Source organism: Lepus europaeus, chromosome 8 (genome assembly GCF_033115175.1).
Source record: "Lepus europaeus isolate LE1 chromosome 8, mLepTim1.pri, whole genome shotgun sequence".
Taxonomy (NCBI): Eukaryota; Metazoa; Chordata; class Mammalia; order Lagomorpha; family Leporidae; genus Lepus; species Lepus europaeus.
The window spans coordinates 11,700,093-11,938,203 of NC_084834.1; the positions used below are offsets into that span (position 1 = coordinate 11,700,093).

The following is a 238,111-nucleotide window of genomic DNA, read 5'->3' on the forward strand; positions in this document are numbered from 1 at the left end:
CAGCCGCCGCTCACGCTCAAGCCCATCCGGCCCCGCAAGTACCCCAACCGGCCTAGCAAGACCCCGCTGCACGAGCGGCCGCACGCCTGCCCGGCCGAGGGCTGCGACCGCCGCTTCAGCCGCTCGGACGAGCTGACTAGGCACCTACGCATCCACACCGGCCACAAGCCCTTCCAGTGCCGGATCTGCATGCGGAGCTTCAGCCGCAGCGACCACCTCACCACTCACATCCGCACCCACACGGGCGAGAAGCCCTTCGCCTGCGAGTTCTGCGGGCGCAAGTTTGCGCGCAGCGACGAGCGCAAGCGCCATGCCAAGATCCACCTCAAGCAGAAGGAGAAGAAGGCGGAGAAAGGGGGCGCGCCCTCCGCGTCCTCGGCGCCCCCGGTGTCCCTGGCCCCTGTGGTCACCACCTGCGCCTGAGGCTCGGGCGCCCAGATCCCCGCTTTAACCCCTCCAGTGCCTCCCGGCTGCTCGCTTGAAATCAGCGGGAGAGCCGGCCTCGGAGGCTCAGGGGCCGAGTCCTGGCCGCTCCGTGGACGTGTGGCCCCTTGCTCCCCTTCGACGCCCCCTCCCCTGACACCCCGGTTCCCATCGTTTCACGCCGACCAGCGGTCGGGGGCCGGGGCCGGAGGCGGCTTCCCTTGGCTGTCCACACCCCACCACCACCACCACCACCTTAGCCAAGGCGTGGGGGCGGAAAGGTGGCGTCTAGCCCGCTTTGTTCAGTTCGGATCGCCTTGATCCAGGGGCCGCGGGGCCGTGCCAAGGACCTGAAAGGGGAACTGGAGACGGGGCCCACCCAACGACCCTCGCCCGACCCGAGCACCTCACTGCTTGCCCCGCGTCTCCCTCCTCGCGAGGGGGAGGGGGTAAGGAGCGCACCGAAGGGCGGCTGCGTGCCGGGATGCGCGCGAGTGTGTGCCTGCTCGCGTGTGAGTGTGTGTGCCCGTGAGGGGGGGTGGGTGTGCGCGCGCGCGCGCGTGTGTGAGATTCTGGAGCTGAACTGGGCTGTGTGTACCTTTAACTCTAGCAGCATGTCCGAGCCCCCAGGCCGCTGGGGCCTGCCCCAGCCTGGGGACCGCTGAACCTGCCTTTGGAACGTGTCTCTGGCGTCAGCCCCACTTTTCCAAGGCTCTGTGCCTGCGTGTGCCCTCTGCTCCTGCCACCCCCTTTCTCTCCCTTCTCCCCCTCTAAGCTGTCAACCCACCCTTTTCAGAATCCTGCCTCCCCCCACCCAAAGGCAGGCCTCAGGCCGCCGCCCCATCTTGATTTGCGTCACTCACGTGCCCATTTCTCCTTCCCACCACTCACGGGGAGGCTCCCTGGCACTTCCCAGGTCAGCGCCGACACGACAGGTAGAATTTAAGTCTGTGTCTATGGTGTGTGTGTGTGCGTGCGCGTGCGTGTGTGCATGGCGTGTATGTATATGTGTGTGTGTGGTGCCACACATAACATACACACAGTTTGTTTTCCTCTAAGGTACTTGGGCATCCACTGCGGTGCATGGGAGTCTAGAGAATTTGTAGGCGGATACAGCTTTAAATGCTTTATTTTTTATGAGAATTGGAACTGATGAGCTGATATCTACACGTGCGTGCGTGTGGGACTATATAGACACACCTCGCAGTCCCAGCGTCCCTCAACAAGCACAGGGATTTTTTCCCCCATTCACCCTTGTGGATGAATGAGGTGTATCTTCCAGACCCCTGTCTGGGCTCCTCTCTGCCCTGCCCCCTTACCTCGGCTCAGGCACCCTCTCCCCAGCCCCCCCATGTCCTGCCCAGCCCTTGCCCGCCCAGCGTGGCTGCTTCGATGGGGCCTCCAGCCCACTGAATGTATTGCTTCCTTTTTAGCGTGATTTCTCCTGAGGTCACTCCACCCCGCCCAGAGAAGGAACAAAGGTCTGGAGTTTACAGAATGTCTGTTTTTAAAGTCACTTTATGCATCTCCCACTTTTTTTTTTTTTAAAGAAAAAAAAAATCACTTTTTTTTTTTTTTTTTTGGTGGTGGATAAATAATACTACAACGATGCTAGTGAAAGGAGGGGAGCAGATCAAAGAGCAGGGGTTGTGAGTTTCCCGGTACTTGGACTTTTTGTAGAAGGAGAGAGAAGATGAAGTTTGCCAGGAGGGCCCATATTTTTTTCAGCTGAAGGGTGAAATCTTTCATTGCAGAGACAGTATTTTGCTGACTACTTTTTATAATGTGATGATTATTACAAAACAAAAATTTTGGTCACTTCAAAGCTGGAAGGAGGAATCAGATTTCCTTTAATATTTTTTCCTGCTCCTTCTGGCCTGTGCATGTCACTGCATGATAACTCCGAGTTTTCCTTTGTTTTACTAAAACTGTTCTCAGACATTTAAGCTAAACTAAGAGAAAAAAATAACTTTGTTGCCAAAAGGTCGTGCTATCCAGATTTTTTTATATGTCTGCATGTTTTAAAAAAACAAAAACAGCAACAAGAGAAAATGCACTCTAACTTATGTGAACTGAGAGAAAAAAAATTGGGTTTCAAACAGGAAAACCTACGGGGAATGATATTTTTTGAAAGACTTTTGTATAAAGTTGAGTACTTAGAAAAAGACAAACCAGATGTAATATATTTTGTGGATGTTTTTATTTCTTGGATTTATAGTACCTTATACTAAGGTTAAAAAAATATGCTTGATATTGTGAAAAGGTGAAATTCTTCACCAACATTTCATTAGCTCCTTTGTCACATTGTTATGCCAATATAATAGTTGATGAAAACAGCATTTTTAAAAATGAAATATTGAAATGGTGTAATGTGGTATCATTTGCGCTGTGAGCAAATGCTAAAACAGTAAATATATTCTGTTTGCTGACAATCAGCCGGCCTAGAAATCTTCTTCTTTGATTCCTTGTTTGATTCCATGGCATAAAGTCTTGGTTTTGGTTTTGGTTTGGCCTGCTTTTTGCCTGGTTTTGTTCGGGCCGGTGGTTGGTTTGTTCGGCTCTCGTGCCGGGTTTGGTCACTCTGGCTACTGGAATTGTGTGTGGGTCCGGCCTCTCACACCCAGGGGTGAGTGGACTCCAAGGAGAGTAATAAGGATTCCTTTCTGCCTCCTAGGAGCCTCAAACTGCCCGAAGGATTAGGGGAACAGGTTAGGTGAACTCGTGGGAGTCAGGGCCGGTGACTGGAGCCTTGTGAAACTTGGATTCCCATGGGAGTTTGGGGAGTAGATGGGAGGGGTGGGGACCCCCCCCTGGTTTGTGAACTGTCTCTCTGGTGGTCTTGGGAAGCAGGGTCCTGGGGCAAGGGGGGAGGCGGGTCTGCACAGCCACACTGAGTAGTTGTCTTGCTAAAGCTTTTGAAGCCTGAAAAACAGGTGGAGACTTGATAGGGGTTCTTTAGGGTTGGCAAGATAACCAGAGAGATTGGCAGCCTCTTTTGTGGTCAGGTAATTGGGGTGGGGGGGGCAGAGAGTCAGTTTTTAAAGTTCTGTGGCCCGAATCTCCCTTGGACAGGAGTCCCCTGGCCTCACTTTCTCACCGCCTGTCAGAGGGGACCTGGTTGGAAGATCATTCTTGGGAAGGCCTCCGAGGTTCTAAAGTCTGAAGGGGAACAAAGACACATGGGAGATTCAGGGGAACCCACAGAGGGTGGCTGTTGAACATCCGCCTGGCACGTTTCGTGGTTTCTGTCTCGCACTCTTTGCCCTACCCCAGAACATTCCTCACCCTGTGCTGAGTTTGCTAGCCAACCCTAGGGTTTTCTCCATGTCTCTTAAGGAACTAGGTGCCCGCCTTGTCTTGTGTCTACAACTCCATCCTGCTCTCCTCACCTCGTTCTCTGTGGTCTTTAGAATTCTTTGTCCTTCTGAGGCAGGTCAGTCCCCTCTCCCTCCCCCTCGTCCTGTGCCAGGAAAACCTCACCAGGACACCTCCACCAGGCAGTTCACCCCTGAGCTGCCTCTGCAAAGGTTAGCACTGAGCTGTGTCAACGTGGTACCAGGTCGCTGGCTCTCAGTCCCTGGGGTGTCGGCCTGGCTAGCCACAAAGTCACAACATCTTGGGTCCTGCTCAGAAACTGCTCGTGCTGCCCCAAACGCCCGTCCACCACAAGCGAAAACCATGGGTGGTGTTTCTGTAGGACTGTCATTTCAGGCCAGACGAGTGGAAGAGGTGGGCTATGGCCGGAGAGAAGAATGTTTTTGAAGGGAGAGAGAGAAATAACAAGAACGCAGTATGGAATCTTCCATTTTCGCACCCACACAATTCTGGGGCGCCGGCTGCCATCTTGAATTCCCTCTGCTCACCTCGTGAAACCACAAATCCCAAATGGCAGCCGCAGGAAAGGCCCTACTCCCTCAACAACGAGAACCAAAGATGGCCGAAACTGGACGTGGCCTTCCAGGTGTCTGGGTTTTCAGAGAATATTATCAGAGGGAGATACCATCGCTGGGTGTCTTCTTGTTTGTATGCAGGCAGCCCCACCTACACCTTCTCCAATCAAACCAGGTCTCTGGAGTTGGGCTTTCGTCAACAGTGTACTATGTTGCATGATAAACTCATTTCCCATTGGTGGACGTTACTCAACCCAACCTGGTGCAACCACGGGGTTACTTGGTAAGATGGCAGCCCGCCTGGCTGGCACCAGCCCTGTGTGGTGCAATCACTGATTCACATTTTGGAGCTAGATAACATTGTCCCAGATAGCATCACACCAGCTACCCAACCTGCCCGGGTTTTTGTAAGTACGGGGAGAGAGGCGACTCAACCCTGAAACTAAGGGGCAAAAGGGAGAGATGGTGGAGGAAGGACCAGATGGGGCAACCGTGAGAAAGTGGCAGCTTTCCAGAGAAGAGGTCCCAATTAAATCAGGAATAAAAAATAAAATAAAATAAAAACAGAGACAGCCAAGCCATGCCCTAGGTACGTGGGGGTGAGCAAAAGGATGCCCCCCGACACACGCACTCACTCCTCAGCATGCCCCCACACCTTGGATGTAGTGTTCTGGGATGACTTTGCAAAACTGGACTTGCCGAACTGGGGTTGGGTGGAGACGAGGTGGAGGTGTTTGCAAGGAGCAGCAGGGTTTCCATGATGGGAGCGGGGAGTGTGTATTCAGGAGCACGTATAAAGGAATCGCCAGGTGGACTTGGAGTGAGGCAGCGGCTTGTGGCTGGCTGTTACAGTGAGGGAAGTCGTGAGCTGCCTGTCATGTCCCAGGCAGGCTCCCCAGGGGTGTTCTGGTAGAATAAGCCTTCCGAGACCTGGAGGACTGTGCATGTCCCAAAGGCTAGCAGTCACACTGGCAAAATCACAGAGTGCCATGGGGTTTGAAAAACAGGCCCCGATCCTACGTCTACGCCAAGGACGGGCTTTCAGGAAGCCTACTTTTTGTATGGAGAGGAGCGAGGTCTTCAGAGACCCTTGGCCAGAGCAGTCCCTGGAACAGGTCGCGGGCGACACCGTCTTGCCCACCCCATGGGTCACCCACAGAGGCCAGGAGGACGTCTGGCCCCTGCATCCCAGCTCTTACAACTCTAGCAGTGTGTTAGCTGGGTGGCTTCCGCCTACTCCACCTGCAACATTTTCAAGCATTGGACATTGTCACAGCCTCGCACGAGAAGAGGCGTGGGCCAGGGTGTGAGGCCTTCTGTGGCATGTCCAGGCCCAGGTGGGGACAGGACCTGACCTAATTCTTCCTGCCCCGAGAGTCCCCATCCCCATACCACGTGCCCCTGGCCTGGCCGTCCCTGCCGCCACCACCTCTCCCGGTAACCAGGACACCCCAGCACAGGAGCACTGTTTCTTTCCATCCGTCTGGCAAGCACATAGCCGACCAGAAGAGAGACTGGTGAGCAATCATCCTAACGGGCCGATACAAACACAGGAGGCCAACAATGTCAGCGTGGCTGCTTCTGGTTCCAGGCCATCACGGGGACTCTTGAACGTGGCCTCACTTGCTCTCTGGCCTGGCCTCCCAGGGCATTCTCTCAGCGCGGTGCTGGGACGTGTGGCTTCCTTAGTTGACGGGGGCGAACTCCCTGGATGAAGACGGACCTTTCGCTGGGCCTTAGCAGGGAGAGGCTTAGCTGTGCTACAGCCTCTTCCTTCCCGCTGGTCGCGAGGGGCTCAGGGATGGCCCCCAACCCTGTGGCTGCCCCTGCTCGTTTTGTAGGAAGCTGGTCTTTGAGGCTGCTTCTCCCCAGCGCCCCTGCCCAGGGCCAGCAGCCATCTCTGGCTTGAACCTTTCGTCAGGAAATCTGTTCTCCAGCGGATTTCAGTTCCCTTTGGGGGTCACCCACTGGGTTCCTGGTGATCGTGTCACAGCTATGCCTCCGGCTCTCCAGTCCGTGGAGAAAGAGAGGTACCGGCCAGCCCTGAGGCTGGGGACAAGGCCTGGCCAGGGGAGCACCATGGTCTGTGTGGGGCTGTGTCTGTGAGACGGCTCGCCCCAGGGGTCGGCTGCCAGCCCACCCAGAATCCTCCAAAACGGGAGAGGGTCATGGGCCAGGATGGGACTGAGTTTCCGGCCCCTTTGGCACCTGCTCAGTGACAGGCTGCAAGAGTTCTGGCACCTTCTGTCCCTTAGCACGTGGCCCCTCCAGGCTGCCCGGATGCCTGTCTGTATCCCAGTCCCCTCGGCTCCTTCTCGGCACCGCTTAGGAAGGTCAGGTTGTCCCAGCAGGAGGGCAGAACACTCCAGGTGCCCACCCCAGGCTGCTGAGCAGCCCCTGTCTGTGGGCCTCCTGTTACTGACTCGGGCTCAGCCTGCAAACGAGGAGGCAGTTGGATAACCCAGCTTTTCCCCAGGGGCCTTGAACCTGCTTCGGAACCATCTCCTCCCTCTGAGATCTGCCCCGTCTCGCAGTGTGAGCATCTGAGCCTGGGTTTCCGCCCATCGAAGTCGTGGCTGCCGTGCGGTTCACCTGAGGCCACGCAGCTGGTACCTGGCTCACTGGAGGTGCTCCGTCCGATACTTACCTTCCTGGCCTGGCCCCTGGCCCCTTTGCCCATTCTAACACACCTGTGAGAAAGGGGGCCCAGGTCCTCCCCGAGGACCAGAGCGTCCATTCTGACCCAGCAGGTGCACCTCCCAGCCCCTGCTAGTGCTCCCGGCTCCGGCTGTCCACTAGGGTTCTGCCTGCTGAGCATGGGGTTCCCCCGCAACCCCCCAGCCTTCCAGTTCACCCAAAGGGAGCAAGAATTCTCCCTCTTGTTAGCCACAGCTGAGGTTCATTGTTGCCTAGTTTCTGGCCTCTCTCTCTTTCTCTCTCTCTCTCTCTCTTTCTGAGATGGGTGGTTACAACAGACTCCTGACCCTGTATCAACTGCAGGGTTAGTGTCTGTGTCACTGGGCTGTGGCCTGCTTCCTGATCCTTATCATGGATTTGAATAAAACGCAGCAGCCCCAGTCCTGCCCCATCCACTGCTCTGCCTTCATCCGAGGCTTAGTCATCCTTCACCCCGAGTCCCAGCTCCTGGCCATGGGGCTGGGTGGGGAGGAGCGAGACTTCCATGGCAGTGATGCTGTGTGAGACAGCTGCGGTGCTTGGGCCCTCCCCTCCCCCTCCCCCCTTCCCCCCAGATACGGGGACTCGCCTGGTCCAGATCAGGAGACAGAGGTCTGTGACTCGTCCGAGCCTGCACAGATCCAGACTATGGGGGGGGGGGGGGTCCGTGGAAAGTCGGCGCTTGCCTCATTTATTTAGTAAATACGTGTTGAGGGTTTGGCACGTGCAACACATTCTTCCAGGCGCTGGGGGTCCTGCATTCTCAACACTCGCCTTCCCCAGGGCAGAAGCACATCAACGAGCAAGCAGATGTGTGCTGTGTCCAACTGTGATACGTGTGGTGCAGGAACACTCAGCAAAGAAAGAAGGGAGCTGGTTCAGTTCCTTGTGGGTGGTCCAGGAAACCTCACACAAAGGGACCCTTAGAACCGGAGCCCAGGTGGCGACGGGACAGGCCAGGTAGACCAGGCAGGAGGGACGGCATGTGCAAAGGCCCTGAGCACGCAGCATTGTTGGACTGTTCAAGGAAGGCTGGGGGCCAGAGTGGCTGCAGAGAATCGAGGACAGGGGTCAGTAGCAGAAGCCAAGGTCAGAGAGGCAGTGCGAGACCAGGTCTTGGGAGCTCTCTGAAGGGAATTAACGTGTCCGGAAGAAGCAGACAGGGGCCAGGAGGTTAAGCAGCTGCCTGTGACTCCCGCATCCCATAAGAGTGCGAGTTCCAGGTCCGGCTGCTCCACTTCCGGCCCAGCTCCCTGCGCATGCGCCTGGGAAAGCAGTGGAGGATGGTCCGAGCGCTTGGACCGCTGCACCCACGTGGGAGACCCGGATGGAGTTCCAGGCTCCTGGCATCAGCTCTGGCCAGCCACAGCCATTTGGGGAGTGAACCAGCAGACGAAAGATCTCGCTCACTCTCTGTCCTGCTCTCTGTGTAACTCTGCCTTTCAAATAAGGAAGCAACTTTTTAAAAGAAGAATGAGGAGGAGGAGAAAGGGGAGGAGGAGGAAGAGGGGAACCCAACAGACCCTGAAGCCTACCCCCGCCCCCCGCCCCAGCCCTGGGCCTGGGGTAGTCGCCTTCTTCCTCTCCCCAAGCTGCCTCTCATCTTTGCCCCTGAAGCCTCCCGTCCCTCTGTGTGGCTTCTAATCCCCCTGACTGCCATCTTCCTAACCTTCCTTCTTGTCTGAGAGGTCAGAGGCCACTGATGGCCAATGAGAGACAGAACCACCTGGCTGGAGAGCCTTCTCCCCGCCTGTCGACTTCTGCCTGGATGCCCAGGCCCCAAGGACATGGGTGATTGTTCCCTGCTGGCTAGCCTGGCAATGGAAACCCCCTCCGGCCTCATCCCTCACAAATGGCTCCTGCAAAGCCAGCTCCCTGCTTTGTCCATGGCTGGGTGGCCATGTTTCTTGCCTTGGCAAAAGGCCAATGAATGGCTGGGTTCTTCCAATATGCTCAGACTCCACCCCAGTCTCCCACACGGGTGCAGAGATCCAAGGATCTCTGGGCCATCATCCGCTGCTTTCCCAGGCGCATTAGCAGGGAGCTGGATCAGAAGTGGAGCAGCCGGGACTCGAACTGGTGCTCCAGAATGGGATGCCGGTGTCACCAGCATCACCTTATCTTGCAACACAAGTCTCAGTCTTGTAGCATCACTGTCCAGTCACGGCTAAGTAGCTCACTCCTGAGAAAAAAATCCTGCTCTTTTCTCCCAATTTTTTTTTTGTCTTCCATTTCATGTTTCTCCCAAAGCTCCCTTCAGTCTCTGTCTTTCCCTGACAACTTGGCATCATCCAGAATGCTTTCACAGTTCATTCGTTCATCCGATACATTTAGCAAGACTGCATCCAGCCGGGACAGCGCTAGGGCCCCGGGCGGGGCCGGGGGAGGGGTCATGTGGTGCAAAGATGAATTAGATGCGTTCCCACCCTTAGGACGTTGCCTCCCATGGGGAGGCAGACACAGAAAGGGGTGATGTCCACGCGTTGGCACTGGTGTCGTGGGAGTGGTGGTTCCCCGTGGGAAGACAGCTAAACCAGGTCTGGAGGGAGCGGGGCAGGGGTGGGGAGCAGGCAGAGGAGTCGGGGGGAGGAATCTCCCAGAGGATCCCAGAAAGCCCCCCTCCCGATAATATCACGACCCCCGGCACACTGAGTGCTTCCAACATGCCAGGGGCTGTGTCCCAGACTCCACGTGCTGGGCTCCAGCTAGAGCGGAGCTGGCCCCAGACGCCCACTTGGTGGCCCGTGGGGCTGCTTGGTCTTCTGTCCTCTTCCTGGAGGGGGAAGAGAAAAGTCCCAGTGGGCCACAGGCCCCGGGAACATAGCAGCTTTGGAGCATGCCCAGCTGGCTTGGTGGAGGTGCCCGGCACAGATGACTTGTCCTGTGTTACATTCTGGAGCCTTCTCCTGGCTACAGGGCATTCTTTCCCAGGGCTAGGAGAGGGCTTGGAGTGGGGGGGATCCTGCCTCAGATTCCGTGGATCCGAGTAGAGCCTCCCACAGCCGACCTCTCCGCTCCCTGCCTGGGGGTGAGCTGGGAGGAAGGCACCCCACGTCCTCTTCCTCTTGGTGTGCCTGGAGCCTGCTCCCACCCTTACAAACATGTAAAGACCTCTGCCCTCCCCTCTCCCAGCCCACCCACCTGCGCCTCCCTTGCAGCTCTGGTCTCTCCACCAAAAGAGAAAGCAGTGGCTTCAAGCCCAGCATGTGAGACCATGGGGCAAGTCTCTTCCCTTGGCCGAGCCTCAATTCCCCGACCTGTACAATGGGGCCAACACTCTACTCCTCTGGGCTGTTGGAAAGTAAAGGTATGAAGGAGATCTTCCCGTCGTCGTAGGAGACCACCGCTGGGGGTGGGGAGGGGGTGATGCTTCCTTCCTTCCACACGGGAGCTCCTGGGAAGGCAGAGCTGGGAGCCAGGTCTGACCACAGTCACTGCCCAGGTCAGCTGTGCAAACCCGGGAGTTGTGCCGGGAATGGTACCCTCTCCCGGGAGACCGTGTCATCAAACGGACGCACAGCTCTGGCTCCGCTGCAGTGGGAGTGAACACAGGAGCAAGTCCATGTCCCCTCTCTGGGGTTCCACATCCCCTCTGTAGAGGAGGGGATCTTCCATCCCCAAATGGCTGTAAAGACCAGGGCTGGGCCAGGCTGAAGCCAGGAGCCAGAAGCTTCATCAGGGGCCAGGACTCAAGTACCCGGGCCATCTTCTGATGCTTCGCCGGGCACATTAGCAGGGAGCTGATCTACCTTAGAAGTGGAGCAGCCGGGACTCGAACCCACACCCATATGGGATGGCGGTGTGGAAGGTGGTGGCTTGACCCTCTGCACCACAACACCAGCCCCTGGGTTTTTAAATGCATTTTCATTTTAAAAACAAATTAAAATGCAAATTCATTTTCAATGTATTTGCCTGAAAAGTGTATGGAAATGGACAGAGTAGTGAGGTCCCCTGGTCTGGGGTCCCACAGGACGCCATGCCTGAAGGCTCCCCTGGAATCTGTCTTTGGGCTCCGCCCTGACACTTCATCCTGCTCGGAGGCCTCGGTTTTGGGGTTTTAGCCCCAAGCCCGGCATCAGTGCCTCATCCCAGCAGAGGCCTCTCGGAAGATCCTTGGAAGCTCACTCTTTCTCTCCATCCCCCAAGCCGGGCTGCTCCTCCCAACACAGCTGCCCGGAACAGCGGCCCCTCCCTGCCGGCACACCCTCTTGCCCTTATCTGGGGCATCAGCCACTTATTCCCTCCCTCACCCCACCACAGCGTCGGCTGGTTTCCCAACCGCGCCTGGGTCAAGCCCGTGTCCCATAGGTTGAGTCATGGGTTCCATCTCCTCTCCAAGCCTCCCAGGTCCCAGGCCGGGTCTGGTTCAGCAGGCTGGGAGGGATGGAGGGCGCATCCCTTCCATGCAGGGGCCGCCTGGACCAGGGTTTTCCTGAAGTTCAGCCTCATTTTGTTCTTCCTTAAGACGCCCTGTCACCAGCCAGACCACCCAACAGCTCACCTGAGCTTACTCCCCACTGCACCCCCGTCTCTCACTGGTCATGGAAACTGGACCCAGCAATGGGCCTCAGCTGACACACCGCTAAAATGGGCCCAGGTCACAGAGCCAGCTCCCCTCCCAAGGCCTTCTCTCCTTCCGGTTCTCTTAGGCCTACTACTCACTCTCTCTCCCTCTTAATTTTAGAATTCCTCGACTGCAAGCACTGGGAATTCTCAGATTGCCACGCCCCAGTCCCCCTGCACCAGCCCCCTCCCATCCACACACTCCGGGCTGCAGGGCTGAGACCAAGCCTGCAGGCAAAGCTCCCTGAAGCCCAGGCCAACCTCCCTTCCCCCTCTTCCCTGGAGAGGGAGAAACCCAGGGCTTAGTCAAAGGTTAGTCCCCCTGGGGACAGGAGTCGGTGTGCCCACCCAGCACTGGGAGCTGTGGGGGGCCCTTGGCAACCCCTCCTGCCTTGGGCCTGGCGGCTCCCTTCGGCACACACACCCTGCGCTCCCATGCGCACAGAAGCCCTACTCCCTTCTCCCACGAGCACCCGCTGCTGCCTTCCCTCCCCCTCTCCTCTCCTCTCCCCAGCACTGTGCTCCCAGAACACACCCTCCCGGCCCACCAATCCTGCACACGCCACTGCTCTCTCTCTCTCTCTCCCAGCACCACCCCAGAATCTCCCAGCGCTCCTCTCGCTCCCCACCCCAGCTCCAGCTCCTCCGCCCCCAAAGGGTGGGCTCCTGTCTGCCCAGCAGGAAGAGGCCTCAGCTTCTCTGTGCAGGCCTTCTTGTCTCTGCTGGCTTCCCCCAAGACACCTGCCTCCCCCGGCCCCTCGCCTCCCCTTCCCTGCTTGGAAAAGTAGCCTGAGGCCCCCACAGCCTGGGCAGCCCCTCCCCAGCATCTGGCGAGAGGACGAGAAGAAGGAAGAACTGTGGGTTCTTTTCCCTGAGACTCTTAGATTTTGTACCAAAATGCAGGGTGTGCTCCTGTTTGCATTTTTTTTTTTGTTTCCTTTCTGAAAATAACCATGAAACTATCATTTCCTCCCACTGCCTTTTCCCTATCTTATTTGGATTAGCAGAGTTGCTGGGAGAGGTGGTTGGGAGCCACCGACAGCCTCCCTCTCCGACCTGGGTCCACAGAACACACAGGTGGCTCCTGAGACGGCGCTTCCTGATGGGTGCTGGGTCCCACGGGGTGGAGAGAAGGGACACAGGCACTGGGCAGCTGGGTCGCCCTGATGCCCTCAGTCACACACCTCCGGGAAGCCAGGTTTCTGGGCGCAGCCTCTGTCCTCAGTGGGGCAGCCGCTCAGCCCCCTGCTTCAGCATACGGGACAGGAAGCTGCCCTGGGTACAGACTCAACACAGAGGCACCTGCACTGACCCAAGAGGGAGACTGGAGTCCTGAGGCGAGAGGCTGCCTCATCCCTGCCCCCTGGCCACAGAACAGCCATTCTGCTCCCCGCTCCGAGCTGGGGGCGAGGAGGACGCTGGGCTTCCCCCACCTTCCCCCTGGTCCTCGCCAGGGAGGTGCTAGCCCAGCCCATCTCAAGTCCCTCTGACTTGTCAGGGAGACTGAGGCCAGCAACCACAGTCTGGCAGCAGGGAGAGCAGTTACATGGCGGGGGGGGGGGGGGGGGCGGTGAGGGGGGTGTTGCAGCAAGCCAGGCCTCCCTGGCCTGAGGACAGTTCTTTTCTTTTGTTCATGATTTTTCAAAAAAATATGTATTTATGTATTTATTTGAAAAGCAGAGTTACAGAGAGAGAGGGGGAGAGGGAGATCTTCCATCTGCTGGTTCACTCCCCAGATGGCCGCAATGGCCAGGGCTGAGCCAGGAGCTCCCTCCAAGTCTCCCTTGTAGGCGTAGGTGTCCAAGCACTTGGGCCATCTTCTGCTGCTTTCCCAGGTGCATTAGCAGAGAGCTGGAGGGGAAGTAGAGCAGCCGGGACTCGAACCAGCGCTCATAGGGGCTGCCGACTCTGCAGGCAGTGGCTTACCCTGCTAAGCCAGAGCGCCAGCCCAGGGGCCGGTCCATTCTCAAGACCCCACCTAAAAGGCTGTGACCCCAGTGACAGATGTGGCCCCAGCAGGTGCTTGGCCCGCATCTGGTCGAAGAAGAGGTGCTGAGGGCTGGACTCCCACTTACTCAGCCCCCTCCCCACCATGCACCTTCTATGGGGATCCCTTCATGATCAGCCCAGAGGTATAGCAGGGCAGGAGGGGAGCAGCTGGCCAGGCCTTGCTGGCACCCTGCTTCTTCCTGTCCCCTCCGGATGCATCCCAGGCACCGCCCTCATCCAAGGCCACATTTCTCTGGACTAGCAGCTGCCGTGGGACCTGGCCCCTTTCTTCGGGGGTCCAGACATGTCCAGAAGACAGAGGCCGTTGCGTGAAGCCCCCGTGCCCTGCAGTGTCTCCTGGCTCACGCACCCCACACGCCCCTCGGTCCTGCCCCTTCCTCCCCAGCTGGCCCACTCTCCTCCCCCACTCCCTGTGCCAGGCGGGCGCTGCCGTGCTATTTGGGGCCCTGCCGGTCCTGCAATATAATCAGTGCCCAGGGATAATTGCCACCTGCCCTGCCGGTGTCTGGGGGCTGTCTCGGCCACAGCAGCAGGGGGCGGACACTGGGCAGCCAGGCCTGGAGTGAGGTCAGGCTGGGGCAGTCCTGACCACTCCCCAGGTCTGTCGCTCACTCGCGTGGGACCTGCCAGGAATCCCGAGGAAAGCCACAGGCTCCCAGGAGCTCTGCTTTACCTGGGACACCCTGCGGCTTCAGCTGGGGGTGGATGGCTGTCCCAGCCGGAGGACAACAGCCCGAAGCTACTCTGTTCCCCTACGATCAGCCCAAAGCCTGTCCTCGCCTTGCCGCTCAGCGACTCGGCAAGCTGCCCCCCGGGTGGGTTAGCCGTTGGAGCAAGAGGGACCCCGGGCCACCTGCAGCCCAGCAAGCCCCAAGGGGGACAGTGAGTCTTCCATAAACGCCAGCTCCCGCCCCCAGCCCCAGATCCAGCCCGCTTTGGCCACTTTCTTTTCCACTCCAAGGCCATTTAGGCAACCTGGGTTTAAATGCTTGCCTGGGTGCCAACAAGATTCTACAGTGGTGGGGGGGGTGATTATTCCTGGGAGGTGCCAAGGCAGAGAGTGGGGGTGGGTGCCCCTCCCCTGGTTGTGAGATGTTCAGAACAGCAACACATGGAGACAGGCAGGGCGGAGGGGCCAGGGTGGGCCACTCTCTGGCAGCTGGGCTGCAGGTCTGCGCCACCTACAGGGAAGCCCCGCCTCCCCTCCCCCTCCCTGTTTGCCTAAGATGGCACCACCGAAGCTTTTGAGGTCGGAGAACAGAAAACACCTGTGAGTGCTGTGGTTTCTAAGGAGAGGCAGCGGCAGCGTCCAAAGGGAAGGCTTCTGATCTTGGGAGACCAAGAAATAAAATCAGGTCCCTTTCCTTTTCTATACTGTGGTAGTCAACATTACCGGTCCTAGTGCTTGGCATCCTGTGTACACATAGGCACGGCCCTGACCCTCGGAGGGCCGCTCAGATAAAGGTCTTTCCAGGGTGGCGCGAGGCCAGAAGAGCAGGACTCACAGGTGGGCCTGTCCCCGAGAGCCCAGCTGCACCCCTCCAGTACCAGTCCCGTCCCCAGCAAGGCCCCCAGCTCCCATGGTGGGAGAGCACCTTTACACACACACACACACACACACACCCCAAACTGGGGGCAAAAAAAAAAAAAGGGAGCTTCAGGGAGAGTCAGCCCAAAGCACTAGGTTCTGGCCCTGTGGAAAGGGAGAGGCAGGCAGAGTGGCCAAACGCAGGGAGCAAGGCCAAGTACCAGCCCCACCTGCCAGTGACTTCCTAACCCCAGCCGGAGACCTGCCACAGCCTCCCGTCACAGTCAGCATGGCCCCGCCCCAGGAGCCACATCTTCATCTCGACTTTCTCTGACATCCCCCTCTGGGGTGTACCCTGGCCTCACCTGGAGGAACAGGTCCCCTCAAGCCCAACTCGGACCCCAGGAGCCAAAGGCTCCGTGGTCTCCCTGCCAGTTCTCTCTGGTGGGCGCCTCCTACCAAGCGAGGGCCTGGGAACACCTCCGGGCCTGCACAGCCTCCACTTAGCACACTGCCCGCCCCCAGGCAGCCCTTGGCTGGGTGCCTGGGGAATACATGGTTGGTGGGGGGGATTGTTTTGCCTCCTGGGTACACTCTAGTCTCCTCCCTGGGCTTGGGAGCTAATCAGAGGGCAGGAGGGGGAGGAGGGGGCTGCTGCCTGCCTTCCCCGTTATCTGCAGCAATCCGTGGTGACTAATGCTCCCAGTTGGTAAAAAGGCAGTGTAATCAAAACACATTTTTTTTTAGTCCTTAAAGTTAGTCATTCTTCCAGAGTGGAGAGGAAAAAAAAAAAAAAAAAGCCCACAGCCGGCACAACGAAATGCAAGCTGAGAGGCCCCGCGTGCTGCGTGCTGCGGCTGGGTGGGACCCCAGCGTGGCAGCTCCCTGCGGGTCTGGGGCTCCTCCCCCTCTGGGCCCTCATCTGTTGCAGCTTTCCTCGACATCTGGGCTCCCTGAAGGACTTCCAGGCCAGGCCAGGTGCTGCCACCTGCCGGGCCTGAGTGCCCCAGGCTGCAGGAAGCTGAGCAGCTCTGGGTGCCTGCGGGTGCCCAATCCCAGGGGCTTCTCCTGGCTCCACCTCCCTGCCAGCCTCCCAGCCTGCTGCACCTTCACGGGACCACACATTGTCAGAGGTGTCAGGGACCTCAGGATCCTGGAGGAGAGGTGCCGTACCCTGATGGTGCACAGCATCCAAGGTCCGAGCCAGGCTGCCTAGGGTGGAATTGAGACTTCTCAATTGCATCTATAAACTGGTAGTCATAACGACGGCACCTGTCTCACAGGGTTGTTGTGGGAACTAAATGTGAACGGTTAGAGTAGTGCCTGGCTGTCAGGAGTGCTCAGATAATAACTCATAACAAAAACTGTAACAAAGCAACAAAGTGGAATAGACACCATCAAGCACCCCTTGCCTGTCCAAGGCAGACATTACTAGTCAATCACAGAACTTCCCCACCAATGGCAGTCTTGAGACTCTCCAAGATGGCGCTCCTGGTAACCAGTGGCGAACGAGTCAAGGTGGCACATGGGAGGACACTCACCTGCCCTCCCAGATCTACCCTGGATACTTCATATTGCAACCAAGGAAGATGAAGCCTGCAGGAGCAGAGACCCCCTGAAGTCAGTTGGAGGCAGAGCCAGGGTCTAGACAGGTATCCCTGGCCCTGACTGCCGCTTGCCAGCTGGGCATCTGATCTTTGGGTAATGCATGTGGGCTCCCCACCGCTAGACTCATCCTCTTTCTTCCCCTCCCCCCACACCCTTGGCCTGGCTGCCCGAGGTGTTCTGGGACATTGTGCTGAGGAGGTGCAGAGCAGGAGGCATCAAGGCAACGAAACCACATAAAAACCCAATGCCTAGGGGCTGGTATTGTGGTGCAGCAGGTTAAGCCGCTGTTTCGTCCCATATGGACGCCGGTTCGAGTCCCGGCTGCTCCACTTCCGATCCAGCATCCGTGCTGATGCGCCTGGGAAAGCAGTGGCAGGTGTTAAGCACTTGGGTCCCTCAGACTTACATCTGTGTGGCACAGGACAAACCTGAGACGGGCTCAATGAGGAGCACCCGTAAACCTCACCAGGAGAGGTCGAGGGGCCGAGGACCGAGCCGGTTCTTGGGCAGCTTTCCCTCCCGGAAACAGCCTTGTCCCCCATGCAGACCTCTGCTCCCTTAACTCCAGCACGGCCTCCTGGCACCCAGGCCCCCCAGCTGTCACTGGGAAACCCACCGTTGCCCTGCATCTCTGCTGAGCCTGTAGGCTGAGCTCCCCACAGCACAGGGAGGTGTTTGTTCAGCCCAGGGCCCAGCGCTTCGGGCATCAGACTCGTGGGCGTAGTGCTGGGGTGCACAGGACAAGAGGCCCAGCCGAGCCCCCGGCCACGGTGGGAGACCGACTCAGTTCAGAGCAGGCACCTTCCAGACGGACTCCTGAAGGCCAGCATCCCCCTCAGTAACCCTGAAGATCTCGCTGGCTGTGTCAGAGGTGGAGACTCGGCTGATGTTATCCATGGCTCATCCTATGGATGAGAGGACCCAGCCCCAGGGAAGGGATGTGACTTGTGGTGTCAAGAATGGAGCGAGAGCCCCGGACTTTTCTAGACCTCACCCTCACTACTATCACTACTGTAAGCGCCTGTTTATGGGCTCCCTGCAGGGTAGCAGCTGTGGGAGGGCCCCAGGGCAACCAAGAGGCTGAAACTTTTGCAGGCTTCACGCACCTTGTAGGGACACACTGACATCTGGGAAAGGAACAGAAAGAATGGGGTCATTCCTATCACCTGGGGAAGGAGAAGAGGAAGGCACCTGGAGAAAAATCTGCCCCAACCCACAAATGCCTGGTCTGCGTGTATGCAGAGCCCTGAGCCCCTCGGAAGCCGCCCAGACCCATTTGTTTGCAAGAGGCTGTGCATATGCAAAGTCGGAAAGACACCAGGAGCCCACGGCCACAGCGCCGCTCTCTGAGTCAGCAACCACCTCACACACTGAGGCTGGGCGAGGAGGCGGGCACAGCACGGGAGGACAGCACGGGGGCCGCCATCGCTGGGGCCAGCACGCCAGGGTCGCCAGCAAGCGAGAGGCGCCGCGCGCCCCCGGCAGCCAACGGGTTAACGGCCGGGCCCCGCCCCCCGACGCCTCTTCCGGGCGGAGGGGGCGGCGCGTCACTTCCTGGAGACTGGCTGAATCCGGAAGTGATCCCGAGGGCCGGGTTGCAGCGGAGGACCCCGGCGGCCGAGCCAGGTGCGGGACCATGAGCTGGTGAGTGAGGCTCCACCGCCCGGCGCGCGCCGGCCCCTTCTACCCTCGCCCTGGGGTCGTCCGGGGGTCCCCCCGGGGCGATGGACCGGAGCGTCCCCTTACCGGGGACCCCGCGTCCGGCTCTTCCCGACGAGCCGGACCCGCCTCGCCACCACCCCTGCCCGGCGCCTTGAAGTGAGGGGGCTTAACTGCCCCCCCCCCCCCGGCGGAGCCGGTGCCTCCGTCCCCCGGACGCCCCGGAGCTCAGCTCTGACGGTCGGGGCCCGGCTTCGCTTTGCACCGCTAGCTCTTCGGAGGACGAGGCAGGCGTGCTGGTGCTTAGGAAGGGGCCGGGTTGGCAGCTCGCCGCACTGCTTCCCGGGTGCCCTCCGAAAGACACGAAGTCAAGCCTGAGCCTCCAGGGGAGCTAGCCCAACTAGGAGAAAAGAAGCCGGGGAGGGGGGTAGATCCCAACTCCAGGTGCCGCAGCACTGGCCGAACCCTGGCTCGGAGTAGAGGCTCTCATAGTGCTGCCAGTGATTTCTTTAGTAGGACTCAGTTCGCCCAGGCCGTGTTGCTGGCTCTGGATTACAGGAGAGAGCCGTGGCCTGCCTGCCGGCCTGCCTGGGGCGTCCGTGGGGGCTGCTCATGCCAAGGGCTTCTTCACCTTCCTCCCAGGTCCTAGAAACTCCACCACAACCCCAGACCTCGGGAGATCCAACTAAGAATGCACCTGTGTGAATCGGTTCCTTTTAGAACCCAGGGGCCGTTGGTTTGCCCCCTGTGTTCCCAGAGTGCAGCCTGTTTGTTTCTGCACAGTTAGCTGCACGACAACCAGGCAGGAGCGCAGGGAGAAGGCAGAATGCCCATCAGGGAGGCTTTGCCCGGCGACCACGTGCGCCCATTGGAAGCCGCTGATGTCAGTCAGCGTCAAGGCCCACTCTCTCCCCTTCCCCGGCTGCTTCTGAAACTCATTGACTGACAGGTGTCCTAGAGCTGTGAGCTATGCATGGAGGCGATCGGGGAGCAAGGCCCTAATGAGCCCCGGCAGGAGCTGCTAGGGGCTGGAGTCTATAAAAAGGAACTTTCCCGTCTTGTCCTAAGCTAGTTAACAGGCAAGCGGCAGTTCTTCAGTTCCCTTGGAGCATGCGTCGTGAACCGTGAGCGTCCTCTTGCCTTGGTTTTGGGAGTAAAAAGTGCAAAGTGCAGATGCTTGGCTGCTCGGGTTGGCGTTGACAACTTCCAAAGCCGAATCAAGCTGGGAGGGCAGCAGAGTAGAGACCGCTGCGGCCACCCACTGGCTTTCTGGGTAATCTGAGGCCAGCGGTTTCCACCTGTCTTGGAGAAAATTGCTTTTTCTGAAAACGCATCACTGATGTCCTGCATCCGCCGGGTGGGAGAGCGTTGAAATTGGCGGCTAGCTGCCTAGCACGAGCTGAGGTTTTTACTGAGTAGAGCTGATGGAGCCGTACTTGCACACCCTGGTACGTCTTGGCACCAGGGTCACAACCAAAAGGGTGCCTTTGTCCCTCAGAGCGGAGATTCTTTGCTCTTCCTGCTCAGCGGGGCTTCCGCGTCATCTCTTGCGTGGACCCTGACCCTCTCTCCCCGAGAGGGGAACGGCACCGGCGCCTGGGCACACAATTACAACTCAGTTCCTAACTCAGTCGCTGGCAAGAGGACCAGGGCCGGGCCCTTCTGATTCACTCCCGGAGCGGTTTTCCTGCTCCCAGCATGAATCCATCCATTCATCTGAGACTGGACTTCTCTGTAGGGAAAGAGCTCAGAGTGACGTAGAACCATCATGGGAGGCTGATGGCCAAGGTCAAGTTCACCAAGTACACGGGCTATGCCAGTCATCATGAATCAAGGCCTAGGGGCACAAGGCCCGTGGTCTCCCGAGGGTAACCATTTTTCTGTGCCAGGCCGGGCTTTCAAAATGTCACAGTGAGAAATGGCCAGTATTGATGCCCTTTGCACACTGGACTTCGCGTGAAGAGTGAGAGGCCTTTATTCTCTGCTTCCTCTCTGCAGGCAGCCCACCCACCCCGTTTGTTTAGTGGGTACCTGCCGCCTTCCTGAACCACCTACCCACCCACCTTTCAGCCATGAAGAAGGCAGGCGATGATCAGATCACTGATTGACTTCTTGGCCGCCGGCCAGAGGCTTCTCTGTCCCCCTCTCCTGTGTCTTCATTATGATCTGGACAGAGAATTCTGGACGTAGAATTGATGACCGGGGCCTTACCGATCCTAGGGAAAGGGCGTTATCCTGGGAAGGAGGGCACAGATGGATTTGGCCAGGAGGCGGCTGCTGCGTTCCGGTTCTGGTTCTGGGTCCGTCACTCCCGGGCTGGCCTCGTCAGACCTCTGACCTGTCTTTGACTTCTTTTTCCCGTCTGTCACATGAGATGGGTGATCCCAGTTGACACTTGGCTGCCCAAGTCCGCCATGGAGAAAGCGGAGCCCGTCTGCAGATAGGGGCCTTTTCCAACTCTGCTGGGTCCCTCGGCCTCTGTCTGCCCCTTGAATATTGCATTCCTGAAGGTGGGTGTCCCCACACCCTCTCCATCGTTCTTTGTCCTGATAAAGGCCCAAGTCTGGGTGTGGCCCATGAGGCCCTTCTGGGTCTGGCCAGCTCTGTTCCCTCCTGCAAGCCTGTACAGGTGGCCTTGTTCAACTGGCTGTCGGAAGTGGCTTCTCCCCACTACTGTGCTAGAATGTTCTGTACATCCAGACAGCCTCCCCCCGGGGCACTTCCAGGGTCTTCCAGGTGTGGCCGGTGTGCACCTCTCTCCCATCAGCTCTGTGAGAGCAGCGGCTACAGCTCCATCCATCACGCACACAGCACATGTCTGATAGGTCCCTGTCAATGCAGGGAGTGAACTCCTGGGTCAGAAGGAGCCGTTAAAGCCATGTTTACTTTCAAACCTTAAACCGTGTTTAGTTCCAGACATTCTCCGTGGAGTCTCTGCCCCCATGATTACCCTTACTGCCCCACTTCTGCCGTGTGCACTTTGCTGTGTGTCTGTTTGGGACGGGGAGTGGAGGCAGAGAGACAGGCAGGATTCCCATCTGCTGGTTCACTCTCCAAATGCCCCCAACAGCCTGGGCTAGGCCAGGGCTGGAGCCTGGAATCAGGAGTTCAATCTAGGGCTCCCATGAAGGTGGCAAGGACTAAATGACTAAGTGGCATGACCCAGCGCCTCCCAGGGTCTCCATTGGTGGGAAGCTGGAGCCAGGAGCTGAACCCAGGCACTGGCACCTTAGGTCAAGGCCACACGCACTCCCGGCGATAACTTTTCAAATGCAGTTTCCTTCCGTCGTCTGACTTCATCCTCACTTCCACCCTTCGGTAGAATTTTCTCAGTGAGTGCCTGGCGGATCTGGAACTGAAACCGCCATGTCTCCGGAGTGTTCTGTTAAACAGGAGCGTTAGAAAAGTGGAAGCGCGTTCCCAAGTTGGTGAGATCCCTAAGGAGGGTCTTTGACGTTGCCAGGGTGTGTTGGCACCGCCACGTGTACGAAGTCTGCGCCGTTGGGGACATTTAAAAGACGCGCGTCCGTAAAGTTCTGGGGGTTCAGAACAAAAACCGCTCCGTGAATAGGCATGACAGCAGCCAGAAGCTGCGCAAGTAGGAGCTAGGACTCGGCCTGTTTGCCTGAACTCGGCTCGGCAGGAATGTGCTGTTTCTGTGGGGACTGAGAGAGGGGTCCGGGAGAGAGGGTGGTGCGGAAAAGGTGCAGAGACGGACTGCAGCCCGGGCGTTGGGGGTCAGGAGGCCCCTGCGGGTGTCAGCAGCCATGGTTTGGCTAGGGGCTTTGGCACCCTGGCTCGGAGCCGCACTGCGTGGCGCTCGCAATGTCGTGCTGAGGAACCGAAACTGAGCCGAGGCTTTTGCAGGTGGAAGGCTGTGGAGCAGGGAAGCGGTGTACGAAGACGGTGGTCAGTCACGTTGCCGTGGCAGTAGCTGCCCCACGGCTCCCAAGAGAGGACTGGGCACAGGCAGGCTCACTTGGGTGGTGGTTTGCAAGATTTTTTGACTGCAACTCAGAAAAACCTTTGGCATCACAAGTCACACATGTGCACCCACACACCCACATGCTTGAAGTACAAGTTTTACACAGTAAACACACACGTGTAATACACTGACATTTTCTGTTTTATGTTCTTTTTCATTTTTTTAAAGAATGACCCACATCAGTTAATGTCATGGCGAATTTTTTTTTTTTGAAAGATTTATTTATTTATTTGAAAGAGTTACACAGAGAGAGGAGGAGAGGCAGAGAGAGGTCTTCCATCCGCTGGTTCACTCCCCAATTGGCCACAACAGCCGGAGCTGCGCCAATCTGGAGCCAGGAGCTTCTTCCGGGTCTCCCACACGGGTGCAGAGGCCCAAGGACTTGGGCCATCTTCTGCTTTCCCAGGCCATAGCAGAGAGCTGGATCAGAAGGGAAGCAGCAGGGTCTCGAACCAGTGCCCATTATGGATGCTTGCACTGCAGGCAGCGGCTTTCCCCACCGTGGTCATGGCTAATTTTGACACTTGGATACAGTGGAATAACATGTAGGGAATGATAGTTATTCGAAATGCACCATGTTTCTAAACACCCATCTCAGAACATCATTACGAATAACTGAGACTAGAACCTGTACCCCAGTGAGCTGAAGATAGGGTGGTGGTGGGGGGGGTTTCTGTGGGGTTATAAGGAATGCAGAGGGGGCCTGAATCCACAGATGTGAAAGCTGCCAGTCACGTTGTAGAATGAACACCCGAGTGGACAGAAGCTCATACAAAGATTTTCAGTCGTTGTAATCGGGGAGAGGCAGATGAGCCAGCAGTAAGTTGCCATGTCACAGCCATCAGACTGGCAAACAACCTGAAAATGTGGCAGTAGGGAGTACCTGAAGGTGGGAGCAGTGGGACTGAGCGCGCCCCCAGGGGGGGACTGAGCGGGCCCCGGGGGGGGACTGAGCTGCTCCCAGAGAGGGACTGAGCGCGCCCCCAGGGGGGTACTGAGCGTGCCCCCAGAGGGAGACTGTCCAAGCCCCCAGGGTGGACTGTGCATGCCCTCAGGGGTACTGAGTGCCCCCCCAGGAGGGGGACTGTCCATGCCCCCAGGGGGACTGAGCGCACCCCCAGGGGACTGTCCCTTGGAGATTCTGTCCTCAGAGAGGCAGCTCCCCCCGCCCCAGAGAAAGTCATGCATTCATGCAGCCAGAGCCTCCCCTTCGTCTTAGCTTGCAGATCCCAGCCTGAGGGAGTCAGAGCTACAGTGCGACATCTCTACACACAGAAGTACATGTCACAGTTAGGAGTGAGAGAGTGGAGTGTGCTGACTTGGGCGGACCTCAGGGGTATGCTGCCTCGGAATGGTGAGCTGTGCACCATCAAACTGTACTACATCTTGCCTGTGGGCTGCAACTTACGTGGTGAAAGTATGGAAACCATCAGTACTGAACTCGGAGCAGTGGTTTCTGTAGGGCCCACGGAATCCTTTGGCCTGGCCTTGCCAGGAGGACTCCAAATAGCAGGCAGAGTTTTAAGCTGGTATTTTGTATGGCCATTGGCAGGAGGAAGGTTCCCCACCCCTGCTCTAGGGTAACAAAGAAGGGGAGAAGGAGAGGCTGCCAGGGTGTGGTCCTCAGACTGCTTCAGCAGGATCCCTACCGTGAACGTGGTCAAAGAGGAAGCCCTGCAGCAAGTGTGGCTTCAGGTCAGGGTTTGACAAAGCTAGGTGGTGGATACTTGAGTATTTAATATGGATTCTCTATAGTTTTTTGAGTGTTTATGATATTTCGTAATGCTTTTTAAATTTTTTGTTTATTTGAGAGACAGAGGGCTGCCATCTGTTGGTTTGCTCCCCAGATGCCGACAACAGCCGGAGCTGGGCTAGGGCCAAACCTGGGATCCAAGCGCTCCATCCGGGTCTCCCATGTGGGTGGCAGGAACCCCACTACCTGAGCCGTCACTGCTGCCTCCCAGGGTGTCTGTTAGCAAACAGCTGGAGTCAGGAGCCAGAGCCAGGAATCGAACCCAGGCACCCCAGTGTGGGTCACTGATGTCTTAACCACTAGGGTAAACACCTGTTCCCATAATTCTCTTTACTTTTTCATCATTGCTATTACAGAGACAGTGGTTAACCACTGTGGCCAAGATGCACAGTGCATCTGTGGCAAGGGCACAGAAGTCAGTTTCCAGGACCAGTGTCGTGGCCTAATGGGTCACACCTCTGACTGCGATGCCGGCATCCCATATTGGCACTGGTTCAAGACCTGGCTGCTCCACTTCTGATCCAGCTCCCTGGGAAAACAGCGGAGGATGGCCCAAGTCCTTGGGCCCCTGCGCCCCTGTGGGAAGCCTGGAAGAAATTTCTGACTCCTGGCTTTGGCCTAGCCCAGCCATTTAGGGAGTGAACCAGTGGATGGAAGTGCTCTCTCTGTCTCTGCCTCTGTCTCTCCATAAGTCTGCCTTTCAGATAGATAAATAAATAAACCTTTTTAAAAAGATCCAGTAGAAGTCCTTTTCCTTTCTCAATGTTCCTCTACCTCCTGCTTCCCAGCTGGAGTTTGAGAGAGAAGAGGAGACACGTCGTGTGGCAGCACTGTCCCGGTCCCTGGCCGGTGAGGGACAGATGTGCAAGCCCGCTGGTCCGCTGCTCCTGGCAGTGTGCATCCGAGCCACCGCGAGCTGTCGGAGGAGCTGAGGCCCCGGAGGCTTCTCTCTGGCTTGTGAAGAGAGCAGGACGACTTCCACGTCACAGAGCCTAGTCTCCCTCCCCCCTCCCCGGCTCAGAGAATGGGATGAGAATAGGTGGTAACTTGTCAGTAGCTGCTCCTCCCCCTCCAAAACCCCACCAAAGGGTCTCGAGTTGCCTTTCTCTTCTTGACCTTTTACGCCCCGGCAGCCTCACAGATCCTTTTGCTAGTTAGGACAAAGTTACCGCCACTCCATTTTAAGCATGTGTGTAACTTGGGCAGTCTGTGGTGCCGTATGGTATAGGGCAGCTGCTTGCCCCCGAAACAGAAGAGAATTCCAGGTCTCCTCATGGTTCTTTGGGGTGTACGCATCTCCGTGTGACCGTGCAAGTCGCACCCCTTCGGAGCCTCAGGTTCATGGCCGTCATCCAGCTACCATTCTCCCCTCCTTCGCACCGAGTCAGACCGCCTACTGACTCTCGGGAGCTGCTGTAGGCATGCAGCTCACGGAGTCTTCACGCCACGCCTGTGAGCCAAGGAGCCTGAGACCCGAGGAGGTTAGGTAACTCGGGCAAGGTCTCCCTGCTGGTAGCCGGCAGAGCCAGGCTCGGCCCCTCAGCCTGCGGTGCAGGTGTGGAGCGCTTTGAAGTGAGCCCGTGTGCCACGTGCACTGGCACAGACCCTGACAGTCATAGGTGCTCAACACACGGCCGCCTGCCTTCACCGCGCGCTCCCGGCTGTTGTGTGACTTCACGTGGCGTGACTCACTCCCAGAGGTCAGCCTGGGGGAGTGGCGGGGGAGGAGGGACTCACAGCTGAGCTCCGGCAGTGCTGCAGTCCGAGGAACCAGTCAGCCAAGGCACAGAGTCATGCCTTTTATTTTTAAACCCACACATACCTCCGCAGACTGGCGGCGCGTTCCGCGCGCTCTGGCTCTGGACCCGGCTGATCTGGGGGGAGGAGACGGTGGGCATGGGCGCTGACATGGATGCCGTCCAGCTCAGTTCATTTCCCCCGCTCTGGCGGGGTCGCTCACGCCCCTGCTCAGGCTGAACTCTCCGTGGCCCTGGGCATCCTGGCCAGCTGGCCCATCAGATAGGAGGATGGCACCCTGCAAGCAGCTGGTGTGCCGGAGCCAGATGACTCTGGATGAGCCCTGCCCTGGCCCTGGCCCTGGCCCTGGCCAACCAGTGCCGGCAACCCAAGGATGGAGTCGCAGAAGGTGGGGGGAGGGCCCGTCTTTCCAGCCTGCAGAAGCTGCTGCCTCTCGCCCACCTTCCTGCTCTGCCGAGACAGTGACTCAGGCCCAGACCACTCCCGGGGGAGCCAGGATTTCAGCCACTATCAACTGCCGCCTACTCTCTGCTGAGCCCGCCCGCCCTTCCCCTCCCCCAACACTGGGGAATCTCTTGGCCAGCTCTAGCTACCAGAGATCCAGGGTGGGGTACATGGATCGGATCGGTTCAGGATTCTCTCCACCCCCAGGCCAGGCCCAGGCGCACTCTGGAGGCCAGGGACTCGAGGGAGGCACGCCTGGGTCTCCACGTCCTTGACTCTCCCGCGTGATACGAGTGCCGGAGCCTCCGGAGAAGGGCCGGGGTGACCAGGGGATCCCCACCCAGCTGCCATCTGGGCCTGCCTCTTGTCTGCCTCTGCAACAGAGGGGGTGAGGAACAAAAGATTGAGAAACCCGGCGAATGCAAAATGCAGAAGAGCTGTTGTTGTCAATAGACGTTACCCAAGAGCAGGAGTGGTTTTGGAAGGGTTTTACCGAGACGGAATTAGCCAGCTGGCATCATGCTGCTAATGGAGATATTTACTGTTTGAAAAAGTATATTTGTAGCTTTGGAGAACATCCTGTTGACTTTTCTTTATTGTGGAAGAAAATAACTCTTCCCCACCACGCCCCACCCCCCCTTCCCTCTGCACACACAGAACTTTTTTTCTTCTTGAAGGTGGGGCATGTCAGGGGTTGGAGAGGGTAGGGTTCAGAGAAATGTTTTCTCCACTTTGTTGCTGAGACCAAAATATCCCTTGTGCCGGCCCCTGGGGCTCGTATGTGCGGAGCGGAGCGGTGAGCAGAACCCAGGGAGGCCTCTTCCCGCAGAGGCGGGGCCCGGCCCTCTGGGTCTCTGCCAGCATGTAGAGCTCGCCCTGGGGAGCAAGCCTTGTCTTCTCTGTGGACCTCTGCTTACCCCCCAGCGCCCAGGGCAGGGTGCTGAGGGGGAGCCGTGAGCAGGAGGAGCGAGAGTCCCGAGGCCCAGAGCTCCGGGGATGCTGCGGCCAGCGTCGCGCACGCCAGCTGGGACCAGAGCCCGGGGAGAGGTCAGGATCGGAGGGAGAGGTGGCGGAAGGGCCCGCTGCCGCGTAGCTGTGTTGTCCTCCCTCGCTCCCCTCGCAGGGCGCTCTGTTGGGTGGCAGGGAGTCTGGTCTCCCACCGGGACACCTGGCCCGTTTTCTGGTTCTTTCTCCGGCAGAATGGGCTGACATCTGCCATTTGGCAGCCGCGGATGGACCCGAGAGACGCCTCTTCCTGCTACATTCTCTTGGCTCTTCAGAATATTTCCCCTTGTGAAGCTTCCCTGGGCTTAGCTCCTGAGGCCAAAGGCCAGCTCCCCGTCCTCAGTCCCCGCTGAACGCACTGTCGCTGGCAGGCTCTTCTCCAGGTGTTTCCGGATAGGGGTTGGGGTCTGCCAGCCGCCACGGCGCTTTTCTTCCCTCTTGAAGAGCAGCGTTTTCAGAGCCTTCCAGAGAGTAAGGCCTCGGGGGCAGCACGCTTACTCTGCTCACTTGTTTGGTCGTCCATTCGCTGCTCACCGTCACAGGGCAACACGGTCGTCCTCACCCCATGTCTCTGGAGCCAAGCGCGGAACCCTCAGTGAAGATTCACTGGATGTTAATCCAGCGGAAGATGGGGAACAGCGCTGGGCCTCGCACACTACTTGTGGAGGTCACAGAAAGGCCTGACATTCAGCCCCTGCCCTGGGGGTGCTGTGTCTCGCAATCAGAGAACACAGCACACACCATCCGGGTACATTAGCCTGTACCCTTTACAGTAGAGCCACTTCAGTAACGAAGGCTGGCTCAGTGCTAGGAAATGCATCTGCACAGTTCGTCACAGTAACAGGTCAGAGGAGACCAACCAGTCATCTGAATGGAGCTGAAAAGTCACTAGTGTGTTTCACAAGTCCAACCTTTGGTGCCGGTGCTGGGGTGCAGCCGGTTAAACCGCCATCAGCAACACTGGCATCCCATGTGAGTGCCAGTTCAAGTCCTGGCTGCTTCACTTCTGATCCAGCTCCCCGCTGATAGCCTGGGAAAGCAGTGGAAGATGGCCCACCCACATGGGAGACCCAGGTGGAGTTTTAGGCTCCTGGCTTTCAGGTGGCCCTGCCGCGGTCATTGCGGCCATCTGGGGAGTGAACCTGTAGGTAGATCTGTCTTTCATTCCCTTTTTCTCTGTAACTGCCTTTCAAATAAATCGATCTTTAAAAAAAAAAAAAGATAAAAATCCAATCTTTGTATCTTTGAGTAAACCAGGAACAAAGATATTTCCTTACTGTTAGAACTTTCCTCATATTCAAGAGTGAAAGATCAGACTATAAGTATTCTTACTAAAGCCAGAAACTTTTTTCTGCATTTTCTAGTTAATGCAGTAACAGGAGACAAAAAATTAGATATGAATATTGAGAAAGAAAAGGGAAACTTGATCGTTATTTTCAAATGATAAGACTGTTTATCTGAAAAATCTACTTCATTTGTTTTTCCCAGTTGAACGTCTTGGGCTACACAGGCTGGATATGTAGATGTGCCTGGTCTCAGGATAAGTGTACGGCAGATAAACTGAAAAAGAAAATCCCATGTAGAGTATAACGCAAAAATACAAAGTTTCATGAAATGCACTTTAGACATGTGTAAGGCTAAAAATTTCACATATGTTTTTTTGGGACCTTAATATTTTAACAAAATGAGTCCAGAGAATCTAAATGAAAAACAAAACAAAAGCCAAAACTTAAGACCAAGGGACATAATAGAAAGCCTCCAGCGGGTGGAAAGAGATATAATGACCCTGAGTGAACAAGCCTAGGGCCTGGAAAGATGAAGGCCTTGGGAGTGGACGTCTGGCTGAGCAGTAAAGATGCTGGGTAAGATGCCCATATCCCATGCCTCAGTGCCTGGCTTCAAATCCCAGCTCCAGCTCCTAATTCCAGCTTCCTGCTAATGTAGACCCTGGAAGGCCACAGGTGATGGCTCATGTAGCTGGAGCCCTACCACACACTTAGGAGACCTGGGTGGAGTTCCCGGCTCTTGGCTGCAGCCTGATCCAGCCTCGGCCACTGGAGCATTTGGGGAGAGTGAACTAGCAGATGAGAGCTGTGTGTGTGCCTAATAATAATAATAAAAACCATGTGGGTCCTTTAAAATTAATCTATAAATGTCATACATTTCCAGTCATAAATATCCTTGTGGGGTTTTTGGGCAGGGACAGGAAGGAGGCACAAGGCAGATGGTTTTGAAATTTATCTCCAATAATAAAGCAAATTAAAATAGCCAAGAAATTACCTGAAGAAGAAAACCAATGAGGAGAGATTTGACTTACTAAGTATTAACAGCTTTTCTAAGCCTAAATAATTAAATCTGTGTTATTGGCAAAAGAGTAGGTTGGTCTCTGACATGAAATAGAAGTAGCTTGCACTAATAAAATGGCTTTTCAGAGAGGGAGTATTTTTAAAACATGTTAAAACAGCTGGTTGACCATACATGCAAGCTCTAAATGTAGTAAAGATTTCAGTCTAAAAAAACTAACCACTGACATTGTGAAAATGCCAGTGACACGGAGTAGCCACGTCCATCTTGGTAGAGAAGAGCTCCTCTGGGGGACTCGCTCTTGCCAGGGTTAACGCTGACTGCAAAGCTACAGTCATTCAGATAAGCACAGAAAGTAATGGGAGGACACTGAGGCCAGAAATGCCCCTTAGCATTAACAAAGATGCCAGGACAGGTCAACGGGAAAGGAATAGTCTTTTTCACACACTGGAGAGCCACTTGGCAAGGAGTGAAGTTAGAATCCTACCCCTGGGCCGGCGCTGTGGCACAGCGGGTTAATGCCCTGGCCTGAAGCACCAGCATCCCATATGGGCACCGGTTCTAGTCCCAGCTGCTCTTCTTCCAACCCAGTTCTCTGCTGTGGCCTGGGAAAGCAGTACGAGATGGCCCAAATCCTTGGGCCCCTGCACCCACGTGGGAGACCCTAAAGAAGCTCCTGGCTCCTGGCTTCAGATTGGTGCAGCTCCGGCCATTGCAGCCATCTGGGGAGTGAACCAACAGAAGGAAGACTTCTTTCTCTCTGCCTCTCCTCTCTCTGTGTAACTCTGACCTTCAAATAAATAAATAAATCTTTATGATATGAGGTAGGATTCTTTTTTTTTTTTAAACAAAAGTGATCTAAAATTGTCAGTTTAAAAAAAATTGGACTTCAAAATTTACAAAGGACGCCATTAACAAAGTGAAAAAAAAATAAAAAACAAGATGCGGTTGAGAGAAAATATTTGCCAAATCACCTATCTGATTAGGGACTTGTCCTGAGACTATGAAAATAATTCTTATGACTGAACAATAGAAAATACATTGCCATTTTAGAATGGGCAAAGGAGTTGAATAGTTGTTTCTCCAAAGGGGGGGAAAAACACTTGAAAAAATGCTCACCATTTTTAGTCATTAGGGAGCTGCAAATGAATGCCATAGTGAAATATGCTTGTAACTTACCAGGATGGAAAAAATCAGAAAGACAGTAGCAAGTGGTAATTAGATACCACATGTAGCACGGCTGGGAATGGAGGGGGTACAGCCACTTTGGAAAACAATCTGGCAGATCCTCAAAAGGTTAGACATAGCGGCACCACGTGACTCAGCTTTCTCCAGATAGGCAAACGTGTCCATACAGAATCTTGCCCACAAGAGTTCATGGCAACATTCTTCATTAATAGCCCAGGAGGGGAAACAGCCGCGTACCCAGCAACTTCTGAGGGGCTAAACAAAGTGTGGTGTAGCCATACACAGAAACATCATCCTGTGATTAGTAAGGGGGCGGGGTGAAGGACGGAGACGTGCTGCCACACAGACGATCTTTGAATTTTGCTAAATGAAAGAAACCCAAGCAGAAAGCCACACGCGATTACATGTAACGTGGCAAATAGGTGAATCCATAGAGACAGGAAGTCGAGCGGTGGCCACCAGGGCTTGGCGGGGAGGGAGTCACTTGCTCGTAGGTGTGGGGTTTCTTTGTGGTGTGATCCATGATCCAGTGTCCTGCCATGAGACACCGGTGGTGGTTGCCCAAGGCTGAGGGTGTACGGAAACCACCAAACCGTGCACTTTGAAAGAGTCGGGGCAGTGCTGTGTCGGCTGTCTCCCAATAAGGCTGTCACTTAAAAAGAAACTGGGTTCTGAGTAAAGATGAGAGGGCGAATACATGCACCCAATTTATCCCCCTCACGAATCCCACAAGAAACAACCACGTGCTTCTGGACACCCCCCCTCCAAGTTCAGGGCGAACAGAAGAGCCGTCAGCAACAGCATTTGAGAACTGGAATGCACTTCTGAGAGAGCTGCCCCTCTACGTCACAGAGCCCTCGGGGTCAGGGAAGTGGGGGTGAAGCCAAGTGCCCAGGTCGCTGCTGGTTGAAAGCTGTTGTGATTGGGCCTCTGCTCTGGAGGGGACTGCCCCTGCCCGACCCTGGCGCTCCCCCACCCCCAGGGAGCTCTGTCGTGGGGGACACCCAGGTGAGTTGGCCATGGGAAAAGTAAGGGCTTGAGGGCCCTTAGCCATGTGTTCACTCGGCCCATGCGTTTGTAAAATGGAAACATCCCGTGTTTCACGGCCGTCTGTTCAGAGCACCTCTGTCTTGATATTTTTTCTTCCTACTACTCATCATGTCAGACAGCTTTGGAACAGCTGGGACCTTTTGAGGCCTAGGACCAGGGGGCAGGGGCGGGGAGTGGGGTTTGAGTTGGGGGTGTACTGTTTGAACTGCAGTTTGTGGAGATGTTTTGGGGGAATTTTTTTTAAAGATTTATTTATATGAAAGAGTTACATAGAGAAGGAGAGGCAGAATGAGCGAGAGAGAGAGAGGTCTTCCATCTGCTGGTTCACTCCCCAGTTGACCGCAGTGGCCGGAGATGTGCCGATCTGAAGCCAGGAACCAGGAGCTTCTTCCTGGTCTCCCACACGGGTGCAGGGGCCTAAGGACTTGGGCCATCCTCTACTGCTCTCCCAGGCCACAGCAGAGAGCTGGATCGGAAGTGGAGCTGCCAGGACTCGAACTGGTGCCCACATGGGATGCTGGCACTGTAGGTGGCGGCTTTACCTGCTACACCACAACACTGGCCCCTTGGGGAAAATTTAATAAGCAAGAAATTACAGACCAAAGAGTTGGAAATATGCAGAACATCCTTGTTTTGGTCAGCTTTAAATTTATTTAAAAACTAAAAGAAAAATGGGGTAAAAAATAATAGGGCACAAAAGTGATAAAGGTGAGAATTCAATCAACAGGAACCAAGGCAAGTGCAACCAAGCATCTTCAGCTTGTACTCAAAACTGGCATGATCCATTAAGAGGATGGGACCAACTGCAAATCGGAGTAGCAATTGTTTGAGCATCTAGTTAATGACAAAGAGGAGCAAGTCATAGGACACGTTGATAAAACATTGACATTTCTGGTGGATTTAACGTGAAAGACAACATGAGGGTAGAACTCATGATGTGCCTCCCCCCAGGCCATCCGTGATGGGCTAGTTACTGTCATTAATTCAGAGAGCATTTAGGATTAGTCACGGTACAAAAAATCTTGAAACGTACCCTGAAACCTTACCATCTATTTGTGAAAGAAACATAGGATCTTTCCTAAACTCTGCCACAGTCCTGAAATTTATGTTGCTCTGTTACCAATAATCTGGGGAGGGAAAAAAACATTTCTGAACTGTCAGTGGTAGCCACTTTTCAGTTAGCCCTTATTCCAACTGAGTGATCTCCACTCCAGCAACACAGTACTACCAGCTCTGTGTTACATGAACAGGCAGGCATTTTAAAAGTTGCTGTTTGTTCTTTTTTTTTTTTTTTAAAGAATTATTTATTTATTTGAAAGGCAGAATGCAGAGAGGGAGAGAGAGGTCTTCCATCCACTGGTTTACTCCCCAGATGGCCACAATGGCCAGAGCTGTGCCAATCCGAAGCCAGGAGCCAGGAGCTTCCTCCAGGTCTCCCATGCAGGTGCAGGGCCTAAGGACTTGGGCCATCTTGTACTGCTTTCCCAGGCCATAGCAGAGAGCTGGATCGGAAGTGGAGCAGCCAGGACTTGAACTGGTGCCCATATGGGATGCTGGGATTGCAGGTGGCAGCTTTACCCGCTATGCCACCACACCAGCCCCAACCATTTGTTCTTTTTCTAAATATTTTCCCTTTGGTTTCAAAGGGCAGGTAAAATTATATCAGCTTGAGGCCTACAAAACCCAGACCCACATCTGCGAGTGCAGTTAGCACCATGGAGAGCAGGACAGCCGTAGTGAAGTCAGGAGGATGAAGCGAACATGAACACCCCTTTCCTCCCCAGCACACACACCCCGCCTCTCCTACTTGCTGAGCTGGGCCTTCCCTCCCAAGACAGGAGACTGTGGAGGAATTTTTCCCAAGGATTTTTATCTGCCCAGGAGAAAAGACCAAAATTATACTGGCATTGAGGATTTGCCCACAAAGCGTCAGCCAGGCCTCACCGTACACTAGCTCCACGTCCATGTGCTCAGAGCGTCTAACCAGCTGTTTTGGTCCTCCAGTCCTATATGTGAGTAGGCAGCACAAGAATTGCCACACATCCAGGGAAAGCGTTTAGTATTTAAAAAAATAAATAGACTAAACAAACAGAAACAACTTGGAGGGAAACAGAGACTATAAAGAGAAGATATGTTTTTAAAGCTGTCATTAAGATCCTCAGATAAGAAGGCATCAATGAAATAAAAACAAGATTTTTTTTTTTTAAAGGACATCCTGAAAATTTAGAAAAAGTCTTGGAAATTAAAAATTGGATAGCAGAGATAAAAGACTCTTTAGAAGTGTTATAAAGTTAAGAGTAATTGGAAAACAAATTAAAGGACCACCAGCCAAGGAGGGGTGACATCAAAGTTATAAAAATTTCAGAAGCAGAAAATGGAGAAGAAACCATTGATGACAAAGTTATTTTAATCCCAGAGCCAAAGATTACAAATTATTAGAAATCCAAGGGGATCTGCGAGTACCCAGCAAAATGGATGAAACTAGACCTGTGAGGTGCATCGCTGTAAAACTGCACAGCCCTAGCAGACACAGGGCCCTGTGAGCTTGCAGGTCAGACACAAGGGATGGGAGTCAGATGTCCTCCAGCCTCACCACAGCACCAGAGCCAGGGCACCGTGCCCTGAAAATTTTAAATGGTGCCATGTCCAGCCTGGGATTTTATACCCAGCCAGACTATCCAAGGGAAGGAATAAACAGTCTGGGGGACATGAAAAATCTCAGAAGTTCTCTCCCACACACTCCCCACCCGCATTAAATAAGGAATAGACGGAAGAGGAGCAGCAGGGGCGGATCATGGGGGAAAGTTGGGAGCCCCAGTGAGGAGAGCGGCTGTGCACAGTGCTGAGGGGCAGCCGGCCCAGCGTGGAGCTGGGCACAGGCTCCCGTGGAGGAGGCCTGGTGTGCAGGAGTGAATTCACAGTGGAATGGAGCAGTAAGTATGCCACTTAGTTAGCTTTGAAGTACATGTGCCATAGAAATAGCAGAATTGAAAGCTCGGGACTTAGTAGACTTGACGCAAGTGAAAGGAAGATAAAAGATTCTGTACGGTTACTGTTGGGCACTGCTGCACCATTCCACAACTTAGAGGCTCCCAGACGACAACGGACGGTTCCACTTGGTCGAGAATTTGGTAATGACTTGGCTGAGGTTTGGCTCGGGAAGCCTCGCGAGGTCGAGTTGAGCACGTTTACCTCGTAAGGTTTGACTGAAACAGAAGAGCCTGCCGGCACCCGCATGCAGAATGGAGGGCACGTCACCACACTCTGGACTTAGTGTAATGGCTAACGCTGCCTAGCCACGCTGCGATACCTGACTGTACTGCAAGCGTGTCTCTGTGTCAGTAGGGACGAGCACCCTACAGCGTGTTTTATTTGCTCGTGTAGTTAAATCCTGTCTTCCAAAGTACAAAAGTCAGTACCTAGAGCCTGAAGACCTGATCCTCCAGAGGCTGCAGTCCAACAGGCATTGTTCACAGCCGCGAAGAGAATGCTCAGACCTGCTGAGCTGAGAGAGGTCGTCTGCGCCGGGGCAGGGAGGAGCGCGGGGCCGGGCCGCGTGGGATGAAGTTTCACTCCACAAGCCTCCTTGCCTCATCAGACTGTGCACACGTATGGCTTTGATAAAGTAGCCCGTAGATGAACAGAAGGAAGTCGTAGTAATGAAGTCAGCATGGGTGAATACCTAACACGCTGTGAGGGTGCGGGAAGCTGGTCTTTCTCGGTCTGAGACCAGAAGTAGGAAGCACAGAAGGGAATGTGTCATTGATAGACTTGACTTCACACTGATCAGGAGCTCCTGTCCAGCCAGGGGGAAGTCCTGGTGTCCTGGCCAAAGGGCATGTGGTAGATTAGAAGCTGTTTCAATCTTTTGAAAATGTAAAATGTTTCCATCTGTGTCTAGGGCAGTTTGGCAAAGTATCAAAGCCTTAAACACAGAATGTAGGTGTACATCCTTGACCCAGCCAAGCCAAGATCTTACCCTCCTTGACTAATCCTTGGAGTACAAAAGAAGAATTTGTTTATTGAAAAAGAAACATTTGATTCAGTTGAAAAGACCAGCAGTAAGTGATGTGGGTGTTGTGGTACAGCAGGTTAAGCCACCACTCGGGGTGCCTGCATCATATCTGGGAGTGCCGTTTGAGTCCCAGTCACTCCTTTTTTCTTTTTTTTTTTTTTTTCTTTAAGATTGATTGATTGATTGATTTCAAAGGCAGAGTTAGGGAGAGAGAAGAAGAGAGAGCTCATTTATCTGCTGGTTCACTCCCCAGATGTCTGCAGTGGCCAGGGCTGGGCCAGACGGAAGCCAGGAGCCTGGAACGGCCTCCTGGTCTCTCACGTAGGTGACAGGGACCCAAGCACTTGGGCCATCCTCCATTGCTTTCCCAGGTGCATCAGCAGGGAGCTGGGTTGAAAGCAAAGCAGCCAGGACGTGAACTGGTGCTCCTGTGGGATGCCAGTGTCGTAGGCAGTGGCCTAGCCCAGTGCACTGCAATGCCGACCCCCAGCTGCTCCACGTCTGATCCAGCTCCCTGCTAATGCGTTCTGGGAGACAGCAGAGGGCATCTCAAGTGCTTTAGGTCCCTGCCATCCATGGTGGAGACCAGGACGGAGTTCCATCTTCTCAACCTCAGCTTGGCCCCAACCCTGGCTGTTGTGGGCATTTGGGGAATGAACCAGCAGATGGAAAAATCTCTCTGTCTCTCACTGATGCTCTGCCTTTCAAATAAAATTTTTTTAAAAAATTTTAAAAAAGATGATTAGAAGTATAGAATGGCAAATAAACATGATATATGGTTACTCTTGAAAGTTGTGTAAACTTTCACTATATACATGAACACATGTGTGCACACATAGGTGCACTGAGATTTGCGATATTGTCTTTCCCCTTGGGTTCTGTGTGTGTGCATGTACGCATGCCAAGTTTTTGATACCGATCAGATGCTATTTCTGTAGCCATGGGTGGCGGTTTGTTGAGTTGGGGCAAAAGTGGAAGGGACAAAGCAGCAAGCAGAGTTGGCCCCCACGAGCAGTCGACATGCTTGCCTCAGCTGCTTTTCTTTCTGCAGGTTTTAAAAATCTCTTTACCAACACTGAGCCTTGACCTCAGTCCTCACTAGAGATGGTAGCCAGAGGTCGTCTCCTCTCCCTTTCTCCCCACTCCCCCACCGCCTTCCTCTGCTCTTCTCTGTACGTCTCAGGCTTTCTCTGGTGAGCGTGCTTTTTCTTTGTAAGGGAATTAATTAGATACAACATTTTTAAGTGCCAAATAAGTTTTATTAGGCATTTTAAAAATTTTGTTTGAAAGAATTGGAGAGACTGAGAGAAAGATCTTCCACTGCGAGTTCACTCCCCCAAATGGCTGCAACTGCTGGGGGTGGGCCAGGCTGAAACCAGGAGCCTGGCGCTCCAGCCAAATCTCCTATGTGGGTGGCAGGGGCCCAAGTACTTGGGCCATCTTCGACTGCTTTTCTCAGGCACATTAGCAGGGAGCTGGATCGGAAGTGGCGCAGCTGGGACTCAAACCTGTGCCCATATGGGATGCCGGCATCCCATGCGGAGGCTTAACCTACGATGCCACCACACAAAACCCTGTTTTAGACATTTTCAAAGAAGGTAGGCGAGGTTCTGGACTTGAGGACGAGCTTTGGTTAAGCTAGGAAAGAGGGAGGCAACCCTCTTCAGTGGTGTGGCCATAGGTCCCTGTTGTCCTCATGAGGGTCCAGGTTATCCTGGTGACATGAACTCAGAAATGCCCCCATTTGGGTCAGGAGAGGATAAGGAGTCTGTGTGAGATTAACAAGCAGCCATTGGCGGAGTTGTTTAGTGGGGTGGGGTGGGGTGGGAGAGAAGATGGAAAGGAAGGTTCACACCGCCTTGCAGAGGCTGAACGATGGTGTAGATGCCTGCTCCGGCTCGGGGCTGGGCAGGAAGCGCACAAGGTGGCCTCGAGCATCCTGAAGTACCCGGAAGTACAGAAGTGCCAAACACCCACGCACACACGCACACACGCCGATGCAGAAGAGCGGCCAGTGGGCCGCGCCGGAACAGTTTGAGTGCCCGAATAAAGCAGTACTGGGTGAAATCCCGAGGTTTCTAGATGGTGGAGTGGGGCTCAGCACAGTGGGTTCTCCCGCAGAGTACAGTGTGGAGAGAAACCTGGCAAGCACACCTCAGCGTGGTGACCAGGGCCCCCCCCACAGCTCTGATGTCGATGGCGTGTGGCTCCATGACATGTGAGCACGGCTCCTCGGCCTGGTCAGGAGAGAGACAGCAGACAGCCCAGGTGGGCAGTCCTTAAGGCATCTGATCAGCACTCCTTAAAAATGCTGAGGGTTCCAGAAGTTGGAGGAGACGTGGCGACTAAGTGCAACGTGGGGCCCCGAGGGGCTCCTGGGGTTTAAAACGGGCGTCAGGGGCCGGTGTTGTGGTGTAGCAGGTAAAGCCGCCGCCTGCGGTGCCAGCATCCCATACAGGCGCCGATGAGAGACCCGGCTGCTCCACTTCCGGTCCAGCTCTCGGCTGTGGCCTGGGAAAGCAGTGGAAGGTGGCCCAAGTCCTTGGGGCCCTGCCCCAGCATGGGAGACCTGGAAGAGGCTCCTGGCTTCAGATCAGTGTAGCTCTAGCCATTGCGGCCAACTGGGGAGTGAGCTAGCGGATGGAGGACCTCCCTCCCTCCCTCCCTCCCTACCCACCCTCTCTCTGCCTCTCCTTCTCTCTGTGTAACTCTTTCAAATAAATAAATAAATCTTTAAAAAATAAATAAAATGGGCATCAGAAAAAACTAAGGAAATCCGAATAAGGTCTAGACGTCTGTCAGTTTGCCGTGTTGGTTGATAAATGTACCATGCTAATAGAAGGCACTGGGGAGAGAATGGGTGAGGGGGGTGGGGAGTTAATGTGTTTTCCTCACGGTGAACTTAAATCTTTACAAGTTGGGAACATGAACTTTTAAAATGAAAGTATTTGCAAGATGTTCTTCTAGGAGGTGGACACAGCTCTTGACTCAGCAAGTTGAAAGCCGTGGGAAGTTGTGGGTGACGGCCACTAGGTGTGGCGGAAACGCAGGGGACCTCGTGGGGCCTGCGTGGCACACATAAGTGGCGTGCGCCAGTGCACTCCGTTCTGCAGGCACCCTCCTCTCACATCTGTGTCTTGAGGGTCAGCGGCCCTTTCTGATGCCATGGGGTATGTGTGGGGGGGGGGAACGTATTTATTTATTTGAAAGGCAGAGTTACAGAGAAACAGAGAGAGAGACAGAGAGAAAGGTCTTCCATCTGCTGGTTCACTCCCCAGATGGCCACGACAGCCAGAGCTGTGCCGATCAGGAGCCAGGAGCTTCTTCCAGGTCTCCCACATGGGTGCAGGGGCCCAAGGGCTTGGACCATCCTCCACTGCTTTCCCTGGCCATAGCAGAGAGCTGGATCGGAAGTGGAGCAACCAGGACTCAAACCGGCGCCCATATGGGATGCCGGCACTGCAGGCAGCAGCTTTACCCGCTACACCACAGCTCCGGCTCCCACGGTGTGTTTTGATCAGATACGGGTAACAAGTTCCTGTGGAAAGAGCATGACCTGTGAGTGGGAGGGAGAAGGCAGGAGCCCAGGCTGTTCCTGGGTTTCATGTGGACAGGCACAGTGGCCTGGACCGGTCACTGAACCTCTCTCTGCTTCCTCGTCGAAACAATGAGAGGTTGAACCAGGTAACTTCTACCCTGGTAAAAATGCTGTGGCTCCTGAGACAGAGAAGGTGGCTGTACACGGAATAGAGTTGCATTGCTGGTGCTAGCCCCTCGCCCTGCATGCTCACCCGGAAGGCACAGTCGTTTGGAAGACTTCTCGGACAAGTCTCCACAGTTCTCGCCCTTGGCCTGGAGATTCTTAGACCCGGGGGATCTTCCTTTGTTGTGCAGTTGAAGATCCTGGGCTCGGGGCAGGTTGTGATTGGTTCAGCCCGTGAGCTGGGCACAGGCAGCACCCGCAGGACCCTGCTCGGCTGCCCCTAGGTGCCCAGCAGCTCCAGGCCCTGTTTCGGGAAAGGTGCCTGGGGCCCAGGCCAGGAAGGGGCTTCTCTCCCCTGGAACCTTTCCCTTCGGGTCCGAGAAAGGGGACAGCAATTGCATTTTTTTCTTTTTGGCTCTGTGCCCCCCCCCCCCCCCAGTAATTACATAGCCAGAGATGATTTGTTTACAGAAGCCACGTGAATCAGCTAGCCCTGAAAGGGTTAACGCGCCTAAATTACGGGGCTGGGTTAACAATAAACAGGATGTCCTCCAGAAATTAAATTTAAACCACTGTGACTCAGGCGGGCCCATCCCCTCAACGGATCGTTGTCTGGGGTTATTATCGGTGGTTAATTATACCGTTGGGTTTAGCAACAGAGCTGGTCAGTTTGGGCCAAATGGAAGCAGAGAAGCGGTGTGGAGGTGGGGTGGCCAGGCCGCTCTGGGAGCCGAGCGGGAGCTTTGAATGGCAGCACTTCTGCCAGGGCCTGGGAGCCCAAAGGAGGGTAGTGAGCGGGGCTGGGCGCAGCCTGTGCCTGGGCTGACCCCAGGGGCTCCTGACGTGCCTGCGGGGAGCGCGCACCTGCCGTCTGTATAGCTGCTGGGAGACACTGGGTTTGCTTCCTGGCCTGGCCACTGTTTGTTGCCTCTGAATCCTAGGCGTTTCTGTGCCTTGAGGAAGCTTCTACGTTATCTAGTTTATCCCCTCCTGATCTTACAAAGTAGGAAGTGAAGCCCCAGGGCAGCCTGCTTCTCAGAGCGGCTGGGCTAGCGCTTGACCTCAGACCCCCTCCCGGACTGGGGCCCTGCTTCCAGTGGGCCAGGCCGCCCTCCATGGCCAAGTGGGCAGTCCACTCGCAGAGCACCGTGGTAGGTCAAGGCCAGCCACAGCTGGGCTCCATAGCCTTCTCGTGAGCGACCTTGAGACTCAGTGCATTTCCCGGGGACGTCCCCTGGCCCGGCGGGCGTCGATGGCCCTGTGATAGGTGATTTCTGCCGAGCCGCCAGCCCTGCACACTCACGGTCGCTGCGCTGTGGAGCCGCAGAGGAGCGCCCAGCACAGCCGACGGGTGGTGGTGTGGTGTCTTTCAAGGCGTGTTTTCCAGGGTGATAGCTAGTACAGCAAGCCTATAATTTCCCACGTTGCAGCTCCTCCAGACACAAGGTGCGCAGTGCGGCTGTTTGTGGGGTATCTGCCCTTTGCTGGCCTCTCCTTTTCAAGGCATATAAACTTCAGACTGTTAGCACGGAAGGTCCTCGGGGCAGGAGCTGGTGCCTGATCCTGCATCTGTCAGAGGCCCTGGGAAGATGGCTGTCCTAGAATCAGCTCCGCCCGTGCCCATGGCCCTCACCCTCAGGGCACGGGGTGCGGGCACCTCGTCCACACCCTCCTGGGGAGAGTGTCAGCCCCCCCCCATGCCACCCCCATCTTATGGTATCCCTCTTTGTCTCTTTCTCTTGTAGGATTCCTTTTAAGATTGGACAGCCCAAGAAGCAGATCGTCCCCAAAACAGTGAGTAACCCAGCCTTGCACTCTTGAAAGTCAGTGCCACCTTACGCAGTCTTTGTGTAGAACCAGAGCTTTGACAACACCGGAGCAACCTGGACCTCGTTCCCCGTCGTGTAGGTCTGACTGCGTTTGCAGGGGCCTGCCATCTGGGGGCAGGGGAAGAAGTGGATAGTGAAGGTGTGGCGGATGGCTCTGCTCCTGACCCGGCCACTAGCACTTGTCCCAGGAGAGTTCCCGAAGCACAGAGTGCGCCGAACACGCCCAGGCCTTTCCTTTGAGCCCCTCTGCTACACAGCAGCCCAGGCAGCTTCCCTGCCCCGGGTCCCTTGCCCCTACTGCCCGCTGTGTTCCTGGCTGTGCTGCAGTCGCTCGGCAGGAAGGCGTGGCTGACTCCCACCCCCGGTAGGCCCACAGTCCTTAGCCTTATTTGACCCGTACGATGGGAGAGGAGAAGAATCGCAGATCCTTGGAAAGTGAGAGCTGGACTTGCATACAACTGCCTGAGTTTTCCTCCTGGTGCTGCAGGAGCGTCTAGGGCTGTCACAGCCCCGCCCTGGCGTGGCTGGACTCAGAGCCCAGGCTTGGGCTGCAGATCCGCACTCCTCCCCTCGTTTTACACTGCCCCAGGCAGTGACCCGTCTCCCAGGGTTGGGCATGGTAGCACAGTGCAGCCTCTTCAGCACCCTTACCCACCAATCTGAGCCATGAGTCTCGCTCTGACGTGGAAGACCATCGCGTAGGACCTGTCTCGCAGGGCAGCTCAGAAAACCCAGTGCTGCAGGGGTGCAGGCCCTCGTCTCTGTCATCCCAGCCCCCAGCAGTCCTCCCTGCTTACTGACTTCTCCCCTCCTTGGCTCAGCTCTCAGAACTATGGGGAAGATGTTGCTCTAGCTTGGCGGGGAGTTGGGCACACATCTGACCAGGGCCTCCATCTTTGGGAAATCCAAAGTTAGATCCCTCGAAAGGAAGTGGGCCCGAGTTAAAAGAGCTCTCCCTGCCTCGAGCGGGGCAGGTCGTCAGCAGAGCCAGCACTCCCTCCCATGCAGAGGCTGGCCATCTGCAGAGGCGCTCAGCAGAAGCCCAGAGAATCTGGGCGTGCGAATGCTGGGCTCTGGCGGTTACAGGAAGTGGGAAGGTGTGGCTTGGAGTCCCCAGAGCTTAATCCATGGCAGATCTGAAAGCGAAGTGGTTTGCGAAGGGTCTTTTATTCCCTCCCTCACTGCGAACACTCGGCCCTCCCAACACCCCTGCCTTTGTTGAAATGGACTTTGTTCTCCACTGAGAAGCAGAGGCTGCGATGCAGCCTCCAGCCCCTTTGCCAGATTGGCTCATGGAAAGATCTCCAGGCCCTTTCATCTGAGAGTGGGAAGGACTCGTGGGGGACGGCAGGTGCACCCGCGGCTTCCCTCCGCTGGCTCATTTGAGACGGAACTGTAGTCCCCTGACAGACTGGGTGGCAGGGAGGCACCTGTGACCCTGGGTGAGGTCCTCAGCCTCTGTGAGCTGTGGTCTTTCAATGCTGAGATGAGATGACAGTAGTAACTGTGTCACGCACACTCCGAGTTGCACACCAGGGGGATACTGACTGCCGTCCAGGGAGCTGGCGGATCTGGCTCTCTGTAAGCCATCGGGCCAGCCTGTCCCAGGCAGTGAAGTTGGAGGCCAGGCCAAGGTACAGCTTGGGATAGAGAGACACACTTCCTTGGCTTGCTCTCCTCACCTCCCCAGAGGCCCTGAAGTGTATGCAGCAAGACCCTGCCTCCTCGGGCCCCACCCTGGCACCCCTTCCTGGTCCCCAGGACAGGCCTGGGCCGCGTGGTTGTCTCGGCATCTCTGGCAGCTGCCGCCGAACAGCGGTGACGCGCTCTGTTGTTCTTGCCCAGGCACTTCCAGGGAGGGGGCAGATGTGGCCGCCTGGGTTACTAGGAGTCACGGCGCCCCTGTCATGGGAAGAAATGTTCCTGTTATCTGCAGGGAGTTTCAGGAAGGTTTTGGCCCGAGGCACCCGACTGTCAGACACAAAGGGAGCATTGTGTCTGTGCCCTTGCTGCTCTCTCGTGCCCAGGTTCTTCGCGCACACGCCGTTATTGCCGAGGCTCTGGCTGCTCCGGCGTGTGCTGTGTGCAGGCTGACTGTTAGCACACAGCCGCAAGAGCAAAGGCGCCCCCATCTCCGCTCCGGCCCCTCCCACTCCCCCAGGTCCCATAAAAGTGGCGGCAGAGTCTTGGTGTGGAGAAAGGAGCCGCGCCTGCCCACATAACTGGGGAGGGTGGAGGAGCTCTTCCCGGCTTTAGCCTGCCATGGGCCTCCGAAGCCAGGGCTAGCCTGGGTCTTGTGCCCCAGGATTCCTGGCGAGGCAGGTGCCCTGCGACATCATAGGAGAAGGATCCACTGAACCTTCCCACTCAAGAAGGGGTTCACGTCCCCCGTGGAGGTCTCTCATCATCGTGAGCCCACCTGAATTCTGTAGGGACGTCCTGAGGGGGAGGCAGCGTCTGCCAGGGGCTCTCCAGATGGTCCCTCCACCCTAGCTCTGCTCCCTTTCACCTGAGCACTAGCCCCGCCCACGTGTCTCCTTTCTCACCTTACCGTGAGTGGAAGTCGGGGTGGGAAGTCAGCCTGTTCATTCATTCATTCATTTATTTATTTATTTATTTATTTTTGTTTGTTTGCACAGACAGAGTTAGAGAGAGAAAGGTCTTCCTTTTTCCGTTGGTTCACCCCCCAAGTGGCCACTACGGCCGGCGTGCTGCACCGATCCAAAGACAGGAGCCAGGCACTTCCTCCTGGTCTCCCATACGGGTGCAGGGCTCAAGTACCTGGGCCATCTGCCACTGCACTCCCGGGCCACAGCAGAGAGCTGGACTGGAAGAGGAGCAACCGGGACAGAATCCGGCGCCCCGACCGGGACTAGAACCCGGGGTGCTGACGCCGCAGGCGGAGGATTAGCCTAGTGAGCCATGGCGCTGGCCGGCCCTGTTCATTCATTTAACACATACTGAGTTCCCGCTGTGTGCCAGGGCCTGACCTAGGCACTGCGGCTGGAGCAGTGGACAACACAGCCCTCCCTCCCACCCCAGCCTTGGGGGATGCAGGGGCCAGCCGAGGCAGCCTCCTGGTGCCCGAGTCTCCTCGTGCTAAGCTCGCCAGCCTGGCCTGGCCGGCCATGCACTTGTGTTTGCACTTGCATTGTTGACTGGGCTCCAGCTGCCTTTTTGGCAGCGGCATCAAGCGAAGATGTTCAGATCTTTTCTCCTTGGCTCTTTCCCTGAGAGTCCATATACCTCGGAATGTGCTCCAGTGTGTCCCTTTGTTCCTGTAGCCCTTATGTGAGGGGCTGGAATTCTGCCGTTGCCCCTCCTCGCTCTTTCCCAGCGGCAGAGACAGACTGGGGGCAGCGAGCTGTAGCGTGAGCGCCCCTGGCTCCTGGGAGCAGGGCAGGCGAAAGGTCCCGAACTTGTCTGAGTGGCCCCGGCACGCTGCTCAGCGGCCAGCGTGAGACCTCGACGAGCTTGTCGTCAGCCAGGACGAGCCAGCCTTGTTGGAAACCTGAAGTCCCTCCCGTGCAAGTCCGAGCAGTCCCCAGCCGCGGAGCCCAGGTGTTCGCGGCCATCCCACACGTTGCAGCACACTTGGGGGATTGCAAAAGCAAGGCTGCCTCTGGGGTTGGGCACACCAAGGCAGCACCTCCACTGGGTCCTGGCTCTGCACGGCAGTTTGGCCAAGGAATGCTTAGCGTCGCTTTTACCTTCGTGGCAATAAGTGCTTGTAATGTGTGGAGGCGCTGGTCGCACTCGCGCTCTCCCAAAGGAGCTGTGTCCAGCAAAGGGAGCGGTGACCGTGTGATGGCATGGGGCGCCAAGCTTGGCCTGGCCAGTGTTTGCTGGGCTTCTCTCTGCTCTGGGGTTGTCAGCCCCGCCGGTGCCCCTGGACGGCCTTGGCCTCCCCCGCTGCAGTGAGCAGGAGAGGATCCCCCCACCCCCACACACGGGGAGGGCTGGCACCTCCCCTGGGAAGCCCCCACTGGACAGCCAGGGAGCTGATGCCCACACCCCGCCTTGGAATGCCTGGGTTCCACTGCTGGCTCCTGCTTCCTGATACAGACGCTGGGGGCAGCACTGGTGACTAGCGACCAGCCTCCTGCCACCGCATGGGAGACCTGGATTGAATTCCCAGCCTGGGCCCTGGCCCAGCCCCAGCCATTGTAGGCACTTGGGGACTGAATGAACCAGTGCATGGGGCAGAGGGGAGGGGGGACTTGCTCTTTCTCCTTTGCTAATTACCAAAAAAAAAAAATTCCATGTGTGATCTGCCTCTGCACGTTCTGCCACGGAGAAGGGACTGGAGTGACAGCCAGGTGCAGCCCAGGAAGGCCCAGGCAGAGCCTTCTCTCCCACCTGCAGGCATGGGCGTGGTCTTTGTCGGCCCACCCTGAGCCAGGCAGCAGGCCGGGCCTTGGGTCTGCCGGCTGGCAAGGGCAGAGCCGCCCTACACCCCAGACCCGCCTCTGCCTCTGCCTCCTCCCACCTCCCTGGGTGAATCTCAGCCGCGTTCACGGCCCCGTGGCTGCCTACACCCCCCCGCCGGGGGTGGCGGGGGGATGCTGTTGAGAAGCGGGCGCCCAGCTTGGCTCCCTGTTCCCCGTGGTGGAGGAGCAGGGCCACAATGCGCCGCTACTTGTCTGGCCAGCCCGTCTGGGAGGGAGTCTCGCTTCCTCAATCGCACACTTAATTAATTTGGGAACACAGGGGTGCTGTGTCGTTAGCGATCTGCTGGTGCTTGTAGGAACTGGGTGGTGGTGTTTGCTGCAGACCGGGGCAGGGTGTGGAGGGAGTTTCAGGAGGCTGGGAGATTTTTTCCGACGTGCTGTCATTTCTCGATGATTGAGCTCACTCTTTTGTTACAGGTGGAGAGAGACTTTGAAAGGGAGTATGGAAAACTGCAACAGTGAGTGTCAGACCCCACAAGGGTGAGGCAGGAGCTTGGGACCCCGCCAGGCCTCTCTCGGCACCCTGCCTTGTCTCCTTGTAGCGCGCCAGTGGCTCTCTGTGGCCTCAGCACCTGAGGAGCTGAGGGCAGCCTAGGCCACCCCCACTGCCACCAGTCTGCTCCCAGCGTGTGGCCCTGCGGGACGTGTAGCATTTGGGGGCTGGCCTCGTGCAGAGTTGGCCGTGGCACTGCAGACAGTGGGAAGGGTCCCCGGGTAAAAGGGCACCTCTCCTCCCTGGTGGGCGTTCCAGAGTATCTATGTAACCTGGGAGAGGTGACGAAAGGAGGCCTGGCGCCCAGGCTCGTCCCCTGCCTTGCAGGCTGGAAGAGCAGACCAAGAAGCTGCAGAAGGACATGAAGAAGAGCGCCGACGCCGACCTGGGTAGGTGCCGCCCGCCGTGCCCCTGGCAGGGAGGCCGGGCGTGGGGCGCTTCCTCCCGCGGCCCCTAGAGGGCTCACTTGGGAGTCACTGCGCGGTGGGCGAGACCAGCAGCCCGAGCGAAGTGCGCCGAGGCCGGTCCCCCAACAGGTGGTCACCAGCCCCCACAGAGTTCTGTGGGTGGATGCTGGCTGCCAGGCCCGCCTAGGTCCCAGTTAGGGTAGGTGGACATCTCGCTGCCCAGCTCAGGCTGCCCGGAGGGAAGAGGCGACGTGTTCTGTCCTGGCACAGACGACAGTCCCTGGGCTGGGCGAGTGGCCCAGGGGTCACGATGCTGCCTGATTTGCCTGCATCCCATATCCCAGCGCCTGGGTTCAGGGCTCTGCTCTGCTTCCAATTCCAGCTTCCTGCTAATGCGTCCCTATGCTGGGGGCCCTGCCACCCCTGTGGGAGACAGATGGAGTCCCCAGCTCCCGGCTTCTGCCTGGCCCAGCCCCAAAGGAACCAGTAGAGGGGAGATGTGTCTCTGCCTCCCTCCGTCTCCCCCTCTCCTTCTGCCTCTCAGATTTTAGAAGCTGAGCAGTGACCGTCCCTGGCCCAGGGGGCTGGCTGCCGTGGCGGTTGAGCGAGAGCCGAGTTGCAGCGTAGAGCCAGTACTCCGCCGTCCCGGAGGGCACCGAGGGGCTGTGCGTGGGAGCGTGCGGTGCCAGGAAACAGCCAGTGGCCTGGGATGGCTCAGCTGGCCGAAATGAGGAGGAGCTAGGCCCGGCAGCCCAGAGACACAGGCAGCCATGGCGTCAGGAGCACTGGGTGCCTTATCTCCAGGCTGTGCGCTCACGAGAGGCCGTGAGCAGCCGGGAGAAACGCAGGGCTGCGGGTGGCTGGGCAGAGGTGAGAGGGGGCCCTCGAGGCCCTTGCTCCCCCCAGGCCAGAATGCCAGGCACTCGGCCAGAAGTCGGCTGCTGCTGTGTCCACGCGGGCACTGTGTTGGGCTCTCAGCGCCTTTACCTGCTGCCCACCCTGCCGGTGGGCTAGGACGACGCAATGCGCTGGAACCGTGTCTAGCCACAGCCTGCTCTCCGTGAGCGTCAGCTCTTCCTCCCATCTCAGTGTTGGCATGGCTGGCTCAGGAGCAAGTCCAAGTGGTGGGCGGTGTCACTGCCCCTTGTGGGTGTTGAAGACCACCCTGGTCTGCCTTGGTACCAGGATAAAGAAGGAACCCGCGCTAGGTCCTGCCATAGCAGAGGTTCGGCTCTCCCCCGGGTGTTGAGACGGCGCAAGCTGCTGACAAAGGAACGGTTCCTGCCCTGGGAGCAGCAGGGCCACCACAGCCCCTAAGGCACCTGCCCGTGCCCCTGTGCCAGCTCCTGTCCATGCCACAGGTCTGGGGACGGCTCACCCCCAGGACCCGGGCTCATCTGAATGGGACCTGCCACTCACTGCCGGCCCCTAGCGTCTCCAAACACGATGTGTCCCGGGCTCGGGTGGGTGTGGGAGTTTGTCACCATGGCGATGGCAGATGCCAGGGGCCTGGACTGCTTGTCCCCTTGCTTTCCAGTCAGGCTGTGGCAGCACTCGCACTGCAGGGTAGTGAAGAGGGCCATGTGGTGGGGGACACCTTAGTCTGCCACCAAAGAAACCAAGACAGCAGGTGGTTCCTGGAACCCAGGAGTGTGGGCAGAGAAGGCTCCTCTGGACCAGTGGCTCCCAAGATGGGGAGGGGGTGGGGCTGGCCCCGCCGGGCTGTCCGCTCTGGGCGAGGCCTGAAAAGGTTTCTACTGAGCCACCCGGTGGTGCGGGTGCTGCGGCCTGGAGGTGCTGGGATGGCCTCCCTGAGCTCCGCACACAGCTGTTGTGCCAAAAAAGATGTTTCAGAGAAATTTTTTTAAATTTTTTTTTAATTTGACAGTGTGAGAGACAGAGAGACAGAGAGAAAGGTCTTCCTTCCGTTGGTTCACCCCCGAAATGGCTGCCACGGCTGGCGCACCGCGCTGATCCGATGGCAGGAGCCAGGTGCCTCCTCCTGGTCTCCCATGGGGTGCAGGGCCCAAGCACCTGGGCCATCCTTCACTGCACTCCCAGGCCACAGCAGAGAGCTCTTTCAGAGAATTTTTTCACTCGGCTCGGTCGGTCCCCGTTGGGCCTTTGCCCCCGGCACACTGGCAGCAGCGTAAGGACTCCAGGGACCCGAGTGGGGCCGAGGCCCCACTCTGGGCTTGTGCCGGGGGCTGTGAGCTGGGCCGCCGTGATCTCCGTGTCAGGGTGCTGCTCTGCTCCCTGCCTTGTGGCGGAGTCAGGCCACAGTTCTCACTCCACTGCAGCACACGCTGGTGGGGGGTGGGGAACACTGGGAAATGTGGGAGGAGCCACCCCAGCCTCTGACTTCCCGGATTTGGTGCAGAAACACTTGTGGCTTCATCCAGGTTTTTGTTTTCCTTGTGTCGCATGGGGTCGCCTCACAGCCACATCGAGTCACACATGCGGGGGGCAGGTGTGCACACAGAAGGGAAGGTGCTGCCCGGGACACCCCTGTCCCCTGCCCAGGTGCCTGAGCAAGTCCCAGCTTCCTGCACGTGCACACCCTGGGGGCAGTGGTGACAGCTTTAGTGGTTGGGTCCCTGCCACCACGTGGGCGGCCGGGCTTGGGTTCCCAGCTCCCAGCTGTAGCCGAGCCCAGCCCTGTCTGCCGTAGGTGTTGGGGAGTGAACCAGCAGATGGGAGCTCACTCTCTTGCTGTCTGTCACTCTCCACCTTTCTTTTTCTTTTTTTTTTTTTTTATTTTTGACAGGCAGAGTGGACAGTGAGAGAGAGAGAGAGAAAGGTCTTCCTTTTTGCTGTTGGTTCACCCTCCAATGGCTGCCGCGGCCGGCACATCATGCTGATCCGAAGCCAGGAGCCAGGCACCTCTCCCAGTCTCCCATGCGGGTGCAGGGCCCAAGGACTTGGGCCATCCTCCACTGCCTTCCCGGGCCATAGCAGAGAGCTGGCCTGGAAGAGGGGCAACCAGGACAGAATCCGGCGCCCCAACCGGGACTAGAATCCGGTGTGCCGGTGCCGCAAGGCGGAGGACCAGCCTGTTAAGCCACGGCGCCGGCCCTCCACCTTTCAAATTTTAAAAAAAAAATTTTTTTTAAGATACATATAAAATTTGTTCCTAAACCTGCAAAATTACTTCACAGACTTTTTTTTTTTTTAAAGTGTTTTTTTTTTTTTCTTCCAGTGCTTCAGCATTTCTGGAAAGTTCTCTCATTTCTAGGCTTCGCCCACATTTTGCCCTTTTGCTGGGTGACCAGCCTCTCCCTGGGTGACGCCGTGCACAGGCCAGGTGTCCGTGCGGGCCTGCTCTGCTGGCTCGCACAGGGACCCTCAGGGGTCGGCCCTGGGGGCACGGCGGCCGTTGATTCGGGGGCACTGTCCACGCTGAGCGTCTCTGAGGTTGCCGCGCCGAGTTCCTGATGGCGTGCCGCTGTCTGATGGGGAGCACTGTTTTTCTTGGTGCCGCGCACGTAAGCAACAGGCTGGAAGCACTCGGCGCAGTAAACTTGGTGACGTGTATCCAGCACCCGGACGCACTCGGGGCAGGCGGCGTGGAGCCTCGCTCCCTGCCCTTCTAGAATTCTGTTTGCACGTCGTGGAGACGTGAACACTCGCACAGGGCCAGACTCCAAAGCTCCCAGCAGTCTCCATCCTGCCTCTGAGCGCCGTGTGAGCTCCAGGCTCCCTCGCTGGCTAACAGGGACGCTGGGGGCCACTGATGCCACCAGGGGACCTCCCAGGGGCTGGCCCCATGGCCCAGCAGGTTAAGCCACTGCTTACAACGCCGGCTTCCCATGTCCGAGTGCTGATCCGAGTTACGGCTGCTCCGTGCTTCCAGGCCAGCTTCCTGATCATGTGCCCAGGGAGGCAGAGGGTGGCCAAGTGTTTGGGCCCCTGCTCCCCACGGGAGAGACCTGGATAGGGCTCCTGGCTCCTGGCTCCAGCTCCTGGCTGTTGCTGCCTTTTGGGGAGTAACCCAGCAGAGGGAAGAGTGTCCTTCTCTCTCTCTGTCACCCTACCTTTCAAATAAATAAATATTTTGTTTTAAAGTGGACCTCTCAGTTGAGCCTCGTGGGATCTGTCCACTTGCTTCCTTTAGGCCAGATCCCACGGGGAGCAGGGAGCGGGGATCAAGGCACCCGGGGTCAGGTCCCAGCTCAGCCCTTGCGGCTCTTTGACCTTGGCCACGTCACAGACCACGCGCCGCCCCCATAGAAATGGAACCAGAATTCATCGTGGCTGTGTGAACCCTCACTGGAGTAATGGGTGCAGGCGGATTCGGCAGAGCCCCACTGGAGCCCGCCGGCAGCTCCGGCGTCCTCGGGCCACACCAGTGTCCAGGTCTGCATTGTTTGCAGATGGACTTCTGGAGGGTCAAGGGCAGAGACAGGCGGGCTCACGCCAGCTCAGCGCTGGCTGTCCATCTTCAGGGTGTCCAGGTGAGCCTCAGGAGAACACGGTTTCCCGTGGGCTTCTTACTGCCGTGTGTCATTGAACCGGCGGGGAAGCCACGCTGCAGGCCCGGACTGCCCGGGTTTTGTCAATAAAGTTTTATGGAAACGCAGCCACCCGCCTTCTTTCTGCTGGCTCTGGCTGTTCCACGGAGCTGCAGCGGAAGCCCGGAGGCTCACAAAGGCTGCGCCAGTTCCCTCAGGCCCATCCCAGCCCACGGGGCGCTCTGCAGAGCCGGGCCTCTGCCAGGGGACTCCCTGTCTGTCGACCCCGGTTCCCTGAGAGCTCTTTGGAAAGGCACAGTCTTGGAGTGTTTCACTGGCTCCGCTTGGTGAGGTCAAACCCTCTGGAGCCAGAAGTAACGTGTCTCCCAAATGCCCACCCGGATGATCCCGTGAGAGGCCAGAGTCGGGAAAATCAAGTCAGCACGGCCCGGGAAGCGGCTCTGAGGGGCTCCCCGAGCAGCGTGGCGGCCGGGAGGGAGGAGCACACGCCGAGCATGCCGTGTGGCTGCAGCACTCCGTGGTTCCGCCAAGCGTGATGTCGTGTGGCGCTCCGTGGTTCCGCTGGCCACGGGCCTAGAGAGCAGGACGCCGGCCCCTCCCAGACTCACTGAGCTCTGACTTCTTGCAGCCATGTCCAAGTCGGCCGTGAAGATATCCCTGGACCTGCTCTCCAACCCCCTCTGTGAGCAGGACCAGGACTTCCTGAACATGGCGACAGCCCTGGACACAGCCATGAAGCGGATGGACGCCTTCAACCAGGAGAAGGTGACTGCCGCCTCCTCCCCTCCCTGGCCGCAGAGAGCCCTTCGCAGGGCCACCTCTGCCCTTTGAGACCCTGTACCACAAGCCCATACCTGCTTGCCCCAGTCTCCTCCGCTTTGGCACTGGTGGCTCCCCACGGCTCCCATGAGGGACACCCGTGGTGGCTCGGCACACCCAGAGCCCCCCAGTTCTCTCAGCCACCAGGCCACCGCCCCCGCTGCCGAGCAAGGCCCTGACAAGCCTTGGTGCACGGCAGGCAGCAGAACCAGGCCCGCCCTGGGACGGGACGGTGCAGCGCCCTGTGCCCTCGCTGCTTCCTGGCCACCATCTCTGCCTCACTCGGGCGCTCCAGGGACCCCTGCCAGGTCTCCCTCTTCCGAGGGGACGCAGCCTCGTCCTCTCAGGAGGCATCTGCCTACCCCTGTCGTGTTGTTTGGAAAGGCGGGGGGACAGAGATCCACTGTCTGCTGCTTCGTTCCCCCAAATGAACACCACATCCAGGTCTGGGCCAGGCCAGAACCAGGAGTTCGCAGCTCCATCCAGGTCTCCCTTGTGGGTGTCAGGGCCCAAGCGCTTGAGCCATCTGCTGCCTCCCAGGATGCAATGGCCAGAAACTGGATCGGCGTTGGGGCAGCCAGGCCTCGAACCAGCGCCTCACTAGGGGATGCCGGAGTCCTGCGCAGAGGCTCAGCCACCGCACCTGCTCCTTGCCCCAGGTTTGATGTCGTCTGTTCTTGGCTTTTGACAGGTGAACCAGATCCAAAAGACTGTGATTGAACCCTTAAAAAAGTGAGTAAGCTGCGGGACCACCCACTGCCAGCACCCCAGATTCCCTGGGAAACTTGACACGGAGGCTGCCGCCTGCAGGCCCGGGGGGGGGGGGGGGGGGGGGATGGTCCTGGCAGCCCCAGGGCAGCCCAGGGGCACGGCCGAGCCCTGCACAGCAGCCCCGGTGCTGGTCCGAGGGCCATCTGGCCGTGTGCCCCGTGGCTTCTGGCTGGATGGAACTAGCAGAGATCTTGGCCAGCCCTCAGCGGACATGAGCAAGGCCTTTCATCTCGGCCGGATCGGGAGTGCAGCTGCCTGCAGCTCTCGGCCTGGGACGTGTGGGGGCGGCCGCACATGGAGAAGGGAGCGGCCGCCAGGGCCCTGCCGGGGAAGGTTCCCTAACTGGTGACCTGAGGGGTCAGGAATTCTTGTGTGAGACTCACCTTGTGTCAGGGCAGGCCCTGGTCGTGATCAGTCAGGCTATTCCCTGGGTCCCCCCGGGGTGAGGGGCACAGGCCGGGGGCCAGCCTTGAAGCTCCCGCGACCGCGTCTCCTTGCCTGGCCTCTCCCCAGCGCTCTGACCTAGAAAGGCGCCTGCCCAGCCCAGCAGCTGCGCGCTATTACCTCTCCTGCGGTGGTCCCTGGCAGCGCCTCGCCGGCCGGGGACTGAGGCTCCGCTTAATTAGTGCTAGGCCTGGCCCGGGGCCCGGAGGGGAATGAGGAGAGCGGTTTTTGATCCTCCGGCCCCTGGTGTCTGGGGTGGTTGAGAGCCGTGCGTTCCGCGTGCAGGCTCCAGGCGCGGGGTTAGGAGAGGGCCCTGCCGGCCTCCACGAGCTCCTCACGCCAGGCCGACAGCGCAGCCTTGGCCCGGGCCCACCTGCCACAGGGAAGGGGCTGCTCCTGCCCGTCCTGCCCCGGACCTGCACCACTGCCGCCCGGCACCCTGGGCACCCGAGTGCTCGCTGTTGTCTGTCCTGGACTGAGCCGGGTGGGAAGGACACAGGCCGAGCAGAGCCTGCCCACCAGGAGCTCTGCTGTGCCAGGACCAAGGGCCCACTGTCAGTCACAGATGGCGCCCCCGGCACCCACGGTTGGCAGAGTGAGGCGGGGGACACCAGCCCAGAACTGGGGAGCTGACTTGCTGTCTTGATTTCACAACCAGCGAGGCGGCCTTGAAATCCATCCCTGGTTTCTGGAGCCAAATGGAGACACCTCGGGGGCAGCCCACCACCTGCCAGGAAGGTGTGGGCGGGGCTGAGGGGGCGGCGCCGTCTCCACAGCAGATCCGCTGACCTCCTGCCCGGTGCCCCGCCAGCCTGTGCAGTGCCCCCGACCACATGAAACCCCACTGCCTGTCGCCTCCTCCCCATTTGCTCCCTCGTGCCAAGAGCACAGCTCCCAGGGACCCCGGCACCGGAAACAGGAAACTGCAGCTTTCCTGTCCTCTGATGAAGATCAGGGCCACATGGCTGCGCCGCCCCCGGCCTCCCCCAGGGCTCGGCCCCTAATCCCCAGCCCCGGGCCCTTCCACGTGCTGTGTCGGACGGGGATGCTTTCAATTTCCCTTTCCTGGTGGGTGGCAGATCCCGGCTGCGGGGGCGCAGGGCGAGGAATGGCAGGCATCCCCTGCTCGGCCCCTGCCCTCCTCCCTCCTCCCTCCTCCCTCCTCCCTCTCCCACTCCGGCCCCTCGCTTCCCAGGGCAGCCAGCTTGGTATTGAACCTGAGGTTGAGCCCTGAGGAGGGCCTGTTGGGCCAGCTGCCCCCCAACCCTGAGATAAGCGTGAGGCAGACCTTAGGGGCTCACAGCCGGGCTCCGGGAAACCCAGCCTGCGGTGCCTGGCCCCACCTCATCTGTGGAGGGAGCTGTGCCAAACGCTCTTAGCACGAGGGCTGCGGTGGGCAGGGGGAGGTGGGGGCTGCGCAGGGCAGAGAGCAGGGTGCCCCTGGGCCCTGGTGCTCCCCTGAGGCAGGCAGACCAGTGGGAGCACAGGCTGGGCGCCTTGGGGACTCCAGCGGGGACTGGTGTAGGGTCCCCAGGGCAGAGGAAGTCCCCGCTGTCAGAATGGCTCCCCGGGCCCCTCCTGGGGCTGCAGAGCGGAGAACCGGGCCCCGTGCCTTAGGGGGGCAGTGGGGAGAGCCAGGGCTGCCCTCTCCCCCTCTGTCAGGAGCTCTGCCCTACCTGAGGGTGGCGCCCCCTGGCTGTAGCAGGATGTGATACCTGTCCCGAGCTTCCGGGTGCTGCCGTGGGAGAGGCCTCTGGGGCACCCTTTCCACTGCAGCCACGCCCGCCCCGGCCCCCCCCCCCTCCCCGGGACAGGTGCTCTCGGCTCCAGGAGGCTGACTAGGAGGAGCTCTGGTTAGGTGTCCTGCAAACACAGCCAGCCGGAAGTCCCCAGCCAGCTCTGCCCTGTGCCTGTGCCTGCACTGTGGTTTCCTTCCTAGGCCGACAGGCCCCTCCGTGTAGTCAGCGCTCCTGGCGGGTCCAGCCCTGGCCCTGGAAACCTGGCTGCCCAGCGCCTGTCCTGTGCCCCCCACCCCCCCGCCGTACGCCCCTCGCGCACATATCAACCTTTCCTCGTGAGGGGAGCGTCCCTCTCCTGAGGGTGTGAGCTCAGCGTGACGGGCGTGGCCATGGCTGCACCACCACTGCCCCGCCTCCTGTTCCCGCCCCTGCTCCTGCACCTCCCCGCGTCTCCCAGGCACTGGCCACTGAGGGGACGGAGGGCCACGGTGGCCGCTGCTGCCCCTTAGCCATTTGGGGTGGGGGAACGGTCACAGAGTAGCTTCTCAGGCCCAGATGCACCTGCTCCCTCGACCCCCGGGCGTCTCAGCTGCCCAGGAAGGGGTAGGGCTCCCCGGCAGCTGCGGCTCCATCAGCGCAGCTGCCTCAGGCGAGGCCGTGGGACCAGCCCCTCCCAGGGCTTTCCTCCCTCAGGCCCACCCTGCGGGCGGCCATGTGTGCTCGTGGCGTCCGCTCCCACCTTCAGTTTGCCGTGGACCATCTCCATGGCACCCTGTGTGCCGAGTCGGTTGTGTGCGTGTTGGTTTGATCCCTGTTAGGAGCGGGCATGGCTGAGGGGTCGCTGCCCAGTCTGGCGTTCCCACCAGGTCCTGAGCCCGGAGCGGCCGCCTGTTAACTCAGGGGAGCGCGTGTGAACAGCTTTCCTGTGGACGAGCCCTCTGCTCCGTGGCCACCTGCCCTCAGCTCTAAAGCTTAATCTGGGGTATTTAACCTTGGTCAAGTTCGTATTCTTTATTCTAGGGCCAAAACATTCATTATCCTCACTTCACGTGGGCTCTTGCCTTGTTGAGGCCGTAAACAGCAGATTGGCAGTCAAGCTCCTTGGAGAGGCCAGTGTGGGAGACCGTGCCCGCTGGGCCACCCGAGCCGCTTAGCCAGGCCACGAGCACCTCTGAGAGGCTGCGGTGGGCCCCCGGCCCTGCTCCTCAGACATTCTAGGAGGAGCCAGCTCTCCCCCTGGTCCTGGACCACCGGCTCTGCCCCTCGGCCTTGAGTGGCCATGGGCAGCCCTCGGCCTGCTGGCAGCTTCGCCTGGTCCTCCCCGGCCCTTGCGTTAGCCAGGGGCCCTTCCGAGTCCGAGGTGACAACACCTGTCGTGATCCCCACAGGGACCAGAAAGCCAAGGCCTCCCTGTGGCCGGCTCTGAATGGCCTGTCAGGGAGAGGGAGGAGGAGGGCCTTGAGCTGTGTCCCCGAGGCATCAGTTTGATGCACCATCTCCACGGTGGGACCTCAGGGTAGCCCCTCTCCTGTGTGGCGGAGGAGCCCTGGGAAGAAGAGGAGGAGGAGGCAGAGGAGAGGCCATTGGCCAGAAGTAGGTTCAGAGTTCGGTTCTGTCGCCAGCCGGAGAACTAGGCCTGACCGTGACCTTGGGCAGCCATAGGTCATGCCCTCTCTGGCCTCCCAGCTCTGCACTCCTGTGCTCCAGGCGTGTGGGCAGGGCAGGCCGGGCTGAGTGCATGCTGCACCGCAGTGGGGGTCCAGCAGCCCTGGCCTCGCCCGTGGGAAGCGAAGCCCCCGACACGTGGAGCAGGCTCCGTGCTGTCCCTGTCGCGCAGGTTCGGCAGCGTCTTCCCGAGCCTCAACATGGCCGTGAAGCGGCGGGAGCAGGCCTTGCAGGACTACCGCAGGCTGCAGGCCAAGGTGGAGAAGTACGAGGAGAAGGAGAAGACGGGGCCTGTGCTGGCCAAGCTCCACCAGGTGCTGAGGGGGGCGGGGGCGGAGGGGCGGCAGGCGCCTCCCTGCACCTGGGACCACAGAGCCAGAGCTCTGACCCCCGGGGTCCCGCTCCCAGGCGCGGGAGGAGCTTCGGCCTGTGAGGGAAGACTTCGAAGCCAAGAACAAGCAGCTCCTGGAAGAGATGCCACGGTTCCACAGCAGCCGCCTTGGCTACTTCCAGCCCAGCTTTGAGTCCCTGATCCGGGCCCAGGTGAGGCCCCAGCCCGCAGGGAGGAGACACCCACTGCTCCCCTGCCTCGGGCACCTCCCCCCACGCCAGTGGCAGGGCTAAGGGAAGTTGAGGGTCCTCTATATCTTCCAGTTCTAGCCACAATCCTCTGCTCCCACGTCTGATCCTAAGCAGCACTTTGGTCTTTGCCCAGTGTGGGTGGGTGGGCCAGGGCAGAGGTGGGCTCCAGAGGTCCCAGCACCCCTCCCAGACCCCCAGGAGGTTGGCCTTGAACTCCCAGACAGGTCCCTAAGCCCCAGGGGCTGCGGCACACCTCCCAAGCCAGACTAGGACTTGGGGCCAGCAGTTAGGGAGGGGCAGGTACTGGCCCTGTATCTCCTGGCAGAGCGGAACCGGGCGGCTCCCACCTCCAATCCTTTGGCAAATGGGAGCAGTTGGGGTCCATAGCCAGATCTCAGGACCCCCACTGTTCTCCCCACTCCGTGGCACCAAGTCACCAAGCTGAAGGTTCCCATTTCAGCCACTGCCTGCCTGGTGGTTCTCGGCTGGGTGTCTGGCGCCCTCCAGTGGTCACCATGCATCCTTGACAATCGGTGCCCCCACCCTGCTGGCCTTGGAGGTCAGCAGAGCCCAGGGGCGGGGCACTGGGTGTCAGGACTGACGCTGGAGCTGGCACTTGTTTGGGACTTGTTTTCTCGGTGCTGTGCCGTGCTGTGTGTAGGGCAGTGAGACGCATTCTTCCCACCCTGGCCCCTGGGGCGCAGCGTCCTGCCAGCAGCTGCGCCCTCCCTCTGCCCCTGCCGCGGGGGCCCGGACTCGGCCAGGCGGCCCTGTCACCGCGCAGCAGGGCAGCCGGCTTGCTTACGCTCCCCCGCACCAGCCTCCTGCCGTTAGTCACTGCACAAGTGAGCATTCCTGGTGACTCAGCGCACAGCGGCCCCCGCCCCGGGGGGACAGCTGCACTGGAGCCCACCTTGACGGGGCTCCCCCAGGTGCTGCTCACCTGGCCCCCCCAGCGCTGGGCTGTGCATTTCTGCAGTGGATGGGGGTCCCCTGGCCCCGCGCCAGGCACACTCCCATCAAAGTGCATGCTGTCGGGAGGGGAAACTGAGGCCAGCATGGCCTTGGCCATTGGGGGAGTGGCTGACAGGGCTCCCCCATAAAGGTTCTGAGAAGCAGCACAGCCTCTGTCCACACCCGCCACCACCTCGGCCTCCCCGGCTGCTCCCTGCGGGCCCCCCAGCGCCATTCTGTGCTCTGGCACCCAGATGCCCGGTGCCCCCCTCACCACCCGGCCCTGGCCTCCTCCAGGTCGTTTACTACTCAGAAATGCATAAGATCTTCGGAGACCTCGCCCGACAGCTTGACCAGCCGGGCCACTCGGACGAGCAGCGGGAGCGGGAGAACGAGGCCAAGCTGAGCGAGCTCCGAGCCCTCTCGATCGTGGCTGACGACTGAGCCGGGGCCTCCTGGGACGTGTCCATCGCTCTGCGCTTTGCACTGTCCTGACCGGCAGCCGTGCGGCACCTGGCAGGCCGGGGAGAGGCAGCCCCTGGACCTGCGGTCTTGGCTCCCTTGAGCCCCAAGCTGGCTGCCACCCCCCAGGCCCAGGTAAGCCGCGTAGGAAGACCCTGGGGGTGTCATGTCCTGAACCGTCCAGTTTGTCCTGGCCTCGGGCAGGAGCTGGCCTCAGCCCTGCTCGCCCGGCAGGGCCATCTACCTCCGAAGATCTGCCCACCGTGGCGTGCGCCCGGCCTGTCGCGCCACTGCAGACACTGCCCCAGCAGAGGGCGCCACAGCACTACAGAGGTGAGCCCCTAAGGGCTGGGATCTGGCCTCCTGTGACTCCCCCAGCAGGGTTCCATCAGGCCCAGGCCTCCATGTGAGAACAGGCGGTTAGTGTCTCACCTGAATATCTGGAATTCTATTTTTTCAAGTAAAGTTTCCAATGAAATAACCACATCGTTTTGTGCTTGTAAATTAAGGTGAGGCCGGGGAGGGAACACGGGCAAGCCTAGGAGTAGGGGAGAGCTACAGCTGACACGCTTGCTTTGTTTTTTGACTTTGGTTTATTTAAAAAACAAAAAGCCAAAAAAAAAAAAAAAAACCAACTTTATATACAAAGTCAAACAGAAACCACGGATTATGGAAAGGGGTGAGAATTACGGGGGCAAGGGCTGGGCCAGAGCCAATCCACATTCTGAACACAGGAGCCGGGAAGAGGTGCCGGTTCCTCCTGGGGTGGCTGCCTGGCCCCCGCAGCCCCGCACCGAGAGCTCTCTGCACAGGCTCCGTCCCTGACGGCCGCGGGAGCCCCTGCCCCCGGGGAGCCCGCACCTGGAACCCCAGGCGTCACGCTCGGCCAAGGGGGCTGCTCAGCCGCCCCGCTGGGCCCCGCCTCTGCTGCTCAGACCTCGTCACAGACTCCAGCCTGCACCTCCCCTGCCTTAGCGAAACCCGACAGGACAGGAGAGAGAAAGCACAAGACTACAAAGGCCCCAGGAGAATTCCAAGGTTTGGGGGCAAAATGACATTCTAGGGGGTGCAGAAGATGTTGTATTTAGCTGTAACGGGAACTGGGTTCCTCTCACATCCATTCCACGTCGCCCGGGCCCCCACGCTGATGGCCGGCCGTCCCCCGCAGCGGCTGAGCCCAAAGTCAGCCGCCGCTCCTCGGGCTCCCAGGTCCTGCCGCGGCTGCGCTCCCGTACCAAAAGGGCTCTGACGCCACCAGGCTCCGCCGCTGGCCTCCCAGCGTCGCAGCTGCGCCAGTCTCTCAGTTGCTGGGCGCCGGCTCCTCCCTCTCGACCCAGCCCTCAGCCTGCGGGAGACGGGGCAGCAGCAGAGGGGCAGGCGTGGTGGCCGGGGCCGCCGACCCGCTGTCCCCGGGGGCTCCCAAGCCTAGCGCCTCACCTTCTCCACCATGCGCTGCACCTCGAGCTGCAGGGGCGTGAGGCGCCGGCGGAAGTCCTGCAGCAGCCGCTGAAGCTGGGCCCGCTGCCGCTCAGCCGTCCGCGCCGTCTCCTCGGCCTCGGCCAGCCGGCCTCGCAGCTCCTGCATCTCGGCCGCCAGCGTCTTGTTGGTCACTTCGGCGGCTGAGAACCGGCTATGGCTCTCCTCTAAGGGCAGGAACACGACAGAGACCGCCGCTCAGTCGGGCCCCGGGCCGCACACGGGGCCCCCGAGGCCCCGGCCACTCACCCAGCTTCAGCTCCAGCGTGTGGATCTTGTTCTCCAAGTAGAGCCGCCCGCTGTCCTGCTGCTCGGCGCGCTGCAGCAGGCTGCCCACATTGATGAGGCTGCCGTTGTGGGGCACCAGGCCTTCGTGCTCCGCGGGGGCAGCGCCGGCCTCCGCGCGCTTCCCAGGAGGTGGCAGCAGGTCCAGGTTTCCTGGGGTGGGGAGAGGACGTGAGGCCAGGCTTTGGGAGGCGGCGGCGGCGGCCCACAGGCAGCACCACATACCGCAGAGCAGCTCCTCGCAGGCCGCGCCGTCCACGCCCTCCTGGCGGCTGTACTGCAGGCTGCGGTACTGGCAGATGTGCTGGGTCACCGCCCTGCTGACCAGCTGCTGGGCCTGCAACACACAGGGAGCACACACCGCTGACCAGGAGTGGCCTGCGCGGGTGGGCTAAGCCCCCACCCCCCAAAGTCCCGCCTCGCCTTCTGACCCAGCTCCCTGCTAACGCACCCGGCGCCTGAGAGGCAGCAGCAGCAGAGGGCCCTGCCACCCCACGGGAGACCGCGCTGGAGGTCCAGGCATCCAGGGCGTGAGCCGGCAGCTGGACAACCTCGGGCTCTGTCTCCTACCTGCTCTGCGCTGAGCCGGATCCCCAGGGTGAGCAGGATCCTCTCCAAGTCCCGCCGGTGCAGGTAGCCACACCAGTTGGCATCGAAAAAGACGAAAGCAAGGAGGCAGTCCAAGGGGAGCACGGCGGAAGGGTCCAGCTCCTTGGGCTGCGAAGGAAACCGGTGAGCGAGGTTCACAAACCGTCCCTGGGCGGCTGGCTCGGTGTTCAGCTCCAACCGCGCCCGTGCCCGTGAGGTGGCTGGGAAATGCTGGGCCGGGCCCCGAGACCAGGGAACCTGGGCCAGAGCCCTTCTTCCTGTACCCCAACGGTGAGCACGCGAGGCGCTCCTGGCGCCCACCGTGGGCCAAGAACCACAGCTCCTGGGAGCACCCCCAGGACAGAGCGGGGGGCCTCACCATGTCCTGGAGCGAGGAGAACTCCACCTCTGACTGGTTGGAGGCGACAGAGCGCACCTCGGCGTCCTCCAGCTTCGCTCCTGCTGCACAAAGCCTCAGCTCACCCGGGGCAGTGCGCGCCCCCGGGGCCCCAGGGCCTGCGCCGCGCCCGCCGCCGGCCTCACCGAACTCCTCCTCGCCGTCATCCCGGAGCAGCAGCAGCTCGGGGTCCAGGGCCATCTCGCACAGGTCCTCGGCCGCCTCTGCCCGCGGCTTCTCCTCCTCCTCCCCGCCGGCAGGGGGCGGCTTGGGCAGCAGCCCGTCTTCCTTCTGCGGACACGGCCGGGGGTGAGGAGGCGGCGGCCTGCGACAGCTCAGTGCCACCGTGCCGGCACCGCCTCACTGCCCACTGCCCGAGACCCAGGGCCCCCGGGGCACTCGCCAGCCACCTGGCCGTAGTCCCAGTCCCAGGAGAAGCCACATTTACTGGGCAGGTACTCGAGCAAGGAGGAGAGTTGGGTTTTAGAAAAGCTTTTAAAAAACACCCTTATTATTCCTTGTTAACTCTCAGGCATTCAAAATGCCCTCTCTCCTCCCACCCCAGTGCTAACCAGGCCCAAGCCCGGGTCGGGCGCACTCACGGTGGTAGATACCCCTCTGTTCTCTCAGGCACGCTGAGCTGGCGAGGGCCTGACCTCCCTAGGCCTGCGCCTGCACCAGGTTTCCCAGGAGCGGGGAGTGCTGGCAGCAGTGCCCGGCACAGGTGAGGGGCACTCACCAGGGGGGCATCGGACTCGGCAGCCGCACCCTCGCTCTGCACCTCCTCCTTCGACTCCTTGGTCGCCACCTCTTTGACCGCGTCGTCCTTGGCCGCCTCCTCCTTCTCGGGTTCTGGGGGGGACGCGGCCTTTTCCGGAAGGCTCAGCAGCATCTTGTAAATCCTGTAGCCGAAGTCCCGCTGCAGCATCTCCAGGAACAGCTCGGCCAACACCATCACCTGTGGGGCGAGGCGGCAGGGGCTGGCCTGAGTGTTCCCCCCTCCCCTCCCCTCCCCCGTGCACCACCCCGACTCCCCAGGCCCGACACCTGCCTCAAAAGAGACCCTTTCTTTGGGCCTCCGGTCCTCCACAATGCCCTGGAGCGACAGGTTCACACAGCCAGGACGTGCAGTGACCGCAGGCTCCAGAGGGGGTGGGGGGGCTTCCGGGAGGTCGGTGTCCGCGTCCTGCTGTGTGCCGGCCTCAGGAGGGTCGGCTGCCTGCTCCGCCGTGTCGGGGGCCTGTTCAGCAGGCTCCGTTTCCTGCAACACCAGCCAGGATGTGAGGCTCAGGCGCGGGCTCAGGGCCCCTCCCGCCCAGGCTCCTCCCCAGCGCAGCCTCACCCCTGACGCCTGCTGGGGCGTGGCGGCTGCCTCTGCAGCTCTTTGCTGGCACTGGGCCTCCCACTCCTCCAGCGTGGGCATGATGCTCCAGACGTCTGGCAGGTACACCACCACTGTGTGCAGCCGCCGAGGCGGGCCCGGCTGCAGGTACTGGAACTCGGCAAAGCGCCACCTGCTCCCGGCGACAGGAGAGAGGCCGTCCTCGCCTTACACACTGCACACACAGGCAGCTGCCACCCTCCCGGGCCAGCTCACAAGAGCACGATCCACGTGCTGACATGAGAGACGCCGACCGAGCCCTCAAACAGCGCGGAGCCAGAGGCGGCAGTCAACCATGGCACACTGGCTGGGGCCAGAGCGCGCACAGCCCTGGTCGGGCTCAGGCCCCAGCCCTGCACCTGTGCGGCAGCTGCAGGGGAGGGAGGCAGGCAGGCTCCGCCCTCGGGCTCAGGCAAGGCCACTCACCACTTAGTGCAGGTGCTCAAGTCGATGCCGGTCTGGGCCTGTGCACAGCGGATGGCCGTGCGCACCAGCACCTGCGGGTCAGCCTGGGGGTCGAGGCCGTCCAGGGAGGGAGACCACTCGCCCCCCACCAGCACTGCCTCTTCTTCTTTCCGGCCCAGCAAGAACTACAAAAAAAGAGATGAGGGATAAGAGACACAGGCCCACTTCCCTGGCTCTCCCCAACTGCACCACCCAGGAGTGAAGGCACAGGCAGTAGTGACGAGTCGTCCACACAAGGGGGCGCTCCGCTCTCACAAGTGAGGACAACCCTGAGGGGCGCTGTCCCCTTGGGTAGGAGGGGCCTCTTCCAGCCTGGGTTCTCCAGGTCACTGACCCAGACCAGACATCATCAGTCCATTTCACAGTCCAGCTCCCACCTTGATCTGCTTCAGAGGATGTTCCGGCGTCTCCCTTGGCTCGGCCATGTCATCCACAAATTGCATGCAGCAGCGGTACAGTTCCTCTAAGCCCGGGGAGGAGAGCAGCAGGACCTGGGCGGGGGCGGCACGGAGGAGACTCAGCGCCTTCCCCAGCCCCCAGCGAAGGGGCAGAGGGGCGGGCGCGGTCCGTCTACCTTGGAGCTGTAGGCGGCGGCGCTGTCGGCAGGGCTGGGCTCCGCAGCTGGCTCTGGAGCTGCCGCCGCCTCTGCAGAGACCTGGATCCGGCTCGGGTGGTGGAGGGGAAAGGGCTGGCTCAGAGGGAAAGCCGACAGCCAGCTCAGGTGCACGCACAGGAAGTCGGACGGCACCAGGAGGCTGCGGTATCGGCGCTGGAGTTCTAGGACGTCACAGCTGGGGCTGCAAGACACAAGGGTTCCGCACTCGGGGACCGCGCGTCGGAGAAGGGCGGGCAGCCGTCTGTCCAGGACTGCCGCGGGCACCTCAAAAGACAAACACTGATCACATCTCGTCTCAGACCAGAAGGTCAAAGCAAGCCAAACCAGGCAGGGGCGGGGGACAGACAGTACACGACAGTAACAGTCGCCGTCTGGATTTAAAAGAACTCACAAGTCCGTAACCGGAAGTCCAAAAGCCTAAGCCAAAACTGGGAAAACTGACGCCAACAGCAAAAGGAATGTAAGACTTAAAAGCCCATGAAAACATGCTCCATCTTATTTATAGTTGAAGCGAATCGGAATATCAGTCTTCACCCATTAGACTGACGAAGATGAAAACGTCTGATGGCACAGTGGCGGCAGCTGTCCACGGGGGACGCAGGCCAGGCTCCTGGAGAGGAGCGTGAGACGGGCCCTGAGCCAGCCGCCCGTCTCTATGACCTGGTCTCAGTGAGGCGTTCTGCACTTGCGCACGCAGGGGCAACGGTTACAACAGGATGTAGGATGACTAGATGCAAACCGGAAACAATGAACTTGATCTAACGTTACCGTGGAACAAACTCCAAGCTCTATTAGGCAAAGCAGCAAAGCACCGAACAGTATATTTCTTGTGCCTTTTTAAAAAGGGCTGTCAGAACTCACAGGCATGGGCTGGGCCTCCCTGACACAAGAACCGTTAGCAGTCCAAGCCTCGGGACCCCACCCCCAGCTCTGCCACTCACCTGTCCACTGTGTAGGGAGTGAGGTGGACCCGGTAGGGAGGCAGGTCATGCCTTGGTTTCTTAGCACCCCAAGGCTCTCCACCAGCCCGCTGCTTGCGTTTCTTGGAGTCGTGGTCGTCGCTGGAGGTTCATCCATCGCCAGGAGTAAGAAACCACACTGTCATTTATGCATTCAATACACACTCGTCTACAAAGAAAGAGCTGGAGACGACGTGCCCCCAACACTGAAGAGAGGGAGAGAGCAGCCGTGCCAACAGCCACAGGACGGATCATCACAAAGACGTCCATGTGGGTGTCTTAACTCTTAAAGTGCCCAAAAACTGCTCGTGGTTAGGAAAGAGCCCAGCGTGCAATGTTTCATATGTAGTAGGCCTCTGCTGTGCAAAACAAAAGCTTGAAAAGACTGAAATAAAATATTAATGGTGGATGCATCTGATAGGCTTATAATTTTCTTGTATTTCTCTGAACTTGATTAATCATCTATGTTTAACATAAATTGTTTTTAAATGAGGAAAACAACATAAGTGGCTTTTGCTTTCTACCAAATGACACATTTATAGGAACATGCTATGGGGTCCATAGGAAATAGTTCTTAGCAACAAACTCTTAACGGTACACATCCAGAGGCTCAAAGCTTTTGCTCCAGTACTTCTACTCTTGGGAGACTTATCTCCGAGAGGAATCTCAGCTCTCAGGGGTAGCAGGTGGCCACAGGCCTGGCTGGGAAGGGCCCACTCCATCCCAGGCCTGGAGCTGGGAGCCTGCCTCTCCTCACTTACCTCCCCGCTAATAACAAAGAATTGCGTAAGAGGAGTTAGCAAGAACTAACCAAAACACAAAACAACGAGCATAAAACTGAAGCACTCATTTAAGAAAGCAGCAAACCTCAACTAGGAGAAAATACTTGCAAAACGTTGTCTGATCAAGGCATTCTATGGAAAAATATGGGAGCTAGGAAGAGGGGGGAGCAGGAGGAAAAAATATATCACAAGAAAGTTAACTCAAAAGAGAACGTTGGGGCCGGCGCTGTGGCACAGCGGGTAAAGCCGCCGCCTGCAGTGCCAGCAGCCCACGTGGGCACCCACGCAAATCCTGGCTGCTGCGCTTCCCACCCAGCTCCTTGCTCATGGCCTGGGAAAGCAGTGGAGGACGGCTCAAGTGCTTAGGCCCCTGCCACCTCCGCAGGACACCGGGCGGAAGCTCCTGGCCCAGCCCCAGCCAGTATGGCCATCTGGGAAGGGAACCAGCAGAAGGAAGATCTCTGCCTCTCCTTCCAACTCTGCCTTTCAAGTAAATAAAGAAAACCACAAACATACCCAGCAACACCTGAAGGTTTGTAGTTAATAAGGCAATCATGAGGCTTATGCTGCAAATACGGAAACGGTATTTAAAATGCACCAAGATAACACTACAACTGCAGAGGACGTGCACAGCAACAACCAGCGACAGACTCCGCAGCGAGCGACTTCCCTCTCCAGAACTCCTCCTGCAGCTCCCCAGCACCTGCCTGCTAGTGACGGGGACTCCACGCTTTGGTTACTCTGACCTTACATAACAGCGCCTGCTCCCTGGTGCGCCCATACAGTGTTCTATCATGGACGCGGGACAAACAGAACCGAGAAAAGGCCCCCAGGCCCGCATCACGCCAGATCGGGGAGAGAAGGCCGGCCCACCACAGGAGGAATACAACCGTCCAGCTGTTCACGCCCCGGTGACCGAGCTGGTTAACGTTCACCAGGTGCTCTATTTCTGCTTTCCTCTTAGACGAACCGGGGCCACTTTCCTGTTCATTACCCCCGAGTGACCAGGCCAGCCACACCGCACACGAGGTCTCTGCTCTCTCACCCTGGGCCCCTGGCTCACCTCCCCACACAGACGCATCTGCATCGGGCAACAGCCTGCTCGGCTCCCCCAGCAGACGCCGCTGCGTCCGTCTTGCAAGGCAGGAAGTGTCCCCCAGCCGTTCTGACAACTGCTCGTGAGGAACCGCCTCGACCTCTAGTTAACCTGCGCCGCCCGATCACGCGGCGTCCACGGCACGGTCAGGCAGCACCAGTACAAACACCCCAGCAGCCACAGCGGCACAAACGAGCCGGATGCACCCGCCTAAAACCTCGGCGGTTCAGCAGGCGCGGCCCATGCAGACACGGCTCCTGCACGCCGAAACCTCAGCACCCGTGCACGCCACCGTGGCCAAGTCCTTCCTTTTTTTTTTTTTTCTTTCTTTCTTTTTTTTTTTCTTTTTGACAGGCAGAGTGGACAGTGAGAGAGAGACAGAGAGAAAGGTCTTCCTTTTGCCATTGGTTCACCCTCCAATGGCCGCCGCGGTAGGCACGCTGCGGCCGGCGCACTGCGCCGGTCCGATGGCAGGAGCCAGGTGCTTCTCCTGGTCTCCCATGGGGTGCAGGGCCCAAACACTTGGGCCATCCTCCACTGTACTCCCTGGCCACAGCAGAGAGCTGGCCTGGAAGAGGGGCAACCGGGACAGGATCGGTGCCCCGACCGGGACTAGAACCCGGTGTGCCGGAGCCGCAAGGCGGAGGATTAGCCTAGTGAGCCGTGGCGCCAGCGACCAAGTCCTTCCTAAAGTAACGGTCCCCCGGGGGCCCCCATCTCCACCCACTCCCTCCTCAACTGCAAGTCCCCTCTCCCGCCTGACAGCGCTGTCTCCCTCCAACCGTGCTACTTCCTTTTCCCGCAAGCTGTGACACGGCAGCACGATGGCCAACAGGCCCTACACGGAACTTGGCGTCGCCAGGACAATCAAATCCAAGAGACCGGAAGGAGAACCTGAACTTGAACCTGCTGTAGAGCGCACCGGGGCCGCTGAGCTCTACGCTGGCCACACCACCACCAGGAGTACTTGTGCTGTGGCTGCAAAGAAGCCTTTCCTAGACACAGGGAGGCTCGAAGCCCAGGGAGAGGCACAGAACGGGAGACAGCTGTGTGCAAACAGGCATCAGAGGGAGCACACGGGACCAAGTGTCCGGAGCAGAGATCATGTGAAAACAGTCCTAGAGCACCGGCTGCCGGGGAGACGCGCTCATCACGTGGCCACGCCCAGTGAGCCCAGGCCCCTCGGGTTCCCACCGCGAGCCTCACCACGCGACAACCTACAGCCATGTGGGACAGCGGCTCCCTGCTCTGAACAGCTCACACTTCACAAGAGAGCTCCAACAGCATGAGGGAACCTTCCGGAAGTCCCAATCTTAACATGGGATTTTCCGTTTGTCACAATCGTCCGCCTAGGATTTGTGCCTGGCCATCTACAGAAATTCCACCTTAAAATGCAGTCAAGCAGGGGCAGTGGGCAGACGTGACACTTGCGCAGCGGGTGACGGCGGGTGGGGGCGCAGCGTGCCTTCCTGTTTACTACGCACTGACTGACACCTTGCACCACACAACGTGAAGATGAACACACACACGACCAGGCTGTGTCTCGCACACTAGTCCAGAGGTGAACCTTGCAGACACAGGGGCCTGCACAGAGCTCGAGAACTGGAACTAAACGTAAGTTTACTGTGGTGCAAACTAATTTTGAAATCTACGCATAGCTTATTTACAGCACGCCTTTTTTGTGAACTTTCTGAAGATTCCTAGAGTATGTAAGGATGTCAGGCAGGGTACAGGACACGTGACCCGGGAAGAGGACAGCCGGCCTGCTCCTGTGCGGGTCCCTGACGCTGCCACGTGGCCCAGGGCCAGCCAGCATGGCACCATGCCTGCTCCACAGACAGCCAAGAGAGCTGTGTCCAAGCCCGAGGCATGGCAGCGTGCACACTGTAACACACACTAACCACCCGGTGCACCCGAGAGACACCTCAGTGCTACTTTTCTTCGCACCTTAGCATTTTCCTGACAATTTTCATTCTTGGTATCTCAGTCTTAAGGGCCAAGAAATGAAATCATGTATTGAAAACACACCTCAACGTGACATTTGGAAAGATGAACTGTGTCAAACCCCTACTGAGCCGGTGTGTGAAGTTCCAACCTGTGCACACATAGCTCAGCGCCTGCCTACTTCATGACAGAGCTAGGATCTAGCTGCGAAAAAAAAAGAATGTTAGCACCAACAGGTAGCGGGGAGGGGGGCACTGCTCCTAAGGGCAAATAAACAAATCCTACCTTCGGCCCTGATCCAGCCGTCCGTGAGGGCCCCTGGCGGGAAATCGGTTCAGGTGGCTCAGGTGAAGCGTGTGGGATGTTTGGAAGAGACTGAGTGCTGCAGAAAGGAAATGGCCAGTGACTGCGAAACCCTAAACACCCGCCAGCGTGCCCCTCCCTTTCTTCCAGGGCCCAAAAGTACCCACTTCTGTCCCGAGAGCAGCCCAAGTGCCCCGTGAGGCCTGCCCCAGCGTCCACGCCGCTGGCACTCACGTTTTTGAGGAAAGAGGGGAGGAATCCTGTGAGGCTGGAAGATCAACTGGGGCTGAGCTCCCAGAATCCCTTGCTTCTGGCCCAGGGCTGCCACGTGCAGAAGGGGAGGTGCTGGGGACTTCAGCAGTGGCTGCAGGACAGGAGCCAGGCAACTCAGGACCCCACGGCTGCTGCACCCACTCGCTCGGGAAGACGCGGCCCCATCCCCTCGACCCCCACCTCCCTTCCCACCGCACACGCACACGCTCGGGGGAGACGCGTGAGTACCTGGTTGGAGAGCGTCTGCACCTTGACGGCGTTCCAGGGCACCGCCTGGCCGGGGTTGTATGCCGCCTTCACCAGCACCTTCTCGCCCAGCTGGGGCAGCCGGCCCTTCACCACGCTGCGGCACATAGGCCAGGAGGCCCCGTGAGCAGTGCCGCCCAGGGCCCTCGAGAGGCCCTTCCCGTCTGCCCGTCAGGACATCTCCCACCTTGCGTGGCGCCCCCCTGCCAACGGGCTGCCGGCACGGAGGCCAGCCTCAGCCTACCTTAGCTGGAAGAAGACCTCTTCGTCCACCACCCCGAAGTAGTCGTGCAAGCTGGTAACGATGCCGGTGAAGACCCGCTGCTTCTCCCCGCCCTGGAAGAGAGCGCCGTGAACAGGGAGCCCCCAGATCCACACAGAGACGCGGTCGTGCAGAGAGCCCGCCCTGCAGACGAGGGCAACAAGCTGGCCCTGGGCTCAGGAGCATTCTGGGAGTTCCTGTCCTTCCTGAACTCCAAAAGGCACCCCCAGTACCAGAAACCCAGACTCCCCAGCCTAAGACGTGAACTGCACCAGGCTGGAGTCGGGAATGCTGGGGCAGCCCGAGCGCCAGAACTCACTAGCAAAGATGCCCAACCTACCTGCAGGTGCCGGGCATTTTGGGACAAGTCTGTGGCCACAGGAGGAGTGAGCAGACCAGGAGGAGGGCCCAGAAGCGACGTGGAGGCCGCGCCTACGGGGACAGAGGAACAAGCTCCAGGAAGTCCACGGGCCACATGATACCCCGGAGTTAGCTGGGGGATGCGGAGACCCGCGGAGACCTCCAGAGGGCACGCGGGCTCCGGCCAGCTCCTCCTCAGGGCTTCCCCGGCCACCCCCAGCGGGCGCCTCTCCTTTTCCTGGGAGATATTTGCAGCCAAGCGCAAAGGAAACTAACCAGAGCGCACGAGGAAACCCAGCAGCCATACTTCTGGAAAGGAACCCCCCTCCCACCCCCACCCCCACCCCCAGAGCCCGGATGTCCCAGCCTGAGCCCAGGTAAGGGAGGCAGACATCACCTGAGAAGCTGCGGCCCCCCGGCAGCGGGCTGATCCGCTGGCGCTTAAACTGGGACATGGGGAAGGCGGTCCTGTCTCTGAGTCTCGAGGGGAAACCTGCAACGGGAAGAGAAGTGGGTGCACCGCTCGGACAGCAAACGTCCCGGGAGGCGGCGCGCCTGGAGCCTGGGAATGAATGGAGGCGGCGGACGGCGGGGCACGAGCGGCAGCAGGAAATGAAGTCAGCGGTGACAGCGGGCCCGCGGCCCGCACGGCCGGCGGCAGGTGCCCCTGCCCCGCCGGCTCGCGGAGACAGAACCCACCCTCCCAGACAACGCCAGCAGACCCGCCAAACCGCGGGCGCACCGGCCCGGCGCTCCCCGCACGGGGCCACCCACCCCCGGAGCGGCCGGCGGCCGGGACGACAGCCATTCATTCAGAAACGGCCGCTCGGCGCCGGGCCCGGGAAGATGGAGGCGGCGGCCGGCGTGGGCCCGCTCCCCGGAAGCCCGGCCCGTTGTCCCCGCGGCCTCGCCTGCCCGCCTCCGCCGCGTCTCCCGGGCCGACGAGCCCACCGCGGGAGGACGACGGCGCGAGCTTCCTCTTCCTCCTCCTCCTCCTCCCGCCCCCGGGGCCGAGGCCGTTGCCAGGGAAACGGGACGTGCACGGCGAGGGGGGCTCGGCCCCTTCCGCGCCCCCCGGGGCAGCTCCGCCGCCCGGCCCCACGCGGCCTCTCGGCCGACGACGAGGCCCAACGGCAGAGGGGCGGCTGGGGGGGGCGCCCGACCCACCTGCGGGCCAGGGCCGCAACACCGGGGGGACAAAGGCACCCGGAACCGCCGCCGCTGCCGCCGCCGCCGCCGCCGGAAGCGCCGCGCCGGAAGCGCGACCACTGGTCGGAAGCTGCCACTCTTCCGGATATGGTCCCTCCCCCGTCTGCGCCGACCTCTCCCTTCCCCCCACGCCGGCCTGCCATCCCGCGGCCGCGGCGGAGCGGAAGTGCGCCTTCGGGATCGGCTGCCGCGGCGGTGTCCCCGCTTAAGCGTTCCCCTTAGAAAAGGAAGCCTCGGCGCATCGGTTCCTGGTCCCGACGCAGCTGGGGCCAAAGCGCGAGGGGCTCGCACCCCCTTCCCCTCGCAGCCCCATGGCTGCAGCATGGAGAGGAGAAGTCTGAGAAGCAGCCGTTTCTAGTCGTCATCCCTAGGCCTGACTCAAGCCAACGACCCCCGCCCCTACCCCAGACCGCCCATTGACCGCGCCCACGGCGGGGTGGGGAGGGGAAGGAGGTCAGCAAGTCAGGACTAAGTCCCTAATGCTCCAGTGCGACGCCTGGGACCTGGGTAAAATAACCTGCCCAGACCCCGGCCGGGGGCCTGGCCATTTTAGCCCCCGTTAGCGGCCCCGATCCCCCTGGGCTCCCAGTTACTCGCCCCGCCCAGCTCCCTCCGGCCCACCCCCTCGCTGTCCCCGTCATTTAACATCCACAAGGCACTTTGAGGCGGTTTAATCTCACTTGATCCTCATAACAAGACTGTGAGGTAGGTAGGGCTGGCGTCACCCCGAGTGGGAGGCTGTGGCTCAGAGATCTGTCGCCGCGGGCCTCTGCGTTCAGCTCTGACGTGGTAAAGCCAGCAAGGAGCAGAGCAACCGAACTCCGACGCCCCGCGTGGTCCCAGACCCTCCCCGCCCCGGTGCTCTGCTCCAGGGCAAGACGCAACGCAGGGTGCAGACAAGCCAAAGCTGTGTCCTGGCCCCCGTGCAGGTGCAAGGACGCAAGTCGGTATCGGATCAGCTCACTGCCGTCTGGAGGTCAGTTCTTTCACAGCTCAGAAGGGCCAGAGGACCAGCGCTTGGGACGCGTGATTCCAGGACAACTGGTTGGGTCCAGCCAGTTGACACCACCGACGGCCAGCAAAGACTGCTATATTATTGTGCATACACACAGCTGCAGCGTGCTGGGCCCAGACGCATGCCACCGGCACCTGATAAATAAGTTCGTTCTCGCGGTCTAAGCCGGGAGCTTCCGGCAAAGAGCGGGAGGCCTGGAGCCGCTGCGAGCTGTTGGCGGGAGACTCAGCCCTGAGCCCAGAGACAAGCACGGGCGGCAGCAGCCGATCCTTGGCAATGCAGAGAAAGCAGCAGCGGGAACAAGGGCCAAGGAGGCTCCACCCAGGATCACCAGGTGCCCCAGGAGGGCTCAACATACAGAAAGGTTTTTGGCTCGTTGCTTCTTAACCACTGAGGATGGCATATAGGTGTTCCGGTGGGGGTGGTACTGAGGCCCTTCAGGGAGGTCCCTAGACCCAGTCCTGTGAAAGAGAAGAATCAAGGCTGGAAGAACCAAAGGAGTTGGGGGAGATTGCTTAGCTGCGGTCGAAAATATTAGTTCCCCAGAGAGAACCATTCAGTATGACACACACACAACCCCAGCAAGGTCCGCTCCGCCCACTGTGGAAGCCTTAGTACCTCCCCCTTGCCCCGCCCACAGACCCAGGGCAGAGGGTTGGGGGTTAAGATGAGGTGACTTCCCATATCCTGGTCTAGATTAGGTCACTGACTCACCCTGTGGGCTTTGGGAAAGCCACTGCCCTCAACCCCACACAGTCTCCAGTCTCCTCCCCCGCCTCACCCAGGATGGGCACGGGACCCACCTTGAGCCAGAACCACCAGGAGGGGCGAGGGGCTCCGGGTGTCGAGGATTCCTCCAGCGGAGCCGGTTGAGCAAGACCTTGACCTTGTCCCAGTGGGAGACGTCTCGCTGAGCAGAGAGCAAGGAGTCACCACAGAGCCCTCCCCACACACACACACCCCCAACAGAGCTCCCAGACAGCCACCAGCACAAGTGGTGGGCTGCAAACAGCAATCCCGTTCTTTGCTCGGGGACTCTGGCCTCCGACCGCCCCCACCCCGGCCCACCCTACCACCTGCCCGCATGTAGCCACCAGCTACCTTATGTCCCTGAGAGGATGGGGAGTTAGCTGGCTCCACGGGGGCCTCCGGCAGCCTGGGAGGGTTGGCAGTGGGCACCCACACCTTTGGGGGTAAAGCGGCCTCCACCCCTTCTGAGAGAGAATCAGGTAAGCCAGGGCCAGGAACAAGGAGCCACCCCGTCGAGCTGTGGTTCGGGGTCTTCTAGTGGGATGAGGAGCAGGACACAGAGGGTAACACATCTGAGCCTCACCTGCCTGCTCTGTCTGGTGCAGCAGCTCCCACGGCCCCTGCACCCCGCTTCCCAGGCTGTCCGAGGAGAGAGGTGCAGTAGCCAGGGCCGGCTCCTCCCCTTCGGGGTCCTGTGTGCAGAAGAGGCGAGGTAATCAGGGCCGGGAGGGAAGGGGCCGATGCTGTCCCACCTCCGCCTGCCTTGCTCACTGAGTGCCCACCTGGGACCCACTCACCCCAGGGAGCCTCTGGCTCCACAGCTGCAGGTAAAGCTGCTGGAGCCTGGCCAACTGCTCCAGCACCAGGCACAGGTGTTCCAGGTAGCGAAGGCCCTGCCCTGGGAGGCAGGCCCACGTTCCAGGCTCCAACCGCGCCACCTGTGGGAACACAGCGAGGTAGAGACCACTGGGCTCCCCAGCCGCCCACCTGCTCAGCCAGCCGGCAAGGGCGGAGTGGCAGGTGGAGGAGGAACATACAGCCAGCTGGGCGTGGCGCCAGACAGGTCTCATACCTGCCCACCCCCTCTGCGGGGGTGCTACACACACTGGGAGTGGAGCGAGGCCAGAAGCCGTCAATTAGAGACAAGCACTGCCCCACCCCGAGAGAGCTCCAGGGAGAAGGGGAGGGGGCTGGGAGTCCCCACCTGCCCCCCCTGCACCGGGACACTCACCACCTCTCCTTCTAGGCCTGCCTCTGGGTCTGTTTCTGCCCCAGTGCACTCGTGTTCTGTTGCTCCAAAAAGGTACACGCCACACTCAGGCTTGCCTGGTGGCTGCGGGGAGTCGCGCTGTCCCGCCAAGTTGGCAGGGGGAGGTGGGAGGCGGCGGGAGCGCTCCAGCGCCTGCTCCAGCTTCTGGCTGGCCAGCGTCCGGCCTCGCCGGGCGGGGGGCTCAGCGCTCCCGGCGGGCTCCAAGTCCAGAAAGTCCTGAGCAGAGCCAGGCAAGGTGGCCAGGGGGCTGTCCCCTACTGCCATCTCCACTCCCGAGTCCCGGGAGGCCAGTTTGAGAAGGGGCACCTGCCGCCGCAGGGTCCTCAGGTCGCCATCTCCCTTCCAGGAGCCCGAGGAGCGCGCGGGAGCAGCCTCTGCGATCCGGCGGTAGGTGCTGGCGACTCCGGGCACTACGCAGCCACGTGCCAAGCCCTCGGCTGCCCCATCTGCAAGCAGAATCGGCACCGCGCTAGGCGGGCGGTGCCCACGGCCCCCAGCATTCCCGGCGCCGGGAGGGGCGTCCTGTGCTGGAGGGAGGGCACCTGGCAGCCGGCCCCGCCCCCGGATCTGCGGCGCTTCTGGGGAGACATCCGAAGGGGTTGCTCTCACCGCAGGGATGTCAGCCGCAGGAGCCCGCTTGGCGCTGTGGGGTGGCCACCCAGCTCCCCTGATAGCTACGCCTTGTGCGCCCCCCACCACCACCACCACCACCAAAGTCGCCTGGAACCTCCAAGTCAAGGAGGGAGCAGGGCAAGCCTGGGATCCAATCTGCCCTCCGTGAGGATGCAAGAGAGGGTCTGTCCCTCCCGAGAGGCAGTGGTGAAAACAGCTACAGCCACCACCTCTCCTTCGGTGGACCCAGAAACACTGGGGGTTGGGGCAAGGACAAGCGAGGTGGAAGGAAAAGGAACCTGGCGCAGGCAGCAGGGACCCCAGGGACTGTCACCTGTGCACCAGGCCCCCCTCCGGGGGTGGTGCCCAGACCGAGCTGCCCACGTCTCCCTGCGGGGCGCGCGGCGCCAGGTGCCACCCGCGCCCTCTCCGGGCGCGGCGGCCTGCGGGCAAGCAGGGAGGGGTCCGCCGTGGCGCGGGGCTTCGCGGAGCTGCCGGCCGGGGCGGGGTGGGGTGGGGCGGGGCGGACGGCGGATCCAGACCTCCTCCCGCGCGCGGGGAGGCTCCAGGTCGGGCGCGAGCGGGAAGCGGACCCGCGGGAAGCGGGGGTGGGGGTGGCGGCGGCGGCCGGTTTCACGCCCAGACCCGGAGGGGCTCCGCCGTGCGAGGCGTCCCCAGCCCAATCACTCGGCCCCTCCGAACCGGGAACGCAGAGAGGCTGCCCCGGCCCGAATGCGAGAGGGGCGACTCACCCCGGCCGCCAAGCGGCTCCACGCCGTACACGCGCCGCCGGCCCCGCATGGCCCGCTCCGGGGCCCCGGCGCTCGCCCAGGCGGTGCCCGCCGCGTCCCCGCCGAGCGCCGGGACCGGGCGCGGCCCCCGGACACTCCCAGCGGGGGAGGGGCGCGCAGGTGCGCGCGCGCAGGCGGGCGGGGTGGTCCGGGCCGCGAGCGGGCAGCACCTCCCTGCCCCGTCTCCACCGCGTCCCACCAGTGCCGGCTGGGGCTAACGTAAGGGCCCGCCGCGCCGCCCCTCTCCCCGGGCGCTTCCTGCCGTGCGCGCAAGCCCGGGAGGAAATGGGAAGAGCTCGTTGCCGGGCTCCCAGCGGCGGCGGAGGGGAAGGAAGGGGATGCTGCCTGCCCCCGGGAGGCCTTTCACTCCGTGCCTGGCCGTGCCTCTTCCAAAGTTGGGCGCAGGGGCTGGGGGAGAAGCGTGCAGCGCGGGGAGTAGCCTGGAGGCCGCAGGAGGGGGCCCACGCCTCCCTAGGATGCTGCTGCCACTGCTTCCTGGTTTTAAATGGCCAGGCAGGTAAACCACCAGGTGACCAGCCAGGGGCTGGTGGCCTTTGAGCTCGCTCTCCCTGGGCGAGGGTCAGGGCTGGGGAACCCTAACGGGACCGAATGCCCTGGAGGCTAAGGGAGCTGGTGGACGTGCAAACTTGCACCTGGGCCTCTGGGGGGCGGGACTGGGGCCCCGGGGACCAGTGGCTGTTCACTCACTAGGAGGAAGAAGCCAATCTGCCTCACTCTGCACCCTCCTGGGGCCCTCCAACAGGACACACCCGCCCCGCCCCGCCCCCAGCGTTCGGCAGAGACCCACAAACCACCAGTTTCTGTGCCCTGTTGCTGGTGACCTGGGGAGACTGTAGCCCAAAGCCACGCCCCAGGCAGGCAGGAGAGCCAAGAGCCTGAACCGCCTGCCAGCCCTGGTCCACCTCCACCCCCCTTCCCCACCATCAGAGGGAAACCAAGAATGCCGGCTTGGCAGGAAGTGCTTTCCACCAGCCCAGGAGGCCGTGCAGCATCAAACCCCCAGCCATGCCGAACCCCAGGTCTGCCCTCCCTGGGTAGGAGGTGAGGCGGCCGGGGGGCCCCGGGGAGAGGACAGGGAGGTGCAGGGAGGCAGCCCACGCGAATCCCGCCCCGAGTCTGCAGAACGTGGGGCTGGATTTCCAGCAGTCTCTGTGGTGACTCCGGGACAAGAATGCATCTGGAAACAGGAAGCCGGCCGGCAGGAATGCCGTGTCTCAGCACAAGCTTTGTGTGTGGCTCCCAAGGACTCCCCCACCCACGCCCGACACACGCTCCCCTCCCAACACCAGCGCCAGCTCAGGGCCACCCTGACACGGGGGCTGTGCACTTCCCAGCTTCCCTGCCACTTGCATTCTGCTGCCCTGGGCTGGCCTGTGCAAGCCTCCACCAAGCAGAGTGCTCCATGGCCCTGCGTGCCTGCGGCCTCCACCGGCCTCTGAGCCACGCAGGAGGAATGGGAGGGGCGGCACAGCCACCCGCCCCCTCGCTGCGCACCTGGCCAAGTGAGCAGCTGCCCTGAGTTTCAAACCACGCAGACAGTGGCCTGGGGCCAGCCATGCCCAGGAGCCCCTGCACCCCCTTTGGGGAAGTCCCAGCTCCAGGAAGCAGGTTTCCTGCAAGCTTGGTGCTTAGCATGGCCCTGGGAGGAGGCAGGGCAAAGCCAAGAGCAGCTGGAGAGGGCCGGGGGCCGGGCTGACCTCCCTTGGTGGCCGGCAGGAGCTGTGGCTTTTACCTTGACCGCCTATGTCCTCCCCAAAGTCCACAGCTCCCTGGATGCCGGCTTCACAGGCAGCCTCACTCCTGACCTGTCCTTGTCCTGCATAGCATCAGCTCACCCCTTCCAACCTGTCAGAGTCCCACTTACAGTTGTCAAGGTGAAGTTCAAACCCCTGGCAGTCTGTCATTGACCACAATGCCCACCCCATCACCAAGTGTGCCGGTGGATCAGTGGGAACCTCCTCGCCTTAGGCAGCACCTGGCACTAGGTGGCGCCAAAGAGGCTGCCCCATTTCTGCCCAAGACTAGCCAGACTCCCCAGCAGGCTGGCCGCCTTGATCTTCCCCATAAAAATAAAGGCTGGTCCTCAGGCAGCCATCCAGGCAAAAGGTGAGACAATGATATCAAGGTGTAAATTATATCACCAGGTGCCTGAGGAGGCACCACAGTGGGTGCCAAGATCCCCTCCAAAGGCAGCCAGATAAGCACCAAGCTGCCACCAGCGCTGGCTTTGATCTTTCCTGTGAGAACAGGACTCGGGCTGCTGCACCAGCCTCTGGATCCAGGACAGGCACCCCCAGGCCAGGCCCCGGGGGTTGGGGGCTCTGCTGCTTCCATTCCAGGCAAGGCCACCCCGCCATGGCCTATCTGCGATTGTCTCTGGTGAGCATCTTCCAAGGGGAGTGCTGGGAAGGCGGCACTGGGCTGGGGGGCCCCGAGGGAGGGGCAGGAAAGGAGAGAGAAGCAAGGTGTCTCTTTTGTGCATGTGTGCATGTTTGTGGAGTGCATATGACCAGCGTTACACAGGGAAGAACAAAGAACTGCTAGCCTCGGGGCACTTCGCTCTCCTCGGAGATGCCTCCCAGCATCCCACCCCCCATTCGCCAAGATGTCAAAGGCAGCAGCCACCTCAGCCTAGGGAACAGGGCCTGCCCTGCAGGGGCAAAGATGCCAGGAAGGTGAGGCTGGCCTCGGCACCTGCGACAGGTCCCAGCCCCTGGACTTCACCCAGTCAGGCCCATGCTTAGTTCCCTGGAGAAGCCGCCACCTGCCGTGGCCCCCTTCTGTGGGCTCAGGCCCGGGAGCCGAGGGCCGGGGCTGTGGAGTAGCGCTGGCGGGCGTGCTTCTCACAGAACAGCTCGTCGCCCACCCAGAAGTGCCCTCGCATCTTCAAGTTCAAGCCGCAGTCCGTGCAGGTGTAGCAGCCGGCGTGGCGGTACCTCCCCTCCTGGATGCGCACAGCCTGGTTCCTGCAGGAGAGGGAATGTTCCTGCTGGGAGGCCACCACCGCCATGGAGCCTGGGACGCCCCTAAAACCTCAGGGACGTGACTCCACCCTGCACTCCGTAATCTCCTTCCACCCCACACCACAGCCGCACATCAGCGGCACCAGGGCCCTTCCCCACACAGACTGACAAACCCAGCCAGATCTTCTTGGTTTGCAAGGGAGAAGTGGTACCTAAAGTGTGACCCTAGCTCCTGGGACTGGCAGCGCCAGCATTAGAAGTGCCAGTCTCACCGGGGTACGCGTCACGGTGCAGAAACTTAGCCTGCTGTTCGGAACACCACACATCACACGTAGGAGTTCCAGCGGATCTGCTGCTGAGTCAGTTTCCTGTTAGTGCACCCAGGCTCAGCACTCGAGTTCCTGCCTCCCATGGACGAGACCCCTGGAGGGAGCTCCTGGCTCCTGGCTTTGGCCTGGCCCAGCCACTAGTAGTTGCAGGCATTTGGGGAGGAGCCAGCAGATGAAGATCTCTCTCTCTCTCTCTCTCTAACACAGCAGCATCTCGGATTCCTCTGGGGACAGGGAAGGAAAAAGCCAGCCCAGGCATCCCGGGACGCTGCAAATAACCCCTCACAAGGCCGCACATAGAGCTTCCCTCTGGGCTCCCTGACTGCACTGACCGCCCGCTGCTGGTACTGCTGGCCCCTGGTGGGCCCGGCCCTGCCCCCCACTCACGCGATGCTGGTGCCGCACTTCTCGCACGTGTGGAGCTTGGGTGGAGTGGCCAGGGCCCTGGCGGTGGGCAGGGAGGACTGGGGGCTCAGCGAGCTGGGCAGGAAGGCAGGTGTGCCGCCTGGAGGGACAGACAGACACATGGGAGGGAGCTCACCCACCAGCCACAGCAGCGCCGGTAGCACGGGCTGACGCAGGCTGTGGAGCAGGGACAGAACAAGGCAGGCAAAGCACAGGCCGAGGCCACGTCTGCCCATCTAACGGCGCTGGGGAGCAGCCGTGCCCAGGGTCTGGCAGGCGGAGCTGACGGTCCCCCTCCTGAGACCTGGGAGCGACGCTAGGAGCAGATAACACTGCCAGCCCCTCCGCACGGCTGGAAAAAGGCTTTTCCATGCACTGCCACCTCCAAGGCCTCAGCCGAGGACACCGACATTCCCGCGGCAGTCGCCACCCGCCACCCGCCTGCACTGGCCTGTCCCACCACCATTCTGCCTGTGTACACGGCCACGCCCAGAGCCTGCGGCTGCTCCCTGCCACCATCTTAAGGCTGCTTGTGGAAGTCTTGATCTTTTCTCCCAGGGCCACCTCAAACCCCTCCTCCTCCAAGAAGGCCTCCTTGGAGATCCGCACCCCCACCCCGGCCCACCACCCACCATCACTATTCCCTTGGTGCCTTCCTGGGCCCAGGAGGCTCTGCTCCCTACCTCTGGGTGCACACCGGGCCAGCCCTCCCACACCGGATGCACCCACAGGCGGGGGTCTGGCCCCCACCCAGTCCCACTGGTGAACACCTACAGGATGCCTGGCACCCGTGCCAGAGCCGCCGGGGCCTCACCTCTCTCCTCGGCCTCCAGGGCTTCCTGCAGGAGCCGGAAGGAGCTGGACTGCCGGGGCGCCAGGCGTGACTCCCGGTTCTCTTGCAGCATCTTGAAGACTTCAGAGTCCTCCTCCAGGAGGTCTACACTGCAGGACACGGGCGGCCCGGCCGTCAGCCCGGAGCCCGGGGGCAGGGGGGCTGTGTCCCAGGAGCCCAAGGAAAGCTGAGGGGCTCAGAGGGGAGGGGACCCCACCCAACCCTCCAGGGCCCGCCAGTACCTGAGCCTGGGGCTGGAGGAACGGGGCCCCGGTGAAGCAGGCAGCACCAGCACCGCGGAGTCGCCAGCGCGGCCCTGGCCGGCCTGAGAGGAGGAGCGAGTGGGGAGGAGTCAGCGGCCACAGCCTTTGGCCCACCACACAGCCCTGTGGGTCTCAAGCCCGGCTGTTCCCAGGCCCAACAGCAGAGGGCTCCCGGCCCTTGGTGACCAGCAGGCTCCAGGGCTGGCGCACAAGGGCTGCTGGGTTCCTGGGTGGGGCAGTCAGCACCCAGCAAAGCCGGCATGGGCAGGGAAGGGAAGGGGGGCCGCGAGGGGACTGGACGTGGGGCAGGATGCAGCCGGCAGGCAAGGAGTCCCCACCATCCTCTCCCTGTCCTGCCCCGTCTGCGATGCCTTGCTGGATATTCCCAAAGACGCAGCACCCCGGAGCCTGGTCCCTCCCCCATGGACCCATCCCTAGGCAGGGAGCAATGGGAGCATAAAGGGGTTGGGGGCGGGACCCCCAGGATGGGCCATGGAGCCAGCCAATGGAAGAGGACACTCGGGGACAGCTGGGAGGGCCTTGTGCATGGGGTTCCTGGGAAGCCACTGTTCTCACGCCATGTCTGTCCACCAGGGCCCATGCTGACCTGGAGTGGGCCACTGTACTTTCTAGAAGGGTACCACCACGAGGGCTGGTACTAGCAGACACCACACTCCACCTGCCCCTGCCGCCGCTGACACAGAGGGGACCCTTCATGTCCGAGCCCAGGCAAGCTGCCCCCTCCTCGCCTGCCCAGCGAGCGCGTGGGTGGAGCCAACACTTCTCACAGCGTGTTGAGGGTGTCGGGGAGTGGGGGAGGGGCGGGGACAGGTGGAAGAAGGCCAGGAGACATTCTGTGGTTAGACACGCTTGGGAAATGCATTTCGCAGTGACCCCCGAGAGGGAGGGAGCTGGGGGGCCTGTGGCTCCCTCGTGGAGAGCCTCACTGGCAGACCCGAGTGGAAGCTCCATGGAGTGAGGAATTCCTGGTTTCCCACCACTGCATCCCAGGGGCTAGGAAGGCGCCTGACAACGAGCAGCTGCTCCGGAACAGGAGGGAGCTCAGAGCGTCGTCTGCCCCAGGCCAGCTCTCCCCTCCGCAGGGTTTAACACAGACGGCCACGCTTCCGGCCCCAGCCATGGAGATGCCCCTTGGGACGCCTGCATCCCTTAGAGACTGCCTGGACCCATTTCCAATTCCAGCTCCCTGCTCATGCACACCCTGAAAGACAGCAGGTGATGGCCCAAGCTTTCGGATCCCTTCCACCTCTACGGGAGACCCGTGCTGAGTTCCTGGCTCCCGGCTTCCTCGTGGCCCAGGCCTGGCTGTCGTAGGCATTTAGGGAGCAAACGGGCAGATGTCTGTCACGCTTTGCCTTTCGGATACGGTTTCGAGCGTATTCATAAATTAACACACACACGCACACAGGTTGTTGCCTCCATCTGAGTCCAATTCCAGATGTCCACATTGGGGCCTCAAAATTTACATTCCTGAAAATTCTTAGGCGCTTCTGCTTCTGGCTTGGGGGCAAAACCCCCTTTGTTGGGCTTAGGGCATCATGGGAAGGAACCCAGGAAGGAACCCAGGAAGGCCAGGCCCCCAGCGGCCACAAGGAGGCTTAGTTGAGAGGAGCCAGGCTGGACGGGGCCCCAGGCCAAGCTCATTCCCAGTGTGTCCTAGGCCCAAAGCGTCCCCTCAGAAAAAATCCCCACTCCCACCCCAAACGCGCACCGTGATCTCTCCACCCCGCCGCGTATCCAGCGCCTGCTCCTCCTGCCCCGATCCACATGCCACCGGCCCTGATGGAGCCTTCTGGGTGGAGGCTGGCAGCCCACACGCCTCCCCCCCACCTCCTGCTTCTGTAATTAATACCACTGCGGTGAGTGCTTAATTGTTCCAAAGTTGTTCTGCACGTCTGTCTTATCTCCACAGTCGCACGTGAGGCGGTTTAAAGACTGGCAACCTACGGGATCCCCTCTCTCCACGCACAGCCGGGCCGGCTGGCCATGAGGGAGGCACTCCAGAGCCTCCCCCGGCCACCCCCACCCCAGGCTCTGCCGTCTGGAATGCGCCATCTCCCGAGGTAGGATTCCAGCAGCTGGGCTCCATCTCCTCCACCCCCAAGGCTGGACCTGCCCCCTCGCCATCCTGCCCCCAGCAGCTGTGGCCCAGGGCTGTGGGCCACCTCACTCCCTCACCTCCCTACCCCTGCCCTTGAGTAGAGAAATACCACGGGGGTGGGGTGGCCGTCACCAGTGGGAGTGGGCAACATAGCCTCTCCGGGGCTGGGGACTGGGGGCAGACAGAGGCAAAGCCAAGGGCAGCCTGAGGCAGGACCACAGTCCCACAGGGGGTTCTTCGGGCCGAGTCAGAGAGGAAGAGGGGGGCCGAGGGCTGGGAGTCAGGGGCAGATAGCAGGCTTGGAATGGAGAGGAATGCGATGGAGAGCTGTAGCCCGAGCCCAGAGGGAACCTTCCAACAACAGCAGCAAAAGTATTTTAGCTCCAGCCCAAGAGAAACACACGGAGAAGGGAGGACGCCAGCAGGCCCGGGAAGGAGGAGGAGGAGGAGGACTGGCTGCCCGTGTGGCCCCCACCAGAGGCAATGGCCATCCCGGCTCGGGCAGGAGCCCCCCGTGGGAAGGCAAGCTGCTTCTGTCTCTTCCCCTCCAGGTAGCCTTACCTGTCGGCTCCCAGGGTAGCCCCCGTAGGACACGCGGTCAGCAGCAGTGAGGTGTGTAGCGTGTGCCAGACTCTGGAAACTGAGACATGGGGAATGGATGGTGTGTGTGCACCCAGGAGCAACAGGGGGCGGCGCTGGGGGTCCCCCAGACATGGCTGCTGCCGCCAAGACACTGACTAGAGGGCAGGGTAGCATCTGGTAGCTCACCTGCGGCTGACCATACCCTCTTGGGCGAGGGTGTGTGAGCTGGTGGGGGGCGGCGTGGAGAAGGGGCTGCCTGCCCGGGGGCTGAGGGAGGCGGGGCTGGAGCAGGCGGACCTCAGTGAGGACTGGCTGCCGCTCTGTGTCCTCACGGAGCCCTGTGGAGAGAGGGGCCTCGGGGAAGCATATCACCCTCACGCCCCGGTGCTGCTGCTCCGTCCTGGTTGCAAGGCACTTGCTTACCTGGAAGCGAGATGCCAGCACTTCCACGTCCCCATTGGCCTGCCCGGCTGAGGCAGCCTGAGACCTGGGGGGAAGGGGGGAGGGAGGGGGCATCACAGGGGTCCTGGGACCCTCATCCACCAGCTGCGCTGCTGTCGCCAGACCTGAGTGTCAACCCTGGGATGGCTTGGGCACCAGGTGGTCAACTTTCAGATGCTAGATTCCAAACCAACCCGCCATGCTCAACACCCCCCTTAGTTTCGCAAAAAAGATGGCTGCCTTGGTGCCAAGGAGCAGGGAGAGAAACGGTTGGCTGGCTCCAAGGCCGTTACACACGCCCACCCCCTTTTTTTCCACTTCATCTGGACTTTGTCACTGGGCCAGCAGCACTTCATAGATCAGCCAGGAAAGATGGCCGGCTTCATGGGAACAACGTTCATACTGCAGCCACGAGGGGAGACAGTAGGCCCCAGCCGCCCCGCTCAGACATGGCCCCACCGCAGCTGATGCCCAGAGCATGTGTGCCAGGGTCACCCACTGTCCCTCCCCCAGAGGGGACCGCCCCCCTCCCTCCGACACCAGCCGTGGAAGGACCTGGAGAGGCAGTGGGGCAGGGCCCCCTTGTTGCTGGGGTGGTTCCTTCCGAGAGGGACCTAAGAGGAAGTGACAGTGTGCCAGTAGCTCCCACCCCTCCTTCGACCCACACTGCAGCCCCCTGAAGACTCCAGTCCCATCCTCAGATGCCACCACGTACCCTCCTCTCCCCTTCCTCCGGGCTCCGCCCTGCAAGCATGCGTGGGCCGGAGCTGCCCCGCCAGGGTCCAGGGCCAGGGCGGCAGCCTCTGCAGCTGGGTGGCAAGGGGGCGAGGAGAGGCAGGCGGCTCTAACTCGGGCTCCAGGGCTCTCCTGACTTGGGAATCTCCTGGCGTTTCTGCTCTGTGACTCACCGCCACCCCTCACCTCTGCCAGCCACCTGTTCCCCCCACGGTGGTGCTGCCCTCCAGGCCCCTGATGCCGGCAGCCTGGGAAGGCGCCTTCACCAAGGAGGGCTCAGGGCGGCGCTGGGGAGGGAGGGTGTGCTCTCAGAGCCCCACCCCTCTGGGAGGCAGGGGTCCCGGGTGCCCAGCCTAGGGTACACCGCTCCCAGCGTCTCCTCTCTTCAGCCCACTCCACACCCACGCCCTGTACCTTGCACACTCTTGGGAACCAGTCAGACCCGGGCTTCCAGGATGCTGTGCCAGCTCACCCTGCCCAGCCTGTGGCTGTGTGCCCAGCCCAGCGCCCACCTCGCCCAGCTGGACGGGGACACTGTCAGCCCAGCTGGTCTCCCTCTGCCCTCCAGCGGAGCCTGAAGCTGGTCTCCTCAGGCAGACAGGGCCAAAGGGCCCAGGAAGGCCACAAGGGGTTAGAGCCCTAGGCTGCGGGCAGGTGCTGTGCGCAGACCAGAGGGAGGGGCCTACCGCTCGAGCTGCAGCCGCAGGGGTGAGGGGCTCTGCCGGATCTTGCTCTGGGCCTCTGCGTGCAGCATGCCTTCTGCCCTCTCCCCGTTGATGGCCACAATGATGTCTCCAGGCCGCAGGTCAGCAGCCTGGGCCTTGCCTCGCTCAGTTACCTACAGGGGATGAGTTTCAGGTGGCCTCAGACCAGGGGCAGTGGGGAGGGACTTCCTGCTCTGCGAACCGCCTCCCAACCCAGAGCCCACCCAGAAGGCAGCTTCAGTGAGCAGCCCCTCCCACCCTGGCCTCTGGGGACACCTCCCCAGCAATGTGGGGTGACGGAATTTCAGGTGCTTGTGGGTGCTTGGAAATACTTTTGGATAGAGAGAGCCCTGCCTGTGCAAATCGCACCTTGCAGGCAGCTCTACCTGCAAACAGGCTGGGCCAGGCCTGGGCCAGGCCTGGGCCAGGGGCAGACGGCCACCAACTCCGGGCGCCCTGATCTCCCACCACCCCAAGTGGCTGCCAGCAGGTGCGGGGTGAGTGGCCCACGCCCTGTCCCCCCCAGAGCAGCCTGTTCCCAAAGCGGCCACCGCCTCACCGTGCAGCCCCTGGCTCACCTTGGTCACCATGATGGGCGCATGGAAATCCCGGCCCCCCGTGATGCGGAAGCCCCAGGGCGCCGGCCCCACCACATCCACGGTCAGCGCCATACCTGGGGGAGGGGCAGACAGCTGGAGCCCACTCCCCCAGCCCACCCCAGAAACCCCGTCAGGTGGCCGGGCAGAGGCACAGAGGCGGCTGGGGAAGGGGTGGGGGGCAGGTCCCGGAGCCACCCATCACGTCACAGAGGAAGTGACGAAGTCCCTCCCTCACCCAGTTTCACTTCCCCCCACCCTGGGAAGCCACCAAGTTCCCCTTCCCGCAGTCTTTAGCCCGTGGCTCCCGGGAGGCTGCTGTCCAGGATGCCAGGCAGGGGTCTGCTGGGAATGGGAAGACAGGGGTGACAGGTGGCAGGAGAGGCCGCCACTGCCCCCCTCACCCCTCCTCCACCACCAGGGCCGAGTCCCCCTGGGGCTTGCTTCCTGTCCCCAAAACCCACAGCACAAGGCACTTCCTCCCACTGCGGAGGGGCGGGCAGGTGGCGGCCGTGGGTCGGCAGGGCTCCGGCACAGCAGGGACAGCCACCGAACAGAGTGGCCCGCCACAGACGATACCAGGGACGGGCTGTGTCTCCCGAAGGGACCTCCTGGCTGCCTGCCCGGCCCCTGGGAGTGCGGTTCAGACGGGCAGGAGCAGGGCCTTCCACCTCCCGCCAGGGGCCCCCGCTGCTCTCTGAACAGCCCCTCCCCCCAGGAGACCAGGGCTCTAGAGCCAAGCTGGGCACACCCAGCCTCTGGGGCCGGGCAACACAATGAAGGGACAGATGCCGCCTCCCCGCGGGGGTGCAGGCCTCCTGTCCACAGCCCCCTTGGCCGGGCAGGGGAGTGTCCTCACAGAGCCTCTAGGTCCGGAGCCTGGAGCCAACCCAGGAAGGAAGCTGCAATGCCAGGCTTGGCACCACCCAGTCCAGCACTCATCCTTGGGCTGCCCCTGGAACGTCCAGAACTCACAGGTGCTGCCAAGTCCCTGAGGACACCAGGGTCCCCAGCAGGCAGGGGGCCGCCTGGGCCTGCAGGTCTGTCGCCCCATGCCCTGCGGCTGGCCTCGGTCCCTTCCCAGGCCGGGCGGCCCCGAGGCCGGGCGCTGGCGGCTCGCAGCCGCGCGAAGTTTCTTGGACCTTGAGCCGGCCCGTGGACTCCGCGCCGCGGGGAGGTGCCCGGCCCGTCCGCCCGGCTCTCCCGGTTCCGGAGCCTCCCTAACTCAGAGGCCAAAGGACTCCACGCGCCCCAGGGTGCTGGAAGAGGAGCGCCCCGGTCGGGGAGACCCCAGCCCCCCAGGGACAGGAGAAGCCGGCGCCGGGAAGAGCGTTGGCGGCGCGGAGGGCGCGCAGGTGGGTGTGCGCTCACCTGGATGCGGCTCACCTGTAGGGCTGGGCGGCCCGGCCCGGGAAGGGAAGGCCAGGAGGGAGGCAGGGTGAAAAGGCAGCGCGGCTGGAGCCGCCGCCGTCAGCGCGGCTCTGGGGAGAGCCCGCCCGGGGCTCCGGGACCTGCCTCCACCCATGTGATCCCGGGGCCGCCCCTGGCCCGGGAAGCCGCCTCCTCCGCGCCGCCGAGCCGGGGCGCTGCCGCCGGCTCAGACTCCGCCCTAAGCCCCTCGGGCTTCGGCGGTCCAGCCCGAGGTGCCCGCATCCTGCCCACCGCCCCGGAGCGCAGGAGAGCCGGTGCCGTGCCAGGTCCCGCGCTCTCTCGGCGCGCCGCCTCGACCCCCGCAAATCCCGAGCCGGGGCCCGCCCCTCCGCCCTCCCTGAACGCCCACGGGCCGCTGCGGCTCTTTCCCGGCTGGGGCTCCCCACGGATGCTTTCCCATCCCCGCTGCCCCACCTCACCCTCTCTGCCGGGACCTGCATCCCCACCCCCACCCGCAACCACCTGGCCCCAGGACCCCAGGTGGCAGCTCAGGGAGGAGGAGGCTGCGACCATACCTGGCAACCTGCGCCCTGGGGGCCCCGCGGCCTCCTGGGTCTGCCTGGTGGCCGTCGCCGGCTGGTCTGTCTTTAGGGAGTACAGCTGTGGGCACAGCTGTAAGTCGCCTGCCTCAGCTGTGAGTCATTCCTGTCCTGACCTGCAGGTGCCCTGTGTCTCATTCTCCCAGGGCTCCTCCGCGAGGCCACCTCCCCTCTGTCCTGGGTGTGTAAACCGCTCTCCCGTGGTGGACTAGCCCCATGCCTCCCGCATGGCCACCTTGCCTTGTGCACCTGCTCTACTTCCCTAAGTAGCCAGGAGGGAGCAGCAAACGGCCTGCCGGGTAAGCCCAGCCTTGGGGTCCCTCAGCTGCCACACCTGCCTCTGTCTAGCTGTGTGGCCTTAGGCAGCTTCCTCAGCGCCCCGTGCCTCAGTTTCCCTATGTGTAAAATGGGGATCATGCACACTTTAGTCCCGCCCCCCTCCCCCATTGTGCAAACCGATCTTCTTTAGGCACAGCCCAAGGATGACCAAGAGCTGTAGACCAGAGCCCCCGCCCAGGTCCTGTGGGGGGTGGGGGACATCCACCCATTCAGTTCATTCCCCCCACTCATTCCACAGGTGCCAAGTGCCAGGCTCTGGAAGCCAAGCAGAGACCCACTTTCCTCTTGCTGTGCTCTGGTTTCTAGAAAGTTCTAGATCTTTCTGCCCCATGGCTTGTGCGGTCACTAAACCCACCACCAAGTCGGTGGAGCTTCCCCCCCCCACCCCCCGCAGTACACAAGGAGGGCTGTCTTGCTGGGGGCGACTCTGGCCCTCGTCTCGGATGGGGTGAGCTATTCCCGGTGTGCCTGGCTCTCCTCTGCCCTCACGTCTCATGTCAGGTGGGGGCACAGGCGTGGCCATCGTACAGGCAGGGCCGCGGCAGTGGGCGGCCCCAGGCGCAAGGTTTGTTTGCTACAGGGGAGCCCGGGCCCCAGCACAGACAGGGGGTGGATTTGCTTTCTGTTGCGAGAAGGAAGGAGCCTCAAGCCCGCTACGTTTTATACGAGGGCACCAGGGAACATAAACAGAGTAGGAGGGGACAGGCCAGCAGTGCCTGGACACCGTCCAGCCTGGGCTGGCCTTGGCACCTGAGAAGCCAGCCTGGTGAGGGTGGTGAGGACGGGCGTGGCTGGGTGGAGCAGGCCCCGTGGGTTTCATTCCGAAAGCTGTTTAATCCAGCGCAGGGGGCGGGGGCGGCCACTCCCAGACTCCAGGAACCTGCCAGGGCCAGGCCCCTCCCCTCCACCTTGACAGAGCCAGGCCCCACCCTTCATGGCAGCCCGTCCCACCCACCTGGGGTTAGAGTGCCTGAAGTGGCAGGTCTAGACGCCAGGGGTGCCGGGAAGACCAGAAAAGCAACCCAGCCCCGGGAAGTCCCTGAGCCCGTGCACCATCTTCCTTCTCCAAGGGCGGCCACACGAGCAATGTCTGCCCACCAGGTGGATCTCGTGCAGAGAGGCGGCCCCCCTCCGGCACTTCGGAACCCCGAGTTCTGTCCCTTCTGGACGCAGGTCACATGAGCAGCCGTCAGCCACGCTTCCAGTAGAGTGCACGGCGCTGACAGCAGGGAAGCGAGCAGCCGGGCCCAGGCGACACCCACAGGGGCCGCCACTCCCCACGCTTCCAAGTGCCCAGGGGCGGGAAGAGCTGCCTTAGCTGGCTGTGCCCACCACTCCCAGCTTCCCACAGCCCATGGCTCAAAATGGAAATGGAGCGCCCAGAAGAAAAACATTAGCAGTTTGTCGCGCTTGCCTCGTGCCCGCCCCCTAGTGGCAGGACCTCCGCCGGGCAAAGCCACACTTCCTTCACTCACTAATCCAAGGACGGAAGCGATGGCTAAGCCTGCACCTTTGCCCACGGCACGCAACCTCTGGAATCTCTCCGCCCCTCTCGGAGATCACGTTTGGGATGAATCACAGATATCATCCAGCCATCAGCCCCACAGTGGCGGCCCCAGAAGCAAAACAGCCGAATGAGGCCACATTCAGTCCCGTCGCTGGTTTCCCCCACGGTCAGCCCTGGCCCCGGCGTCTGTGGCGTCCGTCCCCCACCCCGGGGACAGCAGCTGCCCAGTGCTGGGGGCTGAGATCCTCAGAACCGATAACGGTGCCTCTGACACACACACGCAAGCATTCGTCTCGCCTCCTTCCCAGCGCAGCCCGCTGTGGCAGTGAGTCCCATGGCCCCAGGCCTCTGCCGCCTGTCCCACAGCAAAGAGACTTGGAGGCAAGGTGCCCGGAGTCCAGCTTTATTGTACATTCTCTTCCAGAGGGGACTTGGGCGTCGGGTGGGAGAGCTGGGAGGCAGGAGGCTAGCAAAGTGAGTGTCCCCTGTGCAGCGTCTGGGTCGGGCCAGCAGGGGGCGGTGTGGAGCTCAGGCCCAGGGCGAGGAGGCCTCTGGCTAGGCCTCAGACGCCTACAGAGGGGGCTGCCTCTGGCTCCCACCTGGCTCCCAGGCTCAGCTGGAGGCAAGAAGGCAGAGAGGCCAGCAGGCAAGCTGGAGAGACCGGACGCCTTTGGTCTCTGTCAGGCTAGAAAGCTGGTCCTTGTTAGAGGGACCCCATGGGGGTGAAGCTGGGAGCCAGCCCCTGTTAGAGGAAGCAGCGCAGTAGGATGGGGCTAGGGGACGCAGGGTCTGGTCCCAATAAGGCCTGCCAACAGTCTCCACTTCAAAGCAGACCTCTGTATTTGGGGACAGGGGGGATGAAAGGGCTGTAGGGATGCCTGTAAGCTGTGGGTGGCAGCCAGTCCAGGGGCTTCCGGGGGCTCCGAGGGAAAGGCTGCCGGGGTGTGCGCAGAGGCTGGGAGCGCAGGTCCTGGGGGAGGAGGGAGTGGCGGTCCTCTCTCCCCGTCCTGAAGGGCTACAGCTCCCCGCCCCATCCTGGCCGGCTCCCATGGTTCCCATACACACCACTCACACCGGAGCTACGTAATTGCCAGGGAATGTCCCGAACTTCTGAGTTCTGCGGGAGACACCTGCAACAGAAAAAGAGAACAGCATTGCCCGGGATGCCAGGGGCTGGGAGTTGGGGGGAGGCTCCGCCCCCTCCTGGCAGTGCCCTGAACTGCAAGTGGAGTCCCTTTTCCAGGGTGGGAGCAGGGCGGGGTTTGAGTCGCTTGCCTCATGCCTGCCCCCTAGCGGTAGGCCCGCAGCGCGGCAAAGCCACACCTCTCGCTCAATCCGAGGAGGGACGCAGTCAGTAAGCGAGCACCCTGGTCAGGCGCTGTCATTCCAGACACGGGCAGGAAGGGCCTGAGGCTGGCCGAGTGACCCAGACAACCCGGGCCTCGGCCCTGCTGCAGCCTCGGAGGTCCTGTGTTCTCAGCTGGAACACAGGAGCACCGCGGAGGGGCAGGGCGAGAGGCTCGGGTAAACCGGGGCTCCTGGTCTTCCCCTCTAGGCTGGCACCTGGAAGCAGCCCACGCCCTCCCTTTCACCTTTGCCTCCCAAATCCTTCCAGGCCCTGTTTAGCCACTTCCTCCAGGAAGCCTTCCCTGACCTGCACATGGCCCAAGGTGGTTATCAAGCACTTGTGGCCATTATGCTACCAATGGGATCTTGCACTTCTTGTCTACGCCCCTTGGCAAAGCTGTATGAAGTGTCCCCCAGGCCAGGAGCTTCATGACCACTCGTGTGTCCAGGCCTCGCTCAGCAGGACTCCCATCAGAAAGGTGTGGCTGCCAGGCCACGGGTCCAACCCTGTGTCCACCCCTGCTCAGGCAGCCCCCCCAAACCTCAGGCCCTGGAGCCCACGTGGGGCGGCAGGGGCTCTACGGGCCACCGTCTTCTTTTGGGGGATGACACAGCCTTTGAAGCTGAGGCCATGGGAACCCTGAACGGGGCCAGGGCACAGGTGCTGCCATGGCCCAGTCCTGAGGGGCCGGCTGGGGTGGGGCGGGGCACAGCAGGTGTGACACCTGCTCCTCCCCCCAGCAGAAGGGTGCAGGGGGAGGAACAGGCACCCAGGGGCTGAGGAACCCTGCCCTGGCTCCACAGAGACCCCTTCAGTGACGGCGGGCTGCTGCCGGTTTGTCCCTGGCCCCGCCTCTCTTGGGGGCTTGGAGAAGTGCTGGTTTGGGGCGAGGGTCCAGGGTCAGGCCTGCCCGTGGGAGCTGGGGGGAGCTGGGCAGGCACAGGTCTGTGCTGAGGCGGCGTTGGCTGGCGGGACAGCACCCCCTCTCCCGGCTCCCCGATGGGGACCCCGTGGACCCCCGGCCCTTGCCCACGCACCCACAAACCAGCCATCGTCACACTGCTGCATGACATCCACGCGGTCCCCCTCGCGGAGTTCCAGCTCATCATCATTCTGTGGCCTGTACTGGTACATGGCCCGGTACCTGCAGGAGACGCCATCATGCACCGCGGCCGGCGGCCCCTGCCCAAACCCCAGGGCTGCCCCTCCCCGGGGACTTCCCAACACTCCCTCCCTCTGTGCACTCTGCAGCCCCCAGCCAGCTCCGAGGACCACAGCCCCTCCTGACCACCCAAGCCACCCCCCCTCGGAGCCCCCGGGGCTACAATCCTCCCTGCAGGGACCTTGGGCTGCAGCCCCAAAGGTGGAACGCTGGGGGCCCTGTTTAAGACAGGGGAGGGTCGGGGACCCCCAGATGAGAAACCTGCTCGCCTGCCCCCACGGCCTAGAAGCTGGCGAAGACAAGCAGACCTAGCGGGGGCTTCCCGAGTCCATGCAGGGGTCCGTGTACTCAGCACTGCCTGCTGGGCAGGCCCCAGACCAAATGCCCCCACCCACATGCGGTACTCACGGGGTCCAGTGTATCTGAGTGGTGTGGGGGGCGGGGGCCCCCAAGTCCAGGGGACGGCTGGAGCCTCGAGGATGGGACAGCGCTGGCCCAGGGGTGCTGAGGCTCTAGGGGTGCCCAGGAGAGGAGGGTCAGAGGGGGCAGGGATGGGGTGGGGGCGGGGTGGGGCGGGGCACCGGCCATGCCGGGTTCCCAGAACAGAGGGACCTCCACTGCACGCCAGACCCAACGACCCTCTCTTCCCCACCGACTGCGATCCTCTCCCTTCAAGCCCACCTGCTTCGCTACGTCCTGCCCAGCTCTACCCAGGTCCCTGCCCGAGGCAGACGCGGGCCAACCAGGATAGAGTGGCTGAGGAGGGCCAGGCCGCAGCTGCAAGGGGGAGAGGGGACCCCAGGGGCCCGGGGCAGGGGGGCTGTGCCGCGGGGCGGCCTCACCTGAGCCTGCGGTCTGGACTCCTGGGTGGGGAAGGAGAGGCTGGTGCGGCGGGGGGAGGTGCGGCCCCCCCAGTCGGTGGGGTCGGCCGGGCTGTGTGGCCCCGAGGGGGAGCCGGGCTGCCGGGCCAGCCGGGTGGTGGCGGGCAGCTGCGGGCCGTCCTCGCAGACCCGCAGGCGGGGCTCGCGGCACACCTGCACGTAGCTGGCGGGGAAGATGCCCTGGCGCCCGGTGCCAGTGATGCGGCCCTCGTACCAGTTCTCGTTAACCTTGCGGATCAGGCAGATGCGCTCTCCCTGTTTGGGGGGAGGGGGGCTGCTGTCAGCAGGGCCCACATCCTCCTTCTCCTGGGGAGGCGCTCTCGGCTGCCCGAGGCTGCCCCATGGGAGACCAGCTCCCTGCTCTCCAGCCCAGCATCCTCCAAGCTTTCTCAACACAATCTCTAATTTAAAAAAAAAAAATTGTAGCAACAGCCCAGAACACGTATGGACATGTGGACACGGGGCTGCTGGGAGTCTGATAAGCACCCTGTCTGCAAGTAAGTCCTCGCTGTCTATCCGCCACGTCCATCTGCTTCTTTTAAAGATGCTGTTTATGGGGCCAGCGCTGTGCCGTAGTGCGTCAAGCTGCCGCCTGCGGCACCCGCACCCCATATAGGCGCCAGTTCAAGTCCTGGCTGCTCCACTTCCCATCCAGCTCTCTGCTATGGCCTGGGAAAGCAGTAGAAGATGGTCCAAGTGCTTGGGCCCCTGCACCCACATGGGAGACCTGGAAGAAGCTCCTGGCTCCTGGCTTCGGATCAGCCCAGCTCTGGCCATTGCGGAGTGAACCAGCAGATGGAAGTCTCTCTCTCTCTGTCTCTCTCCCCCTCTGCCTTTCTGTAGCTCTGCCTTTCAAATAAATAAATAAATCTTTTAAAAAAAGAGATGCTGTTTATGATTGTTGCAGCCCTACCAACCTGCAGGTGCACAGCACACCCACACCCGTTCATGATCTCCTTCTGAAATGGCTTCAGTCAAGGAACAGACACCCGAGGAGATCGGGGAAAGTGAGAGACGCTGGCAGAGTTGGGTCCACCTGACTCTTTGAAGAAAACGCCCTACAGTACAGACTGCTGCGTCTTTACCTGCCCCCAGCCCGGGCCGCCGCCTCCCGCCCGGCTCACCTTGCGGAAGCACAGTTCCACCTCCAGGTCCCCTTTGAAGGTGTACTGGGCCACGGCTTCTCCGTACTCCACCACCTGGTAGGTCGGCGGTTTGATGGGCTTGGGGATCTCATCTGCGGGCAGCACCTGCGGGAAGAAGGGGCCATGACCAAGACTCAGCCTGGGCATCAGCTGGGCACACACAGGGCTGCTGGGGGAGCGAGGCCAGAAAAGACATCGATGGATCGATGGACCCCAGACTTGGACGTGAGACACAAGCCCTGGGGGTGGGGTGGGGGCAGGGATGAGGCACAGCCGGGGGAGGCAGAGAGGGGGTTATGGAGAGGTGTGTGGAGCGCAGGATGGTGAGTGCAAACGGCGGAAGCCAGTCGGATTAGGAGTTGAACTTGAATCACAGAAGGAAACAAGCATTGCAAGGAGCAGGCAGCAGCCTGGTCTGCAGGAACGCGGAGGATTTCACCTCTGACCACTTGTGGGGACCATGCATCCCCTGTGTCAGGAGTCCGGGTCCTCTTCCCCTTCTGCCCGCGCCCACCCAGGTGCCCAGCCCCTCCCCCCATTTCTCTTTGCGTCCCCCGCTCCGTACAATCAATGGTTTCACTCTGTTTTTATTTTTATTTTATTTTTTATTTTTGACAGGCAGAGTGGACAGTGAGAGAGAGAGACAGAGAGAAAGGTCTTCCTTTGCCGTTGGTTCACCCTCCAATGGCCACTGCGGCTGGCGCACCGTGCTGATCCAAAGGCAGGAGCTAGGTGCTTCTCCTGGTCTCCCATGGGGTGCAGGGCCCAAGCACTTGGGCCATCCTCCACTGCACTCCCGGGCCATAGCAGAGAGCTGGCCTGGAAGAGGGGCAACCGGGACAGAATCCGGCGCCCCAACTGGGACTAGAACCCGGTGTGCCGGCGCCGCAAGGCGGAGGATTAGCCTATTGAGCCGCGGCGCCGGCCTGGTTTCACTCTAACGGGTAGATAATGGACAGGGTGGAATGCTGTATATATGTAGATTCTTCACAAAATTCACAGAAAACACCACTCAGGGATTTCCAGAAAACTCACGCTAACTTGTCCTAACCCGTCCAGACAGGACCCAGTGTGAGACAATGAGACGATGAGAGTCTTTATCAGCACAACACGGAAGCTGCTCAGGCTGACACGAGAACAAACCTCAAACTTATGGTGAGGTTTGGGCAGAAGCATGGTGACGTCACTGGTGCTTTACAGAAAGCTCACGGGACGACGGCCCCGAAGAGATGGGCAGTTCACAGAGCTCATTTCCCACGAGCTTTGTGAAGGGCCCTAGTGTGCACCGTATCCTACTCCATCTGTCAGTCGCATGGAAGAAGGCGGGAGATGCCAAAGACGGAGCCCACAGTGGCAGCCACCCACGGCAAGGGCGAGGCAAAGTCGATCATTTTTGGACCGAGGATTCATCAAAGAAACCGTGGCCGACAGCACAGACAGCTCACTGGTTCCACTGATAGAAGTCTAACCAAGAAAACAGAAGTGCATCAACCCGTCCACTGGCTGAGCACCAACACCGCTGTGCCCAGGTCAGCCGCGGCCAGGAGCGGAGCTTTCAATGGACATTTTAAACAAGGGGAAGAACTGGAATAGGCGATGTAACGTACAATCCTGAAGGCAAAGCACAAACAAAGCCACGGCTACCAAGCGGCACAAGTGGTCCAGGCACAGCACGAGTGAACCAGCGCAGGGCGAACGTTATAGCAACAGACTTCTGAGGATGCTCAAGGCATTTTGCTTGTTTAGCTTTTGGGGGTGGGGGAGGGCACAGACGGGCAGTATCTGCTTTCTCAGAGCTGCTCAGAGAAAGTCGAGGCGTGAGGAGACAAACAGCCGGGAGAGTTCTCCATCCCCGCCGTACTCCTGTTCTCGCCACACCAGACTACTTCCTGAGTCCCCAGAAGAGACCATCAGAAATCTACCCTGAAGGGGCCGGCGCCTTGGCTCACTGGGGAGCCTGCGGCGCTGCCATCCCATATGGGCGCTGGGTTCTAGTCCTGGTTGCTCCTCTTCCAGTCCAGCTCTCTGCTGTGGCCCAGGGGGGCAGTGGAGGATGGCCCAAGTGCTTGGGCCCTGCACCCGCATGGGAGACCAGAAGCACCTGGCTCCTGGCTTCGGATCGGCATGGCAGCCATTGCCAACGGGAGGAAGACCTTTCTCTCTGTCTCTCTCACTGTCTAACTCTGTCAATTAAATAAAAAAAAAAAAAAAAAAAGAAAGAAAATCCACCCTGAAGTCTTTTTCTTAAAAAGAGATTTATTTATTCATTTGAAAGTCAGAGCTACAGAGAGGGAGAGGGAGAGGGAGAGGGAGAGGGGGAGAGAGAGAGAGAGAGAGAGAGAGTTCTTCCATTTATCTGCTGGTTCTCTCTCCAGATGGCTGTAGCCAGGAGCCAGGAGCTTCTTCCCGGTCTCCCACGTGGGTGCAGGGGCCCAAGGACTTGGGCCATCTTCTACTGCTCTCATAGGCCACAGCAGAGAGCTGGACTGGAAGAAGAGCAGCCGGGACACAAACCAGTGCCCATAAAGGATACAACTAGTGGCTTCACCTGCTACGCCACAGCACTGGCCTCACCTTAAAGCCTTGATTTGGCGCCTTCTGACTTCTTGTTTCTCACTTGTAAAAAATAATCCTTTAAGGGCACCCATTTTTAAGCCATTTTAATGACATAGAAAGGCTGCACTCATACGGCTGGGTTCCCAGGACCGTCAGACGGACTCAATGGCTGGTGCTTCAGTTACACACAGCGCTTGCACTCGATGGAGCTCATGTTGTGAAATAAAGTTTATATTTTATATTCTTCTCTTTTTTAAAAGACTTATTTATTTGAAAGGCAGAGCGACAAGAAAGAAACAGAGCGAGGAAGATAAGAACTTGCATCCACTGGTTCACTCCCACAAACAGCCGCGACGTCTGAGATAGACAGGTCCAGGCCAAAGCCAAGGGCTTGGAATTCCCTCGGGGTCTTCCATGTGGGTGGCATGGGTCCCAAGAACCTGGGCTGTCTTCTGCTGCCTTGCCAGGTGCATTAGAAGGGAGCTGGATTGGAAGCAGAGCAGCTGGGACTTGAACCATTTCTCCGATATGGGATGCTGGCATTGCTGGCAGTGGTTTAACCTGGTGTGCCAGGATGCTGTCCCCTATTTTTATCTTTTAACTCAAAATTTCCACAAACATTTTTTAACGATTTATTTGAGAGGTACAGAGAGGGAGAGAGAGAAAGAAGGGTCTTCCATCCACTGGTTCACTCCCTAAATAGCTGCAATGGCCAGAGCTGAGCTGATCCGAAGCCAGGAGCCAGGAGCTTCTTCCAGGTCTAATGCATGGGTGCAGGGGCCCAAGGACTTGGGCCATCTTCTGCTGCTTTCCCAGGCCACAGCAGAGAGCTGGATTGGAAGTGGAACAGCCGGGACTCGAACCAGCGCCCATATGGGATGCCGGCACTGCAGACAGTAGCTTTACTGCAATGCCACAGCTCCGGCCCCTTCCACGAACATTTTCAAGTCCCCTCGTGCTTTGTGAAATCTCAGGCCCCTGGAGATCACTGTGCGGACGGGGGAGGCCTAATGATGCCTCTCAGATCAAGATCCTAAATCAACAAGCCCCCATCATCAACGAGCGAGTCACAGAGGAAATGCGAACACGATTCAAGTTGAATGAGAAAAAAACATGGATGCAGACACCCGGGGTGCTGGTTAAGACGCCCTACAGGACGCCTGCATCCCTGGGAGCACCCAGGCTTGAGCACTAGCTCCCCTCCTCGTGTTTTCCTGCTAGTGCACACCCCAGGAGGCAGCAGGTGACAGCTCAAGTTCATGGGACCCCGACACGCACGTGGGAGACCAGGCTGAGCTCTGACCTGGCTTTAGCCCATCCCACCCCTGGCTGTGGCAGGCATCTGGGGGGTCAATCAGATGGGCAAGCTCTGTTTCTTTGCCTTTCACAGACATAAAACAACACATATTTCCTTTTGAAAATCCAAACATGTAGGATGCAACCAAGGCAACACTGATAGGGAAATTCATAGCATTAAATTCTTTTATTAAAAGAGTTTCAAATTAATCATCCAAATTTTCACCCTAAAAAAAAACAGAAAATGGGGGCCCAGTATTCTGGCACAGTGGATCGAGCCACCACCTATGATGCCACCAACCCAGATGGGTGCCAGTTTCAGTCCCGGCTGCTCCACTTCTGATCCAGTTCCCTGCTAATGCGCCTGGGAAAGCAGCAGAGGATGGCCCAAGTGCTTGGGCCCCTGCACTCATGTAGGAGTCCAGGATGGAGTTCCAGGCTCCTGGCTTCAGCCTGGCCCAGTTCCAGCAGGTATAGCCATTTGGGAAGTGAACAAGTGGATGGAAGATCTCTCTCTGTCTCTCTCTCTCTCTCTGACTTTGCTTTTCAAATAAAAAAAAAAAAAAAGTATTTTTTTTTTTTTAAAGAAACCAGTAAGACCGGTGCCGTGGCATGGTAGGTTAAGCCTGTGCCTGTGGTGCTGGCACCTCATATGTGTGTTGGTTCAAGTCCCAGCAGCTCCACTTCTGATCCAGCTCCCTGATGATGGCCTGTGAAAGCAGTAGAAGATGGCCCAAGTGATTGTACCCCTGGACCTGCGTGGGAGACCCAGAAGAAGCTCCTGGCTCCTGGCTTTGGATCGGTCCAGCTCCAGCCATTGTGGCCATCTGGGAAGTGAACCAGCAAATGGAAGATCTCTCTCTCTCTCCCTCTGTCTAACTCTGCTCTCAAATAAATAAATAAATCTTAAAAACAAAACAAAATGAAGAGCAAATTAAACCTAAAGCAAGCATAAGAAAGGAAATAAGAATCCAATGAAATAAAAAGCAAACAATGGAGAAAAATCAATGAGCTCAAAAGCTGGTTCTTTGAAAAGATCAAGAAAATCAGTACATTTCTAGCCAGAACAAGAGAAGATAAAATTGCTCATCCAAAAATGAAAGAGAGAGGGGTCAGCATTGCGGCGCCGTGAGTTAAACTGCTGCTGGCAATGCAGAGCGCTGGTTCCAGTCCTAGCTGCTCAGCTTCCAGAGTGGATGGAAGACACCTCTCTCTCTCTCTCTCTCTCTCTCTCTCTCTCTCTCTCTCTCATCACTCTGCCTTTCAAATAAATAAACCTTGATGAAAGAGAGAACATCATTACAGACCTTACCAGCATTAAAAGACAATAAGAGAACATTATGGACAACGTTATGTCCATAAATTAGATAGCTCACACTGCTTAAAAGGCCCAAATGCTAGTCCCAAAGAAAACCTGTAACCTTAGCTAGAAAGCCCAGAACCTGGTTCTGGTACTGAAAATCCTGGGTTCAGATTCTAGAGTTTCCACTTAACAACTTGTTACCAAACCTTAGAAAGTTCACCTGTGGGCTGGGCACTGTGGTGCACAGGTTAAGCTCCTGCCTTGGGAATACGCATATGCCACACCGAGTGCCCGGTTCGAGTCCTGGCTACTCCGTGGTTCTGATCCAGCTTCCTGCTGAAGTGCCAGGAGGCAGCTGACGATGACCCAAGTACTTGGGTCCCCACTGCCATCCACATGGGAGACCCAGATGGTTCCTGGTTTCAGCCTGACCCAGCTCTGGCTATTGCAGGCATCTGGAGAGTGAACCAGCGGATGGAAGATCTCTCTGTCTTTCCCTCTCCCTGTGTGTCACTCTGCCTTTCAAACTAAATCAATAAATCTTTTTTTATTGATTTACTTTTAAAGACTTATTTATTTGAAAGTCAGAGTTACAGAGAGGGAAAGACAAACAGAGAGAGAATCTTCCAACTACTGGTTCACTTCACAGTTGGCTGCAATGGTCAGCGCTGGGCCAGGCTCAAGCCAAGAGCCAGGAGCTTCACCTAGGTCTCCCACAGAGGTAGCAGGGCCCCAGACACTTGTGCTATCTCCCACTGATTTCCCAGGTGCATTAGCAGGGAGCTGGATCAGAAGTGGAGCAGCCGGGACCTGAACAGCCATCCATATGGATGTCAGTGTCGCAGGCAGCAGCATTGCCTGCTACACCAGGATGCCAGCCCCAAATAAATTTTTGTTAACAAAGAGAGAAGCCCTGTCTTTCAAATGGGGACAATTCATTACGCCCGGGCAGTGAGTGGGTAATAGACCTGGAAGAGGCGACCCACGTGCACATGATTTGCAAACTGTTACACCTGTCACTCTCATTATCTGCAATTAGAATCACTCCCAACGACACTTTGGAAAGATGGCTTCTGAGTGGTGACAGCCTGGGACACGGATGGCTTCTGGTTTAGGAGCTGGGTCACTTGGCCACCCCCCCCATGCCCCCCCCCCCATGGACTGCGCTCCACCCACAAATAGCAAACATTTCCTGGCTACCTGCAGTCCGTGCACTGGGCCAGACGGTGAGAGGGCCAAGGAGAGTCAGCAGGCAAGGTCCCGGGCTCCCGGTGTCACAGCCCAGGAAACCCGGGGTGTCTCTCCCAGCCCACGGGCCCTCCCTTGCCGGCTCCAGTCCCCCGGGCTCACCTCCACGTAGTTAGCAGGGAAGATGCCTAGTCGGCCATGGTGCTCCCCTTCCAGCCAGTTCTTGTCCACCTCCTTGTGGATGTAGACAATGTCACCCTTCTGCAGAGTCAGCTCCCTGCAGGCCACAGCCCGGACGTCACAGCAAGCCCTGGCCCTGCCGGGCCTCCTGCGCCCCAGGTGCAGCCCGCCTCCCCCACCCCCGCGGGGGAAGGCAGAGGTCGGCACTTACTTGGGGGACTGCGCCTGGAAGTCGAACTTTAGCCGGGCGGCCTTCCTCTGGGCAGGGGAGGGGACAGAGCGGTGCCTCGGTCGGGTGGCAGATGGGGACCCGCTGTCCCTGGGAGCCCCCCCATGCCCTCCCTGCAGGCTGCCTGACCCTGGTGCGCCTCCCTCACCTTCTTCTCGTCCCTCCTGGCGGGGCTGCCCCCTCGGTCGGCGGCCACGGGGTCTGTGGAAGAGCACCGGCTGAGGACATGCCCGGGGCGCAGGCGGGGACCCTCCTGCCACCCACGGGCACACCAACACATCTGGCCTGGGCTGGCTGCGGGCCTCACCTCGGGCTGAGGAGGGGTAGACAAAATCCCTCCGCCCCAGGAAAGGGCTTCCTCCATCCGCCATTCTGTGGGGGCTCAGGGGTCGTGAGGAAGCCAGGTGAGACGCATGCAGGGTGCTGGAGTTCCAGGCGGAGGCCGCGCTGCGCAGGGGCACGGGGTGAGCAGCCGGGCGGGGCTGTCCCACGCCAGCCCGCTCGCCCTAAGGCGGCTCCCAGGTCCGGGGCTCCGGACAGGATGTCCCACTTCCCGAGCAGTGGCCAAGGCCGGGAAAGGGTGAGGCCCGGGGCGGGCAGCAGCTGGGCCGGCGCGCGGGGAGGAGTGGGGGAGCGGCGGGGCTCCCCTGGCCGCCCTGAGCCGCCACTGGAGTCCTGGGTTTGGGGCAGGCCGCCCGCTGTGGGCGACAGGGCAGCCCCCTGCGGAGAGGGGCGGGTCGAGGGCCCTCCTCGCCCCACTCGGCGCCACGTCCCCACCCCCACCCCCGCACAGACCCCCTCCTCCCGCCCCCATGCCCGCCACTCACCCGGCTGCGGGCCGCGGCTCCGGGGTCCGTCGGGGCGCCTGCGAGCTCTGTGCGGGGGAGACCGGGCACGATCAGGACCTCGGGGCCCTTCGGTAGCGCCGCCGCCGCCGCTCCGGAAAAGTTGGCGGCCGGCTCGGCTCGGGAGGGAAGGAGGGCCGGGCAGGGCGGGGACGCGGGGTCCTAGAGTGAGCCGCGCGCAGGCCGGAGCCCCGGCGCGGACAGGGAAGGCGCGCGCGGGCCACAGGCAGCCGAGCCCCGAGGTCGGGGGTCCCCCGAGTGGGCGGGGCGGCGTGGGGCGGGGAGCCGGCGGGCTGACGTGGAGTTGGCGGGGCAGGGTTGCTAGGGGTCCCTTGGGAAAGCCACCGCCCTGAAGTTTCGGAGAAAGAGAGCGCAGACCGGGCTGAGGCTGGCCGGGGCGGAGCGCGGGTGACGGCGGCCGCATCTCACGGAGGGAACTGGTACCTTGGGGGATGGCAGCCGAGTCTCGATGGCCCGCAGGTCCTTGTCCAGCTCAGCGCTCAGCTTGGCCAGCTCCCTCTCCAGCAAGACCTGGGGGTGGGGACACACTTGGGCAGTGAGGGGGGGTGGGGTGGCCAAAGGTCTGATGCGGGAGCCTGCGTGTGAGTGCGAGGCCAGCCCCTAGCCTGCCGGCCTGCAGGGAGGTGGGGCTCCGTGTGTCAGGCTGCAGACACAGCCCCTTCCTGCCACCTTCCTTCTCTGCCCCAGGGCCCCCACGCTCTCTCTCCTGAGGCCTGGCCTCACTGCGGGGCCCTGCGGCTCAGCACCACGCACAGGTGCACCCCATTGCTGCTTCTGCTCCTCCCCCGGGGTGCCCCTGTCTGCCTGGCCCAGCCTTTCCCTCTTCTTAGAGAGCAAATCTGCTGCCAGAACTTCTGCCAGTCGCAGTCCACGCTAGTGCTTGCCTTCTTGGCTCCTGATTTGGTCAACACAAGTTTCTGGGGCCGGCGCTGTGGCGCAGCGGGTTAATGCCCTGGCCTGAAGCGCCAGCATCCCATATGGGCGCCGGTTCTAGTCCCGGCTGCTCCGCTTCTGATCCAGCTCTCTGCTATGGCCTGGGATAGCAGTGGAAGATGGCCCAAATCCTTGGGTCCCTGCACCCACATGGGAGACCAGGAAGAAGCTCCTGGTTCCTGGCTTTGGATTGGCCCAGCTCTGGCCACTGCAGCCAACTGGGGAGTGAACCAGCAGACGGAAGACCTCTCTCTCTCTCTCTTTCTGCCTCTCTCTCTCTGGGTAACTCTTTTGAATAAATAAATAAATCTTAAAAACAACACCACCACCAAACATTTCCGTGCTGTGTGTTCACAGAGTGCCCACTGGACACCAGGCCCAGTGCTCGTGCCGGGAGCAGAGGCGAGCTGTGACGGGACCCCGCAGTCTCCCCACCCCTTGCCCCCAGCACTCACCTCGATGGGCTGGGAGGGCTTCTCCACAGGGTTGTTGTCCACCAGGGGTTTCTTTGGCTGAAGGAGAGGGGAGGGCGTGTCAGAGGCTGGGGGGACCCCAAAATGCACCTGCCAAGGCCCCGCGTCCGCTCCCAGAGGCCCAGGCCAGCACTCACCTTCTGCCCAGTCTCTATTTCGTGCAGAAACTGGTTCCACGAATCTTCTGCCCAAACGCTGTCTTTCTCCCGGCATCTGGGTACCGGTACCTGGATGGGGGTCCATGGGCATTGTTCGGGAGACGGGCCAGGCTCACAAGGCAGGTTTTCCGGGCCCTTGCCCCACCCTCTCTGACCCCTCTAGTGCTCCCCCCTCCCCTCCACTCAAGCTGCAAGGGCATTCGCTGTGCTGCCAGCAGAGGGGAGCCGGGAAGCACGCTGCGCGGACGGGCTACCTGATTTGGGGGCTGGGGTCCAGAGGAGGACACTCCAGGACTGCAGGTGTAGGTGCTTCTCGGTAGCTCTCCAGTGTGGTCCCAGGTTTTCCTGGAGAAAGGGAAGGAAGTCTCTTCAGGCCCCTTTTAGGGAAACTGAGGCAGGAGTGAGCACCCGGCCCCGCCTCCACCTGCTCTGCCTGCCCCCTGCCCCTTCCTGGGAATGCCCAGAGTGGCCGGGCTGGGGAATGAAGGCCTGACACACTCGTGTGCCCCGTGAGAGGCCGTCCCCCTCCTGCTGGCCTGTGGCTGTGGCCGTGGCCGTGGCCACGGCTGTCTGTGCAACTTGGACAAAGCCTCGGGCTCCCATCACCAAGTGCTCTTCCACCTCCGGGAACAGGGCTGCAATCCTGTCCCAGGGAAAACCCAGGCACCCTGGGAAAGTCGTTTCTGCTCCGTGGGCCTCGGTTCCCTGAAGGCACTGAATTTGGTGACCTCATCTGTGTCCACTGAGGCACTTGCGCGGTCACGTCCACCCCAGCTCTCCTCCGGGGACCCCTCCCTGGCTGCCTTAACTTTCCCAACGTCTCTGTAGCAGTGGCTACATGGAGCCAGTGGAGCCACCGCACGCGGCTTAGCAAGCGGGGGAGCTGCCTGACCGGAGATCAGCGTCCGCTGGCTGTGACGCTGTTCTGACTTTAGGAACAACAAGACTGCTCATGAATATGGAATTTGGTGTTCCTAATTCCAGAACCAGCTCCGGTCATCACCATGCCCCCGCCTCTTGCTGGTGTTTGTGCAGGATGGCGCTGTGCGAGCCACACCATTCCACTGACTCCTCACAGTCGCCTCGTGACCCCTGCTGAAGTGGCAGGGACAGCGAGGCTCAGATGGGTGGAGTCACCCAGGGTGCCCTGGCCAGGAGCAGCGCACGGGGCCTTGAACCCAGATCTCTGGGCCCGAAGCTTGAGCGCTCTGCATCTCTGCCTCACTGATTTGGCCAGCAGCCACGGGTCAGGTAGGGCCGTGCTACTGAGCTGCAGGCAAATAAGAAAGTCATGGACTTGACTTTGAGAGCGAGGCTCCTCATTCCCCGAGGTCGGCTGGGCCCCTCCATGGCCCCGGTGGCCAGCATAGTACAGAAAGCTCTTCCTTCACTCCTGGTGGGGCTCTTCTCTCTGCAGCCTCAGGCTTTGAAGTAGAGGGCCTGCATGGTTCTGTCCCCCGCCCCCCCCCCCACCTCCGCCCACCCCTTCCCCCTACCCCTGGGTGACCTGCGGACCTACAGGATGACGAACAAGATCTTCCTGCTGAGCACCTACTTGTCGCAGGCATTCCTGACCAGGGTTCTAGATCCTGCCCCCCCCCACACACCTGCCTTTGGCCCTGGCAGTGGGGAGGGGTCTCTGACCCAGACACTGTCTGGCCTGTGCCAAGCTGTGCCTGCTGTGACCACTAGGGGGCACCAGTCCCTGCAGGGCAGTGCCCGCCCCATCCTTGCTCACCGGCTGGAAGTCCCCACTGGGCTGGGCCTGGAGCTGGGTCTTTGCTGGGGCCCTGGATGTCGGGGGTCTGCAGAGGAGAGACGGGAAGAAAGCACTGAAGGTGGGAGAAGCTGGGATGGGTGGCCACGTCCGGTTCCGGCCCCCGTGACCAGCGTGAGCTCCTCGGTGGCCGGCTTGTGGGGATTGGGTGGCACTCCGGGTTTTGTCCCAACATCTTGACACCCTGTACTAAACCTGCAACACAACTCTGGGGTGGGTACTGTCCCCCTTTTGACAGATGAGCAGAGAAAAGTGCAGAGAAACCACGCCCAGGGGCCCAGGAGCTCATGGGACAGGAGCTACAGGAACCTGTCTGGCTACACTACCTGGGAGCGTCTGTGCCCGCACCCCCTCACCTTTGGGTAGCTCCTCAGAGGTCCAGTCCAGCTGCAGGTCTGCAGGAATGGAAAAGGCCCAGGTCACAGATGGGGAAGAAGGCAGGGCCGGGCACCCTAGGAGGCCGCCTGGGCCGCTCCCAGCCTCCCTCCCTCCCACCGGCAGCATGGGGCCCAGAGCTGAGTCAGGGCCTGAAGAATGTCCCAGGGAGGGGAGGAATTAGGAGGGCAGCCCTCAGGAGGGCTTGAGATGCCTCTGGCAGACTGAGGGCCTGAGCGAGCCAACCGGGCAGCGGCGCCGGGCCCAAAGCCTCCCGCCCCTCCCCTCTGTTCCCACACCCGCCCTCTGCTGACCTCGGCGGGCCTGCCCTCACTCGCAGGCAAGCCGGGGATGTCAGGCAGACTGGGCTCCCTCTGTCCTCTGCACACGGGCTTCTGAGAGATGCGCTCCCCCGATGCCCTGCCCCAGCCCACAGGGTACAGCTGCCCCTCACACACGCCCGCTGCAGGAACCACCTTCCACGCGAACCCCCCACCCCCGTCGCCACAGCCCACACTGTGCTCCCCCTGCCGGATGCTCCTGCTTTCCCTCGGGCGTGGCCACCGCCTGCTCTCTAAGCAGACCATCGCCCTCCGCTCTGGCCCCGGAAACACCTCTCTGGAGTTCTTAGCCTGCAGGTGCCTGGGGGCTCAGTTTTTTTTTTTTTTTGGGGGGGGGGCTTGGAGGGACTCCTTGTCTCTCCATCTCCCTAGATCAGCTCATCTCCTCTTACAGATTTAAAAGATGTCGTCGCACTCCCCCCTCCCAGCCCCCAACCCACTGGGTCTAAGCCAAAGTACTCAGAAAGGCGTCTCTGTGCTTGTTCTGAACATGTTTGGATTTGTTTTCCTCGTCATTGTTCCCTAAACAACCCAGTGCAGCAGCCAGCCCCGCGGCGTGGCCAGGGTACGAGGCGTTTTAAGTAACGGAGAGATGATTTAAAGCAAATGCTGCAACATTTTAGCAGCTATGGATCTGGGTCTCCATGGGTGTCTTGGGACAGAGCCCCTGCAGGTCCCAAGGGACCACCTGTGCCATTCATCCCTGATTCACAGCCCTGGCTGAACCTTAGACCTACCAGACGAACTATTCGTCAAAACCTCTTTGGGGGTGGGGCTGGTGTTGTGTTGCAACGGGCTTGTGACACTGGCCTCCCACATCGGAGTCCTTGCTACCCCTCTTCTGATCCAGCTCCCTGCTAACGTGCCTGGGAAGGCAGGGGAAGACGGCCGGAGTGCCTGGGCCTCTGCCAGCCATGTAGGAGGCTCAGATGGAGTGCCAGGCTCCTGGCTTCAGCCTGGCCCAGTCCAGGCTACTGTGGCCACGTGGGAAGTGAACCAACAAATGGAAGACTCTCTCTGTCTGTCACTCCCTATTCTCCCTCCCTCTGCCCCTGTTGCTTTGCTTTTAAAATAAACAAACAAACAAACAAATAAATAAAATCTTAAAAAGCAGAAGGAGAACCTTCCTGGGAGGAGTCCAGCGTCCTTGAACTACAGACTGGGGCAGACACGCGCCCGCAGATGTAAAACACAGGCGTTTGCTGCCCCTGCAGGCCCCTGCCTCTCCAGCCTCCACCCAGCTCAAGCCGACGCTCACCCTGACTCCTCCCCTTCACGGCACTGTCCAATCCGCCCGCAGATTCCAGGGACTGTCCTGGAAGCCCATCCACGCCCACCGTGTCCACTGCCTCCGCCCTAGGCTGAGACAAGAGGGTGTCGAGCCTGGGTCAAAGCAAAGCCTCCATGGTGGCCTCTGTCTCCCTAGCCCATACCAAGCTCGGGACAAACGGCCAGTGCATCTGCCTGCTCTTCTCCACGTGGCAGCCAGGGGGAGCCTTTTCAGCTGTCGCCATCAGCACACACCTCTGCTCAGAACCTCCCGGTGGCTCCTCATCTCTTGCAGAGCAAAACCAAAGCCCTTATGCTGGCCCCAAAGGCCCTGCCACTGTGACTCCAGCCCCGCCCAGGTGCTCCTTGCTGGCCTAGAACCTGCAGGCGGGGCAGGCTTCTCCTCCTGGTGGGAGCGCCCTCTGCTGGACATTCCTCCCCCAGCTGTGGGCTCAAAGGCCACTTGGCATCCTGGGAGAAGTTGTGGGTCCCCACCGTTGCCTCCCCTAAGCCCCTCCCACCTCCTGCTATGGCCAGGAGGTCTCCCCCTTGTCTTGAGCACCTACAGTAGTGCCTGGCACCCAGCAAGTGCTCAACAGTCAAGGGCTGACCGAGCTGGCCGAGCGGGTGCCTGGCCAGTTGCCACGCCCTCCCCAGGGCTGGCTGCATTCTGGGTGGTGAGGACGAGCCGTGCCCAGCAAGGAAGATCAGCCACTCCTGGGGGCATTACAGCCCAGAGGGGATGCAAGGCATCTCAGGAAAACACTGCTATTCCAGCACCTGCGGGGGGCACCAGGGAAGACGGTGTGGGTGCTCTGGGTAGGGGGGCGCTCTGGAGACCACGGGGTCCCACGGACCCACAGGGGACAGGGCGGACTGTATTCTGGCTCTTTCTTGTTGGTGTCATCTTATCATGTCTAAAGTGTTTTCGGAAACACCTCCCAGAAACAGGATACCCCAGAAGCTAAAGCAAACCTACCAGCAGGACTCACTTAGAGCGGACGCTATCTGTCCACTGCTCAGTGCCTCCCGCGCCCCGTCGGAGCAGCGGAGCCCGCGGCTCAGTGAGAAGGGTCTCGGGGGAGACGGTGCGTGGGTGCACGCCCTGTCCGGCCCTAGTTCGGGACCATCCTCTCCCCAGAGCCCGAGGGAAGGGCCCCCTGAGCAGGGAGCACCCCTTTTCTGTTGGGCACGGGGCCCTGGATGAGGGTCTGACCTGGCATCTTCCGGTGAATCTGTTGGAACATCCTCCGGTACCAGTCTCTGGGGCTGTCGACACTCTGCGACCAAGAAACACCAAGTCAGACCTTCCCGCTCTCCCAGGCTCCCCACGCCCAGCCCCAGCGTTCTCCCCAGTGAGGCCTCTCTGGACACCCCTGGAGCCCCGGTGTGCAGGCCGGGGTGTCCCCCTTGGGATCTTGCTCCTAACATCACACAACATGCTTATTTATTTGTTTAAGATTTATTTACTTATTTGAAAGGCAGAGAGGCCGGCACTGTGGCATAGCAGGTTAAGCTGCCACCTGTGATATTGGCATCGCATATGGGTGCCAGTTTGAATCCCAGCTGTCCCATTTCTGATCCAGCTCCCTGCTAATGCACCTGGAAAAGCAGTAGAAGATGGCTCAAGTGCTTGGGCCCCTGCACCCATGTGGGAGACCTGGATGAAGCTCCTGGTTCCTGGCTTCGGCCTGGCCCAGCCCCAACTGTTGCAGCCATTTGAGGAGTGAACCAGTGGATGGAAGCTCTCTCTGTTTCTGTCTCTCCCTCTCTCTCTCTTTCTCTCTCTCTCTGTAACTCTGCCTTTCAAATAAGTAAAAATAAATCATTAAAAAAAAAAAAAAGAAAGAAAAGAGAGAGAGCACAGTTCCTTCCACTTTTATTTATTTGTTTTTACTTATTTGAAAGACAGAGATCTTCCATCTGCTGGTTCATTCCCCACAAGCCTAGAACAGCTAGGGCTATGGCAGGGCCAGGCTGAAGCCAGGAGCCAGGAACTCAATCCAGGTCTCCCACATGGGCGGCAGGAGCCCAAGTACTGGAGCCATCACCTGCTGCCTCTTCGGGTGAGCACCCGGGAGCTGCGCTGGAAGCGGAGGTGGGACTTGAACCTGGGTGTTCCGATATGGGACGTGGGCATCCCATGTGGCATCTCAACAGCTGTGCCACGCCTCCCCATGACTTACCTGTTTTTCTCTTTGTTTTTCTACATTCCTAGTGCTTCTACAAAGAACCCATAGCGGGTGGTACTTCTTGCCACCTGCCTCACCTGAGCCTCCAGGCTGCCCTGGGTCGGGTGGGAAAGGTATGGTACCAACTCCAGCGTCCCAGTGCCAACACACAGCTGGCTAAGGGTGGGAGGAAGGGAGAAGGGCAGGGCCTGCCTCTCCCAGGTGGATCCCAGGATCCCTCCACGCTGCCCTAGCACTGGGCTTCTCACTCAGGGCTCAGCAGCTGAGGCCTGGGGGCTGCGTGGAGTAACAGTGAATCCCTGGTTGGCTTAGTCCTATGGCTAAGGTGCTCCACCTTTGACAGCCGGGGCTAGGGGACAGGGGCATGGAGGGTTAAATAAGCCTGAGACACTGGCATCCCATATGGGTGCCGGTTCGAGTCTCGGCTGCTCCACTTCTGATCCAGCTCCCTACTAATGCTCCTGGGAAAAGCAGCAAAAGATGGTGCAAGTGCCTGGGTCCCTGCCACCCACGTGGGAGATCCAGATGGAGTTCCAGGCTCCTGGTTCCTGCTGTTTGGAGGACAGAACCAGTGCATGGAAGATCTCTCTCTCTCTCTCTCTCTCTCTCTCCTCTGCCTTTCTCTAAGTCTGCCTTTCAAATACATCTTAAGAAACCCCACTCCACCCCACCCCCACATAAGCACAGCCCTTGTGTAATTCAGAAACACAGAGGGCCTGGAACTCTGCCCTGGAGGCCATGGTAGTTGAATCCCTGTTTTGTCTGGAATGGCTTGGAGACAGCCTTTGTCACCTTGTGCCCCCCTACCTCGCCTCGCCCTCCCCTCCCCACCTCAGGCTTTAGCTCACAGACTCGGAGGTCAGGGTAGGTCCCTGGACTCACGGATCGGGGGGCGATGGGCATGCCACTCTCGTCCACGGGCCCGATGCCTTCGTACTTGACCCAGCGCTTGTCCCGGCGCTTGCTGTCCTTGGTCCACGTGGCTGACCAGTTCTGGGCGTGCGGGGAGGCAGGGGTCTTCGGGCTGGCAGAGGGCCGGCTCCCAGGGCCTGGCCAGGTCTGATACCAGGCAGGCTCTGTGGGCATGGGCAGCTGAGCGTTAGCCGAAGGCAGGGGTGCCCACCTGCACCCGCCTTGCCCCCTTGCTTCTCCCAACAGCGAGCCCCGTGGGGTCAAAGTTTCAACATTTGTTTGTCTGAGCGGTGACGCAGCCTCTGCAAGCCGGCCGGTCCCTGGCCGCAGCGCAGGCCTCTGTTTGTTTACTTCTTAGCTACAGTGAACTAAAGCGGATTTTGTTTTGCGAGCTCTGTGCCTGTCCCCACCCACTCTGGCTCTCCTGGGACCATCCCGAGCATGTTCAGGAACTTTGTAGAGCACACTGGGGACATCCCAGCCAGGGTGTGGCTGGAATGGCGCCAAGCCAGATGCCAGCTCTGCGTGCCACCAGCTGGGTGACTTCGATGTCAATCACCCGCTCAGGGCCTCGGCTGCCACTTCTGTCACCCCAGGGTGACCGTGGCCAAGACTCAGTGACACCTGCTGTGCCCAGCATGCCCACAAGGCTCTCAGGGCAGGTCGGAAGCTCGCTTCCCAAGACGCGGCCACCATGAGCCCCCTTAGGCAGCCAGAGCGGCGGCTTGGGGCCTTTGGGGCCAGACGGACAAGGCTTTGACTGTCAGCTCTGTGCCTGTGACACTTGGGTTTGTCACTCGGAGACATCCCTCACCGTCCCTTACTGTGCCAGGATATGGAGCGACTAAATGAGGCAACGCTTGGGGACTGTCTTCACGGCGCCCAGCGCGCTCTGAGTGCGTGACTATCATTTGTTAGGTGAACAAAGCCCCCTTTGCACTGCCTCTTCAGCAGAGGGCCAGGCTCTGCTGGACCCCAGAGCCAGGCTGCCAGGCTCCCAGGGTACCTGCAGGCCTCCTGGAGCCACAAAAGCTCACACCCCTCCACCCGTCCAGCCCCAAGCCAAGTGACGCCTGGCCTGCCAGAGGTGCCCCTACTCCCCCTGCCTGGCCCTCATGGCTCCTACACACTTCCTTCCGCTGCCAGGAGGCGGGCGAGAGAAGGGATGTGCCAGCCCACTCTCTCCACTCCTGTGGCTCTCTCTCGCAGGGCCAGCAGGCTCTCAGAAGCCTCTGGGGAACTTCCTCATGGCTGTGAGACTCCCCCCGACCTCACCCCCATAGGCTGGTGCTACATGGTGGGCCCAGGGTTCCCGCCCACCCCTGCCCGGGGACTCCGGGAATGGTCTTCCTGCAAATCTACCTGGGTGCCGGGCAGCATCCCTCCTGGGTGGGTAGTAGCCATTGCACACGGTCCTGGGCGCGGGATCGTGGAACTGGAAATTAAGGGTGTTGGAGCCACCATTCCGGATCACAGGCACCTGTGGGAGGGGGCCAGGAGCGGCCGCTCAGGGCCCAGAAGGGCCTGCATGAGGCAGGGAGGGAAGGCGGCAGCCCGACCGCTCTGTGGAGCTCGCCCGCCTCCCTGCTCCACCCCTGCCCGCCACCTGATCGCTGGTGCCCCGGCAGCTGGGGCACATGGTGCTGCCGTACTCACCCGTGAGCCCCGGGATGCTGAGCCCACGCGGGCCCGCAGGTGCCCAGGGATGAAGTCGTCCAGGCTGAGCCCAGCGGCGAGGCTGCAGGGGGCGCCCTGCATGCTGGCGTCAAGGTCAGAGGCCGCGGGGTGCGCCCGCTGCTCCTCCGAGTGTCCTCTGCGGGGAAGAGGAAGGGAAAGCCCAGCTTGGGCCTGGGCCACCTCTGCCCTCTCGGCTCAGCCCTGGAGGCCGGGGGGAGGGGCTGGCTCCGGGAGGGCTGGGCCCAGCTGGGTGGGAGCTCAAGCACCCAGGAAACTGTGGGCACCGGCCTGCAGCCTGCCCGTGCCGGCTCCCGGAGGCACAATGGGCTGCTTGTTAGGCCCCGGTGGGAAGGGGAGAGGAGAGGCCTGGGCTGGGAGGAGGAGGAGGAGGAGGAGAGGGAAGGTGGCCAGCCTGCGGACCTGCGGGCCTGCGGGCCAGGCACGGGGAACTGGGGTGCACAGGCAGAGAGGGGACTTTGTTTCAGTTCCCTCTGCCTCCTCCAGGCCCTGTGGGAGCATCTGCTTGCCCACGGGCACAAGCGATCGCTGCAGCTGGGATGAGGTGGGGGAGGGGGAAGGCCCCGCCAAGGGCAAGGCCACCGCCCACTGCCTCTGGGAAGCAGCTGGTGGTGCCCCAAGTCCAGTGCGTGGGGGGCATTTCCCGGCAGCAGGAACCACTCCTCGTGATCCGCTCTGGACGACTCAGCGGACTCCCGGTGCCAGGGAGGGGTGGGGTGAGAGCAAAGCTGGGCCTGCTCAGGCTCCTGGAGGGGTGGGGCCGAGCCCCCTTGGGTGTGTGCATGCAAACACACACCCTCCACGCTTTTTCCTGCACCTCCAAGCTGCTTGGTGGTCTCTGGCTGCAGCACCCCTGATTGGCCCCGGACAGAGGCCAGGGGGACTCCAGGAGCCCAGAGGGGGGTTGCTAGGGGGTCTCGGGGTGGAGCGGCCAAGGGCTGGGGCACAGAAACTGCCCCTTCTCCCCTGTGCTTGCTGGACTGAGCCAGCCTCTGCCACCTTCAGGGCTGGCCCCAACCAGACCTGGATCCTGGATGGGCGTGTGACGTCCGAGGAGGCTCCCTGGGAGACGCTGGGTGGGTGGGGGGATGACTCTGTGGGGCAGGGGAGGCTGCCAGGGGACCACGTGGGCAGCGCTGGGGTGGGCACAGGGGCTGTGCCTGTGTGGTGGGCGGTCACGTGAGCCGTGCAGCCCGGGCCTGGGGGCTGAGAGGAGGCTGACTCCTCTCCTGAGCCGACTTCCTGCTCCAGCCTGGGAGGCCGGCAGGGGTAGCGCCCAGGCTGGGGGCAGCCCCTGGCTTCTGGGGGCCTCTGAGCCAGCTATGGGGTCTGCAGCCCTTCTGTGCCCATCCCTGACTGGGGGGGGGGGGGCAGGACACGGCTGTGCTGGAGGAGGGGCCGCTCTCCAGCTGGATCCAATTAGGACTCCTACCAAAAGCAACACACAGACACACCCCATTCCTGCTGCCCTGACTCCTCCAAGGGGGAAATCGAGGCAGGGCAAGAGTGGAAGATCGGAAGGGAGCAGGCTTGCCCGGAGCCAGCGGCCCTAGCCCGGACCCCTCCCCAAAGGGCCACGCCTGGAGGCCAAGCTGCAGGCTCAGCACCGCCGTCCCCATCGTCAGCTGCCCAGCGCCTTCCTGCCCCAGCCCCAGCCAGCTCGGGGAGGGCTGACCCCCGCAGGAGCCTCCCCACACGGCCCCCACTTTCAGGGGCTACCGCAATCTGTCCCTCCCCAGCTCTGCGCTCCGTGACGCACCTCTCAGGAGCGCGCAGGGCAGGGGCTGTGGGGGTCCCAGTTTTCTCTGCCCGGAGGACAGCAGGCAGAGCTTCTCACGGGGGCATCTCTGGGCTCTTCCGAGGATTCAGGCAGCTCCACCCCTAATCCCACCCCCGCCCTGGGGCTGTTCTGATCCTGGGGGGCTCGGCCCCTGCGCTGTCCCAGGTATTCTCCAGCCACAAGTCCACATGGGCGAGGCGGGTTTTCTCCAAGTTCGCCCTTTCTGGATAGGGGAGCCGGGACCTCACACCTCTGCGTAGTGCGGAGTTCAGGACCAGACCCCGGAGGAGGGGCTCCGCGCCTCCGTCGCCACGGGCCGTGGGTCCCGCCCCCGCCGCCGCCTCGCCTCCTCCCACGCCCCCTCTGCTTCCCCCCACACCTACCTTGCCTGGCGAGCAGGTGGCGGGGGCCGAGGCCGCCCTGGAGGGCAGGAGCATCCCCGCCCGGCTCCTGCCTGGCGCGGCCTTGGCGGGCCCTGGCGGCGCGCGTGACCGGGTCAGGAGGGGGCTCGGCCAGACTGGGCGCCCGAGGAGGAAGAGGGAGGCAGGACCGTGAGAGTGGCGCGGCGCGGCGCGGCGCGGCGCGGGTGGAGTTTGCGTGTGCGACGGCTACTCCCCTCACTCCCGCGGGGCCGCGAGCGCGCTCGGTCCTGGCGAGCCGCGCCGCGGGACGCCGGTGGCCCCCTGCCCGAGGGGCCGGGCCGGCGGGGAGGCGGCGCCGGGAGGGGCCGCCGAGGGTCCCCGGGGAGCCCGCTCTGGTTTCCCAGCCGCCCGCCCCGGTCCCCACCGCTGGCTGGCGTCGGGAAGGGGGAGGGCGGGCCGGCGAGGGCCACTCAGAGTTTCCAGCGACATTTCCAGAGTGTGGGAAACGAGGTTCTGCGCCGGCGGAGCCAGGACAGGACGCGAGTGCCGAACGCGAGCGAGCCGCGCGCCCCGGGGCCCCGGGGAGGCGCCTGGAGGACCCGAGGAAGCACCCCGCCGCCCGCCGCCCGCGGGACGAGTGGGTGCCGCGTCGCCCGGGTCAGACACGCGCGTGCGCGTGCACCTGGCGGCCTGCGGACGCTCACACACGTGCAAGCCCCGGGAGGAAATCACCCCGAGGGAGCGGCCCCCTGGGCGTGCCGCGCCCCCGAGAGGATGAGGGTGGGGTCCCTTGGGCGGGGACGGGGTTAGGAGGGTCTCGGTGTTCCCATACACCCTGTTTATTTTGATGTTCCTGGTCTTCCGCTGTTCCGCTGCCCCGCCCACTGGCTCTAGGTTCCCAGGAGCCATGCTCTCTTGGAAGTTTCCAGAAAGTGAGGGTGCTTGGGACTGGGCACTGAGAGTGGACACTGACCCTGGAGTACCTCCAGCCCTCGGCTTGCCTCTGGGACCCTGGAGCGCCACAGCAACCATCAGGCAAAGTTATTGATCAACCTCAACTCCACGTTGGGAGTGGTCGATCGGGAGTCGGGAGAAGATGACAAGTCTTACTGCACACCTGCTGTGGGAGGGGCTGGCGTGGGAGGTCATCGCGTGCTTCCGTTTCCCAAGCACACCACTCAGTTCTCAAGAGAAGACATGGAGCTGAGTTCCATCCCTACCCCAATACTGCTACTAGTGCCACGTTTTCCCCGGCCCGGGTCCAAGAGCCCCTGGGTTGTGCGGAAACAGCTCAGCCATGCAGGCTGAAGAAGGCCGGCATGCCAGCTCGCTCCCCAGGGGCGGCCAGTGGCCACGCGGATGCACGCAGAGCGCAGAGCCGAGGCTTCCAAGGCTCCAGGGGCTCCAGGTCTGTGTGGGTGGGGTTATCTTTGTAAAAGCAGGTATTGCATTGTGCAGGGGGGTTGTACCCAGTAACCTATAGGGTCCCTGTAGGAATCCCTGCCTGGCCTGGCAGCTGGAGTGGGGAGCCTGGCACACGCCTGAAGCTGGGATTCCCACCTGGCCCCTCGGCACCATCCTCCTCCCCCTATCTGACACAAAGGAGGGGCCCATTTCCCTGGTCATGAGCTGTTCCCACCTGTTAGGCTCCTTGGGACTAAGGAGGGCCATTTCACTTTCATTTTCTTCCTTGTTCTCCAAAGATGGTGCGGCTGAAGATCTTCCAATTGCAGGAATCCTGGCCATGCCCTCTGCCCAGCCACGAGCTTCTTACTCTCCAGGGCTCTGACCTGGACTCCAAGATAAATATTTAGTGTAGAGGGTGCCGCCAGCTGACAAAGGTCCCAACTTCCTGTTTCTCACAAAGGGGGCGAGGAACTAGGGCCTGGCGGCCGGCAGCCTCATCTCCATGGGAATGAGAGCTCAGTAAACAGCTTTGGAAGACCGCAGACCTGGGCCTTTTCCTTCAGCGGTGGACTGGGGCCTGTCCACCTGGGCCTGGCCTGGGCGGCGCCACCCCCTCTCCCGGCTCAGAGCGCACCCTCCTCCGCGCGACCCATCTGGCCCCACAGAAGGGAGGCGGGAAAGAGGCTGGTGGGGCGCGGGCCAGGGAAAACATTCGCAAACCTGACCGCTCCTCCTTCGATGCCCATATTTAGTGAGAATAATCCCTCCTCTTTGAAACGCAGATTAAGAAGAGGGGTGGGGAAATGAGGGTCAGGATTCTGACCCGGAGCCAGGGGTCTGGTTTCACAGTCCCTCCCCCTGGCCGCACTGCCTCCACAGCTGGCATGGGTTGAGGGTAGGCTGTCCTAGATATCAACAGATTCTTCTATCCCAACGAGCACTATCTCCACCCCACACTTTCCTATGTGAGAGGGACCCCCCTCTGGGATCCTCTGCCTCCCATGGCCATCTCAACCACAGTAAACACAACTACAGAACCGCGTAACCGCGTGGTCTTCTGAGCTAGGGAATCCCCATCACCAGCATCACCCCCTGGAGGCTGCCACCTGTGGATACCCCCGCTGGGGCCCCCCACAACTCACAGAGAACTGCCTCTGCCATTGGTGGGGAGCCGGGGTGCGGAAGGTGGGCTGAGAGGAGGGGCATAAGCCGGACTCTGTTTTCTGGAGGGGGGTCTTTGCCCAGCACTGGGAGGCTGCCGTCCACCCTGAGCAGCCCTTGGTGCCCCCGGTTTAGATAAAGGAGGGGCACCTGCTGCTCCCTGTCCCTTCCCTGGGGTGGACCCTGGGGTGTCCTTTAAGACTGTTTTGTGTTTGCGCTGGCAGAAGGGACCTGAGCAAGCAGAAGAGGATGGAGCAGCTAGGGAAGCGCGGGCCCTTTTCCAGCCGCGTGCACTTCTCGGGAGAGGGGCGGGGGTGAAGGCCACAGTGACACAACAGGGAGGAACCGAAACCAAGTCCCTAATCCGCACTGTGTCTCCTCCCCCAGGCCCTCTCCCTTTCTCCCGGGCCCCTTCCCGACTCCAGTGCCTGCTAATGCTGCCATTCTACTGACGGGCCCTTGTCTGCACCGGCCACTCGTGGGAACAGGGACAAGTGGGGTGCCAAGATGCAAGTGACCCACTTTGGGGCTTTTGAAAGGCGCCCCCCCCCCCAAAGCTGGCAGTGACATGGCCTGGCCCCTCTGGGCACAGTCAGTCTGTGAGTGAAAGACACTCCGTGTCGGGGCCGGCAGTGCAGAGGGAGCGTGTGTGCGCCATAGCACCGTATGGAGAGACGGTAGTGATGCTTTGGGGCCTCCCTGTGCACACAGGACGCGACAGGAATCCACATGAGGGTCTCAGGGGAGAAGCTGAGACCCCACCCGAACACTGTGGGCTGTGAGGGGATGTGGTCTTTTGCCTAGTTTGCCCGTCCTCCAGGCGACACCACAGCAATGCCTCTCCCCTTGTCACGGGGAGGGGGGCAAGCACAATGTGCCATGGGGTGCCTCTGAGAACCCAGGGCCAGCACCTCTGAGGACGGCGAGGCCAGTGGCGCTCGGCTCTTCAGCCAGTCCGTTTTGTAAGGGGAGGATAATGAGAGATGAGCTCAGAGCGAAAACCCAGCCAAGTCCCCTCGGCCACAAAGAAGGGCGCAGAACCAACAGCAGGAAAATGAGGTCTCCCAGCGCACAGAAACTGAGAGAGGCAAGATAAGGGGCAGGGTGTTGGCCAGGGGACACCATGAGGTAGTGCTCTGGCCCCCGGACAAAGACTAACCTTGTCTCCCCACCTCCTTTCTCCCTAACTGCACCGTCCGAGAGACGACTTCACTTCTCCTGTTGAAACTGCACTGTGTCTCCGCCAAAATGATTCTTCCTAAAACCTGGACACTGTGATTCAAAACTCCATGCAGTTCGAGAGCAGGCTGCAGGTGGGGACCAGATCTGGATCCAGATCTAGCCAGAGGTCAGTGCGACTTTGATTCCAAGTCCCGAATTGCCAGGCTTTTAAAAGGTTTTTCACAACTCTGTGAAGCAGGGCCGATGTCACTTCACTTCCCGAAAGCCTGGGCCGAGGTCTAAGCACAACACTACACCACGATGCCATCGGGGTAATGAAGCACCCAGAATGCACACTTTATTTGAAGATAGGAACGTGGGCTCACCTGCGGGCCTGTTAGCGTAACATGGCTGTGTTTGTAACGTCAAAGTCGCCGTGAGCAGACCCGACAGTGCTGGGTGGCGCCTTCTGACCACCACGGGCATCACCTGCAGAATTCCCTGCCCCTGGGGGCTTTCCCGAGCCCCAGCCCCAGTTCGCCCCGCACAGCCTATTCCTCCGTGTGAACCCACAGCATCTCGTGCTACTGTTTCTCAAAGGCACCCGGGCTGCTCTGCCGCTTTGTGCTCAGTAGTCCAACTCCTCTCCGGCATCCCTGCGCTTAGGGGCACACACGGAGTTCGTCCATTCTGTCGTGGAAGCTACTTTTAGGCTTTGTAAGGACTGGGCGCTCGCTGCCTTTTCTCCCAGGAGCGGCCTCTGCTGGAGAAGCCGCCCCAGCAGCTGGGACTCGAGTATCAGTTAGTGGGGGGCAAGATGCCAGGGAGGAGGCTGGGCCTAGGGGACCGATTCTGATGGGCAGCAGAGAAACGCTGGGCAGCCATCACACTGCTCTCCCACGACCGGGCTGCAGGATGACAGACAGACAGACAGAGGTCCTTGCGGCCATGGAAGTCCCTCGGGGCGGGGGGCGCAGGGGGGCGGAGGGTGGAGGGCACTGCCTGAGCATGGTTACAGCCCAGTGCAGGCAGCGGAAACCAGGCCTTCCCTTGACTTCTGGAACCACGAAGCGAGCAAGAGCCAACAAGTGCCTCCACCAGGAAGTACAAGAAATAATGACACGAGAGCCATTAGAGTCACCATTTAATTTTAAAGGTTTTTTTGTTTTTTTTTTCCCTCCCATCTTAAAGATAACTTCTAATACACAGTAAGAAAGTTCTGACAAAGTAATTCCTGGTGCACAAAGAGGCTGACTAAATGGTTTCTCTTCCAATAAGTAACACGGCCAACATTTTCTTTAACATCACTGCAACCAGGAAACAGAAGGCAATCTCCAAGCACAAACAAATAATCCATCACCCAGAAGAACCTCGGAAAAAGTGACGCCACAGCCAGTCTCCTACGCCTGGCCACCTGGGAGCCTCTCTGGGAAAACGTCTGCTGACATGCCCACTGGGGAGAACAGCTCTGGGCCACGGCCTACCCAGAGGGGGAAGTGAAGTGCTCACGACGGCATGTCCGAGAAGGTTCTGTGGCAGCTAAGAATGCACCTGCGTTGCTCCCAAATCCAAGGCCACAGTAGGCCTCCTCATGATATGCACTTCACTTCAACATGCAAAGGAACCCACAAAAGCAGGGAATGGGGTGGGTATTCAGAGAGAACTCCTTGGAGGGAGGGAAGGGGAGGGGGCGAGAACTTACAGGCAGGCAGTGTGCATGGCCCTACTTTACAGCTGCTCAGAGGGGTGGCCCACGTCCGTGTCCTCTCTTCTCGATCTTAAGCCGCCCAGACTGGTCATGAGGGCGAAGACAAGATGCAGGACCCTGTCTCGAACAAAGGTGTTATTCAGCAAGTCTCGCAGAGGCTCTGGGGCCTGAGGCCAAGGCCTCCCAGGAGGGAAGATCCTCTCTTCACCTTTGTGACTGCATAGATGAGGCAGCCAGCACTGACCCCATTCACTCCGGCGGGCTGGAGAGAGGCAGGCCAGGGCCCAGGTCCCAGGCTAACATGGGCGCCCTCTTTTACACTCTGCCAGCGGCACAAAGCCCCGTTGTCAGCACAGTCCTCTGCGACAGCCCTGTCCTCCGACTTCCACTTGCTCCCTCTACACACATCTGCTCGCTCCTAACGAGCGGCTGATGGTGGCAGTGCCCCGAAGGGACTATGGCAACACAATGCTTCGGAACTGTCCCCTATGGAACCCGGACCCTCCTCAACCCATTGCTGGGGCTTCCTCGGCTGCCCCTCACTCCCTTCCTGACAGACTTCAGGAAAGGTGGGGGCCGGTGCCACACAAGATGGGACCCACAGTTATAACCACAGATACTTTAGGAAATGGAGCTGCCTACCCAAGGGGGCTCTGGGGTCTCCCTCCCGCCGGTGACTTTTCTGCCTCTGTAGAGAAAGCTAAAAAATGCTCTGAAAGAAGCTTGGGTTCTATCGTTACTGTAGCAACCAGAGTAACACTGGGGATTCTAGAAGGGTACCTGCACAAGGCTTCATGGGTTAGGAGATACCTTTCCATATAGCTTGGGGAGACTGACGCAAAGCAAAACTAGAATGAAGTCAATCTGGGGGAGATCTTCCTAAACCAGTTTGGCTGGCTGGTCACCTCGACGAGTCAGGATGTACACAATTCTCAAGAATCTGAATTTTGTACTTACAGATGTGGTATGCTAAAATTCTAGAGATCAGCCACAATATTTACACAGAGCGAGGGAGGGCGGAGGGAACAGAGTTCGGCCTTCTCCACTCTGAGGGGCTACAGAGACCCGTGAGTGATGGCAAGCCCTATCTCCTGGAGGCACGCCTTCCATCTTTCTGAGAGATCCTTAACCACTCCGGCATCCCACATGGCACAGTCCCGGCTGCTTCACTTCCCATCCAGCTCTCTGCTATGGCCTGGGAAAGCAGTGGAAGATGGCCCAAGCACTTGGGCCCCTGCACCCATGTGGAAGACTTGGAAGAAGCTCCTGGCTTCAAGTTGGTCCAGCTCCAGCCGTTGTGGCCATCTGGGGAGTGAACCAGCGGATGGAAGACCTCTTTCTGCCTCTGCCCCTCTGTAACTCTGCCTTTCAAATAAAAATAAATGAATCTTTAAAAGAAAATAAACCACTGAGAAGAGAAGCTAAGGGACAATGCCAAGGCCAGTTTCAAGAAATTAGCCACCGCTTCCCAAGGACATTAAATACTCCTCCACCGACAAACAGCCCCGGGCTTTTCATTTCCCATTTGGAGGTGTCAGGAAGTCATCCTTAACTTAGCGACCCTTTGCTAGTGCTCCGCGAGTTGCAGCTGTTCAGGGAAGAACAGAGAAAGGCAGTGCAGGTCCAGGTAAAGGGCACGGAACACACTGACTCCCTGTGCCTGGGCAAGGGGCCGCCCCAAGCCCCCCAGAGTGTGATGCAGCTTTCACTTTGTGGTCCGTATCTCATCACAGCAGGCCAGCAATCAGCAGTGTCTGTACCCATAACCAAACTGCCACCCTGAAGTTCTAAGGGGCGCCGAGGGCGTTTTTGTTTTAGCATCCTATGCATGGGCATGCCTTGGCTTCCTGTCAGAACACAGACACTAACACGGGGTGTCTTGAACTTGGTACTCCTAAGGTTCATGCTGTCTCCTGTTTGGAGTCACAGGTGCAAACACCTATGTAGGTACTATACATCGACTGAGAGCCTCATTTTATTTACTTATTTATTTTTAAAGATTTATTTATTTATTTACTTGGAAGTCAGAGTTACACAGAGAGAGGAGAGAGGAGGTTCACTCCCTAAATGGCTGCAACAGCCAGGCCAAAGTCAGGAACTTCTTCCAGGTCTCCCACGTGGGTGCCAAGCACTTGGGCCATCTTCCACTGCTTCCCCAGGTGCATCAGCAGGGAGCTGGACTGGAAGCGGAACAGCTGGGACTCAAACCGGCGCCCATATGGGACGCTGGGGCCACAGGCAGAAGCTTATCCTGCTAAGCCACAGCACTAGCCCAAGGGAGCCTCACGTTAAAAGGCCATCTGTATCCTGCTGAAATGTACTCCCACCCATTCTGTAGAAGTCTCTTTCCCTTAGAACTCAACAGAGTTTCCGGGGGCCATTGTTGTGGCATAGCTGGTAAAGCTGCTGCTTGGGCCACCAGCATCCCATATTACGGGCACCGGTTCGTGTCCCAGCTGCTCTACTTCCCATCCAGCTCCCTGCTAATGGCCTGGGAAAAGCAGTGGAAGATGGCCCAGGTGCTTCAGCCCTTGCTACCCACGTGTGACACCTGGAAGAAGCTCCTGGCTCCAGCTTGGCCCAGACCTGGTCGTTGTGGCCATCTGAGGAATGAGCCAGCAGATGGAAGTTCTCTCTCTTTCTGTCTTTCCCTCTCTGTAACTCTTTCAAATATATAAATCCTAAAAAAAAAATCTCAACAGAATTTTCAAACTAGCTTCCATCAAGAGCTGATGCTGCATTATGTTAAATTGTGCTTCTCACCTGTCTCCTGTGGCCGACCCCTCAACAGCACAGACGTACCTGAGGAACACACCCTCCAGGAACAGGACACTTGAGAAGCTAGGAAGACATTCCCAAGTAATCATCCTGGTAAGCTAGAGACCCGACTTTTTGCTACTAAGGATTTGCAATAACTACTTCAGCACAGCCTGCGGATGGAGGCTCTGCAGCACCCTGTGCGGTGTGTGTGGGTAACCCTGGCTTCCGTGACAAGAACGGAACCTCCACCACGTGCCATCGGGAAAGGTTCCCCAGGGCACCTTTCACACCCTGGGGCTGCGGGAGCGAGCAGGAGGAGGAAGGAGCATGAGAGGAAGGTCAGCAAAGACAGCTGCTGGGGTCTTTCTCCTTTCACAGCGTTTACTCACAACCCAGCGGAGGAGCCTGCGTCTCCTTCCTAGCTTCTTATTAACAGGGCAATCCACGCAGGCACATCCCAGCCCTTCAAAATGCTGTGATCTCTTACATAAGCAAATTCGGTGCTGTTAGCAAAAGGTGTAAGAAAACAGAAAGATGGGCTGTCTTCATTCTTCTTACGAAAAGTTAAACAGCAATGATGTCCCCTTATTGTTGCCTTGAAGCTGCCAGCACGCGTCGCGACTGTCTGCGATCCCTGCTTCGACGCTGGACTCTCACCTTCCAGGGGCGCACTACGCGGTTCCAGACACGTACGTCTTCCACGCTCTGCTGCCGCGCGCAGTGTGGGCATTCGCCGCAGAGCTGACGATAGCTATTATGACACGGGACCTGTGACCAGCAGAAACCAAAAACGGGGGCCCAAGTGTCCCCCCAATTTCCTTCACTAGTTGGCTGTCACTTGGAAAACAAGGGAAGATCATTCCCTTTATTTGAGTATTTGGTTTTATATTCCAGAATATGCTATGGAGGTTGACATACGGTTCAACCTAATGAGAGTTGGAGACGGAGAAACACCCAGTGCTTGGTAGACAGGAAATCCTCTCCCGTCCAATACCCTGTAGCAAGACTTTGAGTTCCCAGGGAGATCACTCCGTGCATCAGCGTCCACTGGCCTCCGTGATTTTGGAATGACAGACATGAAAGACTGAAGGCTGATGGAGCCGACAGCAGCGACTGCCAAGGCAAGCACAGTGGGCACACATACTCCTTACTGTTGACGGCTCTGTGGAGGGCGCTGTGCGAGCTTAGAAACGGAACCCGCCTTGCAGATGGCCAGGTCACCTGGGGCCGAAAACGAAGGCCAAAGGATCTGGCAATATTTCAAGTTCTTTTCAAAATCGTCTCCAAGGCTCTAAGGAAATTTTATACATCAATCGTGTCTATGGTTAGATCGACACATTTTAAGTAACTCTAGGAAAATCCTTCCTTGTTTTAAATGTTTCCTTACTAGAACATAGTAAAAGGAACTAAGAGTCCAGGAAAAGTGGGTTCTCAGGGAAATCACTCCCCTCGGCCCTGAGAGCACTGGGCCGGTTATTCACTTTCAGGTTCTAGTACAATGAAGTCTTCCACCAGCGCGAAGCAGCTTCAGACTGAAATCTAAGAGGACTGTCTTCAATGGCACCCAGCAGGAAGGGGTAAAAATGACAAGGAAAAAAACATTCTTGTATTTGAAAAGTTATGAGTCTTAGATGAAAGCTATGAGCTTCTAAAAAACAAGAGTAAAGGCGATGGCTAGTATGAGTGAGAAACCCAGGACGGAGGTTTCCAAGGCCCTTTTATTAGGGGAAGGCCCCCTTCATACACAAGACTCCACATACATACTGACAACAATGAGATTTGTTTCTAAAACTCAGGGCAAAACAAAATAGATGCACTTTTGTATATATACATATATACTGAACATAAATTAAAAGGAATTACAAAATGGTCACCTTCCGTACAGAATAAATGCCGACTGGATATGGGTGCACCTCCACGTGGGGCTGAGTGGCCGCTGTTGCGTTTTCCAATAATAAATAAATTAAGCTTCTTGGTGTTGACTCCCCCTGCGCCACAGCAGGCCCCGAGTCACTGCTGGGCTCTCCTCCCCAGCTCGCTCCTGTGCGCTGTGTCCGGGTGTGCCGGCGTCGCTGACTTCACTGGCCCAGCCGAGTGTACGCCGTCTTTCCGGGGTGGCATGCGCTCATTAATTCGGTCCAGACCTCGGGCTTCTTCAAAACTCCGGATCTTGTGCGGAAGCGAAAACCCTCGGATGGCTGCAGAGAGATAGGGAGAGGCGGGTTGTGCTCAGCTGGGCAGGGCAGCAGCAGCCTGACGGAGCTCCTCACTAGCGTGCAGCAAGGCCCTGGGGAACAGAGGCGGCCGGGAGCACTCCTGGGGGGTGGGGCGGGGAGAAGCAGCCTGCTCCAAGGCTGCTGCTTCCTTTAGGCCCGAGAGGCTGCTGAGTAGACCTGACCAAGAGCCAACCAGCTCTCGGCCCTACCACATTAGAGAAGGAGTCTCTTACAGGCCAGACACGTGCTGGACAGGAGAAAAGGGCGCAGCAGAATAACAGAGCCAGTGAGACGCAGGCTAGCTGCTTCACGCACAGACATCACACGGACCACGAGACAAAACACAAACAGGAGAGCTGCTCTTCTGGTGTAAGACAGCTTTTTATCTCGCACAACCAGGCGCGGAATGTTACGTTCAAAGCCGTCAAAATAACATCCAGATATTTTCCTCCTGATTCAAGCTGTCTAACCAAGGAAAGACATTCCCAGTCTGAGCAATCCTACCTAATATATTTATAACGTAGGCTGATTAATTCCAATGGTGTTCATCCACCAATTCATAGAGAATGTTCCTAAAATGTTTCCATAGAAACAAAGATAATTTGCCTTGACTGCCTTGGGGCAACTTCAGAAACGAACCAAACTAAATTCCAGTGTACTTTCGCCTCTGTTCTTGAGCTCCCTTAGGGTCATTAAGAGGCTGACCGACTTTGCGCTCATGGAATCCAATGGATGTCTGCCACACAGCAGGGACGTAGGACTTAGCCACCGGACACCCTCATGCCGGCTGCTTAAGCTTCAGCCACTGCATGAGACTGACAGAGGCCTGTAACGACGTCTGGCAAAGGTGACCGAGAGGGACACAGACAGGACACAGCGCACACTTGCTTTGTGAACACGCCTCTTCTCACTGTTACAGTTCTGGTGATGCAAAAATAAACGACTGGAAATGTCCATAAAACTTTTCAAAACTAGCAGACAGACACAGGATGACATCCATCAGAGGAATGCGGCCATACCTTCCCGGGCCTCTACGGCTTCTACTGTGGCTGTGAGAGGGCAGGAGTGGTGGCATGCAAAAATGAAGACAGAAAAAGAGTGAGTAACCCACAGCACAGACACCCCGGGCCCCACCTCTGCGCCTACCCTCACCTCCGAGAAAGGCGCGCGGCTGGAGAAAGGACAGGAGGACTGCAAGGAACTAACTGGAGACCGGGCAGCGGGAGGCGGGGACAGCTTCTATACTCTCACACCTCGGGCACGGGGCCTGCTCAGTTCATTCCAGATACTCAGCTGGCAGTTTCTGTCCTGACGTTCACTATCGCAATCATCTGTCCTGTCCGGTAATTTAACATCACAAGCACTCTTTAGTTTGTCCTAACTCAGGTAACATTGCCTGAGCCGCTGCTGTGTCCTAGTGGACAACCTTATTTACAGTCACTACCTGTTGCTCTCAAGGGACTTGAGGGGGGTCCAATGGACCTTTGGAATTACTTCATTTTTAAAAAATGGCCTTTGAATAACAGGCTGGGATTTGAAGAGAGGAGCCACGGGTTCCGAGTGAGGGGTCATTTCTTGCCTGGGGGGGAGCACTAAGCAAGCAAAGACACAGAACTACTCAACTCCCTGTGAGAACTCACAAACCCATCTGGGATTAGAGATGCGGCAGCGCCTGACATTTCCGGCCCACACGGCTTCCACCCAGTGGGCAGGAGCAGGCCTGTCACTAAGGGAGCCCCCTCTCCTCCAGTCGTGGGAAAGGAAGCAAATTAGCACCGTGAGATCAACCTTGCGCTTTTTTTTTTTTTTTCCAGACAAGAAAACCCCTAATATACGAAAAGGTTAGGGGATGTAGCGGGAAAGATCCTATTAGGAGAATCCTGTCGCCTCCCCCTGGGCTGATGTTATAAAGGCAGCAGGGAAGAACTAGGGACAGCAACAGTTTTACTGCTTCTGAGGCTTTTACATTTCCGTGCAAGAGGAGAGATGCTCAAAGACGCACAGTGGGTCCTCGTGTGGACTCTGGCCCACAGCTGTAGGCACTGTCAGGGCTGCGCCGCACCTTCCCCAGTCTCCTGAAGGGGAACACACAGCAAGGGAAACAGCAGTGCCTTCCACAGCACACCACCCAGGCCGCCGCTGGGCGCGCGAGAGCACGCTGGGCCTGGAGCTGCACAGCTGGGCCGCGGCTCCCCGCAGAGCCCACCAGCCGCATGGTAAAGGGGGCACGGGCGGTGCTCCGAGGACTGCTCTTTGCATCAAATATTAAGAGAGCAGCCTACGCGCAGGGCCGCTATAAGAAACAGACACACAAAACTAAGCTGTTTCATTCCTCCTGAAGATCTTTACAGAAGCGTGATTCATGAACTACCCAATACACTCATACAGGCTAATGGTTTCATACATTTGGAGGTGTGCAGCCATCACCAGTCTTTGGAATATTTCATCACCAAAAGAAACCCCCAACTCATCAGTACTAACTGTCCATCCTTACCGCATCCTCTTGGTCAACTAACCTACTCTCCTGTTCTGTATGCCACATAACTGGAATGACGTAAGGCCTCCCCCTTGGTGACAGACTAACCTACTCTCCTGTTCTGTATGCCACATAACTGGAATGATGTAAGGCCTCCCCCTTGGTGACAGACTAACCTACTCTCCTGTTCTGTATGCCACATAACTGGAATGACGTAAGGCCTCCCCCTTGGTGACAGACTAACCTACTCTCCTGTTCTGTATGCCACATAACTGGAATGACGTAAGGCCTCCCCCTTGGTGACAGACTAACCTACTCTCCTGTTCTGTATGCCACATAACTGGAATGATGTAAGGCCTCCCCCTTGGTGACAGACTAACCTACTCTCCTGTTCTGTATGCCACATAACTGGAATGACGTAAGGCCTCCCCCTTGGTGACAGACTCTACTTTCACGACGTCCCCGTGCGGAAGCCCGGGTGAATGGTGTCCCATCGTATGGACCTTGTTGGCGGGCACTTGGGCTGCGTCAGCTTCTTGGCCATTATGGAGAGCACCACGTGGGAACACTGCTGCATGAGTTTGTTTTCATTTCTCTGGGGAGGTGGCGACCACCAGGGCTGGAGTTTCATTTCTGCTCATGTGGGGAACCGCCAGAACGCTTTCCAAGGCAGTTGCACTATTCTACGTTCCCATGAGCAGTTATGAGTCCCCATGTCTCTGTACTCCCGCCAACACGTCTGCTTAGCTGTCTTTTCTGTTACAGCCATCTTGGTGGGTGGAAAGTGGCATGTTACTGTAGTTTTGATTTGTACTTCCTGAATGTCTAATGATGCAGAACATCTTTTGGTGTGCCACTTCTATGGCTTCTTTGGGAAAAACTCAATTCAATGCTTGCACCACTTTGCAGCGGGGACATCTCTTTTTTACTTCAGTTGTAAGCGTTCTTTGTATTTTTGAGATACGAGGCCCTTACGAGAAATGAAATTCCCAAATATCTTCCCCTACTCTATGGGTTGTCTTTTTACTTTTTTTTTTTTTTTTTGACAGGCAGAGTTAGACAGTGAGAGAGAGACAGACAGAGAGAAAGGTCTTCCTTCCATTGGTTCACCCCCCAAATGGCCGCTACAGCCGGCACTGCACCAATCCGAAGCCAGGAGCCAGGTGCTTCCTCCTGGTTTCCGATGCAGGTGCAGGGCCCAAGCACTTGGGCCATCCTCCATTGCCTTCCCAGGCCACAGCAGAGCTGGACTGGAAGAGGAGCAACCGGGACAGAATCCAGCGCCCTGACCGGGACTAGAACCCGGGTGCTGGCGCCGCAAGGCGGAGGATTAGCCTAGTGAGCCGTGGCGCTGTCTGGTCTTCTTTCTAAACAGCTAAATCAATTTCAATATCCGATTTGAAAGAGGAGGAGGCATTCAGTTCTACAGTGGGTTTGTCCCTATAGCAAACAGCAGTAAAATTTCCACAGAAAGAAAAAAGTAGAAAGAGTTCAGTAAAAGCCAGGGGACAAAAACAGTTAACTTTTAAGGTACTAAAACTTCAACTCTGGTTTTCTTGCCAATGATGCGATTCCTGCCTCTTCCCCTGGTTGACAAGATCCATGTTTATTCTGAAAAACACCAGCATTTTCATTCCAAGACTCCGTAGTGCTGCCTCCTCGGATCTCTAGAACTGACACTCACTGAACAGTGCCGTGGCCCTGAGGTAGACAGTTGCACGCAGAGGTAAATGCCCTCTCAGACACGTGAACTCCCAGAATGCTCCTCGTTAGGGTAGAAGATAAACACGTGAGGATACCATGTGCGTAAGTGTGGAATGTGCAGCTCAGCACGTTTATGTATGGACACATGCATAGCTACTGCCCAGAGTGACAGAGTGCCCACCACTCCAGTGTTCCCTGTGCCTGAGCTAATGTCCACCATCGAGGGAGGTGCCATTCTGACTTCTACCAGCACGGATGGACATCAAGGATCACAACACTGGGCTCTTCTTGTGTGTGTCTGGTTTTTTTAGTTTAACATCTGTGACATTCAAGTATGTTGTTACATGAGTCCAAGATAACTTATTTTATACTTGATGAGTAATATTCTGTTGTAGAAATGACTCAATGTATTTACTCTACTACTGATAGACACTTGGGCCAGTCTGGTATCATTATGAGAGAGCCGGGGTGAAGATCCTCACGTGGACTGGAACACTGCTCTCTCTCGGATACACCCCAGACGTGGAGCTGCTGGGTTACAGGGCAGACAAGCGTTCAGTCCAGCAGCTTGACAAAGTGGTTGAACCAAGTGACTAGCAACGCATCTAGTTTTAGTTCCCCACCAACATACTAACACTTGGTTTTGCCTTTTTTTTTTTTTTTTAGCCATTCTACTGTCCTCAAATTCTAGTGTGTACGAAGTGGTATCGCACCGTGGTTTTAATATCCATTTCCAAAAAGAATGACTGTAACTACAGTAGGTACTTTTTCATGTGCTTGCTGGTGCTTTTGGTATCCTCATTGGTGCAGTATCTATTATAACCCTTTGACCTTTTTCACTTGCTTTCATCTTATTGCTTTGTAGTTCTTTCAGAACACAAGTCCTTTATCAGGCATGTGCACGGTAAAAATCTTCTCCCAGTTTGTGGCTTGCCTTCTCTTTCCTTTAATCATGTAATTTATGAGAAGAAACTCTTAATTTTAATGGAGTTCAATTTATTGTTTCTAAGGTTAGGACTTTGTGTGTTCTACTTAAGGACTATCTGCCTGCCCCAATGCCTACTCGCCAGGTTTTCTTCTAGGAGTTTTATTGTTTCATTTTTTACACTTAAGTTACAGCCATTTTGAATTGATTTTGTGTCTAGGAGGAAGGGTCAAGATTAGTCGCCCCCCCTCCAGGTGGATATCCGATGACTCTGGCACCACTCATCGGGAGAAGCCCCAGTTTACAAAGGCACGCTGACTGCTGGGTACGGACGCACACCTTCCGAGAAAGAAACGGCCTCCTACTCACCCGTCTCGATAGTCTGCTTCCCTCCAGACAGGACGCCCAGGGGGAGGGTGCCTGTGGGGGTCAGGCCCTTGAGAGTCAGCACGCTCTCACTCTCTTCCCTGCAAAGGAAGATCGAAGCCCTGGGTTAATGCCAGGGACCACCGCTCAGCACAGAGACCTCCAGAACGCAGACCGAGGGGAAGCAGCAGAGATGAGGGCAGCTCTCCCACCTCCAGTCTCCCTGACTCAAGAAAGGGATGTGTTTTGTAAGCATTTCCATTTCACACAACCAGACAGCTCTTGCTTTCCAATTAGAGGCCCCTGGGAAGCAGGCATTGTTCTCATGTTCCCATATAGTATCCCAATTAGTCCACCTAGCAACCTTGTGAGGCAGGTCCTGTTAGGTCAGTCTTCAGACACAGAAGCCAAGGCCCGGAGATTAGCTCACATGGCTAAGGAGAGGCAGAGCCACAGTCTGAGTACAGGCAATCTGACTTCAACATCTAAGCCAGCACACCCACCGCATCGGAGGCTGGCCCGGGGCGGTCTGCCAGGACATCTCCAGTCACTAATCTGCAAATCGGCTACACTGCACACAACCTGGAGACCTGCAGGCAGTTCTACTACCAAATTCCAGTTCTTAAAAAGCTGTTCCAAAATGGACTTCTAACGTACGGTCAACACCCCTTTAGAGCACACTGAACGACAGAGAGCCTTACCGCAGGATTGAAAAGACCCGCGCCATCTTCCCAATGGCTCTGATCTTATTCTTGATGATTTCTTTCCGAACTGAAGTGCCTCCTTGGAGAATACAGAGAACAGGGTGAGTCAGAGGAACGTGTTAACAAGCTGGTTTTTAAAAATGCAGGAGGAAGCGTTCTTCTGATTTAAAAAATTACTATTTTTTTTTTCAAAAACAGAAATCAAAGCCTAAGTTTGCCTAAACAAACAAAAATTCCAGAAAGGCTAAGGAGTAAGAGAAAAAAAAATAATCCAGAACAAAAGATGAAGTAAAAAAATGGAAGGGCCATAAAAAAGAGAGACTGAGGGTTTACGTGGTTCTGAGATAACAACAAGCCGAGAGGGAAACACACACACACGCCGACAGACCTCACAGGACAGTTGCTACAGCAAGGATCTCTTTTGAGAATGCCGTGGGCCACCTGAGAGTGAGGCTCTGGCCCGCCCCTCGGCAAGCGGTCATTCAAGCAGCTGTCTTGAGCGTGCCAACAGCGCCGCCAGCTTGCTCTCCTGAACGCGGCGAGGGTCGCTTTCATCCTACACTCTTCACGGACACGGCGAGCTATTTCCTCAGAGTACTACTGACAAGTGAGCAGCACAAGTGACGGGGGTGGGCAAGCTGTCTTAAGAGGCATCACTGAAAGTCAGTGCAAAATTCGACGGCTTTTTCTCAACCAAGACTTAGGAAGCAGCCCACACGTGAGAAGCTAAGGGCCAGGCACACACCAGGCGACGGCATTCCAAAGTCAGAGGAAGCATGGCCGCTCCTTCCTCACCTCCAGCTCTCAACATCCTGCCGGATCAAGTAGCAGGTGCAAAGGAGACTTAGCCACCGACACTGAAGGGGAGGCTGGCAAGCCTTGGGAAATCACTCAGCTACCAACCGTAAACCGTCCCACTGAGAGGTGCGGCAGGACAGCCAGATCAAACAAGCTCTTAGCACAGATTTTTGTCAGATACCTTTCTGAGAACTTGAAACGTAGTGATCTCCAGGGGGAACAGACACCAAGAAACAAGGAGATGAAGACAGAAATGTGAAAGCAGAACTTTAGGTTTACATGGAAGAGAGAAAAAAACCCAAGTGAAACACAGTGAGAGCTGCACTGGCTCCTGACCACAGCCTTGGTGTCCCCAGGGAGGCCGCACCACAGAGGGCACTGTCAGTAGCTGCTTCCACGGTGCAGAGGTTTCTGGATATAGTTTAACATCAGTTTGCAACCATTATTGCCCAACATTTCCCATCCTGGTACACACCACAGAAATAACTTTAGACAAAGGAAAAGGGACCCTCTGTGTGGCAAGGCAAGGAAAGAAGCCAACAGACGCCCGGGACTGCCTCTGTGTCCTGGGCTCAGCGTCCTATTTCTTTGGCACAGTGTAGCTTTCCCTTTTCAAGTTGGGAGTGGCCCCCGGAAGTCCACCTTCTTCCAAGCTGCTTTCCGCTACTCTCTTGGGGCTTGGCAGCAACCTCCCCTACGTGTCTGGTGGTCCTCAGCGCTACCTCCTGACCTCAGAGCTCGTGGGTGGAGATGCCCGACTCCGAACTTTACCCTGAGTGGCTGGTTGGGAACCTGCGTATGCAACGTATAGGCACTGAATTCACCTGTTTATTTTCAAAGCAGCAACTGGGGGACTTTTAAGCACCTCAAGAGCTTTCACCGCCCATTAGGTGGTGTCTGTCCCTGACTGCTGTCCCCCATCTCTGCCCTTCCCCCACCAGCGGCTCCCAATCCTAGCACCTGGTGCTGCCGAGCCCTCTGCTTTTTGAGGGGCTCAGCATTCCCTACTGCTAAGCTGGGCTCTGGCTTTCCTGGATCCGTTACGTCAGTAAGAACAATGCATTTGCTTTGCAGCTTCTAAAAAATTCTTACAAAACTACCTCCATGGTGTGGGTGAGAATAAGACCCCTCACTGTGACTAAAAACGCACAGGAAAGCGCGCAGAGCTACAGCCACCACTCAGGTCAACCAGCACACAGCGCCAGGACACGGAGGCCCGTCCCGGCAGGCCACTCCTAACACCTAGCTCCTCTCCTTCCCAGAGAAAATCGGCCCCGTGGCTTCCTCTGGAATCGCCCTTGACGCCCTCCACCGCTTTGCCGCCAGCGCTCCGGTTCTCATCGGTTCTGAATTTCATGTACTTTTTAGTGTCGCTCTCTGTAACTCAGCATTCTGTTCGTAAGATTCAGCCTTGGTTTCCGGTTGCTGAAGTCCATTCTCATCACCCTTATTGCACTACCTGACTACCAACAACACAGCCTTTTTACTGTCTGGTCGTCTGGGTTGGTTGATTTCTCGGCTATTCTGAATCAGGCTGCTATGAACATCCCAGTACACTTCTCGCGGCTGCACAGATCTGTTGAGTGCACCCTTGGGGCTGGACCGCTCCGTTACGGGGTGTGTACTCCCGTGTGTTAGGCTCTGGATCACAGTTTGACATGATCCGCAGTGGACACACCCATTTCCATTGCTTGGTGAGAGACTTCCTGTTGCTACGCAGCCGGCCAGCACTGGCATTCCTCATCTCCAATTTTAGCCAGCCTAGTGAGTGGTGACATGCCACTGTGGTTTTCGTTTGTATTGCTGTGTGGACTAATGCGGCTGACTATATTTCACCAGCAGTTTGGGTATCATCTTTGGGTGAGGTGTCTGTCCAAATCTCATTGCCCTGAGTTCTGTCTCCCCTGCAAGTGGATATTTTGATGCAAACATCCTCTCCCATTCCATAGTTCACTGCACAGTTTCTCTTTTCACATGGTTCCTTGAGTCTTCCGATGGACTCAACTTGTGATTCTAATGTTGACGGATTTTATTCACAGTTTCCTGTAAGGTTAGTACTTTTTGGGTCCTCAGAGATTTTCTTTTGCTCCAGGGTCATGAAGATGTTCTACATTTTAAATACTACAAGTCTTACTGTTTTGCTTTCATTTTTATCTTTTTTTTTCATATTTAAATCTCTAACTTCACCTGCAGGGTTTTTTTTTTAATATTTGCAATTTGATAGCATATAGTTTAATTTTTTTGTTTGTTTCTTTCTTGTTTTTTTTTTTCCATTATTATTTTTGTAATTTTTTTCTAAAACAGATATCCTCAAACTATGTATTGAAAGCGTTCAGGTGGGTATTTGGCACAGCCGTTAAGTTGTTGCATGGACGCATGCGTTCCACAGTACAGCTCCTGGTTCAAGTCCCGGCTACTCCTCTTCCCATCCGGCTTCCTGCTAAAGTGCGCTCTGGGAAGCAGCAGATGCTGGCTCAGTTCTTGGGCCCCTGCCACGCAGTAGGAGACGCAGATGGAGTTCTGAGGTACTGGTGTCAAGCTGCTTGTTATGGACACTGGGGAGTGAACCAGCACATGGAAGCCTCTGCCTAGCTCTTTCAAACAAAATAAAAGTAAATGACAATAAATAAAATATTTATTTATTAAAAATTCCTGTGATTTTTCCTCTGTTCTGTGATGCCACCTCTGGTATTAACCGAGTGTCCCAGATGTACAGATCTGCTTCAGGGGAGTGTGCCTGCACCAATAATTCTAATTACTCCAGCTTTAGAGAAAACCCGGACACCTACAGAGCAAGTCTTCTCACTTAAGACTTGAGCTATTCCTGGGGCCGGCGCTGGGGCGCAGTGGGTAAAGCCACTGCCTGCAGTGTTGGCGACCCACATGGGCACCGGTTTAAGTCACGGCTGCTCCACTTCTGATCCAGCTCTCTGCTAATGTGCCTGGGAAAGCAGCAGAAGGCCCACGCCTATAGGCCCCTGCACCCACATGGGAGACCTGGAAGAAGCTTCTGGCTCCTGGCTTCAGATTGGCCCAGCTCAGGCCACTGCAGCCATTTGGGGAGTGAACCAGAGGGCAGAAGACCTCTCTCTCTCCTTGCCTCTGCCTCTCTGTAACTCTGCCTTTCAAATAAATAGATAAAAATATTTAAAAAAAGACAAGCTACTCCTATATAAGTTTTTGAGTCAGTCCTTAGCATCTGCATATAAACTTTCAGATCAGACTTGCCTGTTAAGATTTGACTAACTTTGCACTGAATTCATATATCAATTTAGGGAACAGTTACATCTCTACAGTATTGAGTTTTCCAATAATGCATGAATATTTCTTCCCACTTATTTTGATCTGCTTTAATTTCTAGTTTAATTGGTAGTTTGTTGCTTAAAGGTATTATTAAACATCATCTGTTAGATTCATTGTTAGAGATAATACTGTACATGGAAACCATTTTAAAATTTCATTTTGCTTGTTGCCAGTAAACAGAAATCCAAATGACTTCTGTACATTGATTTTGTATCCAGTAGGTCAACTAATGTATGTGTTGACCCTAATAATCTGTGGGCTCCTGTAAGATTTCTCCATAGGTGATCATATGTATCACTTAGACCTGTTTCTTTCTTTTCCACCTTTAACCCTTGTTTTCTGTTGTGTACTACTGGCTAGGATGTCTAACATGCTGCAACTTTTAAAAAACATTTTATTTATTTGAAAGAGTTACAGAGACAGGTAGGCAGAGAGAGAGGGAGAGGGGGAGAGAGGGAGGGAGGGAGGGAGGGAGGGAGGGAGGGAGGAAGGGAGGGAGGGAGAGAGAGAGGTCTTCCATCTACTGGTTCACTCCCCAAATGGCCACAAGGGCGACAGCTGAGCCGATCTGAAGCCAGGAGCTAGAAGCTTCTTCGGAGTCTCCCACTTGGGAGAAGGGGCCCAAGGACTTGGCTCATCCTCTGCTGCTTTCCCAGGCACATTAGTAGGGAGCTGGATGGGAAGTGGAGCAGCCAGGACTCGAACTGGTGCCCATATGGGATGCCCGCACTGCAGGCCAGGGCTTTAACCCACCGTGCCACAGCGCCGGCCCCAACATGCAGCAATAGTAACAGCAGGCTTCCTTGTCTGGTTGCCAGTCATCATGGAGAGCTTTCAGCGTTTCACCATAAGATATTTGCTCTAGGTTTATGAAGATACATTTGTTGAATGAAGGAAATCCCTTTCTAAGGTTAGGTTAGTTAAGGGCTCTATTGTAAAGGAAAGATAATGCTTATCTGATGCTGTTTCTGCGTCACGGCACCGTCCAGCGTGAGGGCCTCTCATCTACCCTGCAACCTGGTGCTGCAGGTGCCCCCTGCATGAAAGATCTCGGCCAGGCCCGCGGGCAGCTCGCTGCGCAGCCTGCGCTTTCACGCTACAGGGCAGCCTCTCTCCTTGACCCGCAGGGCCCAACGCCTGCTGGGCACCAGCTTTGCTTCTGCAGTCTCCTCACCTCTGTCAGCCCTCCCAGTGACGAGTCAGGGCCTTGCGCAGAGCGAGGCTTCGGCTGCTCTGATCTTTGAGCCAGATCACTAGAGCTTTCTTCCTATCAGCAGTAAGGCTGGTCTGCTTTCTTATCTGTGTGTTCACTGCAGTAGCACTTGGTTTTCCTCAAGAACTTTTCCTAGGGCCAATGTTGTGGTGCAGCAGGCTAAGCTGTGCTTGCAATGCCAGCATCCCACGTCAGAGTACCAGTTCCAGTCCTGGTGTGGCTTCTGATCCTGTTCCCTGCTAATGCAGCTGGGAAAGCAGCAGCAGATGGTCCACCCATGTGGGAGACCCAGGCGGAGCTCCAGGCTCCTGGCTTCAGCCTGGTCCAGCCCGGCCATTGTGGTCACTGGGGGAGTGAACCAGCAGGTGGAAAAGCTCTTTCTCTGTCACTCTGCCTTTCAAATAAATAAAACTTAAAAATAATTTTTTTTCATTTGCATCCACGGCTGGGCTGTTTGGCACAGAAGGCTGTGCTTTCAAAGCTTACGGGGTTTTTCAACCTGCCTTTTCCATTCAGCTTAACCACTTCTAGCCTTTGATTTAAACCAAGAGAACTATGATTCATTCAGCTTGAACTCTTAGAGGCCACTGTGGGGTTACTGGTTGGCCTACTTTCAATATTGTTGTATCTCATGGAATATAGGAAGGCCAGAAGGAGAGACAGAGAGATAGAGACAGAGAGGAGACATGTGTGTGTGCGTGTGTGTGTGTGTGTGTGTGTGTGAGGGTGGTCAGTGAAGCAATCAGAAGAGGCACAAAACTCATCAATTAAGTTCACTGTCTCATATGGGCAGGTCCATGGCATCCCAAATCAATTATAATAACAACATCAAAGATCACTGATCACAAAGCATCATCGCAAACAGAGTGATAATGAAAAGGTTGAAACATTTGAGAATTATAAAAGAGACATGAAGAAAGTTCAAGGTTTCGGGAAAACAGTACAACAGACTTCTCCCATTCAGGGTTGCCAGAGGCTTCCAATGTGCAAACGATGCAGGATCTGCAAACGCAGTGCCCACGTAACAGGGGTGCTTCCTCCCAGGCCACACGCAGTGCCGTGAGGCACAACACGACAAGGCGTGCCCACGTAACGGGGGCGCTTCCTCCCAGGCCACACGCAGTGCCGTGAGGCACAACACGACAAGGCGTGCCCACGTAACGGGGGCGCTTCCTCCCAGGCCACACGCAGTGCCGTGAGGCACAACACGACAAGGCGTGCCCACGTAACGGGGGCGCTTCCTCCCAGGCCACACACAGTGTCGTGAGGCACAACACGACAAGGCGTGCCCACGTAACGGGGGCGCTTCCTCCCAGGCTACCCTGGAGAGGACAGCACGAGCCTCTCACATGGGAAAGCGTAATGTCCACGGGCACCCTCCCTCGCTTCCCAGGGAAGGGAGTTTTTATTCTATTTAGCTCACCACTGCCATGTATTTTAGCTCGTTTAAATCCAAAATCATTATGCTACTCTTGAATGGTCTACACTCATCTGACCCACAGATTTTGTACTCTATGACCTCTTTATTTCTTCCTGAACCTTCCAGCGTCCCTCGGGTATTTCCCTCTACACGAACAGTATCCATCAGAATTTCATTTGGTATGTGATTCCTGGTAATTTTCTTTTTAAAAACTGACTTATTTTATTTATAATTTGAAGGCAGAGTGACAGAGGGAGGGTGAAAGAGAGAGAGAGAGAGAGAGAGAGAGAGAGAGAGAGAGAGAGAGAGAATCACCCATCTGCTGGTTCACCTGGGCCAGCCTGAGGGCAGGAGCTCCATCTGGATCTCCCACATAGGTGCAGGGGCCCAAGCACTGGCCGTCTTCCGCCACTTTCCCAGGGGCATTAGTAGAGTTCTGGACTGGAAGTGGAGCAGCCAGGACTCTAACTGGTGCTCATAAGGGATCCATTGTTACAGGCGGCCTTAAGCCTCTGTGACACAACACTGGCCCACGCTGCTGGTAACTGTCTTGGGGAAAGCCTGAGGCGTGGGAGAGGGTGTCTGAAAATGCTTCTCTCACTCACCCTTCAAAGGCCCTTCTGCGGGTGAAATTCCAAGTCCCCAGGCACGGTCTCTCAGCACTCTGATAGGTTACCCTACTGATTCCCGCTTCCATGAAGAACTGAACTGCTGGCTTAACCGTTCTGACAAGGCATCGCTTTTGGTGGCTGTGTGAACTTCTCTGACGATGTGGTTAGACACTGTTTTCTTCTGTTTACACTATTTCACATTTACAGAGCTCCAATTTGTGATTAATTTCTTATCAGTTTCAGAAAATCTTTATTCACGCTGTTTTCAAATATTGCTTTTTTCCTCTTCTCTTGCTCCAAACACACATGTATGCTACGCCCACCCACTGCATTCCTCTGTGCTTTAAAGTTTTTTCTCTTTTCTTTCTTCATGCTTCATACTGGATTATTTCTTCAGACATATTTTCCAGTTCACTTATTCTATGCTCAGCTTTACTGGATCTACTGTGAACCTGTTGCATTCTTTTAAAAATTTTATTTATCTCAGAGGGAGAATTACAGACAGAGAAAGGGAGAGACAGAGAGAAAGGTCTTCCATCTGCTGGTTCACTCCCCAAATGGCTACAATGATCAAAGCTGAGCCAATACAAAGCTGGAAGCCAGGAGCCTCTTCTGGGTCTCCCTTGCAGGTGCAGGGGCCCAAGGACTTTGGTCATCCTCCACTGCTTTCCCAGGCCATAAGCAGAGAGCTGGATAGCAAGAGGAGCAGTCAGGACTTGAACTGGAGTCTATATGGGATGCCGGTGCTGGGGGTAGAGGTTTAGCCTAGTATGCTACAGCGCCGGCCCTCATCTGTTTCATTATAAATTGATTACTTTTCAGTCCTAGAATTTTCTTTTGATGTTTTATCAACTCTGCTATCTCTCCCTTTTTATTTTTAAAAATCTATCTATCTATCTATCTATCTACCTACCTACCTACCTACATACATACCTATCTATCTGAAAGGCAGAGAGAGAAACAGAAACCTTCCACCATTGGTTCACTCCCCACATGTCTGCATCAGCCAGGGCTAGGCTAGCCCAAAGACAGGAACCAGGAACTCCATCTGGATCTTATGTTTAAGTGTCAGGGACCCAACTACTTCAGCCATCTCCTGCTGCCTCCCAGAAAGCTGGGTTAGAAGTGGAATGGGAGGGCTTCCAGCCGGGCACTCTGATGTGGGATGCAGGTGCCCAAGCAGCAGCTTAACCTGATGCACCCACTCCCATCCTCCTTTGCAATTCACGGTTCTCTGCCAACATCTCAATACAGTCTTTTACGTTCCTGAACATAGTCAGCGTAGTTTTGCTTCTCAACATAAAGTATGATCTATAAAGCCAATGTCCGGTGGCTGCGAGTCTGCTGGCTGTTGTTGCTATTGTTTCCGTTGCTGTATCTACTCACATGCCTGGTTATCTTTGTTACAGACCGTGTGTAGACTTCACTGAAAGTCCTACATGCTGCCACCTTATGTCTAGAGGGGTTTGCTTCTGTCAGGTGCTTTTTCAAATTTCAGGGATTGAAGGAAGGTAGGCTCTCTCCCCTTCCAGGGCGGCCCTATTTCCAGTTCTCTTTTACTCCAACACAACGCAGCCTTCGAGGGTTCCAAAGAGATGGGCAGAGGCTTGCTAACACGCACGCGGCCCTCAGCAAGCCCTGGACGGCAGCTTTCTCAGTTTCCTTACACAAAGCTCTCACCCTTTTAGCCCCTTCTGAAATTCACTAAATGTTCTCAGGAGCAAAGTCAATGAAACACAGTATTTTGTACAGGTTTTCTAGTTGTCTTATAGGGCTGATCTGAACAATTTGGTTTGCCATTGCTAAAGTGGAATGCCTTCGTTTATGTCACTTCTCAAAAAGCTCAGTTTTTTTGTGGTTTTAGTATGATTTCAGGGCAGACAGAATCAAAGTGTGTTCAATTCACCTCCTTAACATAAAGATATTTTTAAATTTCCTTTCGTAAAAAATGTATATCATATGTATAATAGAGGCATATAGCTCAATACAAAAATGGATACAAAATCTGAATTGACAAGTTCTCAAAAATAAAGAAATGTGGCCAATAAACACAAGATAAAAATGCCCACCAGCCATCATAAAAACACAAACAAAAATGAAAACACCAACCCCAGCTCTACAAACACTAGTGGGGCAGTCACAGTGAAATACGACCCCACGCAAAATGCTAACAGGTGCGGCCTGCCCAGAGGCTGTCTGCGTGACCGAGCTTGTAAGCAGTATTTGGCAGAGGTCCTCGGTTTCAGACGTTTATACCACGGCTCTGCGTCAGTCTCACTGTATACACCCCCACCCGCTGACATTAGTTCTCACTTGTTTCCCCACACTAGAATGTAAGCTTATAGGGCCGGCGCTGTGCACAGATCACACAACTGCCTGCGACCTTCGTATCCCAGATGGGCACTGGTCCTATCCGCTCTACTTCCGATCCAGCTCCCTGCCAATGAGCCTGGGAACACAGCAGAAGATGGCCTACATGATTGGCCCCCGTCCCCCACATAGGAGACACAGACGAAGTTCTAGACTCGCGGCTTTGGCCTGGCCCAGCCCCAGACTTTGTGGCCATTTGGAGAGTGAACCAGCAAATGGAAGATCTCTCTTTCTCTGTAATTCTGCCTTTCAAATAGAGAAATCAATCTTTAAAAAAAAAAAGAATTATAAGCTCTTAATAGAGCAAGAACTAAATGGTACTTGGTACATATCAGGCATGTCAACAACCAGTATTGGTTGTTGACAGCATGTGCGAAGATTCATCTATATGGATTTTCCAAATGGCAGGGGTTTTAAAAGCACTACATTAGAAAACGTCAGCTATCCAGGCCGGCACTGAGGGGCAGCAGGACAAGCAGCTGCTTGAGACACAGGTGTTCCATATCAGAGCTCAGGTTGGAGTCCTGGCTGCTCCGCCTCCGATCCAGCCCCCAAGTAACGCGCCTGAGAAGGAAGCAAAGGATGGCCCAAGTGTCTGGGCCCCTGGCACCCATGTGGGCAACTCAGATGCAGCTCCTGGCTCCTGGCTTTGGTCTGCCCCAGACCTGGCTGTTACAGCCATTTGGGAGTGAACCAGCTACGGAAGAACTCTGCCTCTTTGTCACTCCGCCTTCCAAATGAATAATAAAAGAAATTTTTTAAAAAATCCAATATCCACCAGTACAGTATATGATATTGGCAATCAACATGGACAACTCTGTAACCATCAGAAACTCGTGTGCAAAAACAAAAAACGGTGCATGTTCATGATACCATTACATGAGTTCATTTCTGTTGAAAAGGAAAAGGAAAAATACATGCAAAGAAAAAAGAAAGCTAACACATCAGCCATCAAGATGTTAACAATGGGTATCTACAAGATGGTGGGATTATGGGTGACTTTTTATTTATGATTTCCTATATTTTTAAAACTTTATTTTTTTACATTGAACGTAATTCTTTTTTAGTAAGACAAAGAAAATTATTCCTAACAAACTAAAATCCAAACCAAAAGTTCTTTCGTTCAAATAAGGAAATGTTTACCTTCTGCTTCCTCATCTGAGATCAGTTCATCATCAGAGCATATGTTCAGGATGTTAACCAGCATCTCTGTGACTACGGGGTACGACAAAACCATCCAAAAGTTACATGGTTAGTGAGATACTGTCTCTAAAATAACGTGAGCATCTCATAAACACGCACGTTCCATAGGCAGAAAAATTATTCATTGACTATTCTGTATGAGAGCAGCTACAGAGAGAGCACCGGTGCCAGTCTGGCCTAGCAGTTAAGACAACACTTGGTTCACCCGCATCCCATACGTGAGTGCCTGGGCTCCAGTCCTGCTCCCTGGAGGAGTCCACTTCTCGCAGATGTGCACCCTGGGGGGCAGCAGTGATGGCTCAAGCAGTCAGGTCCCCGCCACCCATGTGGGAGGCCTGGGTGGAGCTCCTGGCTTCCAGCTTTAGCCACTGTAGGCATGGGGAGCTCTGTCTCTCAAATTAATAATAATAACAACAAATAGCATCAAATGTAAACCACAGGTTCGGTAAGAATTTAGGTAGCTCACTTGTTCCAATAAAAGTCCGGAGTCTTTGAAATCTCCATGGCATAATTACTTGATTTTATGAGATGGCTATTCAAAGCCTTTTCCTCACCGATATACACATACAAAAATTTCTTCCTATTTTACAAAAAAACTTACACCAGCAAGCCTACAGCCAACAGGCTTATATTATATTTGGAAAGCTTATCGGTGTAGCTGAACAAATAAAATTCTTACTAAGGACAATAAATCCTGTTTAAATATCAGTAGGGCTGAAGAAATCACTGAGAGAATGATATAGTGTCTGTTACCTGTTACTTTAATGTTTTGATCATAGTAGGGCAGCTACTTTTTTTTTTTTTTTGCTCAGAGGAAAGCTTTATTGACTGACTGTGTGATAAGGGTAGGTGCTACGGAGGGGTATCCAGGAGAAGCAAGGTGGGGGGGGGGACACGGGGAGGTGGAGGTGGAGGTGGGGGGTGGGGGGGTGGGGCAGTGAGGAAGGAAGGAAGGAGGAGGCGGGGTGGGGGCAGAAAGGGGGTTGAAGCAGGGAAGACACGCCTTCCTCCAACACCACACGTGGCCAAAGGACTCAAATGGCAGCTTCCTCCTGTGTGGTGTGGTGGCGTGTGGTGCCGCGGTCCCTCCCGCCTGCGGTGTCCTTGGAGCTTGTAGGGCAGCTACTTTAAATTGATACTCAGAATAAGAAAATCGTAGTAAAACTCAAATCTAAGAATCAATAAAGTGCCAATTAAACATTTCTGTAGAGAATAAACAAAACCTTGCGGTAACTTTAAGAACCCATCTCTGACCATCAAGGGGGCACGTGCACATCAGCACCCCGGCACAGGTGGGCCCAGGCATCCCTGAAGACCAGTGGTCCAGGTCAGGCTGTGGCCCTCTTACCTTTCTCCCCAACAAAAGGCAAAGACCACGTGAAAACATCCATGAAGTTCGGAAGCCAGTAGGGGTGGGGAGAACAGTTGAACTGTCTGATATTCATGACATTGTTTTCATATTTCAACACAGCAGCTATAAAGAAAAAAGTGAGAAAAGTGACCCGGAGGAACACGGCAGGGCACTGAGAGGCTCTGCAGAGCTGTGCACACTACACGGAATTCAGGAACTCGCTTCCAATCAGTAAACTCAGGACGAGTGAACGGAAGGCAGATGGGAAATTTTAACGCACTTTATATAGTTCATTCTCCTAAGAACTACTCCTGCAAACAGTTCCCCGAAGAGTTCATCCAATCAGAGTATAAGAGAATACAGCTCTAAAATTTCCAGGGGTCACTGCACAGTAACTATCGATAGAAGTCCCAGGTTCCCCAATGTCTCCCTGAGGCCAAATGGTCACAGTAACAAGTCTCCTTCAAGGGCAAATATCACCCATGGAATGGACAGAGCCTGCTTTGCTGGTGATTAGCCAGAGTCAAAGGTTTTACTGCCTCCCCGGAAGGTTATAAACAGCAGCCATCAGTTCACACTGGGGGGAGAATTTACAACTCAGGTTCAAAAGATTAAATCATGTCTGCACATACTACATGCGAGCATGTGAACTGCCTGTTTTTCCTATTCAGTCAGTGTATTGCCAGCATGCTGAAAGGGTTCAATATTAACTAGTCCATCTAGTCGCATGTATGCTTTGATGTCAAGCTGAGTTTCCTTATACTTTAAAATTCTGAAATCCAATTCCTTGTTCTTCACTAGCAGCACTGCAGTGAGCAGTGGTCTCACTCTTCCTGTGGTCATGAGAGCAGGTGCAACAGTTTCCTGGAAATGACAACAGAGGTCATCTCCTGGTTTTCTGTCTGGTTTCTCTGCTACAGGATAGCCCAGCGGTCTCCAAATTTAAGTTACTGCACGTCTGAAATGTGTAGCACAGATTATAAGGAAAACAAGAGCTCCAGTTCTTAAGAACCCAACGCTGGACACAATGTACATGTCCCATTATCTTCATGAATATGTATTTTGTTTATGTTAGGGGACTAAATCATTATTCACCAATTCCTTCAATCTACGTAGGATAAGTGGGAGATGGGTCTCAGTAGCAGATGACCAGACACACAGCCTAACAAACTGCCTTTGGGGAGTGGGACTTCAGCTCAGGGGGTAAAACACTGCTTGGGATGCCTGCCCTCCTATCAGAGTGGCGGCTCCATTTCCAGCTCCAGCTTCCTACTGATGTGCACCCTGAGAAACAGCAGCTCAGGGTCTCTGCGTCCAAGCCACCAGTGTGAGAGACCTAGACTGAGTGCTGGGCCCAGGCCCCAGCTGTTACCAGAAGATCTCTTCCTCTCTATCTCCCCCACCACTGTGCGTGTGTGTATGTGTGTGTGTGCATGCGCTGGGCCCAGGCCCCAGCTGTTACCCATTTGGGAGTGTGTGTGTGTGTGTGCATGCGCTGGGCCCAGGCCCCAGCTGTTACCCATTTGGGAGTGTGTGTGTGTGTGCATGCGCTGGGCCCAGGCCCCAGCTGTTACCCATTTGGGAGTGTGTGTGTGTATGTGTGTGTGTGCATGCGCTGGGCCCAGGTCCCAGCTGTTACCCATTTGGGAGTGTGTGTGTGTATGTGTGCGTGTGTGTGCGTGTGCTGGGCCCAGGTCCCAGCTGTTACCCATTTGGGAGTGTGTGTGTGTGTGTGTATGTGTGCGTGTGCTGGGCCCAGGTCCCAGCTGTTACCCATTTGGGAGTGTGTGTGTGTATGTGTGTGTGTGCGTGTGCTGGGCCCAGGTCCCAGCTGTTACCCATTTGGGAGTGTGTGTGTGTGTATGTGTGTGCGTGTGCTGGGCCCAGGCCCCAGCTGTTACCCATCTGGGGAGTGAACCAACAGATGGAAGATCTCTTTCTCTCGATCTCCCTCACCACTGTGTGTATGCATGTGTGTGTGTGTGTGTGTAAATTTCATAAAATTGTTTTAAGGTATGTCCCAACAGATGCAAGATCTCTTTCTAGCTCCCCCACCACCGTGTGTGTGTGTGTGTGTGTGTGTAAGTTTTGTAAAATTGTTTTAGGGTATGTTCCCAGTATAGAGAAAAAATAGGAATAAAAATCTGTTAAAAAATGATGAATGGGAGAGGTGGAGACAGTGCTGTGGCATAGCGGCGAAGTTGCCACCTGCAGTGCTGGCATCCCATATGGACACTGGGTAGAGCCCTGGCTGCTCCACTTCCCATCCAGCTCTCTGCTATGGCCTGGGAAAGCAGTAGAAGGTGGCCCAAGTCCTAGGGTCCCTGTACCCAAATAGGAGACCCAGAAGAAGTTCCTGGGTCCTGGCTTTGGGTTGGCTCAGCTCTGGCCATCGCATCCACTGGGGAGTGAACCAACAGATAGAAGACCTTTCTCTTTCTCTGCCTTTCACATAAATAAATAAATAAATCTTTTAAAAAATGATGAATCGGGGGGCTGGTGTTGTGGCATAGTGGGTAAAGCCACCTCCTGCAACACTAGCATCCCATATGGGCACCGGTTCATATCCCAGCTGCTCCACTTTCAATTAAGCTCTCTGCTAATGGCCTGGAAAGAGCAGTGCAAGATGGTCCAACTGTTTGGTCCCCTGCTACCCACATAGGAGACTTGGACGAAACTCCTGGTTCCTGGTTTCAGCCTGGTCCAGAGCTGGCTGTTGTGGCCATCTGGGGAGTGAACCAGATGATGGAAGATAGATCTTTCTTTCTCTTTCTCTCCCCTTCTGCTTCTACCTCTCTCTCTGTAACTCTGACTTTCAAAATAAAATTACATCAATCTTAAACAATAATGATGAATTAAGGGGTTGGTGTTGTAGCTCAGTGGGTTAAGCCATGACCTGTGATCCAGCATCTCAACTGGTTCGAGCCCTGGCTGCTCTACTTTCAATCCAGCTCCTGGCTAACATGCCTGGGAAAGTGATGGAAGATGACCCACGGGCACACAAGAGACCCGAACAAATCTCCTGGCTTTAGCCTGGCCCAGCTTCGGCCATTGTGGGCATCTGGGGAGCGAACCAGAGGATGGGAGATCTCTCTAATTCACTCACACACTCTCATTCTCCCTCTCTAACTCTGCCTATCAATAAATCCTTAAGAAAAATTATGAATTGGGGTTGGCACTGTGGCATAGCCAGTAAAGCCACTGCCTACAATGCTAGAATCCCATATGGGCACCAGTTTGTGACCTGGCTGCTCCACTTCCAATCCAGATCCCTGCTGCTGGCCTGGGAAAAGCAGTGTAGGATGTTCCAAGTGCTTGGGCCCACGCTACCTGTGTGAAGACCTGGGCGAGTCTCCTGGCTCCTGGCTTCAGTCTGGCCCAGTCCTGGCCATTGCGGCCATCTAGGGAATGAACCAGTGATGAAGATCTCTCTGTCTCTCTCCTCTCTCTGTAATTCTAACTTTCAAATAATAAATCTTTAAAAAATTATGAATTAAGGGTCTTTCATGTAAGCAGTGGAACTAGTGTAGGTACCAATACACTGAAAGAGTAGGAAAAAATAAAAAAGTGACAGAAGAAACAGAAGAAGGAAGAGGATAAGAACTGGTTTTTTTCCAAAACAAAGAGGTACTTCTTCGGGGGAATACTGAGTACTAGCAGATGCCACATTTTCAGTCTGTTTACTAAACAATGAGTAAGCAACAATCAAGGCAAATACGATGATTTTGAGACAAAGTTCCTGTGTCAAGGCTGACAGACACGCAGGTAGGCTGCACTGTAGCTGAAGGAACCATCAAGAACAAACAGAATGAATGGCGGGGATGAGCTGGCAGTGCAGAGCGGCCGCTGAGCTCCGGGCGGGCTTCAGCTGGCCGCTGACAAACCCAGCCGGGCAATCGATTCAAACGCTTAGCAATGAAGATCTAAAAGGAAGGAGACGGAAGGTCTTCATCCCAAGTAGGAAGACATTCAACAACCCAAGCGGTGCATTCCAGTGAGAGGGGAGGGACGCGAAGGGGACTGAACTGCTCACGTACTGGGAGCAGCAGGGAGAAGGTAACAAGCAGGGCCCTCCAGGGAAACGGAGGCTCAGAGAAGAAAGGCCGGAAGTGAAAAGCAAGCATAAGGCTGGGAGACAACTCCGGTCATGGAAATGCTTTTTAGAAATGGACAAGTCAGGAGGCTGGCATTGGAGCACAGCAGGTTAATCTCCACTTAGGATGCTGGCTCGAGTCCCGGCTGTTCCGCTTCCCATTCAGCTCCCTGCTAAGGCGCCTGGGAAGGCAGCAGAGGACAGTCCAAGTACCTGGCCCCTGCTACCCATGTGGGAGACCAGGATGGAGTTCTTCGCTCCTGGCTTCACCTGGCCCAGACCTAGCTACTGCGGTCCTTTGGGGAGTAAATCAATGCATGGAAGATCTCCCTCTGTATCTCTCCCTCTCTCTCTGTTGCTCTGGGTTTCAATGCAATAAATAAGCAGATCTCTAGAAAAGGACAAGTCACCCAAGGACACAATGAAACAACTGATCCAAGTTAAACTTAGATGAGATATACCATTCCATAGTAGTTTTATTTTTAAATAGAATAAATGTTAAGTACATCGTGGATGTTCAAACTTCTCTCTCCAACTGCATATTCAAGGTATGACTATAAAGTAATGAGACTTAAGAAACCCAATGACAAACACACCAGACCTTATATATCAGACGAGTATGGTCCTTTGATGTTATCACATCAGGTACGACAACATAAAGTGTTACAGTATTATAGTAATTTATATTTCCAACAATGCTTCCACATTCATTTCATGATTCCAAGTTATCTTCACCAGTCCTACACAGTAGGTATTTTAAAGACAAGCTCAGGCTCAGAGAAGTTAAGTGGCTGGTTAAATGTGACACACTTAAAAGCGACGTGTACGACTAGACTAGGAATCTGACGCGCAGCTTGGAGCTTTTGTCAACACAACTCACGCCCTCACTACCTGACCGTATGATCCAAAGAGGCTGCCATTACAACGTTTTTGGAACTCCTCCGTTGGAACCGCCTACAGAGCCAGTGCACGTACAGCACAGAGAAGCTAGTCTCATTACCTTATAATCATACCTTGTTTCTGACCCCACATGGTAGCAGCCAGCTTCATCACTCACCTTATTGATCAGTCTTGACTCCGAATGACTTTTGGCTGTCCAAAAATCAAATCCACCCTCAAAGGACGAAGATTTCCCATCACTGAGGATAATCAAAAGAATATGTCGCAGACTCCGAAGGCAATGCCAAAAGAGGAGTTCCAAAAGTGTCTCTGGGCAATGACAGCACTGCTGGGACGCGTGCGGACCCTCCCACAGTAACTACTCTGAAGGACGATACTCATTGCGATATATTCATTCTGGCATGTTTGTATAAAATCCGATTATTTTATAGTCACACTTTATAAACAACAGCTTAGAAACAGAGACATTATGTTTCTTAACAGAATTGCTGCCTGTTAGAAAACTTCATGAACTATGAATTATAAAAGTTCTAAATTTTATAGAAGACTAACAGGATAAAGTCTTAGAAGTTAAATTTCTGGGACAAAAATATATGTGCATATCTAATCCTCTTCTAGAACAATTATGTGACTTACCCGAAGTCACACAGTTTGTTTCTGGCAGGGACTGGACTACAGTGTGGATCCTTTTCACACTTTCTCTACACTATTCACACTATCTGTACTGTATCTTAAGATCAAAAGAGTTTAATCATTCGCAATTCAAACAAATGGTGACATTTTGAGGCATTGTTACAATTTCATCAAAAGCAATAACTTAAGCTATCTTGACATGAACCTAAAATAATTCACTCTTATATGTCAATCTAGTAGCACAAATAAGACAAATTGATCATTATCCACCCCACTCCCCCAAAAGTCCAACAATCTCTAGGAGATGAAGGCCAAGAATAGCATACATTCTAAATTTCTTGGCCTTTGCTTCAATTCAGGCCTTTTTTTTCTTATTTAAAATTTTTGTCTAGGGACTGGCATTGTGGCATGCAGGATGAGCTGCTGCCTGTGAGGCCATCATCCCCCATGAGCACTGGTTTGGATTTCAGCTGCTCCGCTTCTGACTCAGCCCCCTGCTCACGAGCCTGGGAAAGCAGCGGAAGATGGCTCAGGTGCCTGCACCCTGTCGTGCATGCGGGAGACCCAGATGGAGTCTCAGGCTCCTGGCTTTGCCTCGGCTCAGCCTTGGCTGCTGTGGCCATTTCAGGAAGGAACCAGGGAATGGAAGATGGTTCTGTCTCTCTCCCTCTCTGACTCTGCCTTTCATGTAAATAAATACATCTTCTAAAAATATTTAACAACTCTATACACAAATACACATAGGTAATTAAGCTAGGGCTGACAGTTACTCAAATATCACTAGACTCCTTTACCTTTATTGTTATAGACATCTAGGTAATTAGGGGCCGAGAAGATCGTAATGAGCGACGGGAAGCCTGTTGCCTGGCTCTTCCTATACATTCGATACCTGGAAGAGAGATGACAGCCCGTCTGTCTTGACAGAAAAAGTAAAAACTCTGCGGTGATATTTGGTGCAGCTTTAACATAACTTACCCAGCATCCTGGGCTTCGTGGGCTCTGATTATTGACAATAAATTGTTGTTTTGTAAAAATTCACAAACTGCAGGGTAACTAAAAAGGAAAATTAAAACATCATAAATCCAGAATTAAGACAATTTTAAACACAGGAACAAAGGGGAAAGTTACGATGATATGAGCGGATTTTGTTTCTAGATTCTAAGTATCACACACCACTGAACTTCTAGTAACAGGGTAGTGGTCATCAGTGCGTCCTCATTTCAGTAATATACTTCATTACAGACCAAACGTGCAGAGAACAAGCCTCTGACTCCTAGACATCCTATTCGTACTACTATTCTGAATGCCCACTACTTGTTAAAAAGAACTGCAGAGCACAAAACCAACCTGAAGTTATCAAGCACTAATTATTTAGTTTATTTTAAAAATCTTTGTTTCTTATGTTCACTAGAAAACCATTTACTTTAAAAAAAGATTATGTGTGCCGTAGGCAAGCCGGCAGAATAGAGGCCCTCGGCCCTCGGCGCCCCCAGCCGCACACACTGGACAAGACTCAGCAGCCACCCGTGGGCATCAGCACGTCGTGGGAGCCTTGGACTGAGGCCGCCGGTTGTGACCCTCGGTGGAGCTCCCAGCACAGACGGGGGAGGGTCTTTGAGAAGCTCCGCCCACCGACTACGGGCCCAGCTGCAGCCCGGAGACCGCCTCTCCATTCCTGCTGCTACCCGCCCCCGGAGCGCAGGGACTGGGGAGGAACTATGCCCGTGGCACACAGGGAAACCTAGTCACCGACCCAAGGCCACTACAGACCCAAACCAGCACTGAGAGCTGGCGTCAGCCTTCCTGCACTGCGGTTAGAGCCAGACTTGTCTTCACAAAGATGGGGCGAAGACACACGTGCCCGTGCACCTGGTGACAGGACTGCGGACTGGAGCCGAATGTAGACCTGAACCAGTGCTGCCCACCGAGGACCTGACAAAGAACACTGCCCCTGCCGCTGGCAGCGGGCCCACCCACACAGACACTCCTGCAGCCCAGTCACTTGGCTCTAGCACTGCTCAACCATAACCCCAGGAGCAATCCCAAGGTCCAGGGGCCCAGCAGAGACGATATTTACCTGACAAGTCCAGTCTGAAAGGACCAAAAATATATCTTCAAATGCGCAGATCCCTAAGCAAAATTATATGGACCATGAAGAATCAGGTAAACACGACACTACCAAAGGAAACCAATGAAGTTCCAGTAACTGACCCAAAGAATGGAGACTCAAGAGTTACATGACAGGGGCCAGTGCTGTGGCGCAGCGGGTTAAAGCCCTGGCCTGAAGTGCCAGTTCTAGTCCTGGCTGCTCCACTTCCAATATAGCTCTCTGCTATAGCCTGCGATAGCAGTAGAAGATGGCCCAAGTCCTTGGGCCCCTGCATTCACGTGGGAGACCTGGAAGAAGCTCCTGGCTCCTGGCTTTGGATCGGCACAGCTCGGCCATTGTGGCCATCTGGGGAGTGAACCAGCAGATGGAAGACCTCTCTCTCTGTCTCTGCCTCTCCTTCTCTCTCTGTGTAACTCTGACTTTCAAATATATAAGATAAATCTTTAAAAAATGAATTATATGACAAATAATTCAAAATAATACCTTATAGAAGCCAGTGAGCTACAAGAGAATGCAAATAATACATGAAAGCAGGAAGATAATACACAGACACACGGAGCTGTCTGGTAAGGAAATACAAGCCATGAAAAGAACCAAACAGAAATCCTGGAGCTGAAGCTCCTGATGTTGGATCGGCAAAGCTCCGGCCGTTGCAGCCATTTGTGGCATGAACCAGAGGATGGAAGACCTTCCTCTCTGTCTCTCCCTCTCACTGTCTGTAACTCTACCTCTCAAATACATTAATAAAATCTTTTTTTTTTTTAAAAAAGAATGAACAAGAGTGTAGAGTATATGGGATGCCATCACTCAAAATAATAGATGCATTATGGAGTTCAATAATGAGCAAAGGGCGAGACAGTGGGAAGCTTACTCAGAGGAATAATGGCTGAGAGCGTCTCCAATCCAGGAGAGAAACGGACATCAATTCATGGAACCCCGAGTCTTCAAATTCAGCCACACCCACAGAGGGAGCCACCAAGATGCATTATAATTAAGTTGTCAAAAGTAAAAGACCAAGAATTTTGAAAGCAATGAGAACAGTTAACCTGTCACATATAAGGGAGCTTCCGTGAGACTACTGGTGCGTTTCTCAGCTGAAATCTTGAAGGCCAATAGAAAAGTGAATGAAATATTCAAAGTATTTAAAAGAAAAAAAAAAAAAAACCCTGCCAAACAGAAATGCTTTACCTGGCAAAACTGTCCTTTAAGAATGAAGGAGAGGAAATCTTTGCCAAACAAACCAAAACTGAGTGTCACCACGACACCTGCATTTTATGAGCTGCTGAAGGGAGTTTCTGAAATTAAAACAGATACTAAACAGCCACACTACACAAAAGCATACAGAAGCATAAACGCCATTGCTAACGGTAAATGTCAAGGCAAAGCAGAAGATTGCCAATACTGTAATGTTGGCACATAGATCACTTAAACCTATACAACTTATTTATTTATAAAAACAGTGAGAGTAACTATACTCACAGAAATCTGTTTATAGAAGTAAGTATAGGTGTGTATGGGGGAAGCAGTAGAGTGTAGAGTGTCTTTGTGTAACTGAAGTTAGGTCTTTTTCAGCTTAAGATAGACTGCTATAAACAGTCTATAGACTGATAGAACTATAAACAGTTTGATGTGAACCCAATGGTTAAAAAAAAGTCCAGTAGATACACAAAAGATATGGAGAAAAGAACCAAAATATACTACTATAAAACTCATCAAAACACGAAGACAAGGAAGGAGAGGAAGGGGAGAACGGCGACTCCTTACTTAGAAAGCATTACTTCAGCTTCCCAGTCACAAGACCTAAGAGTGACTGAATGGATTAGAGACAAAAACCCAAGACTCTGCTGTCTGCTGTCTGTAAGAGGCTCCTTTTAGCTTTAAGGACACTCATGGCTGGAAGTGAAGGGGCAGACATGGATGTTCCATGGAAACGGCAACCAAAGACGGCAGGTGTGGCTATACTTCTACCAAACAAAAGAGGCTTTAAGCTAGAAATTGTCATGAGACAATTTTAGCCATTATATAGTAACAGCTCAACAGGAAGACACAATTATAAATGTATACATACCCAATATTAAAGCACTTAAATATATAAAGCAAACGTTGACAGTTATAAAGGGAGAAATACTCACAGAGAGCAATACGACAATAAGAGCCTTCAATTCCCCTTTCTTCATCATAGGTAAGTCACACAGACGGAAGTCAGTAAGCAGTGGGCACGACTGGGTAACACTCTAGACCAGCTGGACCTAACAGACACAACTGGAAAACAATTCTTCTCAAGTACATGTGGAACAGTCTCCAGTACAGATCATAGGTTTGGTCACAAAACAAGTTGTAACAAATTCAAAAAGATGTAAATCATTCCAGGTATCTTTCCCTATGGTAATGGAATAAAACTAGAAACCAATAACGGTAAGAAAACAGCAAGATTCACAAGTGATGCAGAAGCTGTACAACATACTCCTGAACAATCCTTGAGTCAAAGAGAAAATCAAAAGGGAATTTTAAAAATAACTCAAGGGGAATGAAGATGAAAACACAACATAACAAAATTTATGAGATGTAGCAAAAGCTATAAAGAGGGAAGTTTATAGTAACAAACATTTATGTTCAAAAAGATGAAATATCTCAAACAACCTAACTTTTGCTAATCAAAAATAATTTTTAAATCCCTAACTAGAAAAATAAGAACAAATTAAGCTCAAAGTTAGCAAAAGGAAGTAAATGACAAAGATTAGAGCATAAACAAATCAAATAGAGATCAGAAAGTATAAAGAACCAGTGAAATAGAATAATTTTGAAAAAACAAACAGCTTGGCTAAATAAAAAAGAGAAACAACTCAAATTTAAGTAAAATTTAAAAAATCAAAGAAGAGACATTACAATGGATGTTTCAGAAATAAAAAAAGGATCATATGAAAAATTATGTCAACAAATTGGGTAACCAAAGTCATTTCACGAAGCCAGCAACACTCTGACACCAAAGTCAGCCAGAGACACTACAAGGAAAGTACAGGCCAGTACCCTGATGAAAAGAGAAGCAAAATACTTAGGAAAACAAATTCAACAACACACACAAAGAATTATATCCACGATTAAATGGGATTTATCCCTGGGATGCAAGGACAGTTCAACATCTGCAAGTCAATCAATATGATACACTACATTCACAGAAAGAAGATTAAAACCACATGAGCATCTCAAAAACACTGGACAAAATTCAACATCAAGTCAAGATAAAAATTCTCACCAAACAGGTATAGGAGGAACTTACCTCAGTGCAACAAAGAGCATCTATGGAAAGCCCAGGGCTAACGATCAAAGGGGGAAGTGAAAGCCTGGGAATGCTACCTGCTCTCACTACTTCTATTCAACACAGAACGGAACCCTAGCCAGGGTAATTGGATAAGAGAAAGAAAGAAAAGACATCCAAATCAGAAAAGGAGAAGTCACATAATCTCTGCAGATGACAGCTCACAGATGTAGAAAACCCCAAGTCGTCACCAAAAAAGCTGCTATACCTAATAAATTCAGCAAAGTCGCAGGACATGAAATCAAAATACAAAACTCACACAGTGGGTGTTTAGCCTGGTGGGGAAGATGCCTGCATCCCACACTGCAGTGCTGGCTCTGGCCCCAGGCTCCAGCTTCCTGCCAATGCAGATCCTGGGAGGCAGCAGGGACACTTGACTCAAGTGACTGGGTTCCCGCTACTCACACGCGAGATCTGCATTACACTTCCAGCTCCTGCTCTGGCCTCAGTCTCTCCCTGGCTGTAGCAGGCATTTGGAGAACTGACCAGCGGATTTGCAACAGCCATAAAAAGAATAAAATACTTAGGAATAGAAAATTGAAGCAGATACAAATAAACAGAAAGACACCCTACACTCATAGACTAGAAGAATTAATATTGTGAAAATGTCTATATCACTCAAAGTTATCCACAAAATACCAATAGTTATATTTTTAAAGTAGAAATAAATCCTAAATTTATATGGAACCACAAGACCCCAAATAGCCAGGCACTTCTAAGTAAGAGCAAAACTGGAGGTAGCATACTTTCTGATTTCAAAATATATTACAACACTACATTAATCAAAACTATATTTCTGGCATAAAAACAGACATGTAGGCCAAAGGAACGGGATAGAGGTCCCATAACTAAATCCAGCAAGTGTAGTCAACTGATCTTCAACAAGAGTTCCAAGTACAATGGAGAAAGGGCACTCTCCTCAATCAACACTGTTGGGAAAACTAGATATTTACACAAAACATAAAACTCCACCATTCCCAAACTATGCACAAAAACTAACACAAAAGACCTGGCGTTGTGGTGTAGCACATAAAACCATCGCTTGCAACACTGGCATCCCATCTGAGCGTCAGTTTGTGTCCTGGCTGCTCCACTTCTGATCCAGATTTCTGTTAATGGCCTGAGAGAAGCAGTGGGAGAGATGGCCCAAGCGCTTGGGCCTCTGTCACCCACATGAGAAACTGGGATGGAGTTCCAGACTCCTGGCTTAAGCCTGGCCTGGTCCTGGCCATTGTGGCCATCTGGGGAGTGAACAAGTAGATGGAAGAGTTCTCTCTCTCTCTTTCTCTCTCTGTAACTCTGACTTCCAAATAAATAAATCTTTAAAAAAATATTGAGGGGCTAGCACTGTGGCATAGTAGGCTAAGCTTCCACCTGCGGTGCCAGCGTCCCAAATAGGCATTGGCTTGTGTCCTGGCTGCTCTTCTTTCACTCCAGCTCTCTGCTGTGGCCTGGGAAAGCAGCAGAAGATGGCCCAAGTCCTTGGACCCCTGCACCCACGTCAGAGACTCCGAAGAAGCTCCTGGCTCCTGGCTCCAGTCTGGCCTAACCCTGGTGATGGCGGTCATTTGTGGAATGAACCAGTGGATGGAAGACCTTTCTCTGTCTCTCTGTCTGTAACTCTACCTCTCAAATAAATAAATAAGATCTTAAAAAATACTGAGATATCATATACTTGTCAGAATGGCTATTATAAAAGGCTTGATAACAAGTGTTGGTGAGGATGTGGGGAAAAGGGAATTTATACATTGTTGGTAGGAATGTACGTTAGTACTAGCTGTATGGAAACCATTATAAAGATTACTCAAAAAAGTTAAAACAGTGCTACCATGTGATCCAGCAATCCCACTTCAGGGTGTAAACCCAAAGAAAATGAAAGGGATACAGAATGTGTGCATGTGTGCTCACAGCCTCAGGGCCTGCACTTGCAGACTCAGTGGTCCATCAAAAATATTTGGAAAACAAACTACATCTACATTAAACATGTACCAAGTTTTTTCTTGTCATTATTTTCTAAACAATAGAGTATGACGATGTAAATATATTTACATTGTATTAGTGATCAATGTAATCTAAGGATGATTTGAAATATACAGGGAGATACACACAGATTCTATATAAACACTATGACATTTTTTTCTTTGAGATTTAAAAGCAAGATTTATTAGAGTCAAAGACCTCCAGCCAGAGTGGCATGGAGGGGGGCCCAAGAGAGGAAAAAGTCCTGAAGGGGCCCGTGGCACGGGGGTTTTTAAGCACAATTTTGGGGAAGAAAAAAAACTCCTCAGCATGACATTCAGTTACAAGGCGGGGACCAAACCCACCAGAAGATCTGATTGGCAGTCCTTTACCCTGTCTGCACTATGCCATATTCTATAAGGGCCTTGAACACCTGTGTGTGCTGCTACGGCTGCGAAAACGGAATTCGTGAACAATGAGTCATTAACCTCAGGGGCAACACAGGGCTAGGTCCCTGTGAGCCTTGGTGATAACATTTCCATCACATGATGAACAGAGAGCCTTGTTTCAGACGTGTTTCTGCATAAAAACACCATACCTAATATATATTACTGATTCACTAACATACAACTCATGCAGAACAAAGTTATCTAACACACACGTTTTCTCTGTAACGCCTTCTTGTGCTTAGGAACACTAGACAGCACTTCATCACCATACCTAATGGCTGGGCCAAAGCCAAGGCCAGAAGTGGGAACTCAGTCCAGGTCCCCATGAGGGTGGCGGTAATGCAGTCACTTGGGCCATCAGCACCACCTCCCAGGGTGTGTGTCTACAGGAAGCTAGAGTCGGGAGCCAGAGCTGGAATCAAACCCAGGCACTCTAATATGGATATGACACGGGTTGAACATGCCAACCCAGTACCTAACCATGACATCAAATGCTTGCTCGGACGCCAGTTTAAAGTGTGAAATCACTAACAAAAACTATCTGAAACATGTTGCACTAAATAAACCCCAATACACACCCAGAAAGGAAGCCTCAATTGTGTTGGTACTTTTAGCATTCTTCTCAACAACCTTTTACCACTCGTCCCTGCCAACTTCTGCACTCACATGATCAATCACTTAGCTCACATGATCAATCACTTAGCTCACATGATCAATCACTTAGCTTTTACTAACGTTTACAGTGTTTACAATAAAGAACGTAATACTTACATATCGTTACCAGAACATAAGTCAGTACAATTTATACTATTCGAGAGCTGAAACAAGGAAGCAAAGGATCACCTTGCCAACCTCAGCTGGGAATCTGTGTGGAATAACTCGAGTTCTTTATCATTCTGCACAGTACACGTCCAGAATAATTGTGAAGGCTCTGTGAGTGATTGTGGGGTTACTAATAAATCTTAGTGAGTAGGGGAATTCACAAACACAAAATCCACAAATAATGGGGATCAACTGTATATTCACAGGACCAAGTTTTAGAAGCAGAAATTCTGGACCAAAGGCCAGGCACAGTTATAATAGCGAGATACTGCCCAGCTGACTTCCATAGAAATCATAACAATTTGTATTGTGTCAACAATAAATAGTATTTATTACATCTATTATCAAAGGGTTTATTATAAGCAATGTAAACATAAGTAAAAAGTTCAACTGTTTCATCATATTCTCACTGGAAAAGCTGTCAGGGAGGAAGGATGAAAGGCTATTTAGAAGAACGCTAAGGGCTGGCGTTGGGGTACAGAGGGGTAAGCCACCACTTTCCACATCAGAGTGCCAGTTCCAGTCCCAGCTGCTCTACTTCCCACCCAGCTCCCTGCTGATCAACCTGGGAAGGCAGTACAGTGCAAGATGGTACAGGTGGGAGCCCAGGGTGGAGCCCCTGACTCCTGTCTCCAGCCTGACCCAGACCTGGCTGTTACAGCCATGTGGGGAGTGAACCAGCAGACCAAGGATCTCTGTCTCTTTCCCTATCTTGCTCCCCAACCCTGCCACTTTTGCTCTGCCTTTCAAATAAACAAAATCTTTTTTTTTTTTTAAAGAATGCTAAAAGTAGGGCCGGCGCCGCAGCTCAATAGGCTAATCCTCCGCCTTGTGGTGCCGGCACACCGGGTTCTAGTCCCGGTCGGGGCACCAATCCTGTCCTGGTTGCCCCTCTTCCAGGCCAGCTCTCTGCTATGGCCTGGGAGGGCAGTGGAGGATGGCCCAAGTCCTTGGGCCCTGCACCCCATGGGAGACCAGGAGAAGCACCTGGCTCCTGCCATCGGATCAGCACGGTGCACCGGCCGCAGCGCGCCAGCCGCGGCGGCCATTGGAGGGTGAACCATGGCAAAAAGGAGGACCTTTCTCTCTGTATCTCTCTCACTGTCCACTCTGCCTGTCAAAAAAATAAAAATAAAAAAATAAATAAAAAGAATGCTAAAAGTAATGACAAAATTCAGGCTTCGTTTCTTTGTGCGTGTGTGTATTTCATTTAATGAATGCACTATCTTAGCAAATTAACAAGGTATTTTTGGAGGACCAAGTACATGTATTATTTGTCGCAGCAAAATATTGGGATTAAAAACAATTAGATTTCAAACTCCCTTATATCTCCTTATTTTTGAATGGCAAACAATGAAAGCTCTCATTAGATCTAAGATAGCAGCCAACTTCCAGGAAATGTCCTGGGCTTAGTTCACAATGTCCTGTTCTTTTTATATCTCTGTCTATACTGCTGGCTCCAAAAGCCTTTTATATGTCACGGGGTTTCCCTATCTCAGACCTACTGAAGCACAATCTCTGGGGAAAAGTCAAGCAATCTTTGTCATTAAAAATGTACATGGATAATGTTTAGGAACAAATAATCCTGATCTCTTAAGAGGCAGATAACATGGGGCTTATGCTGTAGCACAGCAGGTGAAGCCACAGCCTGCAGCACTGGCATCCCACATGGGCACTGGTTTGAGTCCCGGCTGCTCGGCTTCCAATCCAACTCCCTGCTAATGAGCCTGGGAAAGCAGTGGAGGCTGGCCCAAGTGCTTGGGCCCCTGCACCCACGTGGGAGACCTGGAAGAAGCTCCTGGTTCCTGGCTTCAGATTGGCCCAGCTCCATCCATTATAGCCACTTGGGGAGTGAACCAGTGGATGGAAGACCTTGCTCTCTGTCTCTCTGTCTCTCTGCCTTTCAAATAAATAAATAAATCTTAAAAAAAGTCAGACAACAATATTGAAGTATTGCACGGTGTCCTGTTCAGTGTATTATACTTCTCAGGGCATAATACCTTAAAAAAACATTAAGAAACAAAACAAACAAGAGTTCTTTGCTTTCTATGCATCAATAAAATTAAACAGAAGTCCTTACAGTACACATATTCAAGATATCACACGCTTATCCATTACTTGATAAAATGCAGGTGTGGTGCCCTTTGTAATTTTCGGCTTTGAGGCCCAGCTTACCTGAAGAAGTAAGAGCACCCGCGGACAGTGTTGTGGGTATAGTGCTCCAAGGTCTTCTCGTTGCCATAATCCTCAGCGGGATCAGACCAAAGCAGGTCGCACACTGGCCCGAAGGCAGGAGGCTCAGTGAACCTATCTAACTAGAAGACATGCAAAAGCCAAAAGAAAAAACATCAGGAAAGCACAAGGAGCAGAAATCCCCGTTCAAGAGCATCCCCCTGCCGCGAGAGCAGGCAGGAAGCCCCCAAGGAAGGAAAGGAACACTTAGCAGGTCCAGATCCACAGTGTGTGTTCTTTGTCCTCGACAAACTTCCTAGTCATCCCCCACAACCAGAGAGGAGGGCACTAGAAAGAGTGTGGGGTGCAGTTCATTCCAGTTGTCCAGGTGAGTCACTGTCCCCAGGGAGCAGGGGGGTTTAACAGCCGGTCTGTTCACTGTGCACCTCATTCAGGGGAGGCAGCTTAACGCTACAGAATCCAGCTCTGTTTTGTAGAGGGCTTTTCTCTCCCCATTCTATGCAGCAAAGACATTTAAATATCAGTTATCATCTTACACCTTTAGTCACTTTTTTTTATGCTTTAGTTAAAAGCATAAAAACCAAAAGAAAACAAGTAACTAGAACTGCTAGGTGCCCACAAGAGGATTTCTACTACAAGGAAGGAGAAACTTTTATTACATAACTGATCAGATTATAAAATTCAAGACTTATCATGTGAAAGAGACACGCTGGTTATGTAAAAGACAATACACCAGCAGACACTGCAGTGCACGGGTATCTCCTCCAATCGTGAGCAGACTGACTTTAACACAGAGAAAACTGCTTTGTGAAGCCCCTGGTTTCAGTACCTATATGAGAGAGCTAAGAGAATGCAAAGGTGGAGTGGACGGTCACGTGGAGTAACACGAGGGGGAGAACACTGGTCATCAGGTCAGCACGTGTAAGCACTAACACTATATCACCCAAACGTCAAAGACACTTCATTTCAGAGCTGGCCAAGTCCTCAGACCAACCACCCCAACCTCCTCATCTCACAGAAAACCTGACGCTTAACTGATCAGCTCAGGGTTAAACACAGGGACTGGAGCCCTGACTTCTTTCTACACTGGGACACAATTTAGAGCGTCAGGGCTACACACTAAGGATAGCATGTTTCCAGGTGGTGACAGCACAGAGTCCATCAAGAGAGAGAAAACATCTGGTAGATACCAGTCACCTCACAACAGTGAGGTCAGGGCAATGTCTATCATCTTACCTTTGATCATCTGCATTGAAAAAAATTCCATAAAATATACAATGGTTCACTGCAGTACAAACAAGAACAAACCCACAGCATTTAAAAAGATACCGTCTGAGGGAAGATTACTTACTTTCCTAATGTCATCTAAACTAGTGATTTCAGGTGACATTCCTCCATGTACACAGAGAAACTGCTGGTTCAAGAGGGCAGCAAGAGGGAGACAGTCAAACGTGTCCATGCACGCGTCATACACCTGTTCAGAATATTTGATTCGACCTACCAAAAAAGGAAAAACAGTCAAAGAAAGAAAGCTCTCACATATTAAAAGACCAGAAGTAAGTAAAGCTTGTTCGAAAGCCATTTATTTTAGGTAAATTTATAAACACAATCATCCCTGTAAAGATATTTTTGCAATGTTGTAGGTGTCAAAACCTCGCTCCTCTTCCGCAGGTGAGTGCCACCCTGGGGTTAGTCTGCAGTTCTGCTGCTCTCGAAACCCGGTAAGGTGTCCGTCCGCGGAATTATCAGGCAACATGCCTGTGGCCAAAACTGCCCAAGAACCTGGCAGCAGGCTCCTGCTTGGGCTCCTCTGAAGGCAGTGACTCCTAACTGGGTATGTCCCTTGTGGGACAACAGAAACTACGCGATCAAAGCTTTCACACGAGAAATTGACACTTGCGATGCATGAAGCTTCTACGCCAGGGTAGCCCCGCAGTCTGCTCCATGGGGGTATTATTTCCTAGCACCTGAGCCGTGACTTGGGTGGGGAGATGGAGGGAGGCAAGGGGCGCAGGGAGCCCCTGACTGTAGCACACCTACAAGGACTCCTCCTCTGGAAATGAACGCCTGATGCTGGCCCCTCTGACTTTTCTTCCTCTTAGCAGGTGGATGCCAGGTATGGACTATGGTGTCTCGTGAGTCTGAATATTTTATTAGAGTTTTTAAAAGACCGATTATTTATTTAGAAGGTAGAGTGCCACAGAGAGAAGAAGAGACAGAGACACTGATCTTCCATCTGGGGCTTACCTGTCAATGGCTACAACACCCAGAGATGGCCAGGCTGAAGCCAGGAGCCAGGACCTTCATTTGTGTCTCCCACATGGGTGGCAGGGATGCAAGTATCTGAACCATCTTCTGCTGCTTCCGAGGTGATTAGCAGGGAGCTGGGTCAGAAGTAGAGTAGCTGGGACTTGAACCAGCATTCCCATATGGGATGCCAGTGCCCCACGCAGGGGCTTAACCCTCTGTACCACAACATTGCCCCAATATTGTTTCTTTAACGATCCCCTGGGCATGCTGAAGACATACAAGTTGAAATAGGAGTTTTGAGAGACATCAATAAAATCTCAGAAATCTGTTTGCTCACAATTTTTAATGTCTATAAGCAAATTATGCTCTGATTCCACTTTATCTAAAAATGACAATATTGTGATGTGGATGTCAAGTTGGAGCAATAGAACAAGAAAATACTGCAACCACGGTTCTCCATAATTCTCTAGGAAAGAAGGTTCATTAAATGATAGGCAGCACACTGGATGGTGGGCTTAAATTCTATTTATTTATTTGAGAGGCAGAGAGACAGTGAAGAAAGAGAGCTGCCATTCCCTGGTTCACTCCCCAGCTCAGCTTAAACCTGTTCATGCTCTTAACCACCCTTGGATAATCTTCCTAATCATTATTTTTAAAAAGAAAATATTTAATAAGAGTATCTCAATAGCCAAATAGGTACAGCTGGCCTTCTGTATCCACCAGTTCTACATCTGTGATTTAACCAACAATGCACCAAAAACATACCTGGAAAACAAAATTGTGTCGGAGTGGGAGTTTAGCCTAGCAATGAAGATGCCCAGGTCCCACATCAGAACGTCCGGGCTCCCTTCCTGCCTCTGTGTCCGGCTAATGGACACCTGAGAGGCAGCAGCGAGGGCTCAGGTGACTGGGTTCCTACGGCGCATGTGTAGCTAAGCTGTTCCTGGCATTTAGGGAGTGAACCAGTAGTTGGAGGCTACCTTTCTTTCTGTCTCTGCCTCTCAAATAGAGAACAGTAAATCTGGAGCCAGTCCTGTGGCACAGCACGTTAACCCAACGCCTTGATGCTGACAGCCCATTTGGGCCTCCCAGCTGGGAGACCTGGAAGACGCTCCTGGCTCCGGTCTGGCCCAGCCCCAGCCACTGTGGGCATTCAGGGAGTGAACTAGAAGATGGAAGATCTCTCTCTCTTCCTCTCTCTCTGTGTAACTCTGCCCTTCAAATAAATGAATGAATGAATGAATGAATGCATAAATAAATAAATCTCTAAAAAAACTAGTAATTTAAAAAAATTGGGTTTGTCCTGAATATTTACTTATTCCTTATCATTATTTCCTAAACAGTAAAATATAACAGCTGTTTCCATGGCATTTATATCATATTAGGTATTCCAAGTAATCTAGAGATGATTTAAATTCTAAGGGTGGATGTACATATGGCAAAGTCTGCGCCATTTTACCTAAGATCTGAGTTCTGGAAACAATCTGTTGTGGGTACCAAGGGATGGCTAATTTCCAAAGGTTAAATTCGCTGAGTCAAGGGCTTTATTTTCATGGCAAATGCTTATTTCTACAACGAAGGGAAATGTACCACAGCCATAGGGTCACACTGATAACAGTTCTAACCAGAATTAACAGTGAAACATTAACAAATCACATTTCCCACAAAACTCTTTACGATTTTGAGAGTCAGCACTGTTTGCAAGCAACCACAACCTGGTCTCACCACTATCATGTATTTGCTTCAATTTTTCCTTGCTTTCATTAAGAAAAAAAGTAGGTAATACAATTGCATGGCTCCACATCAAAAAGCTAGAAAGGGGTATACAAGGTCTCCCTATTCTCTCTCTGCAGGCAAACAGGATGACCAGTTTCCCGGTTGTCTTTTCGAAGACAGTCTGTGCATACGCACGCAGAGACGGATTTTATTCTCTTCTCAACACCCTTGCTGTCTACACAGCAGCATGTACACACATCTCTGCACTCGCTGTCTGTACTTACTTCAGAGATCATGCAGGCAGAGTACAGGGGTTACTACCCCACCCTACAACACACTGCTGCAGCGCACTGACAATTCTGAGTGAAAGACACTGCAAACAGCAGGGGCAGACTTCACCCTGACCTCCGTGCGCTTTCTTAGAAGCAGGAGATGAAATTCCCTTGTGAGTGATGCCTCACCCACACTGGAAGGGAAACAGCACTTGTTACCAAGCACGGGAAGCTGAAGCCAAGAGCGTTCTGTACAGACCTTAGTAAGGTAACTTATATTCCAGTGCCCCATACAGTTTAGTGACTTTTTCACAACTTACTGCTCTGTCCAGTTTAGAGTAAGCATAAGCATTCAACAATGCATTTGGGTCTTCATTTCCTTAAGAGGATTCTTGTGTTACATAAAATTTTTATTAAGTAAATGCAGCTGTTCTTTTCTGATTGATTTGTCTTCTATCCATTTAGTTTTTGGGCCCAGCCAAAAATTCCTAAGAGGGTAAAGGTAAAGCTTTGCCTTCCTAACAAGAGCTTTCTAATATTTTTCTTTTAGCATATACAAAGTATTCCACTTTATAGATATACAACAATCTAGCCAGATTACTTTTTCGCCATTCTAAATAATGTTACAATGAATAATGGCAAGTGGTATTTATTTATTTTTTTAAAAAATCAATTTTCATACCAACACTTTTTAATAGCATAATTACAGGAATTTTTGGAACTTGTCAGTAAGCACTTTCACTACACATCAACAAATGGCTCATGGAAACAACAAATTAGCTTACTTTAGAAACTTGTACCCATAGCTATGAGATGGAATCATAAAAACACTCAGTTTCTTGGCTTGCAAGTGAATAACAAAAATACTTTTGGAAAGACAAATATGGCCTGCCAAAAATCAACCATTAAAACACTTTTCTTTACTACTCAAATTATCTTTGGATTTAAAGAAAAAGAGGCAAGGGGGATAAATATGAAGAAAAAATATCTGTGCATTACGAAGCAACGTGAGAGCTGATAGATAGGAGAGAAGAAAGGCCTCCACCCGGCATCCGGAAAGCATTCTCAAGATCACAGCTGCCCAGCCTGGAACCAAACACCACTTAGCAGGAATGACAGGGCAATGGCTCTGGAGGCCACAGCAGCCTTTAGGCAACAACACCCAGGAAAGTGCTCCTTCCTTATACGGGAATACAATTCTAAATTTGTACTTGAATTTGTGTTTTTGCTTCGACATTTTGTTTACATTTCCGGAGCAGTGTCAGAATAAAGCAGAAGGAGTACATTGGTGAGATGAGAGGAAAAACGACTGAGTTAAAATACAGCGGGGTTGTGTGAAAACAAATCAAAACAGGCAGTAAGAAATTCCGTGCAAAATGAGACACTTAATTGTTTCCTGACCCTATTGCTCTATCTTTTTAAAAAAGTCTGAACTAATCTTATTTACCAAAATAAGAACTCTGGTAGACAGATTAAATGTCACCTAACAAAATCTGAACTTCAGTTCATAAGTGGGGGGGGGGGGGTGCAGTGTTGTGGCACAGCAGGTAAAGTCACTACCTGTCACAATGGCATCCCATATGGGTGTGAGTTCTTGTCCCGGCTGTTCCACTTCCAGTCCAGCTCCCTGTTAATGTCCTGGGAAAAGCAGCAGCACGTGGTCCACGCACTTAGGCCCTGCCACCCAACTGGGAGACCTAGGAGAAGCCCCTCGCTTCTGGTTTCGGCCTGGCCCAATCTTGTCTATTGTGGCCACCTGGGGAGTAAACCAGCAGATGGAAGATCTCCTCTCTCTCTTGTAACTCTGACTTTCAAATAAATAAACAATTCTTCAAAAACATATAATCACAAGCAGCTTTCTTCATTATCACCATACTTCTAAATAGTAATAACAACAGCTGACTTCCGTCAAGAATTACATTCCATCGCTTCGGGGTCTTTGGGCTAAGATCAAGTATAGTATGAGAACACATTCCATGGTCTTTGTTAACTGCTGTCTGTGCGTTATTTAATTTTGCCAGGTGACAAACAAGTGTTCAGGATAGCTCAGTATTTGGTTTAGAAAAGCAGAACAAAGTATTCCACATTTTTAAAGTATCTGGTGCTGTGGTTAGCAAACGAGAAACAGAAGAGGCTTCCCAGAGACTGACGATCGTTCGTGACTGCATCGCACACTGGAAATGCCAGGGATGCGCTCGGAGCTTGGCCCTTCACTGGCTCGTTTTTAAATTACCAGATTGGAAAAATATTAATATATGATGACGATGAAAAATAATTCAAACAGCACTACAGAAGATATCAAGTTCAAAAGTACGTAAGGTCTCCTGACCCAACTGCCCAATGGTAGTCACTATTATTTCAGATATTTAACTGAAAAACGGGTAGCAGCATACATGCAATGCAAGTGGCTCCTCCCCCCACCATCAGTGCACCCTCACACACTCCCCTCACCATCAGTGCACCCTCCTCACACACTCCCCACCATCAGTGCACCCTCCTCACACACTCCCCACCATCAGTGCACACAGGCAGCTCCCACATCAGTGCACCCTCCTCACAACACCTGTCCTTCAATTGTTGCTCAGTACTCCATTTTTTAAAAATGTATTATCACTTATTTAATCACTTATTAACTTAGTTTTCCGTGGTTGCTACAAGTAACTTGGCAAGGAACATCCTTCAGCAGCCACTTGTTTCTGGCCTTTTGTCCCGGCATCTGTGTCAGACAGGACTGTAAGATGACCTGTATTGGTATAGCCCACTCCCTGTTCGGTGGGTGGGGCTGTGAACTGAGGAGCCTGGCACTACTAGGATCCGTTACACGGCAAAGGGGAGGCTGTCCTGGGGGACCTGCCTGCGTCAGGGGAGCCTGTCAAAGCTGGCTGGGCCGCTCAGTCAGCAATGCATTGGAGCTGTCCTGTAGGACACAAACACCCCTACTGGGAACCAGCTTGGGGACCAAGTGTCAATCCATGTAAGCAGTCCCTCCAAACGGAGAGCAGCCGCTGGTCAACAGCTACCAGGAAAACAAGGACCTTAAGCCACAGGTGCAAGGACTGCCCGTAACTACTGGCCATGAAATAGACCCCAGTCACAGATAAGAGCCGCCACCGGCGACAGCTGGCTTCAGCTCCTAAGACCTTGCAGTTGTTCGAGTATGGCTTGCTCATCCCCTGTGTGAGGTGTGGAGAGGGTGGAGACAGAACCGAACTATGGCAGGGCCTCTGGGAGATGAGCAGGATTAGATGAGATCAAGGCGGAGCCCACATGACTGAATCCCAGTGGCCCTTCACGGAGACGGAGTGGGACCAGCATGAGCACACAGGCACACACACACACACACACGGGAGAGAGACCAACACACACACACACACAGGAGAGAGACCAGCACACACACACACAGGAGAGAGACCAGCACACACACACACAGGAGAGAGACCAGCACACACACACACAGGAGAGAGACCAACACACATACACACACACACGAGAGAGACCAGCACACACACACACGGGAGAGAGACCAGCACACACACACACGGGAGAGAGACCAGCACACACACACACACGGGAGAGAGACCAGCACACACACACACACACACACAGGAGAGAGACCAGCACACACACACACACACACGAGAGAGACCAGCACACACACACACGGGAGAGAGACCAGCACACACACACACACGAGAGAGACCAGCACACACACACACAGGAGAGAGACCAACACACACACACACACACGACTGAATCCCAGTGGCCCTTCATGGAGACAGAGTGGGACCAGCATCAGCACGTGCACACACACACACGGGAGAGAGACCAACACACACACACACACACGGGAGAGAGACCAGCACACACACACACACACACGGGAGAGAGACCAGCACACACACACACACGGGAGAGAGACCAGCACACACACACACAGGAGAGAGACCAACACACACACACAGGAGAGAGACCAGCACACACACACACACAGGAGAGAGACCAGCACACACACACACACACACGACTGAATCCCGGTGGCCCTTCATGGAGACAGAGTGGGACCAGCATGAGCACACACACATGGGAGAGAAACCAGCACACACACACACACAGGAGAGAGAGACCAGCACACACACACACAGAGACCAGCACACACACACACACACGACTGAATCCCAGTGGCCCTTCATGGAGACAGAGTGGGACCAGCATCAGCATGTGCACACACACACACGGGAGAGAGACCAACACACACACACACACGACTGAATCCCGGTGGCCCTTCATGGAGACAGAGTGGGACCAGCATGAGCACACACACATGGGAGAGAAACCAGCACACACACACACACACACGGGAGAGAGACCAGCACACACACACAGAGACCAGCACACACACACACACAGAGAGAGAGAGAGACCAGCACACACACACACACACACGGGAGAGAGACCAGCACACACACACAGAGAGACCAGCACACACACACACACAGAGAGAGAGAGACCAGCACACACACACACACACGGGAGAGAGACCAGCACACACACACACAGGAGAGAGAGACCAGCACACACACACACACACGACTGAATCCTGGTGGCCCTTCACGGAGACAGAGTGGGACCAGCATGAGCACACACACACACACACGGGAGAGAGACCAGCACACACACACAATTGAATCCCAGTGGTCTTACACGGAGACAGAGTGGGACCCTGTGGCCTTACACAGAGAGGGAGTGGGACCAGCTCACACACACACGAACACACACACACATGACTGAATCCCGGTGGCCTTACACGGACAGTGAGTGGGACCAGCATGAGCACACACACACACACACATAGGAGAGAGACCAGCACACACACACACAATTGAATCCCGGTGGCCTTACACAGACAGTGAGTGGGACCAGCATGAGCACACACACACACATGGGAGAGAGACAGCACACACACACACAATTGAATCCCGGTGGCCTTACACGGAGAGGGAGAGAGACCAGCATGAGCAAACACACACATGTGTGCACACACACCTATTCATACACACACCTGTTCTGCCTGTCTCTTGTGAGAGAGACCAGCACACACACGCACCTGTTCTGCCTGTCTCCTGTCACGTGATGGCACTTCCTGCAACAAGACTATCCACAGGTGTGGCCCCTTAACTCGGGGCCAGAGCCATGATCCAAAATTGACCACCTCTCTGTAACATATCCAGTGTGTGTGGTATTATTTTATTAGTAACAGAAAACAAACTGACACAGGCCTTAAGCAGAGAGTGCAGCTGCGCTGTGCCTGGACTTCCGGCTTACATTAAAGCAGGACGACAAATGTGTTCTTTCAATCCCTGAATGCAGCAATAAAAACCCAACACAATCTGCATGATTAAGTCTTACAACCCCGACTGCTGGGGCAAGGGACATACACCTAAGGTTTTTATAGATACCATAAAGCTGCTGTTCAAATAGTTTAGAACAATCTACACAGCCACCAACAGTACATTAAGTTTTTAAAACTTCTGATAATTACCTGCTGGTTTAAAGTGTTTATTCTCGTAAATCTCCAAGGGCCGAATGACCCGAACCTTGCCTGCTTGTGGCTGACTTTTCTGTCAGAGGAATTTCTGAAAAGCGTTCAGGGGGCAAGGGTTGCCCCCCAGCTAGTTAAGCACCGGGTCTCACGCAGGAGTGCCTGGGTCTGACGCCTGGGGCCCGACTCCAGCTCCCTGCTAATGCAGACTCTGTGAGGCAGCAGAGACGGCTCAGGTGCCGGGGAGACCCAGACTTGATAGCTCCTGGCTGCAGACTCGGCTGGGCCACTGTGGGCACCTGGTGAATGAATCAGTGGGTGGGAACTCTCACCCACTCACCCACTCACTCTCCTTCTGTGTCTCTCAGACGAATGAATAACTTTAAACAATGTTCACACTCTGAAAGTTCTTCTTCATAACAATGACCTCTCCTTCCAGGCCCTGCTTGGAGGTAGGCTGTCATTATAACTACCACCTCCACTGTAGGAAGCTAACGGTAACAAAAATTAATATGAGCATAGGAAACACCAAGAAATTATGATGTAATAAACAATGAAGGGATGGTATGGGCTGGATAAACTCCGAGTCTCTGAAAAAAAAGTTTCAAAGTCTTTTTGGCCGGCACCGCGGCTCAGTTGGCTAATCCTCCGCCTGTGGCGCCGGCACCCTGGGTTCTAGTCCCAGTTGGGGGACCGGATTCTGGCCCGGTTGCCCCTCTTCCAGGCCAGCTCTCTGCTGTGGCCCGGGAGGGCAGTGGAGGATGGCCCAAGTGCTTGGGCCCTGCACCTGCATGGGAGACCAGGAGGAAGCACCTGGCTCCTGGCTTCAGATCGGCGCAGCACCGGCCATGGTGGCCATCTGGGGGATGAGCCAACGGAAGGAAGACCTTTCTCTCTCTCTCTCACTGTCATATTTAGCCTGTCAAAAAAAAAAAGTTTCAAAGTCTTTTTAAAATTTTAACTACTCTTTTAGGAATAAAACTTTAAATATACCATAATATATCCCTCTTAGATAATAATCTGAAGAAAAATGAGACACAAAGTAAATCTATGATCCAAATATAAATTATATGAACACTATTTTTATATATTCAGGATTTTTGGAGAAAGGAGTAGACTTTAGAGCCAGATAAAACCCAAGAGCTTTAGTTTAGCTTCCTTATTTTATAGAGGAAAATACTAACATTTTAGGTATCAAAACAGCTACAATTTTGTGTTTATTTAAGTATTTTCCGTTCAATTTAAAAATACAAGAGGGGCGAGCATCTGGCGCAGTGGTAGATGCTACTTGGGAGGCCCACATGCCACGTCAGAGGGCCTGGGTTCGAGTCCCAGCCCGGCTTCCCACTCCAGCTTCCTGCTGATGTGCACCCTGGGAGGCACAGGTGGTGGCCCGACTCCCCAGGTCCTGCTGGAGTTCCTGTCTCCTGACACCACCCTGGCCCAGCCCTGGCTATTCCAGCATTTGGGGAATGAGTCCGTGAACAGAAGAGCTTTCCAAGTCTCTCACCTTCCAATTAAAAAGAAAATATATAAAAATGTTTAAACATAAACATGTGTGTGTGTGTGTTAGAGGGCTGTTTAGCATATGTGTCGAAAGTCTTTAAACTGTGTATGCCCTGAGGGCCAGCATTGTGACTCAGAGGGTTACGCCTCCTCCCACACGGCTGGCATCCTCATGTGGTCTTAGGTTTGAATCCTGGCTGCTCCACTTCCCATCTAGCTCCTTGTTAATGCACCTGGGAAAGCAGTGGAAGATGGTCCCCGTACCCAAGTGAGAAATCCAGATGAAGCTCCTGGCTCCTGGCTTCAGCCTGGCCCAGCCCTGGCCATTTGCGGTCATTTGGGAAGTGAACCAGCAGAGGGAAAATCTCTCTGACTCTGCTTCTGCCTCTCCCTCTCTGTAATTCTGGCTTTTAAAAAAAATGTGTACACCCTCCGATCTAGTAATTCTCTTTTGAGAATTTATTTGAAAGAAAAAAAAATCACAGAGGTTCATTTATTCAAGTTAATTAATTCAACACATATTTATTTATTTTTAAGGAAATCGTAGGTTCTTAGAAGCACAGCAGACTTTTGTGAAGTTAGAGGATTTCTGTAACTGCTTTTTTTTTCTAAAGATATTCATTTATTTGAAAGGCAGAGTTACAAAGGCAGGGACAGAGAGAGAGGTCTTCCATCCACTGGTTCACTCCCCAGATGGCCGCAACGGCCGGAGCTATGCCTATCCGAAGCCAGGAGCCAGGAGCTTCTTCTGGGTCTCCCATGTGGGTGCAGGGGCCCAAGCACTTGGGCCATCTTCCACTGCTTTCCCAGGCCATAGCAGAGAGCTGGATTGGAAGTAGAGTAGCTGGGACTCAAACCAGCGCCCATATGGGATGCCAGCACTGCAGGTGGTGGCTTCACCCACTACGCCACAGCACTGGCACCTTATTTATTCTTTAAAGATTTATTTGTTTGAAAGGCAGAGTTATGGAGAGAGAGAGGGAGACACAGAGCAAAATAGAGATCTTCCATCACTGCTTCACTCCCCAAATGGCCACAATGGCTGAGGCTAGACCAGGCCAAAGCCAGGAGTCAGGAGTTCCACCCTGGTCTCCCATATGGGTGGCAGGGTCTCAAGCGCTTGGACCATCTTCCACCGCCCTCTCAGGCACATGAGCAGGAGCTGGATGGGAAGTGAAGCAGCCAGGATTGAACTGGAGCCCATACGGATGCCAGTGTTGCAGGCGGCAGCTTAACCTGCTGTGCTACAATGCCAGCCCCCAACCCATATTTATTAATTTTCTTTGTGAGCAACCAAATATTATTTTAGGAAAACAGTGAATAAAACATGTTCCTGTTTTTATGGGACTTATATTTTGGTGGGAAAGATAATAATACACACACACACACACATACATGTATGTAAAATCTCAAGTGCTAGGGCCAGTGATGTGGCATACTGGGTTGGGCATCTGCCTACGGCACCAGCATTCCACAAGGGCACTGGTTCAAGTCCCAGCTGTTCAGCTTCCTATTCAGCTCCCTGCTAATGGCCTGGGAGGGTGGTGGAAGATGGCCCAAGTGCTTGGGCCCCTGCACCCACGTGCGAGACCTGGAAGAAGCTCCTGGCTCCTGGCTTCGGGTAGGCCCAGCCCTGGCAGTTGTGACCATTTAGGAAAGTTTACCAGAGGATGGAAGACCTATCTCTCAAGTAAATAAATAAATCTTTAAAAATTTTTCACAAAACCAAACATATTAAGTGCTGGTGAAGATGTGGAGCTCATAAAATACTAAAAAAAGAAAAAGAAAAAAAATCTTAAGTGTTGATAGACACTATGAAAAAAAACTGCAGGGTACAAGGGTAAATGATGAGATTTCCAATTAAAAAAAGTAACTGGAGAAGAAAATCTCTGAAGACAAGACATGAATGAAGATATACACCTTATAAACAGTCAGGTATCTATCTGGGAAAGAAGACACAAAAGGAAGGAAGTAAAAAACACAAGTAACAGCCTGGGGCAGGATTCCTGCCCCCACCCCCAACATGATCACCATCATCTAGAATGTTAGTTAAAGGCCAATTACGTGGGGCTGGTGCTGTGGCACAGCAGGGTAAAGCCCTGGCCTGCAGCGCCGGCATCCCATATGGGTGCCAGTTCGAGACCCGGCTGCTCCACTTCTGATCCAGCTCTCTGCTGTGGCCTGGGAAAGCAGTGGAAGATGGCCCAAGACCTTGGGCCCCTGGACCCACGTGGGAGACCCAGAAGAAGCTCCTGACCCCTGGCTTCGGATAAGCAGAGCTCTGGAAGTTGTGGCCATTTGGGGAGTGAACCAATGGATGGAAGACTTCTCTCTCTCTGGCTCGACCTCTCTCTGTAACTCTGTATTTCAAATAAATAAAATAAATCTTTTTTTAAAAAAAGCCGATTATGAGTACCTAGTTTCTGATCAAAGAAATCTAAAGCTCATGGCATTTTAACTCATCTAGTAACATTCCATTTTTCAAAAAACTTTTACCCTTATATTAAATTTTTGTAGTATTCCAGCAGTGCATACTGATGGCAACAACCTAAATGTGTCAGTTGTTACATAAATTGGCCATATACATGAGAATGAATTCATAAGATGGAACTTAAAAAACTAAAACTACATTTGTTTAGTAATATCGAAAATGCTGTTATATTAAAAGAACAATTTATTCAACAGTACAGGTAATACGAGCACAATTTTCATATAAAATATATAGACACACATGTGCACTATTACATAATGAGTTTTTATGCATACAGAAAAAAATGGAAAACTATATCCTCAAAAGTGAGATAATAGTGATTACCTCTAGGCAGTGTGGACAGTTTTTAATCTTCTTTGGACTTATCTGTGTCTTCCAAATATCCCAAAGTTCTTACTTTACAAATGCGGGGAAACTCAAAAATTACTTTCAAAATAAATAAATATACTATAAAGTGGAATCTTAGCTCTTCTCAGAAAGAACAAAATGTCAGAAAGCATTTGCATCCCATTAGGATTTGTCTTCACTTTATGTTGGACTAACTGTGGAATAGTGCGGAGATAACTACAGAGGCTCTGGGCTGATCGTACTTACATTCCTGTTTGAAGGTGAAATACTCTGTAAGGTGCCTGCACTCGTGATTTCCTCGAAGCAGAAACAATGTTTTGGGATGATTAATCTTTAAACTCCACAAATACAGCACACACTACAAGACAAATTCAAGGGTAAAATTTTCTTTGTGATCATAATGCATACAGACAATTTCTATAAATTCACGTGACTTGCTGTACTGGCATATTTCATTGCTGTTCTCAAGTCGAAAAATGAAACCTTCCAGCTTTTCATGTGATGTGCTTGCTGCCCTAGGATTTGACAGAGGATAAAGTGTAGCCTTCATAGAAACCTCTCCTTAATTTCTGTTCCCTTGTTCTATGTAAATATCTAGAATTCTCTAGCAAAGCCATCCACACACACACACACACACACACACCTAAACATCTTAGTCAAAACTTGCATCTTATTTAATGGGGAGCCACCTGAGGCATTTTCCCATTAGGATCAGAAACAATGCAAAAATAGTAACTATTTCCACAAGTATTCAACATTGTAGTAGAGTATTAGCCAATGGAATCAGACAGAGGTCAATAAGAGGCTTAAGAATAGGTTAACGGCCGGCGCCGTGGCTTAACAGGCTAATCCTCCACCTTGCGGCGCCGGCACACCGGGTTCTAGTCCTGGTTGGGGCACCGGATTCTATCCCGGTTGCCCCTCTTCCAGGCCAGCTCTCTGCTATGGCCAGGGAGTGCAGTGGAGGATGGCCCAAGTCCTTGGGCCCTGCACCCGCATGGGAGACCAGGAGAAGCACCTGGCTCCTGGCTTCGGATCAGCGAGATGCGCTGGTCGCAGCAGCCATTGGAGGGTGAACCAACGGCAAAAAGGAAGACCTTTCTCTCTACCTCTCTCTCTCTCACTATCCACTCTGCCTGTCAAAAAAAAAAAAAAAAAGAATAGGTTAAAAAAAACAACAAAATTTAAATGATCTCTAATTGCAGATAATATGATAATATACTTGAAAAAACTCAGAAGAATTACTAATAAATCTAACTCAAGTAACACAAGAATTCGGCAAAATTTCAGGACATAAAATTAATATATAAAATGAACAGTAGTTTCATATATAAACAATAAATAGATACTACCATGATAAAGAAACCTGCATTTAAAATTGCATCAAAGAAGCTTAAATACACAGGGATAAATTTTTAAGTGTGCAAAATCCATAAAAAGAAAATATTAAAACACTCCTGGGCCGGCGCCGTGGCTCAACAGGCTAATCCTCCGCCTTGCGGCGCCAGCACACGGGGTTCTAGCACACGGATTCTGTCCCGGTTGCCCCTCTTCCAGGCCAGCTCTCTGCTATGGCCCGGGAAGGCAGTGGAGGATGGCCCAAGTCCTTGGGCCCTGCACCCGCATGGGAGACCAAGAGAAGCACCTGGCTCCTGGCTTCGGATTAGTGCGATGCGCCGGCCGTGGCGGCCATTGGAGGGTGAACCAACGGCAAAAAGGAAGACCTTTCTCTCTGTCTCTCTCTCTCACTATCCACTCTGACTGTCAAAAAAAAAAAAAAAGCACTCCTGAAAAACACAAAAGTAGATATAAATGGGGGCTGGCATTGTGGTACAACAGGTTAAGCTGTTGCCTGCAATGTCATCCCATATCAGAGCATCAGTTCAAGCCCTGGCTGCTTCTCTTCCAACCCAGCTCCTGCGAATGCCCCGGGAAGGCGGTGGAAGATGGCCCCAGGGCTCTGCCCCTCGCTACCGTGAGGGAGACCAGAATGGGGTTCCTCACTCATGGCTTCATCGTGGCCTGGACCTGGATATTGAGGGGATTTGGAAAGTGAGCCAGCAGCTGGAAATCTCTCTGTGTCTCCCTCTCTTGTAACTCTGCCTCTCAAAATAAATAAAAATAAATCTTAACATGAAAAGATTACAGGTTTCCCCAATTTAATTTATAAAATCATAACAACTTCAATAAAAATACCAACTGCTCATTTTATGGAGTTAGAAAAGTCAATACTAACATTTTTGTATAACAACAGCCAGGAAAACACTCAGAAACTATGACAGGATTAGCCCTACCAGAAGTTTCCGCGCTATCAAGCTCCTCTAGTCAAAATGGTGGGCTTGACACACATACAGATACACCGGTGCCATCTAATGGTACACAATTGCATCAAAGGACATAGAATGTGCTACCTAATGACTATGTCAAAGGACACAGAATGTGCTACCTAATGAAGGCAGCATCTGAAATCACTGGCATGATGATGACCTAACAAATGGCTGAGACAACTGACTACCATTTCAAAAAAGAAAAAATAGATCCACATCTCACACAATACATGTTAAATGACAAATGGATGAGGGAACTAAATATAAAAAAATAGAACCAGGGGCTGGCACGTGGCGTAGCAGGCAAATGCAGTACCGGTTCAAGTCCCGGCTGCTCTACTTCCAATCCAGCTCTCTGCTATGGCCTGGGAAAGCAGTGGAAGATGGCCCAAGTGCTTGGGCCCCTGCAACCACGTGGGAGACCCAGAAGAAGCTCCTGGCTCCTGGCTTTGGATCAGCTCAGCTTGGGCCATTGCAGCCAACTGGGGAGTGAACCAACATATGGAAGAGCTCTCTCTCTCTCTCTGCCTCTCCTTCTCTCTCTTGTCATTATGACATTCCAATAAATAAATAAATCTTTAAAAAAAAGAGACAAGTTTTAGAAGAAAACAAGGGTGAGTTCTCTAACCTTGGTGTAGAGAAAAACTATAACTAATTACGAGAGAAATCCAGAGACAATAAAAGAAATGATGGATACATTTATTATATAAAAATGAAAATAATTTATATGCCATAATAATTTGGCAAAAACTGATAAAACTGAATGCTGTGTTCCCTTAACGTCTGATGCACTTCTAGGAGCATAGCCTGAAGATACCACCTCAACAACATGAATATATACATATCTGAGCTGCAGCACTGTTTGTGGTAGCAAAATACGGGAAACAACCTGAACGGTCCTGCACGAGAGAGGCTACGCTATGATACAGCCACACCATGCAGCACAGGGAAGCTATAAACAAAACGAGAAAGATCTCAAACTCACTTGGAGTGTGACTTCCAAGAATGCCATGAGGTAAAGAAAGCAAAGTTGAAAAGCAGCCCCTCACATGGTGTGGTAAAAGGACATAATCACTCCAAGCAGTACTCTGGCCCAAAGGGCATACCCATCACCAATCATGACAAACCCATCCGATACACCCAAACGGTAGACAGATGACAAAATGGCTGAGTTCTATTCACAGAAAGCGTAGAGGTCCTGAAAGACGAGGAAGGAAGGAGAACACGTCTGATCAGACTAGGAGGAGGCGATACTGAACGCGATACGCGATGCCCTTCACCAGGGGGAGCGTGACTCCCCCCATCCTGAGTTTCTTCAATTCTTAATCACAGATCGGTGTTCCTCTTTGGTGCCTTTTCTTTATCTGTTGAGATGATCATGCTTTCATTTTCCAATCAGCAAATCACATTGGCTGATTTTTTAAATTATGAATTCCTGGGCTGAATCCCACTTGGACACGATACGCTTTTGGTTATTATTAAAATGTGTGTGTGACCCCCCTCTTTGTTGACTGACAGTTTGGTCCCAGAGATCGTACTTAAAAAGTACATTGCCGGCCGGCGCCGTGGCTTAATGGGCTAATCCTCCGCCTTGCGGTGCCGGCACACCGGGTTCTAGTCCCGGTTGGGGCGCCGGATTCCATCCCGGTTGCCCCTCTTCCAGGCCAGCTCTCTGCTGTGGCCTGAGTGCAGTGGAGGATGACCCAAGTGCTTGGGCCCTGCACCCGCATGGGAGACCAGGAGAAGCACCTGGCTCCTGGCTTTGGATCAGCACAATGTGCCGGCCGCGGCGGCCATTGGAGAGTGAACCAACAGCAAAAAGGAAGACCTTTCTCTCTGTCTCTCTCTCTCACTGTCCACTCTGCCTGTCATAAAAAAAAAAAAAAAAAAAAAAAACCTACATTGCCACTGGCCCTGCGGGTCTTCCTCTCTGGAAGCTACCTCTGTACCACTCTGGCAGGAGGTTTCCAACCTAAATAAATGCTACTTTACTTTCAAAAAAAAAAAAAAAAAAAAGTGTGTGTGACGCTGGTGCTGTGGCATAGCAGGTAAAGTGTGTGTGTGTGTGTGTGTGTGTGTGACTGCACTGTTCGCCTACATTTGGTTAAGGATTTTTGTGTCTATGTTTTTGAGGGCTATTGTTCTATAGAGCATTTTTTCCTTATAAACTTTCTGTCTAGCTCTGCTCTCAGAGGAATGCTGGCTTCATAAAACAAGTTAGAAAATAACACCTCATTGTTTTGTGAAAGAGTTTGTGTAAATTCAGTAATATTTCTTCCTTACAGGCTTGGTAGAATGAAGCTATCTAGGCCTGCAGCTTTCATTGTTGGAAGGTTTTTAGTGAATTCAATTTCAGTTTCATGAATTCAACTTTTTTTTAAAGATTTATTTTATTTATTTGAAAGACAGAGTTACAGAGAGAGGTAGAGTCAGAGACAGAGAGAGAGGTCTTCCACCCACTGGCTCACTCCCCAGTTGGCTACAACGGCCGGAGCTGTGCTGATCCAAAGCTAGGAGTAAGGAGCTTCTTCCGGATCTCCCACAAGGGTGCAGAGGCCCAAGCACTTGGGCCATCTTCTACTGCCTTCCCAGGCCATAGCAGAGAGCTGGATTGGAAGTGGAGCAGCTGGGACTCAAGCCAGCACCCATATGGGATGCCGGCACTACAGGTGGTGGCTTTACTGGCTGCGCCACAGTGCTGGCCCCATGAATTCAATTTTTAAAACTACACAGAGAACTGTTTTTGCTTATTTTTTCTTTTTCTTTTTTTAAGATTTCTTTATTTATTTGAAAATCAGAGGAGGAGAGGAGCAGAGAGAGAGAGAGAGAGAGAGAGAGGTCTTCCATCCGATGGTTCACTCTCCAGTTGGCCGCAATGGCCGGAGCTGCGCTAATCCAAAGCCAGGAGCCAGGAGCTTCTTACAGGTCTCCCACATGGGTGCAGGGACCCAAGCACTTGGGCCATCTTCTTTCCCAGGTTATAGCAGAGAGCTGGATCAGAAGTGGAGCAGCCGGGTCTCGAACGGCACCCATATGGGATGCCGGCGCTTCAGGCCAGGGAGTTAACCCGCTGCGCCACAGCGTCAGCCTCTGCTTATTTTTTCTTGCATTAGCTTTAGTAGCTTTCCTCTTCTTTAATTTTTATTTATTTTCATTTTATTTGAAAGGCAGAGAGAAAGAGAACAGACAGAAAAATCGTCCCTACACTGGTTCACTTCCCAAATGCCTGAAACAGCCACGGCTAAGCCAGCTGAAGCTAGGAGCCAGGAGCTCCATCTAGGTCTCCACTGTGGGTGGAGCCATCACCCACTCCCTCCCAGGGTGCACATCAGGAGGAAGCTGGAAGGGAAGTGGAGGAGCCAAAACTCAAATCAGGCGCTCCAATATGGGGCGTGGGCACCCCAAGCGGTAACCTAACCACCGCACCAAACGCCCACCCGTCTTTCTCTTTAGAAGAAATTTTCGATCTCATCTACATTGTTAAGTTAGCTGGCATACAATTGTTCAAAATATTCCCTCATTATCCTCTTAAAAATTTTATTTACAAAAAGGGAACAAATTTCATGTATTTCACATACACGGCTTTAAGAGCATAATGCTACTTCCCATTCTCCCTCTCTTATTTTTCTTTTAACGTTAACCTTACGGTACTGTCAGTGGCTGTAAGGTCACTAACGATATCCACTCTTCCATGCTAATATTAACTCACGTCTTCTCCCATTTTGCTGAGTATTTTACTCATCTTTAAAAGAAAACAACTGAGGGAAGCCAAGATGGCTGAATAGGGCATAGCAAAACTTATGCTGCTCTGGGCTAGGGAAAGAACAGAGGTAGGACTACGTCCCCAGGAGTGTGGCCGACAGATTGCTGGCGAAGCCTCCGTGGGACAAGAGAGAGAAGACAGTCACCGCTGCAGCCAGCCTCGCGGTGCGGCCAGCCGCCAGCCGAGAGCTGCCTCTCACCACCTCCAGGCAGGAGGAAATCACCGTGCGCCCCGCTGCTCGGGGTTCCAGCCGGGAGGGAACTGTGCAGTCACCAGGGACTCTCCTTCAGCCTGCAGGGCCGACCGGGGTCTGGGCAGCTGCCAGGCTAGCAGCAGGGAAGCCACGACACTTTTCTTTCTTCCCTCCCAACCCCCCTCCTAGCCAGAGTCAGGGCAGTGTGTGGGCAAAGGCCAGGACCCCCCGCACCCTGCAGCTGTGGGAACTTCCGGGCACGAGCCCTGGAGCTACACATGCGCACTCCACGTGAGGCAGGGGGATTCACCGTAGCTTCTGGGGGCTAACAGCAGAAGCAGCCCATAAACAAATCTGCTCCCACCCTGGGAAAAGTGACCACAGTATACTCTGCAACACCTGGCCTGGAACAGGCCTGGAACAACCTGTTCTAAATTTCTCATTGCCATCAGAATCCAGCCGGTGGACACAGGGAAGAGGTTGCTTGCATCCCAGCTCTCTGGACGCGCACCCTCAGAGTGGAATCTGTACACCTCGTGGTCACCCTGCGGGACTGCAGCAGGGCTCCCTTCACACCCTCTGGGCCTAGGCTAAGGCTGTGGGTCTTGTAAGCCACAGCACCAGTTGGACTTTCCTAGCAGGACTTGAGGAAGGGTCCATCTGCATCACACAGTCCTAGAGCCACAACAATTGGTGCCACGAGCCCTGGCATCACTCAGGTTTGCCAGCAGGACAAGGGAACAGCCACCCTCGTCTCTCTCAGCACCAAGAACAAGGCCCTGGCTGCCACATTCGCCAGGGAGACGGACACTGAACTCTCTGTGGACCCAAGGCACACCCAAGGACACCCTTCATCACATCACAGCCGCACTTCTGCCCCACAAAATGCAGCAGACTTCACCACTGTGTCACTAACAGACACAGCTGACCCTGAGTAAGACAAAAGAAATCTTTCAGAGACCACATTCCTGGGCTCACCTAGACCCAAAGCTAAAACAACAAACCAAGCGATATCCTGCATTCCAGATAAACCATAAACTCTTTTTAAAACATTTATTTATTTATTTATTTGAGAGTCAGAGTTACAGAAAGAGAGAGGGAGAGACAGAGAAACAACAGCCAGAGCTGGGCCAATCCAAAGCCAGGAGCCAGGAGCTTCTTCCAGGTCTCCCATGCAGGTGCAGGGCCCAAGTACTTGGGCCATCTTCTGCTTTCCCAGGCCATAGCAGAGAGCTGGATCAGAAGAGGAGCAGCCAGGACACAAAAGGGCACCAATTTGGGATTTAGCATCACAGATGGAGGCTTAATCTACTACGCCACAGTGCTGACCCCAACCATAAACTCTTTTACAGTAAAATCTACTCCATAAAGAAGGGACGAGTACACCAGATGGGTAGATATCAACGTAGGGACACAGGAGACATGAAGAAACAAGGTAGCATGACGCCTTCAAGAGAACATAATAACCCTCCTGCGATCCTGAACTGAAGGACACCTACAAAGTGACAGGTTTAGAATTAAAAATAATAATAATTTTAGGAAAAGTCAATGACATGCAAGAGAATGCAGATAGGTTAAAGACATGAGGAAATCAATGAGAATATTACTAAGGAGACAAAACTCATTAAGAAGAATCAAGTGAAAGTTTTAAGATGAAATCTACAGGCACTGAAATAAAAAATACAACTGAGAGCTTCACCAGCAGAACAGACCCAGTGGAAGAAGTCATTTCTGACCTCAAAGACAAGAATTTTGAAATAACTCAATTGGACACAAATAAAGAGAAAATACTCAAAAAGAATGAAGAAAGTCTATGTGAAATCTAGGATACCATTTAATGATACAATATTCATATCATAGGTATTCTGAAGGAGAAGAAAAGGAAAAAGGTGTTGAAAATCTGCTAAATGAAGTAACAGTAGAAAGTTTCCCAGGTTTTGAAAGAGACATGGACATCTAGATACGAGAAGTTCAAAGAACCCCAAGCCAATTCAGCCAAAAAAGGTCTTGTCACCAAACTGTCAAAAGTTAAAGACAAGAATCCTAAAGACACTAAGAGAAAAGCGTCAAGTTACATATAAAGGAAAACCAATTAGATTAACATTCGACTTCTCAGCAGAACCCCTACAGGCCAAAAGAGAGTGGGGAGGTATACTCAGACTTAAAAGAAACATGCAGGGCCGACACTGTGGCACTGTAGGCTAAGCCTCCACCTGCAGCACTGGCATCCCACATGGGCGCCGGTTCTAGTCCCGGCTGCTCCTCTTCTGATCCAGCTCTCTGCTGTGGCCTGGAAAAGCAGTACAAGATGGCCCAAGTGCTTGGACCCCTGCACCTGCGTGGGAGACCCGGAAGAATCTACTGGTTCCTGGCTTTGGACTGGCTCAGCTACAGCCATTACAGCCAAACGAGGAGTGAACCAATAGATGGAAGACCTGTTTCTCTGTCTCTCCCTCTCTCTGTCTTTAACTCTGCTTCTCAAATAAATAAATAAAATCCTTAAAAAAGAAAAAATACTTCCAACCAAGAATGTTATATCCAGCAAAGCTACCCTTTAAAATTGAAGGAGAAATGTAGCGTTTTCCAGGTAAGCAAAAACTGAGAGAATTTACCACCACCAGACCAGCCTCACAGGAAATTCTGAAGGGTGACATGACACACGTCACCACCAAATTCACTGAGACAGCAGGCAGAATCATTATCCAATCAACAATATAACCGGTTTTGGTTCTTATCTATCAATACTAACTTTGAATATAAATGGATTAAATTCACCAACCAAAGACTCAGGTTGGCTGAATGGATAAAAAAACCATGACCTCACTATATGCTGCCTATAACAAACTCACTTTACAAAGATACACATAAACTGAAAGTGAAAAGCTTGAAAAAGATATACCAGGCAAATGGAAACAAAAAATGAGCAGGTGTGACGATCCTGATATCAGATAAAACAGATTTTAAATAAAAAACTGTAGAAGAGATAATGAAGGACATTATATTTTGATAAAAGGTTCAATTCAGCAAGAAGATATAACGATCATAAATACATATGCATCCAACAACACAAGACCACCCAGATACATACAGAAAACACTATTAGACCTAAAGGGAGAGATCAACTCCAACACAGTAATAGTGGTGACTTCAACAGGCCACTCTCATCAACGGACAGGTCATGTAGACTGAAAAATCAATAAAGGGACATCAGACTTGAAACCTGCACTTGAGCAAATGGACCCAACAGACATTCCCAGGACATTTCACACAACAGCTACAGGATACACGTTCTTCTCATCAGCACATGGAACATTTTCTAGGATGGACCAAATGGTAGGCCACAAATCCATCTCAGCCAATTTAAAAAGACTGAAACCATACCATGTGTCGTCTCAGACCATAAAGGAATAAAACTAGAAATCACCAACAATAGAACATTCATGAATACTTAGAAATTAAACAACATGCTACTAAATAATCAATGGGTCACTGAAGAAATAAAAAGGAAATCAAAAACTTTCTTGAAGTAAAATGAAAGAGCAACAAATCAAAACCAGTGGGATACAGCAAAAGTAGTATTAAGAGGAAAGTTTACAGCAATAAGTGCTTACACGAAAACAGGAGAAATGTTGCAGATTAAAGATCCTATGATACTTGCCGGCACCGTGGCTCAACAGGCTAATCCTCTGCCTAGCGGCGCCAGCACACTGGGTTTTAGTCCCGGTCGGGGCACCAGATTCTGTCCCGGTTGCCCCTCTTCCAGGCCAGCTCTCTGCTATGGCCCAGGACTGCAGTGGAGGATGGCCCAAGGGCTTGGGCCCTGCACCCGCATGGGAGACCAGGAGAAGCACCTGGCTCCTGGCTTTGGATCAGCGCGGTGTGCCGGCCGCAGCGGCCATTGGAGGGTGAACCAATGGCAAAAGGAAGACCTTTCTCTCTGTCTCTCTCTCTCACTGTTCACTCTGCCTGTCAAAAAAAAAAAAAAATCTTATGATACATCTTGAAGACTTAAAAAAAAAAAAAAAAAAGAACTAACCAAACCCAAACCCAAATCAGCAGGAGATGAGAAATAATGAGGATCAGAGCAAAACAAATGAAAATGAAACAAAAAAATCCCAAAGATCAATAAAACAAAAAGTTGTTGTTTTGAGAAGATAAACAAAATAGATAAACCTCTAGCCAGACTAACAAAGAAAAAAGAGAAAAATCTCAAATAAATAAAATTAGAGATGAAAACAGATACATTATAACTGATGCCACTGAAATACAAAGAATCATAAGAAAATGCTATGAAGAATTATATGCTAATAAACTAGAAAACTTCAAAGAAATGGATAAATTCCTGAAATCATATAACCAACCAAGATAGATTCAATCTAACCAGACCCAAAGCAAGCAATGATATTGAAGCAGTAATCAAAAGTCTTCCATCAAGGAAAAGTCTAGGATCTGATGGTTTTACTACTGAATTCTACAAAACACTCAAAGAAGAAGTAACTCCAGTACTCTTCAAATTATTCCAAATTATTGAACAGGATGGAATTCGGCCGAGCTCTTCTTATGAAGCCAGTATCACTTTGATAGCAAAACCAAACAAAGACAGGACAGGAAAAGAAAACTACAGAGCTATATCCTTAATGAACAAAGATGTAAAGGTTCTCAACTAAACACTAGTAAATCAAATCCAAAACCACATGAAAAAGATCATACATCACATTCAAGTGATTTATCCCAGAAATGCAAGGGTGGTTCACCATTTGCAAAGTAAGAAACGTCATTTACATTTAATCACATCAATGGAGTGAAGAACAAAACCACATGTCATCTCAATAGATGCAGAGAAAGTATTTGGTAAGATTCAACACCTCTTTATGACGAAAAACCTTCCACAAATTAGGTACAGAAGGAACATTCCTCCAAGTTATAAAGGCTATATATGACAAACCAATATCCAATATCATACTGAATGGGAAAAAGCTGGAAGCATTTCCCCGCAGACCTAGAACAAGACAAGGATGTCCACTTGCGCCATTCTTATTCAACATTGTACTGAAGTTTTAGCAAGAGCAGTTAGGGAAGAGAAAGAAAGGGCATCAAAATTGGAAAAGAGGAAGTCAAATTATCCATGTTAGCGGATGACATGATGTTGTACATGGAAAAACCTAAACACTCCACCAAAATGTTGTTAGAATTGATACACCAATTCGGTAAAATTGCAGATTACAAAATAAACAGACATAAAACAGCTTTTTTGATGCTAATGATGAACTCATGGAAAGAGAAATCCCATTCACAATAGCCTCAAAACAATCAAATATTTAGGAATAAATTTAACCAAAGACATGAAAGATAATGAAAATTATCAAACACTGAATAAAGAAACCATCAAGTACACAGAAAAATGGAAAGATATTCCTTGCTAATGGATCAGAAGAATCAATATCATTAAAATCTCCACACTACCTAAAGCAATCTGCAGATTCAATGCAATCCCTATCACAATACCAATGACATTCTTCACAGAGTTAGGAGAAACAATCCTAAAAACTCATGTGATGGCCGGCGCTGTGGCTTAACAGGCTAATCCTCCACCTTGCGGCGCCGGCACACCGGGTTCTAGTCCTGGTTGGGGCACTGGATTCTATCCCGGTTGCCCCTCTTCCAGGCCAGCTCTCTGCTATGGCCCGGGAAGGCAGTGGAGGATGGCCCAAGTGCTTGGGTCCTGCACCCGCATGGGAGACCAGGAGAAGCACCTGGCTCCTGGCTTCGGATCAGCGCAGTGCGCCGGCTGCAGCACACCGGCCGCAGTGGCCATTGGAGGGTGAACCAATGGCAAAGGAAGACCTTTCTCTCTGTCTCTATCTCTCACTATCCACTCTGTCAAAAAAAAAAAAAAAAAAAAACACATAAAATATGTTATCTCAAAAAATAAAAAAAAAAGGGAGAAGGAAGGAGGACAGGAGGGAGAGAAGGGGGAAGGAAGAAGGAAGGGAGAAAGGGAGTATCATTATGTTCTTAGAATTGTATCTAAAAAATACACTGAATATGTTAAAAACTAATTTAAAAATTTTTTAAAGAAATTTTGAACTTCTGATTTCCTTTTTTTTTAAAGATTTACTTATTTTACTTGAAAGTCACAGTTACACACAGAGAAGGAGAGGCAGAGAGAGAGAGAGAGAAAGAGAGAGAGAGAGAGAGAGGTCTTTCATCCACTGGTTCATTCCCCAGATGGCCACAGCAGCCTGAGCTGTGCCGATCCAAAGCCAGGAGCCAGGAGCTTCTTCCAAGTCTCCCACACGGGTGCAGAGGCCCAAGACTTTGGGCCATCTTCCACTGCTTTCCCAGGCCACAGCAGAGAACTGGATCAGAAGTAGAGCAGCTGGGTCTTGAATTGGTGCCCATATGGGATGCCGGCACTGCAGGCAGCCCAGCACTGCCCCAAAAACTAATTTAAGCAATTTTTAAAAAGAAAATGGTTTCACAGTGTTTTTCTCTACTGTTTTTTCTATTTCCTAGTTCTTTTCTTATCTTTACTATGTCATTTTGCTTAATTTGGATTAAATTCTCTTTCTTCTTCAAATGTCTTAAGGTAGAAGCTAAGATTATGTTAACTTGAGACCTTTCTTCTTTTCTAATATTAAGCATTTAATGATATAAATTTCCCTATAAGCATTAGATTTAGCTGCATCCCATAATTTTTGCCCTGTTGATTTCGTGTTCATTCAGCTCAAAATATTTTCTGTGTTCTATTGCAGCTTCTACTCTGACACCAGCTTGCTGAGAACTGTGTTGATTTCCAAACATTTGGTAATTTTCCAGGTAAGTTTATGTTACTGATTTCCAGTTTACTTAGTCTGAGTATACACATACTTTTCATGATTTCAATCCTCTTATTCTTATTTATTGTATGACTCAGAATATAGTCTCTCCTACAGAATGTCCCATGTGGTTTGAAAAGTGTGTCTTCTAGTGTTATGTGGAATATTCTGTAAATGTCAATTAAGTTGGGTCATTGTTTTCTTCAATTCTGTTATCTTCACTGATTTCTGTCAACGTTTCCCATCAACTTCTGAAACTTACTGGAATCTCCAACTGACACTGAAGAAGGTCTATCTCTCTCTCCAGTTCTACCAGTTTTTGTTTCATAAACTGTGAAACCCTCTCTTCGGGTACCGGCACATTCAGGATTGCTGTCTCCTTGAAGAACTGACCCCTTTCTATTATGCAACGTCTCTTTATCCCTGGCAAGGTTCACTGGTACCTGACGCTAATATAGATACTTCGGCTTTCTTTTGATCATCATTTACATGGAAAGTCTTTTTATCTTTTTATTCTTAATATATTCTTTTACCACACAGCAATTATAACATGCTTATAGTTATTAAAATTACTATTACATGTGGAACCACTTTATATGTCGACCACTTTACTTCTGATTTTCTTCTGCCACACTTCCTTTTGCTCCCTCACCACACCCTAAACTGCCTTTTCCTTTGCCCATATGACAGTTGGGCATTTTGATTCTTATTTCTGATGATAAAAATGGTATTTCTGTTTGTATTTTCTTATGCTTATCAAGAGACTCATCTACCCTCGAAGTAAAACAAATACTCATCATTAGTCTTGTTAGTTTCTCCCTTTCTTCTTCATATCAATTAAGATTTTAATTTTACTGATAAAGCAGCAGAGACTCTTAGGGCAACCAAAACAACAGATGAAGATCTAGAAACATGTTATCTGCCAGGGTATGTATGTATGACAAGGAACCGAATGCTGAAACACACACACACACACACACACACCCCAGGTAATTATGCACTAAAAGAAAGCCAAAGGGACGCTTTTTAGATCAAACGGAACTACAAGTCAGAACAGCTCACGGAGGACACACCATGCACTGGCGGACCAGTTAGACACAGCCGAGTCTCCGCGGTCTCAGCAGCCGTGTTCCATGAGGTTGCTATACGACCGGAATTAGTGAACCTGGCACCATTGCTCCTAGAAGAAACACAGGGCTAGTTAGCTTCCTGCTGCCTCTGCTGATCACATCTGTGTTGACTGACCAGTACATAACTGTTTTATGTGTTTTCTATCTAAACATAAACAGCTGGCATTGAGCTTACAGCCAATAGCACTGTAACTCCTGCCTAAACCATGCTCACCCAACACAGGGAAATATCTTCCCTGGGAGGCCCAGACTCCCTGCACTTACAACACTGAGTGCACTCCTGGGCAACACTGGAGGGCCGTTCTAAGCAGCAAAATCACCAACAAGGAGAACAAAAAGGCCAGAAGCAAGGCACTGAATAGACCACGCAGAGGACACTTGTTTATTGTTTACACTGGCAGAGCTAAAAGAGGAAGGCAGACTTGGCAACACATGTTGGCAGACTCAAATTTTTCACCACTCTGTACATCTGCCAATAACCACAAATGCTCTGTATTGATTCTGGGGTCCCAAGTGGGATTACATTTTAATGTGGAGACCTATTCACAAGTACACCATCTGAAATAATGAAGATCAACTGTAGTTACTCATCATGCATGTGCCTGTCTTACATACAGCATCAGAACCCAAGCAACACTTGAGAGTCCCACAGGGAGAGACAAAATAATTGTAACTGGAGATTGTGACGCAATCTAAAAGTAACTGATGGATCAAGCAGACAAAAACAAGAGAGACAAAGCCACTTTTTTCAAGTGCATAAGCGACAGTCACAAGAATCTATTCTGGGGCCCTGCACTAGTGGCGCAACAGGTAGAGCCGCCATCCGCAGTGCCGGCATCCCACATGGGCGCTGGTGTGAGACCTGGCTGCTCCACTTCCCATCCAGCTCTCTGCTATGGCCTGGGAAAGCAGCAGAAGATGGCCCAAGTGCTTAGGCCCCTGCACCCACGTGGGAGACCTGGAAGAAGCTCCTGGCTCCTGGCTTTGGATCGGGGCAGCTCCAACCGTTGCGGCCATCTGGGGAGTGAACCAGCGGATGGAAGACCTCTCTGTGCCTCTCCTTCTCTATCTGTGTAACTCTGACTTTCAAATAAATAAATAAAAATTTTTTTTGTAAAAAAAATATATATTCTGTAGATTTTGTATCACAAGGGACATCTCAGTGAATTCCAAAGAATGAACACTATTCAGATTATGTTCTCTAATCACTAAATTAGAAATCAGTAAAATATTTGCTCTAAAAAATGCCACATAACTGGAAAATAAAAAAGCATGTATCTTTGCATATAATTTTGAGTCATCTTCAGTGTAAGTTCTCAAAAACAAAACTACTGGATCAAAACATAGGCAGGCTGTATCTGAGAGACATTACAAAAACAAGCATTCTAAAACTTAAAATAGTTATATTCAGGGGCCGACGCCGTGGCTCACTTGGTTAATCCTCCACCTGCGGCGCCGGCATCATATATGGGCACCGGGTTCTAGTCCTGATGGCTCCTCTTCCAGTCCAGCTCTCTGCTGTGGCCTGGGAGGGCAGTGGAGGATGGCACAGGTGCTTGGGTCCCTGCACCCGCATGGGAGACCTGGAAGAAGCTCCTGGCTCCTGGCTTCGGATTGGCGCAGCCCCAGCTGTTGCGGCCATTTGGGGAGTGAACCAATGGAAGGAAGACCTTTCTCTCTGTCTCTCTCACTGTCTGTAACTCTATCTCTCAAATAAATAAATAAAAATCTTAAAAAAAATAGTTATATTCAAATGTATTTCCATGACTTGTTTTCTTTTGGGAGATTGGATTTCATTATCAATTTTCACAAAATTATTCAAAGGAAAAAAAAAGTCCGTACACAATCTATTTATTTATTTTAAAGGCAGAGAAGCAAGAAAGAGAGGGAGCCAGACAGACAGACAGCGAGGTCCAATCCTCTGGCTCACTCCCCAGGTGCCCATCACAACCAGGAAGTTGGCCGCCAGGGTGCATGTTAGTAGGAAGCTGAAATAAGGAACGGAGCCAGGAGCCAGGAACCAGAACGCAGGGACTCGATGTAACACAGGGATTGCGATGTGGGATGCAGGGTACCCAGGTCTCTTAACCACAGGCAAATGTCTGCGCCTACACTCGAGTTCACAGAGCCTTTTCTCTCTTCCATACCTCCCTTTCCTAGCCGAGAACAGGACGCATCTTCTGATCTATCTGGGTCCTTGTTTCTGCTTCTGAACAGGCCAGCTCTCCTTTCTGCGGTAACACACATACTGAAAAGCGTGAGCTGCACCTGTAGCGCAACGTGACGTGGTAGACGGACTCCTCGGCCCCTAATCTGGGTCTTATTTCCCCACTTCAGACATCAGGTGCACCTGTGCAGTTGCACAGCTGGACAACAACATTATTGCCACAAGATCCACTTATTACCACAAGATCTACCAACTGCTTCCTGATTCCTCCGTGAACAGAATGTTTACTCCACCTCAAGAATCATCTCTGTGTTCCTCCACTTACCACCTAAAAACATCGCTGCCACCTAGAGAGTCGTCATCTGGTATTTTCTCTTTGGCAGCCCCTGTGCCTTCAATGCAACATATCCCACGCTGAAAACGCTCCTTTCATTCTCTCTTTTCTCACAAAATCAAGGAAACTAAAATTCGGCTTCCTCCACCACAGAGGAAGCACTTTACAATAGGTACAAATGAACAAACAATTTCAAAAGCTTTTTACTACGAGAAATCAACGTGAAACTCTGCAATGCTGGTTTTTTAAAAAATCTTTAAATATCTCTTCACTTATTTGAAAGGCAGAGTTACAGAGAGGCAGAGGCAGAGAGAGAGAGAGAGAGAGGTCTTGCCTCTGCTGGTTCACTCCCTAGACGGCCACAAAGGCCAGAGTGGGGCTGATCCAAAGCCAGGAGCCAGAAGCCAGGAGTTTCTTCCAGGTCTCCAACATGGGTGCAGGGGCCCAAGCACTTGGGCCATCCTCCACTGCTATCCCAGGCCACAGCAGAGAGCTGGATGGGAAGTGGAGCAGCCGGGACTTAAACCGGCGCCCATATGGGATGCCAGCACTGCAGGTGGCAGCTTTACCTATTATGCCACAGCGCCGACCCTACTATGCTGTTTTATCAGTGACATTTGCATCAATCCCAGGTGTACTAATCAAAACTCACCTTGCTTCATGAAAGAGCAACAGTTGCTCTGGGAATAAAAAAAGAATTTATCTTGTCTTGACTCTCTTTATAGGCTCAAGGTAAGAAAATTATATGGCACTTAAAAACTAAGTGAAATCAGAATTTATGAAAACAATTTGGTAATACGTATCAAAAGTCTGAAAATGTTCTACTCTTTAATCCAGTTACTTCACTTCCCGGAATCTCATCTAAGGAAATATCAGAACTGCCATCGAAGACGTATTCAAAAAGACGTGTACCTCAACAGCATGCAGAACAGAAAAAAACTGGACAGCAACCTCGTACCATGTACAATGCAAAATAACACAAAGTCCAATTCCATGCTGCCTAAGCCATACAGACGCTTAGATATCCCACAAAACGAGGAGTCTGAGTGGGTCTAGGTTTTGTTACCAGCTCAGCGTCATCACCAAGGAAGCAGATTCCCTTAACTCTGGGTCTGTGGTTCACCCTTAGCACAAAACGGCTGCATAACACATGCACCCAAATGTGAAGTGACAAGACGGAACGGGGCCCACAGCTTCCACCTTGCAAGATCTCACCCACTAACAAGATTTTTCAAAAACGAGTAAATAAAATTAAAGCGACAGAACAAAGTTCCTCTTATGTATGACTGGCTGAAGGAGGATCTGTTTACGTCTAGAGCAATCATTAGAGACATTTGCCTTCATCAGGGCAGACCAAGCAGAACGCAGTCTCAGGGTGACACCACAGGTTCTTTTCCGGGAAGGAGTTTCCCTGAGAGTGTGGCAGGGCCTCTGTCTCTTAATGAGCTTGTTTCTAACTGACAGGAGTTACGTTGTGGCAGAAGCCCTCCCCAGGTCAGGAGGAGGGAAAGGGAGGCACGGTCCAGGGAAGGAAGTGTAGCTGTTAGCTGCTGGCCGACGAATGCTTCAGCTGTAGTCCCTTTCTGCTCATATGAAACCATTTCCGGTTCCACCTGCTCATACACAGCACTGGTGCTAACCCTTGCTGGACAGCTTATGCCTCAGTTTGTGGGTGGAAAAAAACATCATCGGTAACCACACACGCAGGCACATACGGTATCAAATTCCTGTGGCGACCGCATAATACTAGAATACCCAATCAGATGTACGCACGTAGCCATGTAAGAGACAAAGAGGCTAAAACCATATATAAGGAAATACCCCTTTGTTCGCGGCTCAGGTTTTCAGATAAAAATTTAGATAAAAATTCTGGGCCTTCTGCTGGCATAAATAATGGACTACTTTTTTTAATTAATTTATTTTTTTTTGACAGGCAGAGTGGACAGTGAGAGAGAGAGACAGAGAGAAAGGTCTTCCTTTTCCGTTGGTTCACCCTCCAATGGCCGCTGCGGCCGGCGTGCTGCAGCCGGCGCACCGCACTGATCTGAAGCCAGGAGCCTGGTGCTTTCCCTGGTCTCCCATGAGGGTGCAGGACCCAAGCACTTGGGCCATCCTCCTCTGCACTCCCAGGCCACAGCAGAGAGCTGGCCTGGAAGAGGGGCAACCGGGACAGAATCCGGGACTAGAACCTGGTGTGCCGGCGCCACAGGTGGAGTATTAGCCTAGTGAGCCGTGGCACCGGGCTGGACTGCTTCTTTTAGAAGGCCCTGGTGTCTTGTCTCCGTACACAAGAGCAAAGATTCTCCCTGCAATTCCTACTCCATTTATGTGAGTAAAATAATGATTTTGTCAGCAAGGAAGAAGGACAAGGGTAGACGATAAGAAATAGCTGTGTTTATAAAACTACACCTGCTACAGGAAGATTGAGTAATGATGAAATAAATCATGGCATTTTATATCATTAATTGTAGTTTCAGAGAAATTTTAATTACTGAGAGAAATGCTTTTAATACAATGCTGTGTAAAAAAGATTATAGAAAGGAATATGATCAGCATTGTGGTATAGTGGGGTAAAGCTGCCGCCTGCAGTGCCGGCATCCCATATGGGCGCTGGTTCAAGTCCTGGCTGCTCCACTTCCCATCCAGCTCTCTGCTATGGCCTGGGAAAGCAGTGGGAGATGGCCCAAGTCCTTGGGCCCCTGCACCCATGTGGGAGACCCGGAAGAAGCTCCTGGCTCCTGTCTTCAGTTCAGCTCAGCTCCAGCCATTGCGGCCACTTGGGTAAGTAGGATCTGTCTCTCTAAAACTCATGTAGACAGTTTAAACACTGACATCTTCATGGCTGATGGACTAGGGCTGTGAAGACTTGGTCCAGTGTTGGTGTCTACAAACTGGGGCAGCGAGATCTCTGGTCATGTGGGTCTTGCCCTCAGAGGGTGGTTCTCATGAGAGAGGAGGATCTCGAGTTCGTGGCCAGCCTAGGTTCTCGCTGTTTCCTGGATGGTGTGACTGCTGCTCCACACCTGCCGTGACCAGCTCCCACCATACACAGGAAGATGGGGCCAACCAACCTGAGCTGTAGCCTCCAAAGTGTAAGCAATACCTTCCCTCCAGAAAGCTCCTCCTGGGCATCGAAAGTAAGGAAAAGTGGACTAATGCAGTGTATCCTCACTTCCCTGCTAGGCTGTAGCCGTGGAAGCTTCCAGTCTCAGTGGGTTATGAATGAGCCACTTCCGAGTGGTCCCACAGTTTCAGAGAGTGTGAACCTTACTCTGTATTTTATTCTCACAGTCTGCCATCAAGTTGGCACCCAGGTAATTGTGTCGATGAGTGAGGGGTAAAAATGCGTGAAGTGTAAAAAAATCTGAACACATGCACAAAGCCATTGTGGATTTTTACGTTTTATTGGCTGTGTTCATGAATTAAGACTATTTCAAAACTAATTTACGTTGCAAGAGTTAACAATGAGAAAACAATTTAGCATAATATTTACCTTTATAAAGTTGTTTCATGAAATAAAGTGCCTAACTGAAAATCAGTAAGTTCTGTATTCTTCTCCCCTCTGGCTCCTAAACCCTCTTCATGCCAGCAAGCACGCGACACTCTGTCTCAGACATGGTGCTTTCGACGTGCTCTGAGCTGGACGTGATGTGAAGAAGGTAGGAAGGCTCTCAGCGACACAGCTGCAGACACAATCTCCTCCCTTCCCGGGACCGATTTGGAGAGCAGGAAGGGGCTTACTCTGTCAGCTTACACCACCAGCTTCTGTCCTCGCCATCAGCACTAAGTGGAGATGACACTGAGCTCTCCTGACGCGAGGATTTGGACTGCCTGTCTACTGAACAGCAGAGCCCACCGACTGCCTTGTGTATTCTCCCTGCGTCTTTGGCTGAGCATCAAGGGGGTGATGCTACATGAATGACACAACGCACTGTAACCAGCAGAAGCACACCCAGTACGAGAGTCCCACACAGGAGTCCAGACAGCAAAACAGCAGGCAGGCTCCGTTTCAGCTCATGCTTACTCGGTAGCACATCACAAGTTCAACTACCCACACTGTTGCAAAAGCTAGCTGTTTTTTATTTGCCACACACACAGACGTAAATCAACGGACATTAGATGCAAATGTTCTGTGGGCCCACTGCACTCAGATCCTTGCATGAGGTTCTACAGTAGGGCCTGAGGTTCTGGTACTGCAGAGGGCTCTGGCGTGATCTACCCAGAAAAACTTCTCACTGCTGTTAATTCTGAACATGGTCCTAGAACTTCTCTTTTTTTTTCTTTTTTCTTTTTTTTTGACAGGCAGAGTTAGACAGTGAGAGAGAGAGACAGAAAGAAAGATCTTCCTTCCGTTGGTTCACCCCCCAAAATGGCCACGATGGCCGGCGCTGCGCCGATCCAAAGCCAGGAGCCAGGTGCTTCTTCCTGGTCTCCCATGCGGGTCCAGGGCCCAAGCACTTGGGCCATCCTCCACTGCCCTCCCGGGTCACAGCAGAGAGCTGGACTGGAAGAGGAGCAACCGGGACTAGAACCCGGGGTGCTGGCACCGCAGGTGGAGGATTAGCCTAGTGAGCTGCGGCGCCGGCCCCTAGAACTTTTCAAGATACATGAAAGCAAGCGGAGTTCTCTCAGTTAACTGCGATTCACTTTTCTCTCGGTGCACATTAACTGTGTACTCTGTGCAGCAGTACCAGAAACCATTCCCCCAGGAAGCTACGTGCCTGCTTACTTAACATGGGCAGTTCACCTGAGAGCAGCTTACGGTCTTAGAATTAACGTCAGCTAATCCAAATGCTGTTTAGGGGCCGAGCAACTTAGGTCATTTCTATATAGCCTGTGGCCAGTACACTTCAAAGAGAAAAGGTTAGGAAACATTTAACTTATTTGCAAAGCTAGCTAAATATCGCTTTCTTCTTCTATGTGTCACTTTTCCTACTGGTTTGAAAAAAGGAATTCTCCTAGTATTCGTTAAAACATGCACGTGAAAGTAATAAGGCTTGTAAATCCTGCCAGTATGCACTTTTAGTTTCTTCTATTGAAGAATGGAATGAACACTGTTTTAAAGACAATATTACAGTTCCGGCACATCCAGTTTAGTTCTTACCTCTATACTGAAATAGCCTCTGTCCACATAGTCTCCCAGAAAGAGGTAGCGTGTGTTACTAGGTGAGCCTCCAACTTCAAACAGCTTCATCAGATCAAAGAATTGTCCATGAATGTCGCCGCACACTAGGAAGAAGAAACAGTAATGAGTTGGGGTGAAAAATTTTATCTTTTTTTAAAAAAAAATTCAGTCATTTATTTGAAAGGCAGAGTTAGAGAGGGGTGGGGGGAGAAAGAGAGACACAGAGAGAGAATCTTTTATCTGTTGGTTCACTCTCCAAAGGGCCACGATGGCTGGAGCTGGGCCAATCTGAATCCAGGAGCCAGGAGCTTCCTCTGGGTCTCCCCCGTGGATGGCAGGGCCCAAACATTTGAGCCATCCTCCACTGTTCTCCCAGGCACATTAGCAGGGAGTTGGGTCAGAAATGGAGCAGCTGGGAATTGAACCGGCACCCACATGGGATGCTGGCCCCCAAAAATAACATCTTAGAAGAAAAAAGGCAATATACCAACATGTATTCCAGTATAACTTTTAATTTAAATCATTGTAGCTTTAAAAAAAAAAAAAAAGATTCAGAACACAAACTAACGCCGGAAAGCCAGCCCGAATCACTGTAGCTTTTGACTGGACTGCTGTGTAATTGCAATCTATCTACTGATACTAAAAAGACCAACTGGAAATACTAAACATTGACCACTGTATTTCTTCAATGAACAACAAACATCCTATCCAATCCAAAGAATGGGACTGTGTCACTCCCAGAAAAACTATGCCACGTGTTTGAGCTGGCCACGAGCAATCATTTCTCAAGAGCCGCTCCTAGCTCAGTGTCGTCGTGCAGACACTCTCCACACCTGTGATCGGAGCCTCCACTTCGATCATGGTCTTCTCCTGCCTCAGGATGGCAGCCCCATCTTTGATGATCTTTAAGGCTACTTCCTCTTCCAGCCGACCTTCCTTTACCAGGTGGTTTTTCAAAACATCCACTTTAGGTTTCCCATTCTCAAATACTTCCTTCAAAGTAAGCCGCTGGGTCGGAGGAAAGGGGACAGCTGCAAAGAGAACAAAAACCATAATCTAAAATAAACACCCGAGGATAACCACGAGCATGCCTCTTGGATGTCACGAATCCAGCCCCATAAAGCTCCGTGATTTCACAGGCACAGCACCAGAACTATGTGGGGAAAAGTCCAGGACACCATATAGCATAAACGAGAAATTCTGCTCGCTCGCTCTCTCTCTCTCTCTCTCTCTCCATCTCTTACACTTTCTCCCTCTTTTCCTTCTTCGACCCTTCCCTCCCGTCTGTCAGGTATCCCCCAACAAACCCTTTCCCTTAAAAAATAAGAAATTCTGATTTTCAAAAAGCTCATGGTCAAAGTCATTTAAAAGGTGTGTGTGTGCATGAGAATTATAATGTCCCCTATATTAACATGAAAAACTAGAAGCTGATGCAGGGAACAAGCTAAAACTGAGACAAGGGACTAGAGGCTATGAGTATCTCTATCTATCCATGCAAAAGGTTTTTACAATGAAACTGTGGCTAAAAAAAATAGAAAAAAAGTAGTAACAATATAAAATAGCATTTCTTCCACAGAACTAATCTAATGAAGCCCTACGTTTTAGAACTTCAGTTCCTGATCGTGGACACTTGTCCTTGAAAGGTGGTTACTTACTGTATTTTATTACTGACAACAAGAACACTATCAGGATAGAGCCATGTCTGCAGATCTGCTGTGGGCACACAGCCTAAACTTGAGAACAGGTATGGGAAGTCTAGTTCTGTTTTCTCATTTGGAAATCTAACCAGCTTCAGTTTATACTGGGTACTAAGTTTATATCTATGATATCATGCTGAAGTTTTGGTTGAACTTAAACACACACAAAAAACTATTTATTTGAGAGACAGATAAAATAGAGCGAGCTCCTTCCCACTGACCCCCCAAGAGCCCGCAACGACCCCCGGTGGTGCTGAAGCCAGGAGCTGGGAAGGCAATCCAGGTCTCCCACACGGGTGGCGAGTGCCCAGTCACATGAGCCATCACCACTGCCTCCGTGGTCTGCTGGAAGCTAACAGCCGGCACTGGTTATTGAACCCAGGTACCCCAGTACTGGACACGGGCATCCTAACCAGAGCCTAATACCTGTCCCAGAAAAGAGCTTGATGTTTAAAAGCTGCCTATCGGGGCAGGTATTGTGGCAGAGGGCGTTAGACTGCTGCTCAGGATGGCCGTATCTCGTACCAGAACGTCGGCCGGAGTCCAGCCTGCTCTGCCTCTGACCCAGCTCCCTGCTTCTGCACCCAGCAAGCAGCAGATGATGGCCCAAGCACGCGAGTTCCCGCCATCCACATGGGCAACAGCCTCAGCCTGATGCAGCCCTGGCTGTTGCAGTCATTTGTGAAGGGAGCCATCAGTGGAAGATATTCTCTCTCTCTCTCATAAATAAACCTTTTTAAAATTAGCTATTATCTCTTTTGCCTCTTTATAATATGGTAGTCTATGTTGGTTTGGTTTGGTTTTGGGTTTTTTTGTTTGTTTGTTTTTGTTTTTTTTTTGGTGCACCAGCCTGTAATTTTTAATTAGAATTACCTCTCAAAGACATTGCACCTTTCAAGTCTATGACTGAGCTTAACAATGTTTAACAGTGGCTTATGCTTGAAAGAATTCAGTGTTAAATTCAATTTGCTTCACATTGATGTTTGCAAATACATCATTAGCAATTCTTAAGTATTTCAAATCAACCAATTTGAGGCACAGAAGCCTTGCTCTCAAATAACCGTTCTGAAGTGACATGAAGACTGGAAGCAGCCTGTGAGTGGAGTCCAAGTCTCTAACCACCAACCCCTCTCTGATGAACTCATGCTGGGAACTGCAAGGCTGAAGGGTGCAGGCCGCTTCCTGGTCCTGCCAGATGCCTCCCCGTGCAGCTCACCGCAAGGGGACAGCAACCACCAAAACCTCCTGCATCTGCAATGGGTGCACAGCCAAGATGAGTGCACCCCCCCCCCAGCATAACCCACTCCCAGACGGTCACGCTGGGGCCCCCAACAGGGACACTTCAACAGCAGCTCCCTAGCCAGTTTCCTCTGGGTCCTGTGGCACGCAGACTGGGGTTTGCCTGTGCATCTGGAAGCCATGTTCCTGCCTTCTGGAACACCAGATAACTTGGTCTCAATTTCTGACACGGCCAACACATCAGGAGCAGCACTCACGCTGGGAACACACTGGGGGACAACGTTCTCGGCAGCACACGCGACATCCTCGGGAGCTCCTGCAGTTACCAAACAGGACAAACTCTTCCAGCGTCACTGCTGGCCTCTGAAGACTCTGCCCTACCTGACCCTCACTGCGCTGACAGACGAGTCAGGCACGTGGACGTCCGTATGGAAATAGCTAACAGACGCAGGGACACTGAGGTCCACCGAGATGACCTAAGGCCGGCCCACGGCCTGGCCACCCAGCGACTCTCACCCAGCACAGGTGGCTCCAGGGTGCCTGCCACGCTGGGACATGGTTGCACAGGAATGGCACAAACAAGCCTGGTTGGGCAGTGACGGACAACATGGGATGGCTGACACACCAGCAAGCCAGTCCCAAGGACCTGTGGTCTGCTTTAGATCCACTCAGATCTAACAGCCATGATATCTAACATGATAAACTTAAACAAGATGTTCAATTTCGATGCGATATATGCCTGGCAGTTCCACTTCCAGCTCTGTGAAAGTGATACTTAAAACCAAGTTGAGGGGTCAGCACTGTGGCCCAGGAGGTTAAGCCACTGCCTGCAATGCCGGCAATCCATAGAGAGCCCAGTTCATGTCCCAGCTGCTCCACTTCCTTCAGCTCCCTGCTAATACACCTGGGAAGGCAGTAGATGATGGCCCAGGGATTGGAGCTCTTGCCACCCATATGGGAAACCAGGATGGAGTTCCAAGCTCCTGGCTTCCACTAGGTCCAGTCTTAGCCACTGAGGCCATCTAGGGAGTAAACCAGTAGATGGAAGATTTTTCTCTCTTTCTCTACCTTTGAAATAAATAAATCTTTTCTAAAAAAATGTTGCAATGTACCAGGTTAAGCCACTGACTGTAAAGATGGTATCTCACATGGGTGCTGGTTCAAGTCCCTGATGCTCCCCACTTTTTTTTTTTTTTAAGATTATTTATTTGAAAGAGTTACACACAGAAAGAAGGAGAGGCAGAGAGAGAGGTCTTCCAACCACTGGTTCACTCCCCTGTTGGCCACAATGGCTGGAGCAGTGCCTATCTGAAGCCAAGAGCCAGGAACTTCTTCTGGTTCTCCTACGCAGGTACAGGGGCCCAAGCACTTGGGCCATCTTCTGCTGCTTTCCCAGACCATAACAGAGAGCTGGATCCAAAGTGGAGCAGCCGGGACTTGAACTCGTGCCCATACGGGATGCCGGCCCTGCAGGCAATGGCTTTACCTGCTACACCACAGTGCCAGCCCCGGGACAAATTAGCCCTAATCTGTGTTATTTGGATAGAATACAAACATGCTACTGTCGTGGGATAACTGGCTTCAGAAGAAAACCAAAGTATTGTGATGGATGTTTAGTCTTCAGGAGTCTTTAGATTCCTCTGGGGAATTTCCAAGATGAGGTAGAGGTCAGCACGGAACAAGCTCAAGTTTCTACTGCAGTGTGCTTCAGAGCCATTTCAGAAAGGAACTCCTCACTCGACACGTCAGGGGAGATGACATGCTGTTTGGGAGCTGCTGCGAAACACGGGGCAGCAGGGAATACACTGCGGAGCACAGATGGGAGAAGACGGGCTGAGCGCGTTCCCGCGAAGTGTGGAGATGCTCACTTCCCAGGTCACCGTGCCCTCCCACCACAGGGACGAGCTGGGAATCCTTCAGAACAGAAAGGTAGAAAGCGTTACGAAAGCCAAGGCTGTAGACTCAGAAAGGCACCTGAGGCTCAGTCGCCAGCTACACTGTCGTTCCCAGGGGGTGACTCCAGGGAACCAGGAGGAAGTGGGAGCCTCAGAGCTCGCATCATCCCCCACACGCAAACAGATTCCGCCTGCTTGTGGAGAGTGGCAAGGATCTGTGAAAGCACGTGACAGCAGAAATACTCCCAGGCATTTTTTGCAAACAGATTTTGTCATAATTTCTCTACTTAAAAGTGGGTAAAAAAGGCCAAGTCACCAATACCCCCAACAATAACTAAGTCAGAGCTCATTTTAAATGGGTCACCTTATATTTTCCAAGCCACTCCCAAATGAGAACATCTACTCAATTATTACAGGCAAAATATTAGTGAAGACATATTCCCAAATGTTTCAAAGTAATTTGGGATGCTACATTAGAAGTTGGACACACATTTTCTGATTTGCCAGCTACAAAACAATACACACACACACACACACACACAACCCACTCGGCATCTTTCTTTCTAAATAATTATAAAAAGGGATAAAAATGTAAAATACAATTGAGGAAAAGCATAAATCTTTAGAATGGTTGACTCAAAATACAATGACAAACTTCCAGTTCGAAACCTCTGACTACTCCTGACTCAGTATCTCCTAACACCTACTATGGTCTGAATGCTGTGTCCCCCAAAATTCACATGTTGCAACCTAGTCCCCAGCGTGGTGGCACTGAGATGGGGTCGATGAGGTCATAAGGACTCTGCCCTTTCTGCCCTCTGAGGACACAGAGAAGGCACCCGTCTAAGGCGCAGGTTCTCCCCAGGCACATTCACTTCACACAGCAGTCTTGAGCAGAATGGAAATAAAGGTCTATTGTTTACAAATTACAGCTAAGGAACATCCCGATTTACAAAAACCTGACCTTTTTGTTTTTAACTTTCTGACAGTGTAAAAGCAACACGTATTCCACAGAAATCATACTTCAATTTGTGACTTTTGATTTTTCCTGTACCTATGAGCCTTCCTAGGGATGCTAGGCAGAGGTATTGAGTGTGGCTCCCCAGCAGCCACGAGCTCAGCACAGGAGACAACCACACTCTACAGGGCGCTGTGCCGCTGAGCTAGGAGGTTCAGGTGGATTAAATGCATTTCTTTTTTTTTCTTTTTTTTTTTTTTTTTTGACTGCCAGAGTGGATAGTGAGAGAGAGACAGAGAGAAAGGTCTTCCTTTCTGCCATTGGTTCACCCTCCAATGGCCGCCGCGGCCGGCGCATCGCGCTGATCCAAAGCCAGGAGCCAGGTGCTTCTTCTGGTCTCCCATGCGGGTGCAGGGCCCAAGCACTTGGGCCATCCTCCACTGCACTCCTGGGTCATAGCAGAGAGCTGGCCTGGAAGAGGGGCAACCGGGACAGAATCCGGTGCCCCGACCAGGACTAGAACCTGGTGTGCCGGCGCCGCAAGGTGGAGGATTAGCCTGTTAAGCCACGGCACTGGCTAAATGCATTTCTAATAATTTTATGTGAGAGGGAGACAGAGAGAGAGAGAGAGAAACCTGCCCTCCCACCTGTTGGCTCACTCCCTCAATGGCCCTGGGAGCTGGGCCTGGCCAGAACAACTGGGAAGTCAATCCAGGTCCCCAACGGTAACAGGACCTCGATTACCTGAGCCATCGCCACTGCCTCCCAGGGTGCAGGCAGCTGGAGTCGAGAGGCAGAATCAGATGTGGAATCTAGGTATTCTGTTAAGGGATGCAGGGGTTCTAACCGACAACCTAACTCCTAGGCTAAATGCCTGCCCCTTTCTTATTTTTAAAGTTGTTGATCAATATGTAATACTTGTACATTTTTATAGGGTACAATGTTATATTTTAACATATATAGAAAGCATAAGCCAGGCAAATCAAGCAACCTTATCTTTTTTCTGTGTTTGGGACCAAGAAGTTCCTCTCTTTATTATATATATATATCATATATATGATACATTATTGTGAACTAGTGAAATCCACTATGCTGCAAAACACCAGCACTCACTGCTTCTATCTGACTGAGGTTTGGTACCCATTATCCAGCCCCTCGAACCTAGCTCCTCCTACCCTTCCCAACTTCTAGGAACCACTACTCCAAGGTCAGGTTAACCTTTTTTTATTTTTAACTTCCACATATGAGAGAGAGCATGTGGTATTTGTCTTTCTCTATTTGGTTTACTTTGTTGAAAATAATGAGCTCCAATTCTATCCATTTTGTTGTAAATGTCAGGATTTCACCCTTTTATTGCTTAATAATATTCCATTGTATATGTACCATAATTTCTTTTTAAAAGAGATTTATTCTTATTTATTTGAAGGGCAGCATTACAGAGAGGGAGGGGTCAGTGGGGGGGGGGAGGAAGAGAGAGAGAGAGAGAGAAAGAAAGAAAGAAAGAGAGAGAGAGAGAGAGAGAGAGAATCTTCTATCAACTGGTTCACGTCCCAAATGGCTGCAACGACCATGGCTGGGCCAGGCCAAAGCCAGAAGCCAGGAGCTCCATCGGGGTTTCCCACATGGGTGCAAGGGCCCAACGACTTTGGCCATCCTCCACTGCTTTCCCAGATACACTAGCAGGGAGCTGGATCGGAAGTGGAGCAGAAATGACTTGAACTGGCGCCCACATGGGATGCAGGCACTATAGGTGGTGGCTTAATCCACAACACCACAATGCCGTACCCATTTTTTTTTTTTTATCTAGCCAGCCACCAGTAGACACCAGGTCAATTTCACGTCTCGGCTAATCTGAACGGTGCTGCAGTGAACATGGAAGTACAGGAATCTCTTCCAAGTCTGATTTCATTTTCTTCGTACAAATTCCCAGAAGTGAGACAAGTGGCTCACAAGGCAGGTGTATTCCTTGTGGTCTGAGGAATCTCCACGCTGTTCTCTGTAATGGCTGTACTAATCCCCCAAAAGATATTTTCTATGAAGCAAAACAGAGACAAAATGGCCTGAGAAAAGATCAGGTGGTAACAATGAGATGAAAAACAGTTACAGAAGAATCGCTAGAAAAACTAAAACCGCATTAGCATAATTTAGAATCCTACTGGAGAGAATGAAGAGCAGAAATGACCTGCTAACAATAAAGTACGTAATACAGAAGACAGACTAGGGAAGTTCTCTTGGAACGCAAAGCAGGGGCCAGTGCTGTGGCACAGCGTAGTGGGTGAAGCCGCTGCCTGCAGTGCCGGCATCCCATAAGGGCGCCAGTTTGAGTCCCGGCTGCTCCACTTTAGATCCAGCTCCCTGCTAACATACCCAGGAGGGCAGTGGAAGATGGCCCAAGTGCTGGGTCTCTGCACCCACGTGGGAGATCCAGAAGTCCTGGATCCTGGCTTCTGGCCGTGGCCTGGCCTAGCCCTGGTTACTGCGGCCACTTTGGGAGTGAACCAGCAATGGAAAATTCTCTCCCTCTAGTTATCACAAGGCATATTCTCGCAAAAGTTCTGATTTCCAAGGCTAAAGAATAGCTTATTTCACAATGATCTACCATTTTTGTTGTTCTCTTTTTCCCAAAACATTAAGTGTGTTTTCCCAAAACATTAAGAAAGAGTGTGACCAATACATTTTACACATGGCCCAACAATTTACATTATGTGTAAATTATGAGCCTTCACAGACTCCGCGGGGCTCAGAAGAACACATCGCCTGCTAGCCTTCCTGAAAGTGAATTACTTCAACACGTGAACGCAGGTAATGTTCTGTGTCCTCATTTGGATGCTGCTTCTGTGAAAATCGTCAAGCTGCATAACAACGATACGTGTGCTTCTGTGTACCATACTTCAATAATTTAAAAAAAAAATGTTTAAGTCCAGCTAACCTCAGAGTTGAATTAAAATTAAGAAAAAACTGCAGAAGTCATGGAAGCAGAGCCTGGCAGATCCAGCTCCATTCTTGGGTCACTCTGTACCCCCACTCGGACGCACAGGTCGACCGTGAGTTCAGGAAGGCTACGTGAGTCACAGGGCAGGCTTCCACTCAGTGCTGTCTGCCTCTTCGGGTCCTGTAGTCTCAGGAAACGTGCTTCTAGGATGACTGCTTTCGCCCCCCTGTCCAAGCAGAATCTCTCTGACACGGCTGGCTGCTGACCACATCCAAATCATGTTCCGGACACTTTACAAGGAAAATTTCCAGACAGAACATCTGCCTTTTCCTCCACTCTCTCCTCAAAAGCAGAAGTATATTAAGCAACAAAATGAACCACTGTCATTACCAAATAGGTCAAATAATGAGTTTCTATATTCCAAAAACTTTCCAGAGCAGGAGAGATCTGTCAGGAGAACGTCAGCAGGAAACCACTGGCCGGAGACCCCTGCCCAGCCTGTGTCTGCAGTGAGATACGCTGGCATTGTACCAGAGGAGACAGGATGACACTGTGCCCTGGGTCAGCCTCTAATTCTGTTAAGACATGTTCTGCTGAGCTGCCAGCCCCAGGCAGGTTGCCAGAGCCCTGAGTGTCTCTGGAGCATGAGGAACACGGATGCCCTCAGCCCATCAAGAATGCTTGAGGTACAGTAAGACGCACCTGTCTGGGACCCTTGGGAATAAGTTAATGTTTATGGACAGTGAGGCTTTTTTAAAACTGTTTTTGTTAAATATCAATTATAAATCAACATATAGAAAAACACACCTATGAGGGGGCTTCAAAAAGTCAATGGGAAAATGGGATTGGGGGTGCGCTGTGGAGCAGCAGGTTAAGCCTCCACTTACAACATCAGTATCCCAGGTTGGAGCACTGGTTCAGGTCCTGGCCACTTCACTTCCAATCCAGCTCCCTGCTAACGTACATGAGAAAGCAGCAGAAGATGGCCCAAGTGCCTGGGCTCCCACCACCCACATGGGAGACCCAGATGGAGTTCTGGGCTCCTGGCTTCAGCCTGGAACAGCCCCAGACACTGCTGCTGCCACAGAGGAGTGGGCCAATGGATGGAAGATCCACCCCACCCCCAACCCCTCACACTGCTTTTTCAAAAAAATTTTTAAAAAGAAAAAAATGTGAATTTTCCATGAACTTTTTGAAGTTTCTTTGTATTTATAAAATTTTAAAAAGCAAAAGGTACATTTAAGGCTCTAAAAAATTTCATATATAATCATTTTCAAAGATTAGAATATGAGAAACTCCTAGATGACAGTAGTATGTCAAATGCCTTATATCTAAAACCTACAAGTATTCCGGTATTAACTGTACTTAAAATTAAACCCATCTAAAACATGTATTACAAGGGGTTGGCTTTGTAGAGCTGTCAGCTATGCTGCCGTCTGTGGCACCAGCATCCCACATCAGAGCGCTGGTTCAAGTCCTGGCCACTCCACTTCCAACCCAGCTCCCTGTTAATGTGCCAGAGAAGGACCCAAGTACTTGGGCTCATGCCACCCATATGGGAGACACAGATGGAGTTCTAGGTTCCTGGCTCCAGTCTGGCTGAGCGAGCCCTAGCCAGTGCAGCCATTTCAGGAGTGAGTAAGTGGATGGACACTCTCACACTCGCTCCCTACCATTCTTTCAAATAAATAAATCTTTTTTAAAAATGCTTTACAAAAGAGAGTTACGGCACATATGCAAATATTGGTGCTAGGTAACAAGACTCTAATTACTGTAATCTTCCTATTTTTCAACTTTTTTCCAATGACTGTGCTATTTTTATCATCAGGAAAATATATTTTTTAATATTTTATTTTATCATTTATTTGAGAGGTAGAGTTACAGAGAGAGAGAGGGAGAGACAGAGACAAAGGTCTTCCACCTGCTGGTTCACTCTCCAGATGGCTTCAGTGGCCAGAGCTGAACTGATCCGAAGCCAGGAGCCAGGAGATTTTTCCAGGTCTCCCACATGGGTGCGGGGGCCCAAGGACTTGGGCCATCTTCCACTGCTTTCCCAGGCCATAGCAGAGAGCTGGATCAGAAGAGGAGCAGCCAGGGCACAAACTGGCATCCATATGGGAGTCCAGCACTGCAGGCAGAGGCTTAAGCCCACTATGCCACAGCGCTGGCCCAAATATATTTTTAAGAAGTCAGAATATATAATTGTATATACATACAAGATCATAATGATATTCTAAGTGAACAATAAGAACTAGAAGAAAATGGTGAAAGTATTAAGAAGGGATTTAGATTACAGATGGCTTTTTCTATCTGCTTTGCCTTACATTCCAATTTTTTCCAAGTCTTTAGAAATTTTATTAAAAGGCAAAGTAACAGGCACCAAAAGTGAAAAATGGCAATCCCACTGGAAGTAATTACTTCTCCTTTGTTAGTCAGCGTCACATATAAATAATACCTTTTACAGATCAGAAGAGCTGTCCCAAAAAATAACCAATCATATTCAAAAATTCAACCTCAAATTTAAATGCCATCTACACACAATAGTTACCAGTGTGACACACAGGAAACGCTGCGCACTGGAAGCATGCCACAGTGGGCAGGAGGCAGGTGGGCTGAGACTCCTGGCCACTGCTGAGCGTACCCTTTGCCCAGCCACTCCATCAAACGCCGCTGCAGGCAGCCTGTAGGAAGCCTGCCGATGCACTTACGGTCCTAAATCAGTATTTCAGGTGGGCTGACCTAATCTCACACGGCCTTTGGATCTAGACCTAGACGTTAGGGACTTGAAGTAGGAGACAACTCAATGTGACAAGTTCTCCATTGCTGGCTTGAAGAGAGAAGAGACCACAAAACAAGGAATGCAAGCAGCCTATGGGATTAAAAAAAACAAAAGCCCACAAACAGGGACTGACTTCCTCCCAGCAGAGGAGCCGAATTCCACCCACAGCCTGAATGACCTGGGAGCAGGCTCTTCTTCAGCGTGCAGGGACCTCAGCCTGGGAGACGCTTCGGTTCCACCTCGGAGGCCCTGAGCAGAGAGAAGTCCCTGACAGGGACTGGACTTCTGACCGACACACGTGTGCGCTACGGCAGGACTGCTGGGTCAGGCAGCTACGTCTCCCAGCAAGGGAAAACTAACACAGACCCTCAGGTGCAAGACCGTTCAACACCACAGACGCACTTTCAGGACACACAAGCGACGCTGGCTGCCTCTTAGAACTGAACCGCAACTTAGAACTCTCCTATGACCCACAAAGCCGATAAACAGAACCAAACCACACCAAGGTGCATCACAGACTATGCAAACTCGAGACAGGTCCTGCAGATCCGAACGCTCCCCATGAGGCCTCAGGGAAACCGGCCTGTGACGTGACGCTGCACAGACACTGGGTCTGACCCAACACGAGAACGTCCTGAGTTCCGGCACTTCACCTGGTTTTACAAATTCTAACTCTTGCCCTCATTACGAACGCCCACCTGAAAATCTAACAACTATCACTAAGCTAACAGGACCTGATGAACAGCCCTTCCTCCCCTGTTGAGAGACTATTAGTTCCTCTGGTTCTCTGCTTATCACAGCACTTTAAAAATAAACCTAACTTTAAAAAAGAAAAACTACCAACAAATCCATTGTGGTTTTTGCTCAGGGGCTTCAACAAATGGAGCCTCCGCTAAGATTCAGCCAAGCCCCTTGTTTCTGGTGAGCCCCACGAGTATGAAAGTGTGTACTCCTGTATCCAGTTTAGTTTCCACCTGCTCAAGCCCAGCCGGCTGAGGGGTATTTGAGTAGCAGTTACATAGCAGCCTGGGATGCCTGCGGCCCATGTGGGGAGCCCGGTTCTGGTCTCGGCTTCCCCAGTTCCAACCGAGCTTCTGGCTAATGCACACACCGGGAGGCAGCAGGTGATGGCTCAAGTGCTGGGGTCCCTGCCACCCACGAGGGAGGCCTGGGTGGAGCTCAGGGACACTGGCCCAGGCCTGGCCCAGGCCTGGCTGTCGTGGGCATTTTGGAAGTGAACCAGGGGGTGGAAGATCTGTCTGTCTCTCTGCCTTTCAAACAAAATGAAAAAATAAAGACTGCCCTGCCTGCCACAAGGAAATATCTGAGCTCTAACAATGTCTTGAGCATTTCAGTGTCAAGGTGGTATTTGTGTCCCTCCGACTTAGATCAGATTGTACTGCTCTTGAGTTCCGTTTGGCTTCTACGTAGTTAACGGCATTCCCGACTAGCTGAGCATCACTGCTGCCACTCAGGGTCTGCGCAAGCGGGAAGCTGGAGTCAAGAGCTGAAGACAAGGAAGCAAACCCAGGTAACCCAGCGCGGGACACTAAGCTGCACGGCTGCCCCCAACGCGGCTTCCTGATGGATTCTTAGCCACCTTTGCATCCTCATGACTCGTATTTTGTCACATGAAAATTCTCTTTGATTTTTGTCTTTCCCAGATTCAGAATCATGAAAATGTCTTTCATGACTCCAATAGCTTTGAGTTTACACTAAATGGCCTTTCAATAAAACAAACCTTTGGTCTTTTACCTTATTTTAAAAATGTTTAAAAGATTACAGAAATTATGAGCTTTGGTATTCTCTCATTTTTAATTAACTCAAAACTATTCCAAGAGCTCTTTGCTTTATTAAACCTGAGTTAAATGAAGAAATAAAAAATAATCTGACAAATTAAAAGTTAAGCCTTTCTAAGTTAATCATGTATAAGCAACGCGTGTTAAAAATAAACATGCTTCAACATTTGGGTATCTTTCAGCTTACAGAAAACATACACTCATGCACAAAAAGATTTCAGCTCTAGGCTTAAATAAGATAAACTGACAAAATTTATAATATACCTTACAGGATACATTCAAAGTCCTGGAGATTGGCCAACGCCCTCCCTGTTTGTAGCATATTCCCATGTCCAAAATAATTATGACTAAGTCCTCATGAAATTGATTATGATGGGAGTGGGGGTGGGAGGGTGGGTACGGGGGAAGAACCACTATAATCCAAAAGCTGTACCTATGAAATTTATATTTATTAAATAAAAGCTTTCTAAAATAACAAAATTGATTATATATTTTATTGTAACAAAAGTTCTACTCTCTTCCGATCCTGATCATGCTGCTTATACAATAAAGTTAACAAAGCTCCCTTACACTCAGCGGAAGTGCCCAGCTGCACGCTACGACATGAGGAGTTGAGCCTGGGGGAGGCCCAGCAGAGGGACTTCTGTAAATGTGTGCTAGGTACTCGCAGCCGTGCGCACTGCTGACTTCTCTGACATGGACAACCCTGCGGCTGCATTGAACGTCCAGAACGGTTTTGGTCTGAAGGAGACGACAGTGTGAAGAGGGAGCTCATGTCCAAAATCGGCAGCACGCGCGAGCTCCCGTTGCCAGCAGCCACTGATCCCATGGACTGCACGATTCTGCCGTTTACTCTCTTGGCTGTTTTCTCCCCTCTCCACTGGCACAAGATGCTAGACTGACAAGAGACACGCCTTCATTTATTGCCAGTGCTATCAAGACCTTTATTCTTGACAATCAGCCAACACAGACACTCACAGAGGGGAGCAATCCATACGCAAACTAAAAGACAAAAATTATCTGGTGTCCAAAGGAAGATTCACGTGGATCATTAGATACATAGGGCATTATTTCTAACTTTAATTATGCTTCTTGCTTCAGTTTGTCTGTTGCGGGTGCCAAGTGTGGGGTTTCCAGAGTCCTAGACCCTGCTGTGCAGCCAGTGCCAGGCCAGATGATCCAACAAATGACCATCTAAGGAAGAGTACCAAGTGACCTCATGTCTGTAGAGGTCAACAATGTCTACCCCCAAAAGCATGATGAGCATTTCCAGCCTGCCCAACAGAGTGCAGAGCTGGAGCTCTCCTAAATGGAAAATCCTCCAGTGTGGCTGAGAAGGACTGGGAACCACAAATTGCTCACAGATGCTCAGAAAAATACCAAGGCTCGCAAAACAGACTGAACGAAGCCAAGTCGCGACACACACGGCAGACCAGCTAAACGCAAACCTTTTCCTAATATCTGCTTGCCCGGATCCCTATGTCCCAGTACACAGATAAACTAATCTAACAGTAACTCCTCGGGGACTCCTGTGTGCAAAAGGCAAAGCCACTGACTGTCGCAGCACCTCACCCAAATCACAGATTCCAGCCAATCCCTGCCCAGACTACTAGCTTCCACCCTAACATCACTCTAAGGCTAACCTCAGCTCCCAAAGCTCTCTGGCCTCTTTTCTAACTCCCTCCTTTTGAGACAGCTCTCCCCACGGATGTCGTCCTGCCCTCTTGACCTCACGCATGTTCTTGGTGGTCTTTGGTGGTCTTTGGCGGTGGTGTCACCAATTCCAAGCAGTTGGTGGCTGAGAGTTAGAGACAAGACTCTTTGCTATATAACTTCTTAAATCTTGTATCATGTTAGTGCAGTATTTATTCAAAACTAAATAAAATCAGACTCTGTGGAAATGCATATAAGTTTACCATGAATGAATCATTCAGCAGTAATACCACAATATCCAATCTGGCTGGAACTTACTCAGGAGTGAGAATATTGCTTGATATCAGTGGAGAAGAAAATTCACTGCCAATTTCTACAAGGCTGGAATACCAGCTAGCAGTTAGCGGTGATAATTCACTTGGTACCTAACGTGAATATTTGTTACTACACTGTGTTTTACTAAAATCAAGTTTAAAGACGCTTTGTCGTGAGATGCAGACCTCACGTGGAGCATGCTTCATACAGATGACCCATACTATATTGCTATGAGCAAAGTGAAGGTTTTCAACACCTTTAAAAACTGTCTTTGAAATTTTCAAACAGAACTTATGAAAACAGCCTACTACTACCCGTGCAGTATCTGTGAAAAACATCCTGCTAATCTTCCAAACGATTCTTTAACGTCTCTCTAAATCAAAGATATTATATACTCAACGCAAAAGAACCCTTTAAAAACTAAAGAACACAAACAAAAAACAATAAAGGCCAGCGCCATGGCTCAACAGGCTAATCCTCCACCTAGCGGCGCAGGCACACCGGGTTCTAGTCCCAGTCGGGGCGCCGGATTCTGTCCCGGCTACCCCTCTTCCAGGCCAGCTCTCTGCTGTGGCCTGGGAGTGCAGTGGAGGATGGCCCAAGTGCTTGGGCCCTGCACCCCATGGGAGACCAGGAGAAGCACCTGGCTCCTGCCTTCGGATCAGCACGGTGCGCCGGCTGCAGCGGCCATTGGAGGGTGAACCAACGGCAAAGGAAGACCTTTCTCTCTCTCTCTGTCCACTCTGCCCGTCAAAAAAAAAAAAAAAAAAAAAAAAAAAACACCTTGAAGACAAGTCCCACAACCAAGATACAACACATTTCTATCGCCTCCAAGAAAACCCCTCCCTGGGCCCCCAGCACCTTGGCCAGCACTGATCTGCTTCTTGCTGCTATAGACACTCTGTGCTTTCTGGAGTTGAATCTAACAGAACTATCCACTGGCTTGCTTATATGATGGTGTAACTCACCCATGCTGCTGCCTGCATTGGTACCCTGTACCTGTTTACTGCTGGGTGGTGCGCCACTGGGAGGATGTACCACGTCACGGCTCTCCACTTATCTGCTGGGTATTTTCCGTTTGGGGCTATTGTGATTAAAGCTATCAGTAACCACTTAGTCTGTGTCTTCATTTCTCTTGAGCAAATGCCTGGAAGTGGAATGCCAAGGCTGTGCAGGAGGTGGTGACCAATGAACATGTTATGAAACTGTCAAATAGAGGCTCTGCAGTTCACATTACCACTAGCAATGGGGAAGTCTAGTTCCCATCCTTGCCAAAACTTAAAAACTGTCTCTAATTTTTTCAGTCATTCTGACAGCATGTAATGGTATCCCATTGTGGCTTTTTCTCTGTTTTTCAAGAGCCAGTATTTTTTTTTTTTTTTTTTTTGGACAGGCAGAGTGGAGAGTGAGAGAGAGACAGAGAGAAAGGTCTTCCTTTGCCGTTGGTTCACCCTCCAATGGCCGCCGCGGTAGGCGCGCTGCGGCCGGCGCACCGCGCTGATCCGATGGCAGGAGCCAGGTGCTTCTCCTGGTCTCCCACGGGGTGCAGGGCCCAAGCACTTGGGCCATCCTCCACTGCACTCCCTGGCCACAGCAGAGAGCTGGCCTGGAAGAGGGGCAACCCGGACAGAATCCAGTGCCCCGACTGGGACTAGAATCCGGTGTGCCTGCGCCGCAAGGCAGAGGATTAGCCTAGTGAGCCACGGCGCCGGCCTACGAGCCAGTATTTTTTTATTTGTCCATTTCATGCATATGCAAGCACTCTCTGATGACATCCTGGTCCTGAGATCCTTTTTCATAGCTCTTAACCAACACATAACTGCAACCAACTACTGAGCTTTTCATTGGTCATTTTTTTAATAAAGATTTATTTAGTTATTTGAAAAGTAGAGTCACAGAGAGGCAGAGGTGGAGAAAAAGAGAGGTCTTCCATTCACTGGTTCACTCCCCAAATGGCCTCAATGGCCAGAGATGGGGCTGACCTGAGGCCAGGAGCTTCTACTGGGTCTCCCACATGGGTGCAGGGGCCCAGGGACTTGGGACATCTTTCACTGCTTTCCCAGGCCACAGCAGAGAGCTGGATCAGAAGAGGAGCAGCCAGGACTTGAACCGGCGCCCATATGGGATGCCAGCACTGCAGTCAGCAGCTTTACCAGCTACACCACAATGCCAGCCCCCTGTCTTGGTCATTTTTACCGAGACCTATATACATTCTCCTGATTTCTTATTACTATCAACCTTAATTTAGGTCGATTTGATGCCCAGTACAAAGGCTGCCACCAAACTGACACACATGGGCTCATCCCAATCAGCAAGCCTACCAAAACAGGTCTGGAGCTTGTCTAAGGCTTTGGCAGCTTTAGGAACTAGACGTGCTAGGCCACCGTGGATGGAGGTGATCATGCCCCTTACACCTCCAGCAGCAATGTGTTCCGTGCTGCAGCATGGGGTTACCAGTGAAGCCAACTCCTGAACACACAACTCCTGAACACTCCGCCTCCACCCAAACACGCAGTGGCAGGGAAGAGGCACTGTTTTCAAACGTACAGGCTAAGGCTGCTGAATGCCTCCTTGTCTGCCACACGGCCATTTGTACATCTTCCTTTCTCCCAGTCTCTGGCTTGCCTTTTCATTTTCTTAATGAAATATCTTTAGAAAAACCAAAAACACTGATTTTTGGTGAAGTCCATTCATCAGTATTTACAGTTCAGGTTTGTTGACATGTTTAAGGAAACTGTGCCTACCTTAAGAGCACATATATTCCTGTTATATTTTCTTTCAGAAGTTCAAAGAAGCTGCAGCTCTCCAAGGCCTTACCTCTTCCATCACTTGGAGGGCAGGATTCCAACATATGAATCTGAGGCTGCACCGTCAGATAAACTCCAACACATTTTCTTAAGTCAAAGTAATATGACATGGAGGACGGTAATGAAAATAATCTCGCCCAGAGGCAGAGGAACCACTGAAACTTAAATCTAAACAGCTATGTGGGCAGAACACACAACACACAACACTCATGTGTAAGACACTGTCATGGAAACAAGATCTTAACACAATTCTAGATGAACTACCTGTAACTGTTTAAAAACCAAGTGTATGAAGTGAGTGACAGTGAAGTGGTTATTGACGGTAACCTATAATTCTTACACAGACACAACATCATTCGAGAGCTTCAGGACATAAAACATTGTTCAGAACAAATGATTTACAACACTTCATACCTGGATTGCAGTAAGGCCTGGTAAGAAACTTGCAGCTCTATTTTTAAAGAGAACAGAGGTAAAAAATAACAATAAATCACTAAATTTACCTTTCTGGTGTCAACTTCAACATGTGAAACCTATTAATAGCACAGGCTAAAACTGCACTCTTTTTCAGAACAATAAAACAATTTATTCTTGTATCAGTCTACTTCGGGACTAAGGTTCCTGACCTCAACTTGGTTTAAAAGCAGCACACGGCGAAGAAGTTCACAGACCACGATCAGCGCCACCTTCCTCCTTCCCGAAGGAGAAGGAACTAGGAAAGACAGAGCAGAATCAGCAGCGCCTCCTGTTCCTCCGGAAGCTCGGCCACTTCGGCTTCATCTCACCACTCAATCCTATCACCCAGCGTCATCCTTTCAATGGCTGAAGGATGGTACATTACTAACGCCAAAGCGTTCAATGGCTGAAAAGACCTGCATTTCTACAGTTAGCTTTCCTTGACTCCTTAGTGATTTTTTAATTAATTTAAATACTGGGGATGTGGTGTCTCAGGTTAAGCTGCCATCTGCAGTGCCAACATCCCATATAGGCACCAGTTTGAGACCCAGATGCTCCACTTCTAATCCAGCTCCCTACTAATGCATCTGGGAAAGCAGTGGAGGATGGCCCACATCCTTGGGTCCCTGCACCCACGTAGGAGACCTGGAAGAAGCTCCTGGCTCCTGGCTTCAGTCTGGCCCAGCCCTGGCCATTGAGGCCATTTGAGGAGTGAGCCAGTGAATGGAAGACCTCTCTCAGCCTCTGCCTCTCCCTGTCTGTAACTTTGCCTTTCAAATAAATAAATCGGGGCCAGCGCTGTGGCTCACTTAGCTAATCCTCCGCCTGCAGCACCAGTACCCCATACGGGCACTGGGTTCTAGTCCCGGTTGTTCCTCTTCCAATCCAGCTCTCTGCTGTGGCCCAGGAAGGCAGTGGAGGATGGCCCAAGTGCTTGGGCCCTCCACCCACATGGGAGACCAGGAGGAGGCACCTGGCTCCTGGCTTCAGAACAGCGTAGCTCCAGTTGTAGTGGCCATTTCGGGGGTGAACCAACGGAGGGAAGACCTTTCTCTTTGTCTCTCTCTCACTGTCTAATTCTATCTGTCAAATAAAAAACAAATAAATAAATCTTTTTGTTGTTGCTGTTGTTAATTAATTAGTTTTTAAAGGAATACAAATATCATAAGTACAACTTTAGAAATATAGTTCTTCTTCCACCATACCTGCCCTCCTACCCACACTCCCACCCCTCCTCCTTCTTACTCTCCCCTTCCTAGTCTCATATTCCATTAAGATTCATTTCCAATTATCTTTGTACACAGAATACAAATTCCATAATAAGTAAAGATTTCAACAATTTGCACACACATGCACACAAACAAAAAAAATTGTTTGAAACTAGTTTTACAGTTAACTCTCAAAATACAACTCACTGAGGACAGAGGTCCTGCATGGGGAATTAGTGCACAGTGACTCTTGTTATTAATTTAACAATTAACACTCTTATGAATGACCTCATGATCACCCGAGGCTCTTAACATGAGCTGCCTAGGCTATGGAAACCTTTTGAATCCACAAACTCCATCAGTATTTAGACAAGGCCACGAGCAAAATGGAAGTTCTCTCATCCAGAGAGAAGTACATCCTTCTTTGATGGCCACTTCTTTCCGCTGGGGTCTCACTCACAGAGATCCTTCATATAGATCATTTTTTGCCACAGTGTCTTGGCTTTCCATGCCTGAAATGCTCTCACGGGCTTTTCAGCCAGACCAGGAAGACATAGGGCTGATTCTGAGGTCAGAGTGTTACTTAAAGCAACTGTCATTCTATGAGTCTGCTGTGTGAACTGCTTCCCATGTTGAAACATTCTCTCCTTTTTAATTCTATTATTACTACCAGACACGTGATCCTATTTATATGATCACTTTAACACTTAATCCTATCTATGTGTTCATTTTAACACTTAATATGATCACTTTAACACTTAATCCTATCTATATGTTCATTTTAACACTTAACGTGATCGCTTTAACACTTAAAATGGCATTTTTACTACCCAGCTTAATGGGATTTGGGGTCCCATGACAAATTTTTAAATTGTACCCTTAGAAATCTGTAGGAATGTATGCAGAAATATACAGGTTTACAGTTACAAACTTCCTCCTCCCTCTCTTATTCCCACTCTATTTTTTTATTGAGCTCCATCCTCAATTGACTTTATACACATATGATTAACTATGTTAAGAGTTCAACAAATAGTATGAAAAAATAAAAAGAAGAAACTGTTCTTCAACAGTCAAGACAAGGGCAGCTCAAATCATCCCCTTCTCGAAGTGTCAATTTCACTTCCTACAGATTTCGTTTTAGGTGCTCTATTAGTTCTCACAGATCAGGGAGAACATATGGTATTTGTCCCTTTGAGACTGGCTTATTTCAATAAGTATGATGTTTTCCAGATTCATCCATTTTGTTGCAAATGACCAGATTTCTTTTTTTTTTTTTTTTTTACTGCTGTGATAGTATTACTAGGAAAGTAATTATATTCTAATGGAATAATTATTTGTCTGGTGTACTGCTGTTCACACTGTGTGGGCAATATGTAGAATATACAATTTTAACAGGTAGACTTTATCTTGAATAATCTTCCTTTAAAATTTATTTATTTGGAAGGCATTTATACTCACCACTACATCATCAATGCCTCCCTTATTTATTTATTTGAGAGGTAAAGTTAGAGAGAGAGAGAGAGGGAGACAAAGAGATCTTCCATCCATTAGTTCACTCCACAAATGGCTGCAATGGCCAGAGCTGGGCCAATACAAAGCCAGGAGCTTCTTCCAGGTCTCCAAGGTGGGTAGAGGGCCCAAGCACGTGGGCAGTCCTGTACTGCCTTCCCAGGTGTGATAGCAGAGAGCTGGATCAGAAGTGGAGCAGCCAGGACAGGGTGCCGGCACTGCAGGCTGCACCCGGTACACCACAACGCCAGCTCCCTGAAGAATCTTGTGCTCCATTTAAGTAGGCAAGATAAACCACACAGAACAAAATGTAACACAGGACGGTTAAGGAATACATCGCACTGTACAGATTTCAGATGGGAAGACAGAAGAGAAATCAGTGAGGGCCACAGAGACCAAGGGAGAGACAGAAGCGGGAGACACACGCTGTCTTTCCAAAGGTCCCCACCACTGCTTTAGGGATTTGTTACAGCAGCACTCCACTCTAGACAGGAAATACAAGAAATATAAAGTACACTAAAAGGGAGAAAGAGCACATTTCAGATACATATGTAGTATATTATAGGTATGGGTGTTTTAAATGTATAAGTTCAAAAACATTACATGAGTTTACATGAAATGGCACAGGACATTATACAAGTGCCCACTTGCATCCCCTCTGTTTCAAATATTTTTTATGAACAAAAGTGCTACAGATATGACTGAAGAAATCCTCTACTCCTCTTCCTTCCTTGGGAAAGACAGCTAGTATTCTTCCCGTGTGTACTCAGAGGCAATTTTGCTAGAAATGGATCTATGCAAGAGAGAGTATATTTTGAATTTTTTAATATAAAAATACTGTGTTTTCATCTGCAACTTGCATTTTTATATTCAACACTGCTTTCAAGATTTATCTGGAATAGTGCAACTGATACTTGTCTCCATGGTTATTTTGTTTTTAAATTTTATTTATACAAGAGGCAAAGACACATCTCTCATCCATTGGTTCACCCCAAATCGTCACAATAGCCAGGACTAAGCCAGGCCAAAGCCATGAGCCCAGAATCCAGTCTGCGTCTCCCACATGAGCGGCAGGGACCCAGCTACCTGAGCCATCACCTGCCCACGGGTGCGTATTAGCAGGAAGCTGGAATGGGGAACAGAGCAGGGACCATCAAGAGCACTCCAAAGTGTGATGCAGGTGTCCCAAGCGGCAGCTTAGCCCCTGCACCAAACACCTGCCCTTCTTCATGGTTAGCTGAAGTCCTCTGGTGACTCTGCTTGCTAGTCAGAGTTGGGAACCATCACCCCAAGCACATTTGCCCAAGGCTGTGAGTGCTCCCAAGTCTAGCTTTTTATCATGTAGCAGCTGATACTGTATTTCAGTAAAAACTACAATGCAGGGCCAGTGCTGTAGCGTAGTAAGTTAAGCTTCCACCTGAAGCCCTGGCATCCCATATGGGTGCCAGTTTGAGTCCTGCCAGCTGCACTTCTAATCCAGCTCTCTACTAATGGCCTGGGAAAGCAGAGGAAGATGGCCCAAGTGCTTGGGCCCCTGCACCCACATGGGAGACCTAGAAGAAGCTCCTGGCTCCGGGTTTTGGGTTGGCCCAGCTCTGGCCATTGCAGTCATTTCTTGAGTGAACCAGAGGATGGAAGACCTCTCATTCTCTCTGTAACTCTGCCTCTCAATAAATAAATTTTTAAAAAACAAAAACTACAATGTTTTTAACTTACAAGGCAAAACTCTAATTAAACCATGTTTGTACATGATTTAAAACAGTAATCAAACAATAAAATGGAGTTTCTGGTGGAGGAAGGGGCCTGCTGTGGCTATAAAGGGAAAGTCTGATGCTGGCAGTTACACCAGGCTACCTCTGAAGTCCAAGGTGTGTATTACGTAAAACGACATACCTGGAGACATCTGAACAAGCTCTAGGGACTGTGCCAAAGTTAACTTCTTGGTTTTGTTTTGTGCTATGTTCTGGACATTAGTTTGGATGTCCACCAAAAAGGCCCATGTCTTGAAGATCTGGTCCCGAAAGTCTTATGTTAATGGTTAATCAATATGGGCTAATGGGTTCAGGGTCGAGTTTTGACCCAACTGTAGAGTCTAGGAGGAGGATCCAGTGGAGATGTTTAGGTCAGTGGGGGCAAGCCCTCAGAAGGTAGTTCCAGAGAAAGAGGTGGTTCTAGAAGCCGGGTTTGGCCTAGCGTGCACGTGTACCCCTTCTCCCCTTCCTGGCTTGCCTTGTGATCCTTCTTCCACACACATCCTGCCATCCATTGCCCTCATCAGGCACCAGATCAATGGAGCCCCCAATATTGGACTGTGAACCTCCCAACTTGCAATCCAAATTAAACCTTCCCCCCGAGTCACCTGTGTCAGGTATTTGCTGTAGTGACAAAAAACTAAGACAGCATGGCACCGTGGCGGTGTGGGACACTAACACTGTGGTAAAGAGAGGTCTGTGGAGCAACAGATAGGACCTCGCTGCTCGTTTCTTTGCAAGATCCCATAGAGCTACAATTATCAAAATAAACCTTAGGGGTGGGCTTCGTGGTGCAGCAGGTTAAGCCACTGCTTGGGACGTCCACATCCTGTGTCAGAGTGCCTGGTTCAAGTCCCAGCTACTCCACGCTTCCAATTCAGCCTCCTGCTAATATGCCTTGGAAGCAGCTGATGCTGGCCCACATATGTGGGTTTCTGCCACCCATCTGGGAGACCCAGACAGAGTTCCAGGCTACTGGATTTGGCCTGGCCCAGCCCTGGCTGGTGCAGCCATTTGGGGAGTCAACCAGTAGACAGAAGTTCACTCTCGCTCGCGCTCTCTCTCTCTCTCTCTGTCTCTCCTACTCTGCCTTTCAAATAAATATATTTTTCAAAAGGTAATACATTTTCAAAACTAAGTTTATAAACTGCACTGAAGAAATTTTGCAGGTTTTTCTTGGTCAGATTTAATTCAATACATTGCTACAATGTGTATCTACTATACAAACACATATTCTCAGATACACATAAGTAAAAATCTGATGCAGATCTGCAAAAATGAGAAAGGGCCACACAGATGATGACCACTTCAGTCCAGCAGTTAGTGTGAAAGATAGATCTTAACAGTATTGGCCTACAAATTATTTTTAGATTATTGTGTGTTCTTCCCCTCATAAGACACTAGGATTTACATAAATAGCTAACTCTGCTCACTACAAATAACCCTGCTTTCATTCCTATTTTAAGCCAGCAGGCCTGCCCTACTTCTGCAGATACATTTCCTAATCTACTCACCTGCCCTTCCAATCACTGAGAGGTGGAACACGGGTGAATGGGTAGTAAAATATTATTATTAATGTCACGTACCTTTCAGATTGTTTCATAACTTACTCAACAAGTGATTTTATTTCAATTATTTGATACTTTTTTTTTTTAAAAAAAGATTGTTATTTATTTGTTTGAAAGGCAGAGTTACAGAGAGAGAGAGACAGAGATTTTATCCACTGGTTCATTCCCCAAATGGTCACAAGAGCTGGGGCCAGGAGCCCGGAAATCCATCAGGGTCTCCCACATGGGCGACAGGGACCCAAGCACTTGGGCATTCTGCTGCTTTCCCAGGCCATAGCAGAGAGCGGAGTCAGAAGCGAAGCAGCTGGGACCCACACAGGTACCCACATGGGATGCCGGCATCACAGGCCGTGGGTTACACTGCCACGCCACAGCGCCAACCTTTTGGTGGTGTTCTTTGAGACCATTCCCTCTCCTCTTTGATAGTCACACAGCCTACTTTCAAAGTATTACCTAGGAGCTGGCCTGCCTAGAACCAACGAAGGAATAACCATCACCAGTGGTAGTCAACAGAAACAATAACTTCTTTCTAGAAAGAACAGATACTTTATTTCTGCAATGTTATCTCTTGAATTAGGCTATTTGGCAGGTTAGAAATGAAGTTACATTTTGAATCTCATGTGGAACTAGACTGGTATATTTTTACAGATTAGGAATCTTTGTTTTAAATTTTTATTTACTTATTGTAAACATTTTATGTTTTTATTTGAAAGGCAGAGTGACAGAGAGAGAGGGAAAGACACAGTAAAAGAGAGACTGACAATCTTCCATCTGCTGGTTCTCTCCCCAAATGCCTGCAACAGTCAGGGCTGGTCCAGGCCAAAGTCAGAAGCCAGGAGCTCCATCGGGGTCTCCCACGTGGGCGGCAGGAACCCAAGTCCCTGGGCCACCTTCACTACCTTCCAGGTGCATTAGCAGGAAGCTGGAGCAGAAGTGCAGGACAGATTCGAACCAGGCACTCGGAAAGGCACCGCAGGCAGCTGAAGCCACTGTGCTGCCACATCTGCCCCCGCCCTTTTTTTGAGAGGCAGAAAGACAAAGGCAGACAGACAAAGAGACAGCGCTCCCATCCACTGGTTCACTCCCAAAATGCCCACACCAGCCAGGGTTGGGCCAGGCCCGAGTCAGGAGCTGGGAACACAATCCACATCTCTCACGTGAGTGTCAGAAACCCCAGTGCTTGAGGCATCACCGCCACCTCCCAGGGACCGCACACTGCTGGGAAGCTGGAGTCAGGAGCCAGAGCTGGTACTCAAAACCAGGCAACCAATACAGGCACGGGCATCCTAACTGACAGGCTACATACCTGCTCTCTGCTTTAGACAGACAGACAGACAGACACAAATATATAGTTCAAAATAATAGAGTAAATGTCAAATGTTTTAACATACAAAGTGATAGGTAAGCAAAACAGTGGATGTGTTATTGGCTTGACTTAATCATTCTAAATTGTCTACATGTGTCAGACACCATATTTCATTTCATAAATGTATACAATTATGATTTGTCAATCAAAATTATAAAACAGGGGCCAGCACTGTGACATAGCAGGTAAAGCCACCTTCTGCAGTTCAACTCCTGGCTGCCCACTTCTAATCCAGCGCTCTGCTATGGCCTGGGAAAGCCGTAGAAGATGACCCAGGTCCTTTGGCCCCTGCACCTGTGTAGGAGACCTGGAAGAAGCTCCAGGCTCCAGTCTTTGGATCGGCCGAGCTCCGGCCTTTGCAGCCATTTGGGGAATGAACCAACAGATGGAAGACTCACTCTCTCTCTCTCTCTCTCATTCTCTTTATGCCTCTGTAACTCTGCCTTTCAAATAAATAAGCAAATATTTTTTAAAAAATTATTCCCAATTTATGGAACGATGGAGCAAACACTGCAGATCAGTAATGCTCTATGTTTAGTCATTTGCTCTTTTCCCAGGGAGACTCACATTAGTCACGTGTAGCTTAAAGTTCTAATTTTCTGCCCCATTTTTGGGAGGTGATTCATGCTACCCTGTGTGAGTAAGCAGTGTTTAAGCTTCTAAGTACAACCAGTAACATGTTGTATGTAACAGGAACTCATCAAATATTTGCTAATGAATACATTTCCAAAATTCTATCTATGCTACAAAAAAAGAAATTTTCCCCATTTGTCTTCTTAAGCAGTTTGGGTTTAAATCCTTTCAAAAGCTAAGGAGATTAAGCTTGGACAATATAAAACAACATACTCTCAAATCTTCATTTCACACATGCCACTTAAAGTAAAACAGATCCACTGTCCAATTTTGCCAAGAGTTAAGATTCACTTATAAAGTAAATAGTGACCTTAACCATACACTATACCCACTGTGCTAGGCACCTTTCCATGCAATGAAACCTTCTAGTTCTGAGGCAGGTATCACCCCCATTTTAAATCAGTGGCAAGGAAAATCACAAAGGCTACCAGCTAGCAAGGCAGAGGCTGTGTTCCTTCCTACAATGTCTTCTATAAAATGCACTTCCTGCACTTACACTCACCAGCACAGTTACCGAGCACCTAACCATGGAGGCACGGGAGTTAGCGTGGGCAACACAGAGTTCGTGCCCTTGACGGCGCCGTTTAGTATGAGGTTTCTTTGTCCCTCTTCTACAGACAGGGAAACTGAGGTAGAACAAAGGCAGGTGACCCACCTGAGGTCACGCAGCCAGCAGACTGAATCAGGGGCTAAAGAGTAAGGCCTTAGTGAAGATGTCCCCTTGCATCACACAGGGAGTGCCTGGGTTCAGGTCCTGGCTCCAGCCTCCTGCTAATGTGCAGCCTGGGAGGTAGAAGATGACGCCTCAAGCAATCGAGTTCTGCTACTCATGTGGCAGACCGTGACTAGCTTTGGCGTTTGTGGGGTGGGCCGGCCTAAGTGGGAGCTTTCTATTTGTCTCTGTCCCTCTGCCCCTCAAAGAAGTAAAGCTTTTTAAAAAGACATAAAAGAATCTGAATCCGGCCGGCACCACAGCTCACTAGGCTAATCCTCCACCTGCGGCGCCGGCACCCCGGGTTCTAGCCCCAGCTGGGGCGCCAGATTCTGTCCCGGTTGCTCCTCTTCCAGGCCAGCTCTCTGCTGTGGCCTGGGAAGGCAGTGGAGGATGGCCCAAGTGCTTGGGCCCTGCACCCGCATGGGAGACCAGGAGAAGCACCTGGCTCCTGGCTTCGGATCAGCGCAGCGCGCCAGCTGTAGCAGCCATTTTGAGGGTGAACCAACGGAAGGAAGACCTTTCTCTCTGTCTCTCTTTCTGTCTAACTCTGCCTGTCAAAAAAATAATAATAATAATAATCTGAATCCAGGTATGTCTGTGAAATTTACATCCGAAAACCATTGTTGTCTAAAGCCTCTTAGCAAGGGAGAAGCAGCCTCTCCCATGTCCTGTTGGCTATATCATTTTTAAAAAATTCTTTTATCTATCTATCATCTATAGACAGAGTGAGAGTTCCTATCTGCTGGTTCACTCTCCAAATGCCTGCAACAGCCAGAGCCGAGCCAGGCCAAAGTTGAGACCCAGGAACTCAACCCAGAGCTCCCACGCGGGTGACAGGGACCCAAGTCCTTAAGCCATCACGGCTGCCTCCCAAAGTCTGCATTATCAGAAGCTAGAATCAGGAGCCAGAAGCAGGAATCAAACCCAGTACTCCAGCACAGGACGCAGGTGTCCTGACCGGCACCTTAGCCACTAGCCAAACACCTGGCTCTCGGCCGCATCTTAGAAAATACATAAGAGCTAGTTAAGATGGGGAGAGACAGGGGCCGGAGTTGTGGTGGAGTGGGTAAAGCTGCTGCCTGCAATGCCAGCATCCCGTATGGGTGCCTGTTGGTATCCCAGCTGTTCCCCTTGTGACCCAGCTCCCTGCTAATGGACTGGGAAAAGCAGCAGATGGCCCAGGTGTTTAGGCCCCTGCCATCCACATGGGAGATGTGAATGTAGCTCCTAGCTTCAGCTTGGCCATTGTGGCCATCTGAGGAGGGAACCAGCGGATAAAAGATCTCTCTCTCTCTCTGTGTGTGTGTGTGTGTGTGTTTGTGTGTCTCCCTTTCTGTAACCCTTAACTTTCTTTAACTCTATGACTTTCAAATAAACATCTTTTAAAATCTTAAAAAAAAAAAAGATGTAAAGACACATGGGGCTTGGCACTGTGGCACAACAGTTAAAGCCACTGCCTACAATGCTAACATCCCATCATACGAGCTTGGGTTTGAGTCCCGGCTGCTCCACTTCTGATCCAGCTCCCTGCTAGTGCCCCTGGGAAAGCAGCAGTCTTCTGCTGTGGTCCAGGTGCTTGGGCCCCTGCACTCACACGGGAGATCTGGATGGAGTTCTAGGCTCCTGGCTTCAGCATGGCTCTTGCGGCCACTTAGGGAGTGAACCAGAGGATGAAATATCTCTTTGTGTCTCAATAACTCTGCCTTTTTGAAAAAAAAAAAAGATGTGGAGGGCAGGAGTCTACAGGGAAGTAATGCAAAGAGCCCATTCGAGGATACAAAGCATCCTGGGGACTAAGGTGGCAGCAAGGCAGGCTGGGGACGAGGACACGGAAGAAGAGAAGGGAAGTGGAATGTGAGGTTAGAAAGGCTCTGTATGCAGGGTACCATTCATCAGCAAAATCAGAGTTTAATCCCACAGGCACGAAGTGTTCCTGAAGGGTTTTCATTCTGCACAAAATGGAAACAGTCGACAGAGACAACCTGCAGAATGTGAGGCAGTATTTGCCAACGACGCATCCAAAAGGGCGCTACTACGCTGAATACAAAAGGATCACACAGTTCAATAGCAAGAAAAAAAAATCAGATTTTAAAATGGGCACAGATCTGATTATGAAATGTGGTACAGGCACCCAGTACTGTAACGAAGACACTGTCTGAGACCTCCACACTCCCCACTGGAGGGCCTGGGTTCGAGTCCCAGCTCTGCTTCTAGTGCCAGCTTCCTGCTAATGTACACCCTGGGAGGCAGCAGTAATACCTCAAGTACGTGGCTCTCTGCCACCCCCCAAAAGACCTCGACTGAGTCCCAGCCTCCTGGCTCTGGCCGGGCCTAATCCTGGCTGTTGTGAGCATTTGGGGAGTGAACTGGCAGATGGGAGATCTCTGTGTCTGTCTCTCCTTTCTTCTCACTCTTCCAAATAAAAATAAATAAATATTTCAAAGAATTTAAAAAACGCAACGAGCTATTACCTCATCCCAATTAGAATGGCTATTATAAAAAAAAAAAAATGCTAGCATGGATGCAAGAAATGGGCACCCGCACATGCCGTGGTGGTAAATTAGTTAGTATATCTGTTATGGAAAATAGTACGCAGGCTCCTCAAAAACTAAAAATAGAACTATCACGCGATCCAGCAACCCCGTTACTGAGTATCTACCTAAAAGAAATGAAATGACCACGTCAAAGAGATATGTACAGGTCCGTGTTTACCACATCAAAGAGATATGTACAGGTCCGTGTTTACCACGTCAAAGAGATATCTACAGGTCGTGTTCACCACGTCAGAGATATGTACAGGTCCGTGTTCACCACGTCAAAGAGATATGTACAGGTCCGTGTTCACCACGTCAAAGAGATATGTACAGGTCCGTGTTCACCACGTCAGAGATATGTACAGGTCCGTGTTCACCACGTCAAAGAGATATGTACAGGTCCGTGTTCACCACGTCAAAGAGATATGTACAGGTCCGTGTTCACCACGTCAAAGAGATATGTATAGGTCCATGTTCACCGAAGCAGTGTTTTCACCGCAGCCAAGATGTGGAACCCAGCAAGTGTCATGACTAAAGAAGATGTGGTAGATATACACAACGGAATACTATCCAGCCGCAAGAAAGAATGAAATCCTGCTACCTGCAACACACGGATAAGTTAAGGGGACATTCGTTAAGCATAATAAGCCAGGCACAAAAAGACAAATACAATATGATCGCACCCATTTGTGGAATCTTTTAAAAGCTGAAGTACATCAGTTACTCATGGCCAACTGTTGTTTATGAAATAGGAAATTTCAGAAATAAATTTTAAAAAAAAGCAGAAGTACAGATTAGAACAGTGGTTCCCAAAAACTAGAGAGTGGATGGAGAGTGAGACGGGGAGAGACAGCGGAGCAGTAACAACAGTGCCTCTGCTGCACGCGAGGCGGCTCCAGCTGACCGCGTCGCACTGTGCATTTTAGAACTGGAGGAGCGACTTCGAATGTCCTCCCCACAAGAGATGATAAACGTCCGAGGTGAGGAGTACGCTAAACACCAGGATGTGATCACTACACAAAACACCACGTTATACCCCAGAAATACGCACAATTATTGTCAATCAACATGGAGTAAAACTATTAAATACAGCAAGAGCACTTCAAGCACGAGAAAGACTCTCTCCACCACGTGCAGGTCATGTTGGCGGCCCTGAGAGCAGCTTAGCCACCCAGCAAGAGTCCCACTGCCCTAGTACAAGCCAGTGGCAAGAGAGGGGCATGGGAAGAAGCTAATGGAGAAGCCAAGGTCCACAGTGTTCACCTTGGTGGGACTGGATGTACAACCAAAGGGAGAAGCCCGAGTCTGGCCTGACTCCCAGGCCCATCATCTGAGCCAGTGACTAAATGGCTGAGCGGTGCAATTAACACGAATGGGAAACACAACTGGAAAATGCTTGCTTTACTCTAACCTCACTGCTTTTAATACACCTGGTACCCTGTTTCTTCCTTCAGTCTCTCATGGCCACCTTACTTTCTACACCACTGATCTGAGTGATGCTTGAGTTTTCTATAATTTTGGAGATTTCTAGGCCTATTCATTTTGGGTTCTTTTTTATTATTGTTATTTATTTATTTGAGAGGCAGAGTCACAGAAAGAGGGAGAGACAGAGAGAGAGAGAGAGGTCTTCCATCCGCTGGTTCACTCCCCAGATGGCTGCAATGGCTGGAGCTGTACAGATCCAAAGCCAGGAGCCAGGACCTTTTTCCAGGTCTCCTATGTGGGGGAAGTAGCCCAAGTACTTGGGCCGTCCTCCACTGCTTTCCCAAGTCATAGCAGAGAGCTGGACCGGAAGAGGAGCACCCGGGACACGAACTGGCACCCATATGGGATACCAGCACCACAAGTGGATGCCTAACATACTATGTCACAGTGCCAGCCCAATTTTGGGTTCTTTTTAATCATACTGCCATCAGAATAATCTAGCTTGGGTCCCTGTACCCACATGGGAGACCTGGACAAAGCTCCTGGCTCCTGGCTTTGGCTTGGCCCAGCCCTGGCTGTTGTGGCCATTTGGGGAGTGAACCAGTGGACGGAAGATCTCTCTCCTCTCCTCTCCTCTCTCTCTCTCTCTCTCTAACTCTGCTTTTCAAATAAATAAATAACTCTTTTTAGAAAATAATAAGTGGATCTAAAAAAAGAAAATTTAAAAATTTAAAATAAAGTGCAGCTACACTTCAACATTAAGACTTTAACACAGAGTGCTAGATTCTATGAAGGATTCCACCAGAAGACTGTAAGACACCCCTTGTGTCCATCAGTCATTTGGTAATTCAGTACCAGCAGAGCTCTGGGATAACTACAAGTACCAGTATTAGCTGCATAATTTGTCTCTCGCAGGTACAAATATATGTCTAAAAATCAGCTTTTTCAAAAAAATGTCACCTTCATGGAAAGAGAGTCTAATCCTATTATCAGATACAGCTTAGGAAAAGGTCCTTAATTCTTTAAGTAGTGAAACTTTGGCATTTTTCCACTCAAATGATCAATAACTTTTTTTTAATGTGAGAGACAGACACAGGAGCTCCACACCAAGCAGGTCACTTCCCAAAGGCCCCCGGACACCAGCACTGGACAATCCAGGGGTCCCTCCTGGGTAGCACCGACCCAGTCATTCGCGCCACCACTGCATCCCAGGACCCAGGCACCCTGACGCAAGGGTCTTAGCTGCTGGCTAAATGCCCACTCCCCAAATTTTGTTTAGCTTTTTACAGTGCGTAAAATGTGACAGCATCTACTTTACAGACGAAAGCCTTATGATCAAATGTCTGATAAAAATACAGCTTTAATCACAACCAGTAACATACAGGTGAAAAAGAACACCCTACCTCTGTTCAAAAAAACAGCTGTTCATATGAAGACGTCCTTTCAGCGGTCTGAGACCTCCGCTCGGAGGGCCGGATGGTGAAAGGCCCCGCCTGCCAGCATTTCAGGGGCACGGCACTTGCTAATTACCACGGTGAACCCAGCACACGTTACACCGACACCGTGGCTGAGTCCCACAGACACACTGTGAGACAGCCGCAATGAGGTGGAGACATTCCTTCCGGACTGCTCCTGTATCAGATGCTGAGCACCTGCCCCACTGAAAATGTGAAGAACAAAATAATACGGATATAAGCATTTTAAACCATTTTTGTGCTGACTGAAACCTTCATGGAAGTATTCAGATTAAATTACAATATTCAAAAAAAATAAATAAATCACAATATTCATGTTAAAATAGTATGAAATGTTTGCATAATTAAAGCTTTAACGTGTGAAAAAGCCACTTTTCTTTGAATTCAAAATATGCCATCAGATGGACTTACACAAAAGTAGTTAAGGGGCCAGGGTTGTGGCCCAGTGGGTTAAGGCACTGCCTGCTCCATCAGCATCCCATACAGGTGTGGTTGGAGTCCTGACAGCTTCACTTCTGATCCAGCACCTGTTAATGCGCCTAGGAGAGCAGTGGAAGATGGCCCAAGTGCTCGGGCACCTGCACCCACAAGGGTGATGTGGATGAAGATCCTGGCTCCTGGCTTCCGCCTGGCCCAGCTCCGGCTGCTGCAGCAATTTGGGGAGTGAACCAGCAGAGAGAAAACCTCTCTCTCTCTCCCTCTCCCTCTCTTTCTCCCTCCCTCCCTCCCTCTGCTTTTCAAATAAATACATAAATCTTTTTAAAAAAGTATTAAAAGCAGTTGTTTTCAGAGGGAAGGAATACAAAGACTTTGTTTTCTTCTGCCTTTAAAATGTTGTAACTGGCAGAGTGAAGGTATATTTGAAAGAAAAAATCTTTTACAAACCCTCAGTAAATCCATTCCCATGATACAAAAAAGAGAGGGGGTGGCAAGAGGGGTGGGAATAAATGAGACCTGCACACTCCCCACTGGAGGGCCCGGGTTCGAGCCTCAGCTCCCTTCTAGTTCCAGCCTCCTGCTGATGTGCACCCTGGGAAACCTTGTTCAGCTACCAGAGGCTGAAACAAGGTTCACAGCATACCTATGAAAGAGAGATTTTTGTCCACACTAATGTTAAAATCTTTCTCTAAACGCTTTTTTTTTTTTTCATTTACTTGAAAACCAGAGTGACGGGGGGGGGGGGGGGGGGGTGTCTTCCGTACATTGGTTCATTCCCCAATTGCCTGTAACAGCCAGACTAAGCTAAGCCAGGTCAAACTCTACCCGGGCCTCCCACATGGGTGCAGGGGCCCAAGCCACCATCTGCTGCCTCTCAGGCACATTAGCGGGAAGCTGAATCCAACGGGGAGCAGCCAAGACTTGAACCAACGCTCTGACATACACCAGGCAGGCGTCCCAAGCAAAGATTAACCCATTACACCACAATGCCCACCCCTCAGCACCAGGATATGAATGGACCAGTAGTCTCCCATCTGTGCTACGAATGGCATGGTAGTCTATGAATATATAATACACTTTTAAAAGATTTATTTATTTATTCAAAAGGCAGAGAGAAAGGGAGATCTCCCATCTGCCTTTTCATTCCCCAAATGAAGCCAACAGCAGGGCCAGGCTGAAGCCAGGAGACAGGAACCCGATCCGGGTCTCCCACATGGGTGGCAGGGGCCCAAGGACTTAGGCCATCTTCTGCTGCTTTCCCAGGTGCGTCAGCAGGGAGCTGGATGGGAAGTGGAGCAGCCGGGACTCAAACTGGTGCTTCGACGTGGGATGCTGGCGTGGCTGCACCACGCCACAGGCTACCACAATGTATGTTAATTCCAAGAGCATGGGCAAAATGTGTCAGCATCTTGTTGAAAAGAAGGGGGACTTCTGCTAAACACCACTGAGCCGCCATGTCACTCCTATCAAAACTGCCTTCTCGTTTCTGGAAGGATTCAGTCCAGACGATAATTCGATTTTATAAACATCACCGTCAAAGAGAAAATCCTTCAAACAGGAAAAGCAGCTTGGGAACTGGGGCGGGATCAAGCTGAAAGGATTTCACAATGCATACTTGAGCTTCTATCCCTCAGGTCCAGGTAGCAGCAGTGAGCCCCCAGTGCATACGGACAGCTCTAGAGCCTCCCGGGAATGGCATTTTCTTTTTCTTTTTTCAAAGATTTAGTTTATTTATTTGAAATGCAGAGAATAGAGAGAGAGAAGGAGAGGGAGAGTGAGCTTCCGTCATTCACTCCCCAAACGACCACAAAGGCCGGGGGTAGGCCAGGCCAAAGCCAGGAGCCAGGAGCTTCATCTGGGTCTCCTACGTCGGTGTAGGGGCCCAAGCACTTGGCCATCCTCCACTGCTTTTCGCAGATGCATTAGCAGGGAGCTGGATTGGAAGTGGAGCAGCCAGGACTTGAACCGGTGCCCATATAGATGCCAGTGCTGCAGGCAGAGGCTTAACCTTCTACGCCACAGTGCCAGCCCCAGAGATGTCACTTTTAAAGCAAAGGGGAAACGAATGAGCACAAGTTAAAGTACACTGCAGGTGACGTTCAACACATTTAAAAATGAGCGAAATCAGGCCTGGTGCTGTGGCACTGCAGGTAAAGCCATCGGCTGCAGTGCCGGCACCCCATATGAGCGCTGGTTCGAGTCCCTGGTGCTCCTATTCTGATCCAGCTCTCTGCTATGGCCTGGGAAAGCAGCAGAAGATGGCCCAAGTCCTTGGGCCCCTGCACCCGCATGGGAGACCCGGAGGAAGCTCCTGGCTCCTGGCTTTGGATTGGTGCAGCTCCAGCTGTTGTGGCCAATTGGAGAGTGAACCAGTGATGGAAGACCCCTCTTTTTCTCTCTGCCTCTCCTCTCTCTGTGTAACTCTTTCAAATAAATAAATAAATCTTAAAACACACACACACACACACACAAAGGCCTGGTAGCAAACAAGACCCACAAGCAGAGGGAACACCTAGGTTGTCTCCCAGTCTAATCTTCCTTCCGTTTAGGAGAGCTGCCACCAGCCCACACTTAAAGTACAAATCCCTCCCATCTGTCCACTCTGCTCCAAGATTAGCACAAACAAAACTATTAAGCAGACTTTAAAGTTAACAGGAAACGAAAAAAACAAAAATAACCGGGTGTAGCATCACGTCTGAAGAAGCCTTACAAACTGCCAATACACGCACGGACAATTCCGGTCAGCACCAGACAGCAGGACACCGGGGTTCAGTCCCCAGCACAGTGGACCCTCGCTACAAAACACGACGGGGCCGGCGTAGCGGGTAAAGCCGCCGCCTGTGGTGCCAGCATCCCACATGGGCACCAGTTCAAGTCACGGCTGCTCCTCTTCCGATCCAGCTCTCTACTATGGGCTGGGAAAGCAGTGGAGGATGGCCCAAGTCCTTGGGCCCCTGCACCTGCGTGGGAGACCCGGAAGAAGCTCCTGGCTTCGGATCAGGGCAGCTCCGGCCGTTGCGGCCATCTGGGGAATGAACCAATGGATGGAAGACCTTTTTCTCTCTCTGCCTCTGCCTCTCTCTAACTCTGCCTTTCAAATAAATAAATAAATCTTTAAAAAATTACAATGAGACCTTCTTTTCTTAAAAGAAACTAACTTCAACTACTTCAAACTCTGGAAAATGCAGGGGTAAAGGAAACAGCATTAAGACACCGATTAACCACACATGCTATATGCTCACGTGCTTACGTTAAAGATATGCTTATGCTACGTGCTATGGTCAAGTTCTCATGCTAACGTTCTTATAGATGAGATAAACCCACAGTCATTGTTTCCTTTATTTAAGAAGGGTCTTCAAAGTTCCCAGCATGCAATAGTTTATGATTGTGCTAAAGAGCAGAGACGCGCCAAACAGAATAGAGGCAGTGTTCATGGAACTCCGAGGATGCTAGCAATAAACCGGTTCTTGCGTTGTCACCGTTGTTTTATTTTACTTTAAGGGTCTGAAAGTATCATCTAAAACTCCCTGTAGGTCCTCGGGCACCTTGTGGTGAAAGTGACGGGGCAGGCGCTGATCAGACTCCCTGACTCCGGAGGGTGTGAGGGCTCCGCCATGCCTCACTCAGATCCTGCTGGTCCTGACTCGACACACAGGTTTCCCTGCTACTCAGCTTAGAAGTGGCAGATCAGAGAGCAGGAAGGGCATATGTTGGCAGAGGACAGTACTGGAGAGATGAACGAAAACCGCACGGCCTTGAGGAGTCATCTTGGGATAGGCGGCAACTGCCAACACCCTACACCGTGTGCTGCTCCAGCCATATTCCCGCACCGTACAAAGAAACGAATGTACACGGCGATGACCTTGACACATCAAAAAGGTTGTGGTCAGTCTATTCTGAACCCTGAGAGACGGTCAGATACGTCTTCCTGGTAACATACCCTGAAGACATTTTAAGACGGTCAAAATAATTTAGCTGTTAAGGAGATGACAGTGCCATGAAAAATCCACTTAAGTCCCTAAATGCTGAGTGGGTTAAGTCTTTAAAATAACATTAAAGTCATTATCTCAGAGCGCAGATAATCAAATTTCCTGATGTTTTTAGAGGTGGGGGGGAAGGTCTAAATCACACTAAAATTCTTGCCCCTCCCCAAACTTTCTCCTTTTAAAACCCAAATGTATTATCGTTACCAACCTTCGCTTCCATTCTCCCGCGATTGCCAATATGAAAAGAATATTTGCAGAGTTTTCTCCCCCCGTAGCGCTAACCTCTCCCACAGGCTACTTAGGCAGCGGGGCTAAATATAGCCCTCGTTAAAAAACAAGTACTTTCTAAGCGACTTGGCCCAAACTCGCCGCACACAGCAGAGCGTGCTCGGGTCTGGGGCTGAACCGGAGCAGCACGCTGGAAGTCGTGGCTCCGTCGAAGCGGTCGCGGTCCAGACACAAAGCCCCGCACGCCCGGGAGCGCAGCGCTCGGCTCCGGCTCCGAAAGCCACAAAAATGGAGCACAGGTGCACCTGCCCGCCCAAGTCCCTGCAGCCCCGGGGGGACAGCGAAGACCCAGAGCGAGGCAGCAGCGCCCGCACGCCCCGTCCGGGCCTCACCAGACGGCTGGGTCGGCCGCCTCGAGTTTGTTCTCTAACCGGCACAAGGCGGGGTGCCCTGCAGAGCGCTGGGGGCCCCACCGGCGAAGGCTCGGCTAGCGCCCTGGCCCCGCACCCCGGCGGAGGGGCAGCCGTTTCCTGAATATAAAGAGCTGGGGTGCGGGGAGGAGCAGCCCCCGCCCCGCAAGCGCCCCGTCCCCGCGGGCCCCGGCACCTTTGATGGCGCGCTCGGTGGTGGAGAGCTGCAGGCGCCTCCCGGACATGGTCCCCTCGGCCTCCTGCCGGCTCCGGGCCTCGGCCGCCGCCTGCCTCAGGGTCCGCGGCCCCGAGCCGCCGGCCAGCGCTGCCCGGCTCCTCGGCGCGGCCCACACGCCCGGGTGCGCGGCTTCCAACCGCACTGACGGGGCGCGCGGCCCTGCGCGGCCCTGCGCGGCCCCGCGGCCCCGGCCTCGCCCCTGGCGGCCGCCGAGCCGGATTGGGGCCGCCCCGCTCCGCGCACGCGCGCCGCGTGCTCCCCGCCGGCTCCGGGGCCGCCTTTGGTCCTCCGCCGCGCCTCCCCGCGGCCGCCGCTGCCTCCCGGCTGCCGGGCGCGGCCATCTTGAGGCGCCGCCAGGCCTCGCCGCCACGGGGCCCTGCGAGTCGTTCGCCGTCCCGCCGCCGTGCGCCCTCTGCCCCCGACCCCGGCCCGGGCCCACAGTTAAGCGGCCGATTTAATTTTTGCGATGTGGTGCGTGTCCCCGGGAAGAGTGGGCCGGACATTGGCGTCCGTCCTACTCCCAGCCCGGCGGGGCGAGGTGCCGGCTCCTGGGGCCCTCGGGCCAGGCCCTCTCCCGCGCCCCGCACCTGTCCCCGCCTTGCTGAGGGTCCGGGCTGGGCTGGGGCCTTGTCCCTGCAGGGACGCAGGAGGCAGTGGTCACCTCGGACTGCAAGCTGACCCGTCCCTCCTTACCTGTAGGCCTGGGGTGGATAGACTTCTCCCCTCACTGAGTGTAGATACAGTGCCTGGCTTCAGCCATGCCAGTGAACATGAAAAGCGATGCCCAAGGAGGAAAGAGTGTGTGGATTTAAGAAAAACAAACAAAAACCTGCGCCATGTCATCCTAATGTTCCACGAACTTTTTGAAGTACCCCTATCGGTGCTGGTTATGGGCAAACCATGTCATTTTAACCCTTTAAGTTTACAAAACAAACAGAACAGACCTGTGTGAAGTTTCCATGTACCCCCGACCTAGTCACAAGCCTTGCCCAGCTTTCCCTAGGTTGTTCTTTTTTTTTTTTTTCTTTTAATCCAAATTCCCTATATGCCCCACCCCCATTCCTCCCAGCCTCTAGTGATCCGCCCTCTGTGTTCATAGTGACCAGCCGTTAACAGTTACTGTAGTGGCCCACACGCAGTCACACGGGGCTGCGTGCATTTAAATAATCCAGTTCGTCTTCTGAACTAGCCACACTGCACGTGCTGGGAGCTACCTTATTGCACACTGTAGAATAGTACATTTCCATTGTAGCAAAAAGTGGATGGGGCAGCTCCTAGCTAAAATATTACAGGGATTAAGCCTGAATCTCTGGTTATACAGATTTGTGTATTGCAAGGCGGTCTGGGGGGTGTCCACTGGCACCAGACCCTGCCTTATCTCTTAGATTTTTGACCAAAGACCTTTCGGAGTAACCCCAGCACACAGGCAGGAGCCCTTCAGGGGAAAGATGGAATTTGGTTTTGCTTCCCTGGGTCTGGACTTCAGGCTTGGACCCGGGAGAATTGCTCAGATATCCTGAGGAAGTTCTTGGAGAAGTAATCAGAACTCGACACCTAAATCCTGTCTCTAAAGGTCAGCTACTAAAATTCATCTGGAAGAACATTACATAGGAGAGCTAAGAGTAAACAAACAGAAAATGTAAGAAAACATCCCAACCAGTGTGAAGGGCTGGCTTGTTCAATAGCAGTAGAGGAAAATGAACTCTTTGGCTCTAAGTTGGAGCCACAACATGAAGTCAAAACAAAGCTAACCTGGTCTGAAGAGTTTCTGTGGCTCAGCCTGTCTCTTGGCAAGCTGTGGCGTGTAATCTCAGCACAAAGTTGGCTGGCCCTACTTTGCCCCGGAGGTCCTGTAGTCAGCCATTGCCCCTAGGATCTTGTCCAGCCTAAGGCGATCTACGTGGGGTCAGCAGTGAGTTGTCAGCAGGGCCCAGCACCCAGGCTTGGTGAAGGGGACCTGGGTGGAGCACTAAGGCCTTGGGAGAGAAAGGACTCTACCCACACCTGCAGCTGGAAGCTGTGTGTCGGAGCTGCTGGGGTGTCACACTGACTTCAGGAAGTCAAAGGCCTTTCCTTGAGATCACTCAGCAATATGGGAGACCTAGGGGCTCTGGTGCCTAGAGGAAGGCACACGGATATGGGAGACCTAGGGGCTCTGGTGCCTAGAGGAAGGCACACGGATTTGGGAGACCTAGGGGCTCTGGTGCCTAGAGGAAGGCACACGGATATGGGAGACCTAGGGGCTCTGGTGCCTAGAGGAAGGCACACGGATATGGGAGACCTAGGGGCTCTGGTGCCTAGAGGAAGGCACACAGAAGCCAAACCCTTATTTTTACATTGACTTAATTAATTAGAGACACTTCCCAGGCGCATTAGCAGGGAGCTGGATCAGAAGTGGAGGAGCCGGGACTCAAACCGGCACCCATATGGGATGCTGGCATCACAGGCTGCAGCTTTGCCTGTTATGCTGGCCACTCCTCTTTCAGTTTTTAAACTTTTTTTTTTTTTAAATTTATGTACTTGAACGACAGAGTGACAGAGAGAGAGAAGGAGACACAGAGAGGGGGAGAGAGGGCACTTCCATTCACTGGTTCACTCCCCAAATGGCCACAATGGCCAGGACTGGGCCAGGCTGAGGCCAGGAGCCAGGAGCTTCCTCCAGGTTTCCCACTTGGGTGCAGGGACCGAAGACCCTTGGGCCATCCTCTGCTGCTTTCCCAGGCACATTAACAGAGAGCTGGATTGAAGTGGAGCAGCCGGGACTTGAACTGGTGCCCATATGGCTGTGCCACACGCCAGCCCCTAGAATTTTTAAATGTTCAACCTAATTAAAAATAATGCAGATGAGAACAAGCTATGATTCTTCACATAGCAAATTGGAAAAACTGATTCTTCTTCCTTCCCTTACTTTCTCTTCCCTCTCCCCTTCTCTCCCTCCCTCCTTCTCTTCCTTCCTTTGACAAAGACGACAGACATATAGAAAGAGCTCCCATCCTCTGGTTCACTCCCTAAATACCTGTAATGGCTGGGTTCAGCTGGGCCAAAGCCAGGAGCCAATAATTCAATCAAGGTCTCTCACGTGGGCAGCAGGGGCCTGACCACATGACCCATCACCTGCTGCCTCCAGGTGCACATCAGTAAGAAGCTAGGGTCAAGACTGGAGTGAGACTCAAACCCAGGCACTCTGACTGACACGAGTTGTGGTGGCCCAGGCTTAACTGCTATGCCAAATGCCACCCCTGGAAAATAGTTTTAATTTTGTTTATTTTATTTGAAAGGTACAAATAGGCACAGCGAGATCGTCCATTTGCTGAATCACTCTCCAAATGTGTGCAACGGCCGAGTGAGCCAGGCCAAAGCGGAAGCTGGGAACTCAGTCTGAGTCCCCCACGCAGGTGACAGCAGTCCAAGCACTCAAGCCATCATCTGCTGCCCGCCAGGGAGTGCATCGTTAGCAGGAGGCCGCATGGGACATAAACCCAGGACTCGAACCAGGCTCTCTGCTGGGGGTGTGGGCATCCCAAGCAGCGTCTTAACCACGGCACCAAATGCCTGTCCTATGGAAGACATGTTTAAGGGGTGGCGCTATTGGCAGAACTGTAAACTGTGATAACTCTCCTGGAAAGGGATTGGACCCTGACAATAAAACAAGGTACGTGTATGGCCGATGAAGATTCTGAGCACCCTCAGTCATCAGGGGAGTGCGAAGGAAGCCATACTGAGCTCTGACGGCACTAGCCCACCAGGGCAGCTGTGACGTCACAAGCCTACTAGGGTAGCTGAGACAACACTAGCCCACTAGAGTAGCTATGGTGTCACTCGCCTACTAGAGTAGCTATGGTGTCACTCGCCTACTAGGGCAGCTATGATGTCACTAGCCTACTAGGGCAGCTATATCATCACTAGCCCACTAGGGTAGCTGCACTAGCCCACCAGGGCAGCTGTGACATCACCAGCCCTACAGAGTAGCTATGACACTAGCCTACCAGGGCAGCTATGACATCACTAGCCTACCAGGGTAGCTATGTCACCAGCCCACCAGGGTAGCTATGATGCCACTAGCTCACTATAGTAGCTGTGACGTCACTGACCTACTAGAGTAGCTGTAGTTGGAGACTGTCAGTACCATGTGTTGACAAGGCTGAGAACAGCCCCAGTACTCACACGTTACCAGTGGGAGGGTGAGATGACAACTCTGGAGAACAGTGCAGAAGCCTTTTATAAAGTCAAATGTGACCTTCCACGTGACCCAGCAATTCTACCCAACAGCAGTAACATCCACCCAGTGTAGTACTGCCCAGCCAATGGAAGAGATGAGGACTAGGACATTCAGCAACAGGGGTGAACCTGAAACACAGTACCTTGAGGGAATGGTGTGGCACATCGGGTTAAAGCCTCAGCCTACGGTGCCGGCATCTCATGTAGGTGCCGGTTCCAGTCCCTGCTGCTCCTCTTCCAATCTAACTCCCCGCTAATGCACCTGGGAAAGCAGCAGAGGATGGCCCAAGTGCTGGGGTCCCTGTGCCTACATGTCAAACCCGGTGGCTGGAATCAGGCCAGGGTTAGAGCCAGGTCTTCCATGGGGCTGTCATGACCACCTCCCAGTCTGCATTGCCAGGAAGCTGGAGTCAGGAGCAGGGGGTGGGATTCAAACCCAGGCACTCACACAGGAGCCGGGCGCCTTCACCAGCGTCTTACTTGTTAGACCGAACGCCTTTCGTGTCGTGCCGCTGGTGAGAACGGACACAAACATCTGAAATGACCCAGATTCATGTCTAACTGGAATTTCTCCTGGTTCCTCCCAATCTTGGCTTCCACCTTGCAGG

The 238,111-nt window shown here is 53.5% G+C and overlaps 7 protein-coding genes across 21 annotated transcripts in view; 2 read left to right on the forward strand and 5 right to left on the reverse strand.

Annotated features, from left to right (window-relative positions):
* EGR3 (early growth response 3) overlaps positions 1 to 423 on the forward strand; it is a 2,554-nt gene extending 2,131 nt beyond the window's left edge. For both annotated transcript variants that reach the window (XM_062199009.1, XM_062199010.1), the window contains exon 2: positions 1 to 423. This exon is cut by the window's left edge and continues 587 nt beyond it. In XM_062199009.1, coding sequence (XP_062054993.1) covers positions 1 to 423 — 423 coding nt within the window.
* Positions 424 to 18,265: 17,842 nt separating this feature from the next.
* BIN3 (bridging integrator 3) lies at positions 18,266 to 59,148 on the forward strand. The gene is made up of 9 exons (XM_062199382.1): positions 18,266 to 18,342; positions 41,308 to 41,356; positions 46,260 to 46,300; positions 46,663 to 46,724; positions 51,843 to 51,979; positions 52,725 to 52,765; positions 56,825 to 56,966; positions 57,061 to 57,195; positions 58,486 to 59,148. Exons 1-9 carry the CDS (start codon positions 18,335 to 18,337, stop codon positions 58,630 to 58,632), a joined length of 762 nt encoding a protein of 253 aa, XP_062055366.1. The 5' UTR covers positions 18,266 to 18,334; the 3' UTR covers positions 58,633 to 59,148.
* A 129-nt stretch (positions 59,149 to 59,277) lies between these two features.
* CCAR2 (cell cycle and apoptosis regulator 2) lies at positions 59,278 to 71,327 on the reverse strand. 3 transcript variants are annotated; one of them, XM_062199380.1, is made up of 21 exons: positions 71,251 to 71,327; positions 70,481 to 70,576; positions 70,064 to 70,155; positions 69,706 to 69,797; positions 69,444 to 69,558; positions 69,177 to 69,306; positions 68,925 to 69,021; positions 64,800 to 64,919; positions 63,817 to 64,039; positions 63,620 to 63,733; positions 63,204 to 63,367; positions 62,739 to 62,910; positions 62,448 to 62,657; positions 62,136 to 62,354; positions 61,543 to 61,687; positions 61,379 to 61,461; positions 60,982 to 61,128; positions 60,637 to 60,748; positions 60,376 to 60,564; positions 60,088 to 60,293; positions 59,278 to 59,995 (listed from the first exon to the last, which is right to left on the reverse strand). In XM_062199380.1, exons 2-21 carry the CDS (start codon positions 70,536 to 70,538, stop codon positions 59,951 to 59,953), a joined length of 2,733 nt encoding a protein of 910 aa, XP_062055364.1. In that variant the 5' UTR covers positions 70,539 to 70,576; positions 71,251 to 71,327; the 3' UTR covers positions 59,278 to 59,950. The 3 variants fall into 3 exon arrangements, with proteins under 3 accessions (XP_062055364.1, XP_062055363.1, XP_062055362.1); XM_062199379.1 differs by lacking the exon at positions 71,251 to 71,327 and adding an exon at positions 70,858 to 70,961 and having other exon boundaries at positions 61,379 to 61,458; XM_062199378.1 differs by lacking the exon at positions 71,251 to 71,327 and adding an exon at positions 70,858 to 70,961.
* Positions 71,328 to 71,946: 619 nt separating this feature from the next.
* C8H8orf58 (chromosome 8 C8orf58 homolog) lies at positions 71,947 to 75,740 on the reverse strand. Of its 5 annotated transcripts, none has more exons than XM_062199015.1 (7): positions 75,692 to 75,740; positions 74,289 to 74,773; positions 73,855 to 73,995; positions 73,641 to 73,749; positions 73,409 to 73,518; positions 73,111 to 73,217; positions 71,947 to 72,768 (listed from the first exon to the last, which is right to left on the reverse strand). In XM_062199015.1, the coding sequence occupies exons 1-7, from the start codon at positions 75,738 to 75,740 to the stop codon at positions 72,657 to 72,659; spliced, it is 1,113 nt and encodes a 370-aa protein (XP_062054999.1). In that variant the 3' UTR covers positions 71,947 to 72,656. The 5 variants fall into 5 exon arrangements, with proteins under 5 accessions (XP_062054999.1, XP_062054998.1, XP_062054996.1 ...); XM_062199014.1 differs by having other exon boundaries at positions 73,409 to 73,521; XM_062199012.1 differs by having other exon boundaries at positions 73,840 to 73,995.
* Positions 75,741 to 78,219: 2,479 nt separating this feature from the next.
* On the reverse strand, positions 78,220 to 87,688 carry PDLIM2 (PDZ and LIM domain 2). Of its 3 annotated transcripts, none has more exons than XM_062199385.1 (10): positions 87,670 to 87,688; positions 85,706 to 85,800; positions 85,110 to 85,261; positions 83,671 to 83,734; positions 83,434 to 83,585; positions 83,227 to 83,305; positions 80,523 to 80,605; positions 80,263 to 80,390; positions 79,431 to 79,548; positions 78,220 to 78,717 (listed from the first exon to the last, which is right to left on the reverse strand). In XM_062199385.1, the coding sequence occupies exons 2-10, from the start codon at positions 85,796 to 85,798 to the stop codon at positions 78,540 to 78,542; spliced, it is 1,047 nt and encodes a 348-aa protein (XP_062055369.1). In that variant the 5' UTR covers positions 85,799 to 85,800; positions 87,670 to 87,688; the 3' UTR covers positions 78,220 to 78,539. The 3 variants fall into 3 exon arrangements, with proteins under 3 accessions (XP_062055369.1, XP_062055368.1, XP_062055367.1); XM_062199384.1 differs by lacking the exon at positions 87,670 to 87,688 and adding an exon at positions 87,110 to 87,209; XM_062199383.1 differs by lacking the exon at positions 87,670 to 87,688 and adding an exon at positions 87,095 to 87,199.
* Positions 87,689 to 89,932: 2,244 nt separating this feature from the next.
* SORBS3 (sorbin and SH3 domain containing 3) lies at positions 89,933 to 115,929 on the reverse strand. 3 transcript variants are annotated; one of them, XM_062199387.1, is made up of 22 exons: positions 115,600 to 115,886; positions 111,780 to 111,936; positions 111,486 to 111,603; positions 110,094 to 110,287; positions 108,236 to 108,299; positions 105,391 to 105,429; positions 104,996 to 105,062; positions 103,512 to 103,602; positions 103,237 to 103,326; positions 103,082 to 103,138; positions 102,117 to 102,203; positions 101,655 to 101,701; positions 101,135 to 101,274; positions 100,976 to 101,028; positions 100,810 to 100,856; positions 100,581 to 100,695; positions 94,055 to 94,180; positions 92,892 to 93,185; positions 92,458 to 92,561; positions 91,925 to 92,031; positions 90,605 to 90,669; positions 89,933 to 90,509 (listed from the first exon to the last, which is right to left on the reverse strand). In XM_062199387.1, exons 1-21 carry the CDS (start codon positions 115,704 to 115,706, stop codon positions 90,608 to 90,610), a joined length of 2,166 nt encoding a protein of 721 aa, XP_062055371.1. In that variant the 5' UTR covers positions 115,707 to 115,886; the 3' UTR covers positions 89,933 to 90,509; positions 90,605 to 90,607. The 3 variants fall into 3 exon arrangements, with proteins under 3 accessions (XP_062055371.1, XP_062055372.1, XP_062055373.1); XM_062199388.1 differs by having other exon boundaries at positions 89,933 to 90,669; positions 111,486 to 111,558; positions 115,600 to 115,882; XM_062199389.1 differs by lacking the exons at positions 89,933 to 90,509; positions 90,605 to 90,669; positions 91,925 to 92,031; ... (1 more) ...; positions 92,892 to 93,185; positions 94,055 to 94,180 and adding an exon at positions 96,568 to 97,114 and having other exon boundaries at positions 115,600 to 115,929.
* Positions 115,930 to 118,833: 2,904 nt separating this feature from the next.
* PPP3CC (protein phosphatase 3 catalytic subunit gamma) lies at positions 118,834 to 233,388 on the reverse strand. Of its 4 annotated transcripts, XM_062199390.1 has the most exons (14): positions 233,244 to 233,366; positions 196,105 to 196,302; positions 195,251 to 195,375; positions 173,661 to 173,772; positions 160,644 to 160,789; positions 159,275 to 159,414; positions 149,419 to 149,496; positions 149,238 to 149,332; positions 142,815 to 142,940; positions 141,407 to 141,478; positions 130,546 to 130,627; positions 129,848 to 129,945; positions 125,393 to 125,422; positions 118,834 to 124,355 (listed from the first exon to the last, which is right to left on the reverse strand). In XM_062199390.1, exons 1-14 carry the CDS (start codon positions 233,290 to 233,292, stop codon positions 124,168 to 124,170), a joined length of 1,539 nt encoding a protein of 512 aa, XP_062055374.1. In that variant the 5' UTR covers positions 233,293 to 233,366; the 3' UTR covers positions 118,834 to 124,167. The 4 variants fall into 4 exon arrangements, with proteins under 4 accessions (XP_062055374.1, XP_062055376.1, XP_062055375.1 ...); XM_062199392.1 differs by lacking the exon at positions 141,407 to 141,478 and having other exon boundaries at positions 233,244 to 233,388; XM_062199391.1 differs by lacking the exon at positions 125,393 to 125,422 and having other exon boundaries at positions 233,244 to 233,364.
* Positions 233,389 to 238,111: the final 4,723 nt, after the last annotated feature.

Coding starts and splice junctions, on each gene's coding strand:
- CCAR2 (XM_062199378.1), bottom strand. CDS start 70,891: ATGGCTGTCGTCCCGGCCGCCGGCCGCTCCGGGG. Junction 69,798..70,063: donor AAAATGCCCGGCACCTGCAG/GTAGGTTGGGCA, acceptor GCTCTCTTCCAG/GGCGGGGAGAAGCAGCGGGT. Junction 64,920..68,924: donor CGGCTGGATCAGGGCCGAAG/GTAGGATTTGTT, acceptor ATGAACCTCCAG/CGACGACCACGACTCCAAGA.
- PPP3CC (XM_062199390.1), bottom strand. CDS start 233,292: ATGTCCGGGAGGCGCCTGCAGCTCTCCACCACCGAGCGCGCCATCAAA. Junction 159,415..160,643: donor GTTTAGATGACATTAGGAAA/GTAAGTAATCTT, acceptor CATGTCTTCTAG/TTAGATAGGTTCACTGAGCC. Junction 130,628..141,406: donor CTCAGATGAGGAAGCAGAAG/GTAAACATTTCC, acceptor GTATTCTCCAAG/GAGGCACTTCAGTTCGGAAA.
- SORBS3 (XM_062199387.1), bottom strand. CDS start 115,706: ATGGCCAGGATTCCTGCAATTGGAAGATCTTCAGCCGCACCATCTTTG. Junction 102,204..103,081: donor AGCCCTCCCAGCCCATCGAG/GTGAGTGCTGGG, acceptor CCCCACCCCCAG/GTCTTGCTGGAGAGGGAGCT. Junction 94,181..100,580: donor TCCCTGCTAACTACGTGGAG/GTGAGCCCGGGG, acceptor TTCTTCCCGCAG/GTGCTGCCCGCAGATGAGAT.
- C8H8orf58 (XM_062199011.1), bottom strand. CDS start 75,740: ATGCGGGGCCGGCGGCGCGTGTACGGCGTGGAGCCGCTTGGCGGCCGG. Junction 74,774..75,691: donor GGAGCCGCTTGGCGGCCGGG/GTGAGTCGCCCC, acceptor TTCTGCTTGCAG/ATGGGGCAGCCGAGGGCTTG. Junction 73,522..73,640: donor GCACCAGACAGAGCAGGCAG/GTGAGGCTCAGA, acceptor ATTCTCTCTCAG/AAGGGGTGGAGGCCGCTTTA.
- PDLIM2 (XM_062199385.1), bottom strand. CDS start 85,798: ATGGCGCTGACCGTGGATGTGGTGGGGCCGGCGCCCTGGGGCTTCCGC. Junction 80,391..80,522: donor TCCTCCAGCCCCAGGCTCAG/GTACTGGCGGGC, acceptor CGTGTCCTGCAG/TGTAGACCTCCTGGAGGAGG. Junction 79,549..80,262: donor CCTGGAGGCCGAGGAGAGAG/GTGAGGCCCCGG, acceptor CTGTCCCTCCAG/GCGGCACACCTGCCTTCCTG.
- BIN3 (XM_062199382.1), top strand. Junction 41,357..46,259: donor AGCAGATCGTCCCCAAAACA/GTGAGTAACCCA, acceptor CTTTTGTTACAG/GTGGAGAGAGACTTTGAAAG. Junction 57,196..58,485: donor AGTCCCTGATCCGGGCCCAG/GTGAGGCCCCAG, acceptor GGCCTCCTCCAG/GTCGTTTACTACTCAGAAAT.